This window comes from Neopelma chrysocephalum, unplaced genomic scaffold (assembly GCF_003984885.1).
Source record: "Neopelma chrysocephalum unplaced genomic scaffold, ASM398488v2 Primary Assembly neopelma1_59, whole genome shotgun sequence".
Taxonomy (NCBI): Eukaryota; Metazoa; Chordata; class Aves; order Passeriformes; family Pipridae; genus Neopelma; species Neopelma chrysocephalum.
Window position 1 is genome coordinate 17,555,690 of NW_020897714.1, and position 269,871 is coordinate 17,825,560.

Genomic DNA, 269,871 nt, shown 5'->3' on the forward strand with positions numbered 1-269,871 from the left:
CCTTTATGTGAAGAAATTCACCTTAAGGTCCAACCTAAACCTCCCCTGTTGCAGCTTAAGATCATGTCCTCTCATCCTGTCTCTAGTTGCCTGGGGGAAGAGGCCAACACCCACCTGGCTACAACCTCCTTTCAGGTAGTTGTAGAAAGCAACAAGGTCTCCTTTTCTCCAGACTAAGCAGCCCCAGCTCCCTCAGCTGCTCCTCATCAGACTTGTGCTCCAAACCCTTCACCAGCTTTGTTGTCCTCCTCTGGACCCACTCCAGCACCTCAGTGTCCTTCCTGAATTTAGGGACCTAGAACTGGAGATAGCACTCAAGATGTGGCCTCGCCAGTGCTGAGTACAGGGGGAGAATCAAGAGCTACACAGTCAAGAGCTGCTCCTGAAGCACTGCTTGGTGGTGGCCTGTTCCCACCAACCAAGGAGAGGGGGGAACTACATCTTTGGCTGGTGTCAGTGCCAACGCTGCCAGAAAGGAGACAGGTCATAAACTAAGGAGTAAAAGTCTCTTAAAGGATCGTGCCAGTTTTCTAGGAGGGTGACATTTCCTCTGTGCCATTGTTATTTGTTCGAAACTTTCCAGGAAAACAAGTCCAACAGTTCACAGCTGGCAGCCTCTGCCTAGCACAAAGATTTATTTCCAGATGACAAGAAAAGGTACATTAGCTGATCCTTTTCCCTGCACAGTTGCGTTGTTTTTTTTTTTTTATGGAAGAAAGAGGACCAAAAAAGGAAGACTTCTGCATATGTCTGTTTTCGTTCTCGGCTATCCATTTGAGTAACAGTCTGAAAATTAACAGTGTTCAATTAGTTATCCTTTCCAAACAGATGGCTAATTAAATGTTAATAGCACAAGCAGGCAAAATGTTTTTAACATCGTAAAACTCAGAAATGTTTGAGACATTTTGAATGCCATAATCTAGGGGCAAGGTAAAGCCAGAGCAATCTCAATGAAGGGAAATCATGGCCTGAAGCTTCCCACTGCTCTGACTACTTAATATAGACAAGCCTCATTAAAACTGTATTTTGAAATCATCTTTAAACAATCATGGCCTCAAAGACAGCAGGTAGGTTCTTTCAGTTAGTTCTGCTTTTCTTAATTCTTTCCAGCAACCACATTTCAAAAATCATCAAGTAATCCCAGTCATGTCATCTCTGAGAATCTGAATAAATGAGAGGCAAGAGGGAGCTTTTTATTACACTGACGCAGAAGAAATGGTCTGTGAGGTAATAACACTGCAGGAAGAGGTAAGGGAACCATTCCAGTTTAAGTCAAAGGGAGAAGAGTTTGGTCCAATACTGAATGGCCAGTAAAGCACAGACGTTACAAACCAGAACTTCCATGTCTTGAATTTCTCTGGTACCCAATGAATCCCAGCATCTTTTTTCTTTCTTTATCAGAAAAAACTTACTTGTAGTGGAGATCAACTTTCACATGTCAGAGTCCACCTACCATTCAGTATCAATCACCTACAAGGTGACCAAGGACCACAATCATAGCCAAATCACAATGGCTGGTTCCTAATCCAAACTTGCAAATATGATTTGTCAGGCAGCACCTGGCATTGCTCTTTGATAGCTGGCATTGCTTCTAAAAGGGGCCAATGAAAGGTGCTATGATAAAGTTACCTTGTCACAATCAAGTGTTTCTCAATAACTCAGCACACTATAAATTGAGGCCTGACTAAACTGCAGACAAAGAATGAAAAGCCCATCTGGAATCAAGGTGGCTGTAAACTCTGGGGGTTAAATGCACTGCAGAGAACCAAAATAGCGTGACACAGTAAACAGATCTGGGTCAATAAGGCTTTTATTATCTTCTTGTACCCACACAACTTTGCAGACTATACCTAAAGTGCCAGGTCAATTTTCCCACCCATCTTGCTTTGGTATGGAATCAGCGCTGGTCGAACCTCCTCCTTCAGGAATTTTGCCACCTGTTCAAGAAAGATAAGAAACAAAATTTGGAAAAGGGCTTGCCTTCTCCTCCCCATTCACACCTGCTTGTTCCACCAGGGTCTCTCTTTCACAAAGACACCCAACACTGATACACCCTGGGTCAAAAATGTGAAGCCCACAGAGAAGCAAGACAAGAAAGCCAAGGGAATCAAAAGAGAGAAAGGTGCCTGCCTTTGTAATATGGGCAGAGTTACACAGTATGTCCACTCTCTGGCATATGAAAGGATGCAGGATGAAACAACAGACTGCATTACAATGCACAGCACCCATAGCCTCTTTCCACTACTTTACCTGTTGAGGAGCACGTCCAGTGAAGGAGGAGGGATCCAACAGACTTTCAAGTTGTTTATGGATAGGGCTGAAGTAAGGATCAGCACGGACACGGGCAATGAAGTCATTATCACGCCCTTCCTGTTTCACAACAGCGGCTGCTTGCTGGGAGAGAACACGAATCTTCTCATGGCAATCCTGTAGTTACAGAAGGAAGAAGATAGGAAAAAAGTCATTCCAGTGCTACTTGACAGCACATGCTCATCGTGCCAACTTGTGTGAGAGGGAGAAATACCAAAGTGTACGGCCTCGGACAGCACAGCAATGAGACACAGTTTGGACTGCAGTGTCTCATATACCACTACATTAAAGCAAGATTTTTTCATCTTTCCACATCTGCCCTTTGAAGTTAAAATAGTCTGAATGTCCCACGCATTCCCTGTTGAATTATACCACAAACTTATGACACTGGAATCCTTTATATTTCTTCAAATTTCCCAAATACTTTTAGATGTCTCTTTGGGATTTTTTTTTCAGTTGCAAACAATGTAAAACATCTACAGATTTGGAAAAGGGAAACGAATCTGTCCAACCTAACAAGCAGTGAGACTATGGAAACCATGGCTTACATATGGACAGACTGAGGAAAAAAGAACACATTACAAACCTGAGGACCTTGAGACATTCTGTCCCAAAGAACCCTCACACGACACTAAGACTGGCAAAACAGTTGTAACAATTTTTCTAAAAGACTTCTTATCCCTTGACTTACTGTGGAATCAATCTGTAAGAACAAAGGAACCCAACTGTAGTCAGGGACCACCTGCAAAATCAGATGCTGCCAGGCTGGCCTTAAAGTACAGCCATGTGGTTCCATTTACAGCCATGCAAGAACCTTCTCTCCATCTTCCTGTTCCCTCCATCCAAGTGTCATTTTGCTCCAGCACTGACCTGCCTCAGCTGAACAGATCTGTCCTCTCAGTGTTTAGGGGAGGGAGCTGTTTAGTAGTGGGGAATGGAAGTGAGTTGGGTGGGAGGTGGGGAAAGCCTAAAAAATGTGCTGTTCCACAGTTCCCACTACAGGAAAACAGAACACATGAATATGAACACCTTTTATAAATGTACAGCTCTATAGGTCTGTAATTAAACAGCACCAGAAAGAAGCCAGGCCAATAACAGACACAAATGAATCACAGAATCACACTCTTAAGTCTAATCAAAGTAGAGAAGACTGTTTAAGAACAGGATACTTTAGAAAGAGAGCCAGCTGTAAAGATAAAGAAACTTATTTGCATGATGTGACCCCTTAAAACATTTGATAAGGAAGCTTACTCACTGACCCAGTGACAAATATCAGAGATGCAGAAGAAAAAAAAAAAAGGAAAAAGGATGTTTCCTAACTAACATCATGGCTGAGGTGCCTCAAGTGTTTCAGAAAACTAGAACCACATATATTCTACTCAAAGCTTCTGTCAAAACCCGTTTGCTAATTACTATCTTGCAAGTTTATTTCCACATCAGGGACAGAAGAATTAAAAATTACTATCTAAAAGGAAGTGAAAATAAGGTGTTTTATTAAGATGTAAATTCAATTATCAATTTTGACCTGAATCATGAAATTAAATGATAAGGAAATATAATCTAATAGTGTCTGTATTTATTTGCTAAGGAAAATATTTAATTTCAGTTTGCTTGAATACAAAAAACTGGATGAAGTACTGTAAACAAAGCTGTTAATATACTATACTAAATTAGGGAAGAACGACACATGAATGAATGGTTCAGAATGGTCTTACTTGCTTTTTTGTTGAAGGACTGATTCATTCTCTTTTAATTTATAAGGTAGCCAACTGCCAATATGCTCCATTTAAAGAAACCTGGCCTGTGTTTCAAGTTCCTTCAAACACTTACAAAAGGAAAACGCCTACTAGTATTTAATATAAAAAGTGTTCTCCCTCTTCTCCAGCAGGCAGCCAGATTAGTTCAAACACACAGTGTACCTAACCAAAAATATGGATCTCCACAAGTGCTCTCCGCTCAGAGGGCAGAGTCTGGCTTTGCAGCACTACTGTAATATTAATAACTCTCTGGGAGCAGGTGAAGAGCAAAGAAAGGTGAGATAAGAGCCCAGATACTTTTGTTTCTCAGGAGACAAACACCAGGCAGGGAACAAAGGTATTTCGGACACTGGATCTGTACCTGACGATTGCCCCCTGCTTTCACCATCGCCATGATTATATTCTCTGTGGCCATGAATGGCAGCTCCTGCTGGATCCTCCTCTCAATCACCTTAAACAAAACAAACAGAAAAAAGAAACAGCATTATAGAAATTCTGTAGACAACTGTGAATCCCAGTGAAGTTCTTCCACTCCTTTTGAATCTCCAGGACTGGACAATGATCACAGAATCAAAAAACACTTTGGGTTAGAAGGGACCTTTAAAGGCCACCGAGTCCAATCTCCCTAACAATGAGCAAGGACATTTTCAACAGGATCAGGTTGCTCAGAGCCGCATCCAACCCGACTTTGAATGTTTTCAAGGATGGGGCATCTACCGCCTCTCTGGACAACCACCACCCTCATTGAGAGTGTTTTATCACCCTCATTGTAAAATACTTCTTTCCTATATCATCTAAATCGTCCCTCCGTCAGTTTAAAACCATTATCCCTTGTCCTACTGTAGTAGGCCCTGCTAAAAGGTTTGTCCCCACGATGCAAAGACAATTTCTCATTTTGAACTTAGCTCTGGAAATTCAGGTATTAAAGCTGATAATACTTAGAAGCTATATCTTGGAAGGGACATTACTGTGGAAAAAAGGTACAATGATTTTTTTTCTAACCTGCGTTAAGTTACAGGACTGTATGAGATCTGTCTTGACAGTATCTTTTGCTGCTAATTTCTATAGATCCATTCTGTAGTTTGGGGAAAAATACCCTTTGTGAGAAATTTTGAATTTACTCTCTTTTGGTTTCAACAAGTTACCCCTTCACATATGTCCCACAAACAGTGAGAATATGGCAAGAATAGAGAGCAAAATTCAGACAAACCATTTGAGCTAGCAGATAAAAATGTAATCCTTCGAGTGGGAGGATTTTCATACACTTTGGCATAGCTGCAGCATTACCAAGGATGCACGTTATCTCCTGCTTTACCTTTGGATACACCACGAGTCCCTCGGAGATATTCTGCAGTGTGCTCAGGATGATGTCAGCTGTCAGGAAAGCCTCAGCCAGACACACACGCCTGCGAAGCACACGTACCCAGAGCCCCAGTTAGCAATACAGGCCATGTTCCAGTCTACCTCAGATCCTTTAGTTTCCATAAATCATTCTGTAAATAGCATTACTGTGGCCCTAAGGCTGGAACTGTTCTCCTTTTTTTTCTGTTTGGTCAGTAGAGAAGGAGAGAGAAGAGAAAGGGTGAAGGCACACGTAGAAAGCTCCAAGATAATTCAGTGATTACACAGGTAGGAAAGAGGGCAGCAATTTACAGTATCTTCCCCTATGTGTTCTATGTTGAACTGTCTACTGATCCTACCCTCCAGGAGTAAGACATGCTGCACACTTATGCTGTGCCTGGCTGCACTCAGTGGGTAACTTCCAAAGTGATCCATGCATTTGGTGGGGGATTCCTCCAAGATACCAGCTCCTGGTCACAAAGGAGGGTCCTGACAAAAAGGAAAGGAGGGAAAGAAGAGGAGTAGTGGCAACTGAGCTGTATCAGGCAATAGGCTCTGCGTCACAGTGCAGCAAACACAGCATCATCCATCTGTGACAGCAGGGCCTGGCCCATTCCAAACTGTCATCTTTTAAAATACCCTACTACTTGAACCTTGTGCTACATCTACGCCCTCCAACTCTATCTTACTCTCTTAAAAGCAATTTTGCTGGTTTGTACATTGACTGAATTTTCTCTGGCTTTTCTCTGGCTTGCTCTGCCTTCCAAAACACTACAGCTTTAACAAAAAAAATATCCAAGGCACAGATTTCTGTAATTGCTTTATGAAGTGGACAAATGACTCTTTCTATTAGATGAGATGAAAATAAAATTTGAAACATTCCAATACATGTCTCTACATTTGGTAGCTATTGGGAAATAAACACACTGTATCAATCAGTATCCAATTTCTTAAATTTACATTGTTTTCTGATGCCTATGCAGCTCTTTTCTTAATGACACTAGCAGCTGTAAAGTCCTTTTGGGAAAAGATCTACGCTTGCGTGAAATTTTATGCAGACATTATGTTTGTGGAGATATTTTAAAAATAACATTTAGTACTAACCAAAAGATGGAAGCATTGAATTTAATTGCTGTAATTTACCTGATAATAATTATAGATAACTTTTGCTCAGCTCAAAACAGTGATAATGAAGAATCATCAAACAAAACAAAGTTTGCTGCGTAATATCCTAAAGAGCTGCACAGATTTTCATGAAACATTATTTTTAAAAAATAAGTAGTTGTGCTCTTTCTCTAGGATCTGAACTACTTCTTGTAAAGAACATTTTACAAATCGATTAAAATAAGTTTCTTCAGATGATTTGGAGAGTTAAGGTATTACTGATAAAATGTTGGATTATTCTTTAAAAAGTGAAAAAGATTGGGGTCAAAAAACTCATTCAAAATAGATAGGGAGGAGAATTTGAGAAATGTGAGTAGTTATACTATACTGTTGAAACAGGAAGATTATGAGAGCAATACATTACCCACGGCTTCTGTATCCCTCCCTCTCTCTTCTGATTTACATTGAAGAGGATCTTGGCATTAAAAAAAACTGGTTTTACCTGTTCTTACAGAGGAAACCAGGTTCTATTGAGACTGCTTTGGATCAAGGTGGTAGCTTGTGGTTTTAGTTTAAAAATAGTATTTTCTAAATAGATCAAAGGACCTTCCTGAACAAGACCTTCTGAAATTGCAGCATTGCACAGTCTAAACAAACCTGTTGGCACTGTCATCCAATGTCCGCTCAAACCACTGCACTGAGGCTGTTTGGAGGGGGTCCATCACCAGAGTCATCAGGTGTCGAGCAAGGCTGCAGCAGCGCTCTGAACGCATTGGATTCCTCTTGTAAGGCATAGCACTTGAACCTGTGAGAGGAGAAAGAGGGATGGAAATGGTGCAACAGAAGCAGTGCATTCAGGAAGAAGAGATGAAGGTCCTCCCCCAGATAAGAAAAATGTGTCAGGAATCATGGTTTTGACTAAAGCCTCAAAACACGATTTTCTAAGGACAATATGGAATAAAGAAAATGACACCACCACCATTCCCTTCAGATCAGAAACATCCAAATGTGGGGAGAGAAAAAGTGGGAAGAAATTTTTGCAGTTCTGCAAAACAGAAATACTACCCCATAAAACAAGGAAATAGTCTTAGTTTTTAATGTAGCGTTTAGCAACAATCTCTCTAGGCTACCCATGGCAACCTTGGCAGTGTTCAAGGCTCCATCTGCTTAGTAACATTGTCCTTCGAAGTCAGATACTTAAACTGCTGCCCGTTGCTCTAGTAAATGGATATCAAAACCATCCAAAGAATGCAGAGTAGCAGAAGCAACAGACAGGACTAAAGCTTAATTTGCAGATTAAATCCTATACAACTAGTTAGAGGACCTCAACTTTCTTTCAGCCAAGAGCCAAAACTCTACATTTCCTCCTCCCTTTCTACCAATGTCAGAAATCACATAATTGGCATTCTTCTGGCAAGGGTCCAGCCTAGTTTCATTGTTCCAAATTTGTCTGCTTATAAAAAACAAAATGCTGAATTGAGCTGAAAACCTACAGCTCCAGTCAGCTTCATGAGGAATGGAAAACACTAAGTACTCCTCAGACCCAAGTCTTCCTCTCTAGGCAATGAGACATACATGGTTACTTCTGCTCTCCCCCCAGACACTAGAAGTGTGCAAATACAAATCCAGATTTTAATTACTTAATATCCAGAAACCTTTAGGTAAGGTGCTTTTCCTTCCTTCTTCCCCCCTCCCTTTTTTTTATTTCAAAAGGACCCAAAATACTAACAAGGTCAACCCCAGCTAATTTAAAGCAACTTCTGTCAGTGACATTTTTAAGTTTGTTTAAAAGGCAGCACCAACATAAATGAAAAGACACATACACCAATCCAGGAAGGGTCTCTCATCCCTTACCAATCTGGTCTTTCTCAAAAGGCTCTTCTATCTCCTTCAGGTTGGCCAAAAGACGAATGTCAGTGCAAATCTAGAAAAGCACAAATTAGCAAACACAACCAAAATAACACCCACCAATATATACTCCTGTTAGTGTTCTTGGAGAAGAGTTTGCAGCTAAGAAGTAAACTGTGGGCAGTGAAAATTTTGGCAAAAAAATTGACACTGCAATCATACTTCCTGTCCTAAAAATGTCAGTCAAGAAAACATACAGAAAACAACCACTGTATTAGAACAGGACTCCAAGGAGGGCAAACGTGCACAGAATGGAAGATGGACCAGGGCAGAACACTGAAAATGTATAACAAAATTACACAGTGATTTGCAAACACAGATAATGTGTGCTCACTGAACCAGAAAAAAACTAAAACAAAAGAAAATACCATAGATAACTTTAGCCCAAGAGGAGGAAGAGGAGGGAGGGAACAGAGATAAATCAGTGAAAACAATCCACAAGGACACCATTATCATAGAAGCAATTAATTAGGAGCAAACAGTGAAATTTAAAAATTCATACACCACTAGGAAAGACATTTACTCTAACTGGATCAATTTAGCATAGATTAGACTACTATCTGGTGTGGGATTTGTTAACCCACCTTAGAATCTGTTCAGCAAACTTGCCCTATTTATCCCTGGTCTGAAGATCTTTGAAATCTGAGCACTAGGCATGTAACCAGCAGTGAATTTAGATGATCACAAAGAAGACAGCTGAACAAGGAACACCAATATTTCTTGAGAAGAGCATTCTGCACTATGAGCACTTTCTCTTCATGATCTAAAATGTTTCCCACTCTTCCCAATGTATCCAAGTAGGGAGCTCACCTTGTGTATAGATGCCCCCAGACTGGCCAGTACAGACAGGACCCCAATATCCACCTTGCGACTGTAGGTCTGCCCTGTGACCATGTAAGCCCTAGAAGTAATCACAGAAGTTGAGTGTTCCAGACAGACACAACAGTACTGCAAAACTTTGAGCATGGAGATGGCTCAAAGTGGAGGGCTGGCACTCTGCCCTGATGGGAATAGCTTTGGATTCAGGCTGTCAGTTTCTTGGGGCAGCATGCAGATGGGAGAGAGGAACAGAGAGGAAAAATGGACAGCTGTACTTTGACAGGGAGACAAGCAGAAGTAGCTTGTTTAGGAGGTGAAGTTTCATGCAGGAAGCTGCAACTGAGAATGGAAGATGGCAAGGGGGGATAAGTGAACATCAGCACAGATGTCAGTTTGGCAGCTTGGGGAATCTGGGGCAACACCACCGGCAGGGGTCACACTTTGCTAACACCAAATATAGGTGACTAAGTATGTTACTTGTTACATACCGCTTAAATCCTGCCTTTGCAGTCACTAATCTGTCCAGTTCTTCAACCTTGGGGTGAAGAAAAAATAAAACAGAGCTCAAAATACAACAACTCAGTAAGGTCAGCAAGAGCAAAAACGATCTTCTGCTTTTCTTAGTTTACTGTCAAAACATGTTTTCCTTTCTGTGAAGCCTTGTCAGTGAGCCCCAGAGGGATCACAATGCCCTTGTGAATTTGATGCCAGAATTTCCATGTTCCCTCAAAGAGAAAACAGCATTCCAGAATGGAAAATTGCCAAGACAGCAAAGTCTATGCTCTAGGCTGTCTGACGTACTTTACTATGGTCTCCCTCAAAGAGCTGCAAGAAGCTGGCTTGAGTGCCAGTGGTGCCTTTTACACCCCGAAAGCGGAGGTCATCCCGAGCCCGCTCCAGGCTCTGCAGGTCCATGCACAAGTCCTGAATCCACAAACAGCAGCGTTTCCCCACAGTGGTGAGCTGGGCAGGTCTGAAAACAATGAAGAACAGAACGTGACTCATTGAGGACATGCATAGTAACTCCACAAGGACCACACTTTGCTCTGAGTTTGCCATTAAGACATCCTCGCAGGTTAATTCTCTCACTCATCTGAGCAGAAATTAACAAGGCTTGGCTTATGTAGGAAGATGTACCAGTACAGGTATATCCCCAGTAAATGGTACTGAAGATATGATCATTCCTTTCAGGAATAGATGTAATTCCACTATGAGAAAATAGCAATTGTCATGTCCACATGTGCCAGGAGGGCGCTCTCTGCCAGCCTGCAGGGGCCCATGACAAACAGAGGGTGCATCTGTGCCCCACCCCAATTCTGCTCACCCAGGGCAAGGGGGGCATCCTGGCTGACTTACAGCACTGGTGTGAAATTCTCAGTGTAGAAACATCTGTCTTCACATTGTGATTTTAAAGGATTCCTCTCAGGGACTGTTTTGTTTTTTTTATTTATGAAGCTGCGTTTGCATTAACGATGCTGTCAGCCAACCCTTCTTGTAAGACCTCCACCTGGTCACTGCAAGCCTCAACTACACTGACCCCCTGCCAGTGCTCTGAGGTGGTAATAGGAGTGTTACGCAGAACCCAGCAGTTGAAATATTTCAAATTATTGACATGAACTCCAAAAACAACCTCTACTACTTCCAAAAAAGCATATGCACATGAACAAGGCTCAGACATAAAAAGGAAGCATGTAAGATCTGGAAGCAGGGATAGGCGACCCAGGAGGAATACAAGGAAGCTATTCAATACCGCAGGAATGCGGCACGGAATGTCAAAACCCACCTGGATGAATTTAGTGTGGGGTGTGAAAGGCAAAAAGACAGGCCTCTGGAAGTAAATAAGCAGGAAAAGGGAAGGCAAGGGAAAACGTGGACCTGATTGTAAACAGAGAAAAGACCCTGCTGACAAAGGACACAGAAAAGGCTGAGGCATCAATGCCTTCTTCACCTTAGCTTTTATGATTTCACCTTGCATACACTTCTTGAATACTCCTTTGTCCTCTTTCCAAAAGCCAAAATAAAAGTAAACACAGAGAATACTTCTCCAAAAAGTTGTAACTGAAGAGGGCCCTAGGACTAGAGCTGATGGAACTGACATGCCATATACAGCAAGACAATTGCAGACCTGACCTGATGCTTTCACTCTCCTTTGGGAGAAATTTTTAAGTGTTAGACAGAGAGTCTGACATGACCTGTACTTCATTTCCCTGCCTCTAGTGTTCCATATCACTGGGGTTTACCTCATGGTGTAGTTTAATGCCTCTGAAAACAGGCTTCATGAAGAAGCTTAAACTACCCAACAACAGAACCACTGACATCCCGTTGTCCTTTGACTTAGTAACAAGTGGACATTAACAAAACTTTCTAAGCTGCAGTTGAAAATAACTTAGGGAAAAACAAAGAAAATGTGACTGGAAGACAGGATTACTGCAATTCCCAGTCACGCTCTTTTGAAACAGCTCAGAATACGCACATCTGTGTTTGCCTGGAAGTCATTCTTTATGAAGCTGTATTAAAGCAACTGCTGACAGCTACTCAAAGCAACAGTCCAATTTCCTGAGACAGGCCTGGACTCAGGCACATACTCCTTTTCTGAATCACCACCAACACCTTAATGACGTCCATCGATACCACATGCCTCTGGCCAGAGATGGGAAAAAGGATGAAAGCAAGCAGTGGCAGGTCAATTTAACCAAATGAAAGCAAAGGCTGATAGCTACTTACTGGTAGTGAGTGAAGCCCAAAGTAGGCATGTCAGCATACTTCTCAGCAAAGTCGGCCAGCCGGCTGATCACCCTTGCGAGCTGGTGGAAGCAGGAAGGATACAGAAGAAGCGGAATGAGAGAGGAAAAAAAAACCCCAAACAACACAGCAGCAGCTAGGAAAGCACAACATTGTGAGAAAAAGGAGAGGGAAATAACTGTGCAGTTTTTGAATAGCACCCTCTAGTTGTAGAATATGGCAAGTTTCATTTTTTCAGGGCATGCATGCAATTTCTGCTTGCTACAAAACTCAAGCAAGAGGTAACACAAGTTGTTGGACTTCAACTCAAATTAGTCTCATCCTCATGCCCAACCCAATCCTGCAGATGGTTTGTCCTTGGGTATTCTCTTTATTCCTGGAAACGGCCAGAAATAAAGATGATTTGGGTATAACTGACAGACATACAGCCCAGGGCAAACTGGATGCCAAGATGTTCAGCTCAGACAGACAACACTGCACTATACCCCCACTATATCTGACCTCAGGAAATTGTATCATATGGTTTCTTGAATGCTGACACAGTCCTAGGAATATAGTTAAGGGGAAGCCTAAGCTGACCCCGAAAGCAATACAGTTGCTTTCTGAAACTAGTACCCATGGCACAGATGAAGAAGGTGCTGCTTATAATTCCCACTGTGAGCAAAGAAGCTTTGGGGAAAGACTTGAGAAAGGAAAGGAGGGTAACTGTTCACTTTCTTAAGAATAACCCAGACAGACAGCTCCTCCTAGCTTCCCAGAAAGGCTTAGGAAATTCCAAGTTAAACACAGGCTATTAACAGGACACGAGTGCTCCCCAGTTCTGAGATACTGTGCACAACTGCCTTCTCACCTTGGGTAGCAGCAGGTTAAACCCATCACGGAGGACAATCAGATCCTGAAAGAAGCAAAGAAAAGAACTTTGGGCCATGTCTAAAGGGCCAGACAATGTTTGTATCAGACAGGATACATATAATTAAAATATGCTTTGTTGACTCAAAAGTCTCTTCTTAAAACAAATGCTTTGCTTTCCTTCTTGTAACAGAACTTGCACTGAACTTGCTTATGACTGGATCCATCATTGCTCCTTTTATACTATCCACAGAAAGTCATAATGAGTGGTAGGAGACCTGTTTCCACCAACTGCCTATCAATGATTATTTTGAGATAGTCAGGATGCCCATGGCACGATAGACTAAATCATACAGTCCCAAGTGGAAAATACAGGCACTGTAAGCTAAAGACAGCAGGAGAGTACAGGGACTGATGTGGCACCAGTCATCTTTAGTCCTTCTTTTGAGACTGAGGTACAGCTAGGTCCAAGTGTCACAAGGAAAGTGATATTACATAAAAGCAAAACAGGCTTGCAAAGGGGTAGAGAAAAAATAATCACACAGCAGCTTCTCATACAGCAAAAGCAGTTGTGAAGTTCCAATGGCTTGAGCAGCAACACATACTGAGAAATTAGGCTTCAGTTTGCACTAAGTTTTAGACAGGTTTTTCCCAAATGTTTTACAGTTCTGTAGAATGGTGGTATTTCCTTTTTCACTTAACACACTTATCCATTCCCTTGGCCACTGAAAAGCTTGTTTTACGCTGAATTAATGCAGGGGTTCCAAGCAGCAATTGGAACCTCGGGGGCCTTGTTCTGTAAGTCAGTGAACTCCTGTCACAGTGGTGTAACTGATAATTCACAGAGTTCACATGTTTCTGCATGTGTTTGCAACTCATATCTCTTATCTCCTTGAATATTTAACATGCAAGCAGAGCTTAGGGAACAATTAGGTTCCAGACAGATCTTGCTTCACATCAAAAGAAAGAAGGCAAGAGGAGCTTTCCTTCCTAGGGTAGCTAGGTCAAAGGGAAATTACCTTCAACAGTAAAATTAATAAAAATATCTGAAAATCTATTTAATATTTTATAAAGAAAAGTTTATAAAGAGCTATCAAATAAGCAACGGTAGCTTTGTTTTGCCCAACTCTGCACACAGGAAACTGAAAATACTATGTTACCGTGTTATCCCCTACGTAACAGGAAGTTGCTCCAAGGTGAATGATGGCTGCAGCTTTTGGACAGCAATGGGCAAAGGTGTGAACGTGGGCCATCACATCGTGACGCAGCTTCTTCTCTTCCTCTGCTGCCATCTTGAAGTCAATGTTGTCCAGATTTGCTTCCATCTCCTGTATCTGCTCATCTGTGATAGGAAGCCCAAGTGACTGCAAAGGGAAAAGAACTTTCTATTGCCTTTTTTTTTACCAATTGAACTGAGACAGAAGATATTTAGATCATTTACTCCCATATGACATCTCACAGAAGCATGGCAATTTGGCATAATCAAGAGCTGTAACTGCAAATGCTTCTATTCTAGGGCGCTCCAACCTTCCAACCTTTTCCAATAGAATAGGACAGTGTTCATTCTTAGATGTTCCTTTTGGGCTTCCTACTTTCCTCAGTCAGGTAACATTCTTGTCACAACTACAGAAAGTAAGATATATGGGAAAAAATGATATAGAGTGAGTATAGTTTAATCTTTTTTAATGAAGTTTACCCTTTGGATAAAGAAAAATCCAGCTACCGTGTGACTTAACAGCTTGTGTCAGGAAGAACTCTTTGGACCACATCTAGACCTATACGACTGTAAACAGTGGGCTTAGAACATAGGGAAAGGGACATATGTTTGTACCTTTCCAAAAGTCCTGAAGTATCTCATATCAGTCTGAATCTGAAACATTGTGAAATCAGTTATTCGATCCGGAAGCAGGAGATGAACGCTCCTAGTTCATGTCCAAAAATAATTGCTAGAGCTTTTCAGCAAGCTGACTTAAAAACAAAGATAGCAAACCACAGAATTATACACTGGTATACTCTTGCACAAGCTAACTAAGATGAGAAAACCAGTCACAAGATAACTGAGGAAAAACGTCTTTTCCTGATACAGAGAATTTAAAAGTCTCACAATGAACATGGCATTACTGCCTTTTCCAAACTAAAATGTACTGTTCTGTGCAGTAGTAATGAGAAGTCACCGACCAGGAGGCTTCCAGGATTCAATGTGTTTCAAAAGCTGGTTCTGCTCAGAATCAAACTGACTGAAAAAATGTTTTGCAGCGGAACCTGGAATTAAAGACAGCAAATGAAGCAGAGGTGTCCTCAAGGTCTTCATCAGATAATCAGTACCCAAACGTATGATGTTGCAAGTGCATACATGACCACGAGTGTCCAGACAAATGAGGAAAAGCACCTGGCCCCAGACTTCTGTCTTTGACGTGCACTGATACAAACTGTAACTGCCTGAAAGCACACAGGCAACTCAGCAAGCAATACACTCCTGTGCCCAGATTAAAACTTCACGCCTTGTTCAGACATCCACGATTCATTAGGAAAAGCCAACCACAGTATGCAGTCGTAGAAAGAAGAAATGACCTGCAAAAAAGGGAACTACTTGTTATAGGAATACCTGCAAGGTAGGGTAGTGCCAAGACAAATGATGTCCCCATCTGTCCACAAACAACATGTGAGGCCTCTTCCCTATGAGCTTTTGCTGATATGGGCAGTACCTCAGGAAGAAAACAATCAGATGTCCTTCAAACCTGTGTACTTACGAAAACTAAGTAGGAAAATTATGCGAGGGAGAACATGAGGTTTTCCCCAAAGCACCACAGTCAGCGATGTGCTCTCTGGACTGAGCTTGTAAGGTGCCATTCCTCCAAGACCATTCCAATATTCTGATGTGCCACTATGAAAGCTATGACTGTTCATCACTATCCCTAAAGGGAAGAGCAGAGCAGGCAGATGATGTGGCAAAGCTCCTGCAAACAGACTGAGAACACTGGGCTGCTCCTCTAATAAAGAACACATGACAGAAAAAATAATGAAATGTAAATTGGACAAAAAAAATTGACAGAGGCTACCATAGGCTCTTTTAAGAGAGAAGACATTTGTGTTTTACATGTGCAAAACATATTGTAACTCAGTTTGATGCTGCAAGATGTCAAAGCTACTTCTATGAGAAGGGAGACCAACATGAAATTTGTACTTGACTTTCAAATAACACTAAGGTCAAGAATTCAAGATTAAAAAGTGTTAACAGAAGTATTATAATACAAATGAATTTATGCAAAAAAACCCCCTAGAATTTTGGGATGGATATAAACACACATGCTTCAGCTCTTAAGCCAAACTTTGACTACTGTCAGTTGAGAAAAGATTAGCTTCTTTTACTAATCACATACTTTGCTAAGTCTCCTCTTTCAAACTCCTGGTATTGCCTGCTGAAAGGAACAAAACACCCTATAGACTTTCTGTCAAATTCAATTTCCAATGAAATATTTTTTCAGTTCTTATTTCACATTTTCCAAGTGGATTACTTGAAAATTTCTTCTATTAAGTAGCGTGAATACTGAAACCATTTGCCTAGCCCTGTCCTTTACCTAAAATTTTATCACTAAGCTGCATGTCCTCTCTCACTACTTCTCTGCAACTTTGAGAAAACCTATGGTTAGATCTTCCTAATTCTGATTTACTGTAAGACAAGAGCAACTATTGCCCACAGTTCATTCACTACTTTTTGGGTTTTTTTCAATGTATCCAAAAAGAAATGCTATGTATCTTCAGTAAGGACAACTGAATAAGCCACATATGCATATCTTGAAATCAGGTAAGTACTGCAGTAAATAGTGCAGCCATAGTTCATTTATTATTTGGTGTTAGGCTTGGGTTCATTTTTTTCCCATAGAAATACTATGCATCTTCTATAAGAAGTTTCTTCAAAAGAAATTCTTTGTATCCATAACGAGCTGATCACTGACAGAGCTAACAGGTGCTGAAAATAGTTGGCTCTTCCTCCTTTAGTCCAAGGCTGACATTTGATGACAAACTGGTCTGGAATGAGGAGAGAGATAAAAATAGTAGTCCCCCTCTTCCCACTAAGAAAAGAGAGAAGAAATTTCAAGATCTGTCTCTACTTTCTGGGGACAAAACTCTAGGCCGGCAATGAGAGGGAAAGCAAGGGTCAAGAGACAAGGGAGCCGTGAGTTCAGGGCTTAGGAGTGGAAACCTAGAAGTCTCACACTGGTTCTTTCAAGCAGATCACTTTCTCCTATTGGGCAACTTGCATATTTTGTTCTTGAACAGAAGAAAAAGTGCTGGAATGATATATGTTTATATTGTCATGCTTCCAGCATGCAAAGCTCCTTAAGCATGTTTTCATGGTATTGGCACTTCCTATGCTAGATGACATTTGCATCGATTTGTCTGCTCACTCCAGCATCTGAACTATGAGAAAATCAGGCATGTGGTACTTCAGAAGGTGACTCCTATTTAGCACAGCTACATAATTACACCTTCACCTTCTAAAGAAACATCGGCATACTACTGATGAGGCTGCTGTAGCAGTATGATCCTTGAACAGAGAAGGAACATGTTAATGACACTGTGCACTGTTGTTCATTCTTCAGCAAGGTGCTTCTCTGCCCTTACACTAATAGTAACAGCCAGACCTAGTGCTTGGATTGCTTCCTAACAATCCCAGTACTTCAAAACTGGAAACTGAACTCTGCACAAAACAAATGGGCAACTCTTGAGTCTGAAAGCTAAAGTCATTCTGTCAGAAGGTGGGGTGGGTTTGTGTGGTTTTTCTTTGTGTTTTTTTGGGGCAACACATTACAGCTTTTTCACTGTCAAAAACCTGGTAAGAGTCTTCCTCCCAGTCACAAGGAATCAAGTTAGTGGATCCTCAAAACTGACTGTGTCTCTCTTAATAATCACTGTACTCATATTCCTGATTAGGATCAAAGTCCAAGTAAGAAAGTTTAGCTTAAACTACATTTAAAAAACGTTAACTTCATAGACTCAGCTTGCAATCATATGGACATACTCTCAGTTGCTGCTACCTAGTATTTGAATTAAATGCAATACCCAGTCTTTTGTAGTATTTTTTTTTTTGGCACTCAGCCTATCAGAAACATCACAAGAACTTCTGAGCTAACTGTTTCGCCCTCTTTGGCCAAAAGTAAACCTATCTCAGAAATAAGGGCAATCTAAAAACAACTGGCTGCAGATGGAGGGGGTGGTTCAGTTGGCATGGACTGACAGCCATCGGATTGAACAGGAGAGGACCTCACCCGTCACACCTCCTGAAAAGCAAACAGCCGAGCGCTTCAGAAGGACAGTGATGTTTGCTCAAAGGCAATCCCTCACCAAAAACTGCTTAGCAGAGCTTTTACAAAACTAATTTCACAAAGGCAAAAGTGCAAGGGGGAGCGTATGAGACGAGAAGAGGCGATTTGCTGAGGGGCGATAGGTGCGTGGAGGATTGTGTACAGACAGTTGGGTAACCCTGACCCCCCACCCCTCGCGTCCCTTTCCCCCCCCGAAACACGCGAAGGGGCTCCTGGAGGTTGTTCTGGTCGGTCTTCCCGCGCTCGGTCTCGTTTCCCGAGGGCAGCTCCGGGAAGGCACGGTTCCCAGCCCTCCTCTGCCAGGGCCCTGAAGGGAAACGGGACGCGAAGAAGCCCCGACACCACGCTCCCCCCTCCCCGGGCCGCTCTGCCCTCAGCGCCCCGTCCCGCCGTTACCTTCTCAGCCTGGGCGAGGTAGAGCCAGAGGCGGCGCCAGGTGCCGAACTTCTTCCTCTCGCTGAAGTTGTAGCCCATCTCGGCGCTGGCGTACCGCGACACCAGCGGGGAGCGGTATCGCGCCATCACGTCCTCCTCCTCTCCGGGGGCCGCCATGGCAGCGTCTGCGGCGCAGGTCGATCGCGGGCACCCGGCACAGCACCCGGGCAGCGGGGTATAAGGGCGAGCGGCGGCCCCGCCCCGCGCCCTGAGCCGGCCCCGCTCCCGCCGCCATGGCGGGCCCGGCTCGGTCGCTCGGCGCCCCCTGGCGCTCGGAGGCCGCCGCGCCGTGAGGGGCCCCGAGATGGCCGCGGCTGAGGGACACGCGCAGGGGACACAAAACGTGAAGAAAATACGAGCTTTAAATGCTTAGCAGCCAAACACATTTATTAGTCTTTTTTTTTTTTTTTCCAGGAACCCAAAAATAGTTTGTAGTTATAATGTAAGCAACTGAGTTGCACATAATACAATCATATCTTTCAAAAAAAAATTAAAATAAAAACGAAAAAAGCTGTTTAAAAGCCCAAAAAAAAACCTTCAGAAAACTTATATAAGTATTACACCATCTCTCAGTTTCAATGAAATGACGACGACTTAATTCCTTATTACTCTTAACTTGTCACACTCCAATAAAACATCACCCTTTTTTTTCTTTTCTTTTTTTTTTTCTAAATCCAGCATGAGAAATACAGTACCTGCTATGGCAAAAATACACAAAAAATGCAACATTTCAGCTTATTTGTACATTAGTAGAGTTTAAACATCTTATTGGTTTTTTTTCTTTTTAAGTGAACCAGTGATCTTAAGTACCACTATACTAAAAGTAAAATAAAAATATAGAAAAGGAGGAAAAGGGGGGCAGCCAGCCATACAAGAGCACCTTCTAAAGTGCTGAGTTTCTGTGTCCATGGAAAACCCTTAGGAAGTTTAAACATGTCTTGAGAATGTGGGATGGAAATTAAGATGAAACCTGGATATGCAAGACATTGTGTCATCTCCTCTACATTCTCCCCACTTGTCCTGTAATTTTCTTTACTACACACTACAGTAGGAGGGGGGAAACCAGAACTAAGGTGAGAGTTTAGTAAAGAAAGCCATTTCAAGTATAAGAAAAAAAATAAACACTTACAGGTAACTTGCAAATAGCATCAATATACACACAGCCACTATTTTTATTATTACAATGTCTGCTTCTGGGGGACAGTGTTTCAGGCAAGAGGACTTTAGCTGTACCTTCCTGTTACCTATTTATGTGCAAAGTAGAAAAGCTGCCTTTTCTAATCCAGCCATATTGGACATCATCGATTTTCTGTTCTGCCACTTCATTCCTCCATTTAGTAAGGAGAGAGGAAGGTGGCATTATTTTACCAAGAAGACTAGATGAAATGAATCTATTTCTCCATTTCCCGTCCAGACACACCCTTCTCTCATTACTTTTTGCAATGAAGAGAAACTCTCTTAACTCCTGATGCCCACCAGTAGCCAGTTTCCTGAACAGGTAGAAGGCATTTACCTTTGTAAACATAATCCCTTATGTTTGTGGAACTCAAAGCAGCATCTCGTATCTCCAGCCAAGTGGTGGAGATGAAAATAGATCAGAACGCTCCCCTGTCACTGCTTTTCCTCCTCCCCTTCCCTCCCCCGTCCCCAGAAAGATTAGATTTGGTTACTTTTGTTAGAAGGTGGGAGTTTTTTGGTTCTTTGGGGAAAACACTTAGCATTTCACTCCAAGTAAACATTACAGAATTACCATCAGAGTCATACTGCTGTTTGTTCTGCTTTCTAGATGACAAAGAAAAAGCACTGTGCATCAGATGTTCTGTGTGTTTTAGAGCAGGTGTGGCAAAAATCTAAGATACAGATGTGTGTAAATCCCACAGATGCACATGCATCATTTCAGCTTCTTTCTCTGCAGAATCACTGTTTACACTTCATCTTGATTACTGGCAAAGATGGAGAGGGTGGCACAGGGCAACAATGGAGAGATGTTCCTAAGGCCACGGGGAGAAATGCAGGACAGAGAGGACCAGGGAGTGTCAGACAGAAAGGTTGCAGGTATAGAAACCATATTCTTGGTATATCAAATGCCAAATTCCAAAAGGCATGGGCTCATATGCACATCCCTGAGACGCACATCCAAGAAAGAAGAAGCAGCGACCACGTGATTGAGAGGGGAGAAAGTAGCAGAGGTTCCCTGACAGCTGTGGGATTTACCCAATGAAGACCTCTTCCCCCACCACTCTCCCAGAGACATTCTGGGAGAGCTGTAAGGCATATACACAAGCAGCATCTACTATCATTCCCTCTGTTCCTACGTTTTATTGGCAGGTGATGGCTTCTGTATATTGTGGACAAGAAGAGACACTGCATTTGAAGTGTGACTGGTAACACACTGAAATTAACTCAGGGAAGGAAACAGAAAGCTACTCTGCCCTTTGTCCCTGGAGCAGCAGCATAAAGGAGCAAGGTTCTTCATCTTACAGTCCCCTCTCTGAAACTACACCCACCACCTCCCCTTCATGATGGCAGGATAAGATGTGTCTATCTGAAAGATGACATTACCAAAAATGCTATTCAATAGCAGGGAAAAGTACACAAACTTATTCTGATTTGGTGATCTGGTGAAAGAAGCAGCAAGCTTAAAGTACTTCAGTTTTGAAGCTTGTAGACATGTGACCTGTAGCAACACTGGCACAACTATATAAAAAAGAGCAGTAGAAGGAAATAGGCATAAAGGAGGAGGAGTTTGAATAACTGAATCTCCATCAACTTCTATAATTTAGGATCTGAGTGTTTGATGGCTTTAACAATTAAGAGAAGAAAGGGTTATCTCCCTCCACACAAGCAAACAATGTGAAAAGAACGAGCAAAACTTGCTGTGAAAACCTCATAATACTTCTATCATGCTTTTTTCTTTAAAGCATTTTACAAACATTACTAGTTGATCCTCACAAAACCCCTGTGAGGTAGGTAAGTATTATTAACAACCCCGCTTTACAGATGAAAAAACAAAGGCAAAGTAGTTAAATGATTTGCCCAAGGCAAGGGAGGAGTAATGGCCAATGTTAGAATTCAGGAGTTCCAGGCTTTGAGTCCTGTGCTCTAAACCACAAGTTCAAACATCTTTTTAGAAAGGAGATAACAGATGGAAATAAAAGTCCAACAAGTATAGAAGAAAAGATTAAAAAGTTTACATTAGAAGGAAGTGTACCACGAGGTATCTTAGTGAGTGATTTTAAACTTCAGATTTTTTTTTTCCTTTTGTTTTTTTTTTTAAAGGCAAGCTGACAGAGTGGAACCCTGATAAGATCACATCTGCAAGGCAGGCACAGATGCGAGAGGGATCATCAAGTCTATTACTTATTACAGTACTGTGAATGTCAACAAAAATAACATTGCTGCATGAAAACACTGAATACAGGCAGGATAATCTGTTTATGATATTACACCTAAGATAATGCCAAGGATAATGCAGGTACCATGGTTCACCATGGACAAAAGAAAAAGTCAAGTCAAAAGGTCCCTATTACAATAACAGAGAGGGCAATGAGATCTGCATTTTTCTGAGGAGACTGCTCCTGGAAACTCAGCAAGCTTCAAGGAACATACATAATCCACAATGAGTGCATTTTGGAGATATGAGGAGGTAAATCCTTTTTTAATGACCATTATGACATCACCTCTTAGTAAAAATAGGATAACTTCTTTTAAATAGAGAGGACCTGGTCTACATGTCAATCTACCTTCCCTAGAATTTCACACACTGCCAACATTAATGCTAAGTCAGTAGCAGTAACATCAGATAACAAAGCACTGGTAGCTACTGATGTTGGAAAAAATGCAGTCCTCATAGTAGGGCTTTGATCAGCACTAGGAAGTAAGTACCATCTCCACCATTTTGTCCACAGCTGTGCCGTCACTGTATGAGCTGTGCCAGAAACAGCAGCAAAGAAAACTTTAGGGAAAAGGAAGTGTAGATATCGAGGACCAGCTATGTTCCAATTCTCCTGGAAGAGCACAAGGACTGCTGCGATGGAAAACTAGCAGTAAATTGGAAAAAGACAGTGCCCATGGCACCATGTTTCCTGAGCTTAGCAAGGGCCAGAACACAGGAGGCGGTAGACAGTTCCCCAGGTAGAGCTGGTGTCCCACTCACCCTTTCGGCCCTGGGTTAACACTGCGTGGCAAGAATTCACATCCCTGTGCAAGGCTGAGAGCTGATTTTGTTTTGCACTCAACGTTAGTTTTTCAAATCTCTGCTCAGTTACCTATTGGCCAATGTCTGACAAAGAGAGGTTCTTATAAATTCCTTCTTATTTCAAAGTCATCACCTCCCCACTTCCCCAAACTATAATGGATATACCATGGACACAGAAACTCCTGAACAGTTTAGCAAAGTATCTTTGTCCCCTACACCCCCTTTGCAGAATGCATAGTTTACAATTCACTTACAAAATAAAGAAGCAATGCTGACCACATATGGGACCTTTTTTTTTTTTTTTGAAAAAAGAACAAACAACCTCTTCTTAAGTTCAGTATCAAAATTCACATTTGCATAATAATACATTTCAAGGCCATTAGAGAGGAATGAGAGCGAAGCAAAGAAAACTGCAGAGTCTCTCCTCTCTTTGTCTTCCTGAATAGAGCTGAGGGATCCCACTGGAGTTTCTTTTCAGGGTGGGAATTAGGAAGGGCTACAACAACAGCTCTTGATCTTGCACACCTCGTGTTTTGGGTGGGACGAAGAGGTGAATTATTAGAGAAAAAAAAAACAAATGGAAGGAGACACTGCAGATTCCCATGTTTAGCTACAAACAGCTTTGAAGAAACAAAAAATTACTTCAGATTTTTTTCCTTTTAAACACTTCTACCTCACCATTTCAAAAACTCTTTTTTTTTCTTCTTGTGTAATACCCTGTTCATTTAAATGGCAACATTAAGTGTGCTGGAAGTTGAAGGTTGAAAAAAAACTTTTCCTGTTTTGCTTATCAGGACTCGGGCAGAGAGGGTAAAAGTGTGCCTGCACCCACTATTAAACAGAAGCTACAAAACATCATCTTCTCTACATGTATAAATTTGTCTCAAACATCACTGTGTTTCAATTCTCCAGTGCTTACAAAAAAACAAAGCTACACACACTCACACTCATGCACACAAACATAAAGAGAAGCCACATAATACATATACAAACTCAACCTGCAACGGCAGACTAGCCTAAAACTATCAACAGCTTCTGTGCATCACATGACATCCCTTTGCACCCCCCACCCCAATCTCTACCACATATGAATACGTATTGTGCAGTGTAGAGACCAGCCCAAAGATGATGCTTGTCAAAAGGGACCAGTGGGCTGCAATCTCGATGTCTGACCTCTTGAAAGAATAAATTGACCATTGTCTCCCCTCCAGCCCAAGTGGTCTCCTCAATTAGACAGTCACTATACTCACAAAGGCACATTCATAAATACCACATTTAACTTACTGCTTGTAAAAACACAGGAGGAAAATGTTAAGCGCTTATACCCTGACCCATTCCTACTGACCCAGCAAGAAGTATCACAATAACGTATCACTTGGTGAGACCTTACTCCACCTTTAGAAGGTACATAATAAAGAAGTCTTCCAACACCTCTTTTAATTTTTTTTTTGCATAAATGAATGCTTTTTTTGTTTTTGGCTTACATATTTTGGAATACAGCACACTCACTATAAAGCTCTGTTGTAAGGCTACCCCCTAAAGTAAGGCTGTTCTACCTTGGCTTGCATTTTCACTTCATTTTGCTTCTTCTCCACACGTTCCCAAAACAAAACAAAAAAACCCACACAAGCGCCTTATATAGAAAGGGTAAGCCATATCTGGCAGGGAGAGGGAGGGGAAAGAAAGCACATAATATCAATAACCATGCCACTAAAATAGCTATTCTAACAAGCTGTGCAACCTGCTCAACAGTAAATGATAAAGAAAATGTTCACTTCTGGTTGGTTGTGTTTCATCTGAAACAGGAGGAGCTACCACTTTCAATTAAAAAAAGCCCCAAACTTAAAAAAATGAGGAAGTTAGTTCTGCGAATGTAACAACACACACCAATACCCAAGAAGAGGCATTTCTTGCCAAGCAGTGCCTCCTTGTATCGCGCATTCATGCAAAATTCTCCAGTCTCTTCCCCTCCGCCCACCACAGTCAAGAATGTTTGCTGCAAAAATACTTCAATACTTAACGCTGGCTGGCACAATGCATTCTTCCCTTTTTTTTTCTTTTTCTTTTTCCCTGGAGTGCTCTGTATTAATTTACAGAAAGGTTGTCAGAGTCAAGTCAAAAAACTCCCTTTCTCGCTACAAAGTTAACAGGAACCCTAAACTGCTGCATGTTACCAGTCTCAACTGTCACACATACAGGGCAAAAATGGCTCTTTTGCAGAGGGCACTTGATTTGCTAGAAGCTTGCTTATATAGCACAGGACTCTGGGAGACTTCTAGAGAAAAGCTTTCCTGCATAGCTTGATGAAAAGCAACACGCAAGCAAACCATGGATGCAAACGGTTGTTGTATGCTGCGTGCCACAGATGAAACGGCATCTATTGTGGCCTGATAAGTTTTAAAAATAGGCTCCAAACCACCAGGAGCTGTGGTGCTTTTTGTAGCACAGATGAAACCTTAAATCACTTTTCATATAAGCATTAGAAGCTATAGTTACTACATCACAAAGTTAAAAGTCACTAACACCACAGAAGAGAGAGCTATATTTTAAACAGGACCCTGACTCAGTTTTAACAGCAACGTAGACAGACCCTTGAAGTAGGCAAAGTTCTGCTTTGTGAGTCATCACAAAATGGACCTGCTTCCTATTATCTACTGCAGGGGAAACTTTGGTAAAATTCAGCAACACTGGTATTTACAGTGATGGGACACTTAGGCAAAACATTGTGAAGGACATGAACTAGCAAGGTTGCTAAAAGTCTCCAGTTCAGCTCCTGTTGTATAATCCAACCAACAGCTCAGCTACAGCATAATTGTTGCTCTGTGTTTTAGGTTTGGATGTGAATTCAGGACAACAGGGAAAACCAGCTCTGTCTACATTGGGAAACTTCACGTACCTCTTCCCATTACTGTTAACATTCTTCTGCCACAAGTGGAAGCCTAGTACTGGAGGTGAAGGGAAAGAAACAGTGTGGGTTTTAGATATCTGTCTTTTGATCGCAGTGGGAATGACTGATACGATCTAACAGTATCAGTTCCTACAACTGCAAAATAGCGGCAAATAAACTACAGAACTGAAATGATATTTTGTGCAAAATCAATTCAGACAAACCAACAGATTCTGTGTATGTTGCTTCACATTCAGGGCCAAAGTTGCATTTTAACGGCATTTGTTTGTCGTTTTTTTTCAGAATTAATTTCAACATAGTTATCTTGGTATTACCTTCCTGCCCACAAAGCATGCATGCATATTTACAATTAAGAAAGCTGCTTCTGTTAAGGGAACCTTACATCTTTAGAAAGAAAAACTATCTTTTACTCAATCAGGACTCGTACCCTGAGATGCTAACCATCCTCCACAAAACCTGCATTTCGAACCACTTGAGAAACCTGGATACTAAAGTCACGTGATTTACAGTGAATGTGATATATGCAACACAGATGTTTGCTGCACTGGAAATACAACAGGTCCTCATCTGCTACCTTGGCCCTGATCCAGCTAAGGTTTATTTATACAAAGAGCCCTTACTCGAGCAGTATGCATTTAAGGTCAGTAGGACTAATTCACACGAGGATCACTCCTGATTTCCTGGACCAGACTTGGTCAAATTCGGGTACCTCAGATACACAAACAGCGCTCCTCTTAAAGTCAACAGGAAAACAGTATGCGCAAACAGAATCAGAAACCTAAGAGTTAAACATAATAAAGAATGAACCAAAAAAACAACCAAACCAAGAAAAACCCCTGCAGTACTATTTGGATATGTATTTAGACAAATTGGAATATGTGGCAACATTTTTAGGAGAAAATATACAACAAAAGTTTTAAGGAATAAATGCTTAGAAATTTCATGGTGGGGAAAAAAAAAAAAAGAGACCAACTTAATATAAATGTTTAATTGTTATTTAATCTTTGAGGTGCTTATACCACCCAGTTTGTTGAAAATATCCTGTTTATATTGTAGAGGTAAAAACATACTTGGCTTAACATTCTTGTTCATTACACAAGCCACTTAATGTGAAGCACAATGAAAAAATTTGTAAGAAAAACCTGACACCCTGTGATTGTAAAAAAACCCCAAACCAACAAAAAACCCACTCTCACGACTGCTGGGCACGTGTCCAGGCAGAAACATAAAAACACTGGGAAAAGATGGTAATTCTTCCAAAGTAAATGTCAGAGGTCTCAACACAGGTTTCTGAGCTGTACCCCTTTTTTTTTTTCTCCCCCTCGCTAGACTTAAGTTGTCACTGCTAAAATGAAATCCTCAAATGGAGTAAAAAATTATCAAACAATAAAAAACTCTCAGCTTGATAGACACTGAAGGGTAGGGTAAGCAAAGTGGCTGGATTTTTATCTGGAAGGAGATGCCCGTAGTCTATTCCAAGCTGTGCTTTCCCCAGCCTCTTTCCCCTACCTCCCCAATACGTTTAAACAAGACACTGCCACTGATTCCCTCCCTGGAACAGTTTTGTAAAACCCAAAAGTACCCTACCATCAATTCCTGCTGACTTTTTGCTGTTATGAGCTCAAATGGTAGCAGAATTTTTACAACATTAAGCAATGGTTGTCCCCAGCAGACAAGTTTGGTTAGCAGAATGCTCAGACAGCACTTGTAATAGCATGGTTAGGAGTGCCATGACTAAGCCATACAAATCTGTCAACTATAGCTGGAAAACAGCAAGATTAATGTTACTTTAACAATTTAGGGAAACTGTCACTGAGGAGACAGTCACTAACGCTTACAGGACTGCACATTTAGGAAAGGAGGAGCAGACTGTTGTACTACAATAGGTTTGGACCCAGCAGACTGCTGAAACTCCAGACTGTCAACCCTTCAGCACTCAGTCACAACCCACTTCAAAGTCAATGTCAAGTCTGTTGGCTTTTTGTTTTATTAAATTTTATGGTTTCTTCTGTTTTAGGACACTGCTGATTTGATAAAACACAGCTCTGGCAAAGCACTCAAATTCTCTCCGTAAAACAAACAAAAAAATAAAATCCCAAAGTTCCTAAGTAAACCCTCCTTCTACTGGCCCATGACAGGATTTTAAAGCACATTATTATTACTACTGATGCATTATTTTCAATAGACTCACATGCACACGCAGCACAACATGAAAACACTGGGCAACTGCTATGAAAAAGAATTTGGCATCTGATTTCTTTAATAATAAAATTACTACTAAGTAACTCATTGCACAACATGCTTATGCAGCATGTTTTTCTTCCTTAAGAAGGGGTACATCTATTTCCATGAAGTGGCTATACTGCCTCACTTTGCCTCATCTTCCCTCCCTTCCCCTACTGTAGGGCATGTGGGTGCATGTAAAAAGGCACTAGCGCGGTTTCTGTGGTTTGAGCCTGGCCGTTTCAGCCCCTGACCCTTAGAGCTGGGAAACAGAAGTTGGCCATCCCAACGCTGAACTCTGAAGTTCAAGACTGTAAGCCCTGACAGCCAGCAGCAACAGGGTGAACAGAGGAGTTTAACAGGTATTTCCCTCATATAAAATAAAACAAAGACTGGGAGGAGGGGTGGGTGAAGAAAAGCAAGCAGCAGATCTCCAAGTGTGGAATAAAACTGACCAAATAGCTGAAAACAGCAAAGTTGATTTCCAATGTACATTGTACTGGAGTTTTTCATATTTTTTTTTCTGTACTGAAAAAGGCAGGATAATAAACCTACTTCATTACTCAGTATTCTATCAGCACTGGTTTTCTTTAGCACTACTTAGAAGTGGTTCAAAGAAGCACCATCATGTATTTCCTGCTGGTCCTCCTAACTGAGGACCCTTTCAGTTAAACTATACTGCATTTTAATAAGGTTTATAGTTTCACTTTGCTTTTAAAAAAGGTGCTTAAAGAGTATTTTCATTTAGTTTCAATCAAGAGGGAACAATAGATTTCCATTCACACACTTCTCCATGCAACTGCACACGTCTGCATGAGTAATAAAGCACTATAATGATAACCCTTCTTCTCCCACAACTTGTTTAAGATTGCAATGAATTCCTGTTGCTGATATTGAGAAGTTTTCTTAATGTACTTTAATTTAGAAAGTCTTTAAAATTCTTGATCCCTCGCTTGACAGTAACATTTGGAGATTTTTTCTTTTTCTTTTTTTTTCTTTTTATTTTTTTTTTAGCATTTTTCTTTTAAAGTAAAAACTTTCAAACATTTTGAAGATTCAGGAACTTGTAAAAGTTTATCAACAAGAAACAGCCATCTATCTAGGATAAGGTTAAATAAACCATCTTCAAAAAACTGGCTTCCTACCCTAGAATTCCTGAGAATGCTTGCAAATTTAAAGCAGGAAAATAAAATGTTAAAATAAAAACAAAAACACTGTTAAATGCTCCCAGAGTTAGTCTTCATCTAAAATATATATATGCACTTTTTGGTCTTTTTTTTTTTTTTTTTGTACGTTTTAATTTTTTTCCCTTTAAGCTTACAATGGAAGAACAATTTAGCTTCTCTTTTTAAATATTTCAAATCCCTCATTATGTCTTGTAAACAAGAGGGGCTCTAGCACCCGGCTTTCACCGTAGTATCGCAATGAACTCAACTAGCCCAAAGTGCAGGAAAAGGGACCTTAGGGCAGGTTGGGAGAGAGAAGTGAGGGTGGAACACAGCAATGAACCAGCATGTATAGCAAAATCATGTGACAGAACAGATACTGGCTTGCTCAGGCCAAAGGTGCTTCACTAGGAAGTACTGCTGGCACAGGACTTTTAAGAACCTGGTCTGTGTGTCCGAGCGTGGCTGGTCTTCGAACAGAGACTAGAAACAAAACTTTATGGATGTCTGCACGCAGGGGCCACTAGCTAGATAGCAGGAGTTGAAAGAGAGCACTTCATTTCTTTGTGCATGGTGCGATAGATGAAGGAGGAGACATGATAGGAAAGTATATTTTAAAGGGGCCAGAGTATGCTGCACACTCCAGTTTACTAAACAAATACAAACCTACCTTTTTTACCATGTAACACTTTGCATACAAATCTACAGGCATGTGTATATGCAGCATTTCCCTCAGTCAGTCTTCCTTGTGACATTGGGTTTACATAGAAAGGGCGAATTAAAACAGCCACGTAATTCCCTAGCCCTTCCCTCCCACCCCCAGCACACAGGCACACACACACGCACACCCCCACCCCACCCCCATCCCATTACTTGCATCTGCTTTGCCTTCTCCCCACCAAACCCACATGTAGAGTTAAATGTATCAGACACGGTTATATCCTTCAATGAAAACGCTTAAGAAACAGACTCCCCTATCCTCCCTGCTCCACCAGGTAATAAAGGTCGAGCACTGCTACCTCTGAGGGCTGGAATGGACAGGTATATGCTGGTACAGAATGTCGGCACTTTGTTAGACAGTATAACGGCCAGACAATGCCACATGGAGTCCTAGCACTTATGGAAAAAGTACCGGCATCTCTCTTCCCTCTTCTCCTGGCCCCACCCCCATAAAAGACTTTCTGCTTCATGTCAAGGGATGTGCCTTCAAGTCTGCTACAACTCTTTTCACAACAACAGGTCTTAAAAAGTTTTGTTCCCAGAGCACACACGCACGCACACACTGGCTATCACTGTGGATTATAGGTCACCCCTATCCTGCCCAGAGTACTACTACACTGATGCTAAAAAACCCCAAACCTTTCCTTAAATACAGAAATTAAAAAGCAACAGTACAGAAAAAGTAAAAACAAAAAAACAAAAAGGTGCAATACTTTTTTAAAAAAAAAGTCTTTGCTAGTTATATACCTCCCTAAGCAAAACCACATACACAGGAAAAAACACAACACAGAGAAACAAAAGGAAACCTTTGAAGTACACACTGGTTTAAGAACATTCGTAAGTAAACGTTTCTGTCAGTGATGGTCTGGCGCTGTAATGACACCGAGGCCTGGCACAGGTAACGCTCACCATGAAGGACGCAGGAAGGAGTCAGCTGCATGTGCTTTCAGGAGATGAGGCAGGCCGGCCAGCAGTCTGCTGACACGATTTAGTTTTCTGTCAGTTTTAATACAAGCAGTAAATCAATTGAAAGGCTAATTTGGTTGGGCTGGACTTTCAAGCATTTTGATAGATTCCTCTAAAATGAATATGGGTGCTTATTCAGGTTTGGGGGAGAAAAGAGAAACACTCATTGTTTTTAAAGGTACTGAAGCCTGCAAGAGACTGAATAAGAACATTTGTCTTAGCTGCACAAAAAATGGCAATGTCTTCTTTCCTCCTCTTTTCCCCTTACTGGAAGAAATAAATGGCTTGCATTATATAACAAACATTCTAGGGTTCATTCAGTACAAAACCCCCACATGCAGACATAAATAAAGACACTGCTACTCAAAAGACAACATTGTCTCCCCTCTCACCAAATCCTTTGGATATGGCAGTGTTCTGCTCTACCACAGGGTTAGAACAAGGGCTAGGAAGCAACTATCCACTCCGTATGATCTGCAGACTTGAGATAGCACCCTGCTAAAATGAATTTAAAAAAACCTACCAACAAATTTTAATCCAGCCCAACTGGATTCTGCTTCAGCCACAGGGACTCCACCATGCCTGTCTTGTTTTCAGAATCAAGACATGCAGATGGCCAGCCAGCCCGTAGACCATCAGCAATGCAGCGTTTCAAGATTATATATAGAGAGAAAAAAATGCACACACACAAACATGTGCACACGCACTCACACAGAAACAAGCACACGTGGGCAGTTACATGTGCCAGAACACACTGGTACTTATGAACCAGCCAATCACAAAGTGTTGGTTTTTTTGTTTTGTTTGTTTGTTTTTTTGTTTTGTTTTTTTTTGTGGGTTTTAAAATTTTTAATTTTTTTTTTAGGTTTTTTTTTTAGTTTTTTTTGTTTTTAAAGTGAGGCTCCGTCAAGTCTTTCCCTCCCCCCCATTTCTCTCTTGAACCCCTCCCCTACCCCAACCCAACATGGTAGACCTAAGGACGGAAACACACCCAGTGCAAACAAAGTTAAAAAGCTATTTTTTCAGTATATATGTTTCTTAGCAACAACTTCCGTATAACATGAAAAAGTGAAAAACTAGAAACTAATTTTTTTAATTTTTTCTGTTTAAATTTAAATGGTATGTGTACTTGCTTCACATTGTCTTTCTACGTTGGCGTTCACGATTCAAGTATTTCAAGAGTGATATGTTCTCTTTTTTGGATTCATATTCCAAACGAAAAAACTGAAGTTATATAAGGGAGGCAACTATGTGCTCAGACAGTCTGTCAATGACCCACCTTTTTTTCTTTCTCCATTTTCTTTTTTCCTTTTATAAATGTATTTATTGCAAGTTGAAAAAAACAAAAAGGTCAAGTTAGTGCTGCTGCTGTTCCAAAAAAGGTCACGAGGTCAGAGTTGAAAGTTCTAAGTTCAGATTGAATCCGACCCTCCTCCCAGAAGGTCTCCAGGTAGTAAGGGAGCAGGGCTGCCCATTCTGTGTGGATCCTCTACGCTTGGGACTCCCCACAAGCTTGAAGAATAGTTTGGGGGCCCCCACAATGAAGCGCCAGTGAGATCACCCCCACTGCTGCCACCGCCGCCACCACTGCTCCACTGCCCAAGCCCTGTTGACCCACCAAAGAGATTCAAAGCAGGTCCAACTGGATCTGTCTGGTTCTGTCCTGTCTCCAGGGATTGCCAGCCTGCTGCGGGTGCACTCGGGGTTGCTGCAGGTGTAGGGGGCTGAGCTTGTGCCAGAAAGCGACTAACCTCTTCATCGGTGGCAAACTCAGCCAGGATGGTAGTGTTTCCCAACACACACCTAGAAGACAAGATACATGGCAAGTAAAAAAATTAGAGCCAGAAGTTAAGGGTAAGGGATTCAGAAGCACAGGAACAGTACTATTACGTGCCCAAACCAAAGGAAATATCAGTTACATTGCTATAATTGAACGAACATGGAAAGCTTCAGCTGTTCTTGACAGTGAAACTGATCCTAAACACAAGAACTCCCCATTTTATAAGGGAAAAAAAAACCCCGATACAAAAACTCCAACCCCCTGGCCCAACACTCAGTTATGCCTGCAACAAATCCTTCCTAAATTTAAACTGAGGTCTGGAACATGAACACCAGGAGCAATAAAAGTGCCTAAGTGTAGGCAAAATGGTTAATGCACATATGCCCCCTTTCAAACAGAACAGAGGAAGGATAGGTTTTAAATGCAGGAGATCAGTATAGTTCAAAAGTTTTCATGGAGTTTAGGGGCTTACACCACTGCCCCCCCTAAGATTTTGTCTCAAAACCTCGCTTACATGTGCAGTGCAGTCTGGGCCTTGGCCGCCTCCTGTTTGGTGTTATATCGGATAAGGGCGGTGCCCTGGGTCAGGTTCAGATGGAATGTCAGCAGTGGGCCATGCTGCATGCAGATCGTCCTCAAGGTTGACCCATCAATCTGAGGAAGAACAGCCAAGATAAAACAGATGTTTGTAACTATTTCTCCAAATGTACTTCAGTCCTAGCTTCATCCCAATAATTACAAGATATTTTGCTCTCAGAAAAGAAAACAGGTGAAAGCCATGGGAAGTAAGCAAAGGTGACGGAAGTTAATTTTCAAACAGGAACTGGTATGCCTTGACTTCTCATGATCAGATGGAGTTTGCTTTAGGGAATAATCTGACTTATTCCCATTCAGTTGTAGCTTGAGTCCAGTGTTACCCGCTCTCACCAAGTTTCTTACACTGTCACTATCCTTCCGTTGACAACTTCTCCAGAAGTTATATACAACTTGTACTTAACCACCACCTTCAGTCATCAGAATTTTACCAAAGGAACCAGAGTGTCTCAGTCTCCAGCTCTCTGATTTCAGCAGAATTTAGATAAACATGAAAGGTTTTTGAAAAACTGGAAATATCTCTACAATTAATTTTTTAAAAATTTATTTTAGTGCTTCTTTGTCTTTATGGGTTATGAAACAGTAAGTGACAGAAACAGTGATATTCCTGCCAAACCCACCAATGTTCATTCCTCCTGAACTAATGTTTTCATAGAAGTTGTTGCCTGCATTCCTTCTGCAGCAGCAACAACTTGTTACTTACCTCCAGTAATACCTGCTCTCCCAGGTGTTCTGTACACATAGATTCCATTCCTGGTGTGCCACAGTAATATGCACACAGGAATGGGATCTGTATGTGCAAATACTTAAGGAAGTGCTAATTTCTTCCTTCTCTCTTTCCTCCCTATTATATAATACTACTTCAAATAAGGGAAAAGGAAGTTGTGTGTGGGTACAAATATGGTCAAAGTTAAAACAGAGAACCTTGAAATGACGATACTATTCCTTCCAACCCTAGCCATTCCACGAGTCTATGAATCCACCCTAACCTGTGCGCTTCCTCCTCTATGGTGTACTGACCTACAACGAGTAGAGAATCTGTTATGAAAAGAGACAATTATAATCTGCTTCTGTCTCTTTCCTACTAACGTAACTGCCTCCAAAACATATTCTTCGTCCATTAAATAATTCCTAAAGCAGTATTAAACTCTGTTGCACAAGCCTGACTTAGAACTGTGTCTTCTGTTTCCTTCACATCAAGGAACACAGTGTTTTCTATGAAAGGAGCACAGTTCACCATTTTGGGTGATCTGAAGGAGACTTTAGTTTTATCTTTCACATCAATCTTTTCTTAGACTGTAGAAGCACAATAAATTACCTTGCTGAACAGGGGACTCTGTCTAGACCTTGAGGTTCTCCTGATAATCACAAAGGCTCTTCCCAGCCCTTGAATTCAGGACTAATTGGGAATGCTGAAATCAGGATCTCCACAGAATTCATTCTGAATGGAAGTAAGCTCTGAGAATACTTGCAGAAATAACCTAACTAGACTGCTTTTGGCAGGAGTGTTGGAAAAATTCTGTGGTTTCACTATGGAAACACTAAAGTGAAAACCGGCAGTTACACCAACTGTCTTACTGACAACATCCCAAAGAACAGCTATAAACCATTCCACATTGTAGTCACGCAACTTACCCTCACTTCTAAGAAAAAAACTTTCTGTTCCAATAATTTTTTGTAACTCTTAAGTAAAGAAATGTTTTAATAGTCATGTAGCAAAACCTGAACATCCTAAAGTTAGCTGAAGAGATTACAATAGTAGAAACACATTACATATCTTGACAAATCTGATTTTGCCAGATTTTATTCAAAGAGAAACAACTGAAGAATTCACAAATCCTTGGTAAAGCAAACAAGTTTCCAGAAACAACCACAGAAAATACCTGTGGAGTGAGATTGTGAAGAACCAGCCAGTAGCTAGGACGAACTGAGCCACCATCACTCCAAGTAGATGCTGCAAATTATAAGACAGAGCAATCAAGACAGATTTGATACAAAGAAACACCATCTTTCTTTACAGTTAGGTCTTTCAGTCTCAGAAAAATTCAGTGTTATCAGCCCTGTTAACACATGAAAGCCTAATCTTCAGTCCTGAAAACAAAACTACACCGTTACTCACATTTGACATCAAGATTCATTTTACTAGAGTTACTTTGAGGAGTTTCCCACCCACAGCAAGCATCTAGTCTTGAAAGACCCCATGTAGCAGGTATTCTCTCCTAGCAGCTCTCAGTCCTTTTCACTCATTCCCTGCAGCAGGACTTGAAATTCTACCCTCCACCCACCCCAGTTACTGAGAGCAAATTTCCATTTCAAAAAGGAACTTTTTTCCTTTTACCAGACAACTGCAACTTTCTTTCCTCCAAATCATTAGTGCTGTGAAACATACACTCCTCAGGTCTGATTAACGGTGCTATCAGTTGATTCTTCTCACCAGAGCCAAGCCTTGAGTCCTGTGCCCCCCAGCCCCTGACCGATCGGGGTGCTGTGCTGTTCCATGGAGATGATGGTTTGGGGTTGGTCAGGCCAGGAGGTGGGCGGGGCAGCCCTGTAGTGTTCCTTGAGGAAATATGGTTTTTCCACATCTTGTTGGAGAGATGAGTGGGATTGTGTCCTATGGGATCTGGGGACCACGTTGATTTGTAATCACTGAATTTTGCTAGAAGATTAAAGAAATTGTATGTGTTAGAGAAACTTCGGAGATTAAATAACTGTCCTATCACAGTAAACCTTTTGACCACATTTGTATCAGAGACAAGCATGAAGCATAGAACCATACAGAAGTTAATTTACCATACTGAAAAACCACATGCTATGAGTAAGTCAATCTTCGATTATTTTATATAACCTGACAAAAAGAAATTAATATACCTATATATATATGATAATGTAGAAGATTGCAGTATGTTCCATCATTAATAAGATGAATAGCAACTTTCATATCCACACTACATTTCACCTGAGAACCTCTTACAAGTTTGGGCACCACTGACTTTTAATGAAACTGAATCCTCTTCAGGTACAAATCCTGCAGAGAACTGAAATGAATATTTACCATTTTTGGCCTACTAAGGTAACGTGGAGGTGCCATTTGGAGGTGCCATCTGGTCCTAAAGATCAAAGCTTTCTCATGAATCACAAATCTCACACAATGTTGACAGTACTGTTACAAGAGTAACACATAAAGGTGGCCATTTAGCTGTGTGACAGCTGGACTTTTAAACAATCTTGATAGCCCATTTTTTTACTAGAAACATTACCAGATGATTGTTAGAAGACCAATAGTGGATATCCCTAACAGATTTCAAGAACACTTTATGCAGAGGTTCAATAAAAGAGAAAAGTTAAATGACTCTCCAAAATGTCACTATTTGCCATAAATATTTGGGAGCTCTTCCTAAACCAGTTTTCCTTAAGAAGACAGACTGCAAATTCTCCCACACCTTCTGACACCAAGCGACATTTCAAAAGTCAAAATTCCTTCCTTGAGTAATTTTTTTTAACTTGTTCTGCAATGGGAACCAACAAACACAAGCACAGCGATCTGGGGGAAAAAGTTGTGTCAGGAATGATCTTGATCATGAATTATCTTAATCATAACTCCTGTGTACGTGTGTGAACATATGCATTTAACTTCATTCACTAACAAAAGGTGGTAAATTACTTATTTGAAACAAAGTGTAAAAATTCAGATTTACAATGTGTCAGAGCATCACAAAATAACACATTTGGAAACCAAGACCATAAAGCTTTCAGAAAGAAATAGAAATGTGTTTCAATTTACAGCTATATTTCCATGATGCAGTAACAGTCAGTAGCACGCAGGTTTCAAGCACTAACCCATGAAAGTATATGGAAGTGCTTAAAAACCTGCTTTCACTAGATTTTGTCTTAGAGACAGGTGAATTCTAAACCCTCAGTTCAGATGACCTGCTTTCTGACTGTGCATAGTTTAACAGGATGAACAGAAGATGTTCTGTGGTAGTGGTCTAGTTTTCTCAATTTAATTTTTACTTCAGTAATTTTTTTATCTCTTGGGTCTTTCTTACTTGCTAGACAAAATTTAAGCAAAGGCAAGAGGCTGACACATGCCACTCCTTTGCCCAGGCTGTGAAAGAGAAATCTTTTATGCCACTGGAATGCTGCATACACAAACACTGCTTCATACCAAAGTCAGCACACAAACCAGCAGAAGGAGCACAGTTTTTCTTGAGGACTAAAGAGTATTTTCAACACATTTTGTGAAGATGCTGAGGTAACATCTGAATGCAGCTTTTATTTGGTAAGATGAAAAAAACAAAGTCTGGGCCAGATGTAGCGCTCAGCTCTGCTTGTAACCTCTGCTATTTACACCCAATTCTTCATTTTTAAGTAGTTGTCAAGACAATGTCATCTTCAGGAGAAAACTGATATTTGTAAAAAGTTCAAAATCCAAATGGTTTGTCTGGAGCATTTTACTCTGAAGTGCCTGCAGAAACCATTTTTCACAAGAAAGATTTGGAGACCTTCTCAACAATCTAAGACAGATATCTAAGTTACTATTTATAGGTCAACCATTAAATGCCAGAGGACTGAAAGTCCTCACTCTCCAGGTTTCAGGGAATGATGAGTGTTATAAAAGGCAAGGTAAAAATGTTCCCTTCACAACACTCCCATGTTCTAAAGTTAAAACTAATAAAATTACTCACTTTTACTCATACATACAGGAGAAAGTGTCTTTTAAAAATTATGACAGCCCTGCAACTCTTTCACATGTCAACAGATTGTACACGTGCTGTTTTATTTTTCTTTTTGCATCTGCTGCTTACTGTTACCGTATTTTTTAACTTGCACAATGTGCTGACTTTGGCTGGTGTCGAGTCAATTTTCTTCGCATTACCTCATATGGGGCTGTGTTTTGGATTTGTGCTGGAAACAGTGTTGATAATACAGATGGTTTAGTTACTGCTGAGCAGTGCTCACACAGCATCAAGATCTTTTCTGTTTCTCACATTCCCCCCAGCAGCAAGAAGGATGGGGGTGCACAAGAAGCTGGGAGGGTACACAGCTGGGACAGCTGACCTCAACTGTCCAAAGGGATATTCCATACCATATGGAGTCATGCTCAGCATATAGAGCCGGGGGAAGAAGAAAGAAGGGAATACGTTTGGAGATTTGGTGTCTGTCTTCCCAAAATCACCGTTAGGCCTGATGGACTAAATATTCCAAGTGGAACAACAATGAATGAGTGTAAGCGGAAAACGCTTTGGGTAAGTTTTGGAAACCACATACCTGAAGTGCTATGAACGTTGGTGAAGGAATTGTCAGAGGCACTGTAGGGCCAGGCACCAGGTGAAGGCAGCGAGGTGTTGAGGGAAGAATTAGACCCTATCAAAGAGAAAAGGAGAGAGTAAGCCAATTTCAAGGATATTTCTGGTAATACCATTAAACCTCAAGAGAACCACGACAACACCCAATGCCAAGCTTTCACACGACACACAGCGATGGCGCAAAGGCACACAGCTTCCTTCTTAGTCAAATGAAACAGACTGTTCGCCTGTCACGACCAGAACATCAGAATCATCTCCAGTATCAGAGTGACTCAGATAATCACATACTAAGTTGTTCACTGTTTTACCTGTGGTGTTGTCCCGCAGAAGTTGGTGGTCAGTATCTACAATGGGAGATGTGGCTGTCCCCCCCAGCACACTTCCAGGGGTCACATAGGGGTCAGATTCAGGGTCAATGTTTTGTATACCTTTCCATGGCACTCCCGGTTGGAACTCTGGGACAGGAGGGAAAAAGGAATTAGATGCAATCAGGGAAATGTCCTTTACTAGAAGTAACTGTTGAAGGTATTTTAGGAGGGTAGACAATTGTCTTCTACTCTGTTCCTCAGGAAAAAAGACTACTTTTTCTACTTTTTTGAATTATAATCTATTTCACATTTCTTCCCCCAGCACTAGAGCTCTAGTGTCTGAATACAAGTCTACACTACACACAAAAAAATGGCTCAAGTGCATCCAGTATCCCTTTAACTACTGCTGCTTTACTACATTCAGATGAGGTTTCAAAAGTTTTAATACATCATATATAAGATATATAAGATCAGATTATATATTATAAGATTAGATTCTGCACATGTACTTTGCGTGTGTGCAGAAGCCTTCCCCGAGAAAAGGCTACCTACCTTAAGAGTTTGTAAACACATTTGACACTTCACGCTGTAGGTACACACACACTTTATACATTACCTATCAACACTGAGGTAATGCTAAGGTGAGAAGCCTTGTGGTAAAAGCAACGTATATACTCAATCGACATTCTTCATGCTTCACAGTGAGATAGGATATACTTATCATGCTTTAGTTTCAACTATAGCTCCAGGCATGCCAGAATTTTAAGACAAGAGGATGAACTGTATCAAATACGGACATACAAAAACTCCAGTTACTGTAAGAAAGATCAGTAACCTGGTTCCTTCAGTGAATAAAGTGCTGTGGTCAACTTTGGAAGCAGTGATAAGAAAGTAAAACTGCCAAACACAAAAATAAGTAAAGAAGCTTCATATACTATGTGACAATTTGGGTAAGCATGAGAAGAGTGCCAAGGTGGGAGATTCATCCCCTGCAGATACAAGTCCGGGATATGGAATGGCACCTTTATTCCCAACCTGAAGTTCTGAAATAATTAATGATAGTTTACTTGAGTGTAATTAAAAAATCCATTATTAAAAGTGGGATCCAGGATGTGCTGTCTAGAATGAAACTATGTAGGAATTATCTGGCGTGGAAGGATTTATTTCAGTCACCTTTTTAATGAAGAAGTATAGTCAAGACTGACTTTCACAGACAAATACAGAAGAAAATGTGATACTATGGGTTCAAACAATTGACAGCAAGGGCAGTATTAGACTGTGATAATGCACTGGCAGGAGAATCTCAGAGAAGACACAAGAAATGCCCTACTGAGTCAGAACTGTGGTCCATCTAGTCCAGTATTTTGCTAACAGCAGTAGGAGAGAGACCATTTAGGGACAGAACACAAACCTGGCCACTATCTGTAGACTACTGCCCTCACACTCTCCCAGCATCCACAGTCCTTCTATCTACGATGGCAGAACTACCAAATCTTTTTCCATCATTTTATCCAATCACTGTTTCAGGCTAGTACAGTCTCAAGAAGCTCTAAAAGCAATACAATCCAGAAGTTCACCACTCCTGATGGAAAAAAAAATCTCTCACCTATTTAAAATTTATATCCTCTCAAGTCCAGCATTTACCATGGTCCTAGCATCACAGGATTCACAGAATTACAATTCTGCATTTATCTTGTTCACTCATTTCATGATTTTGTAAACATCAGTTACATCTCCCAATCTTTAGTAATTTAACAAAATAATCCAGGAGGACCAGGTATCAATGCTTCTAACACTATGAGCAATCAGCACTGCATCAAGGAAGGAATCTGCTCAGCTACTGCCAAAATACTGCAATCCCCTGACAAACAGGACCTCCTTAAGGAAGAAGCAATGCAGTTCTTGAGTCTAGTCAAAATATCTTCTCTTTTCAGAGACAAAGAATTCATGAACACAGGTTAAGACCTCGAAATCAGAACTTGCTTAAAAAAGAAAAAAAAAAAAAAAGGAGTCCAAGTCTTGTATTTGTAAAGATTTCTGGGAATTGGTGAGACTGAAAATTAAGTGCATGGTAAACTCTAATCAAAAGGTTAATAAATATACAAACAAGGCTCCAGTGATCAGGCATATTATTGCTTATGAACACATTCACTCATCAAAATAATCCTGGTCTGGAGAAGAGTTTTTCTTGAACTTCAGCATACTGACAAATTTCCAGACTATCCTTTAGGGCTGATAGTTATTCTCATGCACATTCAACCAACTCTGCCTACAGACATGCTGTTTTATTTCCAGACAGTAAAGAAAATATGAAATGCATTTCTCCACTGATATTTGAAAGGTCCTCTCAAAAACTTCAAACATAAGATTATTTTGAGAACCATGTTAGACACATCCAGTTTGCCTGGAGTATATGTCTGAACTGATCTTGAATGGGAAAGTTACAGTCTAGTATTACCTAGGTAAGCAAGTCTGTGTGACATAACCAAAAGACATAGTTCTCACCAACGCAGCAAAACTTGCTCTCACCTCCAGCTGTGATATCAGTTTGATTGGGCACCACTTCATTTATCTTTGGGCTGAACAATACTGCTTTCTTGAACGGCAGAATTTCTGCAGCAGATGGCATTTAGGAGGAAAACGCGAAAGGTGTTGTCAGGGTGAAAGCTGAGTTACCACTGTATTCATTCAAAGGAAAAATGCACCTATTTCAAGAGGTTTTCTCTTGTAAACTCATTTTTGTTAACAACTTATTTTCCAACACTGGGAGGAAAAATTCTATCTCCATGTCAGGAACTGACAGTGGGCCTCATCTACAAGCTTGTCAAGAAGAAGAACCTTGAGTGTAAAGTCATTTTAGGTCTTCATTCTTCATTAAGGGTGTTGATAAGGTAGATCATGTTGTCAGCTAATTCTTCCTGGTCAAGGAAGTCCATAAGGCAGACTGACTATGAGACAGCTCAACTAGCTGATAGTTATGGAACAGTAACTTGTCCCAGTCTATTGACCTCCTAAGAGTGGGATGGCAATACAGGAATAATTGCATAAATGCTACATGCCAAAACCCAGGATCTGTTATGTGAAACCTGCAATCATAGTCTTGGGCTACTCATTTGCACAAGAAATTAGGGACTGTACTGATGATCTCAGTGAAAGTTTATGTTCAGGATTTGTGAACTTCACTTATCCTCTCACAGTCATGAGGTAGTCAGCAACAAAAAATTTTACTGTCACTGACAGTGGGACTACAGGTATCACTAAAGAAGCTCTATGATATATCAACGAGGGGCAAAGAGTAGCTATCCAGCTTCTGTTAACTTCTGTTAACAGCCTTCTGGTACCATGAATCTTGTTAAAGCTTGGAAACATGGCAGAGCTGATCCTCACGTGTCCTGCAACATTCCAAGCAGTGCTGTGTTTCTCATTATTACACAGGGGAATGGTGACTAAAGAAACAAGTTCAGCAACAAGTCTATGAGAGAGGTCTTGTAAAAGATTAAATTTTGGGAGTTTCTGGCATTATAAACAGTAACTCCAGCTCAAGAAGCTCAGAATTTAACATCCACGCTGACAGAAATGTAACATAAATACACCTGTACAGAAGGCAGTGAACAGTATGAAAATTTGTGGGTGTGCAGATGTTTTTGAGATAACTAATTCTCTAACTCAGTTAGCTCCTCAGAAAACAGTGTCTAATTCTGGCAATAAAACGAGGGGTTCCCACATAAAAGGCTTTAACTGCTTTTTCTAGGTTTCCTACAGTGTATCTGTCACACAGATTCCTAGGCTTTCTGGTGCAAGGTCTGTGCTACTGGTTTATCCAAGAGATGTAACCTGGACTTTTGCTTTTTTGTGCTTGAGGGGACACACAGCAGAGGGTTTGCAGTTAGTAATGTTTTCCTGGAATGTGTGTTCCAGACAAGAGAAAACTCAAAGCATCCACTATTTGCTGAACAGCAACCAGTGACTAATCTGTGAAACTTCCAGGACACGACTCTGTTTAAATGAATGCTTTATATAGAAAATTATGTGCATATTCAAATTCATATGTATTTTTCCCTAGATACTTGTGTTTTCTAACAGAAACATAAAATTCTGTCACTGAAACTAGAAAACTTAAAAAGTGTGATACAGCCTGTGATCCCAAAAGCAAAAAACTTCTACCCAATCCACAGGACTGCTGAGCATTACAATGTTCTTCTACCCTTTATGCAACCCATGAGCTAAGGTCAACTGCAATAGTGTGACACACACCATATACGTGTTGTACCAGTAATTCTGGCAAAAGAGACCTGGCAGTCCACAATGGACCCTATTTATAAACAGTTGCCAGAAAAAAAGTTCATGCTACATAAAATACAAAAGGTCAAGAAAATCCTGTTCCCACCATCACCAAAAAAACTTCACTTTCACCTCTTTTGCTTTCTGATTCCACACTATCTATCAGAATTTTTGCATCCCATGTCAGCCTAACATCACACAAATAAAGAATCAGTACAAGAGAAGGGAGCTGATGTTGTGCATTCTGTGAATATGTGTTTTCACAAAAATTTCTGTAAATGTTAAGTCACCAAACTATGGAACATAGGAGTTCACCTAACAAAAACAAAACGCTATTCAGCAAATTCAGCAGTTAGTTCATATTTAGCCTTGAAAGTTTTTTTCTAGAAATTCAACATTTATGTTCTGATTAAATGTGGAAGAAATTTACAAAACAAGATGGGCCAAGCCGAGCAACTATTTCCTTTGAAACTGTTACTTAAGTAAGTATGATGAGGGAAGGTCCCAGCACATCTACTCTAAAGCTAGGACATAACCCCTGCCCTTATATAATACCTGGAGGCCAGCTGGCATTGCTGGATTTACTTCCGATCTTGTTTGTTGGTGGAGATTTGGCAGGTAACCAACTATCACCAGCAGGGCCTGCATGGCTGCCGAGTGGGTCACCCTGAATTATGTCAAACTGGTTGTAGGGCGATCCTCCGCGAGCCTTTCCAGGGGGCACTATTGCACCTGAAGCATTAAAAACATATATTTACACTCAACAAAGGTCAGGATCTTTAGGAGTACGGTAATCAAAACCAAAAAATATTCAAGATGCATACTGGTAAGCAGAGACAGTTTCACCCAAGCTATTTCACCTCTAGTAACATGATACTACAAGGGCTTTCCCAAAATTGCCAGTCTCCTTTCTCACCATTTTTGTGCATATTGGCATCTTGTGAAGCCACAGAGGGCAGCCCTTCCATCATAGTCCACTGCTTAAAGCGCGATTCTGTTCCAGCCTCTTTCCCTCCCACCATGCCATAATCCATGCCACTTGAGCCAAAGCCTGTGAAACAAACAAACAAAACTCCATTGTCATTTGCTGGTTTGTTTTTAAGTATCTTCAAACAGGGAGTCATTGTGATCATAAGAAAGGTAAAAAAAACAACAACAGCAAGGGGTATATGTTTGAGGGGTATCTTCCAAGTAAGTGGATTAGGTCAGTATGCTAAGATAGGCTTTCTTTTTAGGTTTGTCTTCTTGATTCAAAGTTGACACTTGTCATAACCTTTGCTCTAATGCTTATGCATAAATTACTTATTTCTGGATCCAGACATAAGTGAGTAGTACAATTATCATATTCATAGGATAACTACAGGCAATGCACCAAATCTCTTTCCACAGAGCACTTACCTGAACCGTATCCAGGTATTTGCCCTTTGGTCTGTAAATCTGAGAGACCCACATTCAAAGGATTGGGTACCATGCTGTCTAAATGTGGCTTAGGCCCAACAGGGTGGGATGGTGAATGCTTCATGCCAGGCTGCCTCTGCTGCTGCTGCTGCTGGAGGGCACTCACCATACGAGCAAGCTGCAAATGGAAGAGAAAACCAGAGTTCATATATGCTATACTGTAACACAAAATTCCAGTAAACATTAAAAAACAGTGACTTAAAAGAGATCTGAAAGACCCTGCTCTATGGAAAGTGCAGAATGACAAGAGCAGATGACATAACCGTCTTTCTTCACTGCAGACTGCATTTTCCCAGTGCACTTTATACTTCATATGATGGACAAAAACAGTGCCACACCTGTTGCTCCTGCTGTTGTCGCACAGCTTGAGATAACTTTCTCTGGCTCTGTAACAGCTGTTGCTGCTGCTGCTGCTGAAGGAGGAGCTGACATGCCTACAAGAGGGGTGGGAAGAGTGAAAATACAGAGCTCATCAAGGGAAATGGACTTTCCAGGAGCTATTCACTAGAAAATGCCTAGCTCAGAACTTAGGTAAACTGTTTCTCATTCCACTCACTCAAATAAAATGACAATGAATGCACGAGAAGAATACTATATCCTTCACTTGTTTCTCATTAAACATCATGCAACAGAATTACTAGTACTGGCTTTGCTACTATCACTATGACTACAACTAAAAATCAACAAACAACTGCCTTCTCTACCAAGACATTGCTTGGTTAGAATCATCAGGAACCCACTGCAACATCCACAATAACTACACAGGCCTGTTTGGTTTATCTGCTGCCCTCTAGCAGGGCTTCATTACCCTGTACAGCAGACAGGGAATACTTGTACAAAAATAACTCAACATCAATAGAACAAAACAGAACAAACATAAAAATAAAATTCTTTCAGCAGAAAATTTGTAAACAGTCTTATCTCACAAGATTAATAGCTACTTACTAATTGAAACTGGGGAATCTGTGGAAGCTGGCTCAGCATGGCAATCTGTTGTGGAGAAAGCTGGGGGCCCATATTGAAAAGACCAGGATTCAAGCCACTGTTGGGAAACTGTTTGAGCATGGAGGCTGAAACCTGCATGGAAACCAGTTACATATCCTGAAGAAATGCACTGCTATGAGAAAAGATGATGAAGTAGAAATATTTCTATAAAGGAACAAGTATGACACCAATCTTCAATGGTGTTCTGGGAAAGACATTACAGTTTTATTAACACATCACATTTAGACATGCACAGTCTATGACTTGGGCAGAGTGAATACCTCACTTGATTGACAATATACAATATTACATGTGCAGATGCAGACACACACACAAAGGTTCCTCCCCCAACCAATCAGATGCTAGAGACTGCACTAAATGAAAATGCTGATATATATGCAGCTAACTAGTAATCACAGTACTGCATTGTCACATTAAAAATGTACTGCTTGACAAGGGAAGAGAAAGGCATTCAGGCAGTCACTGGAGCAAAGAAACAGTGCCTCACAGGAAGAGTTAATCTCTTTGTACACTGAATAAGTTATAGTAAAAGACAGGAGTAGGTGGAGAAGAATCCCACCATTTCTCCCTGCATTATTTGAGAGTTACAGAAGTAGAATTTAACAGAATCTCAAGAAGAGTTCACCAAGTCCAAAGCAAAAGGTAAACTTGTACATTTGGAGACCCTGAGGTCTTAAGACTGAGCTCTGAAATGTAAATGCAACATGTAGCCCTTCATCAAACCTCTCCTTTGGGGGGGACAGGAAGCACAAGATGAGACTGCTTAAAAAATTAAGCAACCTGTCACACTTAAGAAAAACTTTAAGCTTTCACTTTTTTTTTTTTCCTTTTTAAAAGACTTTGCAAAAGCCTCTGTAAGACACAGGATTCCCAAATCCACTTTGAGGTTTAAAAATACTGGTAAGCGAGCATTTACCATTAACTGCCTTGGAATAAGAAAGAATGCTAATCCTGCATCGAGTTTTAAGTATTTTCAACTATGAATTTTAATTTTTTTATCTTATCTAATTTTTCCATTTCTTAACATCAAGTCAAGACTAAGATAGCTGTAAAAGTAACCTCAGTGATGTGCTCTGAAGGCTGTAGCTCTACTTTTACAAGTAATCAGTTGCTATAAATTCCTTACCTGGGGAGAAAGGAATTGGGGAGGCACTTGCGCCCGGATATTGGGGGAAGGATTTAGTGGCTGCACAGGTGTGTGCATGCCCCTCGATTGTGCTGTGCTGTTTCCAAACAAACCATGATTGCCACCCTACAAAATTAAAGCAGTAATAAGAAGATGAATCTTTCAGGACAATGGATTTCTATGCTAGTAGCTACATATCAATAACAATGAGGCAAGTACGGACTTAAACATTGAGTTCCCTTACAATTACAGAGATGTTTGCTTTAAATCAGTAATATTCTACCTGGGTTAAAGCTTTTGTACTATATTTTTGAGATGCAGGTTCTTTCCTCTTTAACACTGAAGGGTCATGTTTATCTGCTTATTTCAAAGCACATAACACTAACGTTTTAATATTTTGAACTTTACATGTTGGGAAATGGAAACTCAGAGTACAAACAATACACTCAAAAACCCCATTCCACTGGCTTAAAAAGTACGGCAAGACTGTGTCAACTGCATCAAGAATTTTGGGCCACCATTTTCGAGAAGACAGGTACTTTTTCTGAGAAGACTGTTGAGATACCACTCATGAGGCTATTATTTCCTCTGCAGGCCTTTCTTTAAGTGAAATTTGAATTCTAAAATCATATTTAACATTTTCCTTCTCCTGTGAAAACTTCAGCATTCTGGACTAGGGAATTTTTCTTTTCCTTTTTCCCCCTGAGTAAATTGGAAGAAAATTTTCAAGTGAGAAAAAAAAAGTTGTGGTTTTTTTTTCTTCCAGTGATTTATTTTCTAACACTAAAATTCTTGCTGTTTGAGTTATTTTAATGAGAAGTATTTACTGTTTTATAAGCAACTTCTGTAATAAACCCTACTGCACAAAAAAGATTAAAGAAAATTTGGTATTCTGTTTTACAATTTCAGCCTCTGAGCAGACTCTTTTCTTGTAACATCTTTCAAAAAAAGACAAGAAATGTTATGAACAGTCTCCTACACTAACAGTCACACTCTTGCTTCTAAAAGCTGAAGCTCATATTCCAAAGCACCCTTATGTGCCATGACTGTCCTTTCAGTTTCAAGACCCTCAGAACTTCCCATCTCCTGAAGTATATCAGGATGTCTGTAATCCTCAAATACCTGGGGTTCTAAAGAGCACATTTTCCACTCCTCAGCCATCATTCCCTGTTCTCCATCTGCATGCCAGCAAATCTGAGCTGTACCACTGCTGTACCCAACAAATCCATCATTCTTCCAAACAGATTGTGCAGGCCTTCACCAAAACCTTTCCTTCCCTTGTACACCAGGATTTCATAAACTCTGCCTTCCTCTTAACTGTAACACTGTACATCCTCTGCTAGTCTTTTGCTCAAACAGAAGTCTCTCATCCTGCTTCTATACTGGCAGCACTATGGGTTGCCTCATTCATCTGCATCACTCTCCACTTAATGTATCTTCTCCTTCAGAAGCAACTCAAAATGTCATACTAAGCACACAGGAGGATAAACAAAACACCCAAGAGATGAGAGTTTTTATTCTGGGGTCAACTATACATGAAAATTTCTGAGAAATCTTGAAGCTGCAGCTACAATTCCAGTCCTCTTCATAACTTTGTACAGAGTTCTGCACACTGAGACCAAGAACATGCCTGCGAATTTTGGACTTAATCTGATGTTCAACACTGTGTCACACAGAAACAGAAAGACAACACAAAGAAACACCATCATGTTAGGCATGTGACTACGTCAGCTAGACCACTTGCAATAATTAGGTATTATTCTTTCATTTCCTGGTATTCCTGTAACATTTTCTTCTAGCATAATGCAAAATGTAATAGTCAGAAATCCTTCCAAACTGCATTTAGTCACTTCATTCCTTCTGCACCATTCCCCTGTACACAGAACAAAAATATTGCTACTTCAAGAGTTTTTAAAGGCTATTAAATCAATCCTTAGTTTGGGCTGTGGGGAAAGGACAAGGGAACAGGCACAATGCTAAAACCACTGCAAATTTTTACAGGGACATTTCTACATACAAGGTCATTGGGTGGAGTCTGGAAAAATTCAGTGTTGGGGGGTGATGGGGCAAATCAACAGCCTCTAACTGGGTTTTAAACCAGCAATTAAAATAAAGGATGCCACTAACTTCATGACTTCCGAAAAGCACATCAACCTGCTGTTGCACTGTGATTCAGGAAGTAAGAGGCCAACAAAACCAGGCAGGATACATTTTGATGCTAGGAACCAAAGTGGACTGATTCTCAGTGGCCTGATACAGTTCAAATTTCCATTAACAATATAAATTTATTTAGCAGAAAAACAAATGCAAGCAACCAACTAACCAGGATTAAGCCCAGGTTGCAGCCTTATAACAATGTATCTTATAAGGCGGCCTGCTTACTTGTCTAGCAGCGAAGTTTTGGGGACTGAGCCCTGAGCCGATTGCCCCAAGGCCGACGTTGGATAGTGTGGAACCAGAGGGAGACAGCTTGTAGCTGGGAGAAGGGGAGAAGGGAGAGCAGGGAGCCTCATCCCCAAGGCACCCATCTTGATTGGAGAAAGGCAAAGTCAGCTGAAGCAGCAGTTAGCCAACAGCAGGAGTTGGTTAGTGAAGCAACAGAATGTAAGAGGAGAGAAAGAGGGATGGTGAGTGACCAGGAAGAAGCAAAGTTACTTTGTAATAGAAGCTACAAGGACAAAACTTCTGACTCAAATGATCACTTGACAATTACAATTTTGGTCCAAGGAGATAATCAATAAATTCCTAAAGGTTTCTCTTTACAAATACATTTTGAACTCTCATGAAGTTGATTTCTGATAGTGGCTATTATCACTATAGAAACAAACAAATGTTGAATGAATTCCTAATATTAGCGCACACCTACCAACATAATTTGTTAGGAAACACATTAGCTTTGCTAGTGCTATTTATTAATTAGGCCACCAGAGGGAGTCAACAAAACTGCTTTTTGGCCCGTTATACCAAAATGGAGGAGTTAAAAAATTCCTTGACAGTTAACACACCTTCAGAATTTTTAAACCAAATTTAATTTCTGTTTCACATGCGATAGGCTATATTTTAAAAAAACCCCAAACCCTAGAGCATTCTGAATCTATTCGACACTCTCCAATTCATAATGTGAAGCAATTAATATTTGATAACAACGGTGAAAGCTTCTGTTTAAAATCAGCAAGAATATGAAAGGAACGCTACCATAACATACAACAGATGTCACAGAGAAACAGATGTCATACAGAAGCTTACAGTACACGGACATACAGCATAAGGGGTTGTGGAATTTAGAAAGGGTGTTTCCGATAAAAGCCTGACATGAAAGAAGAAAAAAATCTGGAAGACTGTGATTACTTATATTTACTTAGAGCTAAACCATTTTAATTTTTACAGTAGATGACTGTAGTTAGTAGCCAAAAGGATCATCGTGATGAAGTCTATAATAAATTTCATTGCTACCCTTCCATGGAAAAAAAAGTAATTTCCTTCTGTCTACATCAACAGCAGTCTATTCTAGAATAAAAAGCCTTGTTCTCCCCAATTTAGTTTGTCTATTCACACCTGACACCTGTTTTATACACACATTCATTCTACAAACATAACTCTCTCACACCTTTTATTACTGAGCTCATCCAAGGTTCTCAAATTTTGAGTACTTCCAGAGAAGTAGGGTAAAACTAGGACCTTGAACACAGAGGTTGATATTAATTCATCTAAAGATATTTCTCTCACCTTCTCAAAATAAGGCCCACTATCTGTGGTTCCCATGTCTTTGGAATTAGGTGGACGGAACCCAGATCGATCCTTTCTCATCATCTCATTAAAATCCCCGAGATTCATGGTTCGTTTATCTACCTCAAACTTCTTATCTGGGAGACCACCTGTAAGAAAAGAGGAAATTAGTGCAAATAATCTCTACCATTTTTCATGACAGCAGGCTCACAGCCAAAGAAAGTATCTTTAAGATGAGGGTTTAAATTATATCTGTCTCATAATTTAGCATAGTTACAGTTGCTATTAAAAGTGTTGAAAAATTAATGTAGGAAGTTTAATTTATAAGACTGAACAAGCTGGTTTACTTTAGGGTTTAATGTGATGTATTTCTCACAATTTATGTACAGATATAAACATATGCATTTTTACCTAATTATATTAATTTATATATAATTCTCCAAGTCTTCCAAAACTTGCACTGTTATTCATTGATATTCAGTATCTAGAAAGATACCACTGTGTAAGTTTTCCACATATTCTACTTAGACTTTATGGGGTTCGACACTGAGAAATTCCTTGAGATTCTTTGAGAAATTTGGTCACGTGCACATAATTTGATCAAAACTCTCCTGCAGTCATGTGAACTTAACTCTTGAACACAAGAAATCAACTGGTATATCCTAACTTCCAGATAGACAGCCAATCTTCCTCAGTCTGTACACAATGATAACACAAACAGTAACAATGACACTTTTTAAACACCCCCTAAAGTCTGACATTGTTTAGTGAGTAATCTGATGGAGCACAAGGAAGAGATGTCAGTAACAGATGATCAAACTGTAACATACACACTGAACAAGAGATCAACTTTCTCTATAAGCTTATCATCAGCAAGTGCTGACTGAAGGAAGTTTTCAACCTTATACACTGAACTGCTGCCAAGGAACAACTGGTTTTGGTCATATGTGGCACCTGTAAGGTATCGATGCATATTGTTATGCTGAAGTAGATGGAAAATATCTTCATTTTAAAATATGGACATGATAGAATTGAGCTTTACTGGTATTTTTAGTTTTAAAGAATATGGCTTAGTTAGTAGCACAGATGGTCTTTCCAAGAACAGTTTAAAAAACATGTCACCACAATTAACAAGCAAATCTATGACTTTTCCAAAGGAATTTGATGATATCCTACCCTACCACGGACAAAACACTAAGCTTTTATCAAACAGAGCAGAGCGCTAATCACTCTAATACCTTCAAAACACTGTTCCTTCAAAAAGCTTCTCAAATCCAGCATCCCTTCTTTATGTCCAATCACAATCTATTTAAGATTCATAGCTATGCTACTGCCAAGAAGCTACAAAAAACTGACCACTAATTACATGGGGTTTTCTTACTGGCTCAGCTTCCAAAGTTGATCCAGCTTCATCCTCTCAGACACCTTCAACATCATTTATTACAAAATCAGTTGACAAATCACCTACATATCTTGGCTTGTAAATGGAGTCATACTGACCTGGATGAGTTTGTGATTCTATGATCTCTTCCTAACACACCCTGAAAACCTAGAACTGGCTCTGCAAAAGCAGTTATACAGTGTCATGCACAGCATAGTGCTGTCAATGCCTACATCAAACCACCACACAATGCCAGCCATGTACCACCAAAAGGCTCATGTGCTTCAACTCCACTACGGAAGTCCTGTCCGTTAGTTGCTTGAAAAGAAACTGAAAGCGATACAGAGTTGCATCACTATCTGAAATGAAACTGGGTCATTGCCAACACAAGATGACTAAGCCACAGAAACACCCTTCTGTCTCTCCGGTTATCCTGATGATCCAATCAACTACTCAAACATTACTGAATGATGCCTTGTAAAACACACAGAGCATTAAAGAGCACCTTTAAAGGCTTCAAGCACAGATATGCATGTCACTTAGTGCTGAGGCAGCTGCTTGCAGGTAAATTTTGATTACTACAGCTCTACCTTTGGTACCAATAAATATTGGATATTCCCAATAAAATAAGATTATGGTGAGAAAAATCCTGACTACAGCATCACACAGAATGTTACAACAGTGGCAGATGAGGATGTGCTAAAGCTGGTGACAAGAGGGTCAAAAGAACTTTGCCAAAGAAAGTCATAACAAATTCAAAGGTGACTAAATGAGATTAACTCAAGGGGTCAATTCCAACACTCATTTAGGATAGTGTTTCCCACACAGCTCATCACGCTTAAGCCGTGTAGCATTTGCGGTGAGGCTATCGAGAGTGAAAAATCTAGTTCTACTGTGCAGTGACTTGTAATAGCCTGAGGCAGGCAACTGAAGAAATCAATAACAGAAGCTATTTTTTCTTCTCACATCATCTCCAGGTAGCTGTGGTAAATGGGATGTCCTACTGCCAAGAGCTAAAACAGTCCCCTTCCATCAAATGAAAAAGGATTTTCACTTTCTTGAAACAGTAACAATGAATACAAACTACATAGATCATAAACAGTCTTAAAAGGTGTCCCTTCCACAAGTTATAGTTCTGTTCTGTACAGATATACATCCCAATCTTGCATATCAGAATCAGCTGTGTAACTATTCAGTGCTTACAGACAAGAAAGAGGATGCTTTTACTCTGTCTTATTACAAGGAGTGATAAAAGTAAGGATCAAACCCTTCCGAAGTACAGCATGTCATCCTCATAAAAATACTACATGTGATCTTGTATTTCAAATGCATTTAAATTAAAATATACGCACCTACAGACAAGTCCATCTTACTGCCTGGAATGTCGTCAGTTTGACTCTGGGGAGGAAAAAGAAAGAAAAAAAAAATCGAACAATTAATTTCTGACTTCTATGCAATGATGCGAAATATTTCAGAAAGGTGGTATGCAGGAAGGACGTGCTTGTGCCTATGAAAGTTCTACTTTAAACTAAAACTGAATACAAGGATTCCTGATATCACCCTGGACACACCTTGCCTCAACCTACTTTCCTCTAAAGCTGTGTGTGGCATGTTTACCCATATGAAACTAGACATATGAATTCAACAAAGAAAGATGGACACACAACTGCTCTACGAAATGAAGCTCTGTCCTCATGTTCCAGTGGTTGAGTGACAAAACACTGAAAATAGTGGCCAAAATGACAGCTCATCCTCATGACCTGTCACGCCATCAAGTCTCAAATGTGCTGCCAAGTGATTCTTCAGTTGGCAGTAAGGGACAGGGTGTTCCCATAGCTTTCAGAATCATGGACAGTCTAGCAAACTGAATTTGAGCTTGGGAGCCAAAAGACATTACAAACTAATCCTAAACATGTCAGTGACAGCCTGTGCAGCCCTAGACTTCTCACAGAACCTCTGCATTATTATTTTTCGCTAGCTGGCATTACATACTATTCCTGCTTCACAGGATGACAATTGGCACAATATTCTGCAAAGTATTTTACAAATTAGCTTGTCAGAAGTTGCTATTTTTAAAGTACTTCTCTGCAGCTCTGTTTTTTTCTCTATTGTGTGGCTTATTTATTCAGTTTCCCAAACAATCTTTACACATGGATTCCTAACGAGTCCTTTTTGTTCTAAAAAGACCCTGCTGCACAATATTTAAAATGTAAGTAGCCAAGACAGACATAGGGTTGTAAATCTCCTCTTCTGATAGGTGGCTGAGATTCTGAATAAGTAGCCTTGGACTAATCACAGATGTCTAACATTACATCCAGGAGCTGAGGCCTCTACCTTTAGAGCTCTAAACAGCATGCTACGAAAATTAAAATTAAAAAAACCAACCCTACAACAAAACCCCAAAACAACAACAACAACAACAAACAAAAAACCCCAACTGCCCCCCAAAACCCCCCAAAAAACCCCAAACCCCAAAACCACAAGAAACCCTTCCTTTCACCCCTGAACCCATTACTTGCAAGGAAACTGCACTCTCAGAACAACAGCTGTCATGTCATAACGTAATTTTAAGAATCACAGTAGAATTTGTGTTTTTATGAGAAGCCATTCTGAGCCAGCTACTACAGGTATTATAATCAACATGTCAGCACAGAAAATGCAGATAAGTAACTGTGAAACCACTGATCTTTTGACTTATTTAAAGCTTATGCATTTTTTCCCAAAGTTGGACTTTCTATTTAACAAAATTTACTTACCAGCAAGCCCATATTTGAAAACTGTTTGGATAAAGGGTTCATCCATGAATCACTATTTCCTCCTTTTAATGAGCACTGGGAAAAAAAAAAAACAACAACAAAACATTTTTAAGAAGCTTTTTGATTTCTTAAATTCTGTTTTATCCTTGAGATGCACAAGTGTAAAATGAAAATCCTGCTATCAGATTAACCTCCTGAAAAAATTATTTTAGGTATTTGTATGTTTGGAAACATTTACCAAATATTCTGTCTCATACAACTGCTCATTGTTCGGTATATCAAACTGGATGAGCACTCGGTAGAATGTTTATCAAACCTTCAGTTTCAATCTGGAATGCTTTGTGAATGTTGTTTATTTTTCCTCTATTACAGTTTAATATATTCTTTAATCCATTGCACATAGAGGTAGATTTCTTTCTTGGCTTTCTTTCCTTTAGTATGGTGCCTCTTGCAGGGGCACTGTGCTGACCAGGCTGGCTCTCTATTTGGCCTTAGTGTAATTTACAGATTATCGAAACCAAAACTAACACAGTTCAACAATGAAGAAATTTTTCCGGACAGTTGCTTTGGTGGTTAAGATAAAAAAGCTTTAAGTGAGAAAAAACTCCCTAAGGTTAATTTCTGCAAAACAGGAACTGTAAAACTCCCTACCATGTCAAACAGTATTTCCACATCCTAGGAAACTGCTCTGCCCTTGTCTTTTAAGTCTGCCCTACCTATTTGAGGAGAAGTAGACAAAGCACAGTCCTTTTAATATTAACACAGTAAAAACTGTTACTGTACTAGAGAACTTTAATGCAAACAAGCCTTAGAAAAATTTACTCGGGACTACAGCCAAGCTCCTGCTCCTGGTTGAGGCCAAATGTCAATAACAACAAACACAAGACATAAATCCAACAGTCAGTAGAAATAAGAAGCCCATGTGCCAAAGGGACGGTGGAATCCAAACTTCAGCAGGCTATGCAAGAACAACAGCAGCAGCCTAAACAGAACGATGTGTCAGCAAGAGAAGAGAAATAGCCTTGGGATACTTATTTTCATTTAGTAATGGCTCTGCAGCTTACACACCAAAAAAAATTGACACCTACTGGCAGATTTTTTAGTCACAACAGGTGTAATACATTCAAGCAAATCCACAAACCTCACATTTTTTATAGTGCTGTAACAGGCACCTTTCTAATGCTGTAACATATCAGGCAGACTGTTTTCAGACAACGCAGTAGTTATGAATCATTCAAGCACTTTACCTTCATTTGTGTTTTCTTTCCTCCTTGCCCCCAGCTTGTTGAGTTGTGGGAGGAACTGCTTCCCTGAGAGCCTGCTGTGTTCCAGACTCCTCCCTCCTCCTCCTCTTCCCAGCTGGAATGACGTGTTCCTGTCACTGGCCCATCGCTCTCTCCCCAGCCATCTTGCATAGATTTAGAACCTTTAGAAAAAGAAAAAAAAGCTCAAAAGAAGTCTACAATATCATGCAGCTGGTGATGTGACACTGCAAGATCATCTGAATCATCAGAATCCCAAAGGAATAAAAAAAAAAATTCAAAAAAGTGTTTTCACTAACAGCTGTAAAAACTTTTGCATGAATCCCAAAACCCAAGAGGATTTGGTGGTGTGTTCGCATGTCATGTTTTGCAACTATTTTTAAAGAAATGTCAAACCTTTAAAGATGTAATAACACTAAAGACCTCATACAGATACAGTTGCATTTCAAAGGCAACCTTTTATTTTCAAGTGTAAATGAAAGCCTTCAAGCACACTTAAAAAACCAACAGTGCCCAAGACTATGGTTCAGTTGCTTTATCAATTATTTCCTCTATTCCTTCAAACCTTAATACTTCCCTTGCACTGAACTCTTTCACAAAGTAACAGAAACAAGGAACTTTTAGGAACAACAACTAAGCAGAATCTGAAGGAGAGGACCCGACTCTGCTATGCATAATTCCAAAAGTAGTTTAATGTGAATTAAAAAAACTCCTGTACTTGAATCTCTGTTCTTAAAAACGTCACTAAAAAGACTTATTACTTACACTGTTTAAGTATACCAGAAAGCTACAACCATTTCATCCTATCAGTTCACACTTTTCCCAGTTGGCTTCTTTTCTTGCTGGTACTCTCTAGCATTGTCAGGCAATTTAGAATTCTGACCTCTACTGACAAGCCAACAAGAGCCCAATTCCTTATCTTGTCCACTGTCCAACTCTTCTTCCTGCTGTAACTCTTCATTCTGCATATTTATTCCGTTAGCATTTATCTCCTTTAAAAAAGATTTCCATCATCATTATCTTTGTAATAACTCATTCTTCAATTGACTGGGGCTTGAGTGTGGAAATCGGGAATAAGAACATTAACATATATAGCAGAAAATCTGCACATAGAAGTCAGGAACTGTAATCACTCTATCAAGGGGATCTCTACCTTGATCATGCTGAAAACAAGTACAGCAGCATTTCATGGTGGTTTAAGAGCTATCTTAAAATGCATCATAAATAAACCCCCAGATACTTCACAGTAAACATAGCCTTTTAAAGTAGATTTATTTGTGTACCAAAATGAGGGCCGGTAATTAAAAATACTGGTCCAAGTGCAAAAAATCTACCTCTTGACCTTTTCATCATGTTACTTATACAGAAAGGGCTACATTTAAGGATTATGACCGCAGTCAAGAACATAATCTAGAAATATTACATGGGGTAGTCCCTGCAGCTTTAATTTATTTCTGGTGACAGTATTTAAATATACCCTATGATTCCGATTTTACCTACATGACCATAGATTATTTTTCTGCACTGACAACTCTCAGGTTTAAGATTCTTAAACATGAATACAGAGGACAGTGGTGTAAAAAAGGACTTGTCTTCATAACATCTGTTAAATTTTTTGCATTTGTTGAGTGAGGAGGTACCAACAGCTACAGCGACCAAATGAAACTTTCAAGATACGGGCAAAATAATGACATTACAGAAAACTGAATTTATTCCTAATTCTGCCAGGAAATTCCTATGCAGTGTTGGTAGAACTATGTAAATCTGCTTTTTTAAACATATGGATAATGATCTATGCTTCCCTTCTTTGGCTCTTAACTCTTTCTTTTCTAATCACTGCTAGTCTTGGTATCCTGTCCTTACCTCCAACCATAAATTACGCCTTTGCAGGCTCTTTGTTCCAATTTCTTCTGACTTATCCAAGACATTAAATACTGCCCCTTACCCCACTGAATAACACAGCTTTTTTCTTCACTCCTTCTGGGTGCCAATTAGAAAGGAGTTGAGAGAGCAGCCACAGAACACAAGAGAATGAAGATCTCTGCTCTTAACACTACTATGGTAACCTACCATAGCCCAAACTGGAACAGCTATCACAAGGAAACTCTCTATATTTTGCTCCTCTAGAGCTGGGGACAGCTTATGTACAGAACAGCATACGTCTGTTGCAGTTTTTTGCTTATGGTACACGTGCAGATCAGTCAAGAATAAGCAAGTGATCATGCACAGTCTTTAAAGACTATGTTAAGCATTAGCAAATCAACAGAATTTTCACTGGATCAATATTATTTCAGAAGCCCTTATTTTGTTCATATTTAGGTGTCTTTTTACAGGTAAAAGACATCTGTCTAAAAACAGCTTAGCATTCTCAGAAGAGCCAAGTTTGCGTGGCGGGCATGGGAAGCACTACAGCCATCCACAAAAGTTTGTTAAAATGATAACACTAAAGAAGCAAAGCTTTTTGCCTGGTTTTGTTTCATAAATGGCCAAATTATTTAGTTGGGGTGGGAGGAAGGGAGAATGACCCAATAGCATACAATCAACAGAGCACTTCATTTCAAACAATTACATGTTGCAAAAGCAACTTTTTACAGTGGGTATTATCAGTCAAGTTCAGTAACAATTGTGTATTATCAGTAGTTCCTACAGGAAACTTCACATCCCAGTGTCATTGACTTTGGCAGTAACATTGCTTTTGTTTGTCGTTCTTTCCTTAAAAAGACTGAAATAAAAATTGCACAAACAGCTTACATCATGAAGAATAATATCCACAAAAATAAAAGTCTCAATACAGCAAAATTTTAACTTTGAAATAAATTTTCAAGAAATTTCAAGATCTCCTTCATGAAGAACACTGCTGTAGGCATCTAGGTTCAACTATAAATTTCAGTTCTTAATAGTTACAATTTTTCCACACTTACACAATTAAAAAATCCAAAGACAAATTGCATTATCAAAGCATAGATTTGTTTTATATATTGCAATGGCTTCCACAGTGACATTTGTCAGTACTGTGCATTCCTTTTCCTCATATGATCAGAAAAAGTGACCTATCATGTAACAAGTTTATATACCAAGTAACAAGTGGGCAGTCAGAAAAAAAGAGAAAAATACACATTTCCTCACTCAGTGTTTCAGCACTTCCAGAATCAGAGCTGCCCACTAAATTGCTTAGTAAAGAAATTTTTTATTATCTTAAAATACAAAGTTTCAGTCATTTGTAAGCACTTAATCATTCATCCATCAAAACCTTACAATGACATTCAACATTGCTTCTAGGCCTCAGATAACAACTCCTCCAGTATATCAAAAGGCCAAACAATAAAAACCTGCAGGTCCATTGCAAAGAAACTGGTATCTGGCCTATACTCACTAGATTTCATGGCATTCGGGGCGTTGGAAGGTGCATTCCCCCAGCCTGTTGTCGATGCTCCTGTATCATCTACTTCACCCCACCCGGGACTGGTTTCATTTGGCTCACCCCAGGCAGACGTACCATTATCTGGAGCAGGTTGAGTGCTTTTGCTCCAGACTGCACAAAGGAGAGAGAGGTTTCATTACAGACTGTTAAGACAACAAACTATTTACTGCAGTGCAGCACCACGTCATTAATCTACTGCTTCATTCTTTCTGTTGAGATTCCCAGTAGTGTAGGTGCAACAGAATTGACAATCATTCACATCAAGTTTAGAGTGGGCACTGACCTCCAGGGATGAAAAGGAAGAGAATGCTATGATGAGTAATACTCTTCTCGCAGATTAAACATGAACCTCATATCTAATACTGTCCTCCTATCTGTGAACTTCTGTGACTAATTACAAGCATCTAACTCAGGGCTTTTATATACTGAATAAAGAGAAAAGGACATATTCGAAGTACATATGAAACCAAGATAGCATTCTTTTAAGTGTTTTTGAGTCAGAGAAAAGATTACGTAACAGTAACATCTTAATATATTTCTAGGCTATGTAACTTTATCTTGTCCTTACTCCAAAGAAGAAAATATTTTGCTAAGTATTCTTTATCATACAGCAAAGCCAAACTGAACTTAAATAAAAAAGTGAATCACAGACTTGCTCAATTTCAGGTGTTAACTGAGTGTTTCAGAGCAAAAGGTTTTTGACTGAAAGTAAAGAATTTCTCCCCATTTCTCTAATAAATTAATATAAAAAATGTGGTTTAGTCCAGAGAAAAGGAGACTTGGAGGAGACCTTATCCTCCTCTACAACTACCTGAAAGGAGGCTGTAGCCATGTGGGGGTCGGTCTCTTTCCCCAAGTAACAAGAATGAGGACAAGAAGAAACTGCCTCAAGTTGCACCACGGTAGGTTTAGACCAAATATTAGGAAAAGCTTTTCACCAAAAGCATTGGAAAAGGCTGCCCAGGGAAGTGGTTGAGTCACCATCCCTGAACGTATTTAAAAGACCTGTAGATGTGACACTTAGGGAAATGATTTACTGGTAGACTGGGCAGTGCTGGGTTTAAGAACTTTATGGTTGGACTCAAAGGTTTTTGATTCTGCAATTCAACTTCTTTTTTTCAGAGCTCAGACTGAAGACGCAGATTTGTCAGCTAACAAACATCTTTTTTACCGGCAAGCTGACCAGTACTCAGATCACAGTTACTGAGGCACAAGCAGCAGAGGACTGACTGATTCAAATTCTAAAGAAACTTTAAATACAGAACCAAATATTTAAAAAAGAAATTGGTTTTCTCTATAGAATAAAACTATCAGGAATTGTAGGCTACAAGAGTATCTCTTATGCATTACGGTTATATTCGTATACAGGAGTTTAATGAAGAAAGAAACAAGACTAGTACCTGATGCTTGTGATTTGCTAGTCATTGGAGTAGGCAGGCTCTGCTCCCGTGGGGCCTGTCCTCCTTGTGAGTTCTTGTCCCATAGATTCACATTCTTGTAGTTATAACTGCTAGGATCTCCCCATGCTGAAGTGCCATCATCGATATCCATTTTTCGACTGATTGACTGTGGAGAAGGTTCTTCCCAGCCACTAGGCTCCTCCTCTTTGGGGGCAGCTGGCTGTGGTCCGCTGTTCCAGTTCGGGTTTGGAGATCGCCCATTACTTGGAGTTTGGGGCGGTGGACCCCAGGAACCAGAAGACTCCTGCTGTTGCTGCTGGTGCTGTTGCTGCTGCTTGTTCCAGGAGTTGGGCTGTCGACCCGTCTCATTCCACGTTGAAGTTCTTTTACAATCATCCCATCCACCCTTTGAAGCAGCGCTTGTATTTGCACCATTACCCCAAGTTCCAATCTCATTTTGCCCACCTTCACCCCACCCAGACACTGGCTTGTTTCCTGCACTTTCCCAGTTGCTGTTTTTTGTTTGGTCAGCTTCCTCTCCCCAACCGTTCTTTCCAGAAGACCATCCTTGATTAGGTTGCCGTCCACCCCACCCCTGATCCTTACTAGAGCTATCATTCCAAGAGGAAGACGATTTTTCTTCTTGCCTTCCTCCTCCCCAATTAGAAGAATTGGAGTTCTTATAGTCATTCCATCCTCCAGTATTTTTGGGGTCCTTCCACTCTGTTGGGGTTGAGAGCTCACCCCATCCAGACTTGTTTTGATTGCTTTGGCTGGGAACATCGCCCCAGCCCCCTGAGTTCTTTGTCTGTGTGGCAGAGCTCTCCCACCCCTCAGTTCCTTTATCAGACTTCCCCTCGGGCCGTGGCATCTCTTCAATATCCCACACTGTATCTTGTTTAATTTGAGTCTGGCCCCAGCCAGTGTTTGAAAGCACTCGGGGGTCCAAATCAGTCCTGCTCAGCAAAGTCTGCAGGACTGCCTGGCAATCAGGATGCGTAGGCCTATATGATCGGCGTCCAGAATTGTGACTGTCACTACTTCCTGCTTTGTGGTTGCTTCCAGTGCTTTGACCTCCAACCTCACTTCCTGCAGAGCTGGAAGATCTTCCCCAACAGGGAGCCTGGGAATTGCCTTGGTTTTCAGGAAGAGGGTGGCCTTTTTGATTGTCCCATGCTCCAGTGCTAGAATTTGGTTGGTTTGGACCACTCCACTCTCCAATCTTCAGTTCATCAGACCCAGACAGCTGTTTCCATTCTCCCTGAGAGACCCCAGATGTTAATTTGTTCCCTTCACCCCACTTGCTTTCATTTGCATGCTGAGGGCCAAAGTTCCAAGACCCACCACCCGTAGACCGGTTATTGTTATCCCAACAATCACTTCTTGACCCATTAGGTTTTTGAACAGAAGATCCTTTCCAGGAGTCCTCTCTATCCTTTCCATTGTTCCCGTGGTTCCCAGAATTGCTCTGCCCAGAGACTGTGTCAGTTCCAGAAGACGCCCTAGCTGTACCCCAAGATCCAACACTCCCAGTCTTTCTCTCTCCAGTGCTTTGTGAAGGGGTGTCAGTGCTCCTGGAAGGGTTCCCCAAGCCCATTTCAAAGGGCATTCCCTTATTCTCCATAGGGTTTGGTGAACTTAAGTTCAAGGAGTTAGTGTTTCCATTTTTTGGTCCATCAGTGTTATGAATTTGAGCCTGTTCTCTGCCAGAGACAAAGTTAACACCCGCATTTTCCATCTTTGACTGCTGTTCCCTAGAGGTCTGACCTACTGTGCTAATCTGTGCATTGGAGCTACCACTATCAGATTCCAGAGTTCCTTTCCTAGAATTGCCCTCTTGAACCAGTGCCGGCCAAGCAGATGGGTTGCTATTTGGGTTAAAGTTGCTGAAGCCAGAACTGGGACTGATTCTATCTTGTCCACTCAAGTTCCTCCAATTACCTAGTCCGTTGTTACTCTCGGCAGCAGGGTTGGAAGATTGAACAGATTTAGCCTTGGGATCAGATTTCCAGGCCCCAAGATTACATTCGTTTCCAGCGCTTCCAGACTGGCACTGGCTTCCTTTTCCTTTGTTATTAGTGGTGCTTCCTGGCAGAGTGTTCTTCTCCAAGCCAGGGTTCGAGGCACTGTTGTTATCGGTGGTGTTTTCGGAAGAAGACTCAGCATCTTTGCTGGCAATACAAGGCCACTCTTCCATGTCAGACCCGTCTACAATCACCTTGTCCCAGATGTGAGTTGGGTTGGCGTTGGTGCCGCTGTTGGAGGAGGCTCCAGGACCCCAAGTGGAATTTGCATAATTTGAAGCAGCAGCACCTCCAATTGCTGAATCTAAAATAAAAAAAAAACAACCAACAAAATAACACCCAGGGAAATCATTAATAATCAGTATTATTTACAAGTATGGAACATCACCACTGATTAATACTTTCATTAAAAAGAACCCTTCCCTCAAATGCATAACAAAGTTGCTCTGGAAGAACATCAGGCTGGGAAGCATCATGGAAAATACTGACAAAACATTACAACAAACTCCCCAAAAGCATTTTGTGGACATTTGAAATCACCCACTGACTCGCTACTTCTGCCAACAGTCCAGCGTTAAGTTCAACACAGTTAATGAACACTTTTGATACTGGTCGTAGACTTTTCAAATACACGTTTAAAATTATATTATATATAGAACAAGAACGTGTATGCCTATTCATAGGCATGTGTGTGTACACACAGCTGTTGGTTTGCTCCTCAGCTGACTCAAAGCAACTATAATTTATTATAGATCAAATGATAAAAGATTGAAGATGGAAAGCACATATGAATATATGAAACTGAAGAAGTTTATCCTTCAGCTTCAAATATCTTTTTCAAATCGATTTTGCTATCAGTTTTTAGTTTCAACCCTTCACAAAACAAATAAAATTAGTTCCAAAAGCTACTGTACATCAAGAGTCCCAAGCTCTGCAAGTTACAATTTCTATGTAGTATAAACACGCTAGCTATATTCACTATGTAACTGCCCCACATTTTGTCACTGCTTTATTTACCTTAGACACCACAGTATGTGGTTTTATGAGCAGCTAAGCTCATCTCTCTGCCACTGGACAGAGAGGCTAGTAAGAGATCTCACTTTTCTCTCTCAGCAGCTCTCAATTCTTCAAGTTTCACCTCTCATTTGTGATGGCAGTCAAGCCATTTAACTAAGTCAACTGCATTCTCTAACAATGCAAAACTGTCCACTTTTTGACAGGTTAGGTTTTTGCTGGCTTAGCACACTGTATGAGGTAACCTGCAATTTCAATGAACTTTGGAATCACTATAAGGAAATGAACAGAATAAACAACAATATACAGAGCCCCTTTCTTTCATTTGGAGTGAACTATTATTATGTCCTACATGGTATGACATCACATGCACAAGATATTTGTACAGCTTCAAAGAAGACATAAATTAATACAGTGCCACAACAGATGAAGCCTATGTCAGTGCTGACAGCATGATGACTACATGTACGCAGACACATTATCACCATTTTAGTTTAAAACATCAGCCAAGATTCCCTTGCCATCCACATTACTACCTGATACTCTAAATAATTCGAGTCCATTAGAACCTCAGTGTTGTCCTCTATATAGGGTTCCACTCGTTTTTCCTCTATATTTTTAATCCAAGGGATTCTAAACTGCCCTCACAAGTTCCCAGTGATGAAGACTAAACACTCGCCCTCGGTCAAAACCACATACAGAACCATAATATATTATTCAGTTATTCCACTTATTTTGCAGAGTATAGACTCCATATTAACAGCTGCAGCAGCATTCATACCTGGATATATACTGTTACTACCAGTACTGGCTCATATGACAGCTTCCATGCAAGTAAGGCAAACAGCTTAAAAAAAGTGGATAACCCTCCCTGCCTCAATTCCTATGCTATATAATAAAAACTGACAATTTCTGGTTGCAAATACTTTCAATAGAAGATAAGATCAGCTTTCAGTGCCTGTCTGAGGCTTTCAGCTCATTAGCTTAAACAACCAACATCCACTGAATGCCCTCCAGATCCCCCTTCACTGAGAGCTACCAGTAAAGATCTAGACTTTACAGCAAGGTTTGAACTCCCTCATAAGCTCTGAATATTGATGAACAGTAGTTTGTCTTCACCCATTAAACCTCAGTCACCAAGATCCAAAAGACCAAGAAGTTCCCAAGTACGTTCTGTTCCTTCTGTTGCCTTAACCTCAAATGCAAACTTAACAATAGCAAGGAAGTATGACTCTAGTGATATTTATATCCGTCTATCATTTAGCACAGAGTAACCCTTTTTTCTCCTTCCAATTAAAAAAAACTGATTAGAGTGATCACAGGAAGAGCTCAAGAAGAACAACCAAAGACAAGCTCAAAAGACTGCAGGGTTGCTTGCTGTCCACTGTCTTTTGAACTTACAAATGATTCAGCAACTGAATGATGCATGAGCAGCTATGCACTTAACAGGACCTTCAAATCAGTGACTTTAACAGAGCATTTAATTTCTGTGAAAACATTCTAAAAGTATTAAGATTGGGATGCTAACATAGTGTGCTAGATCACAATTTAATGAATTGTTTTATAAAACTAGCATCCCTTTGCTATATTTGACAGTGACATCAAAATTTTGGCACTCTGGTTTTGTTTAAAGATAACGGGCAAGGAATCTTGGTTCTTAAAGGGACTCTTCCTTAATAACAAACATGCTGAAAATGAAGCTTCTGATCTCACTGAAACACAAAAAGTTACTAGCAAATGGCTACTTTTAAGGAGTCCTGAAATCAAGTTGCAATTTTGCTGTTAGAGACGGTGGTGGACCTTAAGAGGAATGTCGTAATTACTGAAAGACTTTCACCAATAAAGTATTTGCTTTTTTGTCCAAAACTTTCTTGCATGTCCTAAATTACTGGTATTAGAAGAACTACACAGAACACGTCACCTCATCCCCTTGTATTGGTACGAGACAATAGTAACCTTGGTGTCATCTTTCAGGGCACTAGTTTTGACATCTTACAGAAGGATTTCAATACTAGTAGAAAAAGATGGATGTAAAGAAGGATTACGTGTTGATCTTTTATATTAAGGCCTCACCAACTCCATCTATGGCCACCTAGTGAATATAAGAACACGAAGGAGTAGGTAAGCTGCATTATCTTCGCCTTTGGGAACCTGCTTTTTCAGGTGGGATGAATTAATCACAGTATCAGTGCATATATGCCTGATTGAATTGGGCCCAACCTGAAATTTAGTTTGTCAACAGGCAGGATCTCAGATGGGATAAATGATGTGCAAGACAGATAGCAATACTGTACTTCCATAAGCACTTTGAGGGAGCACCACAAGCGACAGCCTGGTCTTCTTCTTGCCCAGCTGCTCATTCCCACTCCTCTGGCACGTCATGCTAGCACGTATGTTCCCACTGGCACTCAGTTAGGTGAATTAGTAACAATCAGACTGAAACTGGATTTAAAGAACAACCTGATTTAATTTTAATACAAATCAGCTCCCCAGCCCAGTTATAACTGCATTATAGTGCAGAAACGTGGACGGGGTGAGGCAGGTCTGAAGGACCTGAACCCTTCTGGGCACTCCTGACTTAAATCAGGATAAAGCAACTAACCATTGGCTAATACAGCCATACAACATCTTAGTTGTTAATGCACCATTAACCTAAATATAAAAATATGAGAATTCATAATATAAAATTTCAGCCTCAGGGAAAAAAAAATTAGGTGTCAAATAATCACACAGAACTCCAAAATGGTCCTCATATAGTACACCCAACAGCAAAAAAAATGCTGCTCATGATAAATCTTGAAAACTTTTAGAATGCTTCACTACCACAAATTCTCCTTATTCAGTCTACTACAATCACTGTATACCAAGGTATACAGAAGGTATATCAATGCTAGGACTTCATATATGAAGGAAAGACTTTAGGGTGTGTTTTTTCCCCCCCCCCTCTTCACTTTTAAGGTGATTTATCAAAAGCAGTTATCTCTAAGACATCTGTTTCTAAAGTGATTAGTTAAAACTCTGCCATTATAGTTTGACATTCACTCCGCCCTTTATTAAATAGTGAACAAAGACAAGATAAATAATCTGTCAAGTAGGGATTTGCTACAAAGGAGTTCAAATACTGAAACCACAAAACAAATGGAATTATTAATTTTCCAATAATCCTTTTTAATAAGGACAGCCATCCCATCTAGTGTACTTGATTCCAGAGCTACAAGTTACCTCTGTGTTTTTAATTCTCAGCCACAGAGAACTATAAAAAGTTTATGCTCTCTAAGACTGTGGTAAAAAAAAATCACCATCCCATTCATCTGGCATGATTTTCAAAGGCAAACTCAGACATACTGGTATTGTTATTTTTTTCTTTTTGGCTTTCAGGCATTAAACACCCTTATTATTAAAACTGAAGTTGTCCTTGACTTTTCAGGTCACCTAATTCTCTCCTTTAGAAGGCAGATATCTTGAGTGGAATTTTGTTTTTTCTATTATTATAATTTAAGAAGAAATATTACAGCTGCTGCAATTCCCCAAGGGTATAAAAAATTGAGGAGCAGCCATAACTTCCCCATGCTCATAAGACAATCCTTAAATCAATGAATTTTTTTAAATTCAAAGTGAATGGAAAAGTAAAAACGGGACAGTCGCCATTTGTATAAGAAGGCTTATATAATTAGAAAACACAAGATTACTACTAAAAAAAAAAAAGTCAGGAGGAAAAGGACCATCTTTCTGTTTCATCCAGATCAGAAGTGACAGACATCTGCCCTTCACAGACCTGGCATCTACACGTCTGCTATACCATCTACACAGATGACACAAAAAAATGACAAGATAGGAAATTCATGTAAAGAAACTTAAAGAGCTAATAAGAACTAATCGGTGACAACCATAAAACTGTTTATTCACGCAGCGTGTTTACCTTGCTGGGGATCATTTCCGCCATCCATTAAAACCACGCAAAACATACTTGAAAAAAATTAACACTTTTTCTTGTTCCACCTAGTAGTAAAAATTTTATCAACTGCTGCCAACAGCAAGAGAAGTCAGTACGTTAAAATAGCAAAAGCTTGCTCTCCAAAAGCAATGAGAGGAGTTTCATTATATAATGATATGCCCATGCATAATTTTAGTCATCCCTTTTCTGCGATGCACAAACACTTGCTCATTTAATACTCTTACTGTTACTTGCCTGTTGCAGTCCCACTGTCGCTCTGCAGCAGTGCTCCTGTCACTGGTTGTGCGTTGTTTGGGTTTGCTCCTGGTGCTGTTGGGGGCGGAGGCCCTGCTCCACCCCCAAGGAGCATACAGGATGGCGGAGGGGGCTGCCCACGTTTCAGTAACACTTTGTGGTCCTGCTGGCAACGGAATCGCGGCGGCACCTCCCGAGGCATGTAGCGGGTGGCGCTTGGCGGTTGTCCGTTCGGCACTGCCACCCTTTTGGCATTGTTGCCACCATTGACTGGTGGCGATGGAGAGTTGCCAATTGGGCTGGCAGCCACTGGTTGGCTTAAACTTGGTTTCGTCACTTCGGGCACTGAAAAACAGGGAGAATGAAAATCAGAAGTTTTTCCACTTAAACCTGTGTTAGCTACAAGAACTCGCTGTGACTCTTTCTTTTATTATTTAATTCCTCTCTGAAATATGGTGCAGCTTCAGTCGTATCAACAACCAAGAACAATTTAATAAAAGAAGCAGGAATAAGCAGTAGCAGCAGACTTCAGCTTCCATGTGCAACTCTGTAGTCGAGGATGAAACTGTGCCCTCAGCAAGTATTTCACTCTTAGTCCAAAATTTCTTGCAAATGTAAAGTTGGCAAAGAATACCTCCCTAGACAATGAGTCATTTTAAAATACGAGCAGTCAAATATAACTGGCCCTGCCTCCCCTCTCTGTTCCCTCATCTTCAGCTGGTTTTTGGATTATTACGCATCACTTACTAGACTACACAGCCACTGTCTAAACAAACAAAAGAGGGGAAATAACCCACCTCCTCTTGGATTCAGAGTTAACAATTTTGAGTTCTCTGTACTGCTCTTAAATAAGGCAGTAATAGCTGACTCTTATGCCCAAGGCACTCCTACATACAGTGACTCTACTGGGCTTGTTTTAAGTTTCCCAGCTGGTCACCAGGTGCCCCTATAAGCAAGGACGAGCTGCTTCTGAGGGCTATTAGGTATTGGAGAAGAAGAAAAACATAAACAAATCCTTGAAGTGCTAACACCATCAAAAATTTGCTTAAGAGACTCTAGACTCATGTCCCCTTACACTGTCCACGTGCTTTTTTGAAACACAGTAAAAAATTCTTAGCCAGACACGTAGAAGGTGTTCAGACATCAGACTCCAAAGGCAAGGAAAATTTAATACACCTACTCCAGCCTTTGTGGAAGATTAATATAAGAAAGCATTGTCCAGAACCCCCCCCCCAGTGAAGTAAGAATAATCAGTAAAACTTTTACTCTTTAAACCGTGAGATCAACACAAGTGAGCCTCTCTTTGTCAACATGAATGCATTATTAATCACATTTTATTTTTATACGGGTTTCCTGATTTCTCTATAAAGGTTTCATTGCCCAAACCCCAAAAAGGTATTGTTAGCTGTAAAATCAAGTTATTTTAGTTCTTTTCTGTCAATAATGGCAGTTTTCCCTCACAATTTACAGAAAACTGACATGCAAAACAAGATTAAATATATTTTTACATCAGCTAAGTTGTTTAGTTTAACTTTCAGGATGCTCACGCATCAGTCCTGCCTCATCTGTTGGACTTTTATGTGCTTGAACTTAAGTTTTCAGCAACAAGTAATGTTCACCCTTTTTGGTACCTCACCAGAAGCAGTACTTTCCTTGTCTTTCATTCAATTTATACAGGCAGTTTCAGCTTTCGGTTACTTGCCTAAAACCTTTGCAGAACTAAATATTTCAGCTAACTTATCCACAGTCCTCATTCCTTCTTCATGTATTTTGATGCTGACAACACATGAGCAGAATAGTTTCAGGTTCTCTATTTTAATCACCTTAACTTTCATTTCTTCTGAATACTCATCTTCAGTATTTCATCTTGACTCATAATTCCCCTTCCTTTTTCAAAGTTTTGATCAAGGTCTGAATCTGAGCTCAAGTCAATAAAAGTACTCCTAAGAATCAAAGATTCTTACCTTTGGTTTTTTGATCTGTGACCTGCAAATTAAGAGCAAGAATGTAAATAGAGTTTTCAGAACCTCAAAACAAACACTGAACAGGTTGTGCTAAATCAAAACCTTATTGTATGAGCACAAGAACAATATTTGCAGCAGTCTGTCTCTCTGCCATCTTCCCATTTCACCTTTCCCTTAAAATCTTTTCCAAGAAGAAATCCTAAACCTTACTGGATTCATTGCCACAACTACGAAATGTACCAGTAACACCTATAAAGGAAATCTGTTGAATGCAACAAGAAGTTAATTACTGCAATGAGCATTCATGCTGGCCAACATACCCATTATGGGTTTTGTTGTACTACTACATTGTTTTGGCATAGCGGATTTCAAGCTTGTAGAGACAAACACACCACTGTTATATTCTCTGGAATCATGTGTATTGTAACATGTTTTGAACCTGTCCATCAGGAGTTCCACTGCAGAATAATGAAAAACCCTAAAGATCATCATGTGTCAGGTTCTATGACACCTATTCTTAAAAGAAATTGCTGAACTAGTCCATAATTCTGGAAAGTACACAGTGACAGTATAGCATAATGAAAGCACAAGTAAAAAGCAGTTTATTGTTGAAATCAACGAAGCCAGAACTCCTTTGTATGGTAAAGAATAAAAAGACAAACTGCGCTGAATTGCTAAGGCATCATTTACTTTACAAAGATGAAAACTGAAATACGCAAAGTGGAACATTCACTGTAATAGAAAATCTTAAGCATTGTAACTTCACAGAATTACATAATCCAAAAGTCTCCAAGATCATAAAAACGCATCTATACCAAAACTGCATCTGTAGCAAGCCAGATGTTAATTTTCAACTTCACTTATGAAAAATCCATATATACATAATGGATACATCTTCTTAGACACAGTTAAAAATTCTGCTAAGCACTTATTGACTCTGATGTTGCACTACTAAAGGAAAAGGGAAAAGTTTATTCATTAACACAATCTGGTAATGCTGATGGATTTACTACAGTCAACCATAAGCAGTAAATTAGTAACTTGTCTACTTGGGAAAACCCCATTTTACCAAATCTTTCAAGAATTCTACATGAAAACCACACTTTGATTTCAGAAAAAACCACAAACTACTTCTGCCTATCCTGTATCTCTGTCCTAGTCAAATTGATCTGGCTTTTTCTAAAATTCAAAAGCTGAAAAAATGTGTCACTGTCTCAGAATTACAGCTGTCATCTCTCTGAGGGCAACCTATGAGCATCAGCAGATGAGGAGCAGCTACAGTGAATGAGAAGGTGGAGTCAAGCTCGGCCTTCTGATAAGCTACCAAACAGCCCCCTGGACACCAACCACAGGAATTTAAGCTGTGAATTTGATTGCACAACCCCTCTTGAAGCAATTTTTTAATTTTATTTTATTTTTAAAGTTTCAGATGATCCAGACATAAACAAATGTTTCATGTTATACCAACTCTGTTTGAAAAAGGCACTCCCAAATTGTTGCTGCTTATTTGGTGAACACCTCCACAGTCACTAAGAACAAACATACACATTTATGTCCTGTCCATTCAGTTGCCTGATTTGTTATTCTTAGGTACATCCAAGTATTACTCTTAAGTTTAGCCCCTAGGAGATTAACTTAGTCTTTTTACCCTTCCCAAAGAGTTTGGCAGAATATCATAACATCCAGTAACACTGAGTAACTTAGTAGGAGAGAGACCACACAGGAAAGCTGGCAAATCTTGTATTCAAAGCACCAATTCCTCAGTAAGCACAGCACTGTTATCAAGATGATCAGTACAACCTTTTTAAGTTTCTCTTTTATCATTGAATATCAGCACATAATCCTCAAGTCACTACTCTTTATTCATCAAGGTCTGCCTCCTTCTGGTTCCTACATATACTTTTTTACCTGAACTTTAAATAGCAGCAACACTGAGGCAAAAAGGCACTGAAGAGACCTTATTCTGTAGCTACTGATCTTTTGCACTATTACTGGGAACGTATCAACACAATGACTGCATAAAGACAACCAAACACATCAGTTTATCTGCATCTAATTTAAACTGATAGACTCAAAATGGTGAGAAAGCCAGATTAAAACCACCCTGTATAAGTCAAAATTTAACTGAAGTTGGTGCTGTCTGTTCTCAGCAGAAAACTACAGAATCTGACCTTTTGTAGGATCTGTTCTTACTGAAGCAACTGAGAAACAAACTACAGAAAGAAGTAAAGCCTGCTCTTAATTTCACATAATTGCTGAGGTTGGAAAGGACAGCCTCTGGAAATCTAGTGCACAGTTTCCACTGCTGTTCCCACCCGGCCCCAAGAGTCTCCTCAACTCTGCAAAGTCATCAAAACTAGACTGCACAGGGCCACATTCAACACATTTTTCAGCATTTTCAAAGACAGAGGCACCACAACCTCTCTGGAAAACCTGTTCCAGTGGTTGCCCAGTCACATACATACACAAAAAAAGAAGTCTTTTTATGATTAAGTAGAATTTCAATATATGCATGATGCCTTGTGCTTGTCACTGGGCACCAGTAGAGAACAGTCTGCCTCCATCTTTTTACTCCCTTCCACAAAGTATTTACAGAGGTTGGTAAGATCCCCCAAGCCTTCTCTCCTCCACACTGAACAGTCCTAATACTCTCAGCCCCTCCTCATTTGTAGATACTCCAGTCCCTTAATCATCTTAGGGGCCTTCTGCTGGACTCACTCCAGGAGGGTTGCATCTGAATTAGACAGAAAGGATTTTACCAGTAAAAAGCATGGATAAAGCCATTTATATGTCAACTCCTAGAACAATCTACTAGATTTTCTGCAAAATAGAGACCTTCTAATACACCAAGTTTCAAACCCATTTTCTGAGCAAAACCAATTTTTGGTGACTTATCAATTCTCCGTGGCTCAGACTTGAACTGATACACTTCAGCAAAAGTGCTACAGAAAATGTAAAATGTAAGCAACACTTGGCAAAAAATAAAGGGATCCTCCTTCATGTAAACTTCTTTAAGCACTTAAAAAAGACCAAAAAAAAAAAAGGATCTTCTTGCTCTAGAAAATATTTAGTCAAGTTTACTGCAATAATTGCAAAGGCCCAGCAGTATTTCCATCCCCAAACACCTCAAACCATCAGGAGTTGCATAGAGAGATCAAAAGAGCCCATATTACGTAACTTAAATAGTTTATATGAAAAAACTTTTTTTACTTCAATAAAGTACTTCACCCTAAGGAGAAGAAATGTCCAAGTTAAACACTTCAGTTCCAGAAAAATGATACAAAAATACTCTTTCAAGAAGCATCGCTCTAATCTAAGCTCTAATACAAACAATTTAGCATCTTTATACCACCAATACTATTTATGTTTTAGCTGGATAGAAGAATTCAAATATCAAAACATACCTTCTGAGCAGAGTCCTTCTTTTTCTTATCCTCTTTCTTCCTTTTCTTGTCTTCCATTAACTGTTCTTCCCTTTCTTGCTCCTTCTCTCTGCCAAAACATGAAAAACAATGATATGAGCACAATCAAGCTGTGTAAGAGCCACAAGTACTGTATGCCTCTCCCCCCCAAAGAAAGGCAGTCAAGCAGCTAGATTACTCTTATCATACTCATTTCCATTTGAGGGTTTCAGTCTAATTGTGATAAGAAGAGCACCTTCAAGCTCAGTATGGTCAAAATCACACCACGTGTTGCACAAAGGAAAATTCCTTTATTCAGATCAGGTCTCTTACGGCAGTTCCCTATATAAATTAACTACATGCCCGATAGTAGAAAATATATTCAAGACGTTTTGGCCAAAGTACCCTTATAATTGGGTTGTGCTATTATTTAACAGAGACTCTCATGAATCTTTTCATATGGTAAAAAAAAAAAAGGAAAGTTGTAATTTAGTATAAGATGGTTTGGTCTGATACAACATTTATCTTCACAAGGGGAAGAGATTATTCTATTGCCTGTAGCTATGTCACTTGTAAGAGACTTTAAGTGTCACATCAAATCAAACCCATCATTTATTATACAAATCTCTAATTTAATTTCTAGGCTATTGTACCCACCCACTGAATTTTTGTGATGAAACTTGTAATATAAATTAACTTTCTGGGGAATCTATTTTTTTACACAAGAACATTCTTTCAAGAAAGTAAAAAAAAATATGCAGCTGCTATTGTTGTCAAGCTATCATCTTGTTGCTATGTTCTGTATCAAATATGAAAGTACCATGAAATAGTTGATTTACTGCATACATGCAATTGGCTGAGCTGTTTCTATGGTGAATCACATTTTTGTTAACCAGTTCTCTTCACCTCCTTAAAAATAAATTTAAGGCCAAGTTTCCAGCTCACTTGGAGTAATTTCCTTTTACAGGGACAGAATAAAACAAAGACAATTAATGTAAAAAGATGAGCTGACAGATAAGGGATAGGATCAGAGATTCTACAAATGGGAAACAATTAACAAGTATAACCCATAATCTTTTGGAAGAAAATTTTATAAAAAACAGAACAGCATTACAAACAACACTGCAGTTTATAATAGTACTGAACTATTTCTTATATTTATGCATAAATCAAAGCTCTTTTCTGACCACAGTTTAAAAAGTTTAGACTTGAGTTGACTTTGCTGTTATATCACTCAGACTTTTCCTTCCATTGGATTTATACGGTACAGGTAATACTTTTGTTTTCATTTTCTCTAGATACTGCCAAGCCAGTGTACAAAGTGACATTTACACAACTAATTGATTCCTACAAAAATATTTTGAGATGCTATGTATTAATAGCTTCCTGATTGAGGACTTCAAAGAACTCTCTTAATGACAAAAGGTTCTATGGAGAATAATAGAAAAGTCTTCCTTGTTTCCTAAAGTGAGGCTCTCTCTCTTCATGCATCGATAAAATTGATAAGGGCAAGATGAGTCCTTAGAAACAACATCCCAAGGTTACCACCAAATGCAATTACTACACAATGGCAAGTTCAGTCTGCATTTAACAAAGTCTGAGGCAAATGTTCCACATCATACGGAACAGTGCTTTATGCACTCTGTCTGGTATTGCTTAAGCCACATTTGTCCTTGCTTTTTCTGTTCCCAGTAAAATGTCTAAGCACACTTCCTGATCTCTGACAAGGAAAAGCCTTGCAGGTTTTTCAGTGAGGGACTGGGAAGGTTAGTGTACTCTGCAGTGTCCATCATAGCACAGAGACAGAATTTTTTGTTTTCTTTTTCTCACAGATTGTAAGCAATATGAAAAAGCTCTCTTGTGACACCCTCATCTTTCAAAGTTACTGTAACCTCAAACTACATTTACTACTTTGCACTGTCGAGCTACCTACCCCTTTTGGGCTGCACTGCCAGTTACAAATTCACTATTTCCAAAAAACTTCCTTGCAGCAGGCAAAAGTTTAAAGAGCTGTCTTAAAAGAGCTGCTGAAAAACGGTCGGATCAAAATACAAAATGACTTCCAGTAACTGCTTGGCACACACATGGCCTTCTACTTAAAAGAACTTTCCTCAGTTTTGTGATCAGAAAAGCAGGAATGGAGAAGAATGAGGAAAAAAAGTCAGAGCTGAACCTATGGCTTACAATGACATGCAGCACTAAAAAGAGTCAAGGACGAAAGATCCATAGCCTGGAAGTAATCACCTAATTATGGTCTGCCTTTGTGGTAAATTTAGGACATGGACATTGCTACTGTTGCTGCCTTGTTTTCCAATCTATATGGACTAAGGTTGCTAAGAAGCACTTTGTTTTGCATGACAACCTCCCCTTCTGCTCTATTAGTAGAGATGCACATTTAATATTCCATTGGGCACATCACCAACAACCACAATATAGCAGCAATCAATACTTAGCCTACTTTGTTTACCAAAACTGTATTTAGTCTTCAATTCATGTAAGTTCTACTGAGGTGGAAGGGATCTATCTGAACACTTGGGCTACATCACATGCACAAGATCATAAAGTTCCTGACAAAGCGCTAAGTGAAATCTCACAAACATGTAGGAAGTATGAAGCTGCACTCTCCAAATGACAGAGCAAGAATGGATGCTACAGACATGGTAAAGTACCACTGAATTAGAGGGGTTGAATTAGGTTAGCTTATTGCTAGTTTCGGTATCACACTCGCCATCTTCCCGATTCCACACTTTCACGCATTTCACTACTATTTGTTTTATGATCAATTATTTTTCTTTTCAGTTGCATGCAAGAAGCAAGTTTAACCTGCAGCTGCCTATTAACCATCTCTCATTAGCCAAAGGATAATTCTTCCTGGCCTGGTCAAGAAAACTGGGGGATCCATCATGTACATTCCAGCAGCCAGCTGCTTACACTGACAAGATGAACAAGGGCAGAAAACCCATCAACTCCAAGCAGAGTGAATTTAGAGTAATACAATGGGGTGTGGTTCCGGTTTTTGTTACCAGCACACAGTAATGGGAACACAGACACACCACAACCCTGAAGAGGAAGTTTGCTAAATAGCAATCAGCAGCCAGCTTTTTACTTAAGCTTTCTTCAAGAAAGCATGTGTTGGTCTTAAAAATATGACCTAATTGCACTATAATATTTCCCATAAAATCTTAGAATCAACATTATGGAAAAGTATTTGAGAAGTGTATTACAGATTTTAATTCCAAGTACAGTTAAGTTATAATCCAAAATGTTATTTTATTCATAAAAATACCCAAACTCAAACAAACCCAGTAGCTATGATGCATTACACTCAATACCTTATCTAAGTTCTTACAACAACCTTTTCTGGCTAAGTCAAAAGAAATCAGTTCAGAGAAAGGAAGTTTTTTCAGCTTGTTAACTAGAGACAAAATAGACAACACTTGTGAAGTCCATGTTATCAAAGTATCCATTTCAGGAAAAGAAAAAAGAAGAAAAACCAGACATTCAAGAGATGTTCCCACCTCCAAAACAATTTACCAGTTTTGGAAATTGTTAATTTCCTGCAAAATTCTAATATTCATTTTTCAAAAAAAATCCATTTTAAAAAGAGTTGTTCTCGAAAAATTATGGGCTCGAGGCACGGGGAAAGGACAGAAATTCCTAGAAACTCAAGCGTGGCACTTTAGTGCATGCAACTTCCATTTCCTTCCTCAGGTCTACAGGACAACAGTGTGAGAGTTTGAAAGTTCCTCGTAAAGGTGTGGACTAGATACCAGTACTGTGAGTCATCTTCCCTCCTCTTGACCTCATACTTAACTTAATTTCACTACAGTAAACTTGGTTTAGTTATACTATGACACAGCACAGGAGAGATGGTAAACTTCTGTAGGTGCACTCTGTTCTCCACAGCATAATAAGCACAGAGTGACTTACAAATCTGCTTCCAAATTGTGAGTCAAGTTCTGCATCTTCATTCAGAACACACAGGATTCTGAAACTATGCTTGTAGTATCAGTAGCACTTTTAAAAAACAAGCTTTTATCTATATAGCTACAAGGTCATGTTAACAACTGTTATATCCTTCCTAAAGGCTTTGGCCATAACTAGCCAGAGCTAAAGGCCACCACCATGTGGAGAGAATGACACTTGAGCTATTCACTAACTTTTTCTTACAGACAGGCCTCTAGTGATCCAAAATACCGGATTAATCTTTCAGAAATAGATGAAAAGACTCAAAACTTGAAGGACTAAACCAGAAATTTAATCTACAGTAAGGTATCCAACTTTGGCCAAGATCTGAGGTAAACATTTCCGTTGAACTACAAGCACCTAGCTTCTCAGCATTTCTGAAACTTCCCTCAGTATTTTGATAAATTATACAGCCTGGATATCAGCAGAATTTGGCATCACACATTAGTGTGTTGGATGTGTTGCAAAACACCTTTATAACAAGCTTAAGGCCAGATGCAACTTCCAAGATAGAAGCTCCTCTCAATCAATATAAGGACAAAAACTCTTCCAGAAAAAAGTAAAATGCCTTCAACAGCGCCGTTTCATGAACAGCTTGCTGCTGCCACTAAGTATTTTTTCTGTTGTTCCACTTCATTTCTCTTCATTAGGCTCTGTCCCTGACCTTCTCTTGGCTTGAGCCTTCTCTGGGACTCAGCTGATCATATGGGAAGCAAATTCAACACAAATACTCACCTGGACCGTACCACCCCTATACTAAACTGTTTTGTAAATGGAATTGGCCTAGAGTATTATCAGATAATCACCACAAGCAGCGTGCACAAGTATCGAGGAATCTCCTTTCCAAGTAACATGCTAGACTGGTTGCAATTGAATGAAACTGCATCTTACTATATTGCAACACCTCTCACAGAGCACCCAGGTCAAACTGTATCATACAAAGGTCTACTAGCAAAAGGGAGTGTATTTGCTTTTGAAACAGACTCCTATGATGTTCTCATATATTAAGGAGAATGTTTCCTCTGGGCTGGATTTAGTCCTTTATCCCATACTCCTCATATGTTACCTGAGCATTGTCACCTGCACCTGAGCAACTCTCCTAACCGTAACACAGGCTTTATTGGTACAACCTCCAGCATAAGAGTATTCATATATAAATGCATCAAAAAGCATGAGCTGATTAGAACTAAGGGCCATGAGCAATGAAGAAAAAGTATACTACAACTCCCAAATGAGTTCTCTGAGGCACAAGCCTCTCTTGCTGCAGCAACGAACACTGGGAGTCTGCAGCTTGAAACGCTCCAGATGGATGAAAGCTTTTAAATCGTATCTGGAAGCTGGATGTCAGGGACTAAAAATGAAGTAAAATTAAATGCACTGCTACTGGAGCATAGAAATCCTTACCACTTTACTTCACTTTCATTTAACATATCCCACTTAGCAGACATGCTCCATTATTTCAACAGCATGAGAAGAGCACAGCATGTCCAAACATGCAAGGGTGCTCCAGCACATTTAAAGAGAACATCAAACAGAAGCAAGACATAACACAGCATTGAATAAATCCCAGGGCTGACAGACCCTAAATTCCTAAAGGTAAAATTACTTCCACTAGACTAAGTCACATAAAGAGTTATGATCCTGCTGATCAAAACAGTCAAAATGGGATTAATTCATTTTATAAAAAAATGCTAAAATGCTCAACATCACAGCCACCTTTCTTGTTAAACAATGCTTGCATGCATGGACTAGACAGCCATAAGCCCTACAAAACCCGGTAGCAGAGGAGATAGCCATTTAGAAAGTCAGTCTTTAGGCTGAACATAAAAAAATAGAATATGAAATTACTTTAGGCCAAATGACTTCTGATATTTATAAGGAAAAACAACTGAGTATTGATGTAAGGGATAAACTATGCAGTTAAAAATCGACCGTTTAGTAAATGGATAATTGTCCCACACTTTCTGAATGTAAGTGAAATCAAGGTATCAGAACTCAGCCCTTCAGTAGAGTATGAAATTAAGACTTCCATATTTTCAACACATGTGGAAATGTAAGACCAAAGTGTGTCATATCTCTCTCTCCCAAGGCAAGCTGTGGATTTTATACAACACAATATATACTCACCACCTATTAAAAAAAAGACTTCAGAAAGCATGTTTGTAGAAGTGCCCTGTAAAGCAGCATTTTCAAAAGACAAAAGATTACTCCAAAGAGTTAGAGTAAGCTGCTTTTTCTTCGCTTTGGCTGAAAACCAGAACAGCGTCACAGCAAGAATTTGCGTACTTTAAATAGCATATCTGGCACAACCGATATGGCTTTATCGCAGCAAAACATCAGTAATTTGACGCTGCTGTAGAAAACAACCAACTTAAAAACATCAGCAAACTGGCTTTGCTAAAAGTACACTTTTCCAAAGAAATATTCCTTATAGGCTGTTACTACAGTTGTTAACAGAGTAGGATCAATTCTTCATGGAGTATTTTACGTATATATATATACACACACACATATGTGTGTGTGTGTGTGTGTGTGTGTGTACAATGGATTATATAATAGAAAGAAAACAACTCTGACCATAAAGGGCTGCTTACTTTAAAGAACTGGATGGTATAAGCTACACAATACAACAATAAATGCTCATAAAGGAGGTTTGCTCTCAGCTCTTCAGCAACTGAAGGGGAGAAAGGGTCAACTGAAGAGGGAAAGTGTCAATTTCAGTTTTAAGAGTCTCCTGACAATAAGAAATCCTTGGAATGTGTTAAAAAGATAGAACTGAAATGTTTTTAATATTCCATATTTCTTGCTTGCACTCCTTTACATTATTACTCTTTCCAGTTGTATCATTTATATACTTTAAAAACTGATTTCCAGGTACGATGTGAAGTTCCTAAATGTTAGTCATTTGATAAGAAGGAAAGTTTTAAGAATATGGAGAGCTATAGCCAAAGTCCTAGAATGTTAAGAACTGAGCAAGTTTTCTCCTCTACTTGTCTTCAAACACTTCAGAGCTTTTGCAGATCAGTAATTGTTATTTCATAGCATGCACACTCATGCGCACTAAAGACACAGATGAAGTGTGTTTAGACAACTGTGAAATGTGGTAAAAGTAGCCCAAGAATGGCAAAACATTAGGTTAGAAATCTGCCTGTAATTAAGATGTCCAGTAATGTATCGTATCAGAACATTCCTTCAGCAAGACACAGTTCTATTCAGGACTTCAAGGTTTTACGTGATTATCAAAAAGCCTTCCTTTCCTCTAAAAACTACTCACACATGTAGAAAGCTCCACTATCTAAAACTGTTTACCAAAGAAAGTATCTTTGCCATCCTGAAAGCCACAAAAAATATGTACAGAAATGAATGCATAACAAAAAACAAGGACCACTAAAAGGATAACATCTACCACAATAAAAATCAACCAAGAACCTGTCTCTCTTACAGGCTCAAGTCAGTTTTTTTGACAGGGGAAGAGCTAGCTGGCAGTCCTCAAGAAGTACATTGGAGATCTCTGTTCCACTACAAATGATCTATCCTGGTCATATGTACTCTCCAAACCCCTAATTCTCACTAACACCGTAATTTCAGCAGATGACAGACAACCTGGTAAAATATTTCTGTCTTTCATTAAGTGAAGTCCTTTCATTTCTGCACTTGTGTGTGTGTGTATGTGAGAAATCAAAGCTCTGGAGAGATGACCACTCTGAGAGAGCTGCAGCTGAACTTTCCTTTGCGTATGAGACACTTTTTCACTATGCCATTCAAAAGAACATTTTACCTACCTCACTGTGCATATAGAAACATTAGGCAGCTGAAGACAGCAGTTATATTATCCCCATAGGCTTCTACTTCTAAGGCTGAACAAATTCAATTCCCTCAGCCTCTCCTTGTGCAAGATGTGCTCCAGAACACTAATCATCTTAGTGGCCATTTAATATGTCAGTGTCTTTCCTGTATGAGAGCCAAAACTGGATACACTATGTTAAAAATGGACTTTCAAGTGTTGAATCCCTTCTCTTGACCCACTGGCTATGGCCTTGCTAATGCAGCACACGACTGGTTTCTTAACAGCAACAACACTCTGCTGACTCACATTCTACTTTTTCTTTCTCAGACCTTCAGGTGGTTTTTTTTCTGCAGAGCCAATTTCTAATCAGTGGATGCCTAACCTATGCTATAGCACGGGGTTATTTTGACACAGGTGTAGTACTTTTCATTTACAATTGTTGAATTTCAAGAGATTTCTGTCAGACCATTTTCACCATTTTCTCCAAACTACTGAGTTCCCCCTGATCAGCAAACGTCCTGAGGGTACATCCTATTCCAACTGAGCAGGTCACTAATACAGATGCTGAACATCATCAGCCCAGCACTGACTCCCATAGGGCACCACACTGCCCAGCTAACAGTGGACTTTGTACTGCTGACAAACCAACTCTGTACCACTGACTGGCAATGCAGCTCTGGGATACTTTTTCCAAAAAAATGTATTACCTTAGAGTAGAACCAACACATATTTCTGTACATAGTGGTCCAGCAAGCAGGAAACTAATTACAGGTATGTCCTCTGCAGAAGAACTGCAACAGGAGCCCCTAAGTGAGCTACCCTCCACTTGAGATTGAATCAATACACCGCTGCATTTTGCAGCACAGATCAATTCCACAAGTCAAGCTCAAACCTCTACTGGCAGCTCTGCCAATGCTTCACTGTAGCTTTGAACAGGTTACAAACTGTGACACAAGTGAAGCTGGTGAGTATTACTGCCACCTTAATAATGCATTCTTGTAGGTATATATGAGAAGTGCTATTCAAAAATATTTACTATTAATCTTCTGACTGCAGTTAAAAAGCAAAGGCTAACTCCTGACTATGGTGCAAACTTAAAATTAACAAAAGCAGCTCTGTATTTTCTTAGATTACAAAATTCTGTCTTAAATGCCAAGAATAGAATTATTTTTTAACACTAAAAAAAGTCCCAAGAAACTAATCTATTTGCTATGGTAACTATGCCACAGTACACACAACAATTATGATACTTGTTTTAATGTCAGAATGTGACATTTCAGGACGAATAGTGAAAAAGTATAATACAGTTTCATCAAATGAAACATCTCCTGCCAGAGCATCATTTGTGGCACCAGTACAGGCCATACAGACAGTAAGAAACTGGATTATACAAAAACTGTGACAACAGAAGGAGTTAAATTTAAAATAAAGCTTAACATTTTGTGGATTATGACTGCCATTTTTATGTATTTATGTGTTTCTCAGTCATTAAAAAACCCCAGACCTAAAGGCCATCCTGATAAGGATTCATATTATCTACAGATACTGGACAGAATTTTAGGGGAAGCTGAAAATAAAGCACCACATAAGTGTTATTTGCTGTAGTTTTTAAACATACTATAAAATATTAGAGGTCTTTTTAACTTTCATGATATGGCACTTTGGAAGGGATCAAGAAAAAAACTGAACTATAAGTGAAGCTATTTACTGAAAGTTAAATTACAGCGTGGGGAAAACAAAACAAAACAAACAACAAAACAAACCAACAAACCAAGCCCATACAGAATCATGCTCCTTACCCGCAGCTTCTACTGAATGATGAAGTACTTGAATTCTACTTGCCTGGGGATATTATATGGATGCCATCATAGATTTATAGTGGTATAATGTATATTTCATTTTAGGAGGGAACTAATTGTTTACTTTTACCTAGTTTCCAAAGAAACACTCTAAATTTATATGCTGTAAAAACCAAAACACTTTACACAAGTTAACAGCCTAACAAGCATATTACATACCTCCAGATCTGTGTAATATTGTAAAATTTTCCACATACAGTGCTTCAGGGCACTGTAGTAATGAAAATAACATTTATCAAGCTTTAAGTCATTATTTTAATTATACTAAATCAAACTACTAAAGGAAGAATGTATTTAATTTTATCAGTGGGAAGTTAAGAACAAGGTTTTCCACACAAAGTTATTATTCATTGGTTGTAGGTCAAGGTGAAAGAACCAGCAAGTTAAGGTTGTTTTTTAAATGTATTAGAAGTTCAAACAACTCTGTACAGCTGGCTCAGATTTTCTTGGCAAAGGTATTTAAGGTTTGTATTTTCCACTCCAGTTATTACCTGAGGCAATGTTTACTTTTAACATGTAAGAAAATTCATTCAGTTACTACCTGCAAATATTCAGTTTCAAGACTGTCATGATCCATATCAGAAAGTCTAAGTTAAGGGCATAAGGAAAAGCAACTAACATATTTTGCAGGTCTGGGAAATGCTGTATCAATCTTGTCAAATTACGGTATCTTCAAACAAATCTACCTGTATAGGTTCTGTATACTCAGCTGGAGTTGGGCAGGTAAATTCTTGATGTTCCATTACTGCTAAGCATGCTCCATAAATTAAGGCTTATAACTAGGGTTATACAAAGAATGGGGTTTTTTTATAATTGCTGTTCTTGGAGACTAAAAACCATTGCTTATCTTCAGTAGAAACACATTATTCTTCTTCATCCTTATGCCAGCTGAGCTGAGAGCTGAAGCAGGACTAAAGGCAAGTAAAAAGCCCCCAGGAACAAGCTGTACAACCAGGCTATAATAAAGCAGGACAAATATCCAGGTGCTTTCAATTTGAATCCACCTTACTGCACATGCACAAGCCAGCACTTATATTCAACTATGCCTCACAATTCACTGGACAAGTTTTTTACCTTCCTAAAGTACTTAAAATAGCAGTTTTGAAGCCCCTTGTTCTAAACCATACTTACGTGTTCTGTGCAGTGAGTAAAATGCAGATGTAGCATCTTGTATGAAGCAAAAAACTGAAACCCTGTATTTACATACATGAAGGATACATGAAGGATGGCAAACAGCTCCGTTTAATGTTACTGTGCTTTATATAATTAGACAAATGGCTAGCTGGCTAAGTTCAAACAGATGTATACTTTTGAAAAGCTCCTCAGTATCTTGCAATTTTAATGACAGTATATAATCATAACCTTCCTCTGTCAGTTGAGAGGAAAACCACACAAAGGACTGATATTTATATTGCTATGCAATAACCAAATACAAGCTGCTACAAGAGCTGATTATCAATCTTAGCAATCACAAAACTCAAATACAGTCTGAAGAAAGAACTTTTTTACCAGCTAAATACCGTGGATTAGTGAGTTCTTAGAATGCAATAAAGTTTATATGCAGACCCTTCACAGTGAAACTGCAGTTAAGTACAGTGCATACTGAACCTACATGACAGAGATCTTTAACAGGCACAGTTCAATCTGGTCTATGACAAGGTAACACATGTTCAGGTTCTGGTGTTGGCTCTGAAATGCAACTGTTACATCCACTGCCTTCTCACCCTCTGCCACCTCTAATGATCTATTTCCTTAAGAAATACTTGCTAGTACTTTTTTTTAATTCTCCCCCGTCCCGAATTGACTTGGGGGAGGGAAGGATGACATTTAATAACACATGCTGCACAACACAGCTTTCCCAGGATATGTTACAAAACAAGAGACTGCATGACCTGCTCAAGGTTACAGAATGACTCCATTGCTCACTCTGAATTAAAAACTGGTATCCTCCTGACTCCTCCTGTATTTTCACTAATAAAATAATACCACTACTGAGTACTTGCAGAGCTCCTTTCATCACAGGATGTCAAAGGCCTTTATAAATATTAATTAAGCATTGCAACAACACTAAGAAGTATGTAAAACTTAATTCTGCACATGAGTAAACCCAAGCAAAGAATAAATAACCTATGTTCAAAGCCACAGGACAAGTCAACAGTATAGAGAGAAATGGCTCTTGCCATTAAGGAGCACTCCATTACAAACTAGGACATAATTAATACTCCAAATGTGATGTGAAGAGCCCTTGATCGCCAATACATTACAATAAAGCCTTGGTCATGTGCAATCCTACAGAGACCACACTAAATTTCAGGCAGCATTCTCATGAAGACCCTTAAGTTTGTCTTCCTCCAAACACAGAAAACAGTCCTCATGAGACACTTCTAAAATTCTGTGTTTCTTATTTGGTAACTTTCCTTAGCGAAGACAGGTATGAATGTGATATTCCTTGGTACTTTTACAAAATTAACAAGCAATATTGAGCTGAGACACTATTCAAATATGAATTCAGACCTCACAAGTAAAAGTAAGCTAGGTCAACAATCAGTCATGTATTCCATAATTAGGGAAACAAATTACCAACTTCTTTTAAGAACTCAATATCCATTCTCAAAAGAAATAACCACAAGTCCAAAATTAATGTTTTTCACAAACTATATTGTAGTCATCTCTTAATTGAGTACTTCAGTGATTTTACAACTTGAGATAACACCTCCACACTTGACTTGCTACAAACATTACTCTTTTACAATTGTTTCTCTTTCCAATGACTGTAACTATCACCAATCTGTAACACTGATAGTTTCAGTGTGAAAGCCAATCATGCTAAAACATAGTGAAGTTAATTTGCTTCTATGTGCTGCTACATTTGCAGAGTTTAATGACGGGAGTGAGACTAATTTTTATATTTCTTAAAATTGCTGTTAACCTGCCGAAAAGACCCCAAAGGTGACCAGCTCTGAACTCCTGCAAAAATTCCCTTTTAAATACAGTTTGAGAATCTGACATTAATATGACTGCAAAAAATACTTTTGCTTTGGAGAAAGACTACTGTTTTCTATAGAAGACAAAACAAATCAAGTTGCACTAAAAACATTTGTAAATTCACTTTACAGTGAAACCTGTGTTAGAAAAGGGGACTCTGTTATTGCAATGTTAATAAAGAAATTAAATGAAAGATTGTGTAATTCATATTTCGACCCAACACCCGCTCAGGTTTTTCATGAGTTATTTTTTAAAACTTTCTTAACAGTTCAAGGACCTCACCAAAATAACAAGGCTGATAAGTAGTTAACTGAATGAAAAACAGGTTTTTGTTTTGTCTTTTTCATCACAAAGTATGTTTTTCTTCTGACTATGGAATGAATGTCTGGACATCGTGGTTTGGATTTTTTTCACCCTTTCGAATGGACATAATCTGCCAGCACAAACTTACTCTCTGGGCAATGAAGGCGTGTATCACCATTAGAATTTTATCTCAAGTTCTCTTAAGAGTGCAAAACCAGAGAACAATTCAATATTATATTTGGTACATGGTTTTCATCACATGAAGCAATTTTTCTTCCTTCTTACATAGGACAACAGCTAGTTACATAGCTTATGTTATCATTAAGCATTATGCCTTCAACAGAGGACTGATGGGATTTAACAGCCATGCTTTAATAAATGGTATTCCACCTCAAGTAACTTTTTGGAAATCAACAGACAAAAGTTGCTGAGTATTCCTGGATGAAAGTAGTCACTCAACCTTCAACAAAAAAGTCTTGAAGATCCTGATCAACTCATTGCCACTCAGAAGCAGGACCAAGTTCAAGATCAAATACTGCTGAGATGTGTCCAAATGTATTTGCTCCAAAGAGGGAGCAACCTTTCAGTCTGCAGCCACAGAAGCTTTAAATTAACAATGTGCCCTCCAGACACACAGACCTAACACACACATAATCATCAGGCACGTAACTCTCCAGGTCTGGAAAAGCACAGATATGTGTTCTTAGCCAATACTCAGAAGAGGTTCTTTATATTCACAAAGCTGCTGATCCCTAGCTTTTATCTAGTATTATGTATAATGGATATCCCATGCAAAACATCTAATTGTATTGCAGCATACAGTCATACTTTTTTGAGACACTCCCTAAGTCATGGAGGGCTGCACATGTTACACAAAGAAAGGAGTTACAATTACACTGTTTCAGACCATGGTTCTACTTAAGGTCAGAAAGATTCCACTGTAGAGGGCAAGAAAGTCAGGACTTGCCATGCCAGCAGTAAAGAGATACAGTATTTACTGTATCACTAAGCCATCTTATTTTATAAAGCTACTATTCCATATTTGTTGTCTGTAGGTAACTGCAGGTGATGAAAAACTAAGATCTGGTGAAACAGCTATGCTAAATTTTAAACCAGGTGTTTCATAACAACGACAACAAAAAAGCTTACATACATTACCACTCCAAGCGTGTAATTAAAACACTGTTCTGTCATACATCAACTCTGGCCTGCATTTCAAAATTTCTTTACAATATGCAAATATAAACTTCCTCCCTCCCTACTTTATTATGAAGATTTAAAAACTGATAGAAGTTACCTTGATAAATTAAATCACATAAACTGCATCCTTCAAATGGCTTCTAGAATCAGAAGCACACATTTTTAAGGTGTATACCTGATACCAAAGTAAGCACTTTTGCTAACAGACCCCACTCTCTTGTTCTGAGGCTTGCACCTGTTGTTAAGGCAGACAGGCAGGGATCAGGCCTCATTTAATTCTCAATGAGGATGACAGACTGCAGACCCTGCTCAAGAAACTAGGTAAATCACAAGGGAATTAAAGTCCTCTCCTTGCTGCATTGCTACAGACTTCCTCAAGGCCAAAACACAAGACTTTGTCCTAAAAGGTGAGTGAATAAATGAAAGGTGTGGGGTTTACTATGGAATTTGATACACCCTTAATCAAAAAAGAAAACTGAACTCTATTCTAGGAACTTAGACCAAAATAGAGAGATATGCTAGACTCGATATCTACTCCTAAAGCAGTAAGACCTTATGGGCACTGAAAAACAACTGTGTTTGACTCTTAGGGAATCTTCAAATTGCTAAGCACACAGATTCTTTGCAGAGCCTGGTCCGTTTATTTGCCAGATACGAGCTTCTCACCCTTCTTACCACACCCAGCTGGCCATTCTTTTCATTAGTCGTTTTTCATTCAAAAATTATATAGATAAATTATTATTCAAAACAACACAACTCAATACTTCATGTCATGACTCGTGACTAATTAAGATGTAATCTGAAATTATCCACTGGCACACAGAATGAAAACCAGAACAGTGTAAAGAAACAGGAAAAACGAAAACACCACCACAGCACAAGCGCAAGACATGACTTGTTTTGAACTCTAAGAAACTAAAAATCCTTCCTTATTAAGCCACGTAAGCAGCCAAAAAGTTCAAAGCCTCTCCAAACTTGCCTCCTCATATAATCATTCGAGTTTTGAGGACATAAAGATGTGCTGATTTGATCTGGCATTCTAAGAAAATGATTACCTAAGATCCCATAAAAGTATAAATAACCAGATACCCTCACCAAGGCATGCAGCATCTACACACACCACTTGCACTCATTACCTAGAACCTTATTTTTGTCTATCTGCAACCGTGAATTCGTCATTCATGTGGAATGCTGATCACTGTTCTGAGTTAAAAGTATCATACCAAAGTTCTCTGTAATCTAGGGGTTTGCTATTTGCACAAGATATTGTAAAAAACAGTAGAAGAAAGACATAGATAACCAAAACATAACAGCGAGTCAAAGTTGCATTGCTGTACACTTTCCTAAATTTCAAAGACTTAAAATTGCTGCTGCATTTTTGAAGAATACTGGATTTGACATAAGCTGTGCATCCTTCTTTCCTCATGATAAACAAATTCTGTAACAAAAATTCTAAAGGCAAATGTTAAATTTCTAAGCATATTACACCACATGTCTACATTTTATGATATGACTGAATATGTATCAAGAAAAATGTCTTCTGTTTTAGTAATCTCGTAAAAAAATTTGTACAGTATAATTCAGAAAAGCTAATAAACATCAGTTGCCACATTTAGCAAAGAAAAAACCCTATCCCCTTTTCTCATGTATATAAGCACAATGTATTGGCATGTAACGCCTGTACAGAAATGTAGAAGTGCCTCACCATCTCATACCCTTTAATCTGTAATTTCTCCTCATGTTTTTGGCAAGCTACGTTTGGAAAAGTAAGACAGTTGTCAGTTCTTCATAGGAAGCATTACAGGAAGGATATTAGAAGTTCATTCAAGAGATTTGTAAGGTTACAATAAACTGCAACTACCTACTAATAAACATACTTTTAAAAGGAGACTGTTCCAAGGATAAATCAGGTTAACACCATGTTTAACACTAGAAATATTACTGTTTATTCACATGGTTTTTCTAAAACTAACAACTAAACCAGAAAGTTATTGGAAACCACGGAACAAAACCATCACAAGTAGCAGCCACTGCACTACAATAAAGTACCGTCACCTTAAATTGCATCCCTTCCTGATTTAAACGGGAAAATACAAGCTTTTGCTTAACACAGTAGTGCCACCTTACCTGTAATCTGTGCAGATGACCTGAGACACCCACATAGTGTAACTTGGAAAAATGTGGAAATGTCTCTTTTTCATTCCAAAAGAATGAAAAGCGTGGACAATTGCATTCTGCAGGCCATTTAATAATACTTGCTTAACTGCCTATTTAAAATTAACTAGCCACAATACTTAGGAGGTAGAAACAAAAGAAGCTCTAGAAAACAGTCCATGAATAGGCAGAGCTGATTGCCACCTCTCATAGTCAATAATCTGATAAGAGATTTTTGATTCATCCATTTTTATAGTCCTCATAGTGCACACTATTCCCCAGCTGCATTTTTAAAAAGTTAACTTTATTTCATGCCTTCTGGAAATAAAGCATAGATGAAACCACATAGTCTAGACATAAAACTCTTACTAATTGCTAAGTAAACAATCACTTCCTTATTTCTTAAGCAAAGACATTAGAACGTTCGCTGTGTCCTCAGGCATTTGTCTAAACTAAGGACAATCTCCCACCAGGGAAAGAATTTCTTTTAACTGTGCTGCTATTCCTGTGAAATTGGTGTCTGCCCAATCTCAGCAGTCAAGTCATCTGAGAGCTTTTCTTATTTGTATTGAGTGCAGCAGACAAGATTTTTGAAATCTTGATTGAGGGTTATCATTCCTTGTCTCTTTCCAGGAATTGTAATTTACAGCTCAAGTGATGAATTTTACTTGCTGCTTATGTTATTCACAGATATAGTACCACATCAATTTCTAACTTCAATTCTATTTAAATTGCTTTTGAATGCAGTAGCTTAAGATAACTTAGAAATTTTGAAAAATAGTAAATAATCAGGTTAAGAACTAAATATGTATCTCGCTTGGAAAATCTAGTGTCCATTCATACTCAAAGAAGCAAGATGAAAGCATTTTAAAATTAACTACACATTACTACCAAAGAAGAAATTTCTCTTGTAAACTAAGTCAGCTCTAGAATGTCTATATTCCAAAAAGCTTGCATTCCTTCACCTCATGGAAATCAGCATCAGAAAGATGCTTTAACATACAAAAATTTTAAGATGACAGGAACTTGCAAACCACATACAACAGTCAGTTAGTCTTCCAGACACGCACCACTCTCCTTTTCTGCTACAGAAGAGCAAACCAAATTGTAAAGCAAGACATAATCTAGAAAAGGATCCAAAATGAGGAAGCCACTGAACTGCCACCTAAGAGACTAAGAAAGAGCACCACCACAATGGTACACAGAAAAAAACGTTGTCACAAGAGAAAAAGTGAGGTGGAAATCATATTGATATAAGTGAAATGTACCACTGAACGTGTTTCTAAAGTACCAAGATTAAAATGATTTGTCTTGTTAAATTCTCAATCCAAGTAGTGTTTGCTGCTTTTAGGTAACTTTTGCCTTGTTGCATTATGCAAGTTAACAGCTTGTTTATAATCAAAACCACACATTTCTCATGTTCAGAGATGATGTCACAAGACACAAAGAAATGCATAAAACTTGCAGACTATAATCTTCAAAGAGTAACGGACATCTTTTACTTCTGAGTGGCTAAAAATACGCACTCTTTTCGAGCATCAGTCCTAACAGAAACAGCTAAATCAGAGCCATTGAAAGTATCCAGCACATAGATCCATGTAAGTTCTATGTGTTTTCAGAGACAAAAATAATTCTGACCTCTGCTGACAGCAGATCTGAAAACTTCTCCTACCTTTAATTAACAGCTATCTCTTCCTATTTACCACCGATAAATGTCTAAAGTGTGGAACACACCAGTTCGGGGTTTTTTGGACACTACACAAAACCAGTGCATGATATATGACAGGAAAGTAAGATATTCACTGTTCCACAAAAAACTGCACTTGTAATGTATTCAGTTAAATCTTCTCTCTATCCTCTTTAAGAAAGGTAGCTCTGCATAAAGACAGGTCAACTCTTTGCTGCTATATAAAGTTGAAGGTTAAAATACGTAAGCTGATGTGGGAGACTATTTCCTGCTGAAAGAAAAGCCCTTTAAACACTAGAACCTCAAATCTAATTTGTCAGCTTATTGATGCTTCCATGCATACTGCCAATGCAAAGCACCTATCTTTCCATGAAGCCACTATTCTGGAAAAACGGTCAATGGTACCTAGTAAAAAGGTTAAGCATGACCTTATAGAAAAAGCAATACAGAATTCAATCTCACACATAAGCACTTAAAATTCCAAATTTCAGGTGAAGGACCAGACCTTTAGCTTTAATCAAATCTATCTACTAAGCTGGAAGTGCCAGCTGGACTCATGGTCATCAGTAAGTGATTTAAACTTGACTGACTTAAATGGGGAAGTGCACCAAGTAAGAGTCACCAACTTTTTTTAATGGTCTTTTTTAGAAAGAGTATAAAAGAAAAAAAATGCATTGGGCTTCACTGGAAACAATATCCTTAGTTAAACCAGCCTTTGATAAGCCTGCTCTTAACACATTCTTTTAACAAGAGAGTTGGGAACACTTTTTTCAGCCAATGAAGCCATTGCTACCTACTTAAATTAGGGGGCAACATGGCTCTTGAAACATGCTCAGCTGGGTCTCCCACTCACCATCGCAAGAATCAAGCCCATAACACCCTTACTGGTGGCGACTGGGTAGCAACTCCAAACCCAGCTACTCAGCTCTGTATGGTTACAGTATTTCTGGAAGACCTGCTGGGAAGAACTATACAATTTAATTATTGTAATAGGTGAATAAAGCAAGGACTGCCACCACAATGTCAATCTCTAATGTGGTCCAGGCTTATTCAACAAGCCTGACAAATACGCAGTTTAAATGTCTTCTGAAGCCATGGTCAGGCAGAATCAGGACTTGTAAACACTTAAAGAGCTGAAACTGAAAGGGAAACTCAGAAAGCGTTTTCCATCTGGCTTGGTCAGCCGGATGGTTCGGAGCAAGCGGCTGCGTGGTGCTTGGCTGCTGGCTGAGGTTAAACCACAACGCTGCATAAAAAAGGAGGGCGAATAAAAAAGCAGACCACTATAATGCTCAAATAATTATTCTGATTTTCATTAACTACCAGTGAAATTTTTAGATGCGTCTTCAAAGTGCACACCACTCAGTGACAACTCTTTTAAAAAAAAGAGATACAGTCACACTGCGTACACCAGGAGACACTGAGGGCTCAAGTGCTTCAACCCCTGAGAAGTGAAATAATTTATTGTTTAGCTTTCAATACTTGGATTTCTTTTTAGAACTATTTAACATTTTTGTTATTTTTAACACACAAAATGAAAATGACTTCCTGGTAAACAAACAAAAACCACCAAGTGTTTTGTTTGTTTTGGGTTTTTCAGTTTGTATTCTCTAGCTAGGTTCCATTTTAATAATTTAGGAAAATAACCTTACTATACATTTGCATAGGGACTCGGCAAGAAACAGTACACAGATAAAGGTACCCCTGGAAAAAAAAAAAAACAAAACCAAACATAAACTCTACTTTGCTGCTAGAGCTTGGTAATAATGACATTTTGCCTGAAAAAGAAAGTTTCTTTTACTGTGAAATGGACTTACTAATCCCCACCAAGACTTTTAACAGTACAGAAAAATAATTCATTTTGGTGATGTTCATTCTATAATAATATTTTAGATCAAAACCTCCTCGTTAAGGGAAACTCCTCAAATAACCAAAACTGTCCATACATTCAATAAGAGCTACTCAATGCTAAGTTTTTACTTCAGGAAGGAAGAAAATACCAGGCAGCAAATCTACAGCAGGTTTTCTCTTCTTTCATACTGCACTGAAGGATAACAATGTTTAAAGCCTCATTAAAAACTCCACAAGTGTTCAGAATTTCAGTTTAATAAACAGTCAGCTTCAGGCAGACTATCTCTGAACTAGGTTTTCACTTCTATTTTAAAGCATCAAAGAAAACTATCAGGGAAGTTTTTTTTTATAACATTAGTATGTTTTAAGGTATCATGCAGAGCGGCTTTTAAGCCCTGAATTCCTCTACACTCAGAAAAAGCCCTTAGTCTGACCTCAAGGCACCACACTAGAATTTGCCACGATTTATGACCCAGCTACATTAACCATGCTCTTTGGCAAGCGGAAACCCACAACTGCTGAATCAAGTGTTAACACCAAAGTTTTAGCATTTGAAATTTTGAAACAGGTGAATTAAACAATTCCATCTTTTTACCTCCATTACAATTTCAGTTAAATCAGCTTTGTTCCCATAAATCCATAAAGGAAAAAGAAAGCATCATTCTATTCACAATTCTATACAGCTGTGTATGACTGGCTTCAGCCCCAGGCCACAAGCCAGGAACTTCTGAGTTCAAGTCTGGCTCTGCCACTGACTTTCTGTGTGGCCTTCAAAAAGCCTCTGAATTTCTTTGCTGCTCCTCTTACATCTGTACACTTACCTTAAAGAAAGGCACTTGCTTTGCTTCTGCAGGCTTTTCCCAAAGACAAAACTTGAACTGACTGACTCAGAGAGCAATTTTTACTATGCCTTAAATGTCTGAGGCCTACCAAGAAGTCTCTACACGTCAGTTGATTCGTGGTAGTTTTTAACTGCAGTAACTGCCAACGTGGACATGTTACATACATGCTTATACATACCCATATCAGACACACACATATATAAAAAGATGCAGTAAGCAGGAAAATAGATAATTATTTCAAAGTTTGTTAACAAACACAGTAAAACAATGAAATTGAGTTACATGCTGTAATTAAACTCACAATGCAGAACAACCTGTAGCCTCGTTCTTATTAACCCACTGAGCCAGTGATGAAGTTTTTAACAGCTTAACATTAAATGCACAGGGCACGCAATGCTCAAAGCTAAAACGATTGTAATAACTAATATTTAGAGTATTATATTAACAACAGAAAAATGGCCTAGGAACGTGAAAGGAAAAAAGGATTTAAGCCTAACCAAGTTATCTAATATTAACTGAACATCATTTAAAAGGTAAGTTTTCTTAAGAAAAGGATCAAGGAAAGTTACATAAACTTAAGCTCTCTACTTGCAATCCATGGTAATTCACATTATCTAGACTGAAGCAGAATGTAACAGAGACTGACACTAGCTAACCTCAGCTCTTTCTGAACACCAATCACGCAGATACAGCTCATCACCTTTCAAACAGTATATATGCTGCTTTTAAATCCACCTCTGAGAAAAAAAAACTTGTACCCAAAACTTTATCAAGACAGGCTGGCTTTCCAAAAATTAACCTGTTTAGTTTCTCGTGGCCTAACCATTGCAAGCTATCTTAAAGAACTCAGCTACTGTAGCTTTAAGGTATGTTAAGCTGCCGAGGTAAATTCCATACTCTCAAAGTTTAGCCTCCACCTGCTTTCACCTTTTTCATCTTGTTTTACCTGAAATCTGGTAAAAACACACTTCCTACAGTTTTTCTGTATCAGGATATATATTTTATAGTAAGTGCCAAATGTAGAGCACAACTGTCTCCTAATTAACAACACAGAAGAGTAAACTAATTCAGAATAATGTGTTATTTTGTGATAAAAACAGTCACTCAAGAACTTAATCACAAGCCACTGTTCCAGAATAGCTACCATGCAAAGATGAGATGATTAAATGCAAATTCAGATAGCTTTTGCACAAGAAAAATTAAAGTGGTCCAAACCACCGAAAAATTAATTGCATGTAAGACTTAGGTTTAGTAAGTTACCTGGGATGGAAGAATCCTTACTTCTAAAAGATAGTGGCTTTCAAAACATATTTTCTGATTAAACCTTTAAAATTTAGGAGAAATACTTTAACGAAGAAGTACGTCTAACCAAACTTATTAGGAATATTAAATCTCCACCCAAATGAGATTTTGTTTATTGTTTCCAACATCACACCACCATCAGTGTGTTTCCATCAGATGAAGCAGTCATGAATACACCAATACAGGCCAGTGCATTGGTTACCAAGCATTCCTGCCAGGGTAATCTAGATTTGCTCTGAATAGAATTACAGCACACAGGCAAAGACAAAAATAAAACAAAAATAACCCTCATGCCTTGTCCACTTTCTGAGCATTGCTTGGTCTGGTTGATATGTATCAAACAAATAATCTGAACATTACCTGCAAAGGAGCAGAAAATTTATTTGACTTCGTAACACAAGGCTATTTAATTTAAATTTCCCACTAATATTGTTATATCTGACTTCTGTAGCACCAGCTGGTGCTTTTACACTACGTTCAAAAAAGCTTTTGGGGTTTTACTTCAGGTTAACCAAGTATTTTTACAGGCAATTTGAACCTAATCAACATTTAGGTTCCAACTAGTGCACATGAACTTGTAATGACATCCACAAAGCAAAACAGAGCTAGATATAGAGTGACATATATAACCTCAATAGGATATCTTCTGTTTCCATGTGCTATATTTTTTAACCATCTGGGGTCTTTTTCCCCCCCCCCAGTATTTACCACACAAGCTTCCTTGAATAACACAGGGGGTTACAACACTAACAGTACCCAAGTAAATAACAAAATAGGAAAGGTTTATTTATATAGTCTTAACTAGGATACAGAATAATTTTAAAAAATTCACATGAGAATTACACTATCCAATTACTATTTTCTGTTTCACAGGACAACTGGTTTTTGATGCACCTATGAATAAGCCAGGAAAAAATGCATGCTAACTTTCGGTACCTTCTGCCCTCTGCTCCCTGCATATAGAAGGTATCCATTTTCATTTTTATTGTCCTCAAACTCTCTCCAGTAAGACACAAAACAGCCTGGAAAAAATCCAGAAAGAGCTACCAGATAAGAATTTCCAAGCATTAAAATACCAAAATTCACTTGTATGCTGTGATCAAATCATCCTCATTATGAATTGTTCAGCAAAAGGCTGAGCATAAACACGTCATATATTTAGCTGGCAAAGTGACATATCAGAACATATCAATTTCACTTCAGTTGATGAAGTTCTCAGTAGTAGTCAACCTCTTGCCAAAGAAAGCTGTTTTGTAGTCAAATATATCTGGAGTACCAATACAGAATTAGAACCATGTGCTTTAAATCAGACCCTGAATCTGGCATGATTGCTTAAGCAAAATTATATACAATTAAAAATATAAATGCTAATTGACAGAAGCTGCAACAAGAACATGAACGCTGCTCCATTAGCACTGTAATATTAAGTTACAGTGTTTTCTACTACAAACAGTAAAATTTATACCAGGGGAAAAAGGTGGAAGAAACACTCAAGACCTAATTTAAGGAAGGTTTAAGTGACACAGGACACTGCATCCTGGAGAACTGGATGGCTGAGGCACAACCAAGTTCACAGACATACAATGAACCATGATGACAACACATTTGTGTATATTTGCCACACAGCACATGTAAAATGGGACAATCAAGCTCAACTATAATTAATGGTTAAGTGGCATTAACAGAATATATATTTAACCTTCTCTGTTTTTGTACAGGTCAGCTAGCTGAAAAAGCTCAAAATCTAGAAAAGTTGTGGTGTGTACGTGCTTTAAAAAACTCAGATTCCAGCAGTGTCACTGCAGCTTAAGTTTCGCCATGTCCTTGTGCACACGGAGGCTGTGCCCAACAGCCACTGAGTTTATACACAGAAGGCAGCTCATGATTGTGCTGTTCAGCAAATGGTGTGCTTAAAAAAAGAAAAAAAGAACACAAAAAAATCCACTGAGAATACCAGCAGTAATTTTCCCATTGTTTTATTTTCCAAAGAAATACTTCTTCTCTGATTCAGAAATTAAGATAATGTTCTGCTTAATTTCAAATCACTTCAGCTGTTATAGTCATATCTGAACTTCAGGAAGCCCCCCCACCTCTGCATCTACTACGTACACTGGGAAAGATGAGCGTGCTCCCCTTATTTCATAATTTAAGCACGCACAGTGGTTTTCTTAGTTGCTGAAGTAACTATGCTGTTCCAAGCACATCCAACTATGATGGAGCTCCACATCAAAGTGATGCTCTTCCAACACAAATTAAGACAACTGCTTATTTGTTTGCAGAGAATGTGTGTATCTATAAAAATAAACAAAAAAGATGAAGTGGCTTTTTGCTAGGCTACCTCCCTCTAATATGTTTCACTGCTCCTATTTGAGCTACCTAAAAAATTTGTTGATCTCCCCTACTTTTAAAATGTCGCCTCACACGTCCCATCCTAAAAAGAGAAGCACTCCCATGCTGGCACGAAATCAAACACAATTTTATCTTGATGCTTTGTCTTGGTTTTCTTGAAGTAAATTCCAAGGCTACATTTCACTTCTGAAATATAGCACAAATTTGTATCAATACACTGCTTTATGCTTTTAAGCATTTTTCCAGCTATCAAGGTACTTTTAGATAATTTTCTCTGCTTAACACACAGAAACGCCCATTCAAATGAGTTCAAACAAAGTGTAGCACTGAAAGGAGCATTAGTCAACTTTCATACTTACTACCTGGGGTTTTTACAAGACTCCCCTCACTAGTTTCTCTCCAGGTGTATTAGCACTTTTTCTTCCATGGTGTTTAACCCCTGGTTTGATTTGTTCTGCCTTTAAAGTTCACCGCATGTTTTATTAACATATCTTCTCTCAAGTACCTGAAAAAACTCCAGGTTTTGTATCTTGTGTTGTTTTCCCATGTGACTAAACAGGCTAATTAAAGCAGTCCTCAAAGTACAATATTCTGCAAGAGTCAAGGTTTGTCTTTCCATTTGCCCATACTGTAACATCCAAATATCACATCAACCAGTTCTTAAAACATGACTTTTCAGAAATGATTATAAATATATAATTCTAGTAGCACGAGCGCATTTCAACCCTGAACTATAATGCCAGCACACTGTAAACAGATAGGAAAACAGCCTTTAAAATGACAGCATCCGTAAATCCTTAGGAACTCCTTTCAGAAGTGTGTTGGTGATGCTGTGTATAAAAAACCAAAACCCCAAAAACCAAACACTACTGCGTTCCTGAATAGAAAGCCTACGTGCAAAGGAAAATTTAAGCCATGACAAGTGCTAAATGTACAGCTCTGGAGCTGGAATTAACCAAAAATACAGAGAGGCACCATTTCTTTTGTGCCCTGCAAAACAATTATGGCACTATTACTAAAACAAAATAGAAATATTTTTAATATATAGTATTTTTTATCTCCATGATGCCTCCACGTTTGTGCAAGGCTGAAATGGTCAAAAAGTGTTATCTCCATGCCCAACTTCAGAAAACTTGTTTGACCAATACTTGAAATATGGCAAGTAACTTGAAATATATCATGTAACACCACTAATGCTAATGTTACATTAGCAAATAAAGCTTTCAGAAGCAATAAATCTTTTTATTCACCTAACGTGAATTTTACATCTGTTTATCAAATTAATTCTGCAGTAATAACGTTAGCCTAATATTTCAATAAGTTTAGCTACTTGAAATCTAAAGTAGCAACACTAAGAACCCTGATACCCACATCTGACCCCCTTAACAGGACATAAAATACAGCTCCCTAGAGCTAGACATCCTATGTAGCTTATTTTCTTGCCTCAAATCTTGAGCTGTTTAAATAGGAAACCAATGCTTAACAAGCTGAAAAATCTCTGAGGAAGGTAGTAGGTAGTTTCTTATTCAATTAAAGCAAAAAAGCCATGAATCTTTTCAGTTATAAACAACAGAGTACCAAAGGTGCAGATTCCAACAAATACTATTCAAAACAAACTGTAAATTAAACTTCTCACCTTCCATCCTGGTCCGAGAGGACTGTAGATCAACAGTGACCAGAATTAAAGAATTCTGCTTCAAGATGCAAGACAAGTTTCTGAAAGGTACTAGGAAAGTTATGGATAAAAAAACCTCTTCAGCAATATTCTAGTTCTATAGATTTTTCTTTATTACAGATTTGGATGCTTTCTCCTCTACTCAGCCATCTATCAATAAGTAAGAAACTAAAGTCTTAAAAGGTTAAGTTTAGCTGAAATCAGCCGGCAAAGACTGTACATTCTTACAAAATTTCTTTTTTTCCCTTCCCAGCAGGAAAGAAAGAGGCTAAAAGAAAAGCAGCTGAAACTAAGCATACTGATCTTTCAGTCATTTGTTTCCCCTGAATTTTTTCCCATTAGAATTGCCGACTCCTGTATATTGAAGCTTATGTTAATAAGGCTTTTCTTGTCAATTATTTCTCAAGAATCTCTTAGATGTAGTGCAAAAAACTCCAGGGGCTCAGCTGACTTCAGACTTCACTGAAGCTTTCAACCTACTAAAACAGTCTGCTTTGTAAAGTCTGATTCCTGTAGATACCAAAAACAAGTGACATGCAAATGCAAACAACAATTAAATAAAGCTTCTCAACTCAGTGTCATCACTGTAAACTGAATGAAGCAAAAAAGGCTCCCCTGCCCCAATGCTTCTGTAAGCTTCAAATTGATCTAGAAACTGCAACTCAACTCAGGCCTCTCAAAATTAAGTATTTTGTTCCCTTTGTACTGCAGGAACATACTGAATAAAAATAGTACTGAAAATTGCCCAGATTCACACTTAAAATTCTATGGTTTCAAAGGCTGCACAGTCCTCAACACACCTTGCACTAAGATTTGAGGGATCAAAAGCATATTATAAGAGGAATTATTTTAATTGGTCCTTCCTGTTCACAGTGTACTCTCTCACAAAGCTGCTTAAATGTTTGACAGACTCCTTACTGGAATAATTTCTATTATTCTCAATAGGTGCTTTTTGTCTGACCCGTGACAGCTTCTGAAGCTCTGAGCAGCTGCAGTTATTAGAAAACACCCTGTATCCCACCATCTCAACAATCAAGTTGTATACACTAACATTTACACAATCTGGAAGTGTGTAACATAGGCAATAACACATGAAGGCAAAAAGACACAGAAAAAGTGAATACTTTTCTGAAGTGCAGATTCTGCAAAGCCTATGTCCTACACTACTGCCAAATCAGGATACAATTTAGTTTCTTTTTTACTTCCCCAGTTCAGCCATCCCATGCTAAAGCAATTACCACAAACTACATAATTCATGTTTCGGTCTAGTAAGTATCAAATCTGAGAATATTCCTACTTTATACTGCATTTGAAATCAGTTCTAATTATTGTTTGTCAATCAACAGGTAGACTCAATATATTCTGGCTATATGAGGATCTCCACCCAAGAAGGGTTTGAATAACAAAAGCCATAAGGGTGCATCTGACACGGTGTCAAAAACACAGAACGCTTTTACAGCATTTCCTCACACAGATACATGCCACTACTATGAAGGTGGAATCTAATAAGTTCATTAACCCTAAACAGGGAGAATGTGTTACTTAATATATGAACTGGGTTATCCATTACTGTTAAATGTTTAGGAACCAAAATTATCAGCAAAACACACAGTGTAAAATTTGAGCAGAGTTCTTTTTTATTAGCTTCCTCTAATTTAAAATAAAAGCCCCACAGCTTTAATTTCCAGGAAAATCTTAATATACTGAAGAATTATTTCAAATATTTGCTAGCCAGTGGAGGAAAAAAAAAAAGTCATGATATACACAAGACTAAAATGAGGACAGACAGATATATTTTCAATAAGCTTATCCAAATTTGTCTTCTCCATTTGTTTTGAACTGTATGGATGTGAGGCCATAAAGCAATATAAAATTGAGCCATCTTGTAGGTTTACAAAGTTGACCTGCACTAATACACTGCAATGTGAAATACATTCACACGATTATTTGCATAACTATCTGCTGCTAAAATATCCAGCTACAAAAAATATTACACTACAACGTCTATGAGGAAGGGGTGAAGAACCGTGTATACCACCACAGAAATTTTTTCATTTAACCTCACAGAAAGGAGCATTACATCACACTCTTACAATGCAGGAGGAGGGGCCTGTTCTCAGAAAGCAAGCTCCAGCTATTTCCCTTTAATTTTCTGCTTAGTTCTGGAGGGAGTTGCAAAAATAACTTGCATTTAAATTTTTAGTAACACAGAAGGGTGGTGGGGGGGAGGGAAGGTGAGAAAACACAGCTTTTTTTACCGACATTTACTAAAATGCAGGCGAACACTCGTTTTCCAGAGACCACAAAACATGGGTAGCGCCCAGCATCCCGCATTTGCAGGCGCACATTCCTGAATACCTGCCGCACCGTGGATGGGTCGGCAGCCTCGGCCGGGCCCGCGCAGGGGCCCCGCGGCGGCGGTGGGCTCTGAGCCCGCCCGGGCCCCGCCGCCCAGGGACCCCCGGCCCCGCTCCCCGGAGCCTGGAGGTGGGGCCGGGCTGTCGGTTCCCTTCGCCCGGGGAAGGACGGCCCGGCGGGAGCGCTCCCCCAGCCCGTCCCCTGCCGGACCCAGCAGCAGAAAGAATGCGAGCCCGGTTTTATGCATGCAAATTTTTGCAGCAGATTTAAGAGCTCCGGGTGCTGTGGGGAAGGAATCGCTGTTTTAAAAGCCTCTATTTAAATAAAACAAGATTTTCAGCACTATCTTGTACTTCACCGGCTTGGAAAATACAAACAATCTTCTGTAATTTGCCTAGGTGTTTTAAATTACAAATATCTTTCAAATCCACACCACACTTCTACGGAGAGCTCCTTCTAAAAAGCCCCAAAAATCCACTAAAAGTGCCGTACACGTACAAGCACACAACACCTGAAGCAAGTCTTTGTGCTAGAAAAGACATCCCTGCAAAACCACGGATGGAAACGGTCAGCTCAGGCTCTTAAAAAAATCTACCGATAGGTAAAAACAATAAAATATAAACGTACCACTAACCTCATAAAGTGCAGCAGTGCTTAAATCCAGCGAGTTGAGGCATACAAGGTAGAAATGGAAATGAAAAAAAAAAATCCAAAAATGGTTTTGCTTTTTTTTTTTGTGTTTTTTTCTGTTAGTTTTTCTCTTTCTATTTCAAACGTTCAGAAACCAGCAGAGACTCTGTCGGCCATTTTGGCTTGAACTCCCTCGCTCTCTCCTCTCGCTCCCTCCCTCTCGCTCCCTCTTGCTCTCTCTAAAGGAAGCAGCTTTTTGTGACCTTCAAATAGAGGCGGCTCATGTGACTCGGGGCGGGCTGTCACTCACCGCCCGGGCCCGGCCCACTGCCCGCCTTAAAGGCTCCGCTCCCCCCGCCGAGCCGCCCGCCCCGGCAGGATCCCGCTCCCCGCCCTCACCGGGCAAGGACGATGCAGAGAGCGGGTGCAGTGGGTGAGCCGTGACAGTATGGAGAGCAGCCCAGCTGGAGCTTCTCTCTGTAGAACCGGCTAAAAAAGCCAGCAGCCAGTTATGCTAATTTCACATTAGGACTGCGGAGCCCACAAACGGTGAATGGTGAATGTTAAGTCCCACCGGGAACACAGACCCCAGCGCTTTCCTGGAGAGAACCCCCATTTTAAGTACCACCCCGTCCTCACTCAAGGACAAGAGGTTCATCCTTAGACCAAAGTTAATCCGGCCTACAGGACATGCACACTCGAAATACAGGTGCAGAGACAGAACACTCGCAGGATAGCAGAGCAAACTGGGGCTCTCCTGCTGCCCTGGCTGCTTCAAGTCTCAGGCTGCAACTCGGCCATTAGGCAGGCACCACCACAGCCTCTTCCCACAATTTCCATAGATAAACGCTCCAACAGTTGAAACAGAGAATCTCAGCACCTTGTAACATAACATATATCTGCAGGATGCTTCCAGATGTTACCTTGAATGTGCAAAAATAATAAAGAAGACAGTTCAGAAACAGTATATGGTAATGGAGGTATGATCCTGTGGTAAGGAGACTTGCTCCTGAGTCAGTCCCACACAGGTAAGAATTGCTGGAACTGCCTATGTAATTGAATGATGCCCGGTGAGGGAACTGACAGCAGCTTGCTTGGGAAGATCCCAGGAGCACCCTCATGATCAAACCCTTAAAATATACAAGTTTTTAATTCTGTAGTTTTGCAATGTAACTATGTAGAAAATAAAAAAGTCAGAACCCACCTGAACTTGAGGGGAATTTTTAACAGGTACACCTTCGTACATGGTTTGGGGGGGGGGGGATAGGGTTTGCGCGTGAATTGCTTTAAATACCCTACCGGAAGTATAGTATGAATACTGCCATCTCAAAGCTATAGTTATATTGCTGCTGGCTTATACTAACTTCTACTGAATCATTCTGTAAGTGTAAAATCAGTCAATGATTAAGTGCTGCTAAATCCTTTAGACAAAGATCAAGTGTGAGGCTAAGTTTGGAAAGCCGGTCCACTCTGAACCTCATGATTCAAAAGGAGGGTCTCCCTCACCCTTTGCATTCTTATCTTTTCATATCCCCCGCCTCTGCACAAATTTCTTCAAATTGATTATGATCTGATTTTCCTTTGTATGCTTCATTTACGTAGAAAGCAATAGAAGGAACCTTCTCATCAAACTCCGCTAAATTGTGCCTTCACAAATTTGTATGAATGAAATCCTGCTTTTGCCAATAATTACAGAATGTTCTGTAAGAACACAATGTTCTGAGATGGAAGGGACCCACAAGGATCATCAAAGTCCAGCTCCTAGCCCTGCACAAGACAGCCCCAAGAATCACACCATGTGCCTGAAAGCATTGTCCAAACATTTCTTGAGCTCTGTCAGGCCTGGTGCTTTTGCCAATACCTTTGACAGGAATTCTTCAAGCAATCTAAATCACTCATTTGTGACATCACCATGGAATGAAACTAACTTGTAAAGGCATGGTAGGGCACTCCATAGGAATTAACTTGAGGGGGGCAGAAGCTGCACATCTTATGAAAGAGAATAAAAATCATTAGTATATATTACACTACCTAAGCCATTGGCTAAACATTACAAAAACTCATCAGGAGACCATAAAAGGCTAATATGGCTCAGGTTTTGACATGCTTTGTTCCTAGTACCCTCACGATAAGGTACAGAAACTCAAATGGGGATTCTCCCAAAGAGGGGATTTCTTCAACAGGACTACAGCATGCACTGTAAATAACCATCTATCTTTGCAGGCTCACCAAACTGGCAATAGCTAATGCGAGTAGCATTTACGGGTACTTAATGACATAAAAGCAGCTGGGTGCTAACTACTCAGGTTGCTCTGTCTAAACAGAGAAAGGCTTGCTGGATGTAGCAGATTGGGAGTGTTTCGTGGTTATGCTAATCCAAACACAGCAATTTAAGACGTGGTGAAAACACAGGGCACATCTTACTTGTGGAAAGACCCGAAGAGAACACCACAATTGCTCTGAATCCCTAATGACAAAATCCAAACCAACTGCTAGGCATCTGATTGACACAAAGTTTCATAAAAGCAAATATATATGCATATCTATGAAACAGCTATTTCCCTTCTGAAAAAATACATTGTCTTGCAGCTACATGTTCTATACATGTTCACACCAAATATGACAGTATGCACTAATAAGCTACAGATAATTTTATTCCCTCTCAAAAGCCAAATTGTTTTACTGAGACTTATAAATCCTCTTACCTTCACTAGCGCTTGCCAAGTCTCCATTCTGAAGTCTTGGAAGCTTTTACTTCAAGGAGTTGGTAATACTGTGATGACTTTCAGAAAAAAGCACTCACTTGAGTTGCTGTGTATCCAGCAAGTGTATATTACTGCTATTTCACTCTGTCAATGTTCTACTGACAAAGCTTTTTTAATCAGAAAACAAGAAATAATCAGTGAACCAAAAGTATTAAGAGGCCAGTATGGGTAATTCTTAAATAACTGTAGCTTTAATTGAATTTTTTCAACTAAGCTAGCAACTGAAAGATATCCATTCTTTACCTATTCTTGTTGGCCTATTGATTAAGATGGCTAAGGAAAAGTTTTAGGTTTTTTGTTTTGATTAGGGGAGGGTTGTTAGGTTTTGTTGGTTTTGTTTGTCTGTTTGTAATGCAGCACAGTAGTTAAGAAAACAATGGACTAGAGCATAAAAATACACAGCATATACAAAATCTATAGATCCCTTTTCAGAGGGCAATTGGATTTCAAAAAGCTAACCATTAAGCATTCTGATGCTAACAGCATTGTTAATAGCTGGTGTTAACAGGTTATATCCCTGTTATGTGCTACTAACTTATCTGATTACAAACACTTCCTTTCTAAGCTCCTTCCATCTGAGGATAATAAAGCACTTTGAAATCTTTAATGAAGCCTCACAGTGCTCCTATGAGGACAGTATCCAGTATGAGCAGACATATCCGTGCACATTAAAAGAGATGCTTACAATCATGGATTCCCTGTGCTGGTATCTCAACTGAGACAGGAGACGAGTGGGTTTTTTAATTCATATTAAGCTGCATTGTGGTTCTAGTAACAGTTCATCCTTTCTGATGACCTTTTGATAAGAATCGAGCAATTAGGCTTCAACATTATATACACAGGCACGTTCCACTGTCCACTAGGACTAAGGTATCAGCGCTACCCTCCAATTGTCATCTCAAAAAGGAGACTTTGTCTGATCTGTAGATCTTTACTCAGTTTTAAAAGGATTTGAGTTCATCCAGTCCATATGCAAAACTCTCTGTCTCATGAGCTGGCATTTTGTTTGGGCTCAAAGTCCTACCTTTTGATGCTGTATCTTACTTATTTTGAAGGGTCATCATCTGAACACTGGACTCCACCCACAGGGCTTTCTACGTTGCCTACACACGTGGCAATAAATTCAAGACTTATTTTTTCCCCCTAGAAAGTTTTTCATAGCTGATACTATGAAAGTGAAAAGTCAGTTCATCTCCTCCTAAGACAACTCTTCACCAGAAACCTCAAATATCAACAAGTTTCTCTCAGAACAGATGCCTTCTCACCAACTGTCCTTTCTCCTGATGGAGGAGAATTTGCTTCCTGGAGTATTAGAGGAAAAAAGGCAGATTTTATTGCCAAAGTGAACTGAAGCCTACATGTCCTCTATCCTGCTGCAGTTCATCAGTTAGATTTCCCTAGATCTCCCTCTCCCAACCTCAGAAGTGGGGTGCAGTAACAGATGCAAGATAATTGGAGGCAGAATACTCCCTAGTTCCCCAACCAGTCACCAGTAGTCCAATTGACCTGAACTACAACCCTACCGAGCATATGTCTCCAAGTTAAGAGGGCTCAGAAAAGCGCCTGGCTTTTCTGAGATCAGGCTAAAAGCATAACTCAGGGTAGGGACAATTATGCAAGGACTACATTGCATAGTTGGACAATTTCTAATAATAAAGGGGAAGCAGACAACCTCTTAAATTAAGGAACAGAATAAAGTCTTAAATATTCCATGTGTGCTTTAAAAACTGCCATACGATTTATCAAGAGAACAATTAAAAACATTAAGGTTAGAACCAGGAGGTCAAAGCATCTTGCTTCCTACACTTGGTAACAGCTGGAAACTTGATACAGGTGTCTCAGTCCTGGATAATGGATAGTTGAAATCACTTTAAAACTATTTTCTCTGAACAGAGGGATGCAGAATGCCCAATACTTCTGAAAACTGAAGATGACAGCTAAATCCAGCTGTACCAACATACTATTTTTTTAAAGTCTTCACAGCAATTTCACATAACCCATTGTGCAATAGTGATGACCTTTCTGCAGAAGTGCAAAACCTTCAAGTGTTCAAACATTTCTGAAGGACAAAATACTCACTCCTAAGGATAAAAAGGGGTTTGTTTTGAGGTCCTTCCCTTTTACACTTAGTGAAGAGTAACACATGTTATGCTGCAGAATTTTGAAAACAGAGCTGGCAGGGGTTTTTAACTATAGTAACCAAAAGTATAATTTTTCTTCAGGGAAAAATACCATGATGAAAAGCATCTGACAAAAGAAAAGCCTGGTTTCTGAAAAGGTTACAACAGCTTTTGCATCCCTACACAAAGGCACCTATCAACACATTTTAGGAATTATTATTATTATTATTATTATTCAAAACTTAGTTGCAACACTGCTTTGTAGCCATACTAAAGTTTAGACCTCATTCATATTTTTCCAAGGACAAAAGAAAGAATACAAGGCCTGAAAACTTTCACAGCATATGAAGTTTCAGAACGATACATGACTTCAAGGCCAAGTCAAAATTCTTCGTTCACGAAGCCTAGCCGTGATGATGACATTAATGAAGTGCTTGGGCAAAGATAAAGAGTCAGAAAGAAAACTTCATTCACCAAACTTTGCAAAGACTCATCTTTCCACCTAATTTTTTTTCAATCTGCCACAATATTCTCCCTCACTGTTCAGCCTATAAACAGTCTTTCCCTATGCCTCCACTTCTTCCATTCCCCAAATGCCCTTTCCAAACCGGAGAAAGAGAAAGCTTTCAAGCTGCCTTTTAACAAAGTTGTTCAGTGAACAACAGAACTGAAAGCTCATTTCCTACGAATCTCTGTCACACATCACTGAACCTCTACTTTCCACACTAATCCCAGCTTCCTGCACAGCCAGTTCTCCTTTGATGCCAAGGTTCTAACAGTATATTGAGCCCTATGCAGATCTCTTCCCATAACTTTTTTCACCTTTTCCAGAGTGTGCAAAAAACTAGCATATGCTGTAGCTAATCCCAAAACACATGATGATTAGCTGTTAAAAGACATAACCCAGATCAGATAATAATTTGATTTGTCCTTTCTATGAGTGGGGAAATTAACTTTGGTCTCTCCTTCAGGCAGTTATTGAAGTTTAATGTATTGGTAATTATAACCATATTATAGTTTCTTAGTTCTCTGCCTCACTTAACCAAAACTGGACAAGAGACTCCAAACATACTTGGGAAGGATACAGACGTGAAAAGCCATTCCATGAGACTTAACTGCTCTCAGAACTGAAGAACTGACTCCAAACGTCATCTCCCATTCAATCAAGTCCACATCTAAATGCTGAGTTTTTATATCCATATCATTGGAAATTAAACAAGTACTTTCCAGTAACATAACATGCTTAAGGGAACTTACTCTCGGAATTTCTTTAACCTGCTCCTTACTATAATCTCAGAAGCATCTTGATTTTGAAGGCTATAATCCTATCCTAACAGGGCTTCCTCTTCAGCTCCTAAAATTCTATAAACTGCCAAAACATCAATGAAACGGGAGACGTTTATCCATTTTATGCACTTCTATCTATGATAGTGAAAAAAGAATCATAGAATGGTTTGGGTTGGAAAAGATCTTTAAAGATTGTCTTCCAGCCCACCTTCCACTAGACCTGGTTGCTCAAAGCCCCATCCAGCCTTGCCTTGAACACTTCCAGGCATCTTTCAAATAAATAGATGTTCAGGGAAACGGTATAGTATGTTCTTCTACCTATATATACAGCAAGTGGTTGCTTTCTAATTGTTATTTACAGCATATTAATTACCATGCAAGTTACATGATTTATTCAACTGACTTTCCATCAACCATAGCTGTTACTATGAATTTCAAAAGGAGTAATCATTTCATTGGTCAAATCCTTCCTTCTCCCTGTTTAAACCTTGGAGCTTTAAACATTTTACTATAGCAGCCAGCTTTTTCATCTGACCAGGTTAGAATATTTAACGAAAAACTTATCTTTCATGTCTACAAACACTTTACCAAAACAGGACCCCTTCTTTATATGGTGCCTGTAGACATGCTTCTGCTGAAAGTCAGCATACTCTACTCAAAGCAGATTTCTTACAAATACTTTTGGGAGGTCTCACAACAGACAAGGAAGATTTTTGGACCAAAAAACTTTATCTTATTCTAGTTCAATCTTCCCACACACACACCTAAAAGGAAGCTATACTGCACTAAGGTTTTTAAAATTGTTTATATTTTAATTTATTTATGGTGACATAGGCCAGTACCTCTTTACAAATTTTTCTGAACTGGTCTTTAGTTTTAGCATAGGGAATTCAATCACTGGGCCGGAAACCTCTTGAGCAAAGGAATTTCTGGCATCTTGGTTGGAGCTGGCACCAACCCATTTTCCTTTGTTTTCATTAAAGGAACCATAATATGCTAAGTTAAATAATAATTATAAAAGCAAGCCAGCCCAAAACAAAACAAAAAACCCAAAGTAAAAGCGGAATACAAAAAGAATGCATATTCAGTGGATTACTGAATTTGACTCATTTTTCTAATAAAAGTATTATTTATTGCTGCAAAAATCTGTAATTTGATCTTTCCAAGTGACTTGAACATCTTCCCTGAGTAATTTGCCTTCATGTACAAGTCCTTCAGTTTGAAATGTCAGGAAAGGAACAGCTGGCTACCCAGGCAGAAAATTCTACAAGCTGTAGCTGTCACAAATGTTCAAATGCATGCAGTAACCTAAAAACAGTATAACTCCCAAATATGAACAACTTTAACAAAGGGCAAAGAGTTCAGCAAATTCCATCTATTTAGGTAGGAGTAAATCATGCCAGCTCTCCAGATCACAGCAGGCCAGAGGAGCAATGCAGCTTAAGAGCTCCAAAATATCTCTGTAAACAAGTTTTTAATTCATACCATGTCAACCACATAGTACAGTATTTTTAGTCATACAAAGTAAGTCATATCTTCTGCATGAAATAAAGAGCTTGCTGTTTTTCCTTCCCTCCCCTTCTTTAACCAACACTGGTCACTCCATGAAGGGTCTAAATAGGATCTGCATCTTGGAACCAAGACCTTTCTATCCTTTAACCTCTGGTATATCTAAGCCATAGTGGATAGTCATCAAAATCTCTATCTTCTGCACAAAGGAAACAAAAAGAGCACAAACTCTAATATAAAATCATTAGAGGTTTTTTTACTTTCTTTCCTTCATCTCCTCGAAAGGAAGATTCAACCATTGATCTGGGTGTACACACAAAAAACACCAAAGACTTGATGAATACATTTATTCTTTGGAGAGAATGAAGCAGAGAAAAAAAGCACTGAGCATCTCAAATTGGATACTAAAGGAAACAGGTTTAAGACTGTAATTTGTACGCATTTATGATGCCACTGACTTGTGCTAACAATCCAAAACGTTAATTCTTAGCAAATCAAGATGTGGCACTAACTTGGTGTAGATACCACAGAAGTCTGTCTAAATTAATATATATTTTTACATTAATAATATAGACAAAATGTTAATTTAGAGAGGGCTCAAAATTCTTAACAGCCCTTACAGAATCAAAGAATTGTTTTAGCTTAGAAAAGACCTTCAAGACCATCAAGTCCAACTGTAAACCCTGCACTGCCAAGTCCAACACCACCATAAACAATTATGCTTGATGTTCTTTAAGTCTGTTATCTCTCTCCCATGGTAGATGTCCATCCAAGAGCTGCCATCTAAATAGCAATGAAATGCTGAAAAGAGAGTAATGTTCAGTCATCCATATAAATGATACGTCAAAGGGCAGTTACCTCAGGCATGTCCTGAGGTCGCTGGCAACTTTGGGAGAGAGAGAAAAGGAACGGCCACTAATCAACCAGACCTAAAAAAGACTTATCGGACAATGAACCTGAGATGTCAATAGAGTGTCCCGTAAATAGTTTAATTCCTGGAAAGGAACTGGAGGACAGGGGGTGGAGGGGTGGTGGTAGTGCCTGAAATACAGAGGCTCTGGGATTTCAGGAACTTGATCAGTGTGCAAATGCTCTCCCCTTCAAAATACAGTAAGCTACCACAGTGGTAAATCAAAATGCTCTCTGTTTTACCAGCAATCAGAATTACTACTAACTGTAATAGCTACAGAAAGCAATGGTATCAAGGATAGTATGTGACACTGTCTACTCTGGGTATTTTGCAAAATCATATTTATAAATCAAGTGAGCTAGGATGAAAAATATATTGTCTCTTGCTTTGCAAGACATGTGGAAAGCAGTCTCTTGATTAGATGAGACTGCAAATTCAGAAGCAGTCTCTGTGCATGTCCTAATCAGGACAAATACAGATCCTGAGGGGGAGAGGGGGAACCCAAACAAACTGGCCTGTTCTTATCACAAGACATCTGGAAAGAGAGCACTATAAAATCCTACGAAAGAGAAGTGCCAAAGTATTCGCACTTCGAATGTACACTGTCCAAAATATTTTCCTCTCACAATGTTCAGCAGCAGTGTAGGTTAAACACATTGTGATAGTAAGGGGGAACTTCACTTTCAAAGTTGACTTTTTTTTCTGTGTGAGCTCCCTTTCTTTTTATCCTTAACGGTAATCTGGCTTCTGGGTTTTTTCCACATATTGAGAAAGTATTTGCAAAATAACAGTTCACTGAGGTGTAGGTTAGCTGAGGTACATGCAAAGTCTGTATCTGTTCACGGTTTGAAAGAGAAAAAAAATAAAATTGCTGAGGACATGAAATGGGGAATCTTAAAAATCATGAACTGATAACTGAAAACATTTTCAAGACTAACTTGCAGAAGTAGACACCTTATTTTAAAATATTTTTGCTTAAAATACTCAGAAGAGAGCTTTCCTGTGGGTAATACTTGTAATTTTAAGTACAAAAATGTCAAAATATTTAAGTATAACCTTGAACTGGTAAAATGTGGAGGACAATTGATGGAAATTTTGGCATTTTAAAGTGCTCAAGTGTAAATTCTGCATATTGTTCAGAAGTACTTCATTGTAAGGGTGCAAGTTAGCTTTAGCAACATTACTGACTTACCAGTCTCATGGCTAAAACACAGTTGCCTCTACAGATACACATTTCACTGCTGTCTCATCCATTTCTACCCACTCAGTTGCACAACAAAGGGCAATTGTTTTCTCTGTTTCCTCAGGACCCCCTTAAAACACACAGGTAGACTTGCCTTCAAATGCAAACTTGTCCTGCCGCTCACTCCACTGTATGGAATAACTGTAAACTATGATGGTGATGAAAATATTCCTTAATCCTTAGTTGGACCAGTTTTCATCTTAAACTTTAGTCTAATGATCTTGCACCCTTAAATATCCTACCAAATCTCCAAGGACATAAAAGAAAAATACAGTTTCAAAGTTACAAGTCTCCTACTCGTGCCAGTGCCTGGGCCTATCACTGGGTCTGAAGCACATTTTGTCAGCTAACAGAACTGCAATATCCTGTGACAGAAGTGTCTGGTATGGACACTACAGACACTGCCTGTGTCTCTGTGGTGGCTCGTTAGGATGCTGGGCAGAGGACTTAAATGTTTGGGGACATTTCTCTAATGGGCTACTTACTCTACACATAGTTCGAACAATCAGCAATGAAAAAACAGCTATGCCTTTATTCATTCTTGAACATAATTCAAGAAATAACTTGCCATGAGTTCAATGGAATTTGGGGTGATACCCAAATTTAGGTGCTCAAATCTGAGTTGATAATCTGATTTAGAATTTGGAGACTTGTTTTGAAAACCCCAGCATGAATCTTGTGGGGAAAAAAACCCCCCACAAACCCAAACAATTTCTGCTTAGGTCAGTGCTGTCAGTAAATTTAAAAAGTGCAATGGCACCCAAGGCAAGTCTCAATACCTTCTGTAATATCGAATGTCCTTAAAACATCAAAGAAACCCCTTGTTATGCCAGCATTTACTGTTTACTTTAAATTTGGTAAGAACAATATTTTATGCTACAGGGACAGAAGCTATGGCTTGGGCCCTTCATGGAATTCCAACCCTTCAAAAGAGCACTGCACTACTTCATAACAATGTCCCTCATTCTCACCAACCAAATCAGGCAACTTCAGGATATACCACTGCAGCCTTTTTATAGTTTTCAGAAACACTATGAAAGAATAAGATCGGTCCCTTTATGCCACCGTGGCAGTGATGTTACATGTGCACCCTGAAAACAAAGACAGACTGGCCTGTTAACTGGCTTCTTGATTTTGCTTAATTTTAACCTGACAAAACTAAATCAGGGAGAGGGGGGAGTTATTCTGCTGTGTAAGCAGACATAGAAGTAAGTTTTAATGAAGACTGAGCCAGACTTTCAAAGGCCCATGTTTAAAGATGGTAGGCAATGGACATAAATTCTTACTGAATATTATGAAATTTTCTTCACTGTGAGGGTAATCAACATTGCAACAGATTGTCCAAAAAGGCTCTAGAATAATTCTGAGAAGCCTGTTAGATCTAACCTTCAAATCCAGCCCTCCTTTGCACATGGGATTGGACAAGATGACTTTCAGAGGTCCATTCCATTTTAAATTATTTAAAATAACTTTTTTGTCCAGCTTAGCCTATTTTAGCTACTAATTTCTTTTAACTGTAGTGTCACACAAATCCAGGAAGACGCTGAATGTTCCTGCTGAAACATCAAAGAAAAATGTAAGATACTATAACCAAATTTAAAACAATTTTGTGATGCTCACCAGTTCCAATCTCATGCTGGTATTACTGAAATTTTTGAGGGTCTCATTAAAATCTCTTGCCTCAGAATCTCTATATTAAACTATCAAGCCAGGGAAAAGCCTACCCAATGACACTTTCTAAATTACAGAAATGATCCTGTGTTGCTATCTTTCTTACAATATGAATCACTTCCAGATGTACAAATTGCCAAGATAGTAGAAGACTTTTCTCTCCCATGACTGCAAAACAGCAGGTGGGGAATAGCCAGCTGAATTATTTCAGACAGCAGTAACAGCTTGGCTTACCTTGCTACTAAACCCGAGTATGAACTTGGCTCACTTTTTGTCTGACTAGCTACTGTTAAAGAGACCTCTCCGTGTATCAATCAGGAACAGTAAAACATTTACATTTTTCTTATAAAAAGGAATAGTTTTTCATTACCCAATCCCATTCACTCACAGATTAGGGTGCATAAATTTCTGGTTGTGACAGCAGGGGATAATTTATTAGCACAGGCAGAGTTGCTAATTAATACTCCTAGAGCTAAGAGCATAACCCCAATTTAAGGACTTGAGCAGTATTCTTTTTCCTGCCCCAAAAAAGAAAAGCTGCTCTGTGCTCATCAACAGAAGTCTGACTGTTTTGGAAAGATGATCAAATTTGCCTCTTAATCTTTGCTCCAGCAGTGAAAAAGTAAAAGCCCTATTACACTGATAAGGGCGCAATAAGCTACTGCCATATAAAATATAAGTATTTGGAGGGGAGAGATAATATTTACTCCTTAAGCATGCCAATTCAGGTCAACCTCTTCATAATGGATGAAAATATGAGAGAACACCTCTAACAAAATAATTAATTACACCTGTAATTAAGCATAACGATACTGATCTTTCTCCAAACTTTGCTTTGGGAGAGAGGAAAGGGGGTTCTTACCAAACCACATTAGCCACATAACAAAATAACGTGACCAGGTGTAACAAACATATCCCTGGCCGGAGCAGGGAGAAGTTTACAGAGTACTTAAAAAATGAGAAGTAACAATGGACTCTCAAGGAGTCCACTGGCCCTCTGCTGGAGTAGAAGCATGGTCCAAGATGGCCACTATCAACTCCAGTAGTCCAGGCAGACTCACTTCTCTTGAAGTGCAAGTTTTAGAGTAAGTGGCAGCCATTGCTGCTGCACAACTATGACAGCTCTGTGACATGTGCACTCTGCATAAACTGCAAATCTTTCACAGGACTTGAGATGAGTATGCCCTTTCGGTATCTCACTTGTACTAAGGATTTTGCATGGGTAACTTCTTCCTAATTAGCTTCAACTGAAATCAATTATATTCATGTTTTAAATGATCTATTGAAGATTTCTGAAAACCTTGTATACAGTCCAACCAGGTAGTTCCTTCCCACAAAGCAGATAGCAGCAGATGGCAGTTCTCAGGTATCACCTACAGCTCAAGAATCTTAAAACACTATAACTTTAGTACAGTAAGCCTATCCAAAACAACTGTTCAGTACAGCAAAAGAAAGGCTCAAAAGGTTGAAGCAGGGTTGTTTGTTGTTTTGGGGGGTAGTGTGTGTGTGCGTGTGTGTGTTTAATACTAGAAGGCACTCTTAAAATGCCAAGCTTTTCTCCCTGAGTGAAACTTAGTTGAAATAAAGTGCCAGAAGCCACCTATGGATGCTGGTTCCTGGTATTCCATTATGAAGCTGTACTTTAGCAAAAGAAATTTCACATGAAACTGGTGCTAGGTAAGAACTATTGCATCCATTCAAAGTCTCTCAGAAGTATCTTTTTATTTCTATTCTTTCATTGTCCACTCAAATTTTGAGTCCCTTGGAATGCAGATAAATGTCACGACATTTGCAGGGCTTTCCTAGGAGGTTAACACTTACAGACTGCTCTGGCACTCTGGTGCAAGTTCACTCCCTTGTAGGTCAGTTGCTGTAACCATATACACTTCTGAACACTTACTTCCTCAACAATCTCAGTACAAAGTTACCCAGATCAGGCTGCCTAATGAAAGGCAATTAAATTAACATGGCCAACTTTTCAGGAAAGTAAACTAGAAGCAGTCAAAAAAAAATTCCATCTGCATAGCTGTAGAGACAGTAAATTCTAGGAAGTCTAATAACAGCTGGAAATGGAAGGAAGCATCTTCAGCAGTGCAGCTATTTCTGTCAAGAACATCTGACTCTACATTCGAACTTAGAATCTACTTTTTACTAACAAGCTCCAATTTTATTTCAGACTAACTAGGAGGACAACAGTAGACACAGGTACACCAAATCACAGAATCACTGCAGATGGAAGGGATCACCGAGATCATCAATCCCACCCCTTTGTTCAAAGCTAGAGCAGGCTGAAGCAGGCTTGGGGTTGTGTCCAGCTGAGTTTTCTGAGTAACCTGTTCCAAAGGTCTAAAGAAAGAATTTTTTTCCTGATGTTTGAGTGGAGTTTCCTGTATTTCAGTTTATGCCAATTGGTTCTTGCCTCTCCACCAGTCACCATTGTGAAGAATTTGTCTGTCTTCTCTAGTCCCCTCATCAGGTATCTCTACAAGTGGATAATAAGATTCTCCTCCAAGTTTTCTCATCACAAGGCTAAACGGTCACAGCTTTCTCAGCTTCTCCTCTGTCAGATGCTCCAGTTCCTCTCTGTTGTTCTTCACAAGACCCAGTCCAGGATATCCAACTAATCCCTAATGCAAGGAAGTGATAATACAAAGCGGTAACTTCAGATTTTTTTTCCTTTTCTTATACCAAGAGGTAAACTCTATCAAGGCAGACAATTTTGTTAGTTGAAAATTTGAGATTGTGGGTAGAAAAAGTTTCAAGTGATTGAATAGAATTTTGCTGGCATTATTTTAAAGTTGCGTATCTTCAACTCTTTGTTGCATTACTAAAATTGCACCTTTAGACTTCTATAAAAATATTATTAACAACATTATTAGAAATGATACTCCTATGGCAGGATCCGTATGACAAGATTCCGCATGCCACCTGAACACAACTTTATTAGTTAAAAAAAATTAAAATCCTGCCTATCACTAATCTCATATTCTCTTTCTAATAACCACAGTTTTGGGGAAGAGAGATAATGTTGTAAGCCACTTGAAAAGCTCTAATTAGAAATCAGGTCAACTGTAAAGTAATTCTAGATCTACTTGCACCTGAAATAAGACAGCAAACACAAAGCTACGACAAATCCAATACAAAATCCCTCGTATTACTCACTACAATAAGGTATTTCACTATACTACTAGATATCTAAAGAAACAATTCAGAAGAGCACAAGTCTAACTCCTACTTTTTATTTCTGCACTGATTTTTCTTCTGGAACTTTCTGAAAGTTTTTATTTCAACAAGCCTTGTATCTCTTGGTACCACAGTAAGTTGCCCAGTCTGAACAGAAAGAAGTATCAACAATTACTTTGAGAAGTTTGGCTCACATCCATGATGCAAAGAATGTGCACATTCAGCACTAGAACTTTGCTGAACTCAACTTGTCTACCTCAGAAATGGCTTATAATTATCACAGATGCAGAGGACTTACAGTTGCTAGCTTATCTGGAAGGCAAGGAAGACCTTTACCCCAAGTCAAACAAGTGTAGTGCAGATCAACAAGAACTTCTTGTGAGGAGACATCAAAATAGGCATAGGAAAAAAAGAATTCTGTGATATGGATTTCTCAAAGATCATCTTATTGCTTGATCCAAAAGGCAGGTCAAAAAAAAATTAATTACGATATCAAAAATGAATCACCATTGCATTAACTAATGAAAAGAATGTGGAATACAACCATTACTGCAATACTTCTAGGACGAGGCTCTGTTCTTCCTATCCAAACAAAATCCCAGGGAAAAATCCAACCGTTACTGGATTTCAGTTTGAAGTCATATGAAAAAGCTTTTTCCTAACAAAAATTCGTCATTTTCTTCTCTGATCAAGCTGCTTTTCCTAAAGCACTGCATACCAGCATCTTAAATTGTTCATCCTTGAGTGTTTTGTTTATAATTTCGGATCCTTTATTAAAATGCATTCTAAAGAAACAAAGCTCGTATTTCAAAGAGGACCAATCTACCATATGCACACCAAAAGGAAGGCACTGGTTCCATCATATTTCACATTATTTTAGTGAAGAGCAGCTGTATAAAAACTTCATGTAAAACTCACTACCTCAGTGCCAAGCTTCCAGAATGATTATCCCTTTTACAACCATTTCTGATTAACATTCTGAAATTGCAATGCACATTTCTATGCTTTTACATTTAAGGCAAATCAACATCCTGTGTCTTTTTTTTTTTCAGCCACCATCCACTGTTACATATGGATATTTAAGGAACCAAAAGAGTGAGCACCAAACAACCAACCAACGCTCCCAGCACATTTAAACAAGAGTGCTTCACACCATTTACTATGGTAAGGCCCTTTTTAAATAAATGTGTGACTCACTGTTTGTTTTCTTCACCAGGAGGTGGAGTCTTGCCATGCCCCTCCATTACAAAATCCTCATGTTCCATCTGCAAAGGCAAGCATTGCAGGTCAGAAATCGGTGGAGCAAAATGCACATCACCTAAAGTGGCCCTTTTCCATATGCGACAACTTAAGGCAGCCACTTTATCACAGTGGCTGGTCCAGAACAGATCATTTAGTTTCTTAGCAACATATGTACATCTCCAACCCCATTGCTATGGTATCATTTCATAGCACAGATTTCAGAAAATCTTACAAGAGAAAAAGAATTATTTAATGGCTATCAGTTAGGGTATCTAGATTCTAAGTTTTGCTCTGTTAATGACTTCCTTGGTCATTCTAAGTATTATTTCTACCGCTTCTTCCTTACTTATAAACCAGGAATTAAAAAAAATTAGGTCTATCAACATCTCTGAAGAAAAAAAATCAGAATTTTAGAAGAAATGTATTAGGCACAGACAGAAACTGCTGCAAAAGCAGAGTACTTCTTGTGAAAAAATAACTTTTCTACAAAAAAGAGGCTCACTGCACACACAGAGCTTGGTTAGCAGGGTAAAAAAGAGGCCTAAGGAAACCTCAAATAGATGCTGTTCCAATGACAACATAAGGTAGGCATTTCCTTTGGCTCACTTGTTAGAAGATTCCAAGAGCAGTAAGGAAGTTTTATGTTTAATTGTTTGCTTTTAAAATGTCAGTTTTAGCATACAGTTTCAGTAATTTGTTTGGCCAGAAAGAAGAATTGTATTATATTTGATTGTTAATTAATTACGCGCTCTTCATTTAATGACTTAATTCAGTCAGAATTTTGCACAAGTAGCAAAATATTCTTCTCTTTATATAAAAATTCTACACATGCAACTAGTATTTTATATAAACATCCAGATACACAGTTAGCAATGCTCTACTTCATGTGATACCAGCAAACAGGTCACACTGCAATACTCAAACCATACAACAAAGCAACTGAATCATAATCACGCACAAATCCATGATCCACTACATTTAACTGGAAAGAGGAGAGAAGCACTATTCAGCCAGTAAAGATAACAGTTTAGTCAGTCTTTGAAGGGCCAAACCCCCTCCCCCCCAAAAAAACCCCAAACCCATCCAGCAGCCACTTCCCACTGCGCCCCTACTCTCCTCCCAAAAGGGTCAAGTTGCCTCATTTGTACCCTGATCTTGTTGACAGGTCAAAAATACTGACAAAAACCATAATCTGCACAGTGACATCCACCAAGGATACCGGAAATTATGCTATTTGACTGCACAGACACAGCCTTAAGCAAAACCACAAATGAACTGACAAACTGATGAACTATAAGGTGCTAATGACGTCCAGAAGACAAACCGTCAATCAAATCTGTGTAAGGTAATTTTACATTTGTAAATATGTACTCACAGGACTCACAGTCAAAATAGTATTTTCATGTAAAAGCCACGTTTGAAAGCAAGATAATTTTGATTTACAGCTTTGTAAATAACTTGGATTTCAATCCATGTATTCTCACAATATCACATACTGAAACCTGTAGGTACCTCAGTCCATACCTGATTCACAAGAGCTCTAAGAGCTAGACTCAAAACTGTCTAGTTGAAGAAAAAGATACCCATTCCACTAATTCTGTTGTTGAAAATGCTAAAATGCAAGTATGTCAATGGATAAAACAGCTACAGATTTGTGACCAAATCACATAACAGCATGGTGAGTTACACACTCTTACACAAGAGGATTTTCCCCTATTGATGGTTTAAGACACATACAGTTCCAATGAATGGTAAGCATGGAACAGTTCATGGCCAGTACTGGGAAGAAAGATGAAATGCAGACTTTGGGAGTAAAGAAGCACTACATGCAGCATATATAGTGCTAAACTAACAAGACTCCCGTATAAAACAAAATTTTGATTTAACAAGGCTATAGAAGATGAGGTATAAAAAATGAAGTATAAAATGCAACAATTTTAAAACCAACAAACACTTAGAAACGGGACATTACCAATTAGATCATAATCAAGAAATTTGAATAAGACCTGGAACATCTAGTACACCACCACCAGGAAAAGGCAATTGCTGAAGTAATACCAATAAAACTGTTGCTTTATTATGAATTTTATATAAAAAATACTAATGACATCACTGTTCCAGCAGGCTTATCTCCAAAGAGAAGTGGGCAAATAATGACAAACAACCAAGTGCCTGAGCTAGGAACAAGATTGTAGGTCCAGGCACAATCTGTGTTAATACAACTAGAAGACCCCAGACAGAAGTATCTGAAATCACTGAAATCTGCACTATAAAAAACCTGTAGAAGATATGGTCCAATGGCCCAGACAAAGTTTCTCACAGGAAGTTTACCAACAAAATTAGGCACAGAGTGAGGAAGTACTCAGGAACACAAAAACTTCCTGTGTAGTATGCTACCTGGAGAATGGTATCAGATGGAGTGCTGTAATAGTCTACCCAGGACAAGTCCATTAAACACTTTTACCAGTGACTTGCAGGGCTGGTAAGGTGTATTCTGGTCAGAATTTCAAGATAAACTATCTGGGGTGAAGAGGTTCAGTCAACATATCCAAAGGCAGGCATGCCATTCAGATGGGCCGAGACAGGCTGGAGGAATGGACCCAATAGGAGCTGTATCAATTCAGACAGAATAAACACAAAACACTGCACCTGAGAGGCCCTGGCAATGATTCAGGCTGAAGACTGGCTGGGGAGCTGTTCTGTGGAAAATGTCTTGGCATACAGCAAGCTGATCGTGAGCCAGCAGCATGCCTTGTCAGGAAAGGTCACCAGCATCCCAGGCTTTATTAAGAGCCTTGCCAGTAGATGAAGGAACTGATTGTCACCTGCATTCAGTGCTTATTATTCCAGCTATGGTCTAATGTACCCCATTTTGGGCTCCACAGTACAAGAAATACATCCATAATATGGACACAGTAAAGCACCAAGATGCTCAGGGAGCCAGAGCACTTGTCCTGTGAGGAAAGACAGAGAGCTGGGCTTATTGAGCCTGGAGAAGATGTGGCTTTGAGAATACCTTAACAGCAGCCTGTCTGTATCTACAAGGAGGTCAGTAGGGAGTCAGGCTCACAACAGGGGTACACTGTGACAGGACAAGAAACCCTAAGTTGAAACAAGCAAAGTCCAGACTGGATACAAGATGACTTATTTTCACCATGAGGACAGTCGAGGACTGGAACAGATACCTAGAAAAGTTTTGTACTCTCCTTGCTTCAAGTTTTTCAAGGCCAGACTGGATGAAGTCCCTCACAACCTGGTCTGACCTCATAGGTGACCCTGCTTTCAGCAGGAGGTTAGACTAGAGACCTTGCAAGTTCCCTTCCAACCTGAATTTCCCAGCAATCCTATAAACATGGGAACAGATTCAGTTTAATATTGAGAGGTAATATGCATGATAAAAAAAACTACCAAATTCCCAACCCAGCAAGAGCCTGCAGTTCCGTCTAGAAAGGTCTAAGAAAAATATCTTAGAAAGCTGCCTAATCAAAACAAGCCCTCAAAATAAAACAACCACCAAGAAAAACTAAACTATTCTGAAGAAAGAAATGCTGAAATTACTGTAACAGATCCATACTATGTCATCCTCTTTTAGAATACTGTTTATGAGTATAGACAAAGAAGGGTCAAAACCCCTCCACAACACTCTAAAAACATGAGAGCTCAGAATAAAGAAAGGTGTAGGCAGAGGGAAGATTTCACATGAATAAAATCTAACATTTGGCCTGCAAATCTTCCACAATGCAAGACAACACAGGACCGAGGTATACACCAAAAAAAAAAAGCACAGTTTGAAAGTATTGTAACAAACATCACCCCTTTGCTGCCACAATATAAATAAAACCCAACTCACTCTCAAAAAAAACCCAAAAAACCTGTAAGAGGATACAGAAGGAAAACATATTATTAACAGAGAAAAAATTAATTGAACAAACATGCTGCAACACTGAATTTCACAAGTCCTTGAGGATTTTATGGTTTATGTACCCATAGGTACAAAGATTTACTTGTATATTAGAGGATTAGAAAACAATAGCAGTACAAGCTTTTCCATTTCTGGCAACGACATAATTTTTACAAAGTGAAAGGGAAGTTAATATATATAAGATCATTTTACAGGCCTGATCCAGTGCAGCAATGTCTGCATTCCTCTTTTTGCAGAACCTTGACTCTAACTTTCTTTTGCTTGCCTGCATACACTGAACAATTTTGTGATCAGTAACCTGTATTTTCAGAAATCTGCAGTTTTAAAAATTTTTGCTAGAAAATGCTACACAGTTTATTTAATGTTCTAAAAAGTCTAGAATAAGCTTATTGAGTAACATCCATTTCCATCCTTCTGTGACATTTAAAAGTCACTTTATTGGGTAGTTCTTAATTCAAAGAGATATATCTGACAAAGACCCTTCTGAAAACAATGAGCAAACTTCCCCAGTAAAACTTCAAAGGCATTGTTTACATTTCCATACAATTTTTTCTTAGGCCCAGCTATCTATTAATGAATTTTTTTGAGATTAAAAAACTTAAAAATTAAAATATTTAGGCCTTATTTTCCCAATTACAGTAATGACATCATATTGCAGAAAGGATAAGAATATGGTATTTTAAGTTTTTGATTACGTGACCGAGGATGAACTGAAGAGAGGAACAGCACATAATAGTCGGAATTATTATAGCTGAAAATACTCTTCTTTCTCTCCTCCACCCACAATTCTTCTACAATTCCTATGCACATTCCTTCCCCACAAGTCTCTTAGTTTCCCTTCACTCTATCATCACCATATCATGTTTGGCACTCTTTTCGTCTTTTTTTTAAGAAAACTGAAGCCCAGAGTTCTCACTAAGTTTCAACCACACACAGCATTCAGCAACCTCAACAGATCTGGTGAACTGCAGGCATTTTGAAAAAGCACATCCTAAGTCTTTAGTCTCTCTTGACTCACAGCTTACATTGGAAATGCAGTTGCCCTGAATATGTAGAAAAAGAATGAAAGGTGAAGGCAAGACAGAACTCTTGTATCTTGCTTTCCTCCCAAGGAAAGAATAAAAGGTGGAAAATGGCAGAGGACTCAAAACACTTTAGCTTCTCTTAGAAGGACTGCAGGGGGAGCCATTGATTCCAAGAGCAGAAATCAAAGGAAGAGCACTCTACACCTGTTTCTCCTGGCAAGGGATGGAGAAGGCTTCAAGATTCTGGCAGCTGGAAGCAGGAACCAGAAATAGACCCTGAAACAGCAGGGGGGGAATTCAATAGAAAACTCGGGTTTCTAAAAAAAGGGAACTGCAAGTTGCTGAACTCCATATTTTATTATTTCAAAGATTTTTTTCCCTTAAAAATCCAGGCACCTGTGAATATCCAAATTTTGACAAAAATTTATACATCGAGTGTGCTAAATAATAAAAGACAACTTGTTCTATCTAAAATATTAGACATTCAGTACTTAACTTTCAGGAAATGAAATATACCAAGATCTTAGACGTAATAAACTATTACTTTTTTTTTGGTCCAGAAGTGCAACACCTGTTATTACAGTTTCATACTACTCTTTCTAAAAACATCTTCAATGAGACCCTGATGGATTTGGTTAATGAGTAAACTTAATCTGGAATTCCTAAAGTCAGCAACACTCTGAAGGGCCAGAAAGTTTCAAGGGCAAAAGCCTCATCTTTCCTGAATCCTGGTGTCAGGTATCACATTTTCCTAACTAGATTCAAATTTTCATTAGCTATCCTAGCCCACCAAAGCTGAACTCAACTGAACATCTTTTCTCACTCATTTCATACTTTCTTTCAAAGCTGTAATTTTTTAATTTTCATTAAAAAAAAAGGAAACAAAAAAAAAAGTAAAAAAAGACTGCAACCAACCAGAAAAGACTCCTCTAAGGGTTTTCATTTCCTAGCATCTCAAGCAGACACGAACCAAAAACCTTATCTTGTGTACAATTATATGCCAGTGAGGACCAGCCAAGGTCAAAAGCTGCTTTCTGATAGTGCTTCACATTAACTGATAATTTTAACACAGCCTACTGCACACCCAGCTTAAGACTGACAAATTTGGTGTTTTGTCACAACTACTGCTTTAAACACCAGCGGCCTTCCCAATTCTCATCAGAGACAGCGCTACTGTAAACAGGCTATCAGCATTTCTTTTGCCTTGGTAATAGCTGTTTTAAGGAGAATTGCACAATCTAATGGTTGAAATCCAAGCAATTAGTCACTAGTCAGTACTGCTAACACTGGTGGAAGCCCTGTTCTATAAAAGAAATCTCAGAGACTATTTGAGGTCTAACAGAAATGTAATCACTACTACAAATGAAAGGAAAGCTGAGTCACCTCTCTGCCTGGCTTTATTATAAGCACTTTGGACAAACTGCATCGGTGAAAATTTCACTCATTAGAAACAGATTAATTTTTTAACTTAACTTCTTTTAATAAAAATGCAAATTAGCTGCTAACACTTTAATAATTTTTCAGGAATAAATAGGAGTTAAGCTAACATCTCAAAATATGCATAGGATAGCACAAATTGGTTGGCAAAATTAGTCCCAAAATATACTTTTTAGATTAAATCTTAATTTCAGTACACAAATGAAAGCACTAAAAAACCACCTTAGGATTAGTAATTTAAACTTAAAAGAAAGAAAATAATAGAAAAAACAGCTCCTAAAATAATTAAGTGTGAAGTATTTTTCTGAATCATACAGAGTAGTCTTAGAGACAAGGTATGCATGAAAAATTGTCTCAATTTTTGGTCACTTGCAAGATTTTGTTGTACTGTACAGTACTGCGATGTTACTGAATTTTCACTCGAACCTATTTCTACCCTTTTTTTTCTCTTAATTTTGCCAAAGCATAGTCTTGGTATATAAAAAATACCAACAAAATTTGTGAACCATCTCCTGGCCTATTCACTATTTTCTTGAAGCTTCTCAGCAGCATCTACATTGAGTATTTCAATGATATTACCATACACAGTCCTAACTGGTTTTCCTGTTAGTAGAAAGAGAAACGAAAACTCACTAACATAATCCTACTGCAGTCACATATCACATTCAGTGCTCCCTGCTAAGCATTTTGAATGCTAACACATTTAAAGCACATATAATTACCTTTAAAAATTACTAATCTTATACTGATGTTCATTATGCAGCCTAATGGTATTTTAATTCCTGGCTCACTGAAACATTACAACATTAACTGGAAGAAATGCCAACATGTTAACATATACCATTATTAAAACATGCATCATCCTCATAGAGCAGCAGGGCAGATTATCAACGGAGCTCAATTAATCATCAGGACTATAGAAGCTATGTAACTCAGAATACATGATTTATGTCACACACCTAAATAAGCACAAAACCTGCAGCAGTGGTTAAAGACTACAAGTTTTGCCTTTAGTTTCAGCTGTCACTAATTAATCACATGCAACTGGAGAAATAACCTATGGCCCACTTTCTATGTAATATTTAAAATGTTTGTTATTAATATTCTGTGAAATAGCCAGCCCTTAACATGATTTCCCTGGTAAGCTTAAAACAAATAATTTTATGAATATCATGAAAACGACAGTCACACTTTGGAAATCCTAAAAAGACTGTGATCCCAATAACATTTCATACTGTACAGATAAGAAACTTTACTTAATTAAAAACTTATTATTTTTTTAACACATTACTTAGCTACAAAGTATTTCAAACACAATACATATATATACTAAAAATATAAACATATATATAATATATAGATAACAATTCATCTAAATTTTGCTCTGAAGCAATTTAAACCACCTAGTTTTTTGCAGCAAGATACCGTTTTGTCAGTAACATTTCAACACCAAAGATGTTTAAGTCACTCAAGTCATGGTATGACAGGATATCTAGAAATACCATCTGAAAACTTCAAATCTGAAGCTGCCAAGGAAGCTTTGAATAATAGCTCAGCAATCTCGGACAAAAAATGCGTAAAGCGTTCTGAATTTAAGCAGAAGTGCTCTCCTTTTCCTGTACCATACTTGATGATCCATTTTTTAGTGTGTTCCATCCATGCACTCCATCCATTTTTCAGTGTGTTTCGCACATACATAGTATGGACGGATCCCAGAAAAATCTGAATTTACTAAGACACAAAAAATTCCTGTATTTTATTTAATTAACTTTTTTGTATTATTCTTCAGCTAAAGATCATGAGCATTTCACAAACCATGAATTCTTGCTAAATTCAGCAACTGTAAAAAAAGCCTTCTACACTTTCATAACAAATCTTTTACACTTTCCATTTAGGGGAAAAATCTGACCCGAAAGCCCTTGAACTGAAAGTTCACCCCCCCCACCACTTTGAGCAGCCACTCGTATGCAACCTGGTGATTCTATTTAGCCAACTCATTTTACAGTCAATTTACTATTTATGGTGCAGACACACATAAATGAGTTATAGCAGTTTAAGCTGACATCTGTAAGTGGCTGATATTTTGATATACACATTGTTAACCACCCTGACAGAGAAGAGAGAAAACATGTTAACTGCTTTCTCCCACTTAGATTTGGAAATCTAGATGATGCATCGCCACAAAAGGACAACAGGCACAAAGAGCAAAAAGGATTTTCAAAGTCTCAAGAAAGGAAATGATAATCAGAATTACAGAAAACTAAATTACACTTTTGCACTACACATTTCATTAACTTCACTGCCACAAATGCTATTTAGGAGTGACTGAAAGTGACATAAACCAGGCACACATAAAGAGGTGCCGAAGTTATTCTGCCTTAAGAGATCTGACCACTCAGGCAACAAAGAGAAAGAAGAACTAGCTTTCTTTTCTGTGTTCACAGAAGAGAAATCTATTATGTGGCTTCTACACTCATAGAAACTCCCAGTGGCCCAGAAAGCTCCTGAGCACCAAACAGCTGGAGCCTGAGAACAATTCTGTTATAAGCTTTAAGCATGTCCTAGGCATCCACATTTCACCACTGTCCAAAAGGAGAAGGCATACAGGCTATGCACACTCACAGTGTACGACTACTTTCCAGTTTCTCCAATTATTAGAATACAAATCCAAACTCACACTGCTGCTTGCTTGTATAATCTTCCAATATTAAGCAAGATTATTAAAATTATTAGATATCTGACAAGACCACCAAGCCTTAAAACACCCTTATCTCTGGAGCAGAACCTGGGCTTTTCTACAACTTTCCTCAAACAAAAAGCCTTAAAATGCCATGGGAATAACTTAATTCCCTAGGAATTACATGTACAAACTCCATATCTGTTGAAACCAACCAAGATTGTTTCAGAGTACTTCTGTAACATTTCTTAACAACCTAATTCCACACAGGCTTACTGCATCTGTAGACACCTATTACCTTCTACCCTCTTATAATACACTCTCTTGTCTACTACTCAAAAGTTTCAGTGATTTTAAACAAGTGACAAGAAATGTTCACATGCTTTTGTTGCCTTTGCCCTGTTGCTTTTACAGGGGAACCGATACTGCGTTTTTGCAGAGTTCAAGTGTCCTTAGTTGTCCAGTCACCTTTTCATGTACTGCAATGATGAAGACCATCACTACTATTTTTAGTGTTAAAAATAAAAAACCACAGTCTTCTCATCAAACCTCACATCCACTTCTTCCACTCCCAACAAATGAAGAAAAAAATTTGAGGAACTGAAACAAATTCACACCGATCTAGTTCACAAAATGAAAAGGAAATTGTCCTTGCAGGGTCATGCAAATGTATGAAGTCTTACAAATGTATGAGGTCAACAAGACCAGCAAGTTTTACATCTTTCAATTTCTCAGTCAAACTAAACAGACTACAAAGGATTTTTAGAGTAAATCTAAAATTTTTAAAGTAGGGTAGAGTAAGCTTTTACTGCCCGTGGCTTAGATTTCTTCCCAAATACCTATCACCTCAAGTCTGTCATAAGACAATAAGTCTGAAAACATTCATCAATACTTTCACATCTGTAAGATTTTAAGTGGTTGATTATATAGAACTGTCACATTCATATGGACTACAACCACTGCCAACAATTCTGTAAAGCCAATACCAAATGGAAAAAGGTCAAAAGGCAATATTTGGAAAAGGCAGAAACCCCTCAAATTGTGTGCCAATAGTACACGTGCATGAGAAGAGAGACTTTGTAAGCAAAGCCACAAAGCAATGTCCCCAGCTGTCTCCAACATCACAGTGGGACTATACCATGAAAGCTCTCAAATGCAGAATTACTTTTCCAGTTTTTTAAGCAAATATTTGCTTTTTTTTGTCTACTTTGCAAAGTATTATAAACTGCTATAATCAGCTGAAGAAATGCTATTGGCTGAGAAAAAAATCTAATGAGAAAATATTTATGAAAAAGAAAGAACCTTTAAAATAATGGAAAAGGTGAGTTTGAACTGAACGGTTTTTTAAGACTGAAGTGTTTCTTCCTCGAGAAATCACGAGACACACACCTATTCATTGCAATGACATTCCAAGCCATTACATTGCCTCTACATGAACTGTACATATGAACAGGCTGGATCAAAGGACCATATGGTGACCATTCTTACAGATCTCAAAGTCAATTTGGCAGACGATGGTATTTTCCAGGAGAAAGAAAATACATCATTGTGTTAACCTTCTCTTTTGTGATTCAAAAGCACTTCAGGTTATTCTGAGATCAGAAAACAGAGAGTCATCTTTCAGTTTGGTATCTATATTTTAGCAGTCTTCACTATGGATAAGTAGGTTTCAAATGAGCAATTCATCTTCCCTCTGTAGAAAACTGTACAGTCAGCTAGCAAAATCTTGTTCTTGATTGAATTTCTTTTAAAATGTCCAAGCAGCTAAGCAATCAATAGCATTCCTTTACAATAGTTCGAGTAGCACTGTCTGTTTAATTCCATGTTCCTTTTTGCAAAGTCCTCAACAATTTTACCTTATTTATAACTGCTGTTTTATAAAGCCAGTAGACCCTGAAAACATACTATACTGGTTTTTCCTGGAATAAAGTTAAATTTCTAGACAGTAGCTGGTAGAGGACTATGTTTTGCATTCATGTTAGAAACAGTGTTGATAACACAGGGATGTTTTAGTTACTGCTGAGCAGAGCTCCCACAGCATCAAGGCCTCTTCTGTTTTTTCACACCACCCCACCAGCGAGTAAGCCAGGGGTGCACATGAAGCTGGGAAGGTAAACAGCCAGGACAGCTGAAGCCAACTGTCCAAAGGGATATTCCATAGCATAAGGCATCATGCTCAGCATTAAAACTGAAGTCAGGGTGTGGATGAGGGTGTATGTGGAGGTTGGCAGGGGCTGCCATTGCTCAGAGACTGGCTGGGCATCAGTTACTTGGCAGTAAGCAATTGTTTTCCTTTTGCATCATTTGTTGTTTTATGGGTTTTATTTTCCTCACTCTTTGTTTTTTGTTTGTTGTTTTTTTGGGGGGGGAGGGGGTTCAGTTCTTTCCACCCCCTCCGCCCCCCCATAAATCATTACACTGCCTTTATGTCAACCCATGTTTCCTCACTTTTATCCTTACAATCCTCCCCCTCTCTCTCACTAGGGGTGCAGGGAGTGGGTGAGCAGTTAGTTGCTGACTAGGGTTAAACCCCATATCATAATTATAGCTCTTTGTTACGAAGCCTTGAAATTTTGAAATTCGAAGTTATAAACTCACAAGCAGGTTTGCCTGGGATTTCTTTTCCCCATGTAGGAAAGTCCAACTATGTAGTGTTTTGTAGGAAAGCGTTTTAGATTATTTTGCTGGCCACAGTGTTAAAGTTGAAGAGAAAAACTAACCCCAAATTTCTGCTCTCCTTGATGAATTATGTTAATTTATATTTAAAAGAAGAGGACTATGTCATAACCCTTTTACAAGCTTTAATAACATGTTATTAAAAGTGAAGGCTTTATTAACTTAAGATTTAAAGTAATTTCACTCTTTACTGAGAGTTTAATGGATTTTTTTTTTTAAATACATGATATGCAAAGATTTTAGTTCTCAAATTACTCTCCTAAGGAGCTGTATCACTTCCAGGTCTAAAAAATTAAGCTAGCAGAGCATGATGAAGATGACATCAGACTCTGTTGTGAAAAACTATCTTTGTGCTCAGACTAGTTCTTAAGCTGCTACCTTTTGGGAGAAGTATTAATTGTCTTGTTAGGCAGAATACCCTTCTACTTTTAAGACTTTACAATATACTTCATACAAAGACTCCAGGAACTTAGTATGGTTGCAAGTCAGCAAGTCAGAAAGACTAGCTGCTCCTACAACTCATGTTCCAGAAAAATGATGGAAACATACCCTGTACATCAGGGCACAGAAATGCTGGAAGCTCCACAAGTAACCCACCAGCAGACGTCAAAAATGAATAAACTAAAGAAAAAAAACAAAAACCCAAAGCCTACTTTCCTGAATCCAGTGGAAAGGCAACAGCCACGAGTAAACTGAAACCTACTCTGACTTGTCAGGTATTCACAAGAAAATACACTGAGGTTGAAAGCTCAACTCTCTTAACAAGCCTGTATTTTCCAAGAGTAGCAGGGATTCATACTGCAGAAAAAACATCGCCTGAAAGCACCGTGTACTGGGTCAGTACTAGACTGGAAAACAGCTTTTTTAAAACTACAGTCACAAAGCAGTCTGTTAATTTCATTACTGTCTAGGCCTTCACACTGAATGTTTTAAATTATTTAGTGCCATCTGAATAGAAACCCAGTTCTGTATCACTAAGTAGGATTATAAGCCCCAGAGGTACAGGCATCAAGGTTTTGGGTGCTGCAAGTTTAACTTTTACTCAATTAGAATCTTCTCTGCACCATATTAATTCTAAATTGCACAAAATGAAAGCACCAGCCTAACTTTTGCACTATTGTCACCTTTATGCAACATCCACATCAGAAACTGAGCATAACTTACACTTAAATGCAGTTAGAGGAACATTCATGCTTTTAGAAAAGATGCCTCCTGATTGGCAAGACTCCCTCCTAACAACACTTCCTTCTGAGGAATTTTAAGATTCTGCTTAAAAATATAAAACCATGTAGCTTAACAGATCAAATACAAACACTACTAAGACAGGCTCATGTTTCTTTATTCTCAACATATATGAAGTAAAAGCAAGACATTAGATACTCAAGTCAGACATAAACTGTTTAACCTTTTCATTATCTCTGTGTAAATGTTTAAGGACAAAAAAACCAAAACCAAAATCCAAGAACACCACAACAAAACGTAGCCAGTGCCAAGAGAGTTCTGAAGAGTGATTCAAAGAGAAGGCAAGTGCTAGCTCACAATTAGACACCAAGAGGCAGGAAAAGAATTAACCAGGATGAGAACAGGTAGTCAATAATGTAAGGGAAAGATTCGTGTTGACAGATAACAGGGCAGCAACTTGAAATAAAACAAGGATTAACAGAGGACCTCAAGACAGCTTGGTAAGTGGCACTGGATGGTGAGACTGAACAGGACAAGCCTCAGTGTTTGTGTCATTGGTTTTGAAAAAGCCAGAGTATGGAAAAGTATCCTAACTCCTAGTCTACCTATTCAGTTCAGTAATAGTTTCTACAAATAGTACTGAAAACTTTGAATAAAAATACACTTCCCCAACACCATACAATACAGATGCTTTTCCCTTTTCCTGTACTTATTAGGAGTTGAGCATTATTACAAATCCTGTGCAGTCGCATTTTTTATCAAAATTTTGTATACCTAGCATTAAAAGGGCAGAACTGGCTATTTTTCCTCCTTTCCCTTCTACAATACTGAATCAAAACAACAATTCATAAACACCTTTCTATAAATGACTTTAGTCAAAGTCCCTCCCTCCCTCTGAATTCATAGGTTTTTACTTTGAGAGATGAAGGAACAACTAGGAGGCGAGGGGGATATTCTACATTTAACATGAGAATTTTAATTGCATTTTTTGATAAAGAAGGTTGCTACATAAGCTCAAACTCCTGCCAACATTGAAAGAAATCTAAAAATGCTTCAAATCAGGTACAAAATTTTAGCTTCCTCCTGCAATATTTTGCAGCAAAGGAACAACTGAGAAACCAAGTTTTAGTGTTGTCTGTGCAGTAATTCCTAACAGATGGATGATAACAGCTAAAAAGAAATCAGTCACAAACAAAAATCTCAGCGCCTGTTGATATTTTCAGAGTACCAAGGTTGTTAATGGAAAAAGTCTAGCAATCATTAGTGGCAAATTAACCACCACAAAATATAATTAAAAAATAAAATCAAAATCCAAATAACAGTAAAGGGTGGGGGGTTCCGAGTAGAAATACTGTTTTCTTTTCCACTCAGTATGACGGACAGGTAGCAGATTTCACTTTGGTATCATGGAATCAGAATGACTGAGTGCTTTTGGCCTCCCACCAGCAGCCCCAGTGAACACCATTGGGGAGAACACTGTGGAGGTCTTGCTGGTATTCCCAGCTCTGAAGAATCGGTCCTACAAAATTCCCTGTACTGTACTGTACTGGTGAGCCTTTAGCACCTCATGGTGGTGTTCAGTGAAAGGCTGGACTCAATGATCTTGGACATATTTTCCAACCTTAATGATTCTGTGATTCCTTTTTTTGTGAAATGATACTTCACTGTATGATATTCACTAGCATATCATATGGATAAAACAGACCAAATACTTCTACCAAGTAAGACTTCCATATCTGCCAAAACTAACTACATTTTAAAAACTCTATGCTTGTTTGAAAAAGCTTATTTCTGCACAGTTGCTTTCCCCCTTTGTGGTACTATTAGATAATTACTGGAATCAAGAGCATGCTATTGACAGGTGCCAGCTGTCTTTACCACGTTGATGCCATTTTAACAGAAAGAGTATTTTCTGTTAGTCTGAAAACAAGGAAGAAACTGTGAGATTAGACAATGGAATCAGTTAATATGAAAAGCCCCAGCCACAAAATTATCAAGACAGTAAGTTTCTCCGAAAGCAGCCAGTGGGAAGAAGGGGAAAACACACTGGCACAAAACACACTCTCTGCTGGAAAGCAATCCGAAGAATGACAAGAGGATACACTGTCAAAAAACTAAAGGGAAGAATTTTAGAAATTTCTCCAAATATGCAAAATTGAGAGAACACAAGCACACCTCAACAACCACAATATTTAAAAAAAAATTAAATTACAAAATTAAAGTGTATGCATTAATAACAGTGGTAGAAACAAACACTAAAGTGAGAACTGAGTCCATCAGTAACTTTCCTTAAGTTTAATTACCAAGAAGTTGCCTCAGTTTCTGTTATTCATTTCAGGAGTGGCAAAGGCAAGCATGAAAGCTAACTCTGTAACAGCGTTGTCAGGTTGCTAGGAGTCAAGCAGGAATATCACTCTTCATGATGTCTGACTGCAGGGATTAAATTTTCTAATCATATCTTCCATAGTGTTAAATAGTTTGAAGGACATAAATATTTAGTCTTTAAGATGACTTGCTCGGTTCTATATGAGGCATGATTTTTTTTTCTTTCTCAAAACCAGAGGAAATCTCCTTTTATCTTCAAGGCTTGATCTTGATGCTTCAGAATGCTATACAGTCTAGGATGCCAGAAAATATCAAACAGTTATAGAACGAAACCAGTTCACAAGGCATAAAGCATAACAAATAATTTGTTTTCCACTATATGATAGAATCTTCATGAGTAAAATTTTAGGTTATTTTCTGACTGGCATCACAAAAAAATTAATTCTTGCAGTATCCAGATCTTTATATCCTGATATTCTTGGTATCTCTGCGACAGGTGATTTTGATGTCATCTCTGACACCCCAGAATACTTCATTCAAGTATACTTCAATCTACAATAAATTTGGTTCCTCAAGTTATGCCGTTGTGATTCCAGAAGAAGAGTACCAAGGCTTCTTAGTGGTTAGGACTGCTGACAGTGTTAACATACTCTCTTTTCCCATGCTACTGGGCAAGAACATAAAAAGCAAAGTGAATGACATCTATTAATTAAACTTTCTTTTAACTGAAGATTCTGGAAACAAATACTGATAATTGGTCATGGGATCTGCAGTCTCAAGTAGTTGAGAATATTATTCTAAACACTGCTTTTCCAGCGACATGTTAGTAACAGGAGCCCCTCTTGTTTTGTCATTTTGTGGAGTCACAAGAGTCAGTTATTAACACCCTGAGACAGAGAACTTAATGTAGTGAGACCTGCTCTTTAAAAAGATAAGTTATGAGCATGACTTTCCATGGTGCTAAATAAAGGCAGAACACCTTGATATCAATATAACAAAGATATGTCTACAAGCTAGCACATTTACTTTCTTTCCTTCAAGTTTAATGCATACATATGGAAAATAAGACACATCAATTTTTGACTTGAGATCAGTTTATGACAGTGCCAGAAGTGATTATTAGGTGACACTTTGGCTAAGACTCTTCTTGGCAAAATATAACAGCATGGAAAGGATTTGGCTACAGAGTCTAAAGATAATTTTCTTGCCTGTTCAAGTGCTTGAAGTGGTAACAAGAACATTCTGCGAGAGGACCAAATGTAGGTTTCCCACTTTTTGTCAAGACTAAAACTGAATAAGGGAAATTCTGAACTGTGGGGAAGCACCTACCAGACCCCTGAGCATCTTGCATTCTGAAAAGAAAAAAAAAAGTATCAAACCAATCACAGCAAGGACATTAAATACCCAACAGAAATGCTTCAAGTGCAGCTGACATAAAGGGATTCCAGCATGCAGGCCTGGGCTTTTGTCTTTTGGTCATAAAGCGGTTTTTAACTTGCATTTTATGTTTGTGTCTTAAAATACAAACAAAAAAAAGTATACAAATACATTTTCTGCAATCTTTCCACCTTTTGCAACAATAGCTTTAATACTGTTGTTGTTATACATCACTGAAGTAGCTGGAATGAGCTTACTCAGCATTTACTAATCCTGTAAGATCTATGAGCTGCAGACTCAACTCATACAATGTTAAGAAGAGCTTCAAAGGAGCTGCTAATATATGAAGTGTTCCAAGTCCTTGGAACACTTGGAATGTTAAGCATTCATAGGAAATAAAATGCTAGAAGACAATGTTTATAGCTCAAAAAGTATTTCTAGTGAAGGCAAAACAACAGGTAAACCATGGGATTTTTGAGAAGAGAATACAAACTCAGTGAAGTCCAGAACTACGGCTGGTACTTAAATATGGGTGTAAAAAAAACCAAACACCTAGAAAAACACAGAAGAAAAGATCCACTAATCTGAACAATAACCGTTATAATATATTATATAATTCACTTTTAGTTACAGATGAGTGTTTTTTGGAATGAGTAAAAGGAGAGAAATGAAAAATCCAAACAGAATATGAATAAGTAGTTATATTACTGTCTTCAAAGCACAAAACTAGCTTCTTGCAAAAAACCTCGTGTCTCCTGCCTGGAAGAGTTGGGATGGGTGGGAGGAAGGGATGTCCTAATAAAAGGAAAAAAACCTGAAATACATTACTGAAGACTTAGAGAAGATATTTCTTAGAAAAATATACCTTTATGAAAACGGGTCACTAGATCATGTAAACATTTGTAAATCAAGAGAATCATTTTAATGGTACTAGACAATACAATGGAATATACTTTGCCTAAACTCTTCTAGGACAAATCCTTCAACTGTTATAGCTATAAAACTCTCCTGGGACAAGGGAAGAGAGGATAATCATTTATAGACTAAAGAAATACTGATAAATAGACTTCAGTGTACATTACAGGATGGGGAGAAGGACTAGATGTAGTCATGACTCTTTTTTGCTTAATATATACTGATCCTATCTAGCTCTTTATTAATAACACTGAATACCAGATGCATGATTCCCAATCTCCCACATTCTCTAAACAGAGCATTGTCATTTTCTAAATGACTATTCTTTCTAAACAATATTGAACACACATTTAGGTATTCAAAGTCAGTATGTATGTATGTATATATATGTATATATAATTTTTTTAATTATTATTTTTTTAAAATTTAAGCTCACTCAACTTTTTGAGCACCTAATGCTGGAGTAGAGATACAATATTTGCCATTACACCCAGAACTAAGCTTGCCAACGAAAAGCATACACTTCATTGAAGGAAAAGGCTAAGTTAAGTAAGTTGAAAGACAGTTACTTCAATCTACTTCAGGCCACAAGGACAAAAAAAAAAAAAAGCTATGTATCCATAAATATACACACAGACACCTGTTTGTATATACATAAATATGTACACACACACATAGATCCTCTCTGTGAGGTGAAAAGTAAGCACCAGTAACCATGCTAAAAATCAGTAATTAATTGCACCATGATGTCTCCTCTCACATGTCTAATTCCCACTGAAACCTGTAATCACATCCTTGTGGAAAGATGGGTTCAATACCCTGGATGGCTGCAAGTACGTCCACTGATATGTTCTCATTTGTCAGCTCCTAATCTTGAGCCAACCTTCCTTCAAAGCTGTTTAAAATAAACACAATTCCTAAAGTACATGCAGCACAATTGCCAAATCCTCTCTCTAATAATTACCTTGTAACTTGGTGCATACAGCTTAAAAAATGTTTTGTTTTCTTAGACTCTAGAACAACTAAAACATCTCCCTAAGGTCCACCTAAAAAACAGATTTCCATTTTAGTCCTATAGTTCTTTTTGCTTTTCCAGCCTGTCTTTTACACAAAATTACAAGCAAGCTAAGAATGATTCAGATTTTTTTGAAATTTCGGAGCCATGTTTTAAACACAGATCAGTCGCAGTGTTAACACTAACTCATTGAGATAGCCAAGACTATAAACTATATTTATAAACCTACAGAAGAATATGATAATGGCTATGTCATTATGCAAACCAAAGTAATTTGTGTCTCAACATCTGCTTCTTCAGGAAGTAAGCAAAGAGCAGTACACAACCAACACTATATTCAACAGCACACTTTATACCCTCTTGTCCCAACAAGATATGCTGAGAATCCAGAGGTACCTTTAAAAGCAATGTACAATCCTGTCTCACAGCAAAGCACATGCCGGCAAGTACAAGGAAACAAGAAGCAGAACACCTTCAATGTAGGTCAGTCAAACACTGACGCCCGCACCTAAGGGCCCACATGTCTAATTCTTTAAGTTAGTTGAGAGGGTGGGTGGGTAGGATAGAAAGCTTGACAAGCCCTTCCAGTTCTAACAAATTAAATGCAATCAAGGTTAGTATTTTTGTACAATTGTTTCCTCTTTCCTTCTTGGGAGTGCCCAAAACCGCAGGTTCCAATCCTTAGTGGATGGCAAAAAAACCTGTCTTTCAAAAGGCTTTTTAAAAGTTTATTTTTTAAGTATCTCCATGGTAATACATAATAAATATATGCATGCAGGTATTTATTAAAAATACCACCACCAATCGATGTTCACTCCCCTGTATCCCCCATTTCAGGCAAGCAAGCTCCTGTTCCTCCAAAACACGGCGGCATTTACCTCACTAACCTTGGGACTGCCTTCCTCCAGTATTTCTCCCTCATCAGTTTGCATGGGAACAGGATCTGTGCAAAGCTCTGCAGAAATGCAAAATACTGCCTAAAAGGTAAAAAAGAAAAATATATTTTAAAAGCAATGATTTTTCTGCCTTTAACAGTATTATGTGAGATTGCAGCGCACATAAATAGCATTCTAGGCTATGACCTTTAATGTTGCCATTCTGCACATATTCACTGAAATTATATGTTTTACACAAAGAAGTAAGACAACTGTTATTCAGGATAAGACATAACTACTTAACTAAAAGAAAAAAACCCAAAACAGCAAACAGGAATATACTTTAATTTTAAAGTGTCATTGCTGAGTATTTAACATAGTCACTGTTTTTACTCATTCAGGCTACAGTCACTAAGGAAAGATCACACAGACTAGAGCTGAGCAATCCTAGCACTCAGTAGGAGATTGCTTTTGTGCAAATATAAGCTTCACATATTCAGTTTACAGACAATCTAAAGGTTATTAGTTTGAAAAATTGTTAGACTTCCAGTGATCCCACAAAACTTCTGAAGTCTTACTTTAGGGAATTTTTCCCTGACTTCATTTTAAAAATAAATACATTCTAGAATCTACATGATTCAGGGAACTGATAAAGTCGTTCACCTTCAGGTCAACATTTCCAATCTAACCCAGGTCAACAGCTCCCACGTGTTTCCAACATTCAACACTACCTGGTAACTTATTTTTAAATTTGTTTGACAGTGTCAATGCAGTTCCAACTGAACAAAATCTACACACCAAACTCCATTCTTTGAATTGCAAAATTACTTATGGAAGAATGCAATATAGTTAGGGAGATTTGGGTTACTAAGATTAGAATGTCTTTACTCCAGAGGATAAGCCATCTTTCAGAAGTAATGGATCAAATTAGTCAACTTAGGAGATCAAACGCACCAGCATAAATTCAGCTGGAATCTCTCACTCACAAAATGCAAATGTAAGCCATGAGCAGATCTGTAACATTCCCAGGTATGTTGAACATAAGGGCTCACACTGAGCTGTTGGCCTTTAACAGCTGTCCCTCTCAAGATGATGTAACTCTTCAACTGCACCAGCATTTAAAATCCATTTCAAGTCTCTTCATTTCTGCACCTCAGCTACAGAGTTGCTGACTGTCACCTTCACAGCAGCAATTCTAAGCCTGGAAACTGACAGCTTTGGGAGTGCAAACAGCAATGAAGTCAAAAAGAGAAAGCTTGTGCATCATCTAGATGCACCTCCTTCATTTCAGTGTTAAAGCCTGTTCATAGGGTAAGGCTGTTTGCACTGCCAACCTCTTCTGTATGTTCCACACAGCTGGACAACATCTGTCACGGCCGTTGACTCAAGGAGCAAAGAACATATTCTACAAACATAAAGGGCCCGAAACTACAAAATGTTACATGTAACTCATTAAATCTTATAAACAACTAACTGTTATGTTCAGTAATATCATACATTCTCATGCAAAGCATGTGAGCTATAAAGACTTACAGTGTAGTAATTTCTGGGAAAGGAGGAATGAGGATAAAAACTCTCACCCAAATCCTCACTAAATATTCTGTCTGCAGCATATAATCAAAAATCAGAAGTATCAAGTGCTAAACATGATCTCTACACCAAGATCCTCCTGCCTCTAACAAGTCTTTCTTTCTGTTCTGTGCCCGCAGTGCAGGAGGCTGGGCCAGGCAGTCTCTGTCCATGGTACTTCTTCACCACAACAGGTTTCTGAAACCCCACTCCAGAACTTCTAGAGCTGGGAGTTTTGGAGCATGATTTTGCAGTATCAGAGTCAAGTAATTGGGAAGCTCCACAGAATGTCAGACAGATAGTTTGATGTCTAATGGCCAAAACAGCTTTGGCCAGAAGGATTGCTATGGCACTGAACTGGCCTCAAAAATCAGAGATACGAGCAAGACTGAGCTTGACCTATAGAAGCATTAAAAAAAGCTTATAAATAAAACAAGACCACTCAGGTCTGGCCAAGAGCACTGCAAGGAGAAGTGAGTTTTCATTCAGAGTGCTGGAAGAACTCAAACACAAATCTCTGAAAAACCGCCATGTTTATCTTCTGAGATATCACTCACTACCAGAGGAACTGGCAGTATTTGACACTAGTTTTTATATACTACTCCTGGGAAAAGACAAAAAACTACATCTTAAAGGAGGAAAAAAAAAAGGCAGTAGAACTAGGAAATTAAAAAAAAAAAAACAACAACAAAATTAAGCAAGCTCTTCCACTGAGGTCAGATTAAATAGACTGGAACTATCCACAGCTCAGAGATAAGAGAATGAAATAGAAAAATAAAAATTATAAAAAAGGAAATGCAACAGAGAAGAAAAAGAGTTTATTCACTCTTCATTTGTTCCCATAATTAATGTTTTATCAGCTTTAATGTTTAAAATACATACCATATTATTTCATACAATGCTCAGAGTGAACTCACACAGGATGGCAAGAAGGTAGAAACTTTAATAGGTTTAGTAATTTACCAGAAAACTTGGCAAGGGGAAAAAAAAGTCCATGAAAAAAATCTTGTGGCTGGTGCAGGAAAACCCTAAGCCACAGACTACAAGAGGTGTTGCAAGAGGAAGGTTTGCTGAACACTATCATTTTATTGGGTTTGGGGTTTTGGTTTGTTTTATTATTGCATTTGCTTCTGGGTTCTTTCAGGGGACAAAACATCAGGCAATAAACTATGAGCCCAATTCAATACTATAATTTTTACATTCTTTTTGCATATATGAATCACAAATTCCCTCAGCCATTGGCACAAGAGTGCTGCATCGCAAGTTTATTTATTGCCAAGAGCAAACATTTTGAGATTCCTGAATCAATGGGAAACTTATCTCCATAGCAGACTTTTAGAGTAGTCATTTACAACCCCCAGGGTGATTTCTCAGCCAACAGACCAACTGCTTACTGACAGCATGTGAAGAAATAACATCATTATTCCAGTTGTTGACACCACCTCTTCAGTTCACTAGCTTCTGACCAGAGGGCTGAAGGTCACACATAGGGTAATTTATTTTATACATGGAGGATAGACAGTAAATAAGAACTAGTGTCCTACAGAATTGGGAAAATGTCAAAAGCGTAAAGGTATTTATTCACTCATTTTCAATGCTTATGTGTTATGCCAGGTTCCCAGGTGATAAAAATAAAGTTTACAGATGCTCATTTAGATTTTCAGATTCAACACTTAACAACAAAGTCACTACCGGAAAAGGTCAAAAGTAAGATGATTCTCTTCTTCCACTTTTGCTTATAGCCATCAAAACTACTTCAGATGTTACTGAAAACCCCCAATCTTTTTATTCACTTGATATCTTTCAGAAAAATTAACCAACTTCAACTTGAGTGAGAAGGCCCAGGAAGGTCTGACAAACAGCAACACACAGATATGTCCGCATACAATGTAGCAAATGCATGTCTAAACTTAGGAACAACTTTTATTTAAACTATAATACAGCGATAAGAATCTACTCTCAAAAGTTAAAAGATACCTTAATATGAACTAGCTGGATTTCTTATGAACTTTAATGCCTACTACACTACTGTCCTGTTATAACAATACGGTTTTGGGACAATCCAGTTTAATATTTAGTGCTATTTATGTTCTGTCTCTTTCTGCAGTAAGGATGTACACATTTTGTTGGGTGGTACCAGCCACAAACTCAGTGTAAGCTGAACAGTGCAGACCACCTATCTCTTCACTACTGCATTCTAACACATTCTGTCAAGTAAATCCTGAGCCAAATTTCCATACACTTATAAATCCTTACCACTGAAATCAATACCAGTGAACAAAGTACTTCCTCTAGGCCTAATTTTCCCCACACATAGAAAGGTCCATCATTGAAAAACACAAGGTCCTCATTAGCAAGAGAGAGCTGGAATTCACATTTCTTCAAATTTGTTTTCATCAAACAGGCATTGCTGGCATTAAGCACCTTATCTAATACAAGGGCCTCACATGCAACAACACTTCTTTTACAGATCGCCAGCAGCAATCAAATATGGACTAAAGAGAAAAACTGTTCTTCATTTGATAAAGAAGAAAAAACTGTTTCAAGCTTCTTAGGAGTCCAGCTGCAAGAGAAGCACTTATTAATGTGAAATCAATTGTTATTCCTGTGAATTCTCAAGTCTAAGTTGGATATGGTCCACTGGAAAACCCCTGATGGACAGTAAGGCTGCGCAAACTATCACCATTACAGACACGGAGCAGAAATTGAAGGTAGGTCCCAAACAAGAGCGCAAAGCAAAACAGACACAAACAGGCACACAAGTGCTCTTCCAAGGTGATGATCTTGTGTACATGGCAAACTTTAAAAAAGAGCAGTTAGAAGAAGGCAGTACTTTACTCAACTGTGCCTTAAATGAGACAGTGCTTATTTGACAGAACTGCATCAATACACAATTGCTATCGCCAGTCTCTGGGTACACAGACAACAAAGTGTTCATTTTTAACAGATGATCAAGCCATATTATATTTAATTGCTAAGCTTTATATTACATTGAGTCTGTTGAGAATGTACAAATGCAACATTAACATGGAGAAGAACAGAATTTTTTTAATCTCAACTTTAAATGCAAGTTGAGATGAAAGCAAGAGCATCCAGAAGAAAAAAGAACTGGAATGTAACTTCATTACTTACAGGAAATAATCACCAATTCCAGGGACTTTAAAAATCTCACTGTAAATTGAGTAATTTTCAAAGATTATACATCATACACATCAACTTTAGCTGAAAAAAATCAAATCATATCACACGGTGAAATAAAAAACTTCACACCCAAACCCACAGGAAATAATACACTAGAAAGTATATGAAAACAGCAATATATCCTACAGTTGGTTAAGAACTAGTATAGGCAACTGTTCTCACCTCTAACTTGCAAGATCGCAATATTGAACTTTGGTTGATTTTTACCTTTGACAGTTTCCAAGGGCTGCCAAAGCCCACAAGGATCCGTCCTGGCTACATTCAGTGCAAAAACGAAAACCTAAAAGGAGATAAAAAAATATTTAAGACATCAACCAACTGTGGGCATTAGTAGATAAAAAACATAAAAACAAAAGTTAATTGTCTCCAAAGTTCAGCAAATCTTACTCTCAAAGGATTTAGAAAAAGCCATATTCATCTCAGTAAAATCAAGTGGGATAAACAAAAATTCGAAGGTCAAAAGAAGCAATACAGTCCCCTCTCCCTCCTGTAATTTATGCAGTACTGGGGAAATGGGGGAAAGAGCTACAGTTAGATTATGGGTTCCTATTCCTGACAGAAAAAAGCCATGTGCCAGTATCTATATAACTTTTAATAAATATAAGACAAGAAAAGACCGATCATTCTTCTCCTGTTACTTCAACAAATTTAGGCCTAACAATACAGTAACGATGTTAATTAGCAAAGAGGCACAAGAGAGTAGAATCCAGCGAGAATAATTTGGATTGAAGACAGGACACTACCTGTAGCTGAGCCGGACTATTATGGTGTTACAGCAAGGAGAATCTCAGTGTCTGCCATGTCAGAACAAAATTTAAATATCATGCATGCATCTCCCCCTAATTCAAATCCTCAGGATTTGAAGCGAGGCTTTACGATGCATCAACCTGCTTCTTGCCTGGACTGCATAGGAAAAATTTTAGCCAGGAAAGCAGATACACTTCTATTAGGTAGCCAGAGGGGAGGAAAAGGAAAAACAAACAAGAAATAACCCACCCACCCACAATTTATGCACCATTCCTCTGAGAGAACAAAGTGGGGGACCACCCCCCCCCTTCCTCCAAGTACTGTGACAGTTCCCAACCAAGCATTAATCAACTAACTACAACAATTACTTTTGAGTTCAGGCACTCAGGCAGACAGAGATCTGTCTGAGACAGAGACTTGGTCTCTGTTACCTTGCAATAGCAGAAACAATTCATTGTACCTACATATTCCTGGCTTACATATATAAAGCCCTGCCCTGACAGGCTAGAACTGTATGCACAGACAGTGTACCACCTCAAATACTCTGTATGTATTTCTGGTTCCAATATAATCAAGTGCAGCAATTTTCTTAGCCAGGTTATGAAATCTATGAAGCAGCAGAATATCCTGTACAGAAGCAGGACTCCTAAACTGGCTTTTTTCCCCCATCAAGTATTTTTTACAGTGCTGCACATTATTTCACACTTGCTCACCGAATTCTTTACCTACAGCAAATACCACCTTTCTGGTCACCTCACATACACTGCCTCTGTAGGAAGATCAAGACATCCCAGGTGCACGGAACTGAAAAATACAGGTTGCCATCAGGAAAATATTTTCTTAAAATTCTCCCCTCAACCTCCCATCCAAATCTGGAAAAACAGTAAACACTGGTAGCATGTGTGACAGAATCTCCTACTGACTATGAGATACAACAGAACACTAGGAGGCTCTAAAAACATAATTTCTATTCACAACTGGGAAAAAACAAGGGGTAAAACTGGTTTCTTGTATAAGAACTGAGAGAACACACACAAGTGTATTCAAGGAAAGTGATTATGTAATCCTACAATAATTCCTGAATATTGAATATTGTGTGTAAAAATGAATCTCATTACCTACCAAAAGTCAGGTATTTAATCCTATTTTGAAATAATAACATAGCAGCAGCACTGCACTGGCTAACACTCAAGCCCATTTCAAATCATTCATAGTCTGTCTTAACCACAGCTATCATTACATACTTCAATTTTGGTTTTGCAAAACGTAACCAACTTCCAGGAATGAAAAGAGGTCCAGAACTACTGGCTTACCACTATACATCCAAGTTAACATCACTAAACCCTAAATTATTCCAGTTGCCATTATTCAGGCACTATAAGAAAAGGGTTTGTTGTGAAGGTAACAAACAGGTGGCATTTTTCTAAATTCAATGCATCATCTTCTTGGCTACCACTCATGCTTAATGTACAGCATTGACAAACTGTTCCTGTCTTTGGAACAAGCTGTCATAAACTGAGTATTCTTCTTCTGATCTTCTAGCATTAACTAAGAGCTTTCTGGGAATGATTTCCATTTGAATAAGTTTTGATTAGAAACAGTACATTAGGTGATAAAAAGAAGTTTTTGCTCCCACTGTGGTTTAACTGTCCCTTTATTAAGTGGGTAAATGCTTTACAGAAGCAAATTTTAAAATTAAACTTATTTCTGACTTATCCGTGGGATGATTCTGATAAAGCAACCAAGAGCACACTCTGCTCAAAAGGCCTCAAGCTGTCTAAAAACAAACCAGCTGCTGACAGAACTACACAAAACCATCACGTATCCAATAAGGATATTGGGAAGTTGGCCTAAAGTCACTCACAAATTCAAAAAAATACAGAAATATTTTGTGTTTTTCCATGTACAGCACACTGGCAGTGTAACTGCCATGATTTATTATAAAAATTATTCAAGACAACCCAGGTCTCACTATGGTAGTTCTTTTCTGCTTTACTTCACTTTTCAAGACTTTTGAAGAGGGAAACATAACTTGTAATCAATTAGAAATAATTTGGTAGAAGGAGATAGGCTACTGGTGCTTCAGAGAGGATTTATAACCTCTTTATTTCACATGGTTTAGAACAATCTCTTTCCATTACTTAAGTGGAAGGAAATCCAAGAAGGATTAGTACTTCAAGGAAAAATGAACTAAAGATATCATTCTAAACAAAGCAGCTGAGAGGAATGGGAAAGTGCAGAAATCTTCAATCTCTTACAAAAAAAAAAAAAGCAGAGAATGGCATTGAGGAATGGTGGTCACATACTCCACAAAACGACTGTGGTGTTCTACAGCAAAACATGACATGGGAAAAAGCGTCCATTATGTTTTAATTCAGTGTTGGCTGCACAGATTCATATTTTGTTCAGTATTTTTTCTCTGCAGTGATGTTTTTGGTAATACATGTAAAATGGTTCAGTGTTAACGTAGATATAACACAGTCAGTTTTAGCAAGATAAATAACTGTAACTTGGAATACATATCATATACATTAGTCTGTACTGCTCTTCTAAGGCAACATGAGAATAGAAGGACTATACCAAAATTAAAGACAAAACACAAGTCCCACTTCACAGCACCAAAGTCTTTTTATACCAACAGCTCAAATATAAATTAGCAAACCACTTTTATAAAATAGAACACTCCTGAAGATGTCAGGTTTTTTTTCTAAATGGACAATTAGAGAACATCATCTGCTCAAGAAAATACAATCATTAGTGAGTTTGGGGTTTTTTATCATTAAAGAATGTTTCCATTTTTGACTCAGTGTTAAGGAGGAGATGAGAAACACGCAAAAGGATGCTCCTCAAATGGTCCAAAAATCAGACTTCTTATTTACAAAATCCTGTTTCTAGCCTTTGAGTCCAAAGACAGTTTTGAAACATAAACTGGAGACAGAATATTGCATTGCCACCTTCCCAATGTTCCAAAACATTTACATAAACAACATTTAAGGTGCTAAATGTTCCTCTTCCCACTAAGGGAAAAGCAAATTGAAAAGTCTGTTTTAAAAAATGTTTTGCTTACACCTTTTTGCCACTTTCTACTGCACAAAGCAGCACAAAAATCCACTTCTCTCCTGCCCATACTACAGGAACTGTTAAAGTTTACAGTGAAAATAAAAGGTATTTGTCTCTACTTTGCAGCAGCAGACTATTGTACACTACATAGACTACACATTACTTCTCGACTGTGATCAAGGTTATATCCCAACTATAATCAGCCCAAGGCTGCCAACTGGTTAAGTTTTCCAAAGTCCTTTATGCTTTGTCCCACTCTGTGGGACTTTTCATTGTGACTGAAGCATATATGCACACACACTTTACATACATATACACATAATGTGTGTACATACAACATTTATATGAACAAAACGTCCTCAAAATTATTTCTGGGTTGTTTTTTTTTATCTTCAAGGTCTTTAACGCTCTAGCACAACGTTTATGGAAACCATCAAACAGAGGTTGTTGGGAGTACCCTATATCTTAACTGACTGACAGTGCCTTCTTGACAGTCAGCACCACAGTAAGAGTTATGGTGATCAGGACTGGAGCACTAAGGAATTAAAACATAGTGCGTTGAGAATTGGCTGGTTTTGCCACTCCATATCAAAGTTCTACCCAGCCAAGAGATTTTTTTCGACGAAGTTGGAAACATACTATCACTATAGAAACCCCCCATCCCCGCTCTTTGCAATTGTTTATCTCCGATTCTATCAGGTCTTGCATTATATCGGTTTTCAGGCACAAAAAAGGGCTACTTTACACTGCTAGTGCTACTTCTACTTGATAACGGTAACAATGCTTGGAATCCCAATGGTACAAAAGGAGGCATTACCATAAGTATTACAACTATCACGTTATTTGATGGTGCCCCAGTGGCAAAAAATGGGAGGCAATCAACATACTCAAAATGCCAGCAATCCATGTATACTAGCACTCCTAATGATTCAGCACTGCTGCAGCAACATCAGTGCAAAGGCAGCAAGCCTTTATTTCAGGACACATGCAAAATGACAGAAAGTTTTCAGAATACAGAAACCCAGAGTTTTCTAGAGGACAGATGAAGAGAACGAGAGTGGATGTTATACTAGACCAGAGAGTTGAAGCATTTTTCTCCATCTTAAGCAAAATGTTGTGATGAGAGAGAAGCCTACTTCTCAACAGCTCAACTTTAAACCTGAAAGCTATAAATAACTCCTGTACTGCTGATAATCCCAACAGAATCATCCCATCAGATTATTCATACCACAAAAGTCAACTCGGGATCGAAGGTTTCCTTTTGAACCACAAGTAACAGTCATCAAGTCCTATACAGCAGTATGTTTACCAAAACCAGCAGTAGTAACTAAATTAAAACTGATAAGGTAGTAAGCAGTCACGTGCACAGGAAAGGGAGAAGGGTGGCTTGCTCAATGACAGCAGCAATTATGAGAGTTAAAGACAGCACTACTAAAGACCATTCACAGGCAAGACAGGATTGGAAGATACTGCGCCTTTCAAACTCTTCAGTTCTTACAATATTCCTGTATTTAATGAAAAGAGTATCAAAGTATCCTCTGTTAAACCATGCTTTTGCTTTGTTTGCTTTTACAGTAAGAGCTGTATTGATAAGGAATTCACACCAGTGAGGTAATACTGGTGCTAAGTCCTCCAGCAGTCATAAAGGCAGACAGGCATTCCCTGCTGCCCAGAGAGCTCTGTATCCCAGCACTGGACCCTGTAACGCAGCTTCGGGTAGAGGATTATGGCCAGACTGAGCCAGGACAGAGCCAGGAGGAAGGCCAAGGAGGTGTGATGGAGAAGGAAGCTTAAATAGCAATTTGCCTTTTCTTTTTTTTTTTTTAACTTCAGTCTTCTATAAGTTTAATTTGGAAAATTTCAGGGTGTAATGTTCCATACTTATCACATTTTTAACAATTAATAACAGAGGGAGTTGTTTTATACAAAGATTTTGACTTCCCGCTAACATGATTATACATGCAGAGAAGTCCAAGATCTCAGTAGTATTATTCTCAAAGAAAACAAATGCTGAGTTGTTAAGCAAATAATTCTAAACTATAATTGCAAACACCAACTTTCAACATAACCAGCTGCCAAGTAGAGCTTCATCAATATTTATAGCTTAGCATCAGTCTGAATTGTACTTTTCAGCTATTTCTGCACCTAAGAAAGGAACAGGAAGCAAATTTTCAAAAATCTGGTTTATATTCAACAGTGTTTTTCAATCTTCTTCAATGAAATGAAGCAACACGCTCATTTTTATGGCTATTTTCTTTTAAATTTAAAAACACAATGAAAGTTATTACCAACACAATCTTCAACACTGCAATCTTTGATAAACCACTGAATTTGGAACTACTTGCAAGAAGAGTTTAACACCTGCTCAAGTATGTGTGAGGTCAGGGCCCTAAATTTTCAGTCTTTTGGGGTTTGGCACAAAAGAGTTCTTCAACTTTCTCATCTAATTTCCTCTGAAAGTGGAGGAGTTTCCTCTTTCCTTTAAAAGAAAAGTAACCTATCTTTATTATTTCCATCAAAAATACATATACAAGTCTGCCTTTGGGCTACCTACTTGAAATCCGCTACAACTCATTTTCACAGTCAAGCTCTCCCACCATATTTAAAAACCTAACTCCTGAAATTTGCTCCTAGGTTTGAATGTTCATCCTTTATTAAATCTGAAAATGCAGTAATAAAAATTACCAGTTATTTTTTGCTAAAACTTTGTAAAACTAAAGTTACTTTTAGTTTATTTACACACCCAGCTGAAGCAGGGGCAGGTTAAGCTGATACAGACTATCCATACATAAGGCAGCAGCAGTTTATCTAGTTACCTAAACTGGTGAAAGCAATATTATCCAGCATTGGTTAAGTACAGGGTCAGAGCTGGAGACAGAACAGACCAATTATGTCACTGTATTCTTGCCCTGAGGCCATCACTATCTACCACTGTCAGGAGTGTTTTACATTGCTTATTAGCCAATGTTAAAAGTATTTGATACAATGGCATTTCTACTTTTTTTCTCCCCCTCAGACACTTCTCCACAAGCTAATTTACTTTTCAATCAACAGGAAGTCTTTCTGAATTTGAATCCATGAATCGCCAGAGTCAGGGAAAAGAAAGTTGGACTTAGAATACGAAAGAACCAGAGGAGTTAACTTCCAAGGCATTAGAATATTATCAGCCAGTTTTGGTTGCTTCTCTGAGTGCTCTGTAAATTAAAATGGCCAAGCAAAATGAAAATTAGAGACGGCTAAATTACTGCAACTATGGAGTTAAAAAAAAGTGTGAAAAAGCCTAGCTGTGCAATAAAAAACATTTTTCCCCTTTCACGTACCGTTCAGCAAAGTCAGTGCCATTAGAAATGTAGGTAACTTTCCTCTAACCTCTTATTAAATATAACAGAAATATTGAAAACCAACTAAAATAACCTATTCTTCATGCTGTCACTACACCAGCTGCAGAAAGTAGATGAGCAGATCCTGAAGCACCGAAACATTTATCCAAGCAAAAAGCACAGCTATATTTAGAAAAACTCGATTTTAGCTTTAGTATCCCACTTTACTTTGAAGGCCTAGGAAATACCTGAGGTGAGCCTGTATGAAGTCACCATGAAACAAAAGACACTTATTATGAGGGCAGGGCAATACTAGTATCAAGACAGGATCAATATTAAATGTGAGAAAATATTAAATTGATTAAATTATTATTTTATTATATTTTTTTTGCAATGCCTGAAAAACAGTCTGAAGCTTAATGAACAGTCCCAAATAAGCACTGTGGCTTGATTCTTTCTTATTCTTGTTCTCATCAAAAGAAGACTCGCCAGCTTTTTTAATTTGCAAGAACAGACATCTGGTACAACACAATTCAAATCTGACAAGGCAGAATTTCAGCCATTTGACAAACAGAAAAAGTTAGAAATTTAATTTGAAACAAATTTTTTTAAGAATCCAAATACATACGGAAGGATGTGAATTTAAGTTACAATGGCTGTAACAGTAAAACTTCCTGTGTGGAAACACATTCGTGCCAAAGTGCTCTTTTTTTAGCTTCTTACTTAGAAGCAGTTAAGTGAAATTAAAAAAAAATAATAAAAAACCCAAATACAGTTTTCAGAATAAGCATATTCCCAACAAAGGTAAATTGCTACATTTACAGCAATAGAAGAATGTTACAATAACACCAACATATCTGGGAAAAATCTCAATGCATAAAAATCCTAAAGAGGATCACAAAGAAATATACTAAAAACCATAAAAGTAGCTGAAAATGTTCTAAAGCTACTATTTCATCAACATGTATTATGTCCTTCTTTCTTAAAGAGATTTTCAGCTGCTTCAGATCAAGGATGGATCCTAATTCATTATGGAATATAGTACAGTTTAGTTTCTGTAAGAAGCTGGAGTGAGGAGACACGTTCCCTTCCTCTATCTCAGAGACAAAATTTTTTAATCAAAACATTATACTAATGCTTTCTCCAAGTTTCTCATTGTTCCTCATGTTAGTTGCACCCACTAATACTATTAATTTATGGTTTCTTAAGTCACAGTGTCCAAGCAACAGAAACTTTGGATATTTGAAATACTGTGATTTAATCTTCTACAAAGACTAACTTTTTAAGTCAATGTTTCTACAAATCTAGCTTTTAAATCACAAAGCTATGGTACTGCTCTATAAAAAGTCGATTCTACTGTCGGCTGTGATAAGAAAATAAAATGTACTCTATGGGATTTCTATCTTCTCTAGAAAGAGTCATCAGATTATTTCTAAGGATGCCCAAATGTCCCAGGAGAGAGTTAAAAGATTCTCAAACATACAGGAGGAGAGCTGGACAACCTCAACCTGTGTCTCTTCAGTTCATAAGACAAAGTTTATAACTAGAGGATATTGGCATGGGCCTGCTGAGTAATTTGTATCTCTTGGCTGTAAGAAGCAGCAAGACAAGAGGGCCTACTCCCATTGGATCGCCCCAGGGCCAAAATATATTTAGTCCAGTAGACTGGCAAGTCCCTGAAGAATTCCTTCTATCCCCTAGAAGTGAACCCCTTTCCTACCACTCATATGATACTGTCGTAAAATTTATGCAGAGAGGTCATAGGGCCAGAAAAGTCAGTAAGGACTGCCTTGGAGCAGCCCAGGCAGTCCTCATTTCTGATCATGCGGAGACTTAATAGACCAGTCTTAAAACAAGAAGGCCGGTAAACAGCTTTCCAAACACTTTGCTTCTTGATTTTAAGTCATGCTTTTAAATTAACTTGTGAAACTTTCTACTTTTTCCACATGAAGAACACAGCAGAGAACTTCAAGGTACAACGTAATGTTTGCTGTAAGGGAAAAAGAACCTTGAGTAGGGAAAAAACCCTACAACCTTAGGATACAAAATGATCAGAGGAACAGGAAGAAGCATTTTCAGCTAGCAAAACACAGGCTAGAATATGAAAATTTTCAAATGTAACAGAAGAAAGTTAACAGTATTCATAAAAACTATGTTCTTTGTAGACTGCTACTAAATCCAAGGGCACAAATTTCTCTTATTACAGAACAGACTTAATTCCAAAAAATGTAATACATTACTGAAAAACTGTTTATCACTAAAGTACTTTTAAAACTCTGTCAAAAGTCATGATAAAATTATAAAAATTAAATGCAAATAAAAATGTCAATGACTTTTACTTCACCACTCATTTAGATGGATTAGAAGGCTTCTCCTCACACAAGCAACATGATATTATTGTATCACCTTTTGACTAATCCTCTGTCAGGTTATCTAAAATTATCAACTCTTTGTTTTGCAACTTTGCTTCTTATCCTTTCATCCGCTAATCAGCTTTTCAGCCTCCCATCTTCTGCCTGATAGCATCAAAATATATTGATTACCAGTTTATATTTTACATTTATTCTGACCAGTGTACTGGAGCACACAGCATGACTGCTGCCTTATCGTACCTCCCATTTCTCCTAAGAGGCAGTATTTTTCTCCAGACTTAAAAGCTTAACTGGGCAAGAACTGCTTTCAGATCCATTTTACTCTTTTAATACATATTTTAAAAATCTTAAACAATGCACGTCTCAAACAGAACATCAACTTGCTTCCCACATTTTTTCACAAAGGAACTATTGTGTTTTTTCTAATACACAGACATTAAATCAGGAAATACATGCATGATATCCAATTTCAGAACTACTAAACCTGGCAAGGCCCAGAAATGCAATCTGTACTGACTAGCTGAAACTGGAAAAGGTCATCTCCATAGCTCACTACATAGTAAACACGGAGAACATCCAAACTCCAACCACAACCCGTACACCAATGAAAACTCAAAAACCTCAGAACATTTCCCTACAACATGATGCAAACCATAATAAGTGCAAAAACACCCTCTCCTTCTTACCACTATAAGAAGGCAAAGGGAAAAAATAAATTTAACGTACTCACTGCCTACTGCTTCTAAAGGAGAAAAAAAATACACCAACGCCTCACAGGAAAGCATGTTTACATCCCAGAAGAAATAAAGAATAATGAGTAGAAGTGCAATACAAAGAAAGGATGAACAGTAGAGAAATGTAAGGAAGTATAAGAGTTCTACTACCTGCTGAAAGGGACACGGAATAGCAATCAGAGTATTCTGATTACCATTACCCCTGTCACCTCGCAAGCAGAAATACCAACAGGCTACTACTTGTCTGACAGTGACAGCTGGCTCAAGTACCAAAAAGTGACCCTATTTTTATTAGCAGATAGTAGGAGAAAGTTTAGCTTGGATTCACAAGAAATTAAAACTAATTCTTCAGTCCATATTCTACACACTGTTTACTGAAAGAACAAGTGACCTTAGCATACACATTTTATCTAAAAAATGGAGAAAGACCGTAAATGTTGAGCTAAGGAAGACTGTCAGCAAGAATAAGTGTCTTATTCTACCACACCTGGCCAATTAGAAATATATGTTACTAACTGTTTGCTCAACATCTCCACACTAAGTTCTTGCTATTAGAACCGAAGAATGACATCACCTTGCTATTGTTTCCCTAAGAAAGGGTAACATTTCACAAGCAAAATTATGAAAATGCAAGAAACAGATCATTGAAAGCAACTGCAAGGCAAACACATTTTATAAGCACTGAGGTGATAGAGAACTTTTAACTTTAAAGAAAGCCACTGGTATATATGTACTAGTATCAGGTACTTCCCTACCTTATTTATGTGCTAAACATGCTTAATTTATCCTGTGAAGACAAACAATGCCAGTTCTTCACAAAAGACACATCTACTGATACAGAAATTACACACAGAAAAAGGCTGCGTGAAAAGTAAAACCCAGCGATAAAGAATTGAATCGCTGTAAGCTGAGAGGTACGTCATAAGTAGAAGTATTGCAGAATTTGTAAATTTTTAGTATAGACAGAGTTTGTGAATCTAATAGCAGCACTAGAGAGCAATTACTGAGGAAAGCTATTGCCAAGAAGCTGGAAAATGACTGCTAATTGTTATTACTGCACAAAGCAGACAATATCTATGTATAAAAAGACATTCCAAGAAAATATATACAATAATGTGACTAGAAGAGACTTTGCATCCAAGCATTCTGCAGAAAATAGAGAATAACATAACCGAACCATTAAGCAGACTATTAATAAACCCATTCAAGTCAATAACTAAGCTCCTTAGACTTACTCTATGATCTCCAGTTCATACTGCTTAATTGTAAATCCAATCTTTTCTGCGAGCAGAAATACACCAGCTTTACTGGAGGGGAAAAAAAACCAGAAACCACTCAAATCCCCAAGAGAAGAAATCCCATATGAACATATTTTCAAATTTTTAGTTCTATACCAGCCCTTTAATTCTTTCCATCATTCTGGATGCAGCTATTCATCCCATCATTCTAGATGCCGCTATCTCTGTATGACTTTTATTTTGCATTACTTCTGCAAAAAAAATGAATTTCTCATTTTCTACTTCCTACAGAGGCAGACCTAATGTAAAATTCCCTCCTGAAGCTATCTACTCTTAAGTCACCCTCCAACATCAAGTTTTAATGATCAAATAGGCATCACCAAGCAAAGCCATGACACACATTTCACCTAGATGTTTTGCTGGACTATTCAGTCACTCAAACTCTGGTAGATTACGCTTTTTTTTTTTTTGATTCTCAGTTCCAAGATTTTTAGTTCCAAACATTTGAACTTATTATTTAAATGAAAGTGTAGATTTCTAGCTAAATTTGCACTATATAGAAACTGCAGTAATGCATCAATTCAAAAGCCTGTGTAATTAAAAAACACTGACTGGTTTATCAATTTTTTTCCAGGGCTTCTATATTACAGGATTAAAATTATTCCCTTTAAGCATCCCAATAACATAACCACGATCAAGTTCACAAGAGAAGTATGCACATCAGAATTTTACCAATTAGCACTGAAACTTCTGAGTTAATTCTCTACATATGAACAGTTTTACGTAAAAGAGTGTATTTACAAAACACTGACATGCAATATAGCTAACCAAGAAGAAAGTAAGAAGTTTAATGATCACCTCACCTACCCTCTAAAAATAAAGATGTGCCTGCGCCTTACTGACCCAGAACTTCACATCAGAAAAGCCAACACACACTTAATACCGCTCTGGGCTCCCTTCCCCCATCCCCAGCCTTAACCTTTTGCAGGGACATTTCTTCGCTGCAGAATTGTCCAGTTATACCTGCAACTCAGTTAAACTCAGGTGAAAACTCACCCTTACAAAATCCTCCCCTGAGGTACATCTACATGGCAGACCCTGCAATAACCGTGGTAGAAAAGCTGGACCTTATCTCTAAATTCGGGACCTTGGGTAATGCAGCAGATGAGAGCATACACGCAGCATCTCAACAGCACTCGTTCCAAGGAATCTGTACCATTAGAGAGACTCACCACAGGAGAGGAGGGAATTGCTGAGCAACTTCAGTGTGGGCAAACTAACTACAAAGCTGCTTGAACTTGCACACATATTTATTAATGCTACAAATCTAAGCTACTACCTCTACCACTCTTGTAGCAGATACTGCAATCCAATACACATGGATAGCGATATTATTGGAAAATACTTCGCAAACGTACCCTTGAAATCCGGAGCTATACCAACCCCAAAGACCTACTCACTATTTTACAGCAAGATTCACAGCTTCTGTAGAGGATGTAAATGCAACACCGAACCCTAACAAGTCATGATTAAAAAACAGTTATTATGAATTTTAAAAATCCCCAAAAGTTAACTTTATGAAGAGATATCTTAACGAATGTTCTTAAGGTTAGTGAAATGTTAGCATGGAAAAATGAAGTAGCGTTTACGGCAGTAAGCACGTCTGCTTTAGTTAGGAAAACACTTTTGTTGATACTCAGCCCTATGCTGTAGTAGATACTCCTACATGCACTCTCATAAAGCAGATCTGAGCCTGCAAGATATCATGCTGCAAGCAGCGATTATACACAGCCAGCGAAGCGTCTCCAGAAACAAACATTCCTTCATTTTGCTACAAACAGCTGGGGAAACTTTTTTTTTTCCGCCTGGGACACACCTCTGAGCACGGTCCCTCCTCCCACCCACCCACCGCATACACACATTTTAACCAGCATCACGTTCCACTCATCCAGCCAGCGCGGTTTGCAGTGCTACCAGCGCAACCTCGGCTCTGTCCCCGCGCTACAGCACTACTCGTTTTTTTTTCCCCAGCCACATCAGGGCTCCTCGGGGTCTCTCGCCGCGGTCTGCTTTGCCTGGCCTGGGTGGTCTGGGGCCCTGCGGGGAGACCCGGCGGGGGGCCGGGGGCGCAGCCGCGGCCGCACGTGAGGCAGGGCGGGGGCGGCGCTCGCCCGGCTGTGCCCCGGGACAGGCGCTCGCCGGGATCGGGCCGAAGCAGCGGCCGCGCCGCCACCGCCGCCGGGGCAGCGCCCTTGAGCCGCCGCCGCTCGGGGCCCCTCCCGCCGGCCCGGCCCCCCCGGCCCTCCCCCGCCCGGCGGCACCGCGGCCCGGCGCCAGAGGCCCCTCGGAGGCGGCGCGAGGGTCCGCAGGGCGGGAAGGGCTCTGAGGGAGCCCCGCGGCCGGAGCGCGGAGCGGGGATGAGGGGTAAGGGGGGGGGGCGTCCCGCACTCACCGCCGAGGCGCCGCCACGGTGCGCTGAGCCCCCTTCTTCTCGGTGCCGGGGGAGGCTCCGCCCGCCCGGGAAACACGAACCCCAGGAAGCAAAAGGCGAAGGAGCTGCGGAAAATGCCCCCTCCCCAACGGCACCGCCGAAAAAACGCCACCGGGGGAGAAAAAAAAAAAAAAAAAAAACACACCAAACTTTCCTCGCCGCCGTCTCTCCCTCCCCCGAGGAGCACGAACCCAAACACACCGGGACACGCCCCCGCACCGCCCCTCGCGCCGCCCATTGGACGGCGCTCCGCCGACCTCCGCGCTGATTGGTCGCTCCGCCTGCTCGTCTCGTCCCTCCGCTCCCCTTTTCGCCCCTACACGCTGCCCATTGGGAAGAGTCTCGGCGATCTCTCCGCCCATTAGCCACGGCCCACGTCAATCACATCGGAGCGCCCGCCCCTCAGCGCTTCCGATTGGACCGTCGCGTCACTACGCCCTCCCTGATTGGCTACATTTGCTGGCTGTCACCGGTTAACGTTGCCCCCTTCGCACCCCTCACGGACTCCCGCCCCTCCTTCTTCTGCCAGTTGGCTGCGAGATTTGCCCCTTAAATGGGGCACTCGCTCGCCCGCCTCTAGTTGCCCCGCCTTCCCGCGCTACGGATTGGGCGCGGGTCGCAAGCTCGGACACCACTGGAGAAGGGACGTGCCCGTTAGTCCATAACAGCGCGGAGACCCGCCCACCGAGCCGTGCTTCTCAGCGGCCGCTGGGGCCCTCGTCAGCCGAGGCGGGAGGCGAGGCTACGTCAGTGTGTGCTCTCATTTGCCGGCCCCAAGGGCGGGGCGCCGTTACGGGCTCACGCGATTAACGGGTGTGACCGCGGCCGTGGCCGCTCAGCGGTGCCTCGACACAGCACCGACGCCACAACCGCCCGCCCGCCCCAGCGACATTTGCACTTCGCCCCGCCCTCCCGGGGGCACGTGAGACAGCTATTGGGCAGGGGGGTGTCAGTCGGGCAGCTCCCGAAGCCCATTGGCTGGAAGCCCACGCCCCCGCAGCCAACTGGCGGCCGCCCCCCGATGTCACCCGCCGGATGACACAGCAACCGTAGGCTGGGGGGGCGGGGTGGAGGGGGGAAGGAGGAACGTGCCTTTGATTGTGTGGTTTCGCTGTCAATCTCTCTGGGATGGGCGGGGCGATGGTGGTGCCCGCCGCGCACCCCACGCGGCCCGGGCAGCTGCGCACGTGACGGGGGCCCGCGGTGAGGGGAACCCGCCAGAAGGGGCTTTGCGGCTGCCGCAGTGTCACGCGGAAATGTAATTGTTACAAATAAACTTCATTTACTTAGATTTTCATTAGCCACGGAGTATAAAGGGATAGAGCCTGAGAAACAGGCTATCTCTTTCTATCTGAAAGATATAAACAGGGCTGCGGGGACCGGCAATGGGAAGCTAAGGCAGGAGCTAGCCGGGAGACGCTTTCCTGGGAGGTGATGTGAAGCCGGGGATGAGCTGCAGCAAGTATTAACCCCGGGGCTGGAAGAGGCTGGAGATCACGTCTGTGGCAGCACTGCCGGATCTCAGGGAAGGAAAGAAAATGGAAGATGTATAAGCAGAACCTGCATGAGACAAAGGGTTTAGGATTAGCAGAGCAGAAGAGTGTGGCCAGGGGAGCAGCAAGTCTCCAAAACTGACAGAGAAATACTGAGGGGAACACATGGAATAACAGAAGCACGTAGAAGATAAACTAGGAGAGAGAGGTTATCCTTGATTGTATTAAATTTCTATGCTTGTTCTCATTTTCCTTATTCTCCAGTATTTTTGAAGACTGCTGTTACATTAATGAGTGTCACTTCCTGACCTCACCCAGGGCTGCATGCCAGTGCAATGTTTTCATTTGATCTCCTCCGGAGAATCCTGTTACAACCTGATCAGCAGAACAGTGCAGCAGCTGAAAATACCGTTTTGGTGGGGAAGAGAGAACCATAGACATATAGTGTGTCTGTCACATTAGCGAACAGGTCTGTGGGTGTTCAGTGAAAACGTGCTCTGTCCTGGAGGAGCCACAGAGCCCTTCACAGGTTAGTCCTCACCAGGAGGGACAGCTGCCAGCACAGCAAAGCGATGTGTGCTGCTGGCACAGACAGCAGACAAGATCCATGTGAACTCGGGCTACACAAGTCAGTGAAGAGCAATGAATCTTTTGATGGCTTCTCCATTCAGTAATGGTAATAGATTTTTACATTGATTGCTGGGGGAAAGAGCGCCATTAATATGAATAAGACTTTATATTGGGTATGTACATACTTGTTACTGTAGTGCTTTAAGAAATACAAAAGGCACTGTATAAATCAATATCAATTAGTAGTATAAATTTCAAAAGCACTTTGCCTCTCTTCCTCATAGTTTATTCAATGAATACAAACTGACTGTATCCTGTCTGTATCCAGATGTATTTTTATTGGTGTTAGCAGAAATCACTAATACACTGAGAGTACAGGTTGCATGCTTTGGGAGAGAAAGATGTGTCCAAGATGCTGACCTTGTCCTTGCTATAAGTAAAAAAATAATAAAATCATTTCCCTGTTTGAATTCCCTTTCCCCTTATTGGTGTTCTTTTGCAAGTTTTCCTTCCTATGTTTTGCTCAGGATTTTGGTGCACTTGTAGCAGGACATCGAAAGCAAGGTGAAGCAATATGATTTATTTTGCATAAGCCTAGTGAACCAAATATTTTCATTTCAGGGGAGCAAAGATACCACACTCCATTGTCCCTGTATTTTCACACTACAAAACAAATTGAACTGTAGAAAGCAAGCAGATTTTGTTGGTTTGACTGAAACAATAATGGATGACTCAGGAGCTCTCACTCAGGTTTACTTGTGTATTTGGGAGGAATCACAGCTCCCAGACTAATTTCTGGTTCTTGTAAAGTTAAAATGCTTATGAACATAGTAGTTCTTCCTATTTTTTTCATATCTCCTTCACTGCAACTTCTGTCCAATTTCACCAAGTTGGATAGTGAAATTTTTTCATCCACTGGATGTCAGTATTACACTACCGCTGTGGTGCCTTTTCAGGTGCTGGGAAAGGTTGGATTTCTTTGGGATGTGGACATTTCAAAGATCTCTCCTCTGTGGTGGCAAGTGCTGTGAAAGACCATTGCAGCTTGGGGGAACAGGCTCCCTGCAATATGAATGTGCCCTTTGGCTCCTGAAGATGCAGGCTGGGACCCTGCATCTTAAGTATCAAATCTCACAGAGACTGTAGCCAGAGAGACAGACAGACAGACTTCACTGTTGGGGTCAATTTCTTTTGACTGTTCCAACCTCACCTCCTTATGTTGTGAAAATACACGACCTCTTCTTTTTTATAATTAAGTTTACTTGTTATATCAGTGAGACAAATAATACTGCATCTGACAGGGATAAAATCCAGAAGAAGGCTGCATAAAGAGACTTCTATAAACAAACGAGGAGTGCTGCCAGCTTGGGACAATTCTGAATGCAGGAAGGAGAGGGGACAGAACTTTAGAGGCAGCTTTGATATTTGGAGTTGAAAGTCAGAGTTTTTGAGATCTGACACTGGTTTATCATTTCCAAAAGTGCCATGACATTTTTTATAGGCTTGGTAGGTTTTTAAATCAATATATCTGAATGAACTCTGTATACCCAGTCACTAGAAACTAATGATATTTTTTAAAAAAGTCTTTGCTAACCCTGCCTTTTTTCTGCTTCAGACACCCTGAGCAGCAGTTATCTATTGAACACAGAAAGAAACCAGTTACTTACCTGGGTTGCAACTAAGAGATGGGTTAGTTTTTGGAAAGTCACAGTAAAGCTGTGCTCTTTATGGTGCCTTATGTTTAAATATTTTGATACGAAATGTGACATTTAACATAGGATATAATGCTGTACTTTATCTGTGACTAAAATGCAGGCGGCACTTGAAGATTGCTGTTGTTTAAAAGATGGCTCATAAAAAAGTAATAAAAGAATTGATGTTCTCTTGTTATCTATAAACATGGGCTGATTAGATTATTCTCTTACATACATCTTTCCCCTGAAAGCTGCTTTTTAATCTATCCTTTTCCTAGAAGACTTCAGGGAATTTTCAGCAGGCATATGGCATCAATGTACCAGGAGAATATAACAAATATTTGCAGAGATTTTGATCTGTATAAAATATCAATTATCCTTATTTAAAAGTATTTATCTTAATAATGACTTTCAGCAGAGACAGCTGTTAGGAATTCAGCATTTCCTATTTCCTTCAGTTGAGTGGAAAGAAGTTTTCTCAGCCATTTTCCTGTATCCCTCACAGAACTTTTCATGGAACAAGCAAAGAGAGGAAATAATACTTCATATGCCTGGGAACTGTAAAAATGAGGATAGGAAAAAGGAATTTGTATTTAAAGCAGAGAAGAGCAGATTTCAACACAATGATTTTTTTTCCTTTCTAAGCCACCTGTAACAGCAAGGAACAAACACAAAAGAGCCTTTTAAGGAAAAAAAAAAGTAATGAATACTAGAATTAAATTAAATAGCAGGAGGAAATTAGGGAAATATCAGATGTAATTTTCAAATTTGTATGTTGGTCACGTGATTTGTGCTAATATTCTTGCTTTACAAAGAAAAAAAAAAGTAAAAATATCTTTAATGACTGTTAGTGTTCAGAACCTGAGCTTTAAGTTCCAGTCAGACATCTCCACATCTATAACTGTTCTTAAAATAATAGGCTTATTTTGACATTACCTATTTTTATGTGTCATACCCAGGAAAGACATGCAGTTGCAATAGAAACACAAGCAGTTTATACATGTCTTGGGCAAAGTGCTTAGCAGAAGTTTCAATTTGTTGTGCTGTCATGCTCAATAATGTTGGAAGGAAAAGGGGGAAAGAGAAGGTTGTCAGCCCTCAGCCAAAGGGAAAAAATTACGAATATGATGGCAGTGTTTTTAAATGGAGAATAATTTATAATGCTGTTTTGTTTTGTTTTTCCTGGAGGCAAAATTAAAACAATGCTTCATTAACATTATTTGAAGCTATTTTAAATATAGCCATTTTCAGCAAAACAATGTTAACATGTGGGGTTTTTTTTTAAATGAAAAAAAAAGACAATTAGGAAAACGTTTTGAATAATATTGTATTCTTTTACCCAAAGTCTTTTTTTTAAATTTTTTTTTCACTATGTTTAGTCCCAAAAGTGAAGCAGTGTGCATATAGGAGTTATTGGCTAGCAGTTATACTGAGGCTAGAGGTCATGAGGCTCTTCAGACACAATTTTAACTTTAAACATACCCATTCCACCAACTTAGTTAGAGCTACCATACTCAACACCAGCTTGTACAAAACTGTTTTGTGTCACCTTTAGCTGGATCTAAATGAAAACTAAAGTATAGGAGGGTGAAAGCAATTATAGCATTTTACTGTTGCAAGTCCACCTTCATCACCAGGACAGCACTAGTTTTTTACAGCTAGATGTAGGGTAACTGCTGCAGGCACTTTCTTCCTCCATTCTCCAAGGTTCAGATCTACTGCAGTTTTTATTTCTCCCAAGTTAGCCAATTTCATGTGTAGTATTCATTTATGTACCAATTTATGTCACCCAACTCCATAACAACAGAAGAATCAGGTTTCAAAGAAGGAAGAGGTCTGGGCACATTCCTGCCAGCCCCTTCCCTATGCCAGAGGAACTATGATATGTATGTCCTTAACTCTTGCAAAAGGGAAATAAGGAACCTACATCTGATAATACCACACATACCATCAATACTGATGCTGGGGAAAGCTCCCACCTCTCCTTCTATCCCAAATTCTCATTAGGACAGCAAAGACCATATGACTGTTTTTTGTTTCTTAAATTATTATTATTTTCTGGGAGTTGTAGCTACATAGTAATTTAAGATGGCAGCTTTCCAAGGCTTTGCTGTGGTTCTAATTAATTGGGTATGCTGTTTAATTTTTTAACTCAAGCTTTTTCCTCATATTCAAAAGGTCTCCCATTGTCCTTTATTATTAATGAGATCAAAGCAAGAAGAATGGCTGCTATTTCTCCTTAGTCTGTGGAAGTGAGACTATCTGTAGTAAAAAAGTGCAGTGTCTGCACTTGTCAGCAGGACTGAAAGCAATACTATTGGCAAAGCATCTGCCTTTCTTTGGTCTAGTGAGCTGGAATAATGTTCTGCCAGAAAAACAGATGAGAAAACAAGGAGTGGGACCTGGAGCACAGGGGATAGACTGAAGAGTTACTATAGGGTGGGGCAATGGAGTGTGCAGAATGCAGGGCAGAAAATCTGAGGAGAAAAAAAAGTTTTCTTTTCTAATGTGTGGAAAATTGTGCCTCTTCCAGGCAGCCCAGGTGAAAAAAAACCCAAACAAACCCACAAAAGTTGCTATCAGTTTTGATTAGGGATTTAAAGACACAATTTGACTTTTTATACTCTCATACACTCTGAATCAAGCCTCCACAGGCTTTCTTCACAAAGTTTCCAAAACTGGTGTTTGATAGAGAAGCATAGCAGTTATATTTTTATAAAAACCAAAACAACAAAAAACCACTAAAAACCCCACACATATACGAGTTTCCACCAGACAGCTCACTGACACTTACAGAGGGGCCAGACTCCAGCATGGCAGGACCCAAGGACAGAAAGTAAGAATAATTCAGGAAGAGAGCATCATCAGTAAGAAAGATGGGATGAGAAGACCAGCTGAAAGACAGCATAAAACTGTGACTTGTAAAAAAATGTGGTTACTGAAAATCTCAGTGCAAGGCAGAATGAGGATGATGGTTGGAAAAATGCGGGGAAGATCTTATGTCCCAGGGAGCAAGAAGCTCTTTGGGAGGTTTCTTGGATCAAGGGCCAGCATTGCACACAGAAGGGCGTGTTTTGTCCCTCACATAGAGCTCTCATCAGTTGCAGTCTTCTCCTCACACTTGCATCATCCCTGATCAGCTGCAGGGTGTCCTTGGCAAAAACCCTGCAGAGAGAGCTGCCTAGACAGGCAGAAGGAGACCTACGACAGCAGAGGGCTGTGAGCACTAGGAGGAAGACCTGTGAAGGAGAATGGCCCAGGGTCACCCTGTGAAGAGGTGGCATGAACCCCAAGGAAGGCAGCAGGAGCTGTTCCCATGACTTTGCCTCCAGCAGCTGCAGGAACAAAGAACAGTCACGCTGGGTAAGCCAAGCTCTTTTCTCTTTACTACTCAAACCTGTTTGCTTGCAAACCCCATGACTCACTCACTGTTCCAGCTCTGCTTCTGCAACAGTTAGCAGCAAAGTCAACCCAGGTTCGTGAGCACAGCTTTCTGTGTCACCTCCTCAATGGAAATCTGCCAGCAGCTTCCCCGTGGCTGCCACCCTGTGGGTTGCTGGGAGTTCAAGGTGGGGCTATGTGGGCAAAGCCCTGAGGCCGACACCAAGGAGCAATTATAAGACCTCTTGGTACTGGGAGATAATCTCTTAGGAGATACTGATAAATTGTGTGCAGGCACCACTGCAGAAAGAAGACTCATTTGCTCAGGGGCTACAGCAGTATTTGGCCTACTGTGCTATTTTGTTTTTTGCATGAGGAAGGAAAGATGATCAAGATTCCAATGGATTTTATCAAGCACAAAGCCCTTCTCAAAACACCAGGTTCTCCCTTCAGAAAAACACAGGGCTTTCCTCCTAGTCCTGCCCTAAAGAGACTCATGGATTGCTAGAGGAAAGTCAACATTTTGTTGAGGATTGCTTTCTTTTGTTTCTGAAAGAGAGCAAAATGTTTTTTGACTGCTGCTCTGGATTCATGGACCTTGCTAAAAAGAAAGTGTGTTTCCTCTCAAGAGCCCTCAGCAGCTCAGTTCTAGTCTGTTTGCTTCTACTCCTTGGACCACACTTGATTTCTGCTGCTGGATTACTTATTGTCACTGAGGATCTTACAGGGTGTAATCCGTTCCTGATATCTATTGTAACCTACAGTCCTGCTTCCACAGGGTAGTGCTAGTGCACAAAGAGCAAGGCAAATACAGATTGAAGCTGTTTTCCAAGATATTCAAGACCAGGGCTGTGTTCAAGAAGACAGGGAGGCTGTTTTTATCAAGGGAGCCCAGCTCCTCCAGAAGACCTTCTGTTGCAGCAATTGCTTTTGCAACAATATTCTATGCAAAGACCCTGCAGCTTTTTCCAAGCGTGTCCTCATGTTAACAACGCTGCCATGCATGGATGAATTCCCAATTACTTACACCAAGCACTACTTACGTGGAAGATTTTGAAACAAGATGGAGCCTGCCTGGAACAACACCCTCATTTTGGCTGCAGGGTGCAGCATCTGAAGCTGGCGCCTGTGCTTGTCTGTGTCTCTCTTTGTTCTTGTGAGTCTGTCTCCTTGGATGCAAAGAGGAAGCTGTTGGTCATACTGGGCCGTCAGTAACTCCAGTTTAAATCCAGCATAACCCCACGGGTGCAGAGAAATTAATCTTAGTTTGCAGAAGCATAACTTTATCCCTGTAGCTGAATCAACATCTTTAAAAATGGTTTGGAAATTGTTGAGAAACCAGTAGAGATCGTCCCAACTTTTCCTTCCAGAAAAATTTTGATTTATTGAAATGCTGCAGTCATAAATACAGAACAAAGGAAGTGAATATATTACAGTGTCCTCATTGTGAAAGGGCAATGGCAGATGCTTTGATAAACTAGGAGACAGGTCATTATTTCAGCACAGTGCCTGTCAGAACATCTGCCTACTGTAGCTCTCCAAAAAATTATTTTTTAACTTCCTTCCTATGAGATTTACTAGACTGTGAAGGAGAATCTCAAACAAGCGGTAGCATAATTTACCAAGTCCTAGAAGAGGTACTTTGGTGAATTGCCTAGCATTGTACTGAGGCAATAGACCAGATGACCTAGTGGCCTTTTCCATTTCTAATGTCTATGATTATTGCAGTTATACCTCGGGACACTAAACAGAGATATTTTCTTCCTTTCAGTGGTAGCAAAATGTCACTAATGGCCATGCTAAATCAGAGCAATTGATCCTTCTGCAGATGTGTTGTGCACTTAGCAAGGCAGCTATAAATGATCACACTTTGTTTAGATTTGCTGTTTTCTGTTTCTGTAGTGCAAGTGCTCTGCACAAGGGGACTGTCAGCCAAGGGAAAGATTTTCTGGTAGGAGATTAAGGATAACTAAGGAAATGATTGCATGACCTATAAAGAGCAGATCATAAATATTGCAACAATAAAACCAATAGCTCCTTCAAAGTTTAAATAGCTTTTCTTTTCAAACAATTGAGGTAAATGCCCTTTTCCCAAGGTTGTCTAGCACCTACACTTTGAGATTTCGCACACAGTTTCACCAAATATATTGTAATTTCTCAGGGAAATAGCTTTTTCTTTTCACTATCTTTCTTTGTGGAAGCATCCCCTCCACAAAAGTTAGATCCCAGCTACCTGGAAGTACCTTATCACTTCTTCTAGCACCGACGTTTCAGAAAAGCCACAGCTTAATGAAAATAAAATAGCCCCTGCATTTTTTAAACACAAAACCCACCAAACAATGCAAGAAGGGACAAGTATGATTCTGCCCTTTATAACCAAGCAGCAGCAATTACCTGTCTTGCGTCCTAGGAGGAGCCTCAGACACAAGGGTCTGCCTACATAAACCCTCAAGTATAACATTTATATTCCCCACAATTCCAAGTGTGTAAAATCCCAGATCTGGGCTGTTGCAGCTTGGCTGATACAGACAACTGACATTCCTTTTCCACACACCCTGATGGCACGCAACACGGCGTTTGTTTTTAATGCTCGGTTCAGGATCCTGCTCTGGAGTAAGCAGCTTGCTCTCTTGTGTGCTCAGTCTTTTTTCCCCATTCTCCATGCTGCCATTAGTCTGTAGCCAGGTCAGGAGAATCATAGACCAGTGTGTTCCAGCAGCCATGTCACAAGGATGCAGATCTCACAGAAGTGTTCCTAATCCCTTGTCACCCCACGTTCTCATGTACATTTAGCTCGTATGTCTTAGGCCTTGGCCTGGGAGTACCGCTTTGGGCACTTTTAAAAAGTACCACAGTACAAAGGCTGGAGCATCTTAGTATTAGTGCTGCATCCTGCAGTCAATCGGCTATTGGTCTGACTGCAGAGAGCATTATCCTTGCTATAAACACCACTCCAGTTTGGTAAATCAAATAGCTGAAGAAATACGGGTGTTCATTCACCCACAGCAGACATGTGCCAAATCCTCCCCCAGGCCCACGCAAAATGCTGATCAGTCCACGGGCCAGTGGTGCAAGATACTTTTCTTTGTTGTACATTGGCAATTTGCAACTCAGAAGCTATTTTGCTTTAAATAAAGTAAAAAAGGCAAAGGATCCCCTGAACATAGTCAATGCTCAGAAATGGAAAATATCCTTAACCTGACCTCCCTGATCCTTCCCTATGCTACTGTATCTAAGTGCATTAAAATCAGCTCTCATTTTTATGTTCCAGGTTTCAGGCTCTCTGTAATAGCTGCAATCCTCATTATGCAAATATTGTAGTTTGCCTCTATGCTTTCTGCACAAATTCTTTTGGTTGTGTTTTCCTGGTTATGTGCAATTTCACACAGCCAGTGAAATTTCAGCATCTATAAAAAATTGTCTGGTGTCTATAGAATCATTGCTTTCAGCACTCCCAGTCATCTAGAAGTTGCTGTTTTCTACCTGAGGCAGGCAGGAGGGAAATTTTATGCCTGCAGTTCTCCTACCAGTGACATTTCTAATGCTTTAGATAAATAAAACCTAGCAAGTCAGATGAAAAGGCAGAAGTTGATACTGCAGACAGACAGGCTGGAAAGGAAGAAGGAGTAGAATAAGAAACATCTCATTGACACGTTATGAGTTTAGGATACAGCAGCTACTGTGCCCCTAAGTTCTTGTGCAGAGACTTTCAGCTACTCTCTTACTTACCCAACTTGCTGAAAAGCATGGCAAATTAGCTCACATTGGGATGCTGTGGTTTTCTGTAACCTAACTCCCCAAGTACACATGCCTAGACTTGCAGGAAAGATCAGAAACACATGTTGTGCAAAGAATTAGGTAAACACCTACCAGCCTTGCTACATGCATAAAGGCTTTACCATTTCATCTACATCCATAGGTTTCTCTTCCAAGATGTTTCCTACAGTCACTGAGTGTGCTTTTTCTAAGCCTTGCTAATTAATGAGAATTCCCAAATTTGCATTTCTTCAGGAGGCTAAGGACAGGGGACATAAGGTCTAGGGAGACAAACAGGTCATTCATTCCTGGACTGCTCCTTGATTTTGCAAGGTACAGACAAAAGTGTCAAGAAACAAAAATGTAATGTTTAAGTAGCAGTGAAGTGAGGGGAAGGACAACTTTTTCTTTCTTTTTTGGAGAACCTCCCTAAGACAACTGCAGAAGAAGAAAAGGCACAAAGTGATGGCGGTGCTAATGCTATGAAGAAAGCAGCTCAGGTGCACAGAGATACCCTGCGAAACAAGCTTGGATTAGACAGACTCTTAAACACTATAAATGCAATTGCTACATGGATTTAAAAACACTGAAAGATGAAGATTTTGTTTACTGCAAATACTTTTTTATGTACCTTAATGCCCAAAAGTAAAATAGAGGCTGGATTTATTCTGAAACATGGTCAGGAATTTTAAAACAGGCTTTTGTACACACAAACAAAGGGACCATGGGAAACAACAGCTTGTGAGTTACTTAAATGTCAAGGATTACATCGTACCAGGTAAAACTGAAGTGCAACACAGGGACTCAGTTTCGTAAATGAAATGTCATTGCTGAGGGGTACAAATTGTATAAGAAAGATGGAAAGGGAAACCTAGGTGGCACTTTGTCAGATGCATTTATAGCTGCAGTTCAGCTGCAAAGTAGTAAAAAAAATAAAGAAAAACTGAAGTGGTCCTCTGCTACAGCCTACTCCAGCAGGGAGAAAGCAGGAACAAATTAGTCTCTCTCAAGTTACTCAAAGCCACAGAACACTGTATTTGTGGGGAATTCAGCTGCCCCCAGTTCTTTTAACAAGTACTGCCAAACACTGGCCAAAGATGTTCACCTGTTACACAGAAAGCTGCTCTAATCCAGACAGTACAAGTCCTTGACAAATAAACAAGAGAAATCCCCCAAACCCAGGAATTTAAGCAGAGAAAACTGCAAGTGACACCAATGAACAAAGTATCTAAATTTAACACAGTAGTTTATTTGTTTGACTTAGAAAAGGTCTCCAGCATAATTAACTGGACACATATACATTAAATATACAAATACATACCAAAAGAAACCCAGAGGGCACACATTCAGCCAGGAGTCTCATTCTGAAACACTCACTATTTCACGCCAGAAATAAAGAGCCATGAGCCCCAGCTTCGTAACTTTCTGTTCAAAACCAGGACCACAATTGTAGGCCCCACAGATCAGCAAACCTGGGCTAACAAGCCAAGGAGTAAAAGAGAAGCAGAGAACAGGCATCCTCTTGAGATTGTACAGGGTCAGGACACAGATGCCAAAGACAGTTAATCTGATTCTTTTTTTCTAGGCAAGGACCAAATGACAGCTTATTTGAAGACTGCTGTACCAGAACCCCTAACCACTGCTCTTTGTCACTCTGACCCCCAGCACCATCAACCACATTTTATCTGGAGAGCGAGAGGGGTTCATTTTACGGGTCACAGCCTCAGGTTTCTAGCACTCATTAAGAACCACAATTAGCAAAACTAGTCAAAATAAATGTGGTCACTTCACCCAGACTCACTTCTGTTGCTACAGGAGCAGCCAAATAGTCCAAGTTCAGCTGATCTTATCTTCAGGGAGGAACGAGTTCCACCAGAGCCTGAAACATCCACTCTGGATCAACAAGGCTTCATGCATCCTGAGAGTCATGATGACTAAGGAGCAGATTTATATCATGCAAAAAAGCAAGTTTGTTCTCTCAAATTAAGTAATTAAGCAGTATGTGATAAGCCTAAGGAATTCTACTAGCCTCTGGAGTCAAGGCATGAGACTGACTTCCATGGAGAGAATTTAAAAACGAATGAACACTACCTTTCAGGAACTGATGTGGCAACAAAGAAGACCAACAGATGAGCAACTCTCTCTGAAAAGGAGATCCTGTTAGTTGACAAGGTTAAAGAAAAGTGCTCTGACATCCATCACAGGAAAGAGAAAGTAAAGCACATTAATACATAAGCACAGAAGGAAGTGAAATCAGCCTCTCGGACTATTTGTGAAGTCACCTCCCCAAGATGAAGCAACAAAGACATAAACACAAAGAGACAGAGGACTGCCTGGAAAACCTGACCATATATATCAATGTGGTACTAATTAGTTAATTAACCTATTGCACAATTAAAAAAAATAAATATTCTGAAAGCCTGGGAGAATAAGGAAGCACCAGTTGACAATGTTCTTATCGGAACAAAAAGTGGAACAACATTGGCCTGACAAATTTATCTCTGATCTCTGCTAACAAAGTGAAATAAATACAAAGAGAGAAAAAAAGAAGTCTCCAAAAATCTGGAGAGTAATTAAAGTATGGCAAAAATCAAGCCACTTTCAACAATCCTACATACAAGGAGCTTTTGGCACATGAGCCACACACATGAAGTCAACAGGATAACTCAGGTTTTAAGTTACTTCTAAATCCAAATGGTGGTGTCATTTCCAACACCTTTTTTTTCCCCATTACCAGGAACAATTTTATAAAACAGTGCTCATAATATGAGCTGACAGACTCAGCTGTAAAATTACAACTTGTTCCCAGAAGGCTATATATAATATTATACAGACTAGCAAGTATTTAATCCACTGAGCGAGGATGAGTATGTTTAACAGAGGGCACAATACCTTTGATATTTTAGGGTCTCAAGACACTCCGGAGGGTAAACACAATAAAACAGACCTGCTTGCTGTTCCAGTTAAATACACTTCTCGCTGTTCAAGTTAAATACACTTCCAGGCTTTCCTGGCAATTAATCAATCAGTCAGTCAGTCAATCAGTCAATCAATCAATTGCATTTTATCGTCAACTACAGACAGCTGTTTGAGTGTAACAACCACTACTGCAACCCAGCACCTAGAAGAGTCTTTGGAACAGCTTATTCTGAGTTGGAAGTGTATCAAATGCCTTTGCTGTGAACTTGTTGTGCAGTGAGATGGCTTCTCTAAACAAAAAGTAAGAAAATGAAACCTGTGTTTTTCTAATGTTTGAATATTTTTTTGGCTAGCAGGTGTGTTAGCTTTCAGGTGTCTTCTTACAATTAGGATCTATTTTTCTTGGGTATCACAAGAGGGCTTATTTATGACAGCAGAGTATGTAATTTAGATGGCAAGAAAGCAGAGTGAAGCATCAATCTGCACACTGTAGAAACAAAAAACAACCCGCTTCTCCACTCTGTTAGTGAGTAGAACTGGAAAAGGGCTAGTGAACAACAGGGCAGAGGTCTCAGTCAGATCCCATATAATGAATAGCTACAAGTACTGTGAGCCTGCAACTTGGAAAAAGTGATGACTGAGGACATATATGATATAGGTCTGTAAAATCACGAGTAGCAAGGACACTGTCACCATGTCTGACAGTGTAAGAACTGGGATCACTCAAGGAAATCATCAAGAAAACTATTAAAACAGCCTGACAACAGTTCTTCTTCATACCACGCAATGAACTTGGGGTTTGTTGACTCAGAACAGTGTGGAGGCCAAAAGTAGAAAAGGATTTTTAGAAAGGGACTAAGTGCATTAAGGGCAGGTCCAGAAGGAACTGCCAGTTCAGAAAGTCCATAGAATGCTAGAATGTGTCAGAGAAAGATCTCTGTATACAACCTTTGTATTTTATGCTTCTGTGATCACCTGTTACTGACTATTCTCAGAGACAGAATAGCAGATGACATGGCCTTCGGTCTGATTGCACACAATTCTTCTTACGGATCAAAGCTCTCAATTTTAGCATGATTTAGAGTTTGGAAAGGTTAACTTTAAAGAAAAAAAGGCCATTTGAAAAGCTTGCATGCCTCCTCTGCTTCCTCTTTCAGCTCTCAAAGATGTGCTCCTTAATCATTCGGTTTCCATGAATGGTAAAGTACTGCTAAATTAGGAACAAACAGGATTTTCTAACAGCCACTGTAGTCTGCATTATTGCTCCCAGATTCTGCCCAGTCCCCCTTTTAAGGCACTTTTCCTGACCCAGTCTGAACTGGAGTTTGAACATTCCCCTTTCAATTTCAAAAAATATTCAATTTTTCCTCTTTACTACATTCTTGCTAAATCACTTTGTTCGACTGGTGTATTTATGATATGTAACAGTTCAGATACTAATCTGTTGGCCTCTTGTTAGGTAAACCCTTCCTCCAGAACACTCATTTCTGCATTGGTAATTGACAACAGGAATCTACAGGAAGACTCGTAGTGGACAAAGGATTGCTACACTGTCTATAAACATCCTTATTTCACTCAGAATTTGCCACTTCGATTGGATTTAGCCTTCCAGCCAATCAGATCAATACATTTTTGCAGTGCAGTAGAGTAAACAATGCAATACAGTGATTCCTAGTCTGTAGCTAGACAGACTGAAGTAGCAGCACAAGTAAGTCAGAAAATCTCCTGCATTTATCTGGACACAGAGCGAGCTCTGAGACCAGTCATCACAGTTGTTTTTATATGTAAAATATGTGTGCACACAGACATATGGACTAATACATTCATCACTAACCCTCATTTAAGGGACCGACCATCCAAAGTCTAAGCTTCACCCAGAAATGTGCTTTAACTGGGGGTGCATCCAGGTGCATCCAGGACCATGCAGTGGCTTTACAGACCACTGCGTGAGGATATGGCTGAAGGTTCAAAATCAATGAAGAAGTTACTGTTCCAGCTTGTTCAGTCTTCAGTTCTCTAGGCAATTCTTCCCCATCAAGATAACACACAGGTAGATTGTTTGTTTTTATCGCTCATAGTGGAGTTTGGATTCAGGTTACCTGGAATGAAAAGAAGTTAAAGTAAGGTTAATGTTAAGTAAATAAGATCTGGATAATGTTTGGACTTACAGTTCACTCTCATTATTTACTGTATATCTTATGTTAGACCTACATTACTCATTACTCTGTACTCTCTCGTGGCTTTTTTTCCTACTGCAGTGTAATGAAGAGACATTAAAATAAGAGCAAATGTGGAGTATACTGTGGAGAAAACTACTGGAGAAGTATTTCCAGGTTTTAGCTTGTACCCACATTAGCCTTAGTGGTATTCTCAGGTCCAAGATGGCACTGAAAAACAGTCTGGCCATGCCTTGGGTGGTAGATTTTCCAAAGAGTGAGGTATAGAAAAAAAAACAAAACCAAAAAAACAAGTCAGGTCATCTCATCCATTTGATACCCACGCACATTTTCAGTAGAGTTTTTTTTCACATTTCATTTTAAACACCTCAAGGGCCACTATTTCCACCATTGCTTTTGCAAGACAAATCCCAAGGCCTCAGTTTGTTGCCTCAGTTTTTTATAATCTTTTTTTCAAAGCTTACTCTATGAATTTCTTTTGCTTCCAGTATCTGTACTTTTCAATGCTTGCTCGTCTCTCTGGTCTCCTTCATTACAGCCAGATGTTGGTCTGGATGCCCCAGCATATTTTTTTCAAGCACTGTATGAAAGTGTGTTCAGAGGCTTTTGCAAGTAAGGGAGCTCATCTGTGCTCTGAGCTCAACAAAGCTTACATGACCAGGGCAGTAGGTACTGAGAGGGGCTGCCATATGGCTTGCAATCACTCTGAACAAGGGCAGGCCCCACTCATGTATTTGTACAGAAGGAAGGTGTATGTGCATCTCCCAAGCAGTTGGAGCCAAATGCCATTTCTGAGTGACACTAGGGAGGGAAAACTACCACAGGTCATGGTGACATGCCACTGAGAAGTCTCAGCCTTGCTAAGTTTAGGGAGCATTCAACCCAAACACCACCTCTGAATTGGGCTTCAAGTGAATAATTTTTAATGTCACTCTCTTGCTTGTCAGTATTTGATCAATTTTGTCCTTACCTGTACATGATGGGGAAGAGAAGAGCTCTCTCCTCTCCAACTCCTTCTCTCCACACTCTTCCACACTCCATTTTCTTGATATTCACATGGGAGGTTGCACTGCAACCTGCCCTCACTTCTGTGGCTGCTCTGTATGCTACTGCCTCCTCCCCATATCTCCCCTAGGCATTTCCTTCTACCTGTCCCCACTCTGATGCATTCTGCACGTTACTACTAAGTTTATCATAACTCCTATCTCCTCGCTACCCCTCTTCCCCTCCCTGTCTGTATCACATTCAAGACCCTCGTGTTTAGTTTCAAAGGTGTCTGTGCTCCTCTGCTTAATTTTAACTCCCAACTCCTTTATTTTTCTCACTTTTTACTCGTCTTCTAACTTTTTTCTACAGATCCCACTACAGTTAGAGCAAACACCCTCCTTGTATGTACCAAGGAGGTACACACAACGTTCCCCTCTTTCTATCCCTCCGTGATGTCACGTTGGCTGAAAAACACTGGGGAGAACTATGCAGCTATTTCAGTAGTATTGCAGTACCCAGTGTAAATACAATTTCTTATTGCAAGAAGCACCCAAAAGTGAAACACAAAATCCTGCTATTAAGGATATGTGTTCTGCAACCGTCACTCATGAGGAGTGAAGGCTGATGTATGAAGCAACTCAGAACAGCAGATCCTTCTGAACGAGCCCACTTTGCTTTTTCCAAGGGAGAACACAAAACAAAAAGTCAGTGCCTTCCCAAGGCATACAGCTTTCAAACCGTTGCAATATTTCCCAGAAACTGCACACAGATGTCAGTGTCTTTGCTGATCACAGTCTGCCCAGCACCAGCTTAAAATTAACAGGATTCTGGTCAGGTTCAGAGCTGCTCTTGTGTTCCTGAGCAGGCAAGAGTGAAATTCAAGAGTTCTGTCAATTTGATGATGTGTTTTAAGAAAGCCTTGTAAGACATAGCACAGTCTCCATGCAATGTGCTAGTACAACACCTGAGGGTGTGGATTCAGATACTTAGTTCGGGACATTACTATCTGTAGCCCTTGTATTTTCCAGACTCCTAATTCTGACTTGTAGGTATCCTTTTCTAGCATGTAAATACTGCATCAGATTTTTAGACTCCATCACAGCACACACATTCATCACTTCCCAGTTCAGATTCTCTTTGTCACTATTTGCTCCTACAAGACTGAATCTGACCTTTAGCCTGCTTGAATAATGTCTTTCAACTACTCTGTGAGCTACTGGAGGTGTGGATCTGGTCTCTCTGTGCGTTTGCAAGGTGGGATGCGTCTCTATGGTACTACAGAATTAATAGTGACTTTGGAGGATGTGTGCACAGGAAGGCCCACAGGGCTTAAGTGTGCTGTTTAATCTTTACAAAAGGTAAGGGCAGCTATTTCAAACTGTGAAGCTCTGAATAATTGCATCCTAACCTGCCTGCATACCAAGTACCTTCTCCTTCATTTCCACTTCTTACCTCCCTTCTGTCACCCAGAGTATCACAGCATCAGTTTTTACTAGCCCTGCTCAAAGGCAATTTAAACTTCTAAAACTAAGTCAGCCCTACAGTTACCCAAGAACAAAGTGCCTCCTATCTTTATTTTGAAGCTGGAACTCTATTCCATGCCCATGTTCAGGAATTTTTTTATTAAATCCTAATGACATATGTGCTACTGATCAAGTAACTACAGGATCTTCTGGGTAACAAATTTTTTTTCTGTTCCTCATAAGCCTCCATCTTGCTAATGTGCCCTCTACCATCTCTGTTCATGTGCCACTTTGGGACCATTAGACTAGAGAAGCTTTCTCTCAAGAACAGTGATTCAATTCAAAAGCAACACACAAGCAGTGATCTTCCTCCAGCCTTTTATGACACCATGTGACTGAAGTCTACTTACACCATACTTCAAAAGCTGTGGAGTCTCCTGCTGTCACCATGAACAAGCATTCTCAATTTGCATAAACCAAAAATACTAGCAAGGACTCACTGGAAAGATTTATCAGAAAAAATATGGCGGGGGCAAGGGTGGTGAGCTGGACCTCAGCACCCTCCCTGCACCTGTTCTCAGTCCTTCCTTCCCCTTAATTGAAAGAGGTGGCAGCCCGCAGGAAGTAATGGTGGCAATAAATAAAACCTGAACATAATAGCATGATAGTGTCTTTGTGGAAATGGTCTAGACTGAGCATCAGACTGTCTGGCACAGATACTCTGTGTTAAAAGAAACAGGGACATTCCTGCTGCCCGGACTGTGCAATGCCCTAGAAGGGTGCAGTGCCCCACTGTTCAGCTGGAGACATCAATCTCTTTCATGCCTTAATTTGGGCCTAATTTCATCATGACACTGCAGGAATGGCAGGCTGTGTGCTTTAAAACAGCTGACAGTGAGAAATGCAGGGAATCTCTGATGAAGTGCTGACAAATCAGAGATTGCACAATTCTCTACTTCTGTCACTAGAGGGTAGTGCAAGCCCTCAGGTCCATTCCTCCAAGAGGAAATGCCCATACATCTCCCTATAGGTCTTCACCGATTTTGGTTTTCCTGGCTGTGAGTAATGGGGACCACCAGCACATACTGTCTGTGCTCAAGACTGTCATTGGGACAGAGAACCTCTTCATACCAGGGTTTACTTCTGCCTCCCCAAATGCCAAACACATATTCTAAAATGGGTCTACTATAATCTTAAATAAATTATCTATGCCTTCTTACCATTCCACCCTTGTGTTCATTTGGCATTTTGAAGTCTGCTTCATTCAGCCAGAAATATTTCTAAGAACCTAACCAAGCACTGTTGCTGACCTTCCTCATACCCTGCTTTTCTTTCTGGTCTCAAGAGAAGTCTTGCCATTTCACATCATGGTAAGTTTCAAGGGAATTCAGTCTCTCTATGCCTGCATTTCACAATCATCAGATCACAGAATTGTCTCTGGCCAGACAAGTTGAGGAGAAATTTTCTCCCTGCAAGTAGTTTATTTTCCTGCTGGTGCAGGATGTATCAACACCCAACACAGCTCACTGAGAGGAAGACAACCAGGCTGAATAGTCCAAAGATTTCCTTCAAACTCACAAAATATGTTGGGGAGATAGCTATGAACCCATAAATTGGTAAAAATCTTTATCATTTGTGTCTTCAACTGACTGAAGCCTTGGAAGGACTTAATGAAAATATCAATCATGTGTTAGCAAAGAAAGAAAAGTTGAGATCTAGTGATCTACTCTGTAGCATCTGTTTCCATGACCTTCTCCCCCACTTCAGAAGGTGATAAAGGAGCAAATTAAAAAGATTTTTGCACCCTTTCCTCCACTCCTTTTCCCCTCAGCTCAATATAAACACGTTTTTCTCTCTTCTCCACCAGGAACTTATCACAGTAAATAAACCCAACTCTAATGAGGAAAGAAGGGGTTACACTGAAAATCTGTCTGTGCCCTGCTAGCCACTGCAATAGTGAACGTTCTCTTTGTCCCATACCCACTTGAAGTATGAGAAACATCTACATGAGAAGTACCAACTTTACAATAAGACTGCCATTAAATTGCTTTCAATTTAAATTGCCTGTATCATTTGATACAGCTTCTACTTTTTGATCTTGCTCATTTTGATACAGAGGAAATAACAGGATCCACTCACAAGTGCCTATAGTGAGTATGTTGGTATCAATCAGCCAAACTCATAACAAGGGACACAGAAAGCAGAGTAAGCTGGTAAAAGGTTTTACCTGAGATGCCTCCAGTGCTCCGAACGCTAGCACGGCCAACGCTGAGCCGCTCATATTCCAGTTTCATGTTCCCAAGGTCTTCTCCTGAATGTCCTTCACTGGCAAAAGAATTGGCCTCAATGCTTGAGCCTGGAGACCTTTTGGCCTTGCGACTGAAAAGCCCACTGGCAAACCGTTTTCCTTGCTTTGAATTGGTCTGTGCGTCTTCTTTCTTCACGTCACGAATAGATTCTCTGGATTTGGATTTATTTTTCAGGTCCATGTGGAGCCGGGACAACAGTTTCTGAGGGCTCCGATTCAGCTTGTTCAAGTTCTCCAGAGGGGGATCTATTTCTGGGAAAACTTGCTCCAATGTGACTAAGTCATTCAGAAACTGATTTAACCGCTTCTTTGACTCACTTGTTTCCTCCTTTTCCATGTTTCCCTGATTATCTTGCCTGTGTCGTGAAGCCCAGAGCATCATATCACCACGGGTTGCCCCTGCAACTAAACCATACTTAGGGTTGATGAACTTCCGAGCCACAGTGGAGGAATGAAAGCCTGGCTTCCCAATTCCAAGAAGGAATGGATTAGCAATACCCAGTTCCTTGTATAAATTAACTTCCTCTGAGATGGCATAGAGCTCACGAAACTCAACGTCAAACATTTCTACATGCTGTCCTGTCAAGACTAGCAGGATGTTTCTGTCGATGTGGGATGAAGTCCATGTGAAGCTAAGAGGACGAAACAAAACCAATGTTAGAGTTGTGGGTGCATACTTGACCCAGCCTACCTAACAAAACCTAAGACACTACATGGGAATATGCATCCTTGTGCCATTTGCCCACATCCTTGGCAAGATAGATCACAACAGATACAACATTATTGTCCTTCTTTAGGTATGCAGACCAGATCTGGAAGAAAAGACTGTAAAACTCTGAAGGACAGTTTATGCTTTTAAAAAAGCAACATTGCATCAGGAGCCTCCAGACTGAAAACCTCACTGAAGAGAATTGAGCACAGCGACTGGTGGGGAGTCCCTGCAGACTCCCACCTGATGCAGTGTGGAACTGTCTCTAGCCCACTGAAATGTTCTACCAGCATGGGCATGTTCCACTCAGAAGCAGCTTGGGTTCTATGCCACCTTCTCTGTCATCCCATTCCAGTTTCTACAGATGCCACACAGATTACAGAGGCTGGGATAAGAAAGTGTATGACATGAGAAAAATACTCTCATGCAAAGTCATGAGCCCTTCTTTACATAAATGCCTTAATACCTTAACCAAGTGTGACCCACCTGTATGATCCAGTGGCCACCTTTTCACCATCCACCATTAGGAATCGGGAGGCCAGTGTACCTCTGATCTTCCCTGATGGCATGTAGAACCCAACTCCTGTCACAGAACGTATGCGGATATTCTAACAGGGAGGTGAAAAGAAAAAATGTCACAATAAATAGGGCAGATAATTGCCAGCTCCAAGTCTTAACATGTCACTCACATTATTTCACTACTTCTGGGACTACAGCTTATTTTGTGTAAGCCAACAGAAGGCCTGCAGAAAGGAAAGCATTGTGCCATAAGACCTGCTGTCATCCCCTGTCTATGCAGGTCACTCCCCTCCCTCAGTTTATAGCCCTGACCAACAGGTCAGCCTCTTTGTTACCCAGCCTGCTGTCTTCAGCTATTCATCTGAGCCCACTGGCAAGACAATGCTGTCAAAATCAAGTAATTCTCCATCCCCAGTCCTGTGCTGTAGCTTGGAAGGCCCAGCCCAGTTTAGGGGAATGAAGAGAAAGCTCTTGAGTTACACCTGCACTCTCTGAATGCTGATCCCTATTCCACAGCACTTGTGAGCTCTTCTCCAGATTATGGTAGCAGAACCACAAAGCCAAGGAACTCCATAACACCTGTGCAGCACAAAGGACACAGTTGGTAGGTAATGTATGAGACAGGTCTGCATTAGGTTATTTTTGTGCTTGCGTTCCGATTCCCAACAACACATGGTTTGACAAAACTGACCAAATTAGAAGAATAGACAATTTAATTATTAGAGAGGAGGAAACAATTCAATTGCTCAAAAGATAGATGTTTCCTAACAAAAGGAGAACCTTTATAATTTTGCTAAGAACCCCAAATAGTTATGGTGTCCACCCAGCTCCCCTGTTGTTCAACAGAGGGTGAAAAAAAGAAATTTTTTTGAACAAAAGGAGTAGGATGATTGTCTCTACCAATGTCCTGAATAGGTCAGCAGAAAAGAATTTCTGAAGAAGAGGAAGGAAAAACTTCTCATAAAATGAATGGAAGTAGTTAGAAAAAGAATACCTGTCCCCAAACCTCACATCTCATACCCTTTGGCCAGCAAACCTCCAATTAATAAAATAGACCAGTACCAAACACAGAAAAAACACAAAAGTTAAGGTTACATGATTTTCAACAGTAGATGTGTGCCTACACATACTATAAGGACACAAAAGCACATTGGACTGAGTGTTACTCTGCTCATGGGTCCTAGCTGCGTGAGGCTGAGTTGCCAAACTAACATGAAACATCCTCCCTTCCCCCCACTCCAAACCCAAAAGCATTTATTATAAGTTTGGAGCAAATAATCTCGTCACTCTGATACACAAATCTAGACAATTTTCCTCACTCCACCATCTGTTTCTGTAAGGATTCTTTAACAATGAAAAGTCAAAAGGTACTGGGAACTGGAGTTTTAAATGCAGGGTTGGGAGTCAGTGTAATCACAGATCTGACACTATTCCCTGTGATGTTCTGGGAAAGTCAATTCACCTTTGCCTCATTCTTCCCTCATCTGCAGAGCAGAAGAATCAGGAGAATCTGACTAATGCTAGCACAGCCTCAGATCCCACAAAGAGCTAAGTCCTATTATTGTAAACCTCACTGACAGCTTAAATATTGATAGGCTATAGAAATCAGCATGCAGGAATGAGTGATTATAAGAATGTAGATTTCTTTCAAAAGCCATTTTTTCGAATATAGCTTTTACCTTTTCAATCTGCTCCTATTTCCCCCACTAAAATACAGCAGTTGCAATACAAATTCTGACTAACAGTAACTGATGATACTACTGTTTTGCATTCATCTATTGCTTGATCTGTCTGGAGTCCTGTGTGGGCATTAGCTAATTAATGCTCCCAACACTGCTGAAAGTATTATTACCCTGTTTTAAAGATGAGGAGCCTAAGAGAGAAAAAGATGAAGTGACTTGCCCGAGGCCTACCAGTGAGTCATTTGTGTGGGATGCTGAATGCAGGTTGGGTAGAGCACAAGAGAAAGGGTGCCCTTTCCAGTAGTTAACATTTGCAGTTGACTGGCTGATCACCTGAGATAATTTTTTTTCCTTGCTGATTAATGTTAGATGTGGGATTTGCCAAATCATGGAGTATCAACTGCAAGTGAAAAGAAGGACCTCATTCTTCAAATCAGTCAACAGCTCTGACGTGACATGTACCTTTGTGAATCAAGAATTATAAGCCTGTGTGAGCAGAAAGTTCCTTAGCATCTAACAAGAGTGGATTTTATTGTGTTTGTACATTCTATCACCTTCTTTCAGTGGAAAGAGAGCACACTTGAATTCTGTGGTAACTGAGCTGTACATAACACTTAGAAAGGCACAGAGGGGATAGAACTGAACAGCTGAACACGTAAACCTCCTTGAACGAAGTAGGTACAGGAGTGCATAAATACATCTTGAAATGCAGAAAACAAGCACAAAGTCATATAAACATCAAGTCACTTAACAGGTTATTTGTATAATGCTTTCTGCCTTCAAGCATCTTGGAGCATTTGTAGGCTGCGATATCAAGCTGTGCAGAGGAAGACCGAGCCTGGGTTCATGCACCAAAGGCTGCACAATAATAGAAGAGGAAAGACAAATATAAATGAGATGATATTGCAGGCATTTTTGGGGGCACTAGTGTTACAGTAGTAACAAATATTTTGGGTAGAGGACCAGTTAGCTCACCAGATAGAAGTGACCCCTCCAGATCTCTGTTCTTGCAGAAGTCTGACTAAGGTTTGTTTTGGCTTATGGAAGCTGCAGTCTGCATTAAATTTCCACATTTCCTTTACACACACTTGCATCACTCCTCATCAGAAGCAGTGACTAAGATCTCCCTGGCTCCAACTTAATACGGACTGGTAACAGTCAAGCCTGACTGAGCATCCTAATACAAACAGTGAAGGAATTGGTCTTTCTTGCTTTATTGTGACACACTTTTAAACCTCACCCTGAACTCACAGAAAGCTAAATCAGACACAGTTTAGAAAGTCAGTAATGCTGTGACTGACACTTGGTTGTCACTTGACAGACCTGGGCAGTAGTGCTCACAAACTGGGGTTGAGTAGGGGGGGAGACACAAGAGAGACCCTAAAGGAAGGTGTTGTAAGTGCTTCCACCAGGGAATCCTGTGTGTACCTTCCCTCTTAGAACAACTGCTAAGATATATATATAGAGAGAGATATATAGAGATATATATACACATATATATATATATTGCACAACAGGTGGGGATCTCTATTTCAAGTTAGGATGGATGGCACTAACAACCTCTATAAACTAACAGATGTGAAACAGATTAAGGAGAGGCAACAGACAAAAGCAATAGCTGAGAGATGATAGTGACTCAACAGTCCCTCATATTGTCTGTTTTTCAAAGTGTGGAGATCCCCGTTTTGCTGTCCCTGTGAAATTCAGATCCCTTCAGTCAATAAAATCTCTTGGGGTACCTTGTGTCCTTTGTTTCACCTGAGTGTCCTACTGCTTCACTTGAGCACAGGGCTGAGGGGGAGGCACCAGATGCCCATTATTTCTCCCTTTAAATCCTAGATGGAGGTACCACAGAAGGGGGGAAATGAGAGAGGTGGGATTCCTATGGACAAGACCACAGTAATGGCAGTAAAGGATTTCTTCTTATTTATGGTCTGCAAGAATATAATTTCTAATGATCAGACCTCCAGGTCAGAGAGATGGATGGCAGCAATTCATTTTACATGGGGACACAAAAGCAACCACAATCTGGAAGCACACATCAAGTAGTGCTAGGAAATACTGTGGATTTATTCTGCGTGTTTGCCCTGAACAGTTTTGGAAAAGGCATGCTTATTGACAAAGTAGTGTAACTTGCAAATATTCAAGTAGAACGGGATGGAACGTGGTTAGCTGGGACTTGGCCTACCAAGGTCATTACTGGGTATTATTTATTTGTGTCTTGGCAAAAAGGCGGCCTTGTAAGCTCCCATTTTCAGGAGGTCACAAGCAGACTAGAAGAATTCTGTAACAGATAATTAAAAAACCAACAGCACTGCATCACATCACATTCAGCTTCTCCCTCATCTGAGCCAGGAATCAATGAAGGAAATGAAGTGAAATGAAATTCTGAAAGTTTCTTAGGCAGAAACTTTTCAGACTTCCTGGAGTGAGGGGAGAAACTCCTTACATGTTTGGAAAATGAATGTAAAAAATAACACACAGGTGAACTTCCTGCAAGTAAGTAATCCCCTGGGCTTGTTTGGAACTCTAGGAGAACTCCCTGTCTTTGGGAGTGTCTGTTATTGTGGTCTTGGTTAACAGAAGGATGGGGAGAAAAAGCACTTATCTAAAAACTGGAGAGAGCATTAACCCTTAGGTCAAAAAAAAAAAGGAATTTTCTGGAGAGGCTATGAATTTTGTATCTATGAGAATGCTGATTCACTGTGATCTCCGAAGAACACTCTTGTGTCAAATATAACAGAAGTCTGCAAATCATGTCCTGTAGGCTCAGGAAGCCATATGACTCATACACACAGGACATGCTCTTACTAACAACCCCTGAACGTGCTGATGGTTGAATTTAAATGCATTCCTAGTGAACTCTGGCCTTCAGACAAAAATTGAGGTTTTCTCATTTCATGCCTGGAGTTGGTAAAGAACTTTTACTCTTTGCAGGGTCAGGTACTGTCTTCCTACAGCAGTTTCCCCCCTTGAGACTGTCAGCAGATCATGATACCTTGCCATCTCACAGTAATACAACAGCCAGGAATTTTTTGAAGATGCCCAGCACTTTACACATACAAAGGGCAAAATCCCATGTTAAGAGTATATCTCCCTGTATTAGAACTATTGAAGTATTCACTCTGCATTGGATGAACAGGCAATGGAACCAAAAGAGCAGGAATCACAAAACCATATGAGTATCTGTTAGTGACAGAAGACAGAATAAAAGCGTTGTGACCCTGCAGCCCATGGTACTGTGTCATCTCTCTCCCACTGGGATCAGAACTTGCCTCTAAACCTTAAAGTTATATCCTACATGGCTGCAACTTTCTGAGAAAAAAGCCATCCTCTGTATCTTGCACAAGCATTCCAAAGGAAAGGTGGGAAGGATGGCAGGAAAGAAGAGCATGCAATTCCTTTGCTGGCAAACTGTACTTCACTGGTGAAAAATCTTTTAGAAGGAAGCAAAACAGTAACACAAAAAGACTCTGTAAGGAGATAATGTTTTCCCTGTAGAAGAAACTCACATCAAAGCAGTTGTCAGGAGAAAGACATGTCATAGATAAGAAATGGGTGAATGACAGAGTTTACTGCACTACAGTTCTCATTCTTCCTCAGCAATTCCAACATCCTCAGTGATCAAATGATATGGGACAAAACGATTCTGCCTGAAGAAGACCAGAGGCCCTTTCTTGCTTTAAATCTAGCTCTTCAATATTTGGCATGTTACATCAATGAGGTAGGGCTGGGGGCAGTCTTCAAGGAAGCCTTAACCTTGCTTGAGCTTCCTTGCATATCTAAGCTCTGTTGTCAAGTGAATCACTATATGACGGTTTCTGCTACCCTGACCCAAGCAGCAGCATATAAGATACATCCAAAGCAGCCATGGGTAGGATTCTAAGAAAGCATGTTCCTTGAGAAGCAAATGACGTTTCCCCGTTCCAGGAAGAATCTTCTCAGTCCTTCCATAGTACCATATACAGGAACTAGCTGCATTGGCCTTAACAAGATTAGCAAAACCCTTAGCTATACTGGAAAGAGAATAGAACAATCTTAAGGGGAATTTAAGATACAGTATGAGATAGCTGGGAAAAGAGGGGGAAAGTTGAAGGGCAGCATTCTGTGGGCTGGAGCTCTGCAGAAGAGCGAACAACTAGGTCAAAGGACATTACAAACTTTTTCTCAGCAGACTTTCTTTAGCTCAGCTTGTATTTGTACTTTTTTTAGCTGATGAAATCTAATGCAAAATGTAGCAAGGGCTGCTGTGAGAGAAGGGAACCACAGAGGGACACAGAAGAGTTTTCTCCTGCTTTTGATGGCATCAGTTTCAAACTCTATCTCTTTGGAAAGGATCATAGAAATAGACTGCTGCAGGACCTAGGCACTGCTGTAGCATGTCACTGTGATGATTGGTTTAGGAGTGTAAAGTCTGTGTAGATACCTATGGAGAAAGAGAGAAGAGGAAGAGCAGAAGACAACCACTTACTGTTTAGAGACTGAGAAGGCAGACAAAAAGGAACTCACCTCTCCAATAGCATCACAACTTTTTCTAAAATGCCAGGGCATCTTTTCATTCACTCTATCCAGGAGTTAAAATATGCAGTACTGAAGACATCATTCCTGCACGTGATGACATGATGAGAAAAGTACTGGGAAACAGGTACCAGACCAAATGGAACTACTGCTGAGATTTCTCAATTATGTACCAAAGAGACTCGAGCCTAGGCCACAGAATACTCCTGACACTTGAAACAGGTCTGTTATAATGATGTCTGTGTCTTGCTTTCAAAGACACCAGAGGAAAGAAATTTTCGTCTCCGATTTGGAGAAAGATGAGAAAGCTTGTCGGCTGGATGGCTTTTTTGATGAAACTCAGAGCAGAGTGGTAGTTCACAGTTCATTCAGATTTAAGATGGTTCTCTTAAAATACTGAGAACAGTTGGATCACGAAGAGGGGCGAGTCTGGCATCCCAGAGCTTTTGTCCAACTTAGCAACTTTTTCAGTATTTGGAATAAGCCTGTAGTAGTGACAGTGACTAAAAACACATGGAAAAAAGGAATACAATACTAACTAGAAACACACAAAGGATTTCAGTCTGTATGTAATGGAGTGAGATCCCTCTGAGGAGTGAGATCCCTTCTGCCAGCCAACCTAGATTGACTACACTGCTGTGCTGCATGCACTATATGAAGGCATATTCTGATATGGGGCTGGGCAGCAGCTATGCCCCTCAATCCCTTAGGTTCTCATGCAAAGGAGGGCTACAAGCTCATTCACTCCAAGATGATCACTGCTGGATAGGAAAGTCTTGATTTCACAGAGGATGTGAAATGGGATCCATGCATGGGATCCATGCAGTCATCTCAAAGAGCTACTGCGGGCTGTAGTTTGAATCTTCACACAGAAGACCCACAGGAATTTCCTCCAACAACTTTCTTCCCAAACAGGAATTTTTAGGTCACAAGAGCCAAGAAACTACCTAAATCCCTGTCTTAGGTGAAAGATAAAAAAATCCACATTTTTCCTTTCTCTTTCCTTCCGTATTATCAAGCCACTCTCTTATCCCTCTGTGTTCCATCAAACCCTAAGAGCTGTGATATGACTTAAGGGAGGAACAGATGTGTTTGCCTGTCCAAGTGAGTTCCAAGATTCATTACAGCTGGAAAAGGCCATTGATCTGCAGGAGATAATGCTTCAGTATTGAATATCTTACCCGGATTTGCAAGTCACTGAGGTCAAGACATCTGCACATTTCCAGGAAAAGCTTCACACCCTCCTCATCTAGGATTATATAGACTGGGATCCAGCGCTTATATGCTGCATCAACGATATCGCGGAAGATGTCCCGGTCTGTAAATACATCCATGACAACTGCAATAATCTGGAAACAAGAAGACAGTAGAGAGAAAACTGAATAAAATATTAGGAACTGAAAGGGAGGCCCCATCACACTGGTCCAAAATAAAGGAGAGCACTGATCCCAGATTACAGAGGAGAAGGATATAGGGCAGATGGAAGTACAGGGATGTACATGTCCAAGCACTACCATAATCTTAAAATTTTCTTGCTTGCCGCCTGACACGCTTTGGAAGGAACTTAATAATGAGAGTTCTCCTTCTTCTTGGGGAAAATTACTTATTTCAGCAGCCTGAGGAATGCCAAAGCCAAAAGCCCAGTTTTTCCTTTGTAAGGATCCACTTAAACAAAGGAGAACACTGAAAATAGATTGAAAAAGAAGACTGAAAAAACAACTCCAACATTTAACTTGAAGGTGTGTAATGGCAGAATGAATGTGCAGAGGAATCAGGGCCTGAATCCTCAGCCCCGGTGCATAGTGCAAACAACAAGAATTCTATTTCCCTTTTTTCTCCCAATTCCCTGTGAGAAGTCTGCTCTCAGGGCTGGCTTCCCAAGGAATGATTTATGGAGTTCAAACATAAATACCTCATATTTCTCAGGAAGGGACTGGAGTGTGTTCAAGATTTAGAGGCAAAATGATCATTCCCTCTCTTCACACGCAATGTTTTTTTTGGTATAAAACTCATCCCTCTTTCTGGGCATAGATTTTATGTAAAACAAAAGGGTTTAGCTGATGTGAGAGACAAGCCTGAACATTCATAAGATGAGTAACAACAAAACCAAGAAGGTTATGGGCAACTTTAATGCTGACCTTACATGTTTTGTCTCCCTTTCTGTATCTTTTATACCATTAGAAATACCAATTAATTTTTCTGCCTGAAATAGTTATTCTTCCCAACATCTGAAAGGTTGTGAGTGAAGGAAACTACTGTTTTCCTAGTCCCTCAGTGAAACATCAACTTGCCAGGTCAGAGCTCTCATGCTGACAGTATGCTGGGAATAGAGTTGAGTAAATTTTTATTCCCTAGGTGCTGGGGGTCACAGTAATGAGCCAAGCTGTGCTGGAAACGGCATGTACAGGTGTGAATGGAGCTAAATACTGGATGAAACCGTAGGATTTTCTTCTCTTGATATATGGAAGAGGTACAGCTCAAGTTGCAGGAGCCCCCTAAAGAAAGGGTGAATAATTCTCCACAGAGACTTCTTTTCTTTGAAAAATGTTCTTGAACAAATGGCTTCTGGGCAAGTGATGCCACAGTTAACATCCCCCACTGTGTTTGCTGAGTCTCTGCTTGTATGGCCAACAACAACCAATACATCTGCTCCATCAGGCTCCTTCTGTCAACAGGGCTTAAACAAGCTTTTCTATGTTTAAAAAAAAAAAGAGCTGACATTGTGTTTATGCTCATCATTAACATATAAGTTCGTGATACAGTTGAACTCTGGTGGAGCTACATCATACTAAGTCTCTCAGTAACTTCTACTAGGCAGAGCTGCATGTCCGGTCCTGCCTTGGTTCTCACTTCCCAGCAAGATGCAGGGAATGTTACCAGAACCTCTAAAAATCAAAAAAACAGAGAACTTGTGCCACTTTATTCCTGAACAACCCATATACAGGCAAATTATAATTAAAGGCATGAAGAGTTCATGCATTAACTCAGGCCTGCTATGCTCCCTGTCCCCTCCACACATTGTAGTATGGATGCAGTTATTTAGGAACAAGAATGCCTGATAATATTCATTTGAAGTAAGAACATCTGCATAGGGAATTGATCAAGAATGGATAGCAAAAGTGTGAATTTGTTTTCTTTCCATCCCCTCCATTGAAATTAGTCTAATGGCTGCAGAACCTACCCCACGTGCTGGACAAACCACTCATTGTTACTACTGGCTTTGCAATATGAATGGATGGTTCCTTCCAAGCTGTGGGGCCCTGGGCCAGTTCAGGCTACACTGCAAGACTGTGGACCATGAAAACAGCAGTCCTGTACAAAAACCAGATGAGCTGCCTTGCAGATGGGACTTCCAAGTCAGCAAATGTGTTGTGGGCGATGCCTGTTGTTATGTTCGCTTTCTCAAACCCCTGCCACAGCTGGTGATCTGTCAAGATCACCTAGGAACATTCTCAAGTACAAGTCAGAGCATGAGTGTCTACCCCTGCAAGAGGTTTTCCCCATTTCTCTACCTATCCTACGGATAACAAACTTATCTGTAGGGCCCATAGGTGTGCCTAGCTCTTCACAGGAATTTAAAGATTGGCAAGTTAATGCTTGCCAATCTCATTGCAGCAAGGTATCTTAATTAATGTATGTTTGTAAAACACTGATGATAAGCCACCCACAGACGTGGCACATATTACTAGTATCTGTTTAGACCCCCTTCGAAAAACCAAACCCAACAAACCCCCACTGTCATCTGCTGATTGAAAAGCTGCTACCTGGAGCTGGGTTTTTACCAGGGCCAGCTCAGCTGAACACAATAGGCATAGTTATCTATGAAAAGGACCATTAAACACTCAAATGGCTGTTAAACATGAAACCAGCTTTGGGCTGGGAGGGGCACAGTTTGTCCAGTCACTGAAAAAATAAAAATCTACAAAGGAATTAATTACTTCTAGGTGCCAGGCACAGCTATTGAAAGAAACCCAACTTTCCCAGTTCTTGCATGGTCTGTAGAGGCATTTGTAGCAGTGCAAAGAGGATGTGAAGTTGCACTAAATCGGAGTGTAAGGATTTTACAGCTTCTGGGTCTTCTAAATGACTGACCACACCAGCCACTGAACAGGATTACAGGGTGTGCATGACTTTTTCGAGCCGGGAGCTGAGGGGATCACACACCAGAGCAGTGTCTCTATGGAAAGTCTGCTGTGTTTCCCAGCAGATTTGGTTCTAACAAGTTTGCAAAAGTTGTACATATAGTGTGTGCTGGCAGAGGGGAGCAGGTGGAGGAGGAAATAACTGCTGAATTAGAATGCAGAAAAACCAGAAAGCAGCAAAACTAAGCGCAGAAATGAAGTTTCTTACACTGTTTACCCCTTTCTCCAGGGGGCTTGTCAGCTCTGAAGGGGATCTTTTCCTGGGTGGTCTTCCCTGGAAACTTCACCCACATCCAGGGTGGGTGACAAAAAACCTCGTCAATGCCTTTACCTATTCAATGCTCCTGTTGCATCATGGCTGGCTTGTTTTCTTGCCAGAGGTGTCCTTGTCACTAACAAGTCATTTCCAGACAAAGATAAATAGGAGGAACAGCTGCGTATTGTCTGGACTCTGGCTACTTGCAGTCCAGGCTGGATGGTGTTGAGATCACAACAAATAAACCCGAAAAACACCACCCCATAAACAAACGCGCTGCCCTGTGCTCAAGTAAGGATACCTGCACACACAGGAGGGCTGGCTGTAACAGAATCATGACCTGCCTTCCTCTGAACCTGGGAATGAGACCGGGACAGGACAAAGCAAAACACAGGTAGAGAACCCCAAGTATGTGGGAACGGAGTGCGGTGTGAAGGGGTTTAACCCCATCCCAGGCATCAGCCTTAGCAAAGCGTAACATGACTGGCAACAAGCCGCAGGGAAAGCCCTGCCTGGTGGATGCCGACCAACTGGATGGCCAACATGCTCCTCCTTTGGAGCGAGAGCCGTGGCGGTCTCTCTCCTGCCTTCCACCCACATCCCGAGCCAGGCCCTCCGCCCGCCTGCCCCCGGCCCAGGCGTGAAGGCGGGCAGGGGTGGCCCGTCGAGGCCGGGCCGTACCTTCTGCGCCTGCTGGATCATTTCCCGCACCACCTCCTTCAGGTGCGGCGCGCTCTCCTCCTTGCGGGGGTGCGTGAAGAGAGACACCCGGCTGATACCCCGGTAGAAGGTCTTGTCGGTCCAGCCCAAGTCCAACGGGGGCACCTCTGTGTCCGAGCACTCGGGCCAGTAGGCCAGCGAGAGGGTCTCGCCGCCGGGACCCCGCGCCACCTTGCCGCCCTCCCGGGGGTCGTCGTACCCCCGCCATCCGCCCCGCAGGTCCTGCAGCTCCCTGCTGGAGAGGAAGTCGCGGAGCTGCTCCTTCCTCAGCGCCTCCCGATACGCCGCCTCGCCGCGGGTCACCAGCGCCTCCAGGGCTCGGCGCTGCTCCTCGCTGTAGTAGAAGCGGGCCTGGGCCTCCGTCACCTTCTCGTTGACGTGTAGCTCGTCCAGCAGGAGCACCTGGGACTCCGCCATGCCGCCGGCACCCCCAGCGCAGCGCCGGCAGGCCGGGAGGGAGGCAAAGAGGCTGCGGCAGGAGGGAGAGGCAGGGCCGGGACCGCCTCACCTGGCCTGCCCGAGCCCGCCCCGACGGGTGGGGCGGCCGCTCCCCCGGGCCCTGGGGACACGGCTGTCCCCACCGTCCTGCCCCTCTCCCACACCCCGGCGTAGCCCCGGCCTCTGGGGACGGGGAGCACAAGATGGGGAGAGAACCGTTTCTGGGAAAAGAAGAACAACTTGACCTAAGGGATGCAGAATGCAATGAAGGGGAACAATGGGATAAAGGGAAGAGACTGGTTATGTGTCAGCCCACACCAGCTTTGGAGGGATGTGGGTTAGAAACCTTTAACTAACTTGAGAAATTGTGTCCTATGAGTTAACTTAGTGCATTAAAATGGGAAAACCACACCTCCAAGGGAAGACCTTCACCCACTGAACACGTGAATTCAAAATGCCCTGTACCTTTAAACGGAGGGGAGGGAAAGTGAAGGCAATAGCAGCTTAGACAGGTAGTGATGTAGATTCATTATGCAAATGTTACCTGAATAAAATTGTATAAATATGCTCGTATATGTATACATATGTATACATTGTATATGTGTGTATAAATACGCTAGCTAGCTTTGTAGATTTACCACTTAGCACCCATCTCTGCTCAGACATGAAATAAAAGCAAGTATCACTGTTCTGTGTGTGGATCGGCTTCCACACTGGGTGAAAGAACACAGATTTAGGACAACACACCAGCATGGCCAGCACCGGCATCTCCAACTGCAGTGCTTGGAGGAGAACCAGACCTGGGCCATGGGTGTATTTTGGGGTGCAAATGCAAAAGTCTATTGAAGACCTTTTTTCCTCCCTTTTTCACACTTGGCAGCCACCTGTGGGGTGCTCATGAGGAAAGGGGGGGATGTGAGCGGGGCCAGGGAGATGGGCAGAGCAAGCCATGGCCCATCGGCTGCAGTGGGCTGCTAGCTGGCCCTCCCCAAATCCACTGGCAGCTCAGTGACTCCAGAAAAGCAGGCAGTGTGGGTACCCAGCTTACAGACGGGAAGATGGCAGAGTGATGTGCCTGAGGCTGCCCAGCAGGCTGGTGTCAGAGCTGGGAATAAAACAGCCTTGCTTCCACTCTCTGGCTGGGAGTTCATGAATAAATACCCCAGCTCCACACATGCATCCCAGCTGAGAGACCAGAGGCTGTAATGTTAAATTATGATTTTTGCGAGGTATGTGATCGTTTCTAGGGGCCCTAATCAAGATTCAGGTCCCACTGCGGTTTGCAGTACATACACAATGGATAAAAAGCAGTGCTTTCCCACTGCAGCCCAGGGATGGAGCTGGCAGGGAATGAGCAAAGAAACAAGGATAAAGGCAAAGGCAGTGGTGAAATACAAACATTCAGAGACATTTGCAATGCTTTACATGTGTGATTAGCCCTAAGTGCTCACACTCACAAAAAAAGTAGGGACAGAGCCGCTGGAGCTGCTCTTTGTCTCCTCTCCCTAAGCAATCACCTGCCCTCAGTGCCTTAGTTTATAAAACCAAGGATAAGGTGGGGCACCACAGCTCTTTCTGTACTGTTCCTCTCCTTTAGGTGAAAGGGAGAATTTTAGTATTCCAGACTGTTATCAATAGCTTTTCCTAGCATGAAATTCACTTAAAATTTGAAATTGCACTTTGCAGAGGTCTACTCCTCTGCCTATCAAGTCCCCTTTAAAAATTAATTTCCATATGGGTTCTTTTAGCCTGATTTCTGATGGAAATGAGACTTACATGGTCATGGTGTCTGCATCTGTCTGCCTGTCTGTCCTTTTCTCTGATAATTTTTGAGCCCACTATCTGATCTTGAACAAGTTTGGCAGAAGTGTAATTACATCTCTACAGATTTTGTGAAAATAACCAGCCTGATAGCAAATAAAGGCTCTATCACAGTCCCCAAGAGGGTAAGTTACAACGTGGATTCATGTCTTATTATATTTCAGATATTCCATAAAAGTGAGAATGCTAATAAGTGCCTGATCTGTAGGAAGAGCTTCAAATTAATTTTATGCCATCTTAGACACCCTAGTCAATCAACCACAATGTACAAACACACAGGAGATGCGGCTTTGTTAGTTCCAGTGCTCACTAAACTACTTGTTGGTTGTGTTTTTTCTGTACCAGAGGCTGCCATCAGCTCTGCTATTACATGTGGGGCTAAATAAAATCTCTTTAATCCTAGGTGCTCTACTCATTATTAGCTGTACAATCGTTTGTGTTCGACTAAGGGTCCCACATGAAAGCAACAGTAGGTTCACAAATATACGTATAGTTTTATATTTAAAAGCAAGTGAGCATTTTCCACATCCAAGTAAAGGCAGCAGAGATTTGTTTTCAGCTTAGACAGGTAGTAATGAAATGTTTGGCCCCCATCTCTCACTCTGGAAGACAAAGTGTTGTCTGTGTGTTGATATGATAAATAGGGGCAAGGAGTTTTGCAAAAGCTGAGTGAGACCCTTTCCCAATGAAAACGTGTCCCATCTCATCCCCCTTCCCCATTCTGACAGCAACACATTCCAACCAAAACTATTTCTTATATGGAGTTTTTATAATGTCTGATGATTCAGTTCCTTTTGATGAACCCTGACCCTCTGGCTGACAGCCTCACCTCACAGGGTGATAAAAGGGCTGTGCAAACAAACTACCCTCTCTGTCACAAAGTTAACCCTTTGTAACTGGACAAGAAGAAACTTGGCAGGCAGGGTGCAAGGAAAGACTCATGCCTGGCCCTGCCCTTCTGGGATAGAGAAGTGAATTCCAGTTTCCACTCTAAAAGAGAGTCATAATTGTTTGAATTCAGGTTTTCCTCTCTGCCCTTAGCACTGGCTTAAGAGAAACAAGAAGGGAGAAGGCTGCTTTTGAATTGGGCTGAGGCAGCTGCAAATCCACACAAGACTGCACTATCTGTTCTTGGATTTGTTTTGTTCCTGGGGATTACTTGCTGGAGGGGCTTCCTGTTTACTTTTCACCTTTGTTTGGGTGTCATCCCAGCCAAGTCCTAGTTAAGGTCTTGCTTACTTTTCTGGTCTGGTCCAAAATGTTTTCCTAAGGATGTAAACTAACCTATCAGGAAATATTACCTCTTGTTGCAACCCTCCCCCAACGCATTAGTGTTTTAAATCTTCTGCCTTCAAACACCTCCCACGTATAATCTGGTTATTTGGGCCTAATTGCTTCACTTTCCTTTGCGAGGCAGTGCAGGTTGTGCATTAGACAAAGATATGACACCTTATATTTAGCATTAATTGTAGCTGCACTTGTCCTGAGCAGACATCTCTCTTGCCATTCCTTCCTATGAAATTTCAGTTCCTAAATAGCCCACCTTATGATACATTCTTTGATAAATTTCCCAGCAGTATTTTTCTTGTGACATAAACTGCTACAAGCTCTTATTATAAATGTTTGGGTGCTCAGCTCTTCAGGAATAAAATTCTGATGCCTTCCCCCTCACCTACATCTTATTTCTCCCAAGAGCAGTCACCATCTACATGCAAAATAGGCATAAAAACAAGGGCAGAGATAAAAAAATAAAAAAAAGTATAATTTTATGATAAAGTGGTTGAGAGCTAATATAGTAGAAGTTTTTTTCTGAGGGGTGGTATCCCCCAAAACAAAACAACATTATTTACCAAAATGTCTTTGATTCAAACATACTAACTTTTGGGTTGTTTTTTGTTTGGTTGGTTTGTTTTGATTTGGTTTTTGTTTTGTTTTTTTTTCTCCATAAAAAGCAGCAACTGGTTTAAAATTAGTTTTGCAAAGACAGCTTGTTGCTTATGTGATGAAAGATACAAGAGAGTGTTTTCTATTTCTCAGTGTCCCAGCTATAGGTTAGCCTGAGGTGATGGGGCTTTGCTGTCTTGAAATAGAAGAGTAAATAAATAGGAGCCCATATCATGGGCTATACTCCTTCCCTGTGCTGGCTGGCACCACAGCAAGACTCGCAAAAGCTTGGTGGAGATTGCACCTTCTTGACTCTATTCTCTGCAGCAGGATCCAGGAGTTTGTGGGGAGACTGCTACGTGCACAGTGAGCTGTGCTCTGCTTGTCCAGAGTCTGAAATTTCATTTGCAAGGGCTGCCAAGCCAGCACAGGAATGAGTGCATTAGTCATGTCCAAGCATTGGCAGAGCTAAAAAGCCTGAAACAAGGTGATTTCAGGGTGGAGAGGAAGAAGCTCTTGCCTTCACCATTCCCCCTCCAGCGGCCCAAAGAGCTGCAGGCGGTGGAAGGTAGGTGTGTCACTTCTGCAGCAGCAGTGACAGACTGCAATCTGGAGGATGAAGAAATGCTTTCAGATGCTTCCTTTCTGTCATATTACACTGCCTCAGGGAGAAGACCTAGCTACTGAATTGGAGAATTGCTGCAAATGCGTCGAGTGCTTCTGGCCTCCCACTCAGTTTTTCAGCTGTTGTTTCCATGTGAGAGTAAATAGGTAAAAGAGTCCTCTGAAGACAGCAGAAAGGAACAACTGTGTTCGTGGGCTTATGTCTTGCAGCAAGGTATTTGCTGACTGAGCATGCACAGAAAGACCTTTAGTTGTTTTCCCTGACTGCTCCCTTCACACAGCAGCAGTCTGAGGCAGTTTCCTCTAAGAAATAGTGCTGACCCTAGCCTCTTGCTTAATTTTTCAACTCTTATACAGGCAAGGACTCAAAACTGGTTGCAATTCAGATGAGCTACCCTGAGGGCCCTTGGCCAAGTCCTCTGCTGTGCCTCAGTTCCCAATCTGTAAAATGAGGAAAATATGACTCTACTTCACAGGACTGTCATAGGGGAGAGCTTAAAAAGTAAAACCCCAAACCAACATCACCTACATTTACTTTGGTTTCTCCTGCAAGGGTTGGGGGGAGAAAAAAGAAGGCAACTGTAAAGTCCCTTTACACACGAGCCAAACCCTGAATGGAAGCTCTTGCTAAACAAAACAGTGAGGAATCAGCAATGCAGTCTCTGAATAGGATGCTTAATTGCAGCTATAATTATGTAGCTCTCAAATCACAGTGTGCTTTATAGACAAAGGACCACCAGGAATAGGGGCACTGAAAAATTAAGGTAGCAACAAGGCTACAGCATCGTGTACTTACTTGTGTACTGACCACCTGTCAGTGTGCATTGCTACCAACTCTCTGGAGAAAATGCTCAGGTGATAGCTAACATGAAGAGGAGTAAAGCAGAGAGGGAAGTCTGGGGCAGAGGAAAGTCTGCCTAGCAGTCCCAGGAAGAAACTGAAGGGATGAGTAGCAGACTGACAGGAAGTAATTAATGGGACAATCTTGACATTGTGGAGCAGACCACCAGCCGGTACAGCAAGATCAGGTGGTAGATGGAGTTATGTGCTGATGACAAGGATAAGGTGTCCCAATGTTATGTGGTGGGTAAAAGGGAGTCACTGGAGAGGATGCAAGACAGATATGATGCGTCCAAAAGTGAGCAAATTCATTTGAGAAGCTGCATAATCAGTGGAGGAAAGTAGTTGGAAGCAGAGTTGGAAGAAGAGTCATAGTGTAAGATGGCTAAAAAAAGCCATGGCAAAATAGGAAACTCTGCTTTTTATAAGGAGGGGAAAAGAATATAGCTGTGCGGCTTGAATATGGGGGAGAGAAGTTAAAAGTTGGCCCTAAAAATACAAAAATTAACAGGTAGGAAGCAGTTTGTCCCCCACAAGAAATGCAAAACTGTGTGAAGGGAGTGGCATAGGAAAGAAAAGGGAACCCTCTTGAGAGGAGATACAGAAGGCTGAAACATAGGCTTAGACCTGGAGATGGAACAAGTTGATCTGTGATTCATGAACATACAGCTAAGTTCTAAGATGTGGTAGAAGTGTGTTTATTTGGTTTTGAAGATGCCTTTTGCTGATTGGCATACGTTGGCCTCTGATGTGTATTTAGCTTAAAAATATCCAAAGAGGCAATGCAAAGGAGAAATCAGCTGCTCATGACCTTATCAGAAGCATGGCTAGCTCCAGAAACTCCCTGCCTTTTACTCGCCAGTGCCTCTGGCCAACAGTGCCACAGTGCAGGCAGATCAAGTGGGTGCAAGTGATTCCCGTGAGTCAGAGAAAGCAAATAAAAGGAGCCGACTAGACCTCCCTCCAGAAAGGCTGTTCCCAGAGAGACATGTTGTAGGTGTGAAAGCAAAACTTTACAGAAAGTTACGCTTGAAATCTGCTGTTTAATTTTTTTTTTGTTTAATAAGTGCAGAACTAAGGCCGTAAAAAAGGTACCACTCCCTGCCTCTGTTCCAGCTGCTCTTTCTGTGGACAAATCAGCCTCCAGCTTGACCAAAGCATGGCACAGCAGCATTTATCCCAGGCTATAACATCACTCCAAGTAGGGGTACACTCTGGGCACCCCAAAGCCACAAAAAGAGAAACTAGCATAGTGCCTACACTTTGATACTGGAGACACTACTACCTTGAATTTCAGTAGGGAAAAGCTTCTAAGGCAGCCATCCGGAGGCATGGTGGTGGCCTTAGTCCTGAGGCAGTGTCACAGGAGCAGTGACTCAGGTTGCTCCTCCCTGGGTCTATGGACACCTGAATTCAGGCTTAGAATATCATATTTTCAGATCAGCATTGGTGGAAAGATCTGGTTTCCAAAAGCAAAATCCAAACGCATAGTGCACTTATGTTCCTCCCGTGCCTGTTTTTAGATCTATTTCTTTTGCAACTCAATTAATCAAGATTTTGCTGCTCATTTTAAAATAAATGGCATTTCTCTTAGGAAGGTTTATAGCTTTCGGTTTTTGAGGTTTAAAAATACTCAAATGGATTCTGAGCTAATCCCAATTCATAAGCCATTCTCATCTGTTAATATCTGAACACTTTGATGATCATATTTAAGAGATTCTTTTCAGCAGAGGGGTATTTTTCAGGCAGATTGTCCCCCAATACTCTATTTCGAGGCTGCAGTAGGTTACGATGATGCACACTCATGCAAAGCGCATAGAAGAAAGGGAGGGGGGGGAGAAGCTGCAGGAGAAATAAGCCATGGCTTTGAGTTTATCCATGTTCCTTTTTCCCTCTTCTGACAGTGAAGAATCCCTAGATCTCTCCTTGCGTTTAGCTTATCCTGCTCACCTGCTCTTTTCTCTCTGCCCTGCCATCCTTTGGTGAGATCTTTTAAAATTCTTCCCTTGAGAGTGACCATGGGCATTTTTCCTTTTACTCTTCTAGCAAGGCTGGCTCAGGAACAGGCTTCTGCTTGCCAGACCCCCACATCATCTTCTCCACCCTCCTGTATTTATTTTCTTCTGTGGGAGAAGCAGCTGCTTCCCCTGGGGAAGAGTGCAGCCTGTGGCAGATCCCTGTCCCTACCCTGACAAGCAGAATGAGAGAATCCAGCATTCATGGCTTTAATGCCACTCTGTTCAGGCTGTCAATTAGTAGAGGAAGAAATAATATTTTTTTTTTCACTCATGCTGACAATTGACCTAAGTCAGAGTAAGGCAGGAAATGCTATTAGACAGCGGATGATCTTGGGAACGACTGCAACTAATGGCTTAGCATTTTGCATTTCTCACAAACATTTAATTTATCCTTCTATTCTTCATTCAAGTTGCATATAGGATGCAGGGGGGTCATTTCATGTGCTCACGTAAAGTAACTGCCTTGTGATCCTCTTTCAACGCTGCAGAGCAATGTGAATAGCAAATCACAACTCAGCTATCATTCATGCCAATGCTTGGGGTAACACTGTGACAAGCAGTGTGAGGGATGTACTGGTGGCCTTGGTCACCAGGTAGCACAGTGGCTTTCCAGCCTTTGAGGGACATTAGCTGCAGCAAGGCTCTTTTGAGCTTGGGGACAAATCTACCATGGCAAGGCAACACCATAGCCTCTGTCCACCACTGCTAGGAAGCTCTGGCTAGCATACAACATTGAGGGATGAAAAGCTCCCAGCACGGGAGACTGGGTAGCCTGACATTTACAGTGAGAAACACATAGGCTCCTGCTCCGAGTGTCTATCTACTGCTGTGGGACTACACAGCAATGCTGGGCAATTAAATCAGTCATCTGAAAGAGGGTGAGTTTGCATTGGGTTGTTTGTCTACAGCACTAGGTAACCTACTTTTGTGAACACTGCCCTGGCAAATTAGTTAGATCAGGGTGATTCCCTGTCTTCATCTACTCAGAGGCCTGCCAGTCCCTTTTGTTCTGCACTCATCTGCATTTGGAAGGTAAACACGTGGTACACCCATGGTGACCTTTAGAATTAGAAACCTTTACAGTTTGCATAACACTGCAGATACATATGCCATGATAATAAATAAGTCAGAGCAATTATGGAATAAATCCTTGCCCCAGAGAGATACCCAGGTGCGAACTGTGGAGCATGCTGCCAAAGTGTGAAGCCGTACTTTATATTTGCTTGCAAACACACAGTTTTTTCTCTTTTCAAGAAGAGGGAAGAAAGCCTAGTAAACATGAGCAGGCTCCAAGGGAAAGCTGAAAGAAGTCAGAGAGCCAGAGGTGATGAGAAAGAAAGTGAAGGAGATATTTAACTACTGTGTGAGGGTGAGGGCCCAAAGACAAGGGTCTAAAGAGATGATGAGAAATGCTATGCTGGCATAAAGGTAGTAATGGAAAAGGAGGAGGAGCTTTGAGTCTGACATCCACGACTCTGCCACTGTCTTGCTAGGCTACCTTTGGCAAATCACCTTCATCTAACTTCCCTCCTCCTCTCTGTGTGTCTTGGCACTCTGACTTGCACTTTCTTTGGAGTAGGACTGTAATATCTGTAGGCATAGGAAGTGCCCACTGCAAACAGGGTCTGAACTCGGTGCATCTCTGTGGTGAAGAACAGGAAAATCCAAAGGAAGATGAAAAGCTGTTGCACAGACTTGGACAGAGGCAAGTTTTGGCTGTTAACAGGAACCGACAGCCTGTGCTGTGGGGATGAAGAAGAACAGGGTGCTGGAGAGAAGAGGGGAACACCAACCACTGAGAACACAGCTTGCTCATGGCAGCAGGATAAGTGAAAGAGCAATGAGGAGAAAGAAATGTTAAAATCATGATTTGTGGGTGGAGATGGGGAAGAGACAAGCATTGGTTCGGTAGAAAAGGCAGGTGCTATTTTAGTCAGACTGTGTTAATTTCAGCTCTGATGTAATTCCATTTACGTCAATTTTAGTCAGTTGAATTACACAAAGGATTCATTTAGGCCAATGAGTTGAGATAAGAATGATTCAGCCCAAAATAAGTTTTGGGGTGCAAGGAAGATCTGTGAAACAAGGACCAGGTGAAGAACTAAAGCCATCTGGACTTGGAGAGATGTTGAAGTAAGGAGGGTGAGGATAAGGGAGGGTGAACAAGAAGGAGCAAACAGGCCACAGGACCCTGCAAGGATGTTTGCTAATGATTTCCATTCCAAGCCAGGACAATTTGCAAAGAAAGGCAGTCTGCTCCCTGAACTCTGCAATGTACTGGTCATTTACTCCTTACTCTTCTCATGGTCCACCTCCCCTTGCTACTCCTCTGGGCAGCTCACACACCAACATACCATACTCACTGAGAGATCATAACAATTAAGATTTTGTTTTATTGTTTTGGTTTAATCACAAAACATTCGAGGTTTAACTTGAAATACACTTTGATCAGGGTTTCATAGGGCAACAGCTACATTTAGCAGTGAGAATGGGTCTGATTCACTCACGGTACAGCTTCACTGAAGTAGACGGAAATGCATTTGTTCCATTAATTCTCCAGAGACAGCATGAAAGCCAAATGAAACCAGACAGGGCCATTCTCAGGCTGACAAATGCATCCACACCTTAACTCTTACCAACCTGCCCATGGAACACATGGAAAAAGCATCTGAAATACTTGACACCATCTTCTAGGTTTGCAGAGAAGTGCCTCTCAACAACACATAGGAAATAAAAGAATGATGCCATTACACTTAATGAAGTGAAAACAAAAAATAATTAAGCACATCTCTTGCTTCCTTCCCATTCCACTCCTTTTCTTTCCCTGCATATGCTTTCCATCAATTGTTTGTGATGCCTCTTTTAAATTGCTGTTTACTTTCTCATAATTCCGTGAACTGAGATAATGTAATACCATATGTCCCTGAGGTTTCTTTTCTCTCCCTGTTCTCATTTCCCCAGACTTTATTTTTCCGTTCATTTTTTATATTTTTGTTATTTGAAAGCATGACCTTCAATTGTATTTTATTTTCATTCCCTTCCTCTATAGCTTGGCTCCATTTCATTCCTCTCTTCTCTTGTTCAACATTAGCTTTAGTTGAGAGAAGAAGAAAGTCAGTAGGGTGTAAAGGTTAAAGAGGAACTTTAACTATTTCTTTGACACCGACTCCAAACATGGCTCTACTGGTTTCCCACCTTCCACAAATACTTGGTACTGCACAAGAAATAAATACCCACAAAATGCTTTCGACTCATATTCAATCACCATAATAAATACAAACTCTCTTCTGTAACATTCAATCATTATATTTAGTCTTAATATCATGCTTTTCATCTGCAAACACCCACACAAGCATTGGTTAATTTGTCCTCACAGCAACCCTGCAAGGTAGGTAATTACGTGTTATTATCTCCATTTTACACATAAGGAAACTCCAGGAGAAATTATGAAATTCCTAACAAGCACACATACCCACAAATCTAAGCAGGTACTAGCTGTATCTTTATAGACACACACATACACACAGTAGTACACGTACAGTTTAGTGTACGTTGAAAATAAGGGGCCCATAAGATCCGTGTAGGACAGGAGAGAGGTTCTTGATGCATTACATCCAACAAAAAGGAAACTTCTCAGGCCATGAGATTGCCCTGGACAGCAGAGGAGAGGTGCAGGAAGCAAAGCAAACTGTAAGCTCTCTGCAGCACGTTCAGTATTTGCTGGGCAGTATTTCATGACCTCCCTTTCCTGCAGGTGAGCAAATGTGCAAGGTGAACTCCTCCTTGCCCCCAAGCACCACCAAGGTTTGATTTCATGTTTGCAGTTTCACCACTGGTGACTGCCCTTGCTCTTATCAACACTTATTTCTGACAAGGAGTTGGGAAAACCCAGTCATGCACAACCCCCAAGTGAGCTCCTGACCTATTTGAATGTTAATTACCTCTTAGTGCTATATCCCACTCCTTCTACTGCCTATCAAGTTGTCAGGATGGGAAGATAATAGACCTTCTGGACCACAGGCAGCTGTACACACAAAACCACAGAAATATTGAAGAAACATTAGTGGGAGAGTCAGAGAACAAAAATGAAGACATGAGTAATTAACTTTGGTCCAGGATGTCAGCATTCCACACCAGAGTATCCTGTGTGCAGCAACTCCCCTCCACCACACGACAGGATGCTCTGTTCCCATCCCACCTGGTACTCCCCCCACAGCAGCCCTTACACAGCGGGGGCTCCAAGAACACTGGCAGAGTCCATTTTGGAGGGTCAGATCCTCAAGTCCAATTGGACATTGAATTCCCACTTATGCAAGGGAGTTCCACTGCAACTAGTGAGCATTAGATATCATTAATGGGCATTAGATGCCATTAATGTAATGAAATTGGATGTGAAAATAAAAGCCTCTGTAAGGATTCAGGCCTTTGTGATTTCCCATTTTGTTGTCCTCCATTCAGTGTGACTCATGAAGTCATGGTTCGGTGAAAACTATCCTCTTCCCCCTTTGTCAGTCCTCCTGTCTTATTTTCTGAACATGTCACAGCCTTTCTCAGCATGGATATATCCAGGTAAATGATTTCCATATTGTCATCCTTTCACTCCTGGCGTTTTGGGTGTGACTAGGGACAAAGCTATAGGACAGAGTTTGCAAAGATTAACATACATTGTTTATTCCATAAAAACTAACTCAGGGCCCCATGTCTTCATTGTATCAATTAAAATGTTGTTAAGTCTGTATCATTGCTAGAGTTATTTCTATTCCAAATTTTCTTAAAATCCTTTACTGGTTTTAGGTTTTCTAGTCAGGGTTATGTCCTTGATGTATTTAGTTTTCTGTGTCAGTCAGTGTCATTTCACAATTTCTGCTTTACAACAATTGTAGTCCCTTTTTTTTTCCCTCCCTTGTTGACATATGTTACTTTTTAATTTCAAATTGCTGCCTGAACTCTGCCACTGAGCCAGCACAGGCTGCTGCTTCCTAAAACTTTGACATTGACGCCAAGGCTGAAACTTCACAGAGTTCTGCCAAACCTGCTGACTTGGATTCCCACATCACAGGGGTTCTCTCAGCTTCATCCCTTATTAATTGGAATCAGGCATTCATTCCACAGCAGCAACCCAGACTTCCAGACTAGTTTATGACCTGAGAGCATCTGTGTGCTCTGCAGATGGTAAGGGGAGGCTAGTCCTGTCTTACAAACTACAAGTTGACAAGGTGAGACAAAATTATTGTTTCAGGTAAGAATTATGGTCCTACATAGATGAGCAGACTCTGTTCTAAGGACTCTTCTTTCCTTGGTGCTCTTTAGTTGGGGATAAAAGATCAGACCCCCAGCAGAGCTCCTGTGCTGGGCAAAGCCATGCTGGACTGACAACCCATGGCCTGGCTGCCCATGTCTGTGCATGTCTGGAACAGTCCAGCTCCCTCCCTGCACCATTCACTGGATGTGAGGTAAGCACACTGCTTCATTAGGAGCAAAGCTGTGAGAAGGAAGCAGAGGGACCACTGACAGCAGAATTACCACTTGCAGTGATGCTCCTACTACAAGCAAATCTTAAAAGGGATTTCAAGTCAGAGAGGGAAATACTTTACTCAAATAACATGCACTGAGATGCTCAGATGAGTAAAAAATTCCTGCTGCTTTGCCCATCACAGTGACCTATCGTGCCTCATTGTTTCCTTGCCCTATTCCTATCTACTTGCTTGTACACCTCTTATCACTAGTTGTAAGCTGTAAGAACTCTGGGGCACAGACATAGTGCCAGCACTAAAGACCTTGGTCTTGGTCTGGGTTTAGCATTGCCAAGCACTTATGGCAACTTGGGAATAGTAAGAATAAATACTAAAATAACATCTTCAAAACTTAAAAAATAAAACAAACCCCCTCCACACACACACAAAAAGAGAGCGTTAAAGAGAGTACACTCATATCCATGATAGGTGTAAGGAAATCGAAAGCAAATCTGCAAATCTACAAATCTACACAGTCTCGAAAGAGAAGGTGATGGGGACGATGAACTTTAGAAACACTGTAGAATGAATTCCAGGATCATAATGAAGCCTTTAAGCTGTGGATGCAGGATGAAGATACTAGATGATGAAGACAAGAGCTTCTAGCTAATGTGGGAGTGCAAAGGGAGACTGGCAGGATGCAAATAGGAGGCTGATGTGATTGCAGTGCTAAGCCAGTGAAGCCTTGTCTATACAAGCAGTACACATGCTATTAGAGAGTTTTGCACCCACACTCAAAGTAACAGGATGCTCAACATAAATTTGAATTTCTCATGTACAAAAAGACAGCTGCGTTAAAAATGGTTTTGTCAGTCTTGGTTAATGGTCTCTGAACACAACACGTGTCTTGTATATGCTAGGCTTCAGCCTCCTTGGGCTCAAAATATTAGCTCTTCTTTACATAGGAAAATCATTTCTGTACATTTACAACATGATTGTGCTTCAGTGACTCCCCTGTGAGGTCTGTTATTCTACACCAGCTGGGTCTCCATGCAATACACCGTCCTCCACTTCTGCTGTGTGGATGGTGTGCATCCATGCAGGGTGCTGGGCTTGACCACTTACTGTGAAACAGTCATGCCACTGTCACTAGCTGGAGTGATTTACTGAGCTGAACCAGCTCCTAAGTTAACCAGTTGTTTTTCCTAAATGACGTTTCCTGCATAGACACGGTTGGAAAAAACAAAAACAAAAAACCAAAACAACACACAACCTTTTGTAGCAGCTTTTTCAATAAGCTGGAGGCTGCAGAAATAAGGGAGGTAGAAACAATAAAGTGTAATGTGAAGAGTCTGTTGAGAAGAGCTTTGGAGCTGTGGTCAGATTTGTCTGAATCATGAGAAAAGAAAACCACAAAGCTTTGACCATATTAGACTGTCTTACACAGGTAAATATAAAGATTCTTTAAATAGATGAAAGATTATAATTATAATTTCAAAGAGGAGTAAATCATTACCCACACCCTTTGGCTCCCTACTTGAAGATATTATCAGATTAAAGTATGATCTCTTTCTGGATAATGAGGCAGGACCACAGCTGGTAAAAATCAGAATAGCTTCATGGACTTAAAACATATAACAGCAACTTACTCAGACAAAGCTGAGTTGCACTTGCCTACTCAGTTGTCTTCTCAGGTGCCCCCTCCTCCCAGAGTCACATTCAAGCCTTCGTGTGCCACAGCCATACACTCCAGCTAAAACAAGATGCTATTCAGAGACAGCTTCTCCAGGCCCAGGGAAGCCAGCACTTCAGAAAAATAGGCTTCGTATTTAAATGTATTATAAAGACAGTAAACACCACTAGTCTTTTGTTAGTAATGCTATCTCTCATCATTGTGGTTGTCCTTCAATTCACTGACAGAGCCAAAGGCTTCAGAAGACCAAAGGGACGGTTGTGACCACGGTCTCCATCTTCCCATAACCAAGGCCAGAGTATTTCATCCAATAAACCTTGTATACGGCCCTCTTGTCAGCCTTGAGCTGGAGATTGTATGGTGGAGACCACAGCAAGCTTGCTATGTTGTTCAAGTGTCTACAAACCTTCTCTTTTAAATATGCACTTTTTATTTTTAGTCAGAATTTGTCCAAAGTCGGTACAAACCACTCATTTGTAAGTCTTGAAGCCTTACCTCTTATTTTTGGAGTACTGAATTCAATGTGTTTATGACTGGTGTTCCAGAGTGCATTCTGCTGCGTAAGTGCTTGTGAAATGTCTATGCTCTACAAGTCATGCACATTTTAAATGAGAATACGCAGCTATCATTTTGGTCAGCTGATGCTGAAGATTTAAACTGGTAAGCACTGGTGTGCTTTCCAACCTGATAAACATGACTGATAGCTGCACCCCACCCCAAAAGAGAAGCATCAGCAACAAGTGGCTCTAATTTAGGTATTTCACAGGGCAGCAAGGTGCTCCTCACTTTTATTTTTATTTCTCCTGAAAACTGTCATGTATGGTCCACTCTCCTCAGAGTTAATGCTGATAATAGTTTAAATGACGGAGAGTTTTACTATTGTGGTCGTGTTAAGAATTATTTTTTCCCCTGCTTTAATTTACAGTCCAAACCCCTCCCTCCCAAAAAATCCTCCTACAGCTTTGCTGCTTAACTGGAACTTCTGTAGGCTTCCATAGAGATGCACTGTTTGTAGCAGATCCGAGTTCTTTCCCCCTTTCCTGCCCTCACTCTGATCTCCCAAACAAGCTTTAAAAAAATCCCCTGCTCACATCAAGGCTTTATGTCAACCTCAATGTCAGGTAAGTTTTCATTTTGCTGAGTCCGCAGCCTAAGATGAGGTGATCTAATAGCTCCTGCTGCCAGGATGGGGAGGTTCCGTCTTACCCTTTCCCCCTCCTGGCTGTACATTCCCACCGCTCACCCTGCACTGGCTCTGGGTCTCCTTATGCTGCCTTCGGTGAGCTGACTCAACTCATTAACCCAGCAAAAAACAAGTGGATGGTTTTTCGCAGGGCGGCAGCGAGATGTTTGGTTGACTCACCGGCTGTGATGAAATCACGTCCATTGTTATTAGCAGATCATCTTCTTCCGATAACAGGCAAATAGCTGCCATCACAATGGCAAGATATACAGATACACAGCTACAGAGAGCTGAGTCTTTGCTGCCACATATCCCTCTTATTTCACAGCTCTGCCAAGCAAGTGTGAAAAGCTGCTAATTCAGAATGAGCTACACATGCATTCAGCTCTGAAGAAAGTGACTCTAGAAGGGGCAGGGCAAAGGGTGTTTTCTAATCCCTTGGTGCTGGTATCAAACTTGCAGTTGAAATTTTTTTCTCCTTAAATTTTGACAAGACAAAAAAAAAATTAAACTGTTGGTGCAATCTACTTCTAATTCAGCATTTTGCAACCAAATTTTGGTGTGCTGCACCTGACAGAAAACATTCAGTCACGAGAAGGGTCACCAAGGACTGGTTCCTACTGTTTGTTATTATGTGTTGGCACTGCAGTAGTACCCTTCTTGGAATTTGACAAGGGAGAGGGACTGTCAGTACCACAAGGAAGTTATGACACATTCAGTACAGCAAAAACATAAAAGGTAGATTGCAAATGACCTCTAGATCAGTAGAGAAGGTACCTCATATTTTTTGCAGGTTTTCTTTTTTCTTTTCCTTATCTGTGTTTGAATATAGAATCATAGAATTCATATATGTGCATGAATTGTAGACATCACTAAGAGGTCTCCCAGAAGCTCCACTTAAACAGAGAATGGAACTTCAGCCATGATATCAGGACACTGTCACCATTTTATAGCTTTAAGTGCACAATCACACCATAAACTGCATTTTTTCCCCACTGCTTTGCTCTCATTTTTATTTGTGACAAACAAACTCGCCATGGCTGTGTCTTTCATAAACCCTGGTGGAAATGAGCCTGCTTGGACTAGTGGGGAGAAGCCACAAGATATCTAGAGATCTTTTAATTTGTTTGTTTCTTCTTCCTCCCTTTGTTGCTTGAGCTAATTTTATTTCTGCATGTCTACAATGATCCCTGCATGCCTGCCATTTTTGAAATTTTGCATTTTCATGTTGGCAAGCTCGACATCAGCCAAGCACCTCTCACTTGCACAATGGCAGTAGACAATGTGCTTTGAATTTTCTCTGCACACAAAGGTTGGTGACCTTTCCTTATTCACTTGCCTGTTGCCCTTCTGTCCTGTAGCTCACAGATAAGTCATTGACTGTTTTCTACTGTCAGTTCTGCTAATGTAAGAAGCTTCTTTTGCGTTTGATGTGAATTAACGCTCCTGAGTTCTGTCACATGAAAGTTGCCTCTAAAAAACTGGAGAAAATGGCAATGCTCTGCCCTCTTCCTCAGGGCTGTTAAAGGCTTTATCATGTGCTCAGTTCATCATTCCCCATTAAAATACAAAATTTTCAGCAGCAAGGAGTGGCTGGGTGTCAGGAGCTTTTTAGTCCATGAGTGTGTTTTAACCAGTAAATGTTACTGCCTGGATCATCTAGGGAACACTAATGGGTTCAACTGATCTCTATGGGGTTTCATTTAAAAGCACCTAAGCCAATTGCTTTGAACAAGTATTTGAAGTGAGATGTCTGCAGAGCACTTTCTATTAGCACAGAGGCAAAAGTTGGGCCCTGGGCTTTCTGGTGCATGTAGGAGCAGTGAGGTGATGGGCTGCAGCTGCAAGGAGGTGCACATAGGCTTCTGGGGCTGCATTGGGCAGGGATGGGCAGCACTGCCAAACAATTCTCACACCTAGTCTGGTGTAACCCAGGCTCCTTGGCAAAGAGCTGCAGAAGCAGAGCAACAGTCTGAGCACAGCCCTAGCCCAGATAGCCACGTTTCTGTCCCACCAGACTTCTTTGTTGTCCCTCTGCTGTGACATGGACATAACTAAAGACCTGTTGCTTCCTACTCAGAGATCACCCTTCACCTTGCTGCTGGACTACAGCTGCTGGGTTGTTGCTCCTGCAGTGCAGCATGTCCCAACTGATACCACATTGCTGTTTAGGGCTGATTTCTCCTGACCATGTGGTCCTGGCTGCTGGATCTTTCACTTTTGACGTCCTTGCTTGCTCTCCACAAGGGCTGAAGGCAAAATGGCCTTTCAAGAGCCTGCAGCAGCAGGATCCCATTGGGGAGGAAGGATGAGAGGTGCTGCTGAATAGAAAAAATGATGAATAGTTGGCTGTTATGAAAAGCTTCAAATTTCCTGCACAGCCCACTAAAATTGAGAAGTACTTTCTATTTAAAAAATAACAACAACAACCCACGAACTTGTTTGTTTTCCTGGTACGGGAGACTGACCCAGCAGTCTGACCAGGTGTTGACTTTGTGGCAGCCCTGAGGATCATCTCCCTGGTGCTCTTCCCCTGTCAGCAGTCAGATGGGAACCAGCCGTGATCCTGTTGTTTCAGCAGTGTGCTCCAGTGAGCACAGCTGTTACAGTAAGCACGTACACCAAGACAGAGAGACCTTCTTTTTGTGGCACAGAAAACTGCTTGGACATCTTCTGCATGACAGGAGATTTCCATTTACTGTTTTTAGCTCAGCCTTATTAATCACAGAGACATTTCTAGACAAAATATGGATCTGCAGCAGAACATAGGCAAAAAATTACTTCAGACACAGCTCAGCTGTTCTCATCAAACTTATTTTTCCGTATGCAAGTCCAGCTTCCTCTGTTTCATTTGTTATAATAATGTTTGCCTTCCCACATACTTTTCCTACTTTTATCTCTGTTTACAATCTCTTTTCTTATGAATTGTCTTTCTTGCTTAAGACAAATAACAAACAAAATTCCCTCTTTATTCCTTCACTTTTCAGTTTTGCAGTGAACTTTCTTGGGATATTTTCTAGAGGTTTCCAAAACATTGGTAAATGTCAGGTGAACTTGGTGCACCACACTGTCACCTTTAGGTTCCAGTCTTAGGTTGCTAACATGTGCTTCTGCATGGGCAATAGAATCTGAGGCTTTCACAGCACAGGTGTAAGTGAATCACCACAATATTAAAAATTGTTACAATTAAAACCTGTTGGAAGAAGGAGCTGGAAGGTTGGCAGGATATATGGGTGGAGGAGGAGAGTGTCTCTTTCTCTCTCTCCCTCTCTGCGTATTAAGTAGCCCAATCTATGGGAGAGAGAATTTCACAAGGAGAAAATGGCATGGGGCATGGAAAACAACCTCTATCCTGTGGCTACAGCACCTTCTATGCCCCCAAAACTCCCCACTTTGCCACCCCTTGTATCCAGAGTCTCCACGGACTTGGGAATAGCCAAGGTTCTTTGTGCTGTTGTTTTGCTGGGAGGAAAACAACTTTTAGTGTGGGAGGGTACAAAAATGCCGTCTGATGCCTGTGCCTCCCAGCTACTGGCATGTGCAGTAAATGAAGGTAGCACTGCCTCTGCTCTGGGGATCAGGCAAGGACAACAGCAGAGGCAACAGAGACTGGGTATGGCAGACCAAAGCTTGGCCACTGCACAAGGCAGTACAGAACATGGCACTAGTGTAGTTATCACAGACGCCATGATACTTTCGCCTCCTAGTAATTTTGCTGTCATTAGGTGCTGCTCATAATGAGAAATCATGATTTTACTATGGTTCTGGTATGTTGTCCATAATTAGCGAGCAGCCCTTTAATACTAATTACCTTAAGTATTAATTCCTTAAACATCAATTAAAAAAAATCACGTGAAAATTTACCTCTTCCTCAAATGAATCATGAGTTAACATGGGGGTCCTTACAATGCACTACTTAGACTTGCTTAATTAGTTAATCTCTGTAAAGGGGTTTCAAATGTGTGAAGAGCTATCAAACTGCTAAGTGCATTATCTTCAATTAATTTTGTGCAACTACATCTTCACTACCAAGAGGGTCTTTAGAGTGCTGAGGAAAGGAAAAGGAGACATTGCTTCTAATTTTAAACATAACTAATAAAAAAAAGGAATTAATTGAAAGATGATTTGACATGACGGGAATAATTGTGAACACACCATTTCTTCTGTTTCAGTCAGAGCTGAATATGAAAGAGTCATCATTTTTATCCCTCTTCTGCCTTTGCTAGTCTCTGGTTTCTTTGCATCCATCTTCCCCCTGGTCTTTCTGACTGAATGTTAACCCTCTCTCTTTCAAATTTGTTACTACTTTAGCAAAAATCAAACTAACAAACATAAAGGTAAAAAAAAGGGCAAATCACAACAAAACACTCTTCAAACTATGCAATCACTGAGGTTACATCCTCACACAAATAACAAGGTATCTCATTCCAAAAGAAGCCTCATGGACTTCCCTTCAAAAGAAGACACTAAGGGCCCAGAACAGAGCTTCTGCAAGAGAACAGGGCCAAGTCCAGCGCCAGCAGTAACATGGTGTCTCTCCATTTCCTGGACCTCTCTGGTAGCCAATGGAGATAAGCTCTTAATGTGTCTTTCGAAGTTTTCTATTCTCTTTAGAGTTTATATGCTGTGTTAAATATTCTCATTTTTCTTCACCAACTAATAATCTGATTCTGGTGGAATTCTCTCAAAATGGGTTCTTTCTGCTAATACTCTGTCTAGCTGGCAGCTTTGTTCAGGCCAACTACACTGAATTGGACTTTACCTAAAGAACCTATTTCCTGGATTATTTTTCTCCCACTGGGACTAGAAAAAGATAAGTACATTTTTTTTATTGCTGAGTCTGATTTGTTTTTAGAATTTTTCACTTGCCTTCTCTTTCTTTTTCAAGAATGATTAATCATCACTTCCATGCTGACTGCTGAGGTCCCACATGTTGTGAAACATTCAGGCAGCTTGTTTAATATCAACTTGCCTGAGCAGTAGTTATGAATAGCGTATCCTTCACAGGGCTTGGTTCATTTTTAATGTGCATTTGCAGTATATTTCTATCACATCTGGGCATTCACTCAGCAATGATTTGAAAACCTATTCATTTATCTTATTTTATCCAAAATAAACTGGAACATAGAACAGACTGTTTGATGGCCACAGCTTTATTCTCTGCATACGGTAAAGTAACAGCTTAACCTGTTGGATGAGACATTCCACTGGTAAGGCAGAGTTGTGTACACAGTGCTCCTCAACACCCCAAGTTCTCAGGGAAAGAACTTCTGCCACCAAACCAGTAAAACCTCTTCTCTCCAACCTCTCCCTAGTTCAGTTTTACAAAATGAACCAGTGGGGGATATTAATTGTTATCCAATCCAATGGATACTAATTTAGCTGAATGGCCTGATCTGCTCTAACCAGGCTATCTAGCAGAGGTGTAGACACCTAAGAGAGCAGCTTGAAATGGCGTAAGTTGTTATAGGGTGCAGAAAGAAGACCAAGACTATCACAAGCAGCAAAGAAAGTAGGTTCTTGCCCTCCCATACCTTCACCACTGTTTTTTTTGTACAAAAGCTTACAAGATCCTTTCCCTTCATCTGGTATATCCATATAGTCCATACACACAGTAGGAGATGGGTAAGCCAGAAGCTATTTAGAAAAATACAAATTGCCTTGAACCTCAGCCTAAAGCCCCTTCACTTTCCTTTCCTACTTGAAGGATTAATGTGATTACCAATGATCATTTAATTCTTGTGGGTGAATTCCAAAAGGAAGGGGTAGGACCATCTGAATACTGAACCTGAAGTCTGACTTCTCTGAGGGGCTTTTCCACAGAACAAACCTAATTGCAGGAAGTTATCAATCGTTAGCCAAAGAGGTGACAGGGCAGGGAGGATCCAGCAAGGTCTCAATTAACAGTTCAGGATTTTTGCTCCTCCCCTTCATGAAGGTGAAAAATAGGAGGAAAAAAATAATATTTTCTTCAAAGGTTTCCCTTTCATACCAACATTTAAAAAAATAAATTGCCAATAAATTAAGACAAAACCAAAACCCATGTACGTCCTGGTGGCCAGGGAAGATGCACTCCTTCTCTGTCCCTTGTCATGTCAGAAGAGCAGCTCCAGCTTGGCCCTCTGGGGCAAACTGTGCCCTCACAGGAGCACTGGTGTGACATAGTTGGCAGGGAAGAGACCCAGTTCCCCACGCAGACGTCCTTTCCACCATGAAGGGTTGGAGCTGTCCAGGACCTCTAAGATGTCTCCACTACGGAAGCCCAGCTCATCATGCTCCACAGCATCAAAGTCATACAAGGCACGGACCCATAGCGTTCGCTGGAAAGGAGAGAGAGATAGGCAGGGAACAATGAGCCAGGACTCTTAAAGACCATCTTCCTGTCACCCCTCTTAACTCCCAGTACATATGTTCACTATGAGAGGACGAGCAGTAATGAAATTTAGACCAACTTGCAATTAAACCAGGAAGTGGCCAAGATGCCAGGAAGTAGGAACCAATTTACTGGGACACCCAAGGGATGGTGCTTGGTTTCTCAGCAGCCTCAGTGTATTCATGGGTGTTTGCACGATAAGGTGAAAAGTCAGATTGAGAGCAGGTCCTTAGGAAATAGTGTTCTCATGGCTCTGTCACCTCTGCCCTGGAAGGGCAGCCATGACAGCCATGTCAGAAGCCAGTTATGGGAGCACAGAAAAGTTATGGGAGCCCTGCCTGAGTCCTGCAGGGCTGTAACTGTAAGTGAATGGCTCTGGAGAGCTGAGCTGGTGCTGGTACAGATATCAAAATGTGTCCTTGGCCAGCAAAGGTCTATGAGAGCCAGCACACAGGCGAGTCTAGTCAACATTGTGAAGAAGATATTTGCTCTTTCAGGCACTTCTGGGGGATAGGGAAGGGTCTTAAACCTTCTTTGCACTCTCCCCAAGGTCAGTCCCCTGAGATCAAAAGGATTTAGGATCTGTTTTGGTATATCAGTTTATTTTGGGTTTAATGTGCACTATGGTTAGATTTTTTTTCTTATGAGAGCTTAATTATAAGAGACTTTGCAGTCAGTCTCCCATTTTGGCCAGAAATCAGATTTTAAAGGACATAGCATGAGCTTCTTTCTCAGAAATTGTTGGTGCCCACACCACAGGGCATGGATAATTTGGGAGGTAATTTTGCAGGGACAGATGGAGAGATCTGTTTGAAGACAGACTAACCTTTGATAAATCTTCCATTCAGGCCCCTGCTTAGACCTGGCTCCTAGTTATTTGGTTGGACATATAGACCTTCTTATGACTGTATTTCTGGCTTCTAGATCACTGATGAGATGTGGCAGGCAAGGGTATGTTATTGATTGCCACAGCCTCTGAGGGATAAAAACCATTGTATTTTGAGCTGGATTATAATAAAGATTTAGGGATTTTGCCAAAAACAAACAAACAAACAAACCCCCCCAAACCCCGGAAAAGACGTGTCCCTGTTTTTTAGTTTGTTCCATATTTCCTAAACCAATCCAGTCACTTTCTCTCACACTCAAGAAAGGTCTGCTGTCCTTCCCTTCTCTCCTTGGATCTAGGTTTTCTGGTTGTTGTGGGCTAATCTGTACATTTCCTCAAGGAAGAGGAGCATTCCTTAGGTCACACTGAGCTGATGGAGAAATACTTTAGAGTTGGCAGTGGAATCACAGGCTGAGGCAGAGAAGGACACCATATTCTATATGGGCATTCATGTAGTAGGAATTTGCAGAGCAGGTGGTTACTTAAGGTTGACTGCGAGGTATGGATCCAGGTAGGGCAGTGGTCTGAGATGTCTGCAGATAATAGCTGGATCATGCCCACATCCTCTGTGTTAAGCTCTGACAGCTAAAGGTGTCAGGTAGGTGAGTCCCACTTTGATGGCATAGTAGGTCTGAGGATGTGCCAGGTATAGACAAGTAGAGCTGAATGATGACAGGCCTTCTCAGGACTGAGAAAAAATTAGTGGAAGAGACAGTGTGACTACAAGTGCATTTCAAGACAGAAAGAGTACTGCAGCATGGCACAGCATCATAAGGCAGCTCTCTGTAGAACTCAAAACTGCACTTCCAGCTACTGAGCTTAGTCACAGCCTGGGTGGGGTGGCAAAGATACTTCATAGTCCCTTGCATTAATGGACATGAAGCCCTCCTAGATCATTAGGCTTTCAGAAATGTCTTCTGCTGGACTGGACCCATGCTTGATCCAAGCCCACGGGTGAGCTTGTGCTCATGCCAGTGTCCCAGATGCCTATTTAGTTGAGTTCATGCTAAGTTTCTTCTTCCACTGAGGCTGCATGTTAACTAAGACTGACCTTGAGAGCAGTCCTAGAACTATGCTCATATAACACTGTAGTCCTACCCTCAAGAGTACCCTAGAAGCAGATTCAAGTGGCTGGGATAGAGTCTTGAGACTCAGAAACATCTTTTAAGATATGTCCTTAATATAATACTCCTCATGCAACCTCCTTGCAGGTGACATTGCCCAGACTGCTTGGCCATTGCTAAGGAACCCAGGCAGATGGGACCTTCCAGGTATGTCACCTACCGGTGTCTGCTGGTGCAGTGGGTCTGTGTGTCTCCGTTGCATAGCTCCTGCATTTCCTTGGCCATGATCCCTTAGTCCATGCAGCACATCTTTCCTGTCCAGACTCCCACCATATCTTTCCTAGAAAGAAAACAGCAAGAAAAAAGTCATGTTGTCCTGGTTTTGGCTAGGATAGAGTTAACTTTCTTCCTAGTAGCTGGTACAGTGCTGTGTTTTGTATTTAATATGAAAATACTGCTGATAACACACTGATGTTTCAGTTGTTGCTAAGTAGTGGCTCACTCTAAATCAAGGACTTTTCAGTTTCCCCTGCTCTGCTAACGAGCAGGTGCACAAGAAGCTGTGAGGGAGCACAGACAGTACAGCTAACCTGAACTGGCCACAGGGATATTCCATACCATAGAATATCATGGCAGTATATAAACTGGGGGTAGTTGGCCAGAAGAGGCCAATCTGGCATTGGAAGGGGCTCAGGCATTGGAATGGGCTGCCCAGGGAAGTGGTGGATTCTCCATCCCTGGAGATTTTTAAGATGAGACTGGATGTGGCACTTAGTGCTATGGTCTAGCAACCACGGTGGTAGTGGATCAAGGGTTGGACTTGATGATCTCGGAGGTCCCTTCCAACCCAACTGATTCTATGATTCTATGATTCTATGATCAGGGACTGGCTGGAAATCAGTCAGTGGGTGGTGAGCAATTGTATTGTGCATCACTTGTTTTTGTTGTTTTATTCCTTTCTCTCTTTTTTAAATTTCCTTTTATTATTATTATCATCATGATCTTTATCATTATTATTATTTTTATTTCAATTATTAATCTGTTTTTTTCTCAGCCCATGAGTTTTACCTTTTTCCTGATTCTCTCCTCACTTGCACCAGAGGGAGGAGGAGTGAGTGAGTGGCTACATGGTACTTAGTTGCCAGCTAGGATTAAACCATGACACATATATATGCTGAGATGTATAAATGAGGGGCTTTGAGTCATTGGTGAGAAGAGTGTCAGAGGCCAGCCCTCAAGTAAATAATTTTAGATATCTGCTTCCAATACTGTCCTAGTACTCCAGTTCTGCAAGCAGTGACCCTCATGGAAGAGGTCACCTTTGACTCTTCTATTTTGGATCTTACTTTCAGAAGTTGAAAGTTGAGTGTTCTTAGATGTGTATCACAGCTGCTGGGAAAAATGGCCTTTTTGGTCTCTAAGACTTTTGGAGAAAAACTAAGGTTGTTTTAACTCACAGATAAAAAGCCATGCTTGCCAAGGGGACTTTTGCCAATCTGGAGTTATTATGACCCAGTGCTGCCCACTCCTTGCTTTTCCTCTGTCCTATATGCTGGCAGGATGACAGTGATGCTGATGCAGCTGACCGTATCTGAGGACTTTACTTTTTCTTGGGCTGTTCCATGTTGCAAAGGACCGCAAGCAAGCCTGAGAATCTAGTAGCCAAATTAACCAAAGAAGAATGAGATGAAATCAGGTTCAAAGAAAAGTAGCCATATGACCACACATCTGAAGTCATATCAACACAAATCAACCCAGACAGATGGAGAGAGGAAGTAGGAAACATCTAGGAAGCAAGTTCTCTTTTGTGTGCACAGCTGAGAGGTGCTGAGTCTCTTTATCCCCCTGGGCCCTTAGTGCAGGCACTAAGCTTTTGTTTTTGTGATAAGAGTGTGACAGAACCTTAAATCATGTTAGCTCAGATTGCAGTAGTGCTTCAGAGACACAGGGTCTGATGAGCTGTGTCAACAGGGGGGAGAAAGAACAACAGCTTGTGCTTGCTGTTGCTTGTAAACAGCTTTTGTCCTATCCCTCTTGCCGCCTCCTTTCCTACAGCACTCCTCCAAAAACTCCCTTGGTGCCACATGTGCCTTTGTCAGCCTAAAATGTTGCTGAGGCTGCCTGAAACCGGAGCACAATTTGCACCTCACCTGTCTCTGCCAGAAAGAGGGTGAACTCAATGTGGCTTTGCAGTCACAAGACTTACTACATGGGTGCTTCACTCCTATGAGTGTTTCTGCTCCATATAGAATGTGACTCATGAATAGACTGTGCTGCAAAGGGTGCAGGCACTCAACTTTGTCAGAACCTGTATTATTCCACCAGCAGTCCCTTAACAGGCCACACAGCTTGTCTGACGAGAGAACAGCTATTTCACCATTGCCTCTGGCTTTGCTATATGTGAGCTCTCATGCCTTAAGGGACATTTTGGATTTCTTCCCTTTAGTAAGAAAAAGCCTCTCCTTGGATGATGCTACGCTGCCTTTAGCTAGAGACATGAGCCAACTCCAGGAAAACTATTCCCCAAAAATTAACCAGGAAGAAATTTGAAAAACAGCACCAGGTACTGCTGTTGTTTTCTCCATTCCTATGCAATCAAAGGAGTAAAGAAACGTCACACATCAGGGAAGCAACATGATGAAAGAGTGCAGAGAGGACCCAGAATAGGGCGGAGGAGAAGGAATGTTCTGGGGGAAACCAAACTCTCCTAGGATAACTATAGTAATTTCTTATCCCTGTGATGTGTTTTGTGGTGCTGAATGTCAGTAGCATAACTCAGAAAAAAGAAACAGACAGCAAGGTTTCATTCGTTCTATAGACTAGAGACGAGTTCCTGAAACCATGCATGTGTGTGCAGTGCAAGATTTGTGAGCATTTTCCTGCACTCTCACTGGATGATACTTCATGTCTTTTCCTAAGCCAAGTAAGATCATGACATCATTGCTTGTTTTCCAGTTTTTAGGATGGGGCACCAAAACCACCTGAAGGGTACTCCTAGGTTCCCAGTAAAAGGGTCACTGCACACTTCTATTTTTTCTGGTTTGTCAGTCAGTCAGTCACAGATCGCAGAACTAAATAAAAGCCCGCATATTCATTACATATCAAAAAATGCCCCTAGGCTGAAACCATCACTGCTGCTACTCCTGTAAAAAGACCTGATTCTGCTTCCTAAAGCAGGTTGAGGGTGGCAGATTTTTGATAAAGCAACTGTTCACTTGCTACCAAGCAATTAAAGCCAATGTTTCCTGTGTCTGGGCTTGACATCCCAGCCCCTTGTTTGTGGCAGTACCTGTTGCTGCTGCAGTATGGGGATAGCATGCTCGACATATCTCTTGGATATAGAAGAATGATCTTCTCCAGCTGCTCCACTTAGGTGGAATCCTTCCCGGCCCATCCGTTCCAGGCTCCCACCACGCCTCTCCTGATGGAAGCAAGATCACAAAAGTGAGGTCAGCTCAGCAATCATTGCACAATGATCACTACCACTATCCTCTACTTTGTAGGCTCTTTCAAATAAACGATTCCATCCCTCTGAACAGGTCAACAAATCAGGAATCCTATATTTTAGATCTTTCTCATAGTCATTCCCCATCTGAAGACTGGGCAGTAATGGGAGGTGCTGGGCTGAAAATGTTGGTGTGAGGTCCAGCACAGGAACCAAGCTATTTTTTGAAATACTACCCTTAAACTTCATTTGTCTCTGCACAGAAATCTATATATTATGATTATTTTATCATATAGCTGTAGCATCTAGAAATTTGAATTGTGAACAGAAACCCCCCTGTGATGAGTACTAAACATACCCTGCTGAGCCCATCACCATACCAAAGGTACAGAGAGTTTGCCAGAGCAAACTTGACTTCTGTTCTTTCATTTGCGTGTCTGCATCTTGGAGCAAATGCATCTCTTTCCCTTCTTGATCACAGTCAGCCCAAACAGGTTGTTTTACTAATATACATGCATACAGCCTTGCTTTCTCCTTCCCTAGACAATTCTTCACTGTGATCTCTCTCACAGGTCCCATAGCCTCTATTTTATATCTTACTAATGCGTTTTAAAGCTCTGTGTAAGTGGTCTAGAAGGAGACAGCAACCCAAGCCCCTTCTTCAGAATGAAAAATGCATCATCTCACATTTGGAGCCAGTAAGAATGACCCACATGCAGCCTATAAAACTTTATTGCTGCAGTCAGCAAGTCACACACCTTGCCTCTAACTGCACATCCTGGTAATTTAATACCAGAATCCGTTTCCCAGTAAAGTAGGACTTTGGTTACTGCAGTGACCAGGCATGTTTGCTCCCAGTACTGTAAGTGCAATGCATAGCAGTCTCTACTATGTCATTTGCTTGTTCCCCTGGCACAAAACCAGGCATTCATTGGATTGGGATTTCTCTGCCTTCTGAAACACCTACTACACCTTCCCTGAAGGCACAGCTTGTTCCCATATCTGCTATGTTCTTCTCAGTAGTACTTTTCAGTTCCTACCAGCCACTGCTCTGGGTTCTGCCCTGTGTTCTTCCACACTCATTACAGTGTTTGCTTGATAGCAGAAGATGGACTATTCTTCTAAGCAGACAAACTTGCAGTTGTAATTTGCACTCAGGGTGCATTCAAGGACACTTAGGAAACCAGACTCAAATTCTTCTCAGTCACAACTACCAGTCAGCTCTGTACCTGCCCTTATGAAATCTAGGCATTTCAATAAGGTAAGTCCTGCTTTTCTTGGCTTTGTAAGGCATCTTAGAATTTCAGCTCTGGGATCTTAGCACAGCTTTAACAAAGCACCTCTATGCAGATTTGCAGTCCTGTCTATTGCTATCCAAAGCAGAATCAGAACATTCTGCTCAATTATTTAACTCTACATCCCACTGAATCCACTAAAAATCTGTGTTGCAGTGGCCACCAGTGTAATGATGTGGCTGGGTTTCCAAGGGCAGACTCTCCTCCCCCCATGCCAAGACATTCTCATGGGATGAATTCCTTCCACAGAAAGGTTTCTTACTGAGAAATTCCAAAGGATATTTTGTGTTTACCTTCTCTTCTTGACTGTTGTCCCTTAGGAATATCTGTTTCTGCCTGGAGATGGAATTTGTCTTGTAATAGTCCACGAGCTTGTTTAGCGAGTGGAATTTCTCTGTCCACAAGTAATAGTTACCCTTTGAATCCCTCATCACTTTGAAGTGTTGCACATCATCTTCATGCCTGGATCCAATTGGAAAAGTAAGAGACCATCAAACAGATTGCACTTCTACCTTTTTGGAAAAAGTCCTTTCCAGACGGGTACCAAAACTTCTTGCTTGGCCAAACCTAGACTTCTGGAAAGTCAAGCAACTGTCAGTCCTTGTGCATCCTGGACCCAAATGTGGCTCTATTTCAAAAGACTCATCAATTTACAAACACAGAGTGCCCCAGGGCTGCCCAGTCACAAAGCACTATCAGAACAAAGCATAGGGCTTTAAAGCCTCTCCTTTGAAATAAAGGCCAGAGGAGCTTCCAGGGTGAAGAGGCGCAGTTGTAGTCTACCCACCAACCTCTGCAGGTCCTGTTAGCATCCAGTCTGAATTGGCTATAAGAGATTTATTACACCTTTATACACCACGGGCATCGCCAATACATGCAGATACAGTCAGGTGCAGCCACACATTGAGTTTTATAATTGTATAAAATCTAGTGTGATATCATTACTACCAGTAATTCTCCCTACCCAAAAGAAAAAAAAAAAAAAGAAGGAATTTTCAGATGCTGACTCCTGTCCTGAAGTGCTGCAGTTACACAGGCTGTTAGTGTTAGAATGGCTTTGATTTAAATGCAAAAGCTCTCCCTTAGATAGTGCTGGGCCGTGGTTAAGGGGACAAAATGGACCAGGAACTGTTCACAGTGAGCTGCTTGAAAACAGGTGTTTGGTTTGGTGGGTGAAGAGGTTTTATCGGTACAGATCTGAGCTCTGCCACATTGCTTGACTTCAAAGCCAGAAAAGGAGCCTGACTGTACTTATTGGTGTTGGTATAAATGTAACCAGAATGTTTTCCTGCATTCCTCCCACATATTTTTTGAGCTTCCTGAATCAGAAAGTACACACTGCTTGGAAAAGACATTGTTAACCATAAGTCTAATTTAAAACTGATTATCAGTTGTTTGACTGAAAATTGGGAAACCATCATGTAAGAGCACTGCTTTGAAGCATATGCTCTGGGAAGGGCTGGGCTACAGTAAGTTGCTGAAATGCAGCTGGGCTGCAAGCAATGAAAAACCATTCCTTGTCCAATGGCTGTTTAGTGACCTGTGGGAAATAAGTTAACAATGTAATTGTAATCTCTTAATAGGTAGTAGCTGAATTCTTGGATTCAGTAACCAGAGCTGTCAGGGAATTGATACAAATGAAAGACACATGTTAAGCACTGTGGGAGACGTTCTATGTACCACTCTGCTTTGCTTGTAGCTCTTTCAGAGAAGCAGGTCACCAGGGGATGCAGGTTTGGAATGGGACATTCACTGTGTCACTTGAAAAGAGGCAGAAACATTTCGGAATCAGATGCCTAATTTGTTCTCATTCACAACAGCAGCACTGCCAATGACTGGCAGCATGCAAACTTCCCAAGAAGCTACGTCACATTAGCAATCCTGTCAAGAGGAGGCTAGGGACACCATTACACAGAAGAAGAAGCAGGAATATGCTGTGAGAAGCAGATACCTGACAGAGATGGAAAAGTCACCATGAGAATTCTGACTGGCACGGACGATGAAGGAGCCAACTCCTTTGCTCATGAGAAGGTTCTCTGCTTCATGGCGGGATATCCTCTCATCAAACCAGCTGTCAAGTGGGAAAAATCATGGAAGTGTGAATAAGAATGTGAATTAAGGTGAGGAATAAAAAAGTTGAGGGTAGGGAGAATGTGAATAAACAGGGTGGAGGAAAGAAAACAAAAGGATCAGAGGAGCCCACATGGCTACTCCCAGTGGCCATGAGTATGCTAAGGTAGAGGGTTTTGATGGGTGCAGACCATTTTCTTTGAGCAGTAAAAGCATGTAGATGCAAAGAGAACAATGTAAACTTTGGCCTGCTAAGAAGCAACACTCAGCTGAAACTGTAATTACAGGCATGGTACAATAAGGTGTTAGTCAAAGAAATTTTAAATTACAAATGTGTATGTATACTTACATACACATAATTCTCAGACATACATATCAAATTGCTTTTTGATAAACTGATTGAAAATTACTGGGCTGTGATGGATATATTGCAAGGGACACACATAAATTTTTAACAGAAGCGAACCATGAAAGTTTTAGTACTAATAAATTGGTTCCTGCAAGAGTTATAATACCACAAAATCTCAGAAGCACAGAATACATAAGCACACTTGTGCAAATTTAGCCAGGCATAACAAACAATAGTATCAGGCATTGGACTAATAATGAGAAAGTCACCATAAAAAGTAAAAGAATTTTTCAGTAGACAAAAAAAATCATCATGTACATATGCATATGTCCACTCCACAGCTAAGAAGATCTACAATCTGTGATCTGCTTTTATGTAACGCTTAATTGTCTATATTGCATTAAAGTTAAGGACTGATAGTTTAATAAGCTCTGTCATTTCCACTTTGGAGTTTCTTATTATCATCACAATTTACCTGTGTATCATTAGCAAAGGGAAATCAGACTTTAATGAGCCTTGATAACCAGCCTCAATGATTACTTGACAAGAAAAAGATCGGCAAAACCAACCCATCAAAAATAGGAGGCAGCTTTCTTCCCTACATCTGGTTCTGGCATCTGGCCTGAACTGCTTCCAAGTGCAGACCTGCTGCTCTTAGAAAAGCATCAAAGTGGAAATATTTCTTCACAGCTCTTGCATGGAGAAAGCATCATGAGAAAAATGTGTGTGAAAAAAGAAGCTGCCAGTGTTCCTGCATGATGCCACAGCCCTGTGAAAGAGTGAACAAGAACAACTGACTGGAAGATCTCATCCCCCTGAGGCCCAAAAGTACAAGCCCATATTTGCACAGCAAACTAATAACGTCCTTCAGCTCAGCCAAGCAGGCTGGCTTATATCCAAAAACGCCAGTAAGTGCCACCTCCAAGGGGACAGAGGTGCTTATTTGTAATCTCAAAATCCCTGTATGCTCCCAGTAGTACTGGGAGCCAGCAGTACTGGGCTTGGTGCTTGTTCTGCCTGCTTGTTCCTGAAATGCTGCAGCACTTTTGAAAAAAAGAGGACAGTGAGAGGAGTTTCAGGGAGCATTTCTGCCAACTGAAAGAAAAAGGTTGTAAAAATCCCTCCATGTCATATTTATGGCATAGCACTGGAGAGCACATTTAATATGCATTTAAACACCCATCAGACCTTTCGGAAAGTGCAGTGCCGTCTCCTCAGCGGGAAGAGAGAAATGCAGGTACGCCTGTTCTCTGACAGATCTGTGTTTGGGTGTGCAGTCACGAAACGTGGAGCGTGTGTGTGTGTGAGCGGGGCGGCATGTCTGGTCTATCGTCTCTGCCGATCCATGAGTAACACCAGCTGTCACATTCGCGCAGCATTGCACTGACCTCTAGTGCACCGAGAGAAACTCACACACCCTTGGCGGGGGGAGGGAATGAGGATGGCAGGGTGGCAAAAGGGAGTCAATGTGGCTTAGAGTGGAAGGGGGAGGGAATTACTTTTTTATAATTCGTTTTCAGGAAGATCTCTTGCTTTTTCTTTTGTGCTCAGCCTCTGTCTCTGTTGCCAAGACTTCACATCATGACTATTCTCCTTCTGTCTGAGGAGATCTAAATGCAGTTCCTGCCACATCTCAGTGACATTCCTCTGAGCAGCAGTAACAAAAGAGTCACTTGGGAGTGATAGAGAGCATCGAGAACTATTCAGCTCCGAAAGAACAGAGGGTGCTTTGGGGTAGAAATATGCTGCATTGGCAGAACTGCAATGTAGCATTATGGCAATCCTTGCCAGCCTCCAAGTGTAGTATGTTATAGCCAGTGCTTCCTCTGTCCTGTCTTCCTCTGCGTGCACACGCACACATACTCCTGACAGCACTCTGAGGAAATGTGCAGTGGTGGTACACACTGTTTCTGTGGCACTTACGGGGGAACATGAAAATCAATGAAGTTCTTAGGAACGTAGCCTTCTTGACTTCTGAGCTCAGCCTTGTACCACTCTTCCTGGGAGCTCAAAACCTGCGATGGAGAGATGGATGGAATAAATGTGTCTCTGGAGAAAGGTAAAGGTAAGCATGATTCTGGCAGAAACCTAGAATTTCTTGTAAGAAGAGAAGAGAACGCTCCACATGCTTTACTTCCCAGACACTGTGGAACAAGGTTAGTGGCTGATGACCACTTCAGAGCACACAAGCAGTGAAAAGCCCAAGTAGAATTAGACAGATTGCTTGTTAACCTTATCCCTTCATCTGACTGCCTGTGCAGGTGGCTGGGGATACTGTCTGTGTGTCTCTGATGCCTGTGAAAAGGAAAAATTCAGCTTTGAAAGACTTAATAGGGGTTTAAGTTATTCTCTGTGCTGCTTTTAATAGTTGGTACTGGAGCATCTCAGATTCACAAGGGAGGAACAAATATCTGTGATGGATATGGAGGGATATGCAGCTATATAGGCGTGTGTGTGTGTGCATTACAACTGCACAGATGTTACTATGTGCTCTCACATGTCATTTCACAAGAGATTATTTAGTGGGTTAAGTTTTCAGCTGCCCTGAGCTTTGCCAAGGTAGATGAAAGAAGGAGGCAAAAAGTATTTTAAAGACACTATTACGCTTAGGAGATTGTAGGATAGCAGGAAGTCAGTCCACAGCACACACTGAAGCAGCTTCAAGTGTGCTCACATTAATGTTAACTATAATGGTCCTTAGGAACTTCCCTGCTGACCAAGGACTGCCCAAATTCACTGCTCCCTGGCTGATGGCCTCTGATCCAGCCCTAAGCTAGAGGAGAGAGGACAGGAATACAACCATGCTGTGATTTTACAGCAAATGTTGTGGTCTTTGGTGTTTTGTTTGACATTCCAACTCCTGGAACAAAATTCCACTCTATGAAATAGAACATGTTTCTGTTCTTTCTGGTTTTGGAGAGGAGCCTAAAAGCATAAGCCATGACAGTTTTAAAAGGAGAAAGCAAGTGGAACAGACTTAATTTAAAATCTATTGTTAACAGTAATAATACTTATTTTGTGAGCCAATCTCATGGTTTTGGGAGCCTAAGGCACATTCTAACTACTTGGTGTTGGCAACAGGATGTTACTGTCTCTGGGGCCAATTCATTCCCTTCCCTGCCACGTAGGCCTTTTTTAAGCATTTGGATTCAGAAAAGTTAGGGAATAGAAAGCTGTGGAGTTCCCTACTTGTATAGTCACTGCTTTCCTCATGCCTGGGTGCTGGATTAAAGGCTCTTTTTTACTGCTGTGGCCGACCAAAGGGGATGATAGCTACTTCCTGCTCATGCTCAGGCCCTGCTCTGCTGGAAGCAAGGTTTCCAGAAAGACCCACCTGCTGTTTGTCACTGCAGGGCTGGCAGGTTTCTGTCAGTGTGTCATCCTCCCAGAGAAGGATGTGTGGGGGGTGAGAGGGTGGATTTCCTCCTGTCACTGCTGGTTGAGGGCCTCATGTTTCCTGTTTTCTAATCTCTACATCAATACTTCATCTTATCTCCTTTATAAATCAGCAGGTTGTTGCAGGCAGCAGGAGGGGGCTCGTGATGGGGCATGAATGTATGTGTGCGTATGCCAGAACAGAGTTGTTACTCAGGCTAATTTACTGCTACTATGGCTTGGGTGGCTAAGGTGTTATTTTGTTTGCCTCAAGGATATTAAAGAAAGAGGCAGTTTGATTTTTCTGGTAGTAAATTCTCTGTGCCAAATACTACTACTACTACTACTACTACTACTACTGGTGTGTAGTGTTATTTGACTCTTTTCATCAGTAGTTTCCAGTGTACTTTGAAAAGAAGCTCTAATTTATAATGATTTCACAGGAAGGGAAACTGAGGAACAGAATGAAAAGTGATCTGGCCAACACCATCAACTCAGCCAGGGACTTGATGGAAGCCTCCTGAGAATGGTTTCCTGAGAAAGAAGGTATCAGTTTAAGGTCACGGGATAGTAGGGATGTACTGGGGAAAAATTAGGAATAAGAGTATTTATCTGTGCTGAAGAGAGGCATTGATTTCTCCAAAACCTTCTCATAGCTCTTTGGAAAAATTCTGGATGCCACTTTGTCTAAGTGTCAAGAATTAAAAAGCCAATAAGATAAAAAACGGTGGTGATGGAAAAGACAAGGCTGAGACCCAATATCTGATTATTAATTGGAATATCTGGGACTGCACAGGGAGGTAGCAAAGGCTCCCTGGCCTAACAAGGGTTTATATACTATTGCCTTTTGGGCAGTGGAGGAATTAAGGCCTTAGAGAGGAGTAATACTGAGGCATTTTCAACTGAAACAGAACAGTTGGGGGCTGAGAAGTAGATAAATAATTAGGGTGAAACATTGAGTGACCTAATCTGTGGGACTTCAGTAGCATTAACAAGAACTGTTCTACCATAACACATACAAATCAAATTTAAAGAGACTTTCACATGCTCTGTGTTAGATATGATCAACTTTACTTTTGCCATTGTCCCCATTGCCAAATTCCTGCAAAAGTGTATATAACACTCTTGTGTTATAAAGCCCTTGTGTTATAGAGCCTGGGACCTCTTAAACTCTTCCATTATGTGTGTAACAGACTGTCTCATAGACTTTTCCTCTTCTATTTGCAATTGCCTTAAAACCCTGCAGCAACTAACAATAATTACTAACAGTGAAAAGTTAGATATAAGTTCTATAATGGATGATAATTATCTTTTAAATAGTTTAAGAGCTGGAAATAAGGAAGATGGCAATCTCTCTGGACTGCACTCATCCTGCCTGCCTTTAGACATAGTCATCTAAATGTACTCACTGTGGACTACTTATATAGTCAATGAAAACAGACAGGACCCTCAAAATCTGTCTGCCAAAGAACTTGATCTCTGCCTCAGCAAAGGTATTTATCCTTCCTTGCTGAGTACCAGAGAACTGCAGGGCAACTAAATCCATAGTTTATGGGCATAAAATCAGACAGTGGACACAGACTCAAGTAACCTGGGAACTATTGGTTGACCTACTGCAAACCCTGTGGGAGATGAGTAATCTGCATTTGTATTCTGGTTTATAGATGTCTGTCTTCATCTGTTTTGTCAAGGCAAATGGGAGCCTAGAAAGATCTGGCAGCAGTTTCAGAAATGCTGTTTAGTCAAGCCTGAGGCTGCACTTACCTTCAGCATATCCCCAGCTTGGAAACTCAACTCGTCTTCTCCAGAAGCAGTGAAATCAAACTTGGCGATGGCTTCCATACTGTGTCTTGGTGGCAGAGCAAAGCTGGAAGAAGTATATACTTGTCAACACTTATGAGCTGCTGGGACTGCAGAGTCTAGCCTCCTCAAAGCTTATAGGCAATGCTATGATTTGTATATGGATGAGCATGCACCAACCACTGGTAGACATTAGTTACTAGACATGGAAAGACATCAGCAGGTAGAAGAGAGGGCATGGATAAGGCTGTAATTAGCTCGAGTCAGAAGTTCAAACAACCTGTTGTGCATGCTTATTCCAAGAGATCTCTTTCTCTGCAGCAATCTCATGTGAAAAACCTGTATAGACCAACCACTACTCTGCCAGAGTTCCCAAAGAAGCAAGTGACTGTCGTGCAATAGAAAAATGCATTTGCCCTCTGCAGTGACTTACTCTTTTTCTCAAGAGTGAGACAAACTGTGGACAAAACAAACAGCCTGCAATAAATGCTTTTTTTTTCTTGGACAAGAGTCACATTACTGAAAACTGAGAGAGTCTTTTCTTTGTGATGGCTTAGCATGGGTGACCACAACTTTCAGTTACAAAAAACTGTTTACAGAAAGGCTGTATTCCCTATGATGAAGGAGGCAGAGACTTAGCTTACCTCAGCGTTGATAATCCAGGAGCCTGAAAAGTATTAGACAGCCTGCAAACCAAAGCCTGCTTTTCATCACCAGAGCAATGTGTCAGGGGAAGTGGCAAGATGAGCTTCGCTTCTTCACCACTTCCTGCTCATGTAACTTGGATGTACTCCAGCAGGACCACTTCTACAATCGAGAGTTACTGATTTCCCATGGCTGGCTCATGGACCCCATTGCCAGTGGTGAGGTTGCCAGTGACAAGATGAGAAAAAGGTAGGCAGTGCCACGTTAAGCAACTGCACTGCCAGTAGATGCTCTTGCAGCCCAGCTTTTGAAGATGATCAGACAGCGCTAATATAGAAGTAATTTTTATGATTACTAAGCTAGGATTATCTGGCAACAATGATCCTGAAGCCACAGGTTTCGTTACCTAACCTCACTTCTCACCAAAACACCCAGAATTTATGGCTTGAGAAGAAGTGCTAACTTGCCTGAACCAAAACATTCTTAACCAGAAAGCCCTAGAAAGAAACTGTATGAACAACCCTAGGTAGGGTTAGATATTTCTCGTCTCCTATTAGAACTGATACAAGATCCCCAAAAAGTGCTGATACTGAGCAAGCTCCAAAATTATGCCACTTTAAAATCAAAAGGCTACTTCTTTACAATACAATTCTCTACAATACCTCCTGTAATCTTTTGACACACAACCCAGGGATTTAACTATCTGTGTAACAAGGATCCAGGGCCCAGTTCTGATACAGTGCAAGTTAAACTGCTGAGAGTGAGCTAGGAGCAAGTTTGCAGGGCAAAAATTATAGACAGAGGTATGGCTGCTGGGACTGCACCAGCAGTAGCCCAGGGATTCAAAAGGAAAACGACCAATGTATAAAATCTCTGGGGAAAAAACAAACCCACATGAGGTTTAATTGGGACAGTCAGTCTAGCTGACGACTCATCATGAATCATTAGGGTTATTGAGTGGAGTTGTCATTGCCATCAGAGCTGACCCAGCTGGTGACAGATGGCAACCGTGGAGGTTGACTCTTCACTTCTGATTGATGCCTGCAAAGAATTTTTGGGTGCCTCTACAAAGGTGAGGAGTATGCTAATATTTAGCCTAATATTTCATTAAATCCTAACTAAGTTCTGTGTGTGCTAACTGTACAAAGCAGTTATTAATTGGCTAAGTTGTCTACTTCCTGCTGGCAGAGTTCCTTTGCACTTGACTAAAGATGCCTGGATAAAGTGATCCACAGGAGGGGTGGATAACATCACTGGATATTAGTTCTGAGATTTGTTACAACTCATTTCTAACTATAAAAATATCTTTACATGCTTCCTATTGGATTCTGTTAACACCCTCTTTTTTGCTGCACATAGGTGAATTTGTATTCATGTGACTGATAAGAGCTATGCAGAACCAAGGCAAAATTTTTAGTGGTCCACAGAGAGCTCTGCTTGTTCAGCATGAAACTGTTCTGCAGCAAAACTGAGGTTGCTGCAGTGTCGGGGCCTCCTGTGTAGATGTGAGTAAATATCTCAGGCTGCGATTCCAGCCTGTGCCTTAGGCTTCCAATATACACAATGCTGAACCATAACACCCTAAAGCACATTGGTGCTTTATTTTCAGTTTTCAGCTTTCCATCTATTCCAAACACTTTCACTCCCTGTTCTCTCTGTCGACTTACTGATGCTCTTTAGTTCTTACTTTGGATAACCTTTGCTAATTAGGTCCACCTCTGATTGCCCTACTCTTATTCCAAGGCACTGATGTAACTCTACAGGTGCAGCTCAGGCCTGATTTGAGAACTATCCTCTATTCTTGCATCGGCATTTTTGGAGCTTCAGTCTCTAAGCCTCCATAGCCAGTGTCAGCCCCTCGCATACTAACAGAGCACAGGGGTATTAAACCTTGAGGGAACTGGTTAAACAATGATACTCTTTCATGTAAGATAACTGAAGAAAAAGACCAAAGGAGAATTACTTTACTAAGGGCTGTTTTTCAGTATTTTATCTTGCAGTGGTGGCCTGCTGCAGAGAGATCAGAGCCAACAATGCAGATGAATCCTGGAACTCCTAAGTGCAGATCATTAATCCCAGCTTGAGGAAAAGAACACACTTAAAACAATAAACTATTTTCATACAAATCCTCTCTTTGATTTCTGTGCCTTAGACAGAGAGGAGACAGTGGGGGTTCTCTCTGGAGGGGATAAGAGAGTAGAGAACCTTTCATTTTTCTATATCCCGAATGTTAAAAGGTCTATTGGAAATGTGACCCCCCTCTAAAGGAGAACAGTTTGTGAAACAGTTAAAATCTTCCCTCTCACCTCCTCTTCAATTTCAGCAATCCCAACCTTGGGATAGAGACTGGGAGACAGATACCTCTTCAAACAATCTAACACATGGATTAAATGTGCTTTTCATTGCCAGCGGCTGGATTTAGAAGTGTCTCAAATACCATACACAGTGTTGGCTGTGTTGATAAATCAACAATGCAGTAATGCTCTGGCCTTAAGCTCTTCTCCCACCAACTACTAAAGCAACACTAGCCAATAATTCTGTCTTTGAACTCCAGCCTACCACTTTTCATCACCTGAACTTCAAACCAGTTCTGTTTTTCTGATCTTTTTTCTCCCTCCATCTGTAACTTGAGAATCCCCACTCCACATGGGTCAGTGCTGGGCCCTCATGAAAACTCCCCTGCCAAGAGCCCATTCTTTCCCTCTCTGCATGTACGTGACTCCGAACACTATCCCACAACACAGACAGAAATTTTTCACTATTATCATAACTTACATTTCTTAAGCACCTTTTATCCCAAAGGAGAGTGCTACCGTTTGCAGACAGAGCACCAAATTCTGCTTTTAACTGCCTGGTGCAACGTCTTTAAGCTTTTGAATAACCAAGGACAATTTTAGACTGCATAATACTTTCTGTGAAAATGCCTTTTACAGAGTTTAGCATGAAGCCTACACAGTGTTCAAAGCAGGATTTTTCAGTTCTGAGTGTGAGTTGACTAGTACCCTCCATTTTGTACTGGCTTTCTGCATGGAGGTGAATTTTCTCAGTGGTTCCCAATTGTAACAGGGCGGATCCAAGGGGCATAAGGCTACTGCAATTCTGTGGGATTGGTGCAACAGAAGGTTCACAAAAGGAGGAGTGAAAAGCAGCATGGCTTTCAGAGCACAAGGCAGGCATTTTATTTTGGCAGAATACCATTCCCTGAGCAAGAACATCAGCATCTCTGTTGATGGAAAGTGCCAAGGCCTAAATCATGTCAGGAAGCAACACAGTCTGACAGCAGCATCCCAAAGAGTTTAATACTGTTACCCTTCATCATGTTGGATCAAAATTCAGCAGTAACAATGCCAGGGAAGGTCACCACCTACAAAGAGTTTTATCACTCAGGAACTGCCCAGGCTCAGCCCTGCTCAATCTCACATATTAACATCAGAAGGAGAGTATAGTTATAACAATGTGCTCGCTTAAAGGAGCTGTATGAACAGAAGTTTTTATTTGTATGCCTGTAGCATAAAAAATACCACACATCTCCAGTCTGAAGCTTCATCCAGTGACGTTTTGCACCAAGATATACAGTGCAAGCTACTGTGTCTTTGTTCGGCTCTGCAAGAACAACCTATTGGACTGATGAGCAACTGGGGACAGGATTCAACTCTGAACATCTGTACAGAAACTCCAGGTGACATTTCAGCAGAAACAATGGAGAAGGGACCTGTTATCTAGAAAAGCTGTGATAGGTAACAGCTTTGTTTTCACCAGCTAAGCCACATACAAGTGGCATGGGAATATTTTGTTCCAAAAACACAAACCTCTTGCTATGGAGTTAATGGTGCAGCTCCACTGACTGTCAGTGATAAGAGGGTTTAATTTATAAGGGAGAACAAACCACTAAAACACTCAGAACTGCTGCATTTAAGTCCTGGCTATCCCGCCATCCAGAGCAACGCATAGCATTTGGGCTGAGCCTGTGTGCGAACAAAATAAGCCTCCTAGGAACTGGATTCACAAAACAAGCAGACTTTCAGGGCTCTGTAACCAACAGCAGTCTGTAAGAAACGCCCCAGACTAGGATGGTGCTTAATCTCCCTGGGGAACCTGGATCTTCTGTGCTAACTCCAGTCACGACTGAGTAGAGTTGAGCAGCAACATGGGAAGCTGGTACAACAGCAACCTTAAAGAGAGTAGCACAGTACCGCGTGATATTTTGAGAGTATAAAATCACAAATCTTTGCTGTGCTGAAAGAGCTGGTGGGGAGGACTAAAGTGGTGGGGAAGCACCTCCTTCTGTTTGCCCACCTCCTCCTTCAGTTTCCAGCTGGTCAGATTTGGCTGAGGCACAGGGATTTGTCCTGCAAAAGCACTTCCCTGTTGTGAAAACTGATAAACAAGATGGCCCTGGGATCCCAGTACTACTGCACAGTACTTTACTTCTTCTTCCACCCCCCCCTCCCTTTCCTCCTTAGTACTTTTTTCCACACAGCTCTCCCCACTCAAGTCTATAAGAACCATGTTCACCCCGTACCTTGTAGCAGCTCTCCTCTCCTCTGGCACTGCTAGAAAGCAGGAGGTGTGTTACCACCTAAGGGATGGAAGAGAAGGAGAGCTCAGCCCGTATCAGGCTCCTCCCTACAGCGACAATGTGCCACATCAGTAACGGGTCCACGTGTGGACGAGGACAGTCAGGAGTGGGCACGGGGGACAGTGGCACATAATAGTGTCTGTCACAGGACACATTGAGGCATGGACAACTATCAGTCTCCAATGCTGGAAATATTTGGTATACTGCATATTTAAAATGGTAGTGTTAGTTCAAAAGGACCTGCCTTTTGCTGCTGCTTCAGCCCAGGGTGGTTTAACAGATGAATAAAGGAGGGTGCTCTCCCTCAAAAAGTGCAAGTTCTACCCAAATAAGGAAAACAGAAATAAGCACAGATCTCCTAAGTTAACTGAGAAACCATAAGTCCGTTGAAAAGCATATCTTGAGGAACAAGTAGCTGAAGACATAAAAACATGTAATAAAATTATTTTCAAAGACAACAGAAGCAGGAAGCCTGCCAGAGTGTGTCTGTAAGGCTGACGGATGATTGAGATGTAAAAAGAATGCTCAAAGAAGATAAGAACGAAGCACAAAAGCTAAATTAATTCTCTGCATCCATGCATCTTCCATAGGGATGTAAGGATGTTCCCACACTGGGGTTTTCTTTGCAGAAAAAAGCCGGGGGAACCATTTCAAGCTAAAGAATTGGAAGAAAAGGTTTTAGGAAAAAAGTCAGTAAATGAACAAGAGTAAATTCAAAGATTCTATATTTTAGAAATCTTGACTGAAATCTGAACTGAACATGAAATAGTAAAGGCTGACAATTAAACTGTGGCATGCAATGCAAGACCTAACTCAGCCTTGGTATTAGGAGAAAAAGCAGCAAACACAATGCCAGTGTTTGGGACGTGTTTTGAGGGGATGCAAAAGGTGCAGGAGGTCTGATTTTTGTATGTCTGAAATTGGTAGAAAGAATAATGAAGAAAAGAATTACTGGCCATGTGCGAGAAATAACATAGCAATTCCCCCTCATATAGCTTTTGCAAAAGGGAGTCATATTGCACAAACCTGATTGAGTTCTTCAAAGGAGCTGATGAGCGTGTGAATATAGGTGATCACTTGATACAAAACTTGCATTTCTAAATCCTTTTTGATGAAGTCTCTCACCAAAGACTCTTAAAAAAGCCTTTTAAGCTCTCAAAGAATACGAGGGAAGGTCCTATGGATGATTAACAACTGATTAAAAGTTTGGAAACGTATGCATAAATGATCTGGAAAACATGAAGTGACAAAACTTACTGATGAGAAAAAACCCTAGGGTAATACAAATTAAATTACCACTCTGGAAAGACACCTTTGAGTTGCTGTGGATAGTTCTATCAAAGTGTCAGCTGAGTGGAAGTCAAAAAGGCAGGTTAGGAAGTGTCTGGAAAGTGACAGAGAACAAGCCAGAAGGCAACATCATGTCACTGTACAAATACCTGGGGCACCTGCTTGAATATTTGTAACTTGAATACAGAAGCTAGTTCTCATCCCTCCATCTCAAAACCAGAGACAATAGCAGTAGAAACAGTAGAGAGAAAGTAATTTAAGATGACCAAAAGAATGGAAAGCTTCTGAACAAGGAAAGAGTAACTTAGACTACGATCCTTCACCCTAGAAAAAAAGTTGCCAGAGGGATAAATGCAAAAACAATGTAGAAAATAACAAGAATCATGGAAAAGGTAAACAGGAAATTTTTATCCATCATTTCTTGTAACATAAGCACTAGGAGTTCATTCCCAAGAGTGTTGGGATCTGGGAGGCCATAGGGGAAGAAGCTTTGACATTTACTTGTCCTGCTCTTACCCTCCTTCCCCAAACTGCTGTTGCTGGGCACAGCATCCTGTGCTGTGTGGAACTGTAACTTGATCCAAGTCATACTTTCTTATGAGCTGTGGTACTTCACCAAAAAACACCCCCATGTGTTAGTCCAAGACAATTGGTCCAGCAGCAGGCTGGTAGGTGGTAGTCCCCACACACACTGCCCTTTGGGGAGACAATTATCTCCCTGGAATATCTGTAAGTTAAAACAGGGGGAGTGTGAAAATTATGAAGCACTCAAACCAGTCAGGCGTAGATACAATGAGAACTCCCTTTGAAGAGGATAATCTCTAATACATTTTGCTGAAAAAATATACAGTTGCAGAAAGCAGGGGGCCATAAGAAGAATACAGCAGCTAGCTCTTGTCATGTCATGAAAAGTTTTACATGTGCCTATCAATACATCAGGATTATAAATTTCTGTACAGGCAGGTGGGACACCAATCCTCACAGTTTTCTTGGTTTTAAGCTATGTGCATTCTTGTGGTCTGTGGACAGCATGACAGATTACATTATATTACACATTGGAACGACCTATTTTCTCTGTTTCTACCATGATGTGATCTAAGAACGCTGCTGTGAGTTGTCACTCGTGCTTGCTGCCTGACAATGTCACAAAACAATGTCATTGCCTGGATTCCTGTTATGTATCCAGAACTATTCCATTATAATATTAAATCTATTTAATGTCAAGCCATAAAAGATGTGGCTTTCTATACTATAAACAAAACACTCAATAGTGGCAAGCTCCCAACAATGAGAAAGGATAGGAAATAGGATAGCATAGGGAATAACTCTCTTTTGTTTGTTCTCCATTTCTATGTACTCCTCCTCTGTCACAGTTATGGTAACATGTTAACCTCTTCACCTTACAGAATACATTCACCACAGCTATGTTGAACCATATGAAGGAACATCCAGACACTTCAGCTATAAGTAACAGAAATACCTGCTTTTGTACTTAGGTGAGTGACCCAAAATAGATGTGTCTGCAAACATGCCTGAAAACTGCCTAAGAATATGTCGTCTCAAAAATTTTAGTAATTTCTTGCTGGGCTGAAATTTTCAAGAGAAAAATCATTTTCCAAGACACTTTTTTCACTTTAGTTTCTATCTGGGGGCAGTCAGAAAGAAAACAAAAGGGAAAAGAAAATAAAAGGAAAAAAAAAGAAAAAAGGTTATTTTCAATAAAACACATAAATATCTTGCCTACTATGAATTATTTGGGTTGATAATATATGAAGAATCAAGTGGCCAGTTTTTGTTAGTCCTCAGTGCAAACTACTTCCCTGTGGTCTTAATTAGTTTGCCTCCAGAAAGGCAAATTGATAATATTGATAATATTGATAATCTAATATTGAGAGAACTGTAAGATGTCTCTCCATTTGTTATGGAGAGATGAAATAAACGATAGAATCATAGAATATCTCAAATTGGAAGGGACCCATAAGGATCATTGAGTCCAACTCCCTGCTGCTCACAGAGCATCGTACGGATGAACTCCAACAGACTTGGTGCTCTGACCACTTCCCTAGGGAGCTTGAATAATAGCTGAGAAAATGAAGAAGAACAATAAATTGTGTCCAGGAAGTTATAAATCATAAGAGAGAGATATAAAACTTATTACCATTTTAAAAAGCATCCTGCAAACTAAGAGATGTGGTTCTACTTCTCCACCTGTTACACCAACAAGAGAAACAGAAGTCAAAGTGTGTAAACAAGGGAGATTTCAATTGTTGTAAGTAATTGTTGTAAGTAATAACTCAGCATCTGTGGATTCAGGAGCATCAGGACTGTAAATCCACATAAAGCTGAATGTTATGAATGGAAGCTGTCTAGTCTCTCCCAATCTCCCATCTATTCCTGTTCCCACATTCAGATATGCTCCTTACAGAGCAATTCATCCTCTCGCTGCTTTGCTCTCTGCAAACAGCTGCTCAGGCTGTCTGCAGTGACAGGTCATTAGTGGGCACTTATTTTTTTCAAGACTGAGTGCACAGGAGTGGCAGTGCTATAAAAGCTTCTCTGCAGAGCTCCATGAACTGATCCCCATTTGCTATGCTTCCTCTTAGCAAAGATTGCCTTGAAAGCTCTGTACCTTGTTGCTCACCTGCAACAGTCCTCTTTGATCATGTTCCAGGATTTTCAAAAAGCTCAGTCAACAGCATCAGTTGCACAGCTATGCTATTCTAGTGCTGATCTTGTCACCATCACCCTCACAAACCACAGTCAGTTTAGCTGATATGACTACAGACTACTGCGCTTGCACATGTGGTACAACTATTTCAATTAAAGGTGTGAAGCCATTTCTCTTACAGGAATAAGCTTTAACTGTAAGAGTACTGTTCCAATTCTATGGGTGTGCCTGCACTAGGAGAGCGTACAACTTTAACTGCTTGGTCCCATCAACGTAGCACCATTTATCGCAAGGAGATGTGGCTTTAATCCTGAACAACAGTGTTAATTTGCTATTTAATTCATATAATGCTTCCCGTCATTCTGCTAATTGATCTCCAAATATACCCCCTACCATGCCAGCTGAGGAGCATCTCTGCGCTTCTAAGAGATTTTTCTTTGGGAGTATAAGGCTATGATCCTCTACTTCAGTATTCTAAAGAAGTACTGGCAAACTTGATGTCATTAAATATTTTCTTCAAATTCTTCCAAACCTGCCAACTTTCTCTTCTACATTCTCTACTCCATAAATCCTGCCACTGAATTATTAGTGTCTCACTAGCAGCTTTTTGATTCTTGTCAGTCAGGTTTTCTACCTTCTGCATTTGTATGGTGATTACAATGAGCCATGCTTGTGACATCCCAGATTATCATCTTGACAGCAATTACAAGATCACAAGAACTGAACTGTCACAGAACCGACTGGAGCTGCAGAGGAGAAAGGAGTAGATTACAACAGAGAAAGGGAAGCTTGACTTAATTTTTTTTGCTAACAAACGATTCTTCTAGATTTCCATAGACTTACTTTAACTGCTGCATTGCTGCCCAAGAGTTCAGACATGAAAAACTGCCTTACAGCTTCTGTGCTGCCGGCTGCTGTGAGGGTATGTAGCCGAAGCACATCTGCTGTGTTCTGTAGTGTTCTGTCAGCCTAGGCCCATGAACTGTGTTTTAAGGATTGGCCATTAAGATCAAAGAAGATCCAGCTCACTGTCAAGGAAACCTCTGTTCACCACACAGCAATTTGTGCCTTCACTTGGAAATCTAGATGAATCACGAGTTGCATGTGCTGCTGATTTTCTTCTTTGCTGCATGCAAGTGGTAGAGGGAGAAAGAAAGTGAGAGAAAGAAGAAGACTCTTCTTCAGTGATTTGAATCCAATGCTGGAGTGTTCAACAAAACATTCCTTTCCGGGATTTAAATTCTGCCTTTGATGAGCACCTATTGACTCAGTGGGATTTGCTAAGCCTCCATTTGAAGCTAGAGAAAAGTAATCTTACTCTTTATTTCCTCCCCCTCCCTGCACTACACCCCTCTAATCATGATAAATATATCTAAACATGCCTGATTAAGCCAGACAGATGATGTGCCCCTAATCTGAACTGATCAGTGCTCTGGAGCTGCCAAAGTGAACCTGCTGTCTCTCTATCAGACAGAACAATAAGGGGTCTGTAATGCAGCTCCATTAACTGCTTCCCACAGAACGAATTTTCCCTGACTGCTCTTAAAGAGCAGACACTTGAGGAATGCTGCCTGATGGGAAGTTGCTTTGAATCGTCTCTTTTGGCACAGTTGTCGAGTAGCTCCTTCTCAAGCTGTCCAGACAAACAACTAAAGTATGAAAAATGTAGCCACTTCCTTCTATGCTACTTTCTTTTAAATCTCCTCATACCTTATCTTGCTAACTGCCTCTCAATTTTTCTCATCTTCTCTTGGTAAGCTTGAGGACTGACTGGTACGTGTTCTACTGCAAGTGTGCGGTTATCAGAAAACCAGTCCTGTTCCCACTGTGCATGTATGTGTATGTAAGCAAGGGAACTGCTTCTGTGTACAGGTGCAGCTTGCACTCAGTGAACTCACAAAATTTAGGGCCGCAACAGACCACTATTATCAATACACTATATCAATATACCAACGAACCATGTGTGGTTAGCATATTTGCACTAATATTGGAGGTTCATTGGAGGATAAATGGATGTAGACCAGAAAAAGAGCAAAATGTACATCTCTGAATTTGTTCTGGAATCTATGCACACGTCTATGCACATCTGCCTTTATGCAGGTGTAGCCCTTTTCAATCTTCATCCTCTGAAAAGATCTACTTTTACTAAAAGACTGAAGTCAAGAGGGATCAAGTGGGCATCAGACAATGTTTGGTCTCTGTGAAATCCTGGGACTACTTATCCTAAAACTGGTCTTTGGTATAATTTCAAGAACCTTCAAAGCTTCTCCGAATCGCACCAGCTGTGAACAGCTCTGGGGAATTCTGCTAGCTGCAAGTCAGATGGAGAATTATACTTCTCAAATCAATCATACAAGAGACTGGGATGAGGTGTGACGTTATATTTCAGACATATATCCTTTCAGGGAGGACTTTTCAAAAGTCACTTCCAAAGCAAAAGAGTCAAAACAGAATCAAGAATCTGGTTCTATCAGACTTGATTAAAAACAACCAACCACAGACAGTAAAACCCACCTACAATTAGATGAAGATATTCCAAGGTGCTTTCCTTGTATTTGGGTATCTAAATATGGGAAAGAATACTCAAGATTCATTATGTCCAACTTTGACTGTCAGAGAGAGGATTCCAAAAAACAGTAGTTTCCAACATCCTGTTCTGTAAATCTGCACTCCTGCACTGTAACTAAGAGCTGAGGAATTCCGGTGTTCTTAGGGGTCTGCATATGAGTACACACTGGATGCGCATATGAATGGTAAATTCCCTTTGTCTACGTGCAATCATGCACTTCGCAATGTGAAATGGAAATCTAGGAAAAAATCTGCAATATTTCTGCTAAAATACAAGTAAGTTCACCTTATGTCATTGGTTCATTTCCACAGCATTTTACAAACTCTCCTTTTCTACGTAAAAGATGAAAGATGCAACAGAAGGCTATAATTTTTTTTATTTCTGGGCATAACACAACCTAGAGAATTCATTACATTAAAGCATTAATCCAACCTAGTAAAAATAGTTTTTAATCTTATATTGGACTCTGTATTGGAGCAATACATTTGAGTCGGATTTGTTAACAAAATGTTATGAAAATCTGCTAGTATATACTGCTGGGTACATAATACTATGTTTCTAGTCAGCTACTACATGTTTCTTTGATAAGGCCAGCTGATGAAATTTTCTGTATAATGTGAAGAAAAGTAAGATCAGTGATGAAACTGCAATTTTCCTTGCTATTTTTTTTAAGATTAATCCTGCCAGATAATTGTGCAAAATCTGGAATTCTAGTACTAAAATAACATTGTGTGCCAACAGGTATGATTTTCCACAAAATAAAACTACAGTTAGCTCAGTAAGAAAAAGTAGTTTCTTTATCCTTTTAACCATAAATCTGTTTTAGTGCAAAATCACATCTGACTGCACAAGTTGTGGTTTTTCTGCTGAAAAGTTTGTCTTGCCTCTTTTCCCTTATATATTTTTCTTCTCCTCTTGTGCTTTTATAAAAGAATGAAATACAACTGAATAGTTCAACATACAATTAGCTATGACATTGGAAACACAAACATGGGAAATCTGATAACTAGGTTTTTATGGCCCTCTTATCTTGGACATGTTATACATAATTTCAGCTAACAGCCACCTTTGTTCTGAGAAGAACTGACATGCTGATACACACAGAAAGCTTCACATTTAAGCAAGGACAGAGAAATTGAAATGCCACTAGTGGTATCTGCTTTGTGGTATAATGAGCACGGTTGTGATACCTTCATTGTATAATGTCACCACTTGCATATTTTACCTTCTGAGCCACCCTGTTGTATTAACTAGGTTTTTTCTGCTTAATGGGTCATCACAGCTCAACTTCCATTTAAACACAGTACCCCTTTTACAAGACCTAAGTGCTACAAAACAGTCTTTCTATAAATTTGCTGTTAGCTCATTGCTTCCTCATTTGGGAATGGTTCTGAAAGGGTTTTCAAAGAAATCAATTACAACAATTCATACATTTAAAGATGCAACTCCAACAGTCAATCCAACTTTTCTTCTCATTATAAGACAAATGTGAATGCCAGCTTGTTACTATTCCTGGGGTTCTCTCTGCACAGCGATCGTACCATTTTAAGTAAAAGTGTGGAACATATTTCATGTTTGTCAATGCATTTTTTAGTTCACGTGGATTATGATACCTCTGAAATATAAGTGCAGCAGCAGTTCCTGAATGATTTAACATGCAGACATTTTTACTCTGAGTTAGGAACAACACATTCTTGTTTATCTTAATCCATAACTGAATTCTATAAAATTGGAATGGGTTCTCATTATCTGGAATAAAAATATGTGGGTCATACCATGATGTAAGAATATTGGTTACTGAACTAACATGCAGACTGAAACTTAATTAAACACAAAAAGTTCCTTATATGTTGATCAAGTCTGACATCCTACATTTCCCCTTCCCACAGCATGGGCACCATCATGTCAGTGAGGCTCACTGGAACCTCTCTGCACAACCCTTGTACACTCTGCAAAAATAATCACAGTCCTACTCTGTCAGTGCGCAAGTAATCAATTACTGCTCTGCTGCAGGGAACCACACAGCCTTCAGACTACTCAGTAGATTGCATGTGGCAAAAAGGGAACACTCTGCAAAGGGTGTGAATGAGTCATTCGACATTTCAGGTTGACTGAAGTAATTCTGCTACATTTATTTCTAATCTTGATGTGCTATCCATATTTGCATGTTAAGCAGGATGGGAAGAAAGAGATTTAAATTATTTGCTACAATACATGCAGGGAAAACAGCAGATTGCATGTATGTGAGAATGTGGTATTACCTGCATGAGTGGGTGAACACAGTATCCTGTGAAGTACCTTTTCTACCCTCATACAAGAGTAGGCATTCTACATGCAAGCCTGAACATATCTCAGCAAAAGTGCATTTGAACATGTGTACCTCTAGGGATCTGATTATAAATGAAAGATGTTCATTTGCAGTATGCCTGAACAGAGGAACAGAGGTCCCATGAGCATACTTCAGGTGACGTGTGTGTTGTGTTTTCTTTGGCAAATACAAATCTGAATGAGCTGGTCTGTGTACACTTCATGGGTATGCATGTGTGCTCTGTGCATGTGGGTGACAAGGATCACCTATAAGCATGAACAGGTGCCAGTGGAAGCTGGAATTTATACACTTGTCAAACATCATTAGCAGTAAGCCACCTACTTAAAGATTTCCATGGAAAGGATACATGGCACCCTCTCAAAGCATGATCTGGCCTAACACTATGCTCCTTCACTCCTGCTCATACTTCCAGTTCAAAGCGCAAGTTTGCAGGGAGTCTGACTTTTTATAGCTCACCCTCAAGTCTGATTGATCCTTGCATATCTAGTAACTTTAAGCATTAAGTCATTTTAATGTACGAGATCACCTCTGAGGCTTAGGAGCCCCAGTTCAAGCACTTGGGTTTGAAACTTTGGACAAAGACACTGACTTAGCTCTCATTTAAGAAAAATGTACCTATCCATGTGGAGACAAATATTCTGGTGAAATGCCTCACAGAAGACATTTTCCAAGGCTGGAGAGGCAAACGTAAGATGCTTCATTAGATATTCAAGGCTATATCATAAGGACTCAGTGCTTTAAACTGAAGATAGAGAATCTCGCTGTGAATATGAAATCAGTGGGCCACACATGAACTTATTCTTGAGGAGATGAAATATCAGTTGGGTGGGGTAAGCAGAGTGCTGGTGCCTTGCCTCAAGCTAAAAAGAGTCTGACTTGGTATTTTACAGAGCTAATGATGTATTTGCATCCAGAGGAACAGACTGGCAGCACGTTGCATAGGTAAAGGGCATCACCAAATCTGCACTGATTTGTCGTTTTGTTTTGTTTTGTTTTGTTTTGTTTTTGTTTTTGTTTTTGTTTTGTTTTGTTTTTAATGTCCAAATTATTGCATCCTTGAAGTTGGTAGGATTTGCCAACTGCATAAAGCACTGCAGATCCTCCCTCCCTCCCCCAGTCTGCAAGTTATTGATACCACACTCAATTTACCCTAATGAGAGAGTATAGAATGGACATTGTCTCTCTGTTTCAGTCATTTTTTGCTCAGTAACACAGTTTACATACAAACCACTGAATAGCAGTACTTAAATCTCCAAATAAAAGTGCTTTAATGAAAACAAAGATGCACATTCATGACTTTTGCATTCATATTCAGCCTGGTATGCTTGGTTATCTGAAAGCCTAAACACTGGACCTAGTCATTGCAGATTCTGTCCCATTAAGTAGTGAGTGCAATTCTAGTTCAAAAAGTTTAGAGAAAATGTACTCTTACATTTGTTTGTGTGGCAACTGCAGGTATATTATTGTAATTCCGACTTATCCACTGTGCTTGTATTGGCTTTGTACAGAAGATAAAATGGAATGAGATGAAAATCCAATTTTTGTTAGTGAGTCCACTCCAAGGCACACTTACTGAGGTAAAGGTCTAGCAGCCATTGGAACTGGTGATGAAATTAGGGGAGACAGCTACAAACCAGTTCACAGATCCCCTGAGAATTGGATTTGGTCCCACCAGTTCACTTAACCATAAGAGTATGGTTGTTTTACCTTGGTTTTGTTGTCAGGCTGAGAAATGGGTGTGTACATATTTAAAGCAGTCAGCTGTTGCATTCAACATTACATTAAGCTTTATGAGGGGAGGAAAGTATGCTGTTTCTTCCACAACGCAATAAATGTCATGCACATTTGTTCCTACAGTTATGCTCCAGAATATGCTATGCTGACATCAGTGTTGTCATCTAAGAATCATCTAATGAAGAAGAGTTGAAAGCAAAAAAAAAAAAAAAAAAAAAATCAGGGAATTGATGTCTTATTGACAGGCTGTTGGACTAGTTGTTATAGCTCTGTGTTACATCTTTTCTCCTTACTCTTTCACTCTTTCCTATTCATAAGGCAAATTATGTGAAGCAAATGGTATTCTGAACAGAAACCAACAGGTCAGAGCTGTTTATAGAATCATACAATAATTAGATTAAAAGGGATTTTTGGCAATCCTGCAGTTCAAGCCCCTGCTCACAGCAGGGTTAACTTTGAAATCACACAAGATGAGAATGTAACCTCATTTTTCTACAGTGACTACTCTAAAAAATCCACAAGTCTCATTCAGGCAATTATATAAATTATGCACACACCTAGATCAAAGACATATGGAAATAATTTAGGTAGGAGATCTGCATTAAATGATTTGAGATTTTCTTTCAATATACATTCATAGATGATATTGACTTCAGTGCTAGACTCCAATTATACAGCTGCATATTATCAAAATACACACTAAAATGAGGCTATCTTTACAATCATTATTTCTTGACCTCTGTGTGCTTAAATATCCTCATTATGTAACTTCAGAAAACTGATTATTTGTAGATGGAATTCAGAAAACAATACAAAAGAGGAAAGAAGGGGAAAATTCCAAACTGGAAAAAAAAATTACTTTACTGGGCACAATGGAAAACACTATATGTCATGTACCTCATACAACTTTCAAGAAGGTGTTCCTCTTCTACGTACTTTAGAAATCTGCAGAAGAAAGTTTTGAGAGCTACAAACTGTATGAACTGTGCCTCTCTCATCCTTCAAGATGCATTGTGAACGTTGGTAAGGGTTCTGCAATGAGAAATCTACCAGTGGCAAGAATTACTCATCACAAGATTTAAACAAGGCCTGTACACTGCTACAAGGAGATTCACCCCTCAAAACACAGATTAATATGATTACTTCCATGATGAATGAGGTGAATTTTATCCAAATTGAATACATCTAAAAATATTATCAACACTGCAATTCTGCTTCCAGGTGAAAAAAATCAAAACCCTATTATGCTCACTGCACTTCCATTTTCTGCTGCGGTCTCTATCAGTTTGTTCTGCTTATATCTAATTTACTTGTGATCAGATTTAAGGACTACAATGTTCAGATTCATTACTATTGCATATCTTGCTGTATTTGATTATGGTAGGCTGTTTTGAAGATGAACCTTGCTTTTTAGTTTAGCGTTACAAAAATGATTATATTTAATAAAGTGATCATCGTTGTAAAAGAAGCTAATCTCCAAATAACCACAAAACATTCTTTGAATTTTGGAATACTGTTTTCTTGGTTGCTCTCTCTGAAGGTGGTTGGACTTTGCTCATCTCTGCAACTTACAAAGGAGAGAGGTAGATGCTCAGCGTTTCTGAAGCTCAAGTCAATTAAGCATCTAAGATTGCAGAACAGAAGTTGATGCATTCAAAACCACTTCCTTAAAAATGTCATGCCAAGATTTTGACTGAACAGGGGAACAACATTTCAAAAGAACATTCTGCTCAAAAGCTAAAGAGCATTTCAAACAAAAAAAGTAAAATTAAATATACAAACAGAAACTGTTCAAAATAGCAGTAATTCATTAAGAAAATAACCACTGTTCACTCCAAGAGATTCTCAATGCATTTCATAAATCATGCATTAAATTCAGACTCACTTTAGACTTCTGATATCCTGATAGGCTGCAGTGGGGGGGTTTGCAGCAGTGCTTGGCAGGGGCCACACACTGCTGTAGTTCCTCCCTGGTGTGTTTGAAAGGATTACAGCTGCTGCTTTGCCTTCTCTTGCTAAAACTACCTAGCACTTTAAGTAAGAAGACCTGTTATGGTTCTTGTTTTTTTTCTGCTGCAGCTTCACTGAAAATAATACTTCTCTGGACACCCCTGGTATGGGTTAGCTGAGTTGGTAAGTCTTAATGTTAAAATATGATGACTGTGCTTTGACCCCAGCTTTACCCTAGAGAGTACTTCCAGTTTGGCTGCTGCTTTTCCTGACTCTGTATCCATCCCTTCACCTAACAATGAAATTCTTTCTCCAGTACTTTTCAGCAGTGCACAGCAGGTTAGGAGCAGCAGCAACAACTGCCCAATTAAAATTAAAATGTCAGATGTGCAGAAGGCAAACTGTACTCAAACTGATCTGCCTGGGCCATAGGGGCAAAATGCCTTTAGGCTCATGCAATTAGCTGAAGGATAATTGATGACCACAAGCAATCAACCTACAGTTGTGGGTCTCATGTGCAAGAAATGTGCTAGGGCATGTCATTCAGCATTGACTCAGAGGAAAGGGCTTAATTCTGTCTGAGTCACTAACACCATCTCCTGAAACACTGAGGGTTTCCTTAGAAATCTCCCTGAAATTACCAGCTGAAATCACAAAGTGCTCAGAAGACTCAAAGCAGTGGCTACAAGTGTGCTACCATTCCCACTGTCTCTATAAGTTATGGTATGCATAGAATGGTAAAACTGTTTAGCTGGATGTGGAGAGGAAAGGATCCTTCAAGTGAGAGCGGTGCCCTTCATGATTTATTAGAGCAAGACAGTTATAATACAGGTAAAAGCAGGTGTGGAGAGCTTTGAGGCACTACTGCAGTGATAGAAATCATGCCAGAAAAATGAATTCTTATTCTGGAGTACTAATGGCTACCTGAAGAACTGTCCTGAAACAACTGCCTGGGAGAGATCCTCATTCAAACAAGCCCTTAATCTTTCCTCCCTTCTACTTCCTACCTTTCTCTTTAGAATGGAGCTTGCTGAGGTCTGGGTTTTCTTCTGCTATGATGTTGTCTGCACCTCAAGAACTGATGTGTTTAGTCTCTTTTTTTTTTTTTTAAATTTTTAAATAAAGACAGCTACTGCTTATTAAATTCCCAATGAAATTATTACCTTGATGTACCTGTTAGAGTGCTTTCCAAGGAGGCATATTGTATTGACCACAGCTAGCCAAAATGCTATAAAATCCCCTGTGTTTCTCCTGCCTGAGACGGCACATTGAGAAATATACCTGGAGTAAACTGCTTGAATATTAAAGCACTGCTTGTTTTTGGCAATGAAGACATAACCTCTGTCAGCGCAGAGCACCCACTGTCGACAGTGTCTGAAAGTCAGTTCAAGCCTTTCTGTAAAAGGACTAATTAATAATAAAGCTCAGGATGCTTAAAGAGCTGACTCTCAGAAGCCTGGAGATTTAGGAAAATATTTCTACACCCATTCTGCATTTGCAGTTATTAATGAATGATTAGTTTCTACAGACATTATCTTATGGTTGCTTCAACCCTCTTTGCCACATTGACCTCAACAGTCAAGGGAATAAATCAGAAAAATGACAAAAACTAGTTAAAAAATAAAAATAAAATTAATTAGTATGTACTATGGAGGCACTTGGCATGTCTGCGTACTAACAGCTAATTTGAGTTTTGCACTTAAAATACAGATTCGGTGGTTTTGCTGTGTATGAGAAGCACAGCATACATTAAGAATTACAGCACTTACTGTAAGGGCAAATAATTAATTTCCTGAGAAGTTACAGTTAAATCTATTAATTAGTTTACTAAGTAAAATTATTCTTAAATATGTTTTTTTAAGAAACTTGACACTTTGTGTTTGATATTTTGCTTGTTTCTATGGCCTTAATAATGGATTAGTTAATCCAGCTTTTTATTCTACTTAAAGATCACAGAAATCTTGTGTAGACAATGTAGGAAGATTTTTGAGAATTTTTTAACTTTATGATATTTCTTACAAAAAAATCTCTCTTCAGAAAACCCCCAGTGTTTAATTTATTCCTTCAGATGATGCTACAAATGGAGACTTCAAGACACCTGAGCTGCCGACAGTTAGAATGGTCCTTTTAGAATGCTTGTCACTTCACACTTGGATTCTCAGTAGATAGTAGAGCCTCCACCATCTTTCAGCAGGGACAGTTGGCTTCACTTCTGTTGGAAACAGAGTGAAGCAGCTGCTGCTCAGAATGATGAAACTCCCACTGTGAGCAGCAGTGTCAGCCCCACTGAGATCTGCCTTGCTGCGATGTTGTGGGAAAGGAAAAATGTTTGCCTGAACATCATTTAAAGCTAATCTGACAACACAAACATTCAGAGACTTTCATTATTGAATGGGCTCATTACAGCAAAAGGAGAAGGTAGCGTTAAACCATTTGGGTATGTAGTACATGTGTCATTACTTAGTATACAGGAGATAGCAATATATGCTGTATCAAATCAGTAGGCAAAGGAGGCAAGTGCAGCACATGGCCTCTGCTGAAGGTAATGACATGATTATGACAAGGCTGATGTAAATTTTGGCAATGCAATATTGCATGTCGCTTCATCCTTTTCTACTAAGAACGTGAAAGTACTTGATGGCTTCAGTGTATTAAGATTCACCTTCTGTTCAAGATGGGAAAGCATTTTCAGGCTAGATTCAGTTCTTTTTGACAGCTGAGAAGATTGGGAGATTTGTTTTTGTTTGCTTTGATGGATTTAATCTCAGAGATCTGTTACACTGTTAGAATTATCAAGAAAGGATAGTCCAACCAGTGTAATGACAATACAACTTGAAACTTGATAATACCACTTGAAACTGTAAACTAATCATCCTGATAGAGTTAGAAAATGTTTGTTCCATCCCCGTGTAAAGCTCTACACACTTGGTTGATAGAAGGTTTGGTCACCTTTCTCAGAATCAATGTTTTGACTACTATTTGGGGAGCATACTGGATGTGACAGACGAATAGTCTGATGTGGTTCAGCAAATGCCATATACAAACGCTCAGAGAGAATGCCTCTAGTGTCCTGGCTTTATGCACTATACACTTCCACATGAAAAACAGTTACCAGGGCACGATTATGCACAGAGACAATTATAGAAGTTGTTTCACATCCCTGTTTAGATTGCAGGGTTATGGAGTGCTTCTCCGGTGCCAGAACTCAGCTGTATTTTGGAGTGCCTATGACCTGGAAACATGATGTTATTAATGTAGCTAGATTTTAAAAATAAAAAAGGAATGCCAGAGCTCTGGGGGTTTAAGTTTGTACTGTCAGTGTTACTGGTGGATTTTTCATGATGAGATAATAAAAAAAAAAATAAATAGGGAAAGGAAAAACTAGAGAACACAAGGCATAGAGTGCCTCGGGGAAAAAATAGCATGTTATTAGTACTTTACACTGCTCCGAAAAGATAAAGCCACATGTAAAAAAAGATTAGAGTTGGGGAGAGAGAGGAAGGATGGATCTTGGGAGTTCCAAGAGAGGTAAAAAAGAATTTCATCATGTATTGGCGCATAATGTTCATTTAGGCATTAGAGTAATTTTCTTTCACCTCATAATATTTTGCAGTACCTCTGTCTGATCTTAGTGCCAGGATAATGTGTCCATTCTTAGCAAGCTTATTCTTCAAAGGTTAGTCTCCTCTGCTTAGATGTTATTTAAATGGTACTTTAGCATGGTTCTCTAATTAGCAGAACAATTAAAAAAAGTTATGGCTATGGGAAGAACTCAGATCCTTCCAGGATAATTTTTTTTCATTCCCATATATCTGAAATCCTTCTAGAAACAGTGTTTACAGCAACTATACTTCAGAGACAGCATTCTGGGCTAAAGCAAAAGAAAAGAAGATGCCCTTCCTTTCTCCCAGATTACCCAGCTGGGTTGAGTTAAATATCCCTGGGACAGTAGTGATCAAACATTGAAGCATTTGAGTACAACATCAGCCCACTAGAATGGTTGTATCATGGGATTCAGTTTGTGTTTTGAACCATGAAGACTATAGTACGTACGTTTGTTAGCCTAGCTGATGTGACTACCAATTCTACTTGTGTTTGTGCAAGTCTCTCTCCCCCATTTAAAAAAAGTGCTCATTTAAAATAGTATTTAAAATTAAATTATCACTATAAAATGCAGAAACAAGACAGCCTTGTTTGGTGATGAAGAAAGATTAGGAATCCAGTTTCCAAGCCCAGATCATCTAAAGTTTTGCTGTGCATCCCTGGGCAAGTCACTTCACCTCTCTGTACTGTAGGATGCATTGAAAAAGTGCAGTGCAGCCATACATGGAGATATTTAAATGGAATGGGGTACCAAAATCCATAAAACCTCCTCATCAGGGGACCAATTCATTTTCGCAGATTGTCAAGTTAGTTCGGCTGGTACACCTTTAGTGCTTCTGTCATCTCAATGTCACCACACTCATGTACCTGGGCCTGATTACAGTTATAAAGTGAGAGCATTCACACTCACCTGTCTTAAAAGCAAATGGGCAAAATGCCCATCAATAGGCAAAAATGTCTGTAGACGTTAAGATGAAAGGCTTGTGCAGGAAAGACAGTTACTGCCATATAAACCCTGATGGTAATATACTTCCTTTCCTGCTGCCCAAATGTGCAAAGAATGGTGGGAAACGAAGATGAAAAGACTAAGAAGACTCCTTCAATGGAGTTGCAAAATAAAGATTTTTGAAAGATATCACAGGATTTATGGATAAAATTTGTGCTGACTGGAATATGGTTGGTAGTCAGCCCTGAGCTTTAGATCAAGTGTGTGACAATCATTATATTGAATATGTATGTGGCACTTAGGGACATGGTTTAGCGGTGAACATGGCAGTGCTGGCTTAATGGTTGGACTCAATGATTTTAGAGGTCTTTTCTAACCTTAATGATTCTATGATTCTATATAGTCATTTGAGGAACCGAAAGAAGATAGAATTGTTATGTTCTTCTTAAACCAAAAGCAGACTCTGGAGAGAAGGGAGAAAGGTAGTGGAAGTCGGGGCCTTATTATATTGTAAAAAGATAAAGAAACTAAAATGAGCCCCAAAGACACAGACATATCAACTGTTGGTAGCAATATTTCCTTACTTGTCAAACATATGGCATTTTATCCGCCCCAGTAGGTAGGTTCTTCTAACTAATATCAGAGACTGAACTTGCCAGTGAGTATATTTTAAGGTGTATATGTATATACATATATCTTACAGCTCCACTAAGAGGAGAATTTCAAGTGAAAATACTGTTAGGGAAAGAAACGTAGGGAAGAGAATGAAGACCATTTTCATTATGTCAGACCGTAAAAATAAACCAGAAGAGATTGCCTACAGCAGTAGTTCCAGATTTGTAGCTTAATAGCAGCCTCTTGCCTGCCAAACTTTTAGATATTGCTTGTGGCTAAAGAGAGCTGCTGTCAAGCTGCAAGTTGATGGGGAGAGCAAAGTATAACATTGTGCAGAGGACATTACAACCTCACTGCTGTTGCCCTTGAATCAGCAAAAATGGAGGGCACTGGCGTATGGTTACAAGAGTAGAATATAATCCTGAGGAAAAAAACAGAAATTCCATGTGAACAGGTAAAGGAAGACAAACATGAAGAGAAAGGTAATGGCTATAACTTATAAAAACCAGACAAGCTTGCACACACGCTACACCTTATGGAAACTAATGCAAGAAGGTGTAAGAGATCAGGACAAAAAACTAACTTGAGCAGCAGAGCCCTGGCTTTATGGAAGTTGCCTGTTTTGCCCAGGCAGATCCTTCAGTCTTAGTTTAGGAGATGTGTGCAGAAGGGAGCGGTAGAGATGAAAGCAACTCCAAAATCCAGACAACAAACTATGCTAAGTTTAGATGTGTACATTTGACATTGCATCTCCATCCATCTTCAGGTTATTCTGCTTTCTTGATAAAAATGGGAATGACACACCCTGCTATTTTGTGCTTAATCTCTTATCCATGGGATTGTCAAGCTAGAATGTAAGAAAGAAGTAGAAGTAAATGTCACTAAATAGGAAAGTAAAGAGAATTGCTTCACTGCAACATTTTTTCACTGAGCTGCTACTAAGGAAACATGGTTTCTCCATATCTGTTCCACAACTCATTTCGCCATCACATCATAGCCAGATTTTACATCCTATTCAGAAACCTGTGAGAAGAGGCTAAAGCATGGGCCTCTCTCTCTTCTGCTTTCAAGTGGATGGCTGCATCACCTACAATCTTCCACACCAAAACATAACTGATGGGTAACTCTTCCTTATTCCAAAACCCAGCTCCTCCTGTCATGCCTATGTACTAAAAGCTCAGTAATTACAAAACCTTTTTTCACCAGGCAATTATAAAAGGGACAGATTATCCCACTGCTGTTGAAGAGAGTTTAGATTATTGTTTTTTCTAAGAAAATTTTGTACTGATAGGATGCTACTGTGCCTTATAGAGTGATGTCCTTTTGTTCGTACAAGACAACTATTATGAACTTTATGTACACAAACACACATGAAACACACACAAGACCTTTCTATACAGCTCTATAGCACTCCAGTCTAAAGAAATGTCTCATAACAATATTGCATATTAGGCTTACAGTGCATCAAAAAGCTTTACAAGGACATTAAAAAGCAATTGAGGAGAAATTACATTCATGCCTGACCCCTTAAGAAACCACCACATTCCACAGAAGACACCAAAAGGAGGGTCAATAATGCCAGATCTTCAGTTGCCAGAAGCATTTTTCTTTCTAAGCATCTTGCCCCTCTTGGTATGATCACAATGGGTGTCTCAGAGACACAATAGTCTGATCTCTGCCAGAGCAACCTTAAAGTTTCTGGGAAATCTGGATATCTCTTGTGCTCCTCACTAATAAAAAGAAATTTCTCCATTCATTATTTTCTTTGTTCTGTTCCAATAAATACACTCCTCCTGAGCACAGTCCTGATCCCCCACTGACAAGGCAAAAAACCTGATGCACCTGCGGTGGAAAACACAGTGAATCTCAAGCCTTGCAGCTAAGACCTTATTTGTTTAACTCCACAGAAAATGTGATACTAATTTACTCAACATATCTACCCTTAAAACTTCATAGTGAAAGAAGCAAGCAGCCAAGCAGATCTGTACCTTTGAGGCAGGTGGTTGCACTTTCCTGTTTCAGGTTCTGTGATGAGACAAAGCGGTGGGGGAATGGCACAAGTCTCATAATAACCTGTCTTCAGCACAAATGCTTAGCAAGGGCCAGAGTCTGTGGAGCCATGTGGGACACACAAGTCTTCACCCCAGCAACTCAGCCTCTCCCTCCTGAAGCACAGCCAATCAAGCCAGTAGGGTGCAAACCACAAACCACACAGGAAGTCACAGGCATGGCAGCTCACCAAGCCTGTGAGTGGCTCATCAGCTTAGAGTGGTTTTATTCTTTGACTGTGAGGGAAACTGCTCTAGAGCAGTTTCTCTGAATGCTACAGCTGTGCTGGGGCACCTCGTAACTTGCTGAATGCTGAGTTATTTAATATATCTGTCTGGAAAACACTGGCCCCTTTGGACAGAAGTAGTGATCCCCAAGAGCAAGCCACCAAAGGTCTCCTAAAATGCACCCTCTTTTCTGTTATGGGGGGACAGTGGTGGCCATAAGCTATCAGCATCTGAATTCGTGAAGCACCTCTCCTGCTACACACCCTGTTTGATGCGACAGAATCTACGGGTGTATATGCACGGGGCACCCACATGTGAAGACGCACTTGGATCTCTGTAAGCAAACACAGGCGAATGCAACAATCATCTTGTGCCTGTGTAGGCACAGACCAAGAGAGAGTTGATATATTGAGTGTCCAGGATTTCATCAGACTGAGCGATTAGTGTGAACCAGGGGGCTGTCTTCAAGCTGTGAGAAAAAGAGTTATGAAAATCTGATTCTTACAAGAACACAGAAAAGGCACATTTTCCTATTTAGTTGTTGTATCAGTTGGGTTGCTAGCAGGGTTGTATTGCAGTGGCCTGGACAAGAGTGACTTTGGTCTGCCCAGAAGACTGATGATTTGTCTGGGCTGTCAGATGGTAAAATCTATGGTAGTATCTTATGGATATAAGAACAGAACTTCTCCTCAGGGGAGCAATGGCTGAAGAGACACTGCTGGGCTACCACACTAACCTGCTCCCCCCCACGCCACTACAGAAACTGCAAGGGGTCTCCCATTCCTCACAGCAGGGGCTGGAAGCTAGGGAGGGGAGGGGCCTGATGCGTGATTGACAGCCCCTCTGGATGCAAGCAACCTATGGGGGAGGGGAGGGCTGGTTAAAAGAATTCTGATTGGATTAACAGAGAAAGGGGTGGGGCGCTTGCAGATGATTGGCAGCAGTTTGAAGCCCCGGGGGGGGTGGGGAAGAGGGGAGGGAAGTTTTTCCAAGAATCGCTGCTGTTCGAGGGGATAAGTAGAGGGTGGTCCTGGTGGTGTGAGTCCATCCACTTATGTCAGCCTCATGGTTAACTCCAATCATTAATTACACAGGTGTAAGAGTTACCCCTGCACTACGCTCATCCTGCTGGTGCTTGGCCTCTGGAAGGCTGTTTCCTCCCACCTTCCCTGCCCTCCAGAGCTCCCTTCTCATGCCTAAGGGCTGCCAGGGTCGCTATGGGAGGAGGAGCATGAGTGGTTGGAAAAATGATTGCTACTGGAGAGCAGAAAGCCTCTGGCCATAGGAAACTCAAGCCCTTGCCCTGGCCCATGGGCTGCCAGGTGCGGTGCCTGTGGCTGCTAACATGAGGCATTTCAGAGAAAGTAAAAAGGAGTTGACATCAAGTTAAATTTCTCCCTGCAGCCACCACTCTAGGACCACTTAAAATCATAGCCTAAAAACATCATCTAAATTCTGTTGGGGAGCTGTAAGCCGTGAAAGGGCCATTTGCTGCAGCTGAAATAGATTCATAAATTATCAAGTTCTTGAGCCAATGAGATCCACATGCCCCAAGTTCTTGAGGCCACTTTTCTTGACTTTGTACTGTTTCTTTGAGTATGGTTCAGCACCTGGCCAAATGGTCCGTGCTTTTTCCATCCTATTGCTGAAAAGCAGCAGAAAAAAATATTTTAACTCCTAATTATTGTTGACTTTGTAGAACAAGCAGCCAGATTGCTCAGGTTCAATCTGTGTTCTTCAAAAGAGCACAGGTGTTACAAAGAGAAATGGGCAAAATTTTATTGATAACATTGAACTATCTAATATTGAAAAAACTATTCTTACCTGTATCTTTTGTCCAAAAAATTACAAAGAACAATTAAGGTGTTTTATGAATTGCTATTAAATTACTCTTTTGCCATTTTTAATAGTTTAAGTACTTCCAGTAAGAAATGTTCTGATTTTCCATCTAAAAACAGCTCTTTATCTCAAAATCTACTTTGATTTGAGTAAAAAGGTAAAAACACATTAAGCAATATAAAATGTTTTGGGGAAAAGCACAACTTTCCATTTGGCCTAAGATAAAAAATATTTTTTGTTTTGCATTAGGGACATCAACCTTGCAAGCAAACGAAAAATCAGTTATATATGCAGCACTGTAGCATTAATTACATGGAGTTGGCTGAAGAACAGAGACACAGAATGCAAGAATCAAATGCTGATGTCTTGTTTACTAAAACTAAGACCTATACAGTGTTCAGCTTCATTTATATGGCACGATTTGTCTGACATTACCTGACAAACAAAAGCAAAAGACTGGAAATTAATGCATGGCTATATCCAGGTTTCAGGCTTTATAGTCTCAATGGATCAATTTAAATGTTATTTAAGTACAAACATCTACCAAGTTTTATATTTCAGGCTGTTGGTTTTTTTTTTGTTGTTGTGTTTTGTTTTGGTCAGAGGAGGATCTTTTAGGCTAATAACTTGTTTTAATTATGATTCAACTCTTTGACATAATGCCACCAAAATACTGGTATTGTATTGCTATGTCAGTTAGTACATTCTTTTTATACCTCTGGAATATTCCGGAGCTCCTGAAGTGAGGGGAAGGCTATGCCAGCATTATTCATGTTGTTCTTTTTGTATATGTATAGAACTTCAAGCTGTCACTTCTGGACTTCTCACCACTTACTAAAAACAAAGAAAGAGAAGAAAGCATTGCATACCCATCAAAATCCTAGACCTACAAAATACAAACCATGTGGGGACCCAGATAAGGAAAACATAGGTACCAAGTTTTCTGTAAAGCAAGGTATGATTGCAAGAGGATTAGCTAATCAACTTGTAAAACAAAGCAAATCAATGTATGCTGCCATATAACCAATGTCACAGTGCCACTGACAGAGAGAGAGAGAGAAACATACAAAGGGAAAGGAGGAACCTGATGATTGATGTTTTTTAATAGCTTCATTGAAACACATGATAAAATCAGATTCTTTCAGCAGGAGACAGATACAAATGGACTCTATCTGAAGTGCAAACAACAAAAAGATACAGGGAATTTTAAAACATACAGCACCCTCCTCATAAAGATCTCAATTTCTCTCTGTTCCAAGTGTTTGCAACTGTCTCTCCCTGTGAAATCCTAATTAAACCAGTATTTTTCCCATTTAAGTAATTTGAAAATGTGTGTAGTTTGATAAAAAGGTTAATTAGCTCTATTCTTTAAAAAATTGAAAAGGTACCATTTTGATCTTTTGCTTGAAATTCATGCCTATCCTTGCATTAAAAGTATTCCTCAATCTGGACTGTGGTAGCTAGCAGACAGGAGAAACATACTCATAAGGGGGGGACTGTGGGGAGGGGCCTCAGATGGAAAGCAAACATTTATTTTGAGTTTTAATATTTTTGCTTTTTGTTCTCCTAAAGTGTACTACAGATTGTTTTTCTTCTCGAGGCTGGGTGTTTTTCAAGGCTTGAAATCAAACTGATACATGGTGGACGAGGGAAAGGCTGTGGATGTGGTCTATCTGGACTTCAGCAAAGCCTTTGACACTGTCTCCCACAGCATACTCCTGGAAAAGCTGGCAGCCCACGGCTTGGACAGGGGCACTGTCTGCTGGGTCAGGAACTGGCTCGAGGGGCGGGCCCAGAGAGTGCTGGTGAACGGAGCTGCATCCAGTTGGAAGCCGGTCACCAGTGGTGTCCCCCAGGGGTCAGTGCTGGGCCCAGTCCTTTTTAACATCTTTATCGATGATTTAGATGAGGGGATTGAGTCCATCATCAGCAAATTTGCAGATGACACCAAGTTGGGAGGGAGTGTTGACCTGCCGGAAGGCAGGAGGGCTCTGCAGAGGGATCTGGATAGACTGGAGAGATGGGCAAACTCCAATGAAATGAAGTTCAACAAGGCCAAGTGCCGGGTCCTGCACTTTGGCCACAACAACCCCCTGCAGCGCTACAGGCTGGGGACAGAGTGGCTGGAGAGCAGCCAGGCGGAAAGGGACTTGGGGGTGCTGATCGACAGGAGGCTGAACATGAGCCAGCAGTGTGCTCAGGTAGCCAAGAAGGCCAATGGCATCCTGGCCTGCATCAGGAACAGTGTGGCCAGCAGGAGCAGGGAAGTGATCCTTCCCCTGTACTCTGCATTGGTGAGGCCACACCTTGAGTATTGTGTTCAGCTCTGGGCCCCTCAGTTCAGGAAGGACATTGAGGTGCTGGAGCGGGTCCAGAAAAGAGCAACGAGGCTGGTGAAGGGACTTGAGCACAAGTCCTATGAGGAGAGGCTGAGGGAGCTGGGGTTGTTTAGTCTGGAGAAGAGAAGGCTTAGAGGCGACCTCATCACTCTCTTCAACTACCTGAAGGGAGGTTATAGCCAGGCGGGAGTTGGTCTCTTCTCCCGGGCAACCAACAATAGGACAAGGGGACATGGGCTCAAGCTCTGCCAGGGGAGGTTTAGGTTGGATGTTAGGAAGAAATTCTTTACAGAGAGGGTTATCAGACATTGGAACGGCCTACCCAGAGAGGTGGTGGATTCACCATCCCTGGAGGTTTTTAAAAAGAGATTGGATGTGGCCCTTAGTGCCATGATATAGTAATTGGAGTTGGATCAGGGGTTGGACTTGATGATCTTGGAGGTCTCTTCCAACCCTACCTATTCTATGATTCTATGATTCTATGATTCTATGATTCTATGATGAAGATGGACCTTCTCTGGTGACTTAGCTGGGAATTGCACAGAATTCTATCCAGCCTGATGCTAAGCAATAAAACAAAGGATAGGAACAGGAACATCACAAAAAGCTATGAAATGACAATTCACAAGCATCATTTAAATCATTTGGAGGCTGCATTCCCTTTTTATGCTATTGCTGACCAAAATGCACTTCCTATTGAGTGTACCAGCTGTGAAAGATGACAGATCCAAGCTGATTGGTCTAGAAAAATTGTTGTTACTGTTTAGCAGAGCAATTCATAGACAAATGGAAGTTCTTGTTTTAATTCCTTCACCTCTCTGCTCTGGTTTAGAGCCCTTCAACAATTCCTTAGACAGAAGGGTTGCAATAGATTGACACGAGACATTTCCTTCCCTTTTCCCTAGTTGCAGATATTGTCCTTTTGCTGTAATATAACTTTCACTGACTCTGACACTGGCATTTGGATCTTGTTATAGATATATGCTATATATTGATATATATTGATATATGCTCAAAATGCTAGCTTTGTTAGCACCAAAGTCAATTGAAGCAGTGGTTTAATAGTCGAAAGTGTTAGGCTATGTTTAAACAAACTTACTGGAAAATAAAATTATCCATTTCTTCTTTTACTTGCTAGGGCTCTCAGTGCTCTGGGTTGACTATTCATTGTCAACCTGTAAATGTCAAAGCACTTAATTATTATCGCATACATTATTGAGTAGAACCAAGCCACTTTCCTTCTAGTGTGATATCAAACATGATATCTTGCTAATAGGAGAGGCTAGGCATATTTTCTGTATTTTCTCCTTGGGTCTGTTATGGTTGCTGTATTTTTGGTTAAGGTCAGTTGAATGCAACCAAAAAGTTATTGCAGAAAGTAATCTCCAGTCCTCCTGTTCATTAATTTTGCTACCATGGAATCCTGATTTTGGCTGCCTTACACAAATGAGAAATGGAGGGTGAAATTATTTCTGTCTCTGCTTCTTTCTCCAGAATTTTAAGTGAATGATATCACAGAATCGTAGATATCATGAGCACTTCTGCCAGCTCCCTTAATATCCTTGAGTGGATACCATCCAGCTCCAGAGACTTGTGTGTGTCTAAGTAGTGTAGCAGGTCACTGACCATTTCCCTTTGGGTTATGAGGGACTTCATTCTGCTCTATGTCCCTGTCTTCCAGCTCAGGGGTATGGGTACCTGCAGGCTGAAGTAAAGAAGGCATCAAGTACCTCAGCCTTCTCCTCACCCTTTGTCACTATGTTTCCCTCTGTGTCCAAAAAAGGCTGGAGATTCTCCTTGGTCTTCCTTTTGTTGCTGATGTATTTATATAAACATTTTTTATTGTCTTTCATGGCAGTAGCCAGATTAAATTCTAGTTGGGCTTTGGCCCTTCTAATTTTCTGCCTACATAACCTCATAACATCTTTGTAATCCTCCTGAGTTGCACGTCCCTTCTTTCAAAGATCATAAACTCTCCTTTCTTTCCCAAGTTCCAGCCAAAGCTCTCTGTTCAGCCAGAACTGTCTTTTTCCCTGTTGCCTCATCTTTCAGCACCTGGGGATGGCTTGCTCCTGCCCCTTCAAGGTTTCCTTCTTGAAGAATGTCCAGTCTTCCTGGAATCCTTTGCTCTTCAGACCTGTCTGAAGGGACTCTGAAAACTCTTATCATTCCATGATCTCTGTGCCCAGAATGGCCTCCAACCATGACATCACCCACCAGTGCTTCTCTCTTCATAGACAACAGGTCCAGAGGGTGCTTTCCCTAGTTGTCTCCGTCACCAGCTGTGTCAGGAAGCTATCTTTCACACACTCCAGGAACCTCCTGGAGTGTTTCCTCTCTGCTGTGTTGTATTTTCAGCAGACATCTGATAAGTTGAAGTCCCCCACAAGAACAAGGGCCAATGATTCTGAGACTTTTCCCAGCAGCTTATACAATATTTTGTCTGCCTCTTCACCTTGGGTGGGTGGCCTGTAACAGAATCCCACCATGATATTGTCCTTGTTGTCCTTCCCCCTCATTCCTACGCATAAACACTCAGCCCTATCACTGCCATCATTAAGCTCTAGACAGTCAAAATACTCCCCAACATACAGGGCAACCCCACCACCTCTCCTGCCTTGCCCATCCCTCCTGAGGAGTTTATAGGCATCCATTGCAGCACTCCAGTTGTGTAAGTCATCCCACCATGTTTCCATGATGGTAACTATGCCACAGTCTTCCTGCTGCTCATTGGCTTTCAGCTCCTCCTGTTCGCTCCCCAGGCTGCATGCATTGGTGTAGATGCACTACAATTGGGCTATTGATTCCGCTACCTTTTTTTGGGACAAGCCCCAATTCCTAACTCATGTTTGAGCTGTTATATTTGCAGAAGTGTGTTGAGTTTTTTGATGAAATAAGCACCGTGAGAAGTGTCTGGCATCACTTCCTGACTCTAGATGCAAAGTAACTATTTATGTGTGGCACTCAGGATGCGCATGAAGAACGTTATGAAAAATTGTTTCGAGGCCAAAACAAAAGTCAGAAAAACAGCCTCCAACAATTCTTAGGGCCCTCCAAGTTCATTAATGTGAGAGTTCAATGAACTAATATACAGTGAAACATGAAGTTTCTCTTTGTGAGATGATGGACATGGAATGCCACTAGATGAATGTCTGCAGAAAGAACTGGAGGCATGTATTTAAGTGCCTCACATGGCTGACTATTTTATGAGTAATGGATCAGAGAAAGTGAAACACCATTGTCAATAGGGCTTCTTCAACACTGAGGCACTGAAGAATTTTCAATATCTGTATAACATTGAAAGGAATCCAGGATGACTTGAAAAGGACTGTCAATTAAAATTAGTAAGTTTGGGATGGATTATTTAAACTAATTGCTCAAGGAAAAATTAACAAGTAATTATGGCTACACAAAGAAATCAGAAAAAGAGTAAAGAAAACTAACTGTTCCATGTCATTTTCAGAAAAAGTACTTAAAAATATCAACACCTTTACAAGTAAGAACTTAGGAAAAATGGCATCACTGCTGATTTTAGGATTATATATCAGTGGAAATATTTTTTAATATGAAGACAGATGAACTGAAATGCTGAGAATTGAAAAGAAATTAGCATCCATTTGGCATTTCTGAAAACTAGTGACTGGAAAGTAAACAAGACAAACTAATATTTCCTGGGTCTAAAATATGTACTAAAATAGATTGCTGTTTATATTACTCTCCTATGCCTGTATTTTCCTAGATTGTTGAAGGGAATTTAACCAAAGGCAGTTAAAAGGAATTTTTGTATATGAATTCCTAGTTATATGAGTACTAATATGAGAATAGGGTAATTATTGTGGCTGTCTGGTGCAAGGAGAGCCCAGACAACTTAAGTTATTAACCAGCACTCCAGGTGTATGTCAACTGGATGTCAACTGGGAAGCGAGTGCTGAAGCAGTTTCAGCCAGCAGGTTTGCTCATTCTGCAGTTCTGACAGATGCCACAGGCAGAAACAAGTTGGTTTTGAAGCAAAAGTGATTTTGCCAAGAAATCATCCTAAAGATGCCATAATGCACAGAAGAGCACTACAATAGTGTACAGAGTCAGGCAAAAGGCCCACCTGGCCCAGTGCCCTCTAGCTGAGAGGGCAATAAGATCTATTTAGTGCCAATAAGATCTATTTACAGAAAATGATCAGGAAGAAAGGAAACAAAACAAGCCTTCTTGACATTCCTCCCAGGAATTCTTCCCTGCAATGAGCCTGACTTGACTTGTTGAGCCAGAGATTGTATTTGAACAGTTATATTTAAGAGACATTTGTTTTCTGTACATTTGTCTATGTTTTTGCCCTTTACTACATTCTGTGGCAATAAATGCCACAATTTACTTAATGCACAGTGTGGAAGAACACTTCCTTCTTTTTTATTTAAAACTACTACCTGGTAATTTTGATAATGTAAGTTTGTTCCTTCTGGAGAAGTTAGGTTACACTAACTTAGTGGACTTCAAGTCCGTAGTCCAATGAAGTTTACACTTAGAGACAATACTCAATGTTTACCACTCAAATATCTTTACCATTGACATTTAAGAACTTTTTCTATTTCATAATTAATAAAATTGGTTGAGAACCTTGGTAGTTTAGGAAATATGTAACAGCATATAAAAGCTGTTATCTTTATTTTCAATGTAATATTTAGACATTGTTTTCAGCTCTGAACCTTGAAAAGTTCTTGATAATTACTAAGATCTTTATAAAGAAAAGAGATGGAAATGCCAATCAATTCATAGCAGAAAAATATCCACAGTACAGAAACAAGTGTCCAGTTCATATAAATTATTCCACCTGCTGGCAAACCTCACAGGGAATCTGAATGTAAGAGGGAACATGGAAAACAAACTTCCTATTTTTCATCCTACTGTAAAGTGTTTCTTCTTACACATTACTGGCACACTGATGGAAGAACAAGAGTCATATTCTGTTCTCACCCATATGATAACTGGTATCTACTAGCTAGAGGAATTGTGCATTTTAGATATTGTCATCTGGCATATCATATCAGAATCCAAATTTAGAAAACTTTTTCTTAAGAAATTGTTTTCTAAGAGAAAGGAAGAATGAAGCACAATCAGAGCACCAGAGTTTTTGTTACAAGAGAAATCAGAGTAGCTGTTGCTGATATTTTCCATATGATGAACTTAAAAAGATTTAAGTGACATATCCTGGAACAACTATCAAAGCCAAAGCCAGAGACAATCTTCTTTTCCCTTCTCCATCTTCACTGAAAATACAGTAGTTCCAATTAGAAGTAGGGTTATTTACATAGGATACAGAATTGCTCATCAAGTCAATTTGCATTCTGAGGAACAAATCGATGGATTACAGTATTGTGTATAAAACTTATTCCTGCTGTAGTGATCCATGAAATTACAGTTAATTTTGCTGAAATGGACCATTATATTTTTAAGTAGAAGTGAAAGAAAATGAGAAGGAGGAGGTAAGCTGCTAGGAACTGAACTTCAAATACAAGATTAAATTATTAGTAGGAACACAGCACTGCTGGAAACAGCATGAGCTGCTTGATGAAGCCACTGACCTGTTGACTTTCAGACACAACCAAGTATCCGCCTTGCCATAGTAAATTAGATGAATTATTGGTAGTGATGGGCCTGTCACATTGCACATTCATGTCCCCAAGTGATGTATGTGAAAGTGAATTCCTGCTGATATAAGCTCCATGCAGCTCCTATTGGCTCTGACATGCCAACAGCATGCATCTGTTCTGTGCAATGAAATAACTGCACTGTGATGCTTCTATAGCACAGCTGTGCATAATGATTTTGCTTGATTTTATAATGATGGATAAGATTAATTCAAGACTATTAAGTGATTGCATGAAAATCTAGGGTCTATGAGATTAAAGTAAGGAAAACTCTAACTGTACCATAAAAATTTGCATTTCAATGCCTTTCCCCCCCTCTTTCAGCAAAAGAAGGCATGTGCTTCCACCTCACTGCATAATTTGAAAGTGGTATATGGTTTAATGTGGTTTCAGAACAAGTCAGAAAAAACCAACTAACATTTGATCACTCAGTTCTAAGATGTGTGTCACTGTCTTAAATCGCTATTGCCTTTCACTTGGATTTTGATAACTGACAATACATGCAGCCTTATTCCGTCCTATTTGTGAACTGAAATATCTCAACTTCAAAAGCCCTCTGAAAAGCAATTTGAAAACCCTGTACTCATCAGTGCCATGAGTAACCACCTGAACTACCAGCTGCAATTCATTATATTTGTCCATCATGTCAGCCTATTTAGCCCACCCCAGACCAGAATTCATTAGTGTGATGTCAGATTCAGTGCTTGTAAAACTTATCAACAATAGAAACCAGGAATGAAAGAGAAAAAGAAATACACAGAGAAAGAGATCTCAGCACTAAATTTTCAGGTTTATAATTCCAAGAGAGGAGGAAGCCAGAGTTTTTTCAGGGTCTACAACCTGTCTCTTGAGGCATTTATAGCAGATGTGAATGTCTCTGCCCAGCATGCCAAACCTAGGAAAAATCTGCCTTATCTTCCCTTCGCCATGGTTTCTGACAGCATCAGAAGTAATATGACAAACAGACATCAAGATAACTAAAACATAATTAGATGTTGTATCTCCTATATTATGCTGTCCCCTAAGAGAGCTACTATCAAAGGCTACTCACCAACATTTAATTTCTTTTAGCTCCTACCAGACTGTCTCAACACAAACCTGAGCCATAACAGCTCAAACTCATATTTTAAGAATATATTTGCTGAAAGTTTAATTGATTAAAAATGAAAAAGCTTTCCATGCTAAGAAAAGTGCTATCTGTTAAAACAAATGCTAAAAATCCACACAATGCAAAAAGTGAAAACTGTACATCAATGGCTTTAGAAAAAGGGGGAAATGGAAGTATTTAGGAAGAAATTAATGGGTCTGTTAGAGTACTCTCTTGTGTAGTCACAAATAGGCTTGTATTGTAGGTATTTAAATGTAGCAAACATTTCTCTGTCTCAGTTTTTTTCTATTGTCTTAGTCCCTATTTGATACAACCTGGTTTCACCAAAAGATTTAATTAAAAACTAGAATAGCAGGGTCTATTAATGGTTAGTCTTAAAATAGCTTGACAGAAAGTGCATTGGGATCCCACAACCAGGAAAACAAAGACTTGCTTTGGGTCAAGACTGAGGTGCCTGTGCAGAACTAGGAAGTGAGGAGCATCAGTGGGGAATAACAAGTAACTAGTTTAATGGACTCTTGTTTGAACTGTGCAATAGCATTGGGACTGAAAAGTACCAAGACCAATACTGGGAGAACAGGCATGCTATAGATTAAATGCTCTGAAAATATGGGTAAAGATCAATAGAGTGGTTACAGCAGATTTGTAACACAGCTTTCTTTGTACTTTATTCTTGCATAATTTAAACTACTGGTACTCACACAAACTATATAGGATATACAGGTAAAAGGAGAATTAATTCTTTGAGGTTTACACAGAATTCAAGAAAGTCTTCCACTTTCCATGTAGATCACTACTTTCAGAATAAAATGTCAGATGAAATTCACTGTGAAATAACAAGGGAATAAGATGTCTGTACTCTAGTGTTAACTAAATCAGTATAGCTCTGTGCCACAGAACAAAGAGAAATTGCCTACTGGTAGCATATTTTCCATTATTTTTGTGCAGCTTTTACATAGATGCTATGGGGGTCTAAAAACCATGAATGCTATTTATTTATGAGTAAATAATTCTACATAACATTTAAACTATAAAATGGAAGGAAGAGAAACTTGTGAATAATTAATATTACCAGGAGTTAATTTTGTTTGGATAATCTTCTAAAATGCTATAAATTTAATTTGAGGTGAAGTTGCAGTAGGAAACTTCATGAAAGAAACCAGTGTTCAATATCAGAAAAAAATTACTCAGAATTTTTGGCTTGTTTTTCTAGGCCTTAAATGCCAGATATTGAGTACAAAGTTACAGGATATGACTATTCAGGTTGACATACTGTCCCAACCAACCAAAGTCACTATGTACAGCATTTAGTCTGTTGCTGCACCTTTGAGCCTGACCCATCAATCCTAAATATTTTTGCATTTTAGATGTAGTCAGATGCAGTCATAAAGGTTGTAATGTTGTCTATTTCATCATGAGAAAAACAGAAGGGCTGCAATTTTTAGACAGGGTGACAACAAATCTTTTGTGATGTGACAAACTAATTTCAAACAGAAGATTACATCTGTTTTTATTGGTGAGGATGTATGGTCTACTTGCTGCAGCTATTGTGAAAAGAAAGTATATGAAGTCCTTGTTGGGCCTTCCTCTATAATAATATCTATTTGCGTAGCAAATCCAGGTGCAGGATAGCAGGATGCAACTCCATGTTTATGTCAGCTATAGCGTATGGTCAACAGTTGGCAATCATGCTGTGTTTAGGCGTTGTGAGGTCTTCAAACACTGCTTAATGTTTCCATACCATATGTACTGTATTATCTAATCACCATGGGAATAGAGTCTAATGTTTCAGCACAGTTTATTTGTTGGCTGGTAAAAAAATAGCTAACACTCAAAGTGCTATTCATTACTAGTCTTTTTTTTCCTTTTTTTTTTTTTTCCCCAAGACAGAGAAAACCACTATTATCTGCAGCTTTTCCGTTTTCTGCCTCCCAGGGTTGCTTTCTCCTTCTCACCAGAAATGAGCTGTAGCCTTTTCCCTGTTTCAGAAGACTTAAACATTTTCAGGCAATTAGTTTCAGCTGATCTGTTTCTCAAATATTTGGAACACTGTGTAGCTCCTAACAGAAGAAACTTCAGAAATGAATTTTCTGTGGGAGACTGAACCATCCAGATATAAAAGAAATTCCTAACAGCTTATGTTCTTTTCTTTTTTGTTGTTGCATTTCAATTGTTCCATATTGCAATATTAACTTCACACAGACTTGTATGGGAATCACCATAATCTTTGAAATTATTATTTTTTTTTTCCCACAGTAAATTCTGTTCACAGTTAACTGGGGAAAAACAATAATCTTCCAAAACTAAGAAACTGAAGAATCAGAGCACCTCCAATGTGTGCTTCACAATGCCTTAAAGATTATGTGTATCTCACTCATAGTCCAGTAACTTTTTTCTTTCCAAAGCAAATTGATGCTGAAAGATACATTTCTGCTCTTCTTAACACAGCAAAGGAAGGTTTCTTTTTTTTTTTCCATTGAGATTCCTATGACTATTTGGAATAATCCAAATATATTAAAGCTTCTTAAGGGATTCATCCTATTCCTTCCTCTCAGCTCCAGCTATGCACTAATGTAGGATGTTGTACTCATGGAACCCCAGTGGAGAACCTAATAACTTTTAGAAGGATGAATTGGTTATTTTCCCATGATGTCTTAATCTCATGGTTGAAATTCTAGGGAAACATGCTCAGGAATCCATGATGGGGAAGAGGGAAGGAGAAGGAAAGTCATGAGGTTGTCCACTTCAACAACTGTCAAGCACTGGATGCATTTAGCTGTAGTACAAATTCACACCCTTTTACACAACTCTGACATTGATAAAACACTTTGTAGTGTATGTAAATTGCACTGCCTTTGCATGCTCTCTAAGAACATTTTACATTGCCAGACCTATGTGAAAAACTACGGTGCAAACAAGAAATAGACCAAATACATGTACTGTTGATTTCAGTTACCTGTAGCTTCCTTTGATCAACTATCTCTATGGAAAATATGCTGGATAAGCACAGTTTTATTCTATTTATTGAGAAGGCCTAGAAGGCAGTGAATTTAAGCCTTTTTGATCAATGGAGTGCTAACAATTGTACAGTTAGGTTGCAGTCTTCTGCACAGAAGAAGTAAGCATGATGAAGGTAGTCTTATTTTTCTGAGCTCCCAGATCCCTTAGAAGCAGATGATGCAATTGGTAGATGTACCTTGAAAATATGGATGAAAGCCTGAGAACCCTTTATTACAGCAAGTTAATATAGCTAATAAAAATTGCATCAACTTTCTTCAATGTTTTACAGCAGTTCCAATATGGATGTGCAAGTCGTAGCATAAAAATCTCACTTAACCATATTGAATGTGGTTACAAGGTCATTCTCGCTGGTGGTAACATAAGTAATGACATATGCTCAGATCATAGTGCATGACAACAGCCCCCTTAGGAGCTATGCAAAATACGTGGTCAGCTCACCCAGCAATCCCAATGACTAGAAGTTTATCAGAGATAACACCTGTATACAGGTGTTACAATCTTAGCAATGTATGGTTAAAAGCTGAAGGAAAACACAAAGATTTTATTTAAATAATATGATTTTTGTCCCTTATTTTAAAATATTAGTAATTCCTGTTTAAACTCCCATTGGAACAATAAAGTGAATTTTTTTTCCTTTTGTATGTTAGCTACACCTGTATTTTATCAATCTGAAGGGCTTTAACTTCCTGTAACATAGGTGTTATCATCTTCACTGCATACAATTCTTCTAACTCCTCATAAAATGACCAGATGAGGACAAAGCTCAAAATACAATCTGAGTGTTTCGGCTTTTTAAGACTGGCTGCCATCAGAGATGCCCAGCAAGGGTTAGCTGGAAATACATTTATAGCATATATGGCATTGCCTTTAACCAAAACCCAAGAACAAAGGTAAATTTTCTCTGACATAACCAGAATGATATAGCCCTCTCCGTCTGTTCTTGGGGGGAGTCTCTCATTGTCTTTGATTATGAATTATATCAACAGCCCTCCCTTATTGCCTTGTAATCCTGAAAGGAGACTGGACGGTGTTATGGTTGAGTCACTCCACTGGATACAGGCCTACTTTATTATTTCTGCCACAGATTTCCTGAGTAGTCTTGGATAAATAACCTCTTTATTCCTCCAATGGTAAAACGAGGCTAGAACTTCTCAAACTCATAAGGATATTCTGAAGATCCACTGATTAGTCTTTGTGAGATACTCTGATATTAGTGAACAGATGCTTCAAAAAAGCCAATAAATATATGGTGATCTTTGGTTTCTGTTCTTCCACAGCTTTTGTTAAAAAAAGTTTTCCACTTAATAAATCCCAGCTGAATGACTATTCTTTTTTTACTCACATTTCTCACATTACTTTTCTAAGGTGGAGTCAGTTTTCTTCCCTTGTTTTTGGAGCTCCTTACCCTTTGCTGATTTATTACAACATACCCTTTCCAGACGTATTTATTTGCTGGTTTTTATCCTCACATTCCAACTGTCTTATAAATGCATGTATATAAAAGATTTCAAACAAAAAAATAAGACTGCTGCAGGGATACCACATAGCAAGCAGATAAACAAGCTATTAAATAGTTGGCTGTCTCGTTCCTTCATTATCATGTCCAAACACCCACCATGGGAAGTCTCATAGAAATACTATATATTCTACTGAAACTACAGGGAGGAACTTTTAATTGTGTACAATGTAATATTATCAGGGTAATAAAGTTAATTTCCTATTATTTTAAGTTTAATTTGGGATAATTAACCCCTCCAAGTAATAAGGGTTTTGGGGTTTATGCCTTATCCAGAGTTGGCTGCAAGGTCAGCATCTTCTATGAATGTTGGTGTAGGAGAAGCTTAGAGAAGTATTCTGCATACTAAATTATCATAACCCATTTCAACAAAGTTCTACTTGGAGACTCCTAGCTTAGCACTAACAAGGTGTAGTCCTAAAATATGAAGGCAAGAATCCAAAATAGGTGCACATACAACCTATCTCTACACTGCTATACTCCTCTCTACTGAACTCAATTCTGCAATGAGGAAGTATATGAGAACTTTCTACCTTCCCTAGGAAAGACATTATGATTCAGAACACTGTCTGTATGGAAAAAATTATTAAAAGCTTTCATGCAGCATAATATGAAGTAGTCAACAGAAGAATGTGCATACACTAAATAACACCAATATCTTTTCATTTTCCTTCTATATTTTTTCACATTTATCTTAGGAGTAAAGATTTCACTCAGGAAATTGCATCTTTAAAAATTAGTTTTTCAGCTACTCCATACTCTCCTGTTTTGCTTCATGTGTTATGGGGCACATGTCTGACATAATGCCACAATAATATTAATTTTAAAGTTGTAACTAGAAGGGGGGGAGCAGATACTGATCCTGGTTTGCTGGGTGTTCACTCATCTGTATAATTTTTACCTAAATGAGCAAATCAACACAGCTTCTTATATTCACATCTCCCCTGTTAAAAAAGGAAGCAGGTTGCAGACACTGGGAATATAAACACAGAAGGCAGCAGGTAAGAACAGGAGGGCTAGGCTGAACTGTGAATCTGTCTGGCTATGTCTATTACTGTAAAGAGTTATAAAATCTGTTAGTATTCAAGTCCAGCCACTGGTGGTTGGCATTGCAGTTAATGGACTGAATGATGCCTCAAAGGCATTTTTCTACCCGATTAATTCCAGGAAATTTAACGTCTGTGTAAAAAATATCACTCCTCCCCCCTGCTCTCCCCTACCCCAATAATTAAAAAAATATTTCTTAGCACAACATTTTTCCAAGGCGGCATCCATGCCACATCAAAAACAGCTTTCTCCAGCACCCAGGCAAGCAGCAGTGGCCCAAGACAGACAAGTTCTTGGAAAATGTGAAATCATCAGAGGCCTGTTTTATAGGAAACAGCGATGTATTTAGAAGGGAAGAGCTAATGGATATCTAACTGATATATTTTAATCAATATTCTATTCCCCCACCTTCCAAGTAACTAACAAATAGCAAACCGATAGTTAGCAGTCAAATACTCCAAATGAGGATGTTTCTCAGGGGCAAAGTTGCGGGACCCAAAAAACTGAAAAGGAAGTAGTGATTTTATCTGTCATCTTTTTCCTCTGGTATAAATGCAGTAAGAACTAAAAGTTAGCATGTCTCGGTGAGTGACTACCGTATTACCACAAATGAGGGACCAAGGTAGTTTCTTACCCAGCTTCCACTGACAGGAGTCAAATGTGTATTGCAGCAAATGTACAAACTACCATTTAAAAATTATGTTGGAGATAAAGCTCCACAGTTTTTGAGCATTAAAGCTGTCTCTGGGTCCTGTGTTGCTCTGTTGGAACTGCAAAGAATGATGTGCAGCTCAGAATACTTCAGGATATGTTGTACAAAGACATTGTGGTATCTTGGGCTAGAGTTCATTTTCTTTCATATTGTAAAACTGTAGTCTGAGATCCCGGTGAGACACCCATTTTGAATTGTGCCATGTACTCATCATGTTTAATACCATCTTACATCACGGTAATCCTGTTTAAATCGATCAGGTGCTGCCTAATATGAATAAAATACCCCAATTTGACTCAGCAACATAGACAAGGGATTAGGTGAGTTGACTAATCTGGTGCCTGACTACCAGTCAGCAGAATTGAAGGCCTGTAGAATGTAAAATGCTCTCTAATTTGCAGAATTACATTTAATAATAGTGAATAAATACATAATAATATATGTCTATAAAATTGCCTGGGTATTGCAGCACGAAATTCTTTACTCAGTTAATGCTGCATTGGATACCTGGCTGCTAGTTTCTGCACAAAAAGACTATTTTTAAACTAGTTAATTAGTATTTGGTTAACAATGTCTTACCTCTGCCAAGTGTAAGAAATATTTCACCTAGGTAGTTAAAATGTTCAATTTAAAAGATTTTTATACATAAAGATATCATCCATATTACTTAAGATATGTGTGTAATAACAGAGTGCTGAAAGATTTCAAAGCACTGAAGAACCAATAGTTGTCATGGTAAGGCAAACATGCCTGCACTCTTCCCTTGATATCAGAAATAGGGAAGGACATTGGTATGACCTATATTGAAATTGGCAAACTGAATAAAAAAAATTTTAAAAAAAGATCTATTAAATTATCAAGTAACTACTCATTCCTTAGAGTTTACAGTAGAGAATACAGACCATGGCTGGATCTGAATTCAGACACTGGGTAAATGAGATTTTCAGCAATTGAATTGCAGAGCAGCAGGAAAAGAGAGGAATAAAAAAAAAAAAGGAAGAAAATTCAAACATAAAAGATTTTATCTGTCCTCAGAGAAGTACTTTTTAGACAAATTGTAACCAGCCATAACTCTACGCTATGACTCTGAGGATGTGTTCTCCAGCCAAGGCAGCTAATTCTTTGTGCACTCAGAAGGCGAGAAATATGTCCCCAAATATTTTACAACATCTTATGAGGAAATGGAGGGCAGAATCATCTCTGTATTAGTCCTACCTGCCTGTGATGATTATTTCAATGGGCTTTGTGAAAACCTGCTGTAACTTGTTTGCCACCTTCTTGAATACAAATAATTTCCTATAAATTGTGCCTTCTGCCTTTCAAAGAGGTTTGG

At 40.1% G+C, this 269,871-nt stretch overlaps 4 protein-coding genes and 1 long non-coding RNA gene across 20 annotated transcripts; 1 reads left to right on the top strand and 4 right to left on the bottom strand.

Annotated features, from left to right (window-relative positions):
- Positions 1 to 1,792: 1,792 nt before the first annotated feature.
- Positions 1,793 to 18,808, bottom strand: ADSL (adenylosuccinate lyase). The gene is made up of 13 exons (XM_027680175.1): positions 18,554 to 18,808; positions 13,991 to 14,194; positions 12,832 to 12,876; positions 11,964 to 12,043; positions 10,041 to 10,212; positions 9,728 to 9,774; positions 9,231 to 9,321; positions 8,367 to 8,436; positions 7,170 to 7,317; positions 5,383 to 5,473; positions 4,429 to 4,518; positions 2,251 to 2,427; positions 1,793 to 1,937 (listed from the first exon to the last, which is right to left on the bottom strand). The coding sequence occupies exons 1-13, from the start codon at positions 18,707 to 18,709 to the stop codon at positions 1,851 to 1,853; spliced, it is 1,458 nt and encodes a 485-aa protein (XP_027535976.1). The 5' UTR covers positions 18,710 to 18,808; the 3' UTR covers positions 1,793 to 1,850.
- A 426-nt stretch (positions 18,809 to 19,234) lies between these two features.
- TNRC6B (trinucleotide repeat containing 6B) lies at positions 19,235 to 156,991 on the bottom strand. Of its 16 annotated transcripts, none has more exons than XM_027680184.1 (26): positions 156,811 to 156,991; positions 142,454 to 142,526; positions 137,480 to 137,578; positions 118,006 to 118,073; positions 73,176 to 73,263; positions 69,772 to 69,793; positions 67,808 to 68,152; positions 60,581 to 62,908; positions 59,133 to 59,291; positions 55,745 to 55,923; positions 54,498 to 54,572; positions 53,094 to 53,139; positions 50,361 to 50,509; positions 46,635 to 46,760; positions 45,449 to 45,580; positions 44,842 to 44,937; positions 44,444 to 44,621; positions 43,962 to 44,096; positions 43,601 to 43,777; positions 41,294 to 41,377; positions 38,765 to 38,911; positions 38,419 to 38,514; positions 35,582 to 35,806; positions 35,031 to 35,101; positions 33,068 to 33,207; positions 32,186 to 32,576 (listed from the first exon to the last, which is right to left on the bottom strand). In XM_027680184.1, the coding sequence occupies exons 3-26, from the start codon at positions 137,531 to 137,533 to the stop codon at positions 32,186 to 32,188; spliced, it is 5,511 nt and encodes a 1,836-aa protein (XP_027535985.1). In that variant the 5' UTR covers positions 137,534 to 137,578; positions 142,454 to 142,526; positions 156,811 to 156,991. The 16 variants fall into 16 exon arrangements, with proteins under 16 accessions (XP_027535993.1, XP_027535977.1, XP_027535994.1 ...); XM_027680185.1 differs by lacking the exon at positions 156,811 to 156,991 and adding an exon at positions 155,638 to 155,788 and having other exon boundaries at positions 137,489 to 137,578; XM_027680182.1 differs by lacking the exon at positions 156,811 to 156,991 and adding an exon at positions 155,638 to 155,788.
- On the top strand, positions 93,986 to 100,691 carry LOC113966014. Its single transcript, XR_003533693.1, has 3 exons — positions 93,986 to 94,339; positions 95,982 to 96,074; positions 100,479 to 100,691. It is a non-coding gene; the product is annotated as an uncharacterized LOC113966014 (long non-coding RNA).
- Positions 156,992 to 171,140: 14,149 nt separating the features above from the next.
- On the bottom strand, positions 171,141 to 189,919 carry FAM83F (family with sequence similarity 83 member F). The gene is made up of 5 exons (XM_027680346.1): positions 189,464 to 189,919; positions 185,566 to 185,733; positions 178,152 to 178,273; positions 176,876 to 177,588; positions 171,141 to 172,120 (listed from the first exon to the last, which is right to left on the bottom strand). Exons 1-5 carry the CDS (start codon positions 189,917 to 189,919, stop codon positions 172,056 to 172,058), a joined length of 1,524 nt encoding a protein of 507 aa, XP_027536147.1. The 3' UTR covers positions 171,141 to 172,055.
- Positions 189,920 to 208,155: 18,236 nt separating this feature from the next.
- On the bottom strand, positions 208,156 to 251,147 carry GRAP2 (GRB2 related adaptor protein 2). Its single transcript, XM_027680859.1, has 8 exons — positions 251,030 to 251,147; positions 226,078 to 226,180; positions 222,862 to 222,953; positions 220,471 to 220,590; positions 218,813 to 218,981; positions 217,069 to 217,200; positions 214,000 to 214,119; positions 208,156 to 211,776 (listed from the first exon to the last, which is right to left on the bottom strand). Exons 2-8 carry the CDS (start codon positions 226,153 to 226,155, stop codon positions 211,597 to 211,599), a joined length of 891 nt encoding a protein of 296 aa, XP_027536660.1. The 5' UTR covers positions 226,156 to 226,180; positions 251,030 to 251,147; the 3' UTR covers positions 208,156 to 211,596.
- Positions 251,148 to 269,871: the final 18,724 nt, after the last annotated feature.

Coding starts and splice junctions, on each gene's coding strand:
- ADSL (XM_027680175.1), bottom strand. CDS start 18,709: ATGGCGGCCCCCGGAGAGGAGGAGGACGTGATGGCGCGATACCGCTCC. Junction 10,213..11,963: donor TTGGGCTTCACTCACTACCA/GTAAGTAGCTAT, acceptor CATTGTTTTCAG/ACCTGCCCAGCTCACCACTG. Junction 5,474..7,169: donor TTGGATGACAGTGCCAACAG/GTTTGTTTAGAC, acceptor TGTGCTTCGCAG/GCGTGTGTGTCTGGCTGAGG.
- TNRC6B (XM_027680176.1), bottom strand. CDS start 156,446: ATGGGCGGCGCGAGGGGCGGTGCGGGGGCGTGTCCCGGTGTGTTTGGG. Junction 137,579..142,453: donor GCCCTTGGAAACTGTCAAAG/GTAAAAATCAAC, acceptor TTTACCTTTTAG/GCAGTATTTTGCATTTCTGC. Junction 35,807..38,418: donor CAACGTTCATAGCACTTCAG/GTATGTGGTTTC, acceptor TTAATCTTCTAG/CAAAATTCAGTGATTACAAA.
- FAM83F (XM_027680346.1), bottom strand. CDS start 189,919: ATGGCGGAGTCCCAGGTGCTCCTGCTGGACGAGCTACACGTCAACGAG. Junction 185,734..189,463: donor TGATCCAGCAGGCGCAGAAG/GTACGGCCCGGC, acceptor TCTTGTTTCCAG/ATTATTGCAGTTGTCATGGA. Junction 177,589..178,151: donor GTGGCCACTGGATCATACAG/GTGGGTCACACT, acceptor TCGTCCTCTTAG/CTTCACATGGACTTCATCCC.
- GRAP2 (XM_027680859.1), bottom strand. CDS start 226,155: ATGGAAGCCATCGCCAAGTTTGATTTCACTGCTTCTGGAGAAGACGAG. Junction 222,954..226,077: donor AAGCTGGGGATATGCTGAAG/GTAAGTGCAGCC, acceptor TCTCCATCGCAG/GTTTTGAGCTCCCAGGAAGA. Junction 217,201..218,812: donor ACAACAGTCAAGAAGAGAAG/GTAAACACAAAA, acceptor TGCTTCCATCAG/GAGAGGCGTGGTGGGAGCCT.